The 288,358-nt window shown below is 41.9% G+C and overlaps 1 long non-coding RNA gene across 1 annotated transcript; it reads left to right on the forward strand.

Moving 5' to 3' along the window:
- The first annotated feature begins 15,917 nt into the window (after nucleotides 1-15,917).
- LOC308351413 lies at nucleotides 15,918-159,911 on the forward strand. Its single transcript, XR_013967580.1, has 8 exons — nucleotides 15,918-16,087; nucleotides 17,296-17,534; nucleotides 29,429-29,548; nucleotides 99,735-99,812; nucleotides 114,769-114,893; nucleotides 135,558-135,616; nucleotides 158,322-158,409; nucleotides 158,851-159,911. It is a non-coding gene; the product is annotated as an uncharacterized lncRNA (long non-coding RNA).
- The last annotated feature ends 128,447 nt before the right edge of the window (nucleotides 159,912-288,358 follow it).

Here is a 288,358-nt window from a genome sequence, read left to right on the forward strand (position 1 = left end):
AGTTTAGGGTTTCCCCTCACATCTGTTTGGTGCGAAAGAATTTTCTCTTTCTAGTACATCCTAATGCTTCTTATTAAGCTCAGTTTCCTGGATAAATGTTATTTCTGCCTTTTATGTGTTGGCCCTGTTGAATATGGTACTTGTAAAGACCTAGTAAAGACAGACATGGTAATTAAAAATGCCCATGAGGAGAGAGGTCGGGAGCATGTTGTGAGTTTAATGTTGGCTCTGAAGTACCCAGGTGCTCTCTAAAGGGAACACTTGGATCCATCAGTGTCATTCTCTAAACTTCATATTCATATTCACTAACTTTCCTCCACACAACGTGGGCTAAAAATAGTGCAGTGTTGACCCGGGCGTCCTAGCCTCTGTACAAATGAGCTGTGTGGCGTTCTGCAGCGTTCAACATTGGTTTTCTACCATCACAAAATGCAAAGGGATTGGGCACGTTGTGTTCCTTGGCTTATGGTTTTAGTATGTACCTCAGATTTGGGAGTGTGTTTCAGCTGTGTCTTCCTCATTCAGCTCTGTAAGCTGGATCTTCACCTGGTAGAATCTGGGTTTTCACTAGAGTCGCAAAACATCCATTATACTTAGACAACCTTCATTGCTTTCCATGATTGCAGTGACTTATGTGTGGATAGCTCTCGATAGTTGGTAAAGCTCATTTATATACCAAGTCTCAATTTGTCCCCTCAATAACCTAGATAAAGGGGGGCAATATCAAACAGGGGTTTGAGTGCCTTAAATTCTTCATTGATAAAGTGTGTATATATTTTTATCTATCTCCTCTGTTGGCTGTGAGGAAAAAAGAAAATCATGCCCATAACATGCTTAGCAGGGAGTCTCCCATGTCATCAGTGTTGAATGAATGTTGGCTGGTTTTTGGTGGTTTGCTCCAGATCTCACACCTTCCTGACAATGGAGCTGGACTAGAACCTAGGGGTTCTAACTCAAAGAAGAGTGCTTTTGTTAATACACTCTACTGTTCTTGAAGGTCTGTAAGAAAACTAGAAGGAATGTTTCTTCTGGGAAAAGAGTGGGCCATTGACTTTAATACTGGGTCTATACGTGCCCAGTATATTCACCCGCTAGGCTCTGAGAGTCACCTACTCTGGGTTAGGCACCGTGCTAGGCACTGAAGATGCTAAAACACAAAGGTAGCACAACCTTTGTACTCAGAGAGTGCACATCTAGTGGGTGAGGCGAGTATATAAAAAACAATGTGTCAGGCATTTCATAGACATTTTTCAGATGAATAATGAAAGAAAGTACAAGGTGCTTTGGCACGCATAAGGAAGGAGGCCCCTAAGTGCCAGGGGAGTTTGACCGTTATGCGTGAGCTGAGTCCTGACTGACGAGCTGGTGTTAGCTAGACAAAAGGCCAAAGGAAGAGAGGACATTATGAATAGAGAGAGCAGTATCTACACAGGAAAGAATTGTGAGAGAACATGGCACACGCAGAGGATGCAAGTACTTCCATGTGTTTGCACCTCAGTGAGAGTCTGAGGGGTTGACAGAAATTGAGTCTGAGGAAGTGGGTAGGAGTCAGATTGCAGAGGGATCGTATGCCACACTAAGGGGATGGACATTTATCTTAAAAGTAACCAAGGAATAGTGCATGATTTTAAACAACAACAAAATGGCAGGCTCTTTTTTTTTTTTTTTTTTTTTAAAGAGAACATTCTGGTGTTTCTGTGGAGAAGGATTGGAGAATACGATCATCAGAAGCAGAGCTTGGATCCTCTAAGCAAGAGGAACTGCAGATATGGTTTGAGAGCGCAGCAGGGCACTGGAAAATTGACTGAAATGGGTGATGCATTTGGAGATACTTGGGAGGATTGGTTCTTGGGCGTGAGAGTAATTCCAAGGAGGAAGCTGGGGTGACTCCCCGGTTTCTGGATTGGGCCACAGGGTGGATGGTTGGCCACTGTTAGCACCAGGAGAAGTCTAGTAAAACTTTCACAGTATCTGGTTGCTGTTCCAGAGAGAGACCCGGATGGCAAAGGGAACGTGAATGCGCGAAAACATTGAAGTAGGCAGATCTGAAGCTTCTGCTCTGGAGAAGACGCCCCAGGGAAGATGGGTATCGAGGAGTCAAGGAGTCGCTCCGTTTTGCCTGTGTTTACAGAGACCAGGGGCATTACCACATGAATGATAATTGTTGGATGAGGCTCCTCAAAGAACCACAGTTCCAGGCATTTCACAGGGTCCCCACACTTCTCCGACTGGCAACTCCTGAGTAATTAAGAAGCGATTAGGTAGCCAGTAGGTGATTTAGGCTTTCTCCTCCCCACTGCTCACCTTCTGCCATGTCACTATGCATTCGAGGCTGAATCAAGCAAAGGTGAGGAGGGAAAAAACGAAAGAGTCCACTTGGCTATGTGGGAAAGACCCACAGTTTATTAGGTTTGGAGATGAACCCATTAAACAGTTGGCTGTCGTGCTGTTGTAGTGTTATTTTTGAATTTGCGTTGCCATACCCGTGCCATACCCATCCAGATATGGGTATGGCACGGGTATGGCATGGATGGTAGAAAAATGGCGGTTTTGATTACAGTCTATATTCAAGTTTGTGTGAGGCAAGCTTTTTAAAATTTAGTAGAAAAAAAATTTTTTTGACTCCTCTCCCCAGGGTTCTTTCTCTAGAAAGCTGCTCCAGAGTGAGTAGTGCTCTGATATTTTCCTCAGAACTTCTCTTTTCAGTTCAGAATTTTATCAGCAATTCTTATGCTAAGAGGGGTCAGGAGATGAGGCCCTTCTCACGTTACCCTTGAAGCTACTCATGAATAATGGCCTATATCACCTCCATTGTCTGTCTCAAAACATAAGCAACCAGACATAAAGGCAGAGGAGAAATTAAAGATCACTGAATGAGCCGGAAGATCAGGCTGAGGCCGGAGATAGCGTGAAGAGGTAGAAAATACAGGTAGAGCAGATGGTTATGTAGGGGGAAACGTTTGAGTAGATTAACTACTCCACAGCTAGAGAATGAGCCAGATTCCCTGGTTTATAAAGGCAAGAAGAACAACAGGAAAGTGTTCTGAAATCTTCAGAGTGAGATTAAGGGCATCCCCACCAAAGAGGAATGTGGCTAAAATAAATTAGGGGTCATTATTCCAGGCTGAATGCATAATGGACCAAGAAGCTCACTGGGCTTTTCATGGCCCCCTTCGTATCATTTCCTGTGATTTATGCTGCCAGTTTCTGCTGTGTGGGGGCAATCTGTCTCTCTAAATACTTTCTTCCTTCATCTGTGAATTGATTTCATTGAACTCTGACTGGAGTTTGGGTTTGTTGGATGGGGGGTGGGGGGTGCGTGAGCGCAGGAGTAGGTTCTCAGCAGGGCTAGAGCAGTCTAAGGGAGTCAAATAATTCCACACTGGTAGACTCCCAGCAGCTGTCCTGCGAAAATGCACTTCTGCTTCTTTGTGGCGAGGCCGTGTGTGTTTTTTCTTCCCCTGGCTACAGGTAGACACTCCACACAAAAACAATGACTTCCTCCAACGTGAAAGCCTAGCTCCCGCCTAACCAGAAAACTCATCCAAGCCTCTCAAGAGAGAGGGGCAACATTTAAAAGGAAAACTTGGCTGGGCTTCAATTCTGTCCTGGCTGAGTTATTTTGAAGTAAGAGGAGGAAACAAAGAATACACCGACTGAGGAGGTCACGGAGTGTGACAAGGGGTCTGTGAGAGGGCATACTGTGCTGCCTAACGAGAGAGAACTGAGGCCTTTGTGCGGGGGCACAAGTCCAGGGAGTGATGGATGCTTTCTGTACGGAGGCTCAGACCTTTCTGTCCCGCAGCCTGGCTGCCGCAGGACCCTGTGACATGACTGGCTCGGAGAAGCCTGGCCTTTTGTTTCAGTGGCTTCTTGAAGCAGTGACATCAGAGTTTGATGGCCATGGGCGCCTTCCGAGAGGCAAGTTTTATGTTCTGATGTTTTTTATTAATGCTCATTAGAGCTAAGTAGAAAGGAGTGCTTTAAGCCTACCCGGGAGTAAAAGAGCTGAAACTTTTAAATGAGAATAATAACACAACGACAATCAAATCACTTTGATCTCCCCCACCCTCTGCAAGACTTTCCCAAAGGTTTCCTGATGCAGTACCTCTATTAGGACAGGAAGAGAGTAAAAGGGCATTGCACAGCAGCCCGAGTGGTCCTCTTGTTCCATTTTTAAACAAATTGTGTAAGGTGGCAATTCTCTTTCTCCCCCCACCATATAAGCCCAGCAGTAAGGAAATTAAACCAATGGCTGCACTCTGGTGGGTTGGGCGTACGCGCTCTGGTTTGGTGGGTGTCCCGGTGCCGGCGCTGGTAGAGGTGGTGAAAGTGGGGGTTCCGTTCTAGAGCCGAGAAGGCTCTGATGTGTTCAGAGTGTCCTTCGAGGGGCGCCTGGGTGGCTCAGTGGGTTAAAGCCTCTGCCTTCAGCTCAGGTCATGATCTCAGGGTCCTGGGATCGAGCCCCGCATCGGGCTCTCTGCTCAGCAGGGGAACGTGCTTCCTCCTCTCTCTCTGCCTGCCTCTCTGCCTACCTGTGATCTCTCTCTCTCTGTGTCAAATAAATAAATAAAATATTAAAGAAAAAAAAACAAAAAAACAGAGTGTCCTTTGAGTGGATGGTTCAGGGCCTGTTCTAAGGGCCGCCTAACGTTCACACCGTGGACTGTTGGATTGAGATGGTAACAAGTCAGAATCCATAGAATCAGAATTAGAAATGGAAAGACTTTGGAAGGTCTTTCTTGTCTATCACATGTTGCAAGGTGAAGAAGCTCTTTAATTACCCTAGATAGATGAAAGTCTCCACCTATAGGACCTTGTGCCCTCCATTGAAATAACCAATATGCAGTATTAAACACTCTCTGAAATGACTATCCAGCCCTAGCAAGGGATGGCTCAGTTTTGTTACACTCAAAGCTCATTCTTTCTCTCTCTTTCTTTCTTTCTTTCTTTCTTTAACCTACTGAAATCTTCCAGATATATGGATTCATTAAACCGTTCATTTCTGCAACAGACACTGATATGTTAAGTGCCTTGAGTGGGCACAGTACTAAACCAGGCACCGTGGGGAGCACAGAAGAAGGGAAGGGATAGTCCTTGTCCTTGAGGAGTATATCATCTTGAGTGGGCACGAAAAGAAGTCATGAAGCGACTGGAGAGCAAAGCAGCACAGTGCCATGGAGGTATGATATCGTCGGGGCAATGACACACGCTCTGGAGAGTGGGGAATCTCATGGAATGAGGCCAGTCTTGAATTGGCTTTGGGGAGAATGAAAGGAGATTGGAAGGAACATCTTAACTGCTATGGAGACTATATAGGGATTTAAGTTTCCATTCCTTTCTTCCTCCGAGGCTGCTCTGAGCCAAGCTATGGGGACTGTCCCATCTACCTATGACCCACAGTCTCCAACCTTCTCCAACCACCATGGCTTCTGTAATTCACATTGACAGTGCTTTGTGCTGCTGGTTCTCCAAACCAGACCCCATGTCTCTGGGATGCAGATCAGGGGCTCTACATCTGGCCACCTTGCTTTTCCTTCCTCAAGGTCGGTGGTACTAGGCTGCTGTCTGCTTTTCCCTTTATCTCTTTCATCCGAGGGCTGGTAGGCTCAAGTCATCAGAGTTCTTGCATTCTTGAACCTGTGCTCACTAGTGACAGCGTAACTTCCGGTGGGCAGTATCAGTAACTTCTTCAACCTTGTGGATTGCTTCCTTCAAGCCAGTGTTTACGAAAATTTTATTCTCAAAGCTGCTGTTGCTTCTTCTATATCGTGTTTCACATCAGCTTAGGTGCCACTTGCTCAGGGAGATGTTCCCCTGCAGATCCCCATGTTGGCTCTTCCTCTTCTCACTTGAACCTCGCTCTTGATTTGCAATTATGTATTTAGCTGGGCGGTTACCAGGGTCGTGTTTGGTGCTCCGGCTAGAATGTAAGCTCCATGAGTCAGGAACCGAGTTTGCTTTGTTTGTTCTATATACTCAGCCCCTAGCCTAGGCATGGAAATAAATGCTTGATAGTTGGATAGTTGAATGAATTTAAAAGTAAAAGTGTGGGCAGAGATGCATAGTCAGGACATTGTAGGATTTCCTTGGGATTATTATCAGAGGCAAGTCCTGGCTGCTGGCTGGGAGACCACCCATAGGATCTCCCCGAAAGCAGTTGAGAGAGAATGCCTGCTGTGATAGTCTAGCATAAAGACATCTCTATGCCCTCTGGATGAACTCAGTAGACCCTTGGAACTGTCATCCCAGCTGTTTTAGAGGTGCTGCCTTGTCTGTGATTACATGCTGGATGCCTCTAGCATTGCCACAGGAATCCATTTTATTGCAATGTGGATTTTCCATTAGGGATGGGTGAATCGACTCAAAAAATCAGATTTGGTTATAGTATATTTCCAGCGGGAAAGACATTTTCCCTTATTTCATGTTTTCAGTCTCTGACTGACTTTTGACCTCGGGAATCCAGCTGTACATTCTGGATCCTAAAACAACAGCAATAACAGCTGATTTTTATAGAGACAAGCACTGTTCCAAGCGCCTGTATGTATGTATCATTTCATTTAACCTTTGTAGGAGCCTATGGAATGGGGATTGCTGTATGCGTATACCCCTTCGGTAGATGAGGCACAGAGGGATGGATCAGAACAAACAAGTGAGAGAGCTGGTGAACTCAGGTTTAGTTCTGTAGCTTGCATTCCCTATATTGCCTCCTAACATGGTTTAATATTTATTTGAAGGCAACTCAGTTATCAGTCTCATATCATCTGTATGGTTCATAGGTGTTTTCTTTTTTACTGTTACAATAACCCTGTGAGGGGAATAGCAGTACTATGCCCGCATTGCTGGTGACGAGATGGATGCTCAGAGAGGTTAAGGAACTTATTCAGGATCACACAGCAAGGGCATCTGGGTGACTCAGTCGGTTAAGCGTCTGACTCTTGGTTTCAGCTCAGGTCATGACCTCATGGGTTGTGAGATCGAGCCCTGCGTCGGGTTCTGTGCCCAGCAGGGAGTCTGCTTGAGGGTTTTCTCCCCCTGCCCCTGCTCTCTCTCTCTCAAATAAATAAATCTTAAAAAACAAAGATCACACAGCGAGTTACTGCTATAGTAAGACTCAAGCTTTGGTCAGCTCACTCTAGAGGCCGTGTTTCTAGCCACAGTGCATTAACTCCCACACACGCCCTGTGGACCGTTCAGCGAGGTGGCAATGGGGGACTAGTTAATTGTGTGCCAGACAGATGGTCCATCAAAACGGCAGTAGAGAGCTGACAAGTTTTTCCACCATTATGCCACAGCCTTTTCCTCCCTGTACCTTGGAAAGGGCAAATGTTCTTTCTTTTGACAACCTTGCATCATCAAATTGACCTGTTTCCCCCCCACCGGAAACTTTCACGTTTGCAATACCAGCACACTTCGGGTGAATGAGCTGCTCACTGTTCTTGCTTTCCACTGGAACTGATTCTGGCACTGCACGGGGAGAAGGTGAACTGAGGCAGGAATCCCCTCTGTTTATTTCCATCCAAACTCGACCTTTGTACCGAGAAAAAGAAGGGAATTTAAATGACCCAAGTCAGTTCTCTATAATACATTGATTTGTTTCGGGGAAAATACTAACTGTTGTGAAGGTGCCCAAGTGATCTGGCCTTGGCCTTGACTCTGACTGTCTGTGCATTGTCCCTGTGCCATCGTGGGATGTCAGTCCGGGCCCCCCATCCCTGCACACTTTCATATTCTATCTTCCTCTCTTGGAGATGCTTTGCCTCTTGCCTTCATCTTGTTCTGCGAGAATGAGCTCAAGCCTGGTCTGGTCTCTTCAAACTTTAATTTATAAGTGCTCTTGTCAGTGCCTGGGTCTTGACTTTCTCCTGTAGATTTTTATTTGATTAACCCCTTTGACTCTTGCCTTTCCCTGTTGCTTTAAGGTGGAATCTTCTGCCCTAATCTCAACTCCTACGAATTCAATTTCAGCCCTTTGGCCATCAAGGCCAATCCTGAGAGCCAGCTAGTTTTAGCAGCCTTCTTATCACACCTAAAATCGGCCATACAACTCAGCCCAGTCTTTAATAATAGGCTATTTTTGTCTCTCTCCCTGAGAGCAGAAGTCTTTCAGTCCTAAAGATGATGAAATAGAAAAATACTCTGATAGCTCGTTTACTGGAAGGAATTTAAATGCATAAACATCTGAGCGGAAAAGGTGGCCCTGAGATAGGTTTGAAAATATGTACTTTATCATACTTAAAGTATCGATAGAAGTGGGGATGGGTACTGGAAAAATTGCCAGTTTAAGGAAAATAAAACCCTCAAGTTATATCCTTATCATACAAAATGCACCCAAATATATTTTAGGCAGATTACATGTAAGATAACTTGAAGACAACATAGGTGTTTAATTTTGAGTGAGAAGTACTTCAGAATATAAAAGCATCTGATGATATCACAAAGGAAAATATCAGTTTGTATATAGAATACTAAAGTTCAGTACACTAAAACGTCATAAGCAACTTGGAAAATGTATTTGCAATAGTTGACAATGTGTGCATATAAGCTATATATATATGTGTGTGTATAGAAAAGACACAAACAGGTAGTTAATAAAATTTTTAAAATGGTCAATGAGTTCTTAAAATATCAATCTGAACTTACTGGATTCACAGAAATAAAAAATGAAACAGCACTGCTAAGCAAATAGTAGATAGTAAAGTAAATAAAACAAAACTTGAGGCTTGTGATACTGCAGAGAATTGAGAATTTCCTCCAATAGTTAAGTATGCTAATTGGCAAAACTTTTTTGGAAAGCAGTTTTGTAAGACATAAAAGAAAACACTTTGAGCCAGTTGTCCCACTCCTAATTTGTACTAAGGAAAATGGTCAAATAGTTTTGTAAAAAGATGTCTGTTATAACCTTATGTATAATATAAATCCAAAATACATCCTAAATATGCAATATTGGGGAAATAGTTAAATCACATTTTTAAGAAAGATTTTATTTATTTATTTGACAGAGAGAGAACGAGTACAAGCAGGGGGATCAGCTGGCAGAGGGAGAGGGGGAAGCAGGATCCCACTGAGCAAGGAGTCCGATGCAGGCCTCGATCCCAGGACCCTGGGATCATGACCTGGGCCGATCGCAGTTGCTTAACCCACTGAGCCACCCAGGCACCCCTCACGTTTCTTTAGAATAGAATATTACATAATGTTACAAAAGATATTAAACACCAAAAATTCTCCTAATATGATGTCAAATTAAAAGGGTGGGAAGCAAAGTTATTTACATTATGGTCCAAATGTTCTACAAATTCTAATCTGTAAAAGATTAGAAGAAAATCTGATGAAAAAGCAAATGTGCTTATCTTTTTTTTTTCTTTTTAATTTTTTTTATTTTAATAAACATATAATGTATTTTTATCCCCAGGGGTACAGGTCTGTGAATCGTCAGGTTTACACATTTCACAGCACTCATCATAGCCCATACCCTCCCCAATGTCCATTTCCCCACCACCCTCTCCCGTCCCCCCTCCCCCCGCAACCCTCAGTCTGTTTCTTGAGATTGAGTCTTTTATGGTTTGTCTCCCTCCCAATCCCATCTTTTCATTTTTTCTTTTCCTACCTCCCCCCAAACCCCCCCCCACCTTGCATCTCCACTTCCTCATATCAAAGAGATCATATGATAGTTGTCTTTCTCCGATTGACTTACTTCGCTAAGCATGATACCCTCTAGTTCCATCCACGTCGTCGCAAATGTGCTTATCTTTAATTGTTATTACTTTAGACCATTTTATTTATTTATTTATTTATTTATTTATTTAATTTATTTATTATGTTCCGTTAGCCAACATATAATATCATTTTTAACTATAATCTTTAGGTTTTGCTATTTTCTTATAAAAATTTGGTAGCAAACGTGTTACTATTATAATCAGGAAAAGTCATAAACATTATTAAAATGTGCATACCTGCATTATTTGAAAAACAATTTTTTTGACTGTCTGTTAAACATCAAGGGAGAGAGGCAGAGGGAAAGGTGTCTTCCTTCCCTCACCTGTAATAGGGGACTAGGGTAGGTTGAGAAGCCGAGGACCCGCATCTTCAAGGTAGTCCGGAGGGAGTTCAGGTGAGTGGCGCACGTCACACTGGGACAGAGAACATAAAAGCAAATTAAAAGAAGGGACTAGGGTGAGCCCTATATCAGGAGAAAGTTTTACTGAGATGTGTTCCTCTCTGAGAAATGTCTCCATCCACACATTTCTGATCTCATGAAAGCATCCTGGATGGAAAACCAATATTCTGATTTCTCAATTCTAGTTTTTCTCCTAAGGCCCCTGTGTTGTCACTGTGTTAATGGCAGTCTCTTACGCCAGCCTGTAAGTTTCGATGGGGTGGGAGCCTGCTGTGTCTGGTAGGTAGTCATGCTCAGCGGCATTTTCTGAATAAATAAATGCGCTGGTGTGTGTGCTGGGAAACAAAGCTGGAGAAAAGAAGGCAGGCTTTCCAGCAGCTTCACACTCTTACTTACATTTTGCCTCTTCTCTGTGTTTTCCTTGACCGTGTGTTTTATTTCCCTTTTTCTCTTAGAGCTCACCCAAAGTAGGCTTGGCTTGCTGGCCATTCCTTCCCATTTTGTACTGAAAGTTAGAATTGATGAGACTCTAAGGACAGAGGAAACGCCAGATGAAAGGCGATTGAGTGCACTGGTCAAGAGGGTGGGCTTAGGCATTACATTGCCTGGGCGTGAAATTTGGTGGCTGCTATGTACTAGCTGTGTGATCTTGGGCAGGTCACTTGACTTCTCTGTGCTTTAGTTTGCTCATCTGTAAAACAATGATGATAACAATAGGATGTACCTCATAGGGATAGTGTGGGAATTAAGTGGGTTACCAGGCCCAAAACACTTTGCACATTGCTGGGCACTGCTTAAGTGCTATGTAAGTAGTGGCCATTATTATTATTATTATTATTATCATCATCGTCATTATTATCATTATCATTATTATTTCCCTAAAAAGCAGCAGACATCCTCTTTGGTTAACCATAGCTATTGAAACAGATTTTTAGTCTTTAGAAGCCTCCCAATGTTTTCCATCCAAACCATGCATAGATAATGAGCCTGACGTCTTCATAGAGCTTCATGTTTGTAGCAACTATTTTAAGCTCCCTCATCTACTGTCTCATTTCATTAGATAATAACTGTCATGACAAAGTAATAAAAAGGGTCCTTCACAAATACTTCTGGTACTGCAGATGCCAAATGCCAGTTACCACAAAATTTATGCCAAGACCTGCAGTCCTTTTCTCACTTAACACTTTGCGATTATTTTCATTTTATGATTTAGATTTTTTTTTTTTCTGGGCTTTAAGCTCTTGGAGGGCCAAATCTTTCTTTTAATACCTCCTACCTAGAGTGCTCTTCATGTCTATCTTATCGACATACACATACTTATCAAATGAATAATTAGATCCTTTCTCCGTGTACTATAAACACGGAAAATACTGAACAGTGATTTTTTAAAAAGATTTATTCGTTTATTTACTTAAGAGAGAGAAGGAGAAAGAGAAAGCATATGCAAGGGGGGGGGCGGAGAGAGAGGGAGAGCAAGAATCTTAAGCAGGCTCCACACTGAGGGTGAATGTGGGGTTCGATCCCAGAACCCTGAGATCATGACCTGATGCAAAAATCAAGAGCTGGAGGCTCAACTGGCTAAGCCACCCAGGTGTCCTCTGAGTCGTGTATTCTTACCTCTTAGCACAGGTGTCTCTGACACATCGCTAGATCCCATCCCGTGATTTCATCCTTATTTCCTATGTGGAAGCAATGCCACTAAGGGAGAGTCCACTGGAAGGCGGGTTGGTAGTGACCAAGGCACTTGGCTCGCCTCCATCGGTAGATGTGACTGCGGATACTCCCCCATGGGTTTGACACACATGGCGAGGTACTGGACTGCATTATTCATCTTTCGTGCCTTACACTGAATGATGTATTTGGCTTAAAAAGCTTTAGTGTTGGGGTGCCTGGGCGGCTCAGGGGGTTGGGCCTCTGCCTGTGGCTCAGGTTATGATCTTGGGGTCCTGGGATCGAGTCCCGCATCGCGGGCTCTCTGCTCAGTGGGGAACCTGCTTCCTCCTCTCTCTGCCGGCCTCTCTGCCTACTTGTGATTTCTCTCTCTGTGTGTCAAATAAAATCTTAAAAAAAAAAAAAGCTTTAGGGACACCTGGGCGGCTCAGTTGGTTAAGCAGCTGCCTTCAGCTCAGGTCATGATCCCAGCGTCCTGGGATCGAGTCCCACATTGGGCTCCTTGCTTGGCAGGGAGCCTGCTTCTCCCTCTGCTTTTGCCTGTGCTTGCTCACTCTCCCTCTCTCTCTCTGACAAATAAATAAATAAAAATCTTAAAAAAAAAAAAAAAAAGCTTTAGTGTTATTTTCTACTACTACTACTACTCTTTTGTTTTACATTTTGGAGCAGTTTATAGAGTGTCCTGATCATTATCTCATTTACTCTGTACAATAATCTTGTATTTTTATTGCTATTTTATGTGCAGAAATCTGAAAGGTGGGAAGAAAAAGGTTTACCTCGTATGTGGCATGTGCTTTGCACACGTGATCTCATTCAGCCTCAGAGCCACCCTTGAGTTAAGCAGTAATATCTGTATTTTACTAACACAAACCTAAGGTTCAGAGATACTAACAGGTATGTTGGTACAACTGAGATTCAAACTCAAGTTTGTTTGGTTAAGAGGCCTATTTTTTCTGATACCAGTGGTTGATTGAACCCTGTTGGAACCTGCATGTAGTAGAGTCTACATCTTAGGACTGAAATTACTGTTTCTTCCCCCAGCTTTATGAGGTGTAATTGGCAAATAATGTGTACACTGTGAAAGTTTACCACAATCAAGGTAATTAAGACATCTTCCATCTCACATACCATTTGTGTGTGTGTGTGTGTGTGTGTGTGTGTGTGTGTGTGAGATAAGAACACTTTGGTCTACCCTCTTGGCAAATTTCAAGTATACAATACAGTCTCCTTAATCATAGTCTCCTTATGCAATACAGTCTCCTATACAATACAGTCTCGTTAACCTGTGCCCCCCATTCCTGGCACCTGCCCCTCTTCTCTCTGTTTCTGAGCTCTTGAAGTCACTGTTGCTTCACCTCTAGTGACATGAAGGTCTGGATGTGCACATGATCCTGCAGGACATTGGAGGACAGCCTTTTTTTTTTTTTTTTTTTTGTCTCATCCTTCCCACAGAGAACTCATACTTCGCCTGCCCAGTCCTCTGTCACTGGTGATAACCACAGAGAGTGCCGACTGTGTCGTGTTGTTCTCTGTCACTGTTCACATGGTCTCAGACCAAGGCAGTGATTCGGAATGGGGCCAAACTCAATTAGCCTTCTGATCATTCTTCCCCTACCCTACTCTTTCTAAAACCAATTCCTCTAGGCAGAATGCCCTAGAAAAACTAAGATCACGAATTTGGCGGTGCAGAGCAACGACGGCCCCAACCTATTCTCTGACTCGCTTCTCAAGGATATTTGTTTCCCAATTCCCCAAACTGACCTGTGTGACAAGCCCTGTGGTGGTGTGAGTGTATACTACAGAGAATCTGGTGGAAAAGGGTCCGTTTGCTCCTGACAAACAATCTGATCTTCGGGTCCTAATAACCCTGGCTGGAAGGTGGAAACTCCCACGTTCACTTTTGGGTCAGGGTGTCATTGCTCAGTATGCTAAGAGAATTCATTTTCTTTGAGTGTTTTTCCTTTCAAGTCACGTCTTACTGCTGGAGTTTCTCAACGAATTAATAGGTATAGAAATGCAAAGCTCTTTTCTTATTACATTCTATCGATCTGATTGCAGTGTCATTAATTGAAAGGCTAGGGAAATGTGATGGATAGTTCAGCTCAAGATTCTACATGCATTTTGGCCCAGAGCTGTTGGAAAAAAGGCTGCGTGAAGCCGACTGAAAGCAGTCTTTTGGTCTGACATGAATTATTCTTTCTCTGTCAGTCCTTGTAAGAGCATTCGGTCCTAGTGAGATTTACAATGCGAAATTATAAACTGTTTCTACTCTTAAAAGGCAAATCAAAACTCAGAATGCTTATTGTGGAGTTGGAAATCATCCATGTTGTAATTCGCATTTACAGATTACATGTATATGACATCAAAAACAAAACAAAACAAAAAACAGCCCCCAGTTCTGACAGAAACAAATTCTGACCCAAAAATATGGAAGTGGGCATTTTGCTTTTCGTTTCCAGTAATTTCGTTTGGAATATCATGATTGTGAAACATTGTTTTCATGTCCGCTGGTCTCATTCAAGTGCTGTGTGAAACTTTAGAGAGATGGTGTGTGGTTAGAGATTGTTTTTTATGACTCTGTGGTTGGTTTTTTTTTTTCTTTTTTCTTTTTTTTTTTTTGGATTGTTTGCCCTAGTATCCTTTGGATTCCTCCCATAAATTTAAATTAACTTGAGAATTTTGTATATGGGTAGATATGTGCCCATACATATTTAATAAGTGTACTCTAATATGAAAGATTTAAAGGAATGTGTTTAAATATTTTAATCCTCCACATGGGGGAAAAATTCCTAGGCTTGGACAAGTGCATACTACATTATATTTGATTTGTTCACGAAGGCGGAGGATGTCTCCTCTGCTTTCTGCTTATCCAGTTTTTCTGTTGTGTTTATTATTTGAAATATTTGAAGCTTCAGGTGAACGGGAGGAATACTCACACGTAAAAGCCCGTCTAAAGGATATAAAATATCAACCATCTCTTGCTTTTAATAAGCATGTTGTTTGGAGAAGTTTAGAAGTGCAGCGCATGTTACTAATAATACATGTCCTGCTAAATACACGTGTTTTTAAATCCTCAGTCTATGGTATTTGAGTCGTCTTTGTCAAGGTGTGATTTCTTCTCCTGGTTGGGATTCTGGATGTTGGCATTAAGTCATTTGTGGAAAGATGGGAAGTGAACAATTTGCCACAAGGTGTGACCTCATTTCGGGAACATATCTTGAAAATAAATGTATTTAATGCTGTCTATGCTCGGAGACAGTGGGTTAGGGCTTGGGGTGCTCCTAACCGACCTTTGGCTTGGGAGAAATGTGGGCTGCCTCCTGCAGTCATCAGCTAGTCTCAGAGTGAAAAAGAGAAGCGCGTGCTATCGATGAGTGCATAGGCTGCCTTAGCCCTGATATTATGTCTAAAAATACATCCACAGAGAGGCAGGCATATGCTCGGCGCCTTGGTGTGAAGGAGCTCTCGCCTGTGTGTCTTGCTCTACCCATCTAAATTCTGGAGTGAGGAGTTAAATTATTCCGGAAGCCCTGCCAGTTTTTGATTTGCCATTGTCTCTGCTTCTTCGTTGCCTTTGAATGGGACCCTGGATACAGGGCTTTCAGAGACCAGCCGGTGCTGATGGGGTCCGTGACTTGACGATGGCGCCTGCTCGTTCCCGTTGTGTTCTGTCTGAGGCATGCTTTTCTTTCCTTTTTGGGAGGCAGAGAGCACTGGGCAGAGGTTGCACTTGGCACATGACAACGCCGCTGTCACGGCTATGGCTGTTACTCCCCTCGGCAAGCGCCAAGGAGCAAACAGGACGGTGGGTCACCTCGCCAACTATTTAGCACTATTTCCCTTCTCCCTCTCCACCTCGTTAGGATCTTTTTTTTTTTTTTTTTTCCTTTCTTAAGTGACAGGGTCTGCTGGAGGGGCGGGGGTGGGGTTCCTGAGCCTCCCTCTCTACCCCTGCTTTATCTTGCTAGGGACCTGGTCTGTCCTCCTTTCTAACACCTCTCTCTGCCCATTGTGAAAGCTTTGCTAGACTCACCGCCCGTCCCTGCGACTCCGTGCTCAGGCTCTGTGGCGGGGGTGCCCTCTTGGAGGGGGGGCTTTCCAAATAGCTCCGCTGCTGTAGCTCCCTGACAGATTAAAAGGGATAAAATTATGGCTTGAGCCATTTTGTCTAGGAAGAAAGAAAACAGAAACTGCTCTGTAGAGGGGCAGTCCACAGAAGAGGAATAAATAGCAGAGAGAAATAAGGTGATACTGTGTTGCAGCTCCTGCCACAGCTCGGCTGTAAATGCATGTCTTCAGGTGAGACTCTCTGTCTTGTTTACAGAGTTAGAGGAGGTTGTTAACTTGCAGCATGGGTGCCATGCCTTGTCTGGAAAGAGCTTCGATTCTAGCAAGAAGTGCTGAGGGAAGAAACAGCAGCTTTTCATGCCCCAGAAAAGAGGGAAAAATCACAGAGCACATCAGATCCAGAGTACACCCTTCCCCTTTGAAATATCGGTATTCATAAGTGAGTCAGATCAGTTGTTACTTATACTTATACCCCCCTCTTTCTGCGTGTGTATTCAAGTTAGCAATATCTGGATGTCCTTGAAAACTGTAAGGCAAAGCATTGTTTTTCAAAAGGGTCTTTTTTTTTTTTTTTTGGAGGTTTCTGCAAAATGAGATAAAAGAATACTTTCTGTTGCTTCAGAGTGTTAGCACAGAATGCATCCAAAGAAAGTTACCACAGATAGCTCCAATGTGTGCTGGTACTCAGCAACACATACAATTAAAACAAAACCAAAACCAAAAACAAAACACCTGCATGCACACTCTAGCAAACCACTCAATGTTAACATCCAAACATGAATTTAAATCAAAATAATTTTATCTGTTATGGAGGAGAATGAATTTTCATACATGCTTTTCTGTAGCTGAATACTCCCCCCCCCCTTCTTTTTATCACTATTTTATGAGCTTCTTTCATAAAAGCCATTGCCATGGACAAAGAACTCTACCGTGTACTTAATTTAAGTTCTACTTGCAGTTGTTAAAATGGAGCATGGATCAAATATGTCATAAACTCTGATTTGTCCCCAGGTATTTCCTTTAAGTTCAGCTTAATGCATTTCGGTGATGCCAAGGGAACATATAGACCTAGAGGCACTCCCATCCCTGATTATGCAGGTGGATACATTAGAAGCCTATAGTATCACATAGATTTGGGAATGAAACAGAAAAACAAACAAACAAAAAACCCCCAAAAAACAAAACAAAACAAAAAAACAACAAGAAACAAAAAAAACAGCAAAAGGTGCCCATCTTTGTAGCAAGGAAGTTGCGTGATCTAGGTGCTGGAGTATTTGCATGTCTTTCCACCTTTGTTCCTTCAGAGGCGTTGAGGGTCTCAGCTATTGCTGACTAATTGACAGTTGTAGTAACTGCTGTAGGCTCCTTAGATTAGAAATGCATGCGGACGTGGGTCTTGATTCAAACACTAAGGAATGCACACTCTCACTTACTTACAGGCAGAAAGTCTTCATACTAATGGAGGTGTGATGGAGATAGCAGGACATAAAACAGAAGAGAGAGAGAGACAGAGAGAGAGAGAGAGAGATGGCTGGCAGCAAGTATGCTGCTGCAAATAGTTCTAAAATGCGTTTGCAAAATGCAGAAGCCTTCAGCACCATCCAACAATTCAGACACCCTTTTTATTTCTTCTCTGCGGGACGCCTCCATCCAGACTATTCGCAAAAACACGGAAAAGGTGAGAGCCCTGCCATCTTAGCTCAGAATTCATCTGATTTCCTTTTTTCCCCCCTGCCTTGTATTCCTCAGTCCATTGTCCATGCATCCGATGGCAGCCGCCCTTGCTCTTGAATGCGAGTGTCACAGCAGGAGCAGAAAGAGGGTTGAGGGAAGGCATTGTCAAAGCCACGGTCAGCTATTGTTTCTTTGCTTTCACTGATCTGCTTTTTTTTTTTTTTTTCCTTTCCTGAGGCTTTCCCTTACTAGTGGCCTCTGTCCAGGAGGAGGGAGAAAATTGCAAGAGTTCACAGAGTAGTAGAGTGAAGCCGTTTTTATTGCACGCTGCTTGATAAACAGCTCAGCGATCCAGTCCACGAAATTAGGAGATAAAGCAAGAGTGGAAGGGCTCTGGTGGGAGCGCGAGGGGGGTGGTCTGGGGAGACTGCTCCAGACTAGATGCCAAAGGCAGTTTCTTTGCAAGGACTTCTTGGGCGGAGGGGGGGGGTGTGGTATTTGTTTTCTGCTGGATTTTTGGTTTTAAAAAATCATGAGAAAAGTCGTATTCATCTGTCAGGCTTTCCATTTGTTTATTTTTGTTCAGTTCAACAACGAGATGGAAAAATTTAAGCAAGGCCAGATCTGCTGTTTGTGATTTGCTCAGATGTTGGAATCGGTTCACCCTGAAATCGGTGATTGTCTTTTTCAGATCATTTAAGCTTGCGTGTGAAATGTGTGTGGTAACTTTCCAGTGTACATTAAAAAAAAAAATAAGATGCTTTTGACCATCATTGGTGTGGCTATAAATCTTAGGATTATGTTATTTTGCACCTTAACCAGAGAGCTGTTCTTTTGGGCGACATTTATGCAAAAGTGATTATCTGCTCTGAGCAGGCCAACTCCTCTGATAACTCCAAACTTTTCAAAGGTTACAAAGGCACATGCTCAAATAGATTTTTAGGCAAGTATTTCAAATGGCCATTTGGCATAAGCATGAAAATGCTAGGAATTCTTTCCAGCAACCTTAACTTCATGTAATGTCTATTTCTTCAACTGAATAAAAGTGTTTAGATTCAACATAGAACCAGAAAGCATATTTAAATTTGAATTCCATATTCAAGCAATTTTGCCAAAAAACAAACAAACTTGCAAATTTTATAAACTTAGTTGCAGTGTAGAAAAACCCTGTATGTAATTGATTCCCCATAGTTTTCTTCTTTCTGAATATTGTACTATCTATACTTACGTAGAAAATTATTCCAAATTGATCACTTTTCCCCCCCGCTTAAGCCATCTAACTTCTCACATGAGCCTGGGACTCTTCACTGTTATCAGAAGTTGCTAACATTCAGCATTTCAATCCTAAAATGTCTTTTAAGCAGAGGAAGAAAATGTTTTCTTTCAAGGAACCATTCCACGTTATAATGCATGCTGGTGGATTGATGGTCAATATGAGCTCATAATTTCTTTCTTTTCCAAATAATGGGTGTAGTCTGTGAAAGTGGGGGAAAATAACTTTTGGGCTCCCTAAGAAAACACCTTAAATTAGAAGTCTGAGGATCCCTGTAATATTAGCAGCTACTTTGGTACCCTGCGAATAAATCCCCCCCCCCTTTCTGTTCTCACTGCCCTGATTTAGGGGACTTGGGCCCAGCCACCCTGCCTCTTTCTTTTGTGAAGGAACATTTTGAAATGTCTATAGAAAGCAAACTTCTCGAAGAAATGCAGAACAGGGCACGGTTTGAATGCAAGTCTGAATTTAATCGCGGCCACCCTGGTAGCGCACTGTTTAATTTCCAACACACATCTACATGATCCTTACAGCAACTCGGGGCCAGGAATTGTGAGCAAGAAAAATTTATCGGTGATAAAGTTACATATCTTTTGCCAAGGAACAGTCACTTGGGATTGATTCAAAAGTCAAATTTAAATAAATGTTCCCAAAGCCTTTGTGTATGAGAAAGTTGGTCTTCAGAGTGTTTTGAGCTGAGAGGGATGGAGATCCCCAGCTTCTGACCAATCTGCTGGGGCAAAATGTGAAGTGAGGAGCAAATAAATGGCTGAACAGGGCCAGCTCGGATTTCCACTTGAAAATGCCCAAGACAAAGAGGTTAATGCAAAGCTCAGGGTCTCTAGGAGGGAAGTGTTGTAAACAAGTCCCTTTGGCCCTCCAAACAGTGGTTCTCCAAGGAGCCGGAAGGAACGCTTCGTCCCATGGGAGAACAGACTTGGAGAGAACCCCATCTTTCAGCCCGTGCCTCCCGCAGATATTTAATTTCTGCTGGATCAACTTGAAAGGAACAACTGCTCTTGTGGCCAAGGTCAATCCCCAGATATGTTAAAGGCACAAGTTCAAGTTCAACCATTAATCCAGATATTTTTACACAACTGCCGAGAGTTGTTCCAGTAGATCCAAAACTTGCAAAATCTTACAGGAGACCTAACCTCGACATTTCTGGAAAAAATGAAAACTCCATCTTTAATATTTTATATTTTGAATGCAATGTGGTTAAAATATTATATTTGTGCCTTTTATCTTCTGGGCCTTAAGAATACAAATCTTTAAAAAAACAAAGGGAAGAATAGTATCTTTTCGCGTTTTGGAAGAACACCTTACCATAAATCAAGCAAAAGATCACATAGATGTGTGTGTAAATGATAAAAGAAGTTGAAGCTCTTCTATTTGCGCGTAGACCCTTAGGCTGACTTAATATAACCATTAAAATGATAGGGGATGGCCCAACGTGCTAAACCATGTTCAATCCACTCATTAATTCCAAACATCTTAATTCAACTGAAAACTTTTTTTTTTTTTTTTCCAAAAGCATATCTTTCGTGGAGACTCTACAGTTAAGTTGCAGACACACCTTTCAGGGTCACCACCTTTTAAACCCTTCTGGATTTCTTTTTTCTCTTCTAAATTTGGAGGACAGTCTGAATGAATAGCACACCTCCTTCTACCTAACTGGATGAGGCCTTCAGAGATCAAATTGCTCACTTAACTTCCTTTGTGACATAGGACTCTAAGTGCTCATAAGAAGTGTAGAACAGGGGCACCTAGGTGGCTCAGTGGGTTAAAGCCTCTGCCTTCGGCTCAGGTCATGATCCCAGGGTCCTGGGATCGAGCCCCACATTGGGCTCTCTGCTCAGCAGGGAGCCTGCTTCCTCCTCTCTCTGCCTGCTTCTCTGCCTACTTGTGATCTCTGTCTGTCAAATGAATAAATAAAATCTTTTAAAAAAAAAAAAAGAAGTGTAGAACATAATAGCAAGATGAAGACTTTCTACCATGCTAATCAACCAGTATGACAAACTGCTCTTGTTGCATTTTGGGAAGCAACTAGAAAGCTCCTAATGGTTTGTTACATTAGCCAAGAGGTGGCATTTGGATACGATGTTTTCTGTTCAGGAGTTGGCTTTAAAAATAAGCAAATGTGGAGAATGAGGATGCCATTGACAAAGGATGAACTGAACTCTGTCTTCTCCCCAGATTTATTTTTTGGGGGTGGGAAGGAGGTGTGTACTATTTCATTTATATAGACCTGCTAGGCTAACTGCAGATGTTTGGGATTTCCTTGAAAAATAATTATATTATTTTGACAGTTGACATTTTAAGCACAGTGTAAGACTCCTAAGAATATTCTAGGAGAAGTTATGTGGCCATCCAGGGCTTTTCTCCGCCCCTCTCCCACATTCATTTAATGTGAAGTTCTATGCAAAAGAAACACCGATGATGTGGAGAAAAGTTCCTCCTCTACCCACTTCTCTGAGAGCAGATCTGGAAGGATGAGAAAAGAATATGTAATATTATCTATGAAAATGCAATCCATAAAATGCCTACTCCAGGACTACTGCTTGAAAGTTTGGGGGAGGGTATTAAAAGGGATGTCTCAGATTAGCCATCCTTCAAACAGTTAGTGATACTGTAAGGGCTCTCTAACATTCTTCAATCCCTTTTACAAGTCCCTGTCCCTTTGGGCCCTCTCATCTTGCCCTCTTCAACTCCAGTGACTGGCAAGGTAGGTCTAAAATAAAGCCTGACAGAAAACACCAGTACCATTTGCCCAGTGAAACCAGGTCATCCAAGTATCCAAGAACTCATAGAATAAATGTAATTTATTCACATTGTTTAACCTCTTAAAGGAAACCACTTATTGTCCTTGTTGCAAAACTTTTGTCCCCTAAATGCTCAAGTCATTAGATCATCACAATCTCATTTGTCTTCATACTCTTGAAAGGAGTGGCTTTTCTCCCCCGGACATGCATAAGGCGATATTGAGGACCAGAGAGGGTTTTGGCTTGCCCAGTGCTGGGAAACCCATGGTGCTCGATCGATGGACCAAAGTGAAGATCTAAGCTTTCTTGTTCAGCAGCTTGTGCCAATGTTCATCAGTTTGCACGGTTGCTCTTGACATCTCAGAGCAACTCTGGGCTGGTTAGTAGGATCCTAGCCTTCCCTTAAAAACTGACAGTTGAAGAGGAAAGTTGTTTCCATAGGATGTACTTTGCTCGTTTCAGGGACCTATTCTCTGGTAATGAGAATCAATCTTTCTGCACATTGGAGACTTAAGATAGTTTTGAACTTTCCTTTCTTTTCATATAAAGCATTAACAAAGCAGAATATGCAGACATTAGGATGGATGATCTTAGAAGCATCGAATCTTCTCAAAATGGTTTCCACCCACCTCCCTCCACTACTTGCTCATCTGGGAAATGACCTTAAATGGCAACTCAGTGTGGCGATCGTCACTGGGGCCCATCCTTCCCTGATGAGGACTAGTTATTTTGGATATCCCACATCACTTCATTTTATACCAATGAAATTTGGTGGAATGGATAATCAGTAAGAATCACTCAAGTCCAGACTCATCTCTTTTTCTGGTATCAGATTTTGTAAGACGAATCTGAACCAGGACCTCTCAATTCTTGACTTCATTTCATCCTTTTTGATGGAGCCTTAAGATACCGCATTACGCCTAATCACACAAATGACCTCACTGTAGAAAGACAATCAGCTATCCTCGATCGTAGAAATTGAGAGTAATCCTGACTCTGGGGACTTTTAAATAAAATCATACAATGTGAATTCAAGTTCACCAACATCCCTCTACCTTTTATCTTAAATAAGAAGGGCAGCGTCATTATTTTTTTTTTTTTTTTGCCTCTGAGTAATTTCACATACAAACCTGTCTGGAAAGAAACCCCTATTTTCATGGCAACCATGCTTTCTGTCTCTCCTCCCAGTCTGTGTGCTATGACCAATGTTGAACTCGTTCTTTTTCCTTACCTCTAGTTAGTGCTACTTTCCAACTTCTAGGAAGATAGTTTCTTGGGGGTTGGTCACTAGCTAACAGTGTTTTATATAATGGTTTCAGCTGATGGTGCCTAAGCTTTCAAAATGTTTGGGCAATTTATAAACTTCTAAAAGGGTATTTGTGTTATTTTACTTAAATATGGAGAAAAAGAGAGACTTTATCAGGTTTATGGTTTTTAAAAACATGATAATTATTATTACTGTGTAAAGGCAAACATACCACGCATTGTTTTCAAAGCTTTTAATAATAAGTTGCGATTGAGTGTATGCCCATAAATATCCTGATATTTTGGTGTTGTTTTTAAAAACAAAATTTCAAATATTTCAAAATTTCAAAACTCCTCACTTGTGGATAAAGTAATGTTAAAAGTTTTCATTATCCAGTAGGCCTATGCCTTATGAACACATTAACCAGTGATCCAAATCTCAGCTTTGAACTTGTCACATAAGTAGGCATTACTTTTAAGTTTCCTGCAAATTTTATTTCTGTGTCCCCTCCGTTCTTTTTTCTTTTCTACTCCTGGACAAGGTTAATATGACACATGCCAATCTGGTGAATATTTTGGGACAACTGGAGAGGAGCAAAATGCCTGGTATTTGACTGGATAAATCAGCTAGAAACTAGAACAATGACAGATCCTTGTTTTTGGTGACTTGACTGGAAATACCAGGGAGGGCAGGCTAGGGTTGGGGTGATGGCCTGAAAGACTCAATCTGTCCTTTCCTGGAAACACAACTGAGAAGGGCACTGAATCCTCCCTACTTATTCTGGAACATTCCATATGACTATGTCAATTGACAAATATTTGCTGAATGCTTGCTCTCAGTCCAAGGCTGGAGGTGTCAAAATGTAAGAGTGGTAAAAGATACAGTGAAGATCCCTGCAAAGAAACAACAGTGCATTCAATTTAGTTGTTCTAGAACATTGGCGAGTGGTGCTGTTTGTCAGACACTGTGCCATATGCCACGGGTAAGAAAGAGGGAAAAATTATGGTTCATACCCCTAGTGAAGTTACAGTCTTAGTTAAGGACATGGACTGTTTAACAGATAATTTTGGTACAAAGTGGTATATGCAGTGTGCTGTGGTGAAGCAAGGCATTGCCTCTTCTTAGAGCTGGGGAAGGCTGACTAGGGGATGATGTCTAATTTGAATTTTGACCAAAGACTTATTTATTTAGTGGCCACTAAAATTCTGCACCCTTGGTTGGTGCTAGGGATTCAATGAAAGATAAGATGGCATCTATCTTTGAGGAGATCATGGTTTAATTTAGTAGAATTTGGTAGATAAATGGGTCAGGAAACTCAATACGTACTTACATACACACACACACAGAGTGCAGTAGGGTGTAACTGTAACAGAGTTAAGCAATTATGTAGGAGACCAAAAGAAAGACCTGTAGCCTTTTGGAGGGAGTCAAGGAAGTTAGCCTACCCAAACTGTTGGTCAGTGGGTTAACACTGTGAATAGAGTGATACGAAGGTCAAGAGGAGAGAACAGCTAATTCTGCCTGGAACGGGGAAGGAATTGGAGTAGACTTCATGGAGGAGGTGGCCTTGGTTTGAGCATTGAAAGTTAACTGGCATTTTTTCAGGTAGGGTTAATGAGATTAGAACAGAAGGGAATTCCAAGGTAAAATGTGAATCAGGGAAGGGATTATGAAAGGGTATGGTGTGTCTAGGACAACAAGGTCTGGTTTGTTTGTCTGGAACCTACTGGGCATGGAAGGAATTGGAGGAAATCAGGTCAGGAAGGTGGCCTGGAGCCATGTGAAAGCCAGGTTAAAGAATCTGTTGTTTGTTCCTGAAAGGCAGTGAGGAACTGTTATTACTGGAAATTTTGAAAAGTAATTTGGTCAGTAGAGGGAGAAAGGATTGGAAAGGAGGAAGTTTAACATGATGGTGCTCCACAGTGATGGGCAATATATCAGAATAATCTGGGAAGCTTTTACAAAATACACAGGCTTTTTCCCTCCCTAGTCTTCTGCTTCTTCCCTCACCTCAACCAAGTTTCTGCTCTGATACAGGGTGATGGGAAGGTTAATAAGGATATTTTGAAAAATTTGCTAGGTGATATTAAGACATCCTGCCCTCCACCATTGCATTAACCCAGTCAAGAGATGCTCATGGAGATGAGAGAGGATGATCAGAGCAATGCACATAAACTGGAATTAATAGGATGGATTGGAGGTGGGTATGTTGGAGAGGAAACATGATAAATACTTGAGTATTTAGTATAAACAATTGAGAAACCATGAATTGAATGAACCCAAGGAGAGGAGTGACACCTTTGGACAAGATCATGGGTTCAACTTGATACCTGTAGAATCTGAGGTCCCTGTAGGCAAAAGAAACTGGAGTTCAAAAAAGGTTACAACCATTCATACCTGACTCAATTATGAAACAATAAGAAACGCCATTTAATGTTTTAAAAAGGCAACAAAGACCCAGAGACAGGGAGATCTATATTGGCTGGAACAGAGGATAAGTCTTCATGGAAAAGTAGAACTTGAATTGTATCTCAAACCATTAATAGAAAATTCAATTTCAAGAAAGGAGATTAAAAATGGAGATCATTTGCAAAAAAAAGTATGGGAGGGAGAAAGAAAAATGCTGTTTCAAGAGGGTAGAAAAGTAATATAAATGGCTTAATAATAAAACTTAATATACTCTCATTTATTTCTCACTCGTAGCTGGAGCCGTTATTATTTGTAATTTATAGATGAATAAATAGGTTCAGAGAGGTTAAACAAATGACCCAGATGGTTACAGGGGAAACTGTGCCTTGACTCTGGAGCCTTTAAATCTAGAGTCTTGTTCTGATCCATTAGGCTATGTGTCCTTAAAGTCAGGGTTCATTTCTTACATATTCTTAAATACCTCCTGGTATGTATGTAGCCTGAAAATAGAGTAGACCTTCAATAACTATTTGCTAAATTAAACTTCTCAAAGTTTTGTGCATTGATTTAATTATTTACGATCTATACTTAAGGCTAAACATGGAACGTAACATTGTAGGACCAGAAAGTACCGTGGTGATATTCTAACTCAATCAGCTCACATTATAAGGGAGCAAGTTAAGTCTCGGGAGAGGCAGTAACTTACCTAGAATTTCACATCCATGTCCCAACTCATATCATAAAATCTCACATCTGCTATCAGCGGAGTGAATCAGGACCTCCAATCCACTCTTTCTTCAACTCGGGCTTATCTCGTGTACCATTGAATCCAAGAGTCATAAGCTCAAAGTGTGAGGCTGTCCTCCCTCCTCTGAGCTCTACAGAGTTAGGTGGAAATGAGACATGTGGATAGGATATAGAAGGTTATTTGATAGGTGAGATCTTTGACTATCTTTTTATCATCCAGTCTAATCATTGTATTTAATGGCTTGAATAAGAGAAAGATGACACAAGATTCAGACATGGGATTTAGTGAGCAATTCATTTGAGAAAAGAACAGCAAATAAAGGGTTAAGGAAGGTAGTAAATGTTTCAATGTGTTGTGATCAGATGCTATGGTGTCACCTTTGTTCTGCTGTTTTTTATTTTTTTATTTTTTATTTTTTTTTTTTTTAAGATTTTATTTATTTATTTGACAGACAGAGATCACAAGTAGGGAGAGAGGCAGGCAGAGAGAGAGGAGGAAACAGGCTCCCTGCTGAGCAGAGAGCCCAATGCGGGGCTCGATCCCAGGACCCTGGGATCATGACCTGAGCCGAAGGCAGAGGCTTAACCCACTGAGCCACCCAGGTGCCCCTGTTCTGCTGTTTTTTAAATGGAAAAACATAGTCTCACCTGCCCAAAACAGATACGGAGCAATACTGTCCCCAGGCTGGAGAACTAACAAGGGAGTGGTGTGAGCCATGGTGGAAAAGGTCCAGGGTTGGGATCCAGGACCTCTGAGGGCACTAGCAGGCAGTAAGATTTGGGGGTTCTCCCAGATTCCTCATCTGTAAATGAGAAGATTAGATTAGATTTGTCTGGCTTTTGTTTGTCACTTACCCCTTCTCAACTAAAGCCCTGCCCAAAGCTGATGAGCCCCTTCTTCTCAGCAAGGGACGTGTAGAAATAACTCGAGCCTGCTCCACACTACCATGAATATTAGTTCTTAAGGGTGAGCAGAGTCTCTGGAGCCGTGTGAACATTGAGTGACAGACTCCTTGCCCAGCCAGCACCATGAGGGTCCAGATGGCCTCTCTGTCCCATCAGCCTGATCTTCTGGGCCCATCCCCATCGGCCTGTCCTCCTGGCTGGACTCTGCTCTGGCCTTCTGTGCTTTACCTCAACTATACATTCTTGATGGTGACCATTCGTTGATTTCACTCTTCATCTGTGTATCCCATCCTACCCTTCACGTTATATCTCTTTGATTTTTAAATACATTTTTTTCTTTGGAAATTTTTGTTTTTAATTAACATATCATGAATCTGACCTGAGTATACAGTTCTATGAATTCTGACACAGCCATAAATTCATGTAATCATCACCAAAAGCAAGATCCAGAACGTTTCATCAACTCCAAAACATTCTTTCATGGTATTCCTTTGCAGTCATACCCTGCCCTCACCCCTGGTCCCTGACAATGCTGAGATGTTGAAAATCTTGTATAAATGTCATCACGCAGATGGAATTTTTGAGAATGGCTTCATTCCCTCAACATAATGCCTTTGGGGGATTCATCCACATTACTGGATGTATCCATAATTTACTTTTTTTTTTTTTAAATGCTGAGTGGTTTTCTGTTGTATGGATACATCACATTTGGTTTCTACGTTCCGTGGTAGTAGGACATTTGGATCTTTCCCGGTTTGGGATGATGACGAGCAGAGCTGCCATAAATATCTCTGTATGAGTGTTTGCGTGAGCCTAAGTTTCCTCTTCTCTAGGGTAGATTCTCCAGGCTGGGGAATGCTGGGTTGACCCCCTTCATATGGATTTGCCTCCCACTTAGGAACCCCAGTTGGCCCTATGCTGGGACTCCTGGTGCCGTGCTCACACTTGCTGCCTTCCCCCTTCCTCAGATGAGCAGGCCCGTCTGCCAGTGCCCTGCTGGCTCCATATCTTCCACCCCACCCCGGCTTTCTCGGCTTTCTCGCTGGGAGCTCCCAGCAGGTGATAAGGCTAGAGCCCATTTTCATGATCCGGGCTCTGGATTGGCCCAGAACTGGGAATCGGATTCTTGCCCCAGTGCTGCAGTACCCTCTGCTGGCTGATTGGCAAAGCTGGCTTTCAGCCTGCGCAGGGGGAGAAGGGGTAGGTGCAGTGGGAGAAAGACAAATAAGTCGGGGAAGGAGGTAGCTGTGGCACACTACCATTGTAGTGACAGCCTGACAGGGACACTTCGTGTATTTGATGCTACACATATAGATAAATGCTGTAATATTTTTGTGGAACCCTACAATATTGTGCTTGTCTTCTCAATTGTAGGCAAAGATGGGCTGTCTGGAAAGCTGGACTCAGCCTGGAGCCTGCTACCCAGATTGCTATTTTGTGAAGACTTCCGCATACAAATGACTCAGATGGAAACATTCAGAAATGATCTTGGAGGGCCATCTGGTCCTTGCTGGTTCTAAAAGCTTCATTCAGCCTGGTGGATGGATCCAGTACAAAAGACAGTGAGGGCCCTTCACTGAGGTTTAAATACGTTCCACAGGCTGGGGTGAGAGGCTGACTTTAGAACGAGCGGATGCAGATGCTCAGGGGCAGACTGAGGGCGCCTCCCCCTTCTAGGTCCGTGGAGGGCTGAGGAATGTTCAATGCAGGATCACGCCGTGGCACAGGAGCTTCGAAAACACACGTGCGCATGCGCGCGTGCCCACGGAGTTTTTGCGTCATCAGGGAGCATGCGCTGATTTGTTTGGGCGTCTGAAACGGGCGGGAGTGGGGCTGACCCAGCAGGTCTGGAAGGGAGGTTTAGCAGAGCTGTGGGATCATGGCGATGCGTCATATTTAGTTCATGAACACAGTGCTGCCAACCTTGCATTTCGGACCTTGGTGCTGACGGGCTTGACGTGGGCGCTCGCTGGCCACTTGCCTTTTCACCTGGGGTATGGTTGCGTGTTCCGTGGCCAAGGGATGGGGAGTGTCTACCAGCAGGGATAGGGATGGAGTCCTGTGCTCTCGGACTCATCAGCGGGCTCTGACCAAGTCCGGAAGAGACTGGGCGTGTAATGAGAGGGATGCTGAGCACCAGGGCCGAGAGAGTCAGGAGGCACTCCCTGTTGAACGTTTTGTTCCTCTGGGCTCCAGCTTTCTCTGCTGACAGGGGCGGGGGGGGGGGGGGGAGGCGGGTGCGCTTCCTTTAGTTTAGGCACAGAACCTCAAGACATCCTACGTTCTGACAACGTAGTTCGGGCTTTCATGCTTTCTCACTCCCTAGGATGGGACATTCCCGAGTGGAGGGGCTGCACCACATCTCCAGGCAGCCCCAGCCTTAGCACAACACTGAGCCCACAGACACACGGCAAGGGAGCTCATTAAATGCTAAGGAGAGAGGCATGGTGTTTGACGGGCACCCATAAGCTGGGTGAGGTATGTAAGTGTGGGACCGTGGGGAAATTACTCGCGCTTTACCTCGGGTAATCGGTCTTTCTTGTCTTCCCTCTCAGTAAAGATGATGCTGTTTCACCTTCCGTTGTTCCTGTCTGTCCAAGACTGTGATGCTCCAGGAGATCTGCCCTGTGGAAGGGGAACCAAGATCTAGACTATTGGTCAGATGAAGTCAACCAGTAAGTCCTTCCTTGAGAGTTTAATGTTTTGTTTCAAAAATGTATCAAATCACTGCAGAGGGCTCCTCCATACCCATTGCCCCTGCCTGAACATATGAAGTAAAACCTCTTAACAGTCACAAGCCAAGGTTAACGATTTAGAAATTTTTAGGTTGTTCTGATATGTCTGTTCTATCAAGATGGTGCCTCAAGCGATGTATAACTGTGGATGGAGAAATTTAACATTGTCGGTTTTATGAACAGGTGGTGAGGCTTATGGTCTTGTGAGAAAGATTCAGTCGGGGTCTAGAGTTCACCATCTTCATCAAGGCTTTCCCTCTTCTCCTCTCAGGATGTTTTCACACAGAATCTTAGCATTTCTTTGTTGGTCATTTTATAGGGGCTTCACGGTTCTTTGCAGTGTTTGCTAGGGTACTAGAGATTTCCATTCGCTCCTGCTAAGTTTACTGATGGTGGTGATGGTGCCTGTATTTCTTATTTTTAAAAAAATTTTTTAGCAAATACACACAACATAAAAATTACTATCTTAATCATTTTTAACAAAGTTATTATAATATTATTGACTATATTTCCTATGCTGTGGTTTTCATCCCTGTGACTTATAATTGCAAGTTTGTACCTCTACCTCTCCTTCCCTGATATGAGCCCCCACCTCCCAATTTTCCTCCCCTTTGAAAACTGCCAGTTTGTTCTCAGTGCTTATGAATCTCTTTCTGTCTTTTTGGTCTGTTCATTTGTTTTGTTTTTTTAGATTCCAGATATAAGTGAAATCATACACTATTTGTCTTCACAGTTTGTTGTGTTATGACTGGCTTCTGTCCCTTAGCATAATGTCCTCTAGTCCATCCATAGTGTAGCATGTATGAGGATTTCCTTCTTTTGTAAGGCTGAGTAATATTCCATGGTATGTATAGACCACATTTTACTTATCCATTCATCTGTCAATGGGCACTTGGGTCATTTCCACTTTTTGGATCCCATAAATAAGTCTGCTATGAACACAGATGTACAAATATCTCTTCAAGACCCTGTTTTCAGTTCTTTTGGATACGTACCCACAAGTGCGATTGTGGAATCATAGGATAGCTCTAAGTAAGGAAGGCACCACCACACTATTTTCCACACTGGCAATCCCATTTTACATCCCACCAACAGGGCATATGGCTTCTGAGTTCTCCATACCTTCTTCAGTGCCTATTTTCTGCTTTGGGTAGCAACTGTCTTAAGGAGGGGAGGTAGTATTTCGTTGTAGTGTAAGTTTTGCATTTCCTTGAGGAGTGGTGATATTTTCACATCCTTACTGGCCATTTGTATGCCTTCTTTGCCAAAATTCAAGTTCTTTGCCCATTTTTGAATCAAGTTACTTGCTTTTTTTTTTTTTTTTGAGTTGTAGGAGTTTTTCATCGATTTGAGATCCCTCATCAGATAGATGATTTGCAAATAATTTCTTCCTTTCAGACTTTTTGCTGATCATGTCATTTAATGCACAGAGGTTTTAAATTTTGATGTAGTCCAATTTATCTTTTTTTTCCTTTTTCCTTTTTTTACTTGGCTTTCTTTGCTACGTCCAAGAAATCATTGCCAAATCCAACGTCATGAAAGTTTTCTCTATATTTTCTCTGAAGTGTTTTACAGCTTTAGGCCCTACATTTAGGTCTTTGATTTATTTTATGTAGTACCTGTTTTTACCCTTTCTCAGGTAGTTTCTTGAGCACAGAGGCTGTGGCTGTCCATCTGCATATTCTTGGCCTTAGGATATACCTGGAACAGAGTAGTTGATCAGTAAATTATAGCTGAAAGAAACAACTTTTTCAGACACGATGAGACAAAAGCGAAGAATGTATTTATAGTGATTTGACTTCTCCATAATAATTATAACACACTGCCTTCGGGACCCACAAAGAAATATCTAAATTAAAAAAAGTAGTACTTCTTGCAAGGGCTTTTTGGCATTTTATTTATTTACTTTTTCCTTGAGGATATTTAATGGAATATTTGACTATTATACGGGTTGTGTTCTTATCACACTTGACCTTGAATGCCTTTCTCAGGAGCTCTGTGCACAGTTAGCTCTAGACTAATGAAACTGTGCAAAGAGATTGTTTCTCCCATCCACATGGGTCCCCAAACCCTCGGTCAGTCAGTGGAGGGGGTGGGCACCAAATCGACACCTTGCTGACCAAGTTAGCTTCATGACCTGGAACAAGTTTTCCACATCTCTGAGCCTCCTTCAGTTCTTTCATTTATAAAATAAGAGAATGCATGTGAGAGTCCTAGTTCTAAAATTGTCCGTTTAGGTACGAGTGGTAGGGTATTTCAAACAGAAACAGAAATTTAACTACCTTTGGGAAGAAACCAAGACAAGATGGAATGCAGTCTGGGTTGCAGAGAACCTTCCTGCCCCAGAGATAATCTGAGAGTCAGGTGGAGAGGAGGCAGTACCCACGGTCCGGAGTGACATTCCTGCTGGCCTGGCACGCACTGTCAGGGAAGGTGGTGAATTGAAGAAAAAAGTCCCGTTATTGTTGTCACTGCGTCAAGGACATCTCCCCGTTTCAGACATTCCAGAGCCAGTGATCTTGTACTTGGGTATGTGTGTGGCACAACCAGTTTAAAAGATGAGAAGGCTCTTGGTTACACTGTTAGTTAAAGCTGTGAAGACCACTCCCCGCTTCCCCCCCATACATCCCACGTGTATCCTGGTGAGTTTTAAGCATGTTTGAGGTGCGGCTCCAGCATCCCTGGTATGTACTAGCATCAGATGCTGATGTCTCCCTTCTGCCACACCCATGTTTGGACCTTTCTGAGACTGGGCACTGGGTCATCTTTATGGTGCCTGTCAAACAGCAAGGCCTAGCAAGGGCATTGGGGAAATCTGGATTCTGATCTCTACTCTTTCCGTCTAGGTGAGGTTTGGGCAAGTGAATGACCCTCCCTAGGAATGGGTTTCAACAAGTGTGAAATAGTAGGGATTTTATCTACTGTTTTATGTAGTGAATTGGGTTGTTGAAAGAGGGAAGAGTGGAAGGGACTAAGTTTATTGAGCACCTTTTATATGTAAGGTACTCTGCCAGCTGCTTGTACAATTATTCGGTTTAATGCTCTCCTTGGGATGGGAAAATCAGTGCTCAGAGAGGTTAGGTGACTTGTTTAGAGTCACACAGCTTGTACACAGCAGAATCAGGATTCTAATGCATATCTGCTGATTCTAAAGCCAGTGTTCTTTCCCCCACATCATTGGACCTTGGCGTGGAATTAAGTGGATGTAGTCCACACTGATGGGAACCCCCCTTTCCTTCCTTCCACTGCTTATGTTGCTAATTTGCTTTCCTCAGGGTTCCTGAGAATGAGGCTCTCAGTCTTTGAGCCTTCTGGCTTTTACCTTTGTCGAAGGGCAGATACCAGCTACTTTCCCCAGAAGCCATATTTTCTTGAGAAAGAAGAAACTTACGGTCAAATTGTCAAATGCGGGGCCGGGGGTGGGTTGGGGTGGGGTGGATGCGGCGTAAAGACTGCCCCAAAGACAAAGATGCGAGTCTAAGTGAGGCTTCGTTTTTCTGTGATTCCGACTTGTGGTCATTTCTTTTGCTCCCTTTTCCTTCTTCTAAACATATTGTTCAGAAACCCATTCTCACTGGGGGCTCTGGGGAGTGTCATGGTGGCCAGATTCCTGCTCTGGGGCCCGGGACTCACAAAGGCCAAGTTGACGTCCATTCTGCATCTGGCTTATTTGATGCCAGAGGAGGGCTGAGGTCTCCTGAGAGAGCCAGGAGAGATTTGCCTCCTGCAGAGGTTTGGATAAGCCCCAGCTAATCTCCATGGCTTCTTAAGGGCACACCTGCTTGTCTGCCAGCCAGCAGCCTCCTCGCTCATTTCCCGGGGGACGGCTGGGGTCAGAGGGCCTCCAGAAAGCCTTTCATCCCCCACCACCCCTCCAGGCCCCCCTCAGCAGCACCTGGGTCCACACATAAGACTTTCTTTGAGGGGAGGTCTAGACGTTGTCCCTCCCAGAATGGGGGCCGGTGCCCTTTTCCTTCTTTTTGAGGCAGCTTGCTTGTCCCTTCCTTCTAAATAAGCATTTAATTCAAGCTTTATCATGCATGGCTCAAACTTTATCCCACTGGGGCTAAGCTGATCTGAATTAGTTTCTGGGCGGCTGAGCTATAAACACATAGTAGGTGCTCAGTAAAGAAAGGTGATGTCTGATGATGATCTGTTTGGGACTCCATAAAAGATCCACTGTTGCTTTCCATCCATCTCATCACTGAGATGGGATAGTAACACCGATAATATAACATGTCAGAGGATTCAAGTCATTTCTGGTTAGCTGTGGGAGTTAGGGATTCTCTCCTCCCTCCTTTCCCAAATCACATTGTACTTCTTTTTTTTTTTTTTCTTTAAAGATTTTATTTATTTATTTGACAGACAGAGATCACAAGTAGGCAGAGAGGCAGGCAAAGAGAGAGAGGAGGAAGCAGGCTTCCGGCTGAGCAGAGAGCCCGATGTGGGGCTCGATCCCAGGACCCTGGGATCATGACCTGAGCCGAAGGCAGAGGCTTTAACCCACTGAGCCACCCAGGTACCCCCACATTGTACTTCTTAATTATCCTTTAGGAGTAGCTAGTAGTGAAGTTGATTTGTATTCTACGAGCGTTCTACTTAAGATGGGTCGTCAGGGACTGTTGTTTGACATCGGAAGCTCCCAGGTGTTGTCTTCTTTCTTTTTTTGTTCCCTCCCCTTCTTCCTCTGCCCTCCCTCCACCCCTCCCTCCATCTTTCTTCCTTTCTCTGTCTCTGTCTCTCTCTCTCTTTATTTTTTGTATGTCAGATGGAAGCATGATCATTTTTTAAGACAGTACTGTGAATGGCGATCTGTAAGGGTCTGGCCGAAAAGGATCTAATTTGAAGAAACTGTGATCCTCTCTTCCTTTGAACCCACCAATTGTTCTGTAGGTTTGTGATTCCACTTGTCCCTAATTCCACTAATATTTGTTAAGCCCTTATTCTAAGTCCCTGGGCTGAGTAAGAGGGAACGAATCCAGCCCCATGGAAACCAGTTTACCTAGGAAGATAGGCCACTGGAATTACGGGAGAGAGCCGTGTGTGGGTTGATGGCGTGTTTGAGTGTTAAAGAAGGGAGCGGGATAAATAAGTCTCAGTTCCTCTGGTCATGGGCACGATATCACCAGCTTCCCCATTCTTCAGTTATTTCCCCCAAACCAGGCCAGGTACGCAGTGTCATCCCCATATAATAGACAAGGAGATAGAAGCTCCAAGAACTGAGTCATTTGCCAGGTTGGTTGCAGTGCGAAGACGATAGCCCGGGCGATACAACTAGGATTTGGAAATCCAAGTATTGAACCTAGCACTGGATCTGAACAACTCTCAGGCTCTAGCCTATTCCACTGACACAGAAAAGGAGCTGTCACGGAGGTAGAGAATTCTGTGTAGGGAGCCACTTGAAACAGTTAATACTGTAAAGTGATTAAAAAATTTTTGTGTGTGTTTTATTTTCTTAAAAGGGAACACATGTAAAGATAATTGACCAGCTAACTGCTCATCTTCCCTTGCCGTTCGGATTATATACGTAACAGGGTGTTGGGGGGACTTGAAATGATGGGGTTTAATTATTTTAGTGGGAACAGGCAACCCCTTCCTCTGCCTGCGGCATCCCCGTTAGGATGCTTTCTGCTCGCTGAAATGCTTTGGCATTGTCTCTCGCCTGATATGTACACAAATGGATATTCCACACCTCCCTTTTCCCCAGTGGAGTGCACAAACAGCAAGCAGACAGACACTCTCTGAGAGTCGGCAACTCAGGCCCCATAATATTGTGGCAGAAAGTAGAAAATAAAGCAGCCAGTGCTGGGTGCAGGATAATAGCATAATAGGATAAGTGTGAGAGAGTCAGGAGGCGGTAATGGCCCTGGAGATGTAGAAATTCTGGGAAAGTAGGGCGGTATGAAAGCGGAGACGCCATCTGTGGGATTCAGGCAGTTGTGAGAGACTCTGAATGGCACAATATGGAGATCTGTTACACAACACACCAAATAGTAGTAAAGGAATCATCTGGCCTTACAATTGTCAGACATCCTTTGTTTGAAATGCCACCTTCCTGGCCACCAACACCAGGGTACCCAGGGGTAAATGGCAAGAGTATGAATGGCCTCTTCCTCCAGCCAATTTGAGTTGCAGAAGGTGAGAATCCCAAAAGTGGATGCCTCCTTTCTTCCTTGGATGGACTCTGCACTCAACCAGCAGGGGGCGCTACTCGTGCCCTGGCCCCATCTCCTTCAAGGACATTAAAGAGGTAGTCAGAAAGGACTGAGCAAGAAGCTCTGCTTTCCTGAATGAGTGTCTGTTGTGCCGGGTGTGATGGTCGGCTTTTCATGTAGATCATCTCATTTGTTCCTCATCTTGCCTCTTTGAGGTTGGTGGCATCATTCTGATTTTAAAGATGAAGACACTGAGCCTCAGAGAAGGAAAATGACTTCCTCCACTTTCCCTGGTTGGGGAGCCAGGATTCTCATTTGGGTCTGGATGACTCCCAGACCCCTGCCCTTCCCGCTCCACCCTGTGTTTCCAGAGGTGGACCCATCCACGAGCACGTTACGTCAGCTCATCTGAGATCCTTTCCCAAATAGACGTTATCCACAAAAGTTTATTTTGACATGAAATGCTTCTCTTTAAGTCTCTGGAAATCTGGAATCAACCAACCGACCAACTCATCAACTAATCAGCTTTCAAGTAATCAGAATGATTTTTCTCTATGTCCGTTTTAGGGGAGAGAGGCAGAGGAGAGGTAAACCACTTAGTTACGGAGTTTTGACAAAGCATTAACTTCTGGAGTTTACATTGATCTTGGTATAATTTCTCAGCTCAATACTCTGTACCTTCTACTCCATGAAACTATGACTGCTCAAGATTACAGTGATGACCCAGAGATGTGGCAAGGATCTTAATCATTAAAGAGGCCAAGAAGAGCATAGAAGAAAGAATACTGATTGTGAATGTCATGAGAATATAGGCATGCGTCCCTGTGCAACCACCTAGGGCCTGGCCCTGGGCAAACCAATCACTGTAACTTCAGTTCCATCAGCTGGAAGGTAGGTGTGTGGTACCTCAAAAGGTGGTTGTGAGAAATCAGTAAGCTAGGGTGTGGACAAATCGCCTAGCACAGGGAGCTACGTGTTGGCCCTGCTGAGTCAATCCTAGTTTCCTTCCTAAGGCGGAAGAATAATTTTTAACCACAGGTAGAACAAAATGGATATCAGTCATTTTGAAGTTCTTCCATTTTTACCATTAGCACTGCATCTATGAAATGGGTCAAGAGGGTTGGGGAGCCATAGAGAATTTGTGTCCCCAGAAGGACCCTGACAGCATGCTCCCAATATAGAATTTAAGTCCTGGCCATGGACTCTGCCTTTTACATTATTTTTGCTTCTATTGGTGTAGGTTCTCAAAACAATGTGTCATATATCGAACAACAACAATAATAACAAAACTATGGAGGTGTGAGCAACCCACAGTGGAATTTACCAGTTTTATCCTCTTGATTCAAGAACTCAACTTTCCCCCAGCAGACTTCCCCAAGAGGAGTAAATGGCAGTATACTACGCTGCAATGCCCATGCCCTCTGTCTTTCCGTGTGATCCATTGCCTGATGCCTCCAGCCTCCACCCAGACAGCTGGATGGCCTTTAGAAATACATGTCCTTGTTTCTGTGCATCAAGATGGGTCAAGTGCACACCAGCGATCCCGACATGTTGAAGACCGCTAGAAAGAGAAAGGCCTAGAGAAACATACTTAGTTGCAGTTAGAAGTGAGCCCTGTACAGAGCTGTGTGGCATGGAGTTAAGGCCACTGTCTGACTCTGTAGCAAGTCAGCCTCGGTGTGAGTCCTGGGGTTTCCACGGACAATCCTGGGATGTTCGGGATGTGGCTTCACAGCTCCAAGCTTTAGTGTCCTTAGTAGTAAATGGACCTGGCTTGTGTAATAAGTTCTCAGTAGGTTTAAGTCATTGAATACAATTTGCTTTCTGCTTATTCTGCTGCTCATAACTTCATTTAGCTACCTCCCAACCTCTTCTGAGACTGAAGTGTACTTTATTCTCATCATTCTCAAAATAGTTCATGCTCTCAGTGTTTTCTCCTTGAATCGGCCAGATGGACGCTAAACTATTTGGGGTTTCTCAGTGGCAGACAACACAAGAGCTGGAAGACCACCCCTGGCTCCTGCTGTTTCTCTCTCCCCCTCTCGCCCCCCCCGCGGAGAGAGGGGGTGTCACGAGGGCAACGCCAGTATGGCAGCTGTAGGGCTTCCGTCGGCAGACCTGTGCATGGAGAGCATTTTATTTGAACTTGCAATGATTTGTTTCTCACTGCAGACATTACTCTTTAGCATTATTGATCTCCTCTGTCTACTGAGCCCCGTCAGACGTCTTTGACCCTGGTTTGCACCAGGAGCAGTCAAGAGGCCGCCTGAGACTGTCTGGCATTGTGATTCAGTTCAATTCCTCTTAATGTATGCCTGTGCTGTGTTCTGCCTTGAAATGGTTCTGCCTTGTGCCACTGCAGGTAGGGTCCAGAGTCCGCCTCCGTTCTGTCCCGCTTCTCATACAATAAAGGCTTCTATCATTGGAATCTCTTCCCTGCACGGCTCCTGCTGTCCCAGGGAGGGAAGGACTCTTGAAGCTTGCGTCTCTTCTCCAAGAAGTTGGCCAGTATAGTTTCAGAATGAAGCTAGGAGGGGCTGGAGAAGACACTAGTGAATCCGCACATAGAATTAGAAACGATAGGGTAAGAGAAAGGGAGGGGAGGGGGAGTCTAGACTAAAAGTCGGGATGCCATCCTTTTTCTTTGTTTCTTCTTAGAGTTGAAAGTTTTCCTGAATTACTTGCTAGGGTGTTAAGGAGAAATGATGTCAAGGGAGTTTTTTCTTTACCTTTACTACTCAAAGAACAGCTAGCGGTATCAGTCCCTCCAAAGCGTTCTTGCCCATCAAACATCTCTACTCCGGCTTGCCACATTTCATGAGGCCAAACCCATTTCTTTTCTCTTTTAATTTGGATCCAAGCCACCTGCCCTTTGTGCTGTCTCACGATTATTGCTTCCAGACACTTAGAAGCCCTAAGGTCACTCAGAAAGAAGAGTAATATCCCTGGGGGAGGTAGACTAGCCCTGCTTGAAACATTTAATTTTCATAAGAGAGTGATGATAACTTGAATAAGGAGCAAGTATGTTGCAGAGAATTAGGCTCCCGGTCCACAGAGAAAGGATCAATAAAGGCTATGTGTGCATGGAGAAGTAAATCAAAGAGTTGGGGTAATTACTTAAGAAATTTGCTCCAAAACCTCTGCTCAATTTGGAGGGGCTTAATTTGATTGCTTACTTTAAATGTATTGTCCATTCAATTCATCAACTCAATCAGATTCTACTTGCGTCGGCCCAGTGTGTGTGTGTGTGTGTGTGTGTGTGTGTGTGTGTGTTTCCAGAAGGGTGGAGATAGAGTGATGATCTTCTACCAATCATCTCATCTTTATTCCAAAATCCATTTCATTGCAGAACTGGCAATATTATCAAAATTGTGAACAAATCAGTGTGTTACACTCTGGTTCCTAGAAGGTGAAAGACAGATAGTTGGCTACCACACCATAACCCTTAGTAGAGTTTTCCCCGTATGATATCGTCATTTTATGTTTCTGCTGGCATGGCTAGCACCAAGCAGCCCAGTACATCACGTGCCCTCTGTTGCTTTAACTTGTTGCCATGGCAACCTCAACATTCTCCCACAGTAACAAAATTTAAATATGTATCTATGAATTTGAAGAAACATAAAACCCTTCTAGCATCAGTCTGTTTCATATAGCACTCTGAGATGATTTCCATAATAACAATTACTGGGTATAATTTCATGAGATGCAATCCATAGTTAATCTTTTCCTTGAAAAGCGCAAAATAATCAGGCTCTTTCATAGGCAAATGGGTGAATGCCCCATTTAGTTATTTGCCATCCCTTGAATGGATATATATGCCACTGTGTTAGGCTTTTGTATTAGTTAGGGCAAGCTCTGGTAACAAATAGACCCTAAAACGTATACACATTAAAAAAAAAGTAGAAATATATTTCTCCCTCTTGCACTAGTCCAATACATGGTTTCTAGTCCACAGTAGCTTTCTTCCATGCAATGATTCCCTCATCAAGCCGGCAACATCTTGCCTCATCAAGGTTTGCACATAGCTGGTGGCAGGCAGAAGAGAGTGTGGATGTATGGTATATATTCATATGGTACAAAAACCTCAAGGTGAAGTACATCACTTCTGCTCATATTCCACTGACTAAACCTGGTCCAGTGGCCACACCTAGATAGAAATGAAGCTGGAAAAAGTGGTTTCTGGCTTGGCAGGAACTTCTCAGCAGCAACTCTGTGTTAGAGAGGAAGAATCATGAGTGTCAGTAGATAGATAGCTAGCCTTGCCACTGTGTAGGTAAATAGAAGAGGAGGACATGCTTCAGACACATGAGGGCTTCACAGTTTTGGCGGAGAAAGTCATGTAACCAGTAAGTGCAGTGGTGAAGGGGTGAGCCAAGTGACATGGGAGTGACTACTTCTGCTTGGCACGATTGGGAAGGTTGGTGGCATTGCCTTTATGGTAGCTGTACCTTGAACTGTTAAGAGGAGAACCATCTTCTAGTAATTTTCAAATAACAGACTTGATTAGAAGCATGTGTGTTGGAGTGGGAGACTGGAGGAGATGGGAATGAAGAGGAGTAATTAGATAATGTCGTTGTCCCAGCTGGTTCTTAAGCGATAAGCCTGTATTTGTCCCTAACCCTCCACTTGCCTTATCACGAGTAGGTGACCTTGATGAGACATTTTCAGCACAGTATCTTTGGTTCCTTTTAATCTCCTGTCAGTTGCTATCACTGTCAGCATGACCCAGCTCCAGTGAAAAATTCAGCATTCATTTCAGCCTTCCCAGGAATGCTAAATTATGATCAAATGTCAGGGTGGGAGAAAACCATAAACACTGTGGACACGTTACTTAAGGGGGTGATTGAAGGACATTTAGATGTCTTCTTTCAACTTTGCAAGGACTAGGAAGACCTGTATTTTGACCTTCTGGATCTTGCTATAGTCTGAGTTGCTATAATGTCACCTGAGCAATGTCTTTCTCTAGTGCTGATCTCTAGCTGAACGCTGTTATATTCTAGCGAGGTGAATTGCAACGGTCATTTTCTTGCCTGGAGGAGGAATGACCTCCAGTTGCTGGTTTACCAAAAGGCACAAGACTCCAGACATAGCTTTCACTGGTGAGTGGCGGTGATTGGTGGGTTTGTGGTTGTAATGTTCTTTGGGGACTGTTCATGAAACAGATACCGAAATGAAATGGTCTCCATGGAAATGTTCTGAAAAGTTACAATGACTTCAAGGTACAGAGTAATTGTTACCCATATTTCAAATGGAGAATTTCCCTAGTGACGTTTATGTAAAGCACTTCAACCAATCTCTCTTACCTTAGGGAAAGCAGAAGTTGGGTTTGGGTGAAACATTTTTAGTGATTCTATGGGATGCTAGTCAACCACAGTGAGCATGGCAACAGATTGATGTGGATTGAAAAAAAAAGACATCATCCTGAGGTATTTGGAGTTTAGTTTAGGAGGCAACTAATAAACACAAAACAACTGATAAAATATGAATGCAAATACAGAAATAGGCATAGAAATTGAGGTAGGTATTCAGATAAATTGGATCAAAACCCCTTACCTGTGAGTTACTGTATATTTTTATATATTTTTGTCATGGAACAGATTAGTTTTTTCTTTTTGAAAAATTTTTAAAGAATAGAATTGCATAACTTTATTTGGTTTTCAGCTCATGGCCCTTTGCTGCTTCTTTACTCCAAAATAGTCACTTGACAGCCTGAGCCTTTGTTTGCATAAATCCCTAAGTGGATAGCTGAAATGAAGTCCCACATCGCACATTTTTCTACCCGTCTTAGATACTAAGGGTATGCACTGAGGGTTTGTTCTTTTTATTACGATTTCTTGTGATATACCTCACACTTGATAAATTGCCTGGTGGAAGCTTTAATCATGATATGACCCTTCTGCCCTCCTGCCCCCTTTCCTTTAAGCTCTCAACTTCCTTGAGGTTCTAGACCTCAAAAAAAAAAAAAAAAAAGACCAAATCTCTCCCCAACTCTTTCAATTTATATCTGTTACACTAATGACATTCTGGTTGAGCAATATAATCTTTTTACTGAGGCTTTATTTTCTGTTTTGATTGTTGATGGGATAGATGACCCCAAATTTCTAAGGTATCATGGGCTCTAAAATTACTTACCTCAACTCTGCCCAGAAAAGGTTGCAAGCCAAGATTCCACTAGTGATAGCTATTTCATTGGATGAACTGGGGCCTGGGGAGTACTTGGGTAAGTACAGGGTACTTGGAGTAGGCTTTCAGGGCTCAGACAGCACAGGTGACCACTGCAAGGTGTGTGGGTCAGTGAGAGGACAGCTGACATTGTTTCAGGAGCTTCTGCGTGTACTCAACAGGAGGGCTCCCCAGGAGGGACGGAATGTTTCAGTGATGTCCACCTCATAGAATAATCTCATAATTTTCCTGTGAGGTCAATGAATTTTCCAATTTCACAGTTGTAGGTGATATGAGAAGTCATTTAGCCTGACTTTCCAACAGCTGAAAGGCTTCCCCATATGGTATCCTTGAATAAGGGCCATTCAGCCTCTGTGTGGACCCTGAAGTCATGTCAATAAGATCACGCTGTCATTTTATCTCTCTCCCAACTAATTACAAGTTTCAAGAAGAGCTTTGAGTGGCTGATGTTCAGATCAACTGGCTAATGTGGATACCAACCAGAGTTTTAATTATAGCTGTGGCAGATTTTCTACATTTAGCACTGACGAGGATCTACAGACTGTTAACTGCTTGGATAGTAAGAAAGCAGCCTGCAGTATCGGAAAAGAAAACCTCCTTCACTATCACATATGTAGCCAATTCGAGGCCTTTCTCAAGCGGGAAGTGCCCCTATTCTGGAGATGTTTGAATGTGGTTTGATAACCAGTGGAAAAGAATTGGGACCACAAACAGACGCAGATACCTTGTCATCAATTCTTAGTCTTATCCCTGTTTTTTGTGTCCTCTTCGTTTCTTCCCTTCTAATGCCCATTCTTCGTTTACTCCGATCTGATCTCCTCTATATAGTCACCTTTTGATTAACTGTGACAATTAATACTTCTAGACTATCTTTACCCATTATTATCACACATATTGCTAATATGAAATGTGTGTATCTAGGGTGCAAATCCATTATGAATTTACCTTCCACAAAATCAGTTCTGGGGGGAGGGGGTATGTGTGTGTGTGCAAGTGTGCACGAACATGCGTGCCTTTGTGTAGATACTTATTACATACAGTATTAATCAAATACCCACATTTTAGAATTATCATCTCACTAAACTTTTCCATAGCAATGTTCTTCTTCATTTAGGACCAGCCACCTAGAATACATTATGCCTTATATGTTTATGGCCTTAGAAATAAGTATAAAATACACCAATCATGAAGTTGTTGTTTTTAAAAGTCCCAGAACATCAACTCAACTTCTTATTCCATGTCACATTGTTTTTTGGATCTCACCTGGACTGGGCTGTGTCTCATCTTGTGCCAATCAGCTGGTGGCTGCTTTCAGGGCTCACTCAGGTATCTATTTATCAAGCTAGCACTTGGAAAATGGCAGTGATAAATTATCATGTACTTCCTGGGAGCTCAAGTGTATTTCCAGGGGTCGAGCACATTGAGCGGCCTGTTGATGCTCTCTAAAGGCAGAAGTTGGGAGCCACAAGGCAGGACAACAGAAAAGGCTGAAAGTTAAGTAGGGGGCAGATTGGGCCTAAGCTGGGAGGTGCTGAGTCACAGGACCTTGCTCCCTTGTGCTTTCTAACAAATAGGATTTCACAGCAGTTCATGAACTTGGTGAACACATAACCTTGGAACCTAGTGGTGCAGGTCCTTTGAGAGGGCTCTGGCTCCTCCATGGCTGCTTGTGTCAGAGTGAAATGTGGTGGAAATCCTAGAAGAAAGCTCCTTCATTGTCCCTGAGACAGATTTTTGTCATCTTTCTCCCTCAGAGGCATTTTCTGTAATTATCGGCTTTGCCACTTAAAAAGCCCTTTACTGGCATTCACTAATGAAGCTCACAGTTCCATGGATTGTGCTCCCCATTTTTCAGAGCTTGGGTTATTAGACGCAGAGAGGTTAGGGTAATTGCCCAAGAGCAGACTGTTTCGATCTGAAATGAACCTAGACATTTAAGATGCTGGTTCTAAAATGTTATTCCCTTTCTGGGTCTGAATTCCACTTCCTTTATGTATGGCTTATGGAGTAATTTATTTATTCGTTCAACACACATTTACTGCATATCATTTTGTACTAGTGTGATGGGAGAGAAATTAATATATAATGTATGATGTAGTCTCCACCATCGAGGACTTCAGACTGAAAGATGAGAGAGATGGGAGCAAAAATAATTATAACAGGTATGACTGATGTAGTAAGAGAAAAATAAATGAACAGGTGTGGGTGACACAGCCTCAACTCTGCCTTGGCACTTAGGAGGCCAGAGGAGATGGTCAGAGTCCTGAAGGGTTAGTAGGAGTTTGTCAGGCTGCCGTAAAGGGGAAGTGGCATCTCCATAATGGGCTGTCCAGCCAATGCCCAATGACATCCACGCTTCTCTTCCTAGAACTTTCCTTGCTGAAAAGGTCAGAAGCAGCTGATGTGAGTTGCCTCATTGCCCTCCATATTCGTATCCTCTGTATCTCCATCTGTCTCCTCTTCCTTCTTGAGTCAGAGGCAGAAGGGCAATTCCTCTTTGCCAAGGCTGGAGCTCCCACTGGAGCCACCCCACACAAGCTGTCCATATTCTTTGCTCAGTCGTAAATTGTCCACACCTGTCTCTTGGCATCTTCAGTCTTTCTGCACGTGTAAGTTCCATTGGGATAACAAGCAAAGGACTCTTGTCTGGGAGGGGAAGGATCCTTTGAACTGCCATTTCTCTCTTGCCTTCCTTTTGTTACTAATCTTTTCAAAAGTTAAGTCTACAGGGGCACCTGGGTGGCTCAGTTGGTTGGGGCCTCTGCCTTCGGCTCGGGTCATGGTCCCGGGGTCCTGGGATCGGGCCCCGCATCGGGCTATCTGCTCGGCGGGGAGCCTGCCTCCCCCTCTCTCTGTGCCTGCCTCTCTGCCTGCTTGTGATTTCTGTCTGTGAAATAAATAAATAAATAAAATCTTAAAAAAAAAAGTTAAGTCTACAGTGATTAGAGTCACTTTCTTACCAACCCTTGTCATTTGGCTTTACCCTCCGCCCTCCGTGGGATCTCTCTCCCTTAACTGCGCTCCTCACTGTGCCGCATCCTGGTTGTTCTCAAGGCTCCTCCACCTTCCCATCACTGTAATATTTGACATGACTAGCCAGTACCTCCCTGCTTTCTTTAAAATTCTTTCCTCTGGCTTCCATGACACAGCATGCTACTGCTTCTCCTCCCTGTTCTCTTTCCTTGATTTTCCCATTTGGATTTGATAACTCTCATCAGCTCTTCTTTTGGTACTTTTATGATTTTTATTTCTCCTGAGTCTTATCATATGTCAGCTTGCCTTATACACATTCTTTTCAAGGACTGTATCTGATTCATTATGACAAGAAGCAGCATTGCTGAGCGGTTGGGAGTGCAGCCTGAGCCAAACAGCCTGGGTTTGAATCCTGGCTTTGCTGTGTGGCCTTGGGTAAATTTTTTACCTCTCTGTGCTCAAGTTTTCTTACCTGTAAACTGGGGATAATGATATTTTTCTTATAGTGTCATTGTGAGAATCCAGTGAGTCAAAACATATGAAGTGTTTAGAATAGTGACTGGTTCATGGTAAAGAGTCTAAAAGTGTTAATTAACTTTATTTGCCTCTACCATGGCACTGAGCTCAAGAACAGTATTAATATTGCCTATATGCTTTATTTAAAAGGTAAACCATTATAAGTAATACATATTTTGTAATTTCATTATTATTATTATTATTATTGAGAGCTTATGGTTGGCAGACTTTGACCTAAGCACTTTTCTTGTTTTATCTCAAGTACTCTCAGAACCACTGCAGAAATGATCTCCATTATGATCTCCATTTTGCAGATGAGGTGACCCAGTCTCTGAGAGGTTAAGTGGCTTGCCCAAGTTCAAACAGTGTGTTGTGGAACTGACCTGACTCCAGAGTGATGGTTCTTTTTTTTTTTAAAATAGGCTTTATGTCAAGTGTGGAGACCAATGCGGGGCTTCAACTCATGACCCTAATGTCAAGACCTGAACTGAAATCAAGAGTCAGAGGCTCAACTGACTGAGCCACTCTGGCACCCCCAGGGTGATGGCTCTTAACTACTGAGCTCTTTGTAGGTGTTCTGTGGTGCCAACTGACTAATGTATTCAGGAATGTTCCCCAGCTTCCGGCTAACGGTCCACAGCCACGACAAACTTAGCTCTCTCAGTAGGCAGCATGTGAAAAGTTAGCAAGTTTTAGAGTGGTAAAGCCAATGTTGGGATTGTGTTGCTACCCACTCCCCTAGCTTATCTAATTATTTTTCTTATGCCTCTTTGGATTCACGATCACATTTTAAGTATCTGTAAGATGGGGGATCCTATCTTTTACTTATTTTACGTGTCCTCTGCAGTGTCTGAGGGAGCTCTGTGTTCACACAATCCTTACTGATACACACAACAGGCAAGAAGAAAGTTGGACAGAGCCAGATTCAGTGAGCAGGACCTTGGTCACATGACTCCTCACTCTCATCCGTACTGGGCACCTCCCCTGAGAAGACATTTAGGACCCCACTCCCTTCCATCACCCTACTTCTTTCTACCTTCACATCAGAACTAGGCACCCCTGGTCCTCACCTTCTCTCCCAGGGTTCTCTGTGCATCCCTCCTTCAAATGACACAGTACAGCCCTCTTCAGTTTAGACTACTTACTCCTACTCCTACTCCAGGTCAGGGACCTACTCAATCCTTTTTATATTCTTTGCACCTCACAGTGCTTGGCATGTAGACGATTCTCAATAAATACTAACCCAATAAGTGAATGAAGGAGGCTTTTTAATAAGTTTTCTGGATCTCCCTAAGACTTTGCAGATGGCAGCATTACTTGGTTCCTTGAGGTCTTCGCAGAGGAGAGGGGAAGGATTTAGCTGCTCTGTGCATGTATTTTCTGTGTACGGATGGCGGGGAGTGTGTGGTCAGGCTTTCTCTAGTCGCCTGAATGGGTTGTGTCTGTCAGCTCTGCTTGCCCTCTCTCTCTGGTTAATGCAGAAGCACCCAGCCCCATCTCCACCTCCACCCAGCCGAGGCAGCAAGGATGCCAATTCTCCAGACCCTTGGCCATACCCCTTGGCTGAGCTGTTTTTAGAAACGAACTCCCACTCCCAAGCCCCCTGCTTCCCCCAGGGAGTCCTGCAAGTGTTCTTTATCTCCATGGAACTTTCAAATCAAGAAATATTGTCAATTTTCCTGTGTGTCAGTTCCAGTTATCATAATTATTTTTGACGCGTTTGCTTTCATAAAGCCTTTCCCTTACTGAAGCCCTGTCATACACTTTTCTTCATTTGGATGAAGCAACAGAGGGAGTTCAGTAATAATGTTGGCAATGTGAAATGAATGATCAGTAATATTGCTGAGTGTCTGGTAGCAGAATCAATAGTTTACATATTATTTCATTTAATTCCTAAGCGGTGGCTAAGAGTTCTCTAGAGTTTGGGCTGATTGGATTTGAATCCTGGCTTCACTAACCAGCTGTATGAATCTGGATTACTTACTTCAGGCCTCTATGCCTGTTTCCTTGTAAGAAAGAGGGGCATTCAGTAGGAAATGTTCCATAGACTTTTTGGAGGTAGGAGATGTTAATGCGTGTCGAGTGCTAAGCACAGTGTTTGGCACACGGCGAGGTTGCAGTAAATATTATTACCAATCCTCATAGTTAGCCTGCTACCAACTGTATTTTGACAGATGAGTAGAGGGGTGCTTGAAGACCAGATTCAGGCTCCACGTGGTTGATCACCATGCATCCCACCTCTTGGGTATTGGCAGTCATACATTCTTATTAGATCAGACTTGACGACTTGGGTCAGTTGGTCTTAAAAAGTAATGAAAGCTTCCAGCTTGTTATTTGATAATTTTGAATTCTCTTTTCCCAGGTGGTATGTGCCAAGCCCTCTGATCTTTCTCCCTCGTCCCTACCCCCCACCAGACTATAGGAACAAACTTCTAAGTTTGCAAGGGCAGCACAGTCTCCCGATACGGTTGAGCGGTCACATCCCAGCCGCCGACCTTCCCACCAGCTGTCACACCCTCTACCTGCTGCCAAGTGGCCCTGGAAGAATCATCCAAGTGATTTCCTGCCCCGGGAAACATCAAAGCCTTCCCTCTCCCTCTCCCCATTCTTTCTACTGAATGCGCCACTGGTTGGTATAAATGGAGGCAAGTCCTCAGTAGCCTCAACAACTTGGGGGGAGTTCATGGGAGGGGGGCTCAATGGCTAGGGCAGGGAGGTGAAGGCCCATGCAATGTCCGGGGATGTGGCCAGATGCTGAGGTCCCCAGAAATACCCGTGAAAAGACTAGCAGGTTGGGTGCGTCGTCATATACTTGCCACCCTGCATGGGTTTCAACAGGAAGCCTGCTGCCTTGAGTTATTATTTCTATATTGTATAATAATCAGGCCACTGTTTTGAGATCATGTCAGAGATAACAAAGCATCAGAAGCCTCTTCTGTTGCTGAAGAACCAATCAACCTAAACTAATACCTTAATGACCACTTTTCCCAACGAGAAAACAAATTCAGGCAAAAAAAAAAAAAAAAAAAAAAAAGCAAGCAGGGCTCTGAGAAGGACCTTGTCTGGTCAATGAAAAGAAGAAAGAGACGTCTGCAGCCATGGCAATGGAGTAGGGATTACTTTGATCTGGAAAATAGGTTGCTTTTTTTTTTTTTTTCTCCCTCCAGTGCTTTTTCTCAGGCAGCCAAGAGATGCTATTGAGCTTGATGAGTGAGCCCTTTCAGAATGAAGGGGCACCTCAGAGGAGAATTGAATGACTGCTTTCATGGACAGCTACTTTAATAGTCTCATGTTTGAAAAATATGCAATTAAAGGAAGTACTATTACAAATAGCCCCTATTTGTGGCTCTAAAAATACTATCGATTAACTGAAAAAATGAGAGAGAGGTGTGCAAGATTATTATGTGAAGTGTAAACTGCAGATCGTAGGAGGGAAACACACACATACACAGACACACGACCTATATACAACACCCGAGGAGATGTGGGGAGGGGGGCGCGCATGTCATGAATCCTAAGCTCTTTATTCCTTTCCATATAAAAAATGACTTGCAGAGAAAAGTCCTGCCCGCCAGAGTTTTTAATCACTTTCTTCATGTCAGTACTGTTCATAAGAACGAGTGTTATTGGTTAAGATTCAATTTCTTCTAAAGTTAATCTGCAGCGGTTGGGGGTCTTCATGTGTGAGAATGATGCTTTTTAGTGAATGCTCTTTGGGCATTTTAAGTGAAACAATGGAGATCCTGGCAGTTTGATCTTGCATTTTCCACGGATATGACCCCTACCTTGTAGCCCCCTGCCAACTCTCTTTCCATTCCGCCACCTGCCTGCCCGAGACGTCCTCGCTCCTCTCAGATCTTGCCCTGTGTTAATTGGGACATATTCAGCAATGTGTGGCTTTAGTGGAGGATAAAGGAAGACTTTGTCCCTCCCCAAAGAGACGGAAACATCTCTGGCTATTCTTTTAAGAGATTTCCAAAATCTCTGTCCAGGTAACCTGCCTCGTTGTCATGGCAACGGCAGGATGGCTCCTGTCTCTTTCTCTTTTTTCTTTGCCTTCACGGATTTATTTAACACTTTTATAACTGACATATAACTGATAGGTAACGGCTCTTCAAAAATATTTCTGCACACCGGTAGAAAATGAGAAGGTGAAGGTATCTGAAAGCTTTGTTTGTCCCAGATCGTGTACAGATTTGCAGATGCAGATGAGATGAGCCTTTTCGATTTTTAAGCTCCAGCTTGATCAGCATTTATGAGGAGCTAGGCACTCTGCTATGTCTTTTGTCTATATTTAATCCTTAAGACCAAGTTTGCATGTAAACGCTGTTACCATGCCCATTTTACAGATGAGAACCTGAATCACTGAAAAGCTGAGTAATTTGCCCAATGTCACATAGCTCACTAGTAGCTCATGAAAAGCCGATGCACAACAGGGAGGACCCCATGGCCACTGGGGCAGGTGGGCAGGGTGGACACGGTGAGGCACAGTTCCTGGGGCCCGCAGCTCACCAAAAGCCTCTGGGCAGTGCAGACTCCCCTCAGGGATACGTTGGCCACCCCAGGACTGAGTTTTTGTGCCATGCCTGAATTGGAAAATGGCTAATGTCCATCTCAGGGCAACCAGAGCCTCGCCTGAAACTGTCAGAGCCCTACAGAGAGCTCCTTCAGCTTCTCTACGTAGGCTGCTTGAGCTCCTCTTGTGTCTTCAGGTGTGCAGGGCCTTTGGCCTGGACCATCCTTCCTCTCCCTCCTCAGTGACTAACCTATCTGAGAGGAAGGCTGGACTCCTGGTTAAAGGTAGGGTCTCTGCGCACCAGCCTGCCTGCATTTCAGTCTTCCTTCTCCCACTGACTAGGAACCCTGGGCTAATTATTCTCCTTCAGCTCTACTTTTCTTACCCGTAAAATGGAATAACGTTAGCATCTTCTCATAGAGTTATTGAGAGGATTACGTGAGGTGACACGTTAAAATGCTGGGAGGAGAAGGCATATTCAGTAAGAATTTATTGTAATTATCACACAATCCTTAAAAGTTGAGCCTAAACACCAAACTGGCCAAACAGTCTTCTTGGAGCCCCGCAGAGTGGCTGGTGCCACTCTGGGCTTCACTAGGACCTGTGCTTCTTTTGCCTCACACAGTTGCTTGTTTGGCCAGGTTCCCAGTCAGCGGAAGAGGTTGGGCTTGCTCACCTGGGCCCAGCATGTTGTTTGTGGGTATTTTCCTGGATGGCATCCGGAATAGGAAAGCCAGCCTGGACTTGAGGAGGGCAAATGGAAGGTTTGTTAATGTCTTCAAGTCATTGAAGAGCTGTTCTGTTAACCTAGTTAACCTGTTAACCTAGTAAAGTCTTGAGCATGATGGAGACAGAGAGAGAGAGAGAGAGAGAGAGGAAACACATACCACACAATCTGTGCCTTCATGGAAAAGCCAAGCTGGAGGACACATCTAAGATGTGATTGACAGGTGAATGCAACCAAAGAGAGTGATCAGTATGAAACGGGATTTTGTGAGAAAGACATGTGCCAAAGCCATGGCTTTTGGTGAGCTTGACAGGGTCCAGAGGATTCAGTAAATCAGACGAGACCAATTTAGGAAGTTAGAAGAACAGAAGTAAAAAGAGCTGAAACACCCAGGGAGTGGATGTAGAATGGGGAGGAGGGTTCTGAGTAAAGATTTCACAGCTCTCTAGGAGATCATCTAAACAGTAGTGACAAGCATGGATTTTTTTCTCCCCTGTTTTATTGGGAAATAATTAATATGCATCCCTGTATAAATTTAAGGCATACAACAGGATGGTTTGATTTCCATATATTGTGAAGTGGATACCACAATAGGTTGAGCTAACATTCACCTTCTCATATATAGATATGACAGGAAGAAAAGAAGATAAAAGGAAAAAAATTCTTTGTGATGCAGACTCTTTACTCTCCTACCAACTTTCCTATCTGTCATACAGTAGTGCTAGCTATAGTCATCATGTCATACATCGTATCCCTAGGACTTATTCATCTGAATACTAGACATTTGTATCTTCTGACCACCTTCCTCCACGCCTGTCTCTTTCCGCCAGCCCTCCGATCTCTTTTTCCCCAAATTTGGTTTTGTTTTTTAGATTCCACGTGTGAGATCATGTAGTATTTGTCTTTGTCTCACGTGTTTCACTTCGCGTAATGCCTTCAAGGTCCCTGCATGGTGTTGCAAACGGTAGGATTTCCTTCCTGTTTTAAATAGGTGAATAATATTCCATTGTATGTGTATATACCACAGCTTCTGTATCTGTTCATCCATTGATGGACACTTCAGTTGTTTCTGTGTGTCCGCTGTTGTAAATGATGTTGCTGTGGACATGGCAGGGCTGATATGTTTTCAAGTTAGTGTTTTCATTTCCTTTGGATATATTCCCAGAAGTGGCATTCTCCATACTGCTTTCCATAGTGACTCTACCAATTTATATTCCTACCAGTGGTACACAAGGGTTCCCTTTTTTCCATATCTGTGCTAGCATTTTGGATCTCATCTTTTTGGTGATGGTCATCCTTACATGTGTGAGGTAAGCTCACATTGTGGTTTTGCATTTCCCTAAGGACTAGTGATATTGAGTAGTTTTTCATGTACTTCTTGGCCTTTGATATGTCTTCTTTGGAGAAATGTCCATTTAGGTCCTTTGCACAATTTATAATTGAGTTACTCTTATTGTTTCTTGCTATTTTATTCCTAAATATTTTATTGTTTTTGGTGCTATTGTAAATGGAATTCATTTCTTTTTCAGAAATTTCGTTGTTATTCTATAGAAACACTGCTGATTTTTGTAAGTTAATTTGGTATGGTGAAACTTTACTGAATTCATTGATTATCTCTAACAGTTTTGGGGTAAGTCTTTAGGATTCTCTATATAAAATTATGTTATCTACTACAAATGTAGTGATGTGAAGGGGCACATGTACCCGAATGTTTATAGCAGCAATGTCCACAATAGCCAAACTATGGAAAGAACCTAGATGTCCATCAGCAGATGAGTGGATAAAGAAGATGTGGTATATGTATACAGTGGAATAATATGCAGCCATCAAAAGAATGAAATCTTGCCATTTGCAATGATGTGGATGGAACTAGAGGGCATTATGCGGAGTGAAATAAGTCAATCAGAGAAAGAAAATTATCATATGGTCTCCCTGATATGAGGAATTTGAGAGGCAACGTAGGGGGCTTGGGGGATAGGGAAGGAAAAAATGAAACAAGATGGGATCAGGAGGGAGACAAACCATAAGAGATTCTTTTTTTTTTTTTTTAAGGTTTTATTTATTTGTTTGACAGAGATCACAAGTAGGCAGAGAGTCAGGCAGAGAGAGAGGAAGGGAAGCAGACTCCCTGCCAAGCAGGGAGCCCCATGCGGGTCTCGATCCCAGGACCCTGGGATCATGACCTGAGCCGAAGGCAGAGGCTTTAACCCACTGAGCCACCCAGGCACCCCACCATAAGAGATTCTTAATCTCACTAAACAAACTTAGGGTTGCTGGGGTGGGTAGGGAGAGGGTGGTGGGGTTATGGACATTGGGGAGGGTATGTGCTATGGTGAGTGCTGTGAAGTGTATAAGCCTGACGATTCACAGACCTGTACCCCTGGGGCAAATAATACATTATATGTTAATAAAAAAATTATGTCATCTACAAGTAGAGGTAATTTTATTTCTTCCTTTCTAATTCTGATACCTTTTATTTCTTTTTCTTCCCTTATTCCTCTAGATAGGACTTCCAGTAATATATTGAATAAGAGTGGTGAGAGTGGGCACACTTCTCTTGTTTCTGATCTTAGAGGAAAAAGCTTTCAACCTTTCACCATTGAGGATGATGTTAGCTCTGGACTTGTCATATATGGCCTTTATTATGTTGGGGTTGTTCCTTCTCTTTTCTATTTATTATGTTCAATTCACCAACATATAGTACATCAATAGTTTTGATGTAATGTTCAATGATTCATTAGTTGTGTATAATACCCAGTGCTCATCACATCATGTGCCCTCCTTAATACCCATCACCCAGTTGTCCCATCCCCCCCAGCCCCTCCCTTCTGTTAACTATCTGCCTAATTTGTTGAGGTTTTTTTTAAAAATCATGAATGGATGTTGAATTTTGTTGAATGCTTTTCTATATCTATTGGGAGGACCATATGGTTTTTTTTTCATATATACTATTAACGTGATATATTATATTGATTGATCTGTGTATGTTGAACTGTACTTGCATCCATCATGGTGAATGACTCTTTTAATGTGCTGCTGAATTCAGTTTGTTGGCATTCTATTTAAAATGTTTGCATCTATATTCATCAGGGATATTGGCTTGTATTTTTCTTTTCTAGTAATGTCCTTTTCTGGCTTTGGTATTAGGATAATGCTGGCCTTCTAAAATGAGTTTGGAAATGTGTCCTCTTCTTCAATTTTTTTGGGAAGGGTTTGAAAAGTATTGGGGCTAATTCTTCTGTAAATGTTTAGAAAAATTCACCAGTGAATCCATCTGGTCCTGGGCTTTTTTTCAGCAAGAACCTTTAGATTACTGATTCAGCCTTATCACTAATAATTGGTCTATTTGGGTTTTCTATTTATTTTTTATTCAGTCTTGGTAAATTGTATGTTTCTAAGAATTTTTCTATTTCTTCTGGGTTGCCCAGTTTGCTGGAGTATAATTGTTTATACTTCTTATGATCCTTTGAATTACTGTGGCATCTATGGTAATGTTTCCTTTTTCATTTATAATTTCATTGATTTGGGTTTTTTTCCTCTTTTTTTCCTTAGCTAAGGGTTTGTTAATTTTATTTATCTTTTGTTTTGCTTAACTCTTAGTTTGGTTAATTTTTTCTCTATTGTTTTTCTGTTCTCTGTTTCATTTACTTTAAGCATTAAGGGTTTTGTTTTTTTTTTAAGATTTTATTTATCAGATAGAGACCACAAGTAGGCAGAGAGGCAGGCAGAGAGAGAGAGAGAGGAAGGGAAGCAGGCTCTCTGCTGAGCAGAGAGCCCGATGCGGGGCTCAATCCCAGGACGCTGAGATCATGACCTGAGCCAAAGGCAGAGGCTTTTTAACCCACTGAGCCACCCAGGCGCCCCAGCATTAAGGGTTTTATAGTCAGCATACCCAGGGTTTGAATGTTTGCTCGGTTGTCTTCTGAGAAGCGACAGTGGGCAAAAATACTTAACTTGATAAGGCTCAGACATATTCCCTGGAAATTGGAAGTAAGACTAGCTTGCTCTTAAGTTGTACATCTGAAACTAGCATCACATTGTACACCAGCTATACTTCAGTTAAATGAAAAAAGACTAGAACCAGGACTAGAGTGTGTCTATCAGATTTATTTTTATTATTTTTTTCAGGTTTATTTTTAAAAAGTCAAACCTGAAGCCAAAAATAACAAAGAAAAGTTGTCACATTAAAACAAAACAAAACAAAACAAAAAACCTGAGCAAGGGCTTGACTTATCCCCTCTCAGTCTACTAAAAAAACATAATTGGTTAAAAATAAGGGAAGGGATTAGGAAAAATAAGTCTTCCTCTGCTTCATATAAAACATACAACTTTTGTTTAAAAAGAGGGAGTATCTCCCTTGTAAGTTTCCTGAGAGGATTCAATGAGAGGAGGCACGAATGAATTGAAGGCTCACATGGTGAGTGCTCAGCTATTAACTTGCTTACCAAACATATCTCTCAGAATTAAAACAAAAACAAAACAAAACAAAACTTTTTTTCTTGACTCTGACTATTGATGAGACATGTTATATTTCCAGATCCACTAAAAGAGAGTTTTATCTATTCTGCTTGTTTAAGTTACCCCAGTTTTATCATTGATTGATCATGCATACAGCTACATGAATTGAAATTAAAATTTGCCAAAGGATTATTATATTTCAGTAATCTTCTTGTGAAGTAGGCTGAGGAGGGGTGGTTATTCCCATTTTCTAGCTGAGGCAACTGAGACAGGGAAATGTTGGAGGAATTTTCCAGGGTTATGCCGTTAGTGGGTAGGGATGTTATTAATAGACTTAGGACTTCTGACCCCCGAACTTCCTCCCTCTTGTACCAACTGGACGTGTGTTCATGGTGATTGGCTTTGATGAAAACAAAGTCCTCTTCTCTGATGTCTGCCATATCTTTGTAAATTTATGTCCCATCATAATTTTCAAACTTGGCAAAAGCGAGAATGGATAAAGGCATTTCAAGAGCAGTGATTTTGTGATATTATCTCCAAAGGACTATTGCAAGAAGAATATAAAGAAAGAAATCAATTTATCAAATATCAGGCTCAAAAGGACCAAGAATCAATTGTACCAGGTAGATGGAACCAAAAGGGACCGTGTGCTTACTGCCATAGGCATCATGTATGCCATGTATATTATGGGTCACTGTAGAGATTTTTGTTTATTTTGAGATCATGGAGTTGATGCTATCACATATTGGAGTTTTGCTTTGGAGTATTTGACTCCACTAGGGATGTTGGCAGAAGACCTCATCACCCTTGCCTACTATAGCAGGAAATCTTCAGCAACCAGAAGAGGACCTTTTTAGGAGAGAATTGGCAACTGCTGGTAGTGGAAATCCCCTCTCAGGTACTAAGAGTAACTGAATGTTTCTTCCAGCTGGAAACTGAGTAAATCCTGTGTTTGAAATGACTTCTTTGAGCCTGCTGGCCATTTTTTTTTTTTTTTTACGCTTCATTTCTGGAATTCATGTGGTGATAGACTACTCAAAATAAAATAAAAGTTCTGAAGCCACAAGTATGCTGAGCCTCTGATGGTGTCTCGGGTACAGACATATGTAACAATTGTACCTGTCATTGTTCTTCTAAGACATTGGATAATTTGATACATGGCTGGGATTATTGAGGCACTGTTTTTGTTGTTGTTGTTGTTTGTTTTTGGTTTGTTTGTTTTTAAATCCAAGAACCATCAGTCTTTGTTCGGAGGCAAATTTCATAAATGAAATCAATGATCTAGTTAGGACATTGCTGCTTATACTGCATAACTGAGCCATCTGTCTCAAACTATGAAGTTGGGAATTTCTTTAAGATTTCATTGTGGGGAAAGGGTGGCATTTCTTGACTAAATCTTCAAAACACATGGTATAAGGTGATAGAATGAGAAAAATGTTGGAAAGGGACAGGATCGCAAACTAGCAGAGAGCACTGTGGTCCTGATTATTTCCTACTGAAGAATAGTTTATATAAATACAGAATCATAATCCACATTGAGAGAGAACTCTTGCTATTACTGCAGGGCTTAAGAAATTCCACATATGCTGTGAGACGAGTGGTTATGCTTGTATATTTCTTTGGGGGTTTCATTCAATGATGGGTTCTCATTCAGTGGTGGGTTTTCATTGTATTTATAAAATCAACTTTGCATTTGAACACTTTGAGTAGTACATGTGTCCACACACTTCCCTACACATCTGGGAGAACTGTAATATCAGTGCCCTGAATCCTCAGTGTCACTCCAGGTTTTCTGGTGTGGTCTGTATACACATACTGTGTACTTCAAGCATGTCGCAAAGCTTGCTACCATTAGACATTCCCAACTCACCTCTTCAAGTTGATAAAACTGTCTAACATATTTTAAAGGATATAAGATTGATTTACTCTTAAACCAAAAAAAAAAAAAGGCAGGGGGTAGGCAAAGGAACAATTCTGTGAAGAACTAGAAAAGCTCATAAGCTATAAGAATGATTTTTTTGCACATAAAGGATGGTGGAAAAACTGCACTGTTATATCAGAAGGCAATTCATCCCTACATTGGCTGAGCCATTTGCATGCAATTGAGTGAATTCAAATGAGAACGTTAATAGATGCCTTATGTGTTGATGTATAATTGATGATGACATTGGAAATATTGTCAATGAGTGTTAACATATTCGAAGCTATTCAGCTTATTCTACTAAAGGTTTTTTCTCCAGGGGAATAGACAGAGGAGTCTTTGTCAATGACCCACATTATTTTGTGGAACTTTTTGAATATGCTCATAGATGGCACTCAAGATATATTTTTGAAACAAACTCTAGCAGACTCTCAGAAAATGGTTCAAGATGCTCTTAATTCCATTGCAGAATCCTGCTGAAAAGTCACAGCATTGAGTTTATGTATTAGTCTTCTATTGTTGTACTTACTCAAGCTGTGAAACTTCTGTTTAGGGAAGGAATACTTTTGAGAGCAAAGCATTATTATGTCCCAGGAAGAACTTACTGTTAAGATTAAAATCTTATAGGTTACATTAGACAATTAGATCCCTGGAAAATTCCAACATCTACAGATGGATAAATAATGAACATGAGGTTTACTTATGTCTTAGCGAGATCCTCTTTATGTACTATAGTTTAAACCCATGTGCCCCTGACATGGACAAGGGTAGTGACCATCAATTCCTCTCCCCCATAACAATGTTAATCAACTCTGCCTTCAAAACACTGGGAAACAAGCTGAGGGTTTCAGAGGGGAAGGGGTCGGGGGATGGAGGAGCTTGGTGATGGGTACTAAGGAGGGCACGTATTGCATGGAGCACTTGGTGTTCTACACAAACAATGAATCATGGAATACTACATCAAAAACTAATGATGTACTGTATGGTGACTAACATAACATAGTAAAAATAATAATTAAAAACAAAACAAAACAAAACACATCTCTAAACAAAAGGTTGTTTCTCTCTCACTCACCACTATTTCTCACTTGGGCTACCATGGCAGTACTAGTTGAGTACTGGAGAACTAGTTAGCCTTCTGACTTGTTGCCAAGCATCTTCCCTTACCACTTCAAGATCCAGTCTTCACATTGTAGCCAGAGCTACATTTTTGAAAGGCATGGCAAATTATGCCTTTCTTCTGCTTAGAATTCTCCGGTCATGCTTAGAATAAGATCCAGATTCCTTCCTTGGGCCTACAAGCCTTACCGCATTCTTATGTATGATTAGGGGCTAGTATCTGCTTCAGAATGGGACACTTGCTAGTATCTTAGTTATCAGCTGGCTGGGAGAGGGTAAACCAGGTCTAGGAGGATAAGCACAGCTATAGGAATGTATTGGATCAGAACATCAAAGGCTGTGGCAGATTTGGGTCCAACATAGGCTGGATTCAATATTCTTGGGAGCAGGGTTCTAGAATAGGGCTCTCGAATTTGGTGACAGCACTCCCCAGGCTAGTGATTCCAGGCATATTAAGGTCAGAGCACTACTTTGCAGGGTCCAGCCCTCCCACCCCCAACCTCTCCCACCCTCGTGACAGCTAACAAATCACCTGTGTTCAGAACAGGACTCCAGTCCAGGAGGGAACTGGTTTACGTTCTGGAATCCAGCAGTTGGGAACAGGGAGGAGGAAAGAAGGCTACATTCTTGGTAGACTGACGTATACTCAGGGCAGAACGAGACGTTGTGGGCCGCATCTGCTATGGAGCTTCACAGGGCTCATATTAATTCAGGGTCAGGCAGGGCAAAGCCCTGCGTTTGATGGTTTTCAGCACCTGTAGCTGGATGGGGTCCTTTGGAATCCAGAGCTTGTTCTGAGCCTCAGAGCAAGACTCTTTCCCTCTGAGTGGGGACCCGCTTCCTATTTCACCGTGAACTGTGTTGCCATAGAGTTCAGTGAATCCTTGGTATTTAGTGGAAAAGGTCCTAGTCAGAAAAGAGTTTTTTTTCTTCTTCTTTTTTTTTTTTTTAAAGATTTTATTTATTTATTTGACAGACAGAGATCACAACTAGGCAGAGAGGCAGGCAGAGAGAGAGAGGAGGAAGCAGGCTCCCTGCTGAGCAGAGAGCGATGCGGGGCTCGATCCCCAGACCCTGGGATCATAACCTAAGCCGAAGGCAGAGGCTTTAACCCACTGAGCCACCCAGGTGCCCCTGGAAAAGAGTTTTTAAAATTAAAAGCTGAACCGCAGCTGTCCCTTCATTCATTCATCATGGTGGCCCTCGCAGAGGGACACTTATTTATTTTATTTTAATTTAGTTTAACTTAATTTTAATTTCTTTTGTTTTATTTTATTTTTTGTTAAGGCTGAGGTACTTCCCCAGCATTCAGTGTCTGGCGAAGATGTTTGATAAGCCTCTGATGGTGACAATGGAGTCTCCATTTTCCTTTGAGCTTAATATGGTCTTTTCCATAGTTCCCTTAAGCATCTTCAGATTGGCCTACGCAGTCACCTCTTCACATTTCTGTCACTTTCTCTGGTAGTTCTTTCGTAAGCAACATTAATCCTTTTAAATCCTCAACTTGTCCTTAGGATTTGCCTCCAGCACCCTTATTAGATCCTACCTAGCCTACTTTCTCTTTCCCTGGTTTTCTTGCGGGGGTATAGTAACACTTCCTCTGCATTTTGATTCTCTGTTTCCCACTTAAAAAGAAATCGAGCTTCTCAAAACTCCAAGGCACCAAAGACCATTTATTTTCAACCTTTAATTTCCTGGTGGAGAGAAAGGCACACATATTCCCTGGGAAGGCGCCTCGGATGTCCTTCATGAGGCCGATCTTGTGCTGGAGGGGGACATGAGAGACTCGCACAGCAGGAGGTGAAAGTTGATGTAGCTCGTCTTGGGGAATTGAGAGTTTTATTGTCTTGAGCCTCTTTCATCTGAAAAATAGAGGTAAAGGGCAAGGAAGGAAAAAAGAATTGGATTGTTTCAAGAGGAGCATTCTCAGTTCTCAGCAATAAAGATAATAATTAAAGCATCAGTGAGTCATTAGGGTAGGTTACCCATTGTGTTTACGGAGTTCTTGGAAATCATTGAGAAAAAGAAGAGATAGTCACCTGTCTAGCTGGTTTTGGCGGTGTGCTGCCTTGCAAGCAGGTGGATGGGGTGCCCTGGAGATAGAACAGAGAACAGCTGACAGAATAAGGGAAATCACAGGTAGATGTGGGAGCCAGGCCGAGCATCTCCTGGACCAGGACAAGCACATACTCTCACCCTCCTCATCTCCTTCACCCCTGTATCCAACATATACACAGGATTGTGGTTTTAATTAGTTTTAATGATTTTCAGTAGTCCCATGTGGCTAGGGCTGCTATACTGGAGAGTACAGGACACTAGGGGAGCCCACTACCCAGAACAGAGAGGTACTCAAGAAATGCCCATTGGCTGACAGAATGAAAGAATGGACAAAGGAAAATAGTGAAAATGATGAACGAACAATGGAGAAAATAAATATCTATCTACTTGTCTCACAGCATTGCTAGGAGGGTCAAGGGGTTTAAGATACATCTAAGAACTTTAACAAACTTTCCAAGCTGCTCTTCTAGAGGAAAGTGCTACTTGGAAGTGAAGCACTACTTAAAAATTTGCACATGACTGAATTTTATTTATCATTTTTGGATGGAAACATATTAAAATGTAGAATATAATTTGTTGCCTTCTTAATCCTTCACTTGGTTGAACTTTGAGTATTTAAGAGCATTAACTACGGGGAAGAATTGGGTGCCCCATGTCAGTTCTTCTTACCACATTATCAACTTGCAGCTTCTCCTGTCATTACGCTTAGCTTAAAAGCCCCGTCCCTCCCTTCCCCCCTAGTCTGTCTATAATCTGATATATTCTGAACAACAAGTAAAGAAGCTGATTAGAATTATATCGCAGTCAGTGAGTGTTGGGAAGACTCTGGCTGACCTACTGCGTATGACCAGTACATACAGATATGTATCTCCATATCCGGAGGGGATAGAGGTCAGGAAGGCATTCTCATGACATTGAATTCAGAATTTCAGACATTGTTTGCTCTTACTTATTGCAGGACTTTATACAGAAGGCAAAATATTGCCTTTTATGTGGTTGTGATCTTATTGTTTTGTGTGATTTCTACACAGAGTCTAAGTTAGGTTCTTCTTGCTACGGGAATCTTGACCTGTAGATAGGCCTTCTCTTGCAAAGGGATCAGTCGAGGGCTAGATTGAGTAGTAGGTGATATTGTCTCTGTTCCTGGCTTAGACAAAGCTTCTATTTGACTTTGAATGCAAAGGATATGTGCTTCATTCATTCCACCACTTTGTTATGCAGTTAAAAAGTTAAATAATTTTGACAGTCTTGTTGTATTAATAAGAACTGTGTCATGTAGATTTTTCAGGAAAGGTTCCGACCAGTGCTTGAGAAACTAAACGCATTGTCAAAATCAGCTACTAGCCTTCAGGTTTTCTGGTGCCCGGGACAGTGTGTACCCAGCACTTAAGACAGAGACAGGCACAGATTAGAGCTCTGTAAATAATTGCTGAGCGACTAGTGAATGTATGATGAGTGAATGAACCAGTGTGTGTATAAAAGAACCAACAGTGCCCATAACTCACCACTCAGTTTTCGTGGGATTAGGCACAACCCAGTTCTTAGCTAGTCTGGGGAATTTGTGCTGACCTTACTTGATTGCCTGGGAAGTTTTTCCCTGGCACACTCAGACACAGCTGTCTGTTCAAATATTATCCAACAGCAGCCTGGTTTGTCCAACACCAGAAGCTGGTAGACTTGGTCTTTTCACATCTTTAAGCAACATGAAATGAATATTACAAAGAGTCGCTCTGAACCACCTGCTGGCAGTCACTATTTCCCTAGGGCCAGCTGAGTCAGAGACATCGACTCGATCCAATTTCGTCTCTCTGATTTAATTGGCAATTTTGCTGGGTAGCTGGAGGGGGCATGCTTTCATCTTTGGCAGATCTGGCTAAGTTGTGTGTTGTAAAAGGGTGTGGAAGGGAGCTGCTCTGGGACACTTGGGCCTCACTGGGCAGGCTGCTAGATGCCTTCTTCCTCAGGGTCTCATAAAAGGAGAAGCAGGGAGTGGACAGGCTAGAGCTGTCAGGTCAATAGCTCGCCCTGCAACTGGGATGTCTAGGAGGGGGTACTCACTGCCCTTTTCTTGCCCCCAGGGCCCCCAGTGGAGGAGGAGCAGAGAGCCCTGGTCTTGGGTGTGGTCAAATTCATATTGCTGTCTGAACCCCAGTTAGAGAGAACCAGGGGCCAATTGGCCAATTTGTACAAATTTTAACTTTTTTGTTCTTGGACAGATGTAGTTTCATGAAAGTAACTGACAAATCAGCCACATGAAGTAATTTTCACATCAGAGGCACAGTGAGAGATCTGGCTTTCTAAGATGTTTTCTTCAGACTTACGGAAGCCATTCTCATGCTGGGGATGGGGGAAGAGGAAGATCCCTTCTACTTTTTTTCTTTCCTTTCCACCCCAGTCTTGCACTGTACAGAGTTTGAAGTGGGCCAGACCATGCAAGGACCAAAGTAACTGTAGAATCACGGACCTCATGGGAGAGAGCAGATCAACAACAGTGGTGATCAACAATGAAATCAACAGATCCCAGGGTAGCCTGAATGCAGGCCATCCAGCAGGGGAGAGAGTGATCAGCACCATTGGAGGGGACCCGCAGCCTTTCAAGGAGAGTAGTGAGCTGTCCAGAGGCCCTGAGGTGGTCGGGGAGGAGCTGAGGCTCTAGCAGATTTGCCAGGGGGTCTCAGTATGTATACTCCCCTCCCCATGTTTGATTTTAACTCTCTGGTCTTTGAGGTCTGAGAAACTGAATTATATTTAATTACTGATTCACATGACTGCATTGCCACCTGCATACACTTAAGCATCTTCTCTTGGATTTTTCCTGATGCTTTTGGGAGAGACAGGGTGGAATGAAAGAAAAAAAAATCATTCACTACCCTCGAGGAATTTCAGTCATGTCACAGAAGCTATAAGTACAATGTTGACAGAAGTGCCAAATGTGTCAATTCCATGAGAGAAGACTGGATGAAAAACTTCTCTGAAGGCTTAGATGAGATCCTGACTCCCACCAACTATTATTAGAGGGGGTCCTTCATAAAGCTACACCACAGCACCCCTAAGGAGCATAACTTTGAGGAATGTATACCTAAGTATTTGTTAGAGTGTGCTTTCACTTGTTTTACTCATGACTGAATATAGAAATCCACAAGTGCCCCCCAAAGAACCTTTTCTGTAAGATGCTGACAAAACAGGTAGAGGTCTTATACAAATGTTCAGAGAAGAAGATAGGAGTGTTACATGCCAAGAGTTGATTGAAGGAGTAAGCATGACCCACGCTATTAGGAAGTCATACTTCACTAGTTGCAAGCTGATGAGTTAATTGAATAAAGTCAAAACAAAAGAAGAGCAAAGTATTTAAATGCACACACATAAGAACACACACACACACACACCGCTTGACTCAAAGATCCATTAGCTTCTCTTTATTGTAAAACCTTAACTAATCAACCCATGTCAATCAGATGGCAAAACAGATAAAAGAGAATGATTTCATGCATCTGACATCAGAGATGGATTGAACACCAAATAGTCACCTAGGCATTGGCATTACTGACAGGTTTTTGGAATATCAAAAATATAGGTCTTCAAATCCAGTATGAACATGAAGCCTTTGGAATGAGAGCTCCTCAGAGATTAGAATCATCATTGCTTTAGGTTGACTGAAGAGTTCTAGAAAAGCCAGAAATGATGCTTTTGAGACAAAAAAAAAAAAAAAAAAAAGCCAAGCAGAGGTTCTTTATAACCCACATGTGCCTGAAAACCATGTTAAACCATTATTAAAATTTCACATTCCTGGACCCCACCAAGAGATGCTGGGATTCAGTAAGCCCCAAGCAGGGCTAGGGAATCTTCATTTTGACAAGTTCTCAGATGAGTCAGGATTACATTCCGAAAAACACTAACCTATGGCCACCATTGAACTAATGGCAAATACTACATTAGCCGTTTTCTTACTCATTTCTTTAGTAAAAACTGATTAATCAGAACCTCCCATGTACCACTGGCCCACCACCTGCTAGAGGAAATTAGTACCTAGATCCTATAAAACAGAGCTTTTGACTAACCTAGATGGATTCTAATAATCTAGGTAGTTTGAGAGGATGTTATGCTATCATGTGGGTAGGCTTAAGGACTCATCTTGGTGCCCTAGAAAGTGTTATTCACCATTCTGGGGCCATGGAATCCATAGCACAACTAGTTTTAAGTGATCTCTTAAGGTTATGCTGAAAATGAGTTGCAAAGCTAGGAAGTGAATTTCTGTTCCTAGGTACTGTTCATTAAGAATTTGTGATAGAGTGTCCTTTATGTTTTCTCTTGACCGTGTTTCCTGGGGGAGGTGGGAATGACTAAGATAGATGTCTATGAAAGAATGAATATTGATGATACATTATGTAAGGCTCAATGAAAGTTGTGAATTCACCAGATGCTTGGAAAGTCAGCAGCTTCTCTATTATGCATTTCCTTGGCCTAAGCTTGGATGTTTTCCAAGAAGCGGTTACAGAAGCAAGTGGAAGGACCTGGTGTGAGTGAGTGTGTGTGTGTGTGTGTGCATGTGTATTTGTGTGTGTGTAAACTCTAACTTGTTAAAATGAGGAATGTGTGAGCAACTTCCAAATCTTCCTTTAACTGAATGATGAGCTTAGATTTTATAGGAAATCAAATTAGAGGCTGAAAAAAAAAAAAAAAAAAAAACCCCACCAGGATCCTTACTTCTAAACAAGCTGGCCTCTAGGCAATCATTTTTTACGGGAACCAGGTCCTTACTGCTAAGTTTGCTTAGCAACACGTTTTCTTGATGACGGTTCTCAAAGCAGAGGGAAGTGAATGGAGGTTTGATTAACCACAGGCCATAATGGCTATATCAGTTTCTTTTGTAAGTGAAAGATTGTCTTTGCATATTCATAAGGGGGGTGTCTAAGCAGCACTGCTGGAGCTGTCAAGACCTCTAAGCTGTGCTGGATTAGTAAGTGTATGGGAGGCCTCCCAATGGGTGGCCCTGGGGACATTTTTTCACAATCAAGGAATTCAGATTGTACAGAATTTACTCACTGTAAAAGTTGTTAGGCATAGAAGGAGGTTATAGAATTTATTTTTCCCATAGATCTTTAAGGACAGGACAGAAACTCCCTGAATAGGTTGGACTCAATACAATCCCAAAGCCTTTGAAATTAACTATTACTAGAGTGGAAGGGCTAAAGGAAATGGAGAAACCCAGAAGCATGAAAGTCAATCCAATTATCTCAGCAGCTGGGGGTCGGGGTGGGCATATAAATTGGACATTGTGTGGGATGAAGGATAAATTTTGTATTTTAGGATAATTCAGATTTCCCTGGTCACATGCTACTGTAATGAGCTTGGCCCAGTGGGTCTAACCTGTTAAAATGTATCCATATACTAGGGTCATCTGAATGAGGAAAATAAATAAAAGGCTCACATTATTTATGCCAGAGTCAACCAAAGGCTAAAGTTTTATTTCATTTCTATAATTTTTTTCTTTTAAAGTTACTCATCATGTATTATTTCATTTCATGCTCCAAACAGGTTCAACTAAATGATCATGGTCCAGATTACATTATTTGCAACAAACTGTCAGAATTATCGGCAAGGCTAAGGCAAGGCTAAGGTTAGAATCTAATGCCCTTTCCACAAAACCATTCTGCTTCCTTCCAAACGCTTCTCCTCTTGGCATTGTCTTAATTTTGCAGTTTTGTAAAAGGGTTCATGTGTCAAAGAGTATTCCATTCCAGAGATCTGAGTCAAGAGAGGTGATCACATGGGGCGCCTGGGTGGCTCAGTGGGTTAATAAAGCCTCTGCCTTTGGCTCAGGTCATGATCCAGGGTCCTGGGATGGAGCCCCGCATCGGGCTCTCTGCTCAGCAGGGAGCCTGCTTCCCCTCCTCTCTCTTTGCCTGCCTCTCTGGCTACTTGTGATTGCTGTCTGTCATATAAATAAACAAAATCTAAAATAAATAAATAAATAAACTCAAAGCATATTAAAAAAAAAAAGAGAGAGGTGATCACAGCGACCTATGCACGAGTGGATCGAACACAGATTTCCATCCCCACTGGTTCCACTCTAGCCTACGTGTCACAAAATCTACGGTGAGGAACATTGCGAGAGACAGATGTGGAAGGAGGACTTACGTGCTCACAGCAACTTTAAAACAATTCCTACCCTAGATAAAAACTTACTTTAATGAATACACACACAGAGCGATGAACACTTTTCAGGGAGTTGGTTTTGCCTGTGAGCTCCTAGAGACCATTCTTTTGATCCCTAAATTCAGCTTCCAGGAACCTTTAAACAAATGTACGCTGCATTATTCTCATTATTCAATTATGACAGTCTTTCCCCCAGCATTTTAATTAGCACTCATTTACTGAGAATTAAACTGTCATTTTAGTTGAACTCAAAGGAGTACCCCAGGGACATGCATTCCACAAGATAATAAAAGCACCATATAATTCTGATGCTTCAACAATTTAGATTGGAGCCACGACAGGGTTTTTTCTGTCAGCCATCTCTGATGGGACTTAATCATTGTGCTTAAGCGAGGGATGGAGGGCGCCATCTTTCTATACCCAGAAGTTGGAGGCCAAATCATGTTGGGTCAAGACAATCTGAGCTTTGATGCCTGCTTGATGCTATTCAGCAGAAAAGTCAAAGGAGAGGATCAACATGTTAGACATTTGGCTCCCAAACACAGTTTTTCCTCAGGACTGCTGTGTTTTCTAGGGGAAAATTGGCCCAGCTTCCGCACAGGTGTGATTGAAGGGTATGGTCTTGACGGGGCTGTGATTGTGGCTTTGGCTGCTTTCTAGATCTGCCCTCACTCTTCGGATCCGACCCTTTTCATTGCTGTTCATCGTAGAAGACATTTCATGTCTGACTGTGGCAGGACACTCTGTCAAGACTATGAGAGAAAGAAGCACAGTGGAATATCCTGTTGTTATGTGGCATTTGCCACTTCCTCTCATTTCTCCAGGTTCAGTTGGGGTTTTTTGTTTTGTTTTGTTTTTAGCGGGCTTGAGACCTGATTTATCTTACAGATTTTCATGCTTTCCACTCTGTCAGCCAAGTAATTCTCCAGTTTTGAGACCTCCAGTTTTGAATGACCTCAGTTGATTAAAATAAGTAAAAATCATCTGAGCACGATTAAAAGGTATAAACTTCCAGCTATAAGTTAAATAAGTCCTAGCATGGGGACTATAGTTAATAATGATGTATTATATATTTGAAAGTTGCTTAGATAATAGATCTTGAAAGTTCTCATCACACACACAAAAAATGGAAATTATTTGTGGCAATGGATGTTAACTAAATTTGTTGTGGTGATCATTTCACATTATCTACATATTGAATCACTAGTTGTAAACCTTAAACTAATGCAGTGTTATAGGTGAATCATATCCAAATAAAACTGCAAAAAAATCACAGGACCACAGGATTGTAAAAGAGCCATTGACCTTGGTAATCCAGTAATATCCAGCACCCCCATTTTATAGTTGGGAAGACTGAGGGTCACAGAAATTGGGTGACTTTCCCAGGGCCAAATGACTTAATTTGTGGGAAATGAAAACTAGAGCTCAAGTATCTTGATTTTCATGTATTTGTCTTCCCTATACCTAGAAGGCAGGCAGTACACTGTAGTGGGAAAGACCAGGAACTCTGGGCTCCACATGCCTGGGTGTGAGTCCCAGCTCCGTCACCTCCTACTGAGTCACTCTGAAAATGTCAAAGTACTATCTCAGTTCTAACGTACAGTAAGTGCTCAAAAACATTCTGTGTTGTCTACTGTATCTCCCTATTTTCCATGAGTCCTTCTAGCCACCACCGTGTAGGAAGTAGGCACTTGTGTTTTGTCTTTCTGTCCCCATCCCTTATCTTCTTCCACCGTGCTTTATACCAGCTCTTTGTGCTTTATATCTAAACCTCGCAACAAACATGCAAGGTAAGTGGTATCTGTCCATCTCTAGGATGAAAAAAAAAATAGGCACAAAGAAATAATTTGTCCAAGGTCCACAGCGAACAAATCAGGATTCTCTTTGATTACAAAATCTAGACAACTTCCGTATATGTTAAGTTTGTTATCACTTACAGTTCTCAGTCTAGACCTTTCAGATGTTATCTGTTGTCGTGGAGTTTATCATTAATGGAGGGGAGGGCGGTGTGCATTTTCCCAAAACATGTTTTAGAAGTACATTCTATTATTTGCTGGTGAGATGGCTTTACCTCTAGACCTCTTCCTCTTCGGCAGTAAAAGACTGATCTTTTCTTACCTCAGATTCCCTGGAAGTCATGTACCTGGAGAAGAAGTTTAGAAGTTCTATGAGAGAAGAAGGTGAATTCCTAATAAAAGTGAGAGTATCTCACTTTTTTGTTTCTTGATGTTATATTTGGCCTTAAAAAGACAGAAGCAGGGGTGTCTGGGTGGCTCAGTCAGTTAAGCCTCCAACGCTTGGTTTCTACTTAGGTCATGATCTCAGGGTCTTGAGATTCAGTCCCTAGTCAGGCTCAGGGCTCAGCGTGGAGTGTGGTTGAGATTCTCTCTCTCTCTCTCTGCCCCTTCCTCTTGTGCTCTCTCTCTCTCTCTCAAATAAATCCATCTTAGAGAAAGAGACAGAAGCAAAGAAAAAAAATCTTCTTTGAAAAATAGATGAGAATAACTGGACTGAGGAAAAAGTAAGAAAATTCTTTTTTTTTTGGTCCTTACAAAATTCTCCAGGAATATTTGCTCTGCTCTCAGTGATAGCCTGCCATATTGATGTTCCCCGTACGGAAGAATGCTGAAGTCCAGAGCTCTTACAAGACTTCTTGTGAAATGCTTGTTTCCTTTTAGTTCAAGTGAGTTCTTTTATTCCTGTGCATGATTTTGAATTTTCTTGGCAAAGCTAAGGGGGAAAAAAAAAACCCTCCTGAACAGATGAGGATCTCTTCTCTTCATATCGATTTGAGAAAAGGAGCTTCTGCCACATACTGTCATCAGGATTAAAGCGTTCTGATGTCTGCCCTGCAAATGTGAAATTACAGGAAGTAGCCAGGATGGAAGGAAGGTTTATCAGAAGCCAACATGAAACAGGCTTTGGCCAGTTAATCTCCTGAATATAGTAAGAATAACTGTCAGTCTGTCAGCCAACATTGGCTTGTTCTAGAACCACCAGTGGACAAATGGCATCTTTGACCTTAGGAATTTACTTTATAGTAAGAAGACAGTAAAGACAGAAATAAATCCAGGACCAGGCCGTAAGCTAATAATTATAGTGCATATGTAATAATAAGTTGTAGTTCACTAACCACTTTTCTGTGCACTCTCTCTCTTAATCTTCAGGATTAATTGTGGTTTTCTAGAGAGGTACTGGACACTGGAGTGGGAAACATATTCTCTCTGGTTGTCTCTCATTTCTGAGAGACAACCTTCCTATCATGAAGGTTAGAGTCTCTTCCCCTATTTGAGCTCTGGGTCATCTTCTTGTCTCTGTGACTACTTTCTCCCAAGGTGAGCTCGTCTATTCCAATGACTTTCCGTATCACCATCATGTTGATACTCCCAGATCTGTATCTTCATCCCTACTCTCTCATCAGAGCTGGGGATTCATATATTTTACTATATAACTAACTAAAGTTGATACTGTAATTAGGTACCTCACAGGACTCGCTGTGTTAAGATATCCAAAATGGAACTCTTGATTTTCCTCCTCCTCTCAAACTCGTTTTTGCTGCACCCTCCCAGTCCTACCTGTAAAGAAAAAGGGCCTCACCAGCCACCTTGGGCTCAGACCAGGAACTTAGTAGGAACTTAGGAACTTAATTTCTGTTCTTCCATCATTGCCCACATCTAGTCTACGAGCAAGTCCTCTTAATTTTACATCACAGTTGTGCAAGACACTTCAAGCTGTTTTTTCCTCCTCATCTCCTCTTGCCATCATCTTAGCCCCAGTCCTCATTGTCTCCTGGCCAGGTACCTGCAGTGGCTCCCTAGTAGATCATCTTGCTCCCACTCTGCCCTTCCACCCATCCCTGACAAGCCATTCCCTAGATAGTATCTAGAGAAATCTGTAATAGCAAAACAAAACAAAGCAAAGCAAAACCAACTTGTGTCTTTCCTATGCTTGAATCTGTTAATGATCTCCAATTCTACTTAGAAGACATTTAAACTCTTTTCTCTGCTGTAATTACCATGCGGGATATGGCTTCTGCCCATGGCCTAAACTCCCCAGTCTCATTCTGGGCTCATGTCTCCATTGTCATCATTGTTCAGCCTTCCCTGGCTTTCTGACACTTTCTAGAACACACCAAACTCTTTGCTACACCAGGAGCTTTGCACCTGTTGTTTTCTTTCCCTTTCTGGCTCTGAGCCTGATTCCTCCTCATTTTCCACACATTGTTTTATATTTAACCTCTCCTGGTCACCCCCTCCCCTTACTTATTTCTCTGTCACCACACCTGGTGGATTTTCTTCTTAGAGCTTACTTTTGTCTAAAACGATTTCAATTTGGAACTGGAATCGTCCGTGTGTATCAGGGCAGTTTTCCAAATTTCCCTATTTGGGGCCTGATGTTAAGTCATCTACTTGCCTTTTTGTATCAATAGCTCACAATGGCCTCTCCTAGAATCCTGCCTTACCTTGATTTCTAACAAGGCTAACTGATTTATACAAGCCACATAGAGGCAAGTGTTGTGTTTGCCAATCAAAGCTCTTTGCACTTTACTGAAGCTTAGGTGACAGGGGTGGTTAATGGGCAGGAGGAGGTGTGGCTTTCTGAAAAAGCGACAAAGAATGTGCCTGATGACTGCCTATGGCTGATGCATTTTCACTAAGTAAATTCCAAAACTATTTGTCAGTGATTTTCAGTTAGCTACTACTTGTGTCTCTCTTCTCTCTCTTTAGTATAATGGAAAGAAAACTCTACTCGCCCTCATGTGGACACAATATAAAGACTAATGAAGTCTTTGAACTAGGAAGGCATACTTGTTACCTGGGTAATTCACTCTGGTTTTATTTCAGAATGATTTTAAAGCCATAAGAGGCAGACTTCTCAGGACAAACATTTTGTACTTCTAGTTGCTTTCTTTTCTTGCTCATAGCATTGCCATCCTTGTTAGATGCCCACTTCAGAGTAACCTTTACTGGAGAGAGAATGAATAAGACAAAGGAAGAAAGACATGACCCCAAAAGGGGGCGGTTGGGTCGGAGTGCAGGAGAGGCCAGTATGAACAATCTCTGCTCCTGCCTGTTTTAATCATCTCCCAGTTAAGTTCAACGCTCACTTCCCTGTGGCTGTCATGAGCTGTGACTTCAGCTCATGGTGTCTGAGTACATTGAAATTTAACACCACCGACATTGTAATGATGCTCAGTACCACACTCTAATTAAAGCCAGCCACTGGCAGCCATGTGAACCCTTTGTGAAGGAGAAGATGCAGTGAACCCTGATGGCTGAGAGAGAAAGGAGAAGCAGTGAGGAAGGAGCCAGGCGGAACAAGAACTCTGAAGCCTATACGAGGAGCACAGGGTCTAAGTGTTGACCATTATCTGCTCTTCCATCCTTGTGGCTCCTAGGGGATCCCCCTGCTCCGGCTTTGTTTCTGCAGAGTGAGGACAGGTAATGTGGTTCAGTTGGGAAATACCCCAGAATAAACACACACACAAAAAGCTTCATTCCACAGGGAAGAAAAAACCAAGGCCTGGAAGAGGAGTATAATAACAAATCTGAGCTGCTCCCAGATCATTTTTCACACAACTACTTAAAGTGTAAAGCTTAGCAATGATCAATGAATTGATAATGAATCTGCAATATTGGCAACTAAGCTCCAGTGATTTTTCTTAAGAGACAGGCTGCTATTGGCTCGGCCATGAAAGCTGCATCAACTATATTGATAAATGGAGACAAAGTCAGGGTCAATGTCATCTCCATTGACTCTCCCGCCTCTTCCCACCCCCAACTGATTGCAGTATATAGCACCATCTCATTTGGCTCTTGAAGTTGAATCCTAGGGGTCATCCTTGAGCCCCTCTGTCCACATCCAGCCCATTGGAGATTTCTAGCCCATCTTCCTTCAGTAGTATGGGATGCCTATGCTATTTCAAAGTCCAAGACTATATTTTACAATGAGGTTCAAAATCAGTTATTTCTGAGAGAAAGATCTGAGGAAATCACATCACAAATAAGAAGGGCACTTGCGCAGGTAATAGTCACAGCAACATGGGATAACCAGAGAAAGACAGATTTATCCTGAACATAGCCAAGGCTCTTTCTTCCATTCCTGTCTTGCTAAGTGAATGAGAGACTTCCTAGACATAATGGATTTTCATACCATATCTCCTAGCAAAAAAGTATATAAAGAAGGTTCAGGAAGGATATTGACTGAAGGTATGAAGCAGGTTCTAAATGGACTTAAGTAATATCTCCCATTCATCCATTATCTGGCTCCACCACCACCGTAGTCCAAGCCAATGCCCTCTTTCCCAAACCACTGGACATGACCCCTGAGGAACCCCCTCCACCCATTCAAGCACTTGTCACTGTGACAGCAGCAGAATAATGTTTTTACCACAAATCAACTCACTTTCTTACCCCTGCTTGAAACTCTACAGGGATTTTCCATTACATTTAGAAAAAATTCAAACACCTCACCCTGGCCTATAAGTCCTTATATAATTTGGCTGCAGCTAATTTCTCTGACTTATCTGGTACCTCTCTCCACATTGCTCACTATACTACCACCACACTGGTCTTCTTCTGTTCTCTGAAGATGCTAAAACCATCCCTCCATAGGCCTTTTGTAGCCACTGTTCACTCTGGAATGCTCTTCCCCCAGACACTCTCCAGGTTGATTTCTCATCACTCAGAACTTAGACTCAAATGTCTCCTTCCCAGAGAGCTTGCCATAGACAGACATCACCACATTATTCTGCTTTATTTTCTTTGTGGCACTTCCACTCTCTGAAATCATTTGACTATTTTCCATTGTCTTTAACTCCGCTCTCTAGAACGCAAGGCACATGTGAGCTAAGATACTGTGTCATTACCCATTTTATTCTCAGTGCCAGGAGCAATGCTGGGTGCCTAGAAGGGGCTTGCTCAATAAAAAGTTGTTGAATGAATAAATGAATGAAAACATGAAAGGTCAACCATCATTAATATCATCCTCATAGCACCTGTCATATACACCAGGCATATTATCTGATTTCTCCACAAGTACATGATAAAAACATTACTCTTGTCAACCAACAGACAAGGAACTAAGGTTAAGAAGGTTATGGAACTTCCCAAATCGGCAGGTAGAGGAGAATGAAAGCAGTCTGTCTGGCTCCGAAGCCTCCGCTTTTCCCCCCTCACGCTGTGGTTGCGTCGCACGGCTGGTGCTGCTTTGCTGGGGCGTGGGTCTGAATCCATCCATGCGCTCGTTCTTTTATTTTGTCAGCTGTTTATTTGGGACCAGTTGTGTGCAAGGCGCTATATGAGGTGTGAATTTTGCAGTGGACGAGATAGAATGCTTCCTTTCACTTCTCTTACACTCCAACAATTCTTTGGTCAATGCTCACCAGCCTCATTCTGACGGCGTTCGTCGGCTCAGGCCGCCATAACAAGATACTGCACGCGGGGGGCTTCTACAGCAGAAGTTCATCTCCTCACAGTTCTCGAGGCTCGAAGTCCAAGATCAAGGTGCTGGCAGGGATGGCTTCCTCTGAGCCTTTCTCTTTGGTTTGCAGAGAACCGCTCCCTTGCCGCATCCTCACGTGGCCTTTTCTCCACACCTGAGCATCCCCGGTGCCTCTTCCGCTTCCTGTATGGTAACAGGTCATAGTGAATGAGGGCTTCATTTATGTTATGACTCCATTTACCTGTGCCTTTTTAGTTTTATTTACTTATTTATTTATTTAATTAATTAATTTCTTATTTTTTGAGAGCGAGGGCACGTACGCATTTGTTGGGGGAGGGGCAGAGGCAGAGAGAGAATTCTAAGCAGACTCCATGCCCAATGTGGAGCCTGACACGGGGCTTAATCCCCAAACCCTGAGATCATGACCAGAGCTGAAACCAAGAGTCAAATGCTTAACTGACTGAGCCCTTGGGTGACCCTACCCATACCTTTTTAAAGGCCCTATCTCCAAATATAGTCACATCTGGGGTTAGGGCTTCAACATATAAATTTGGGGAGGGCACAGTTTGGTCGATAACACTGATCATTTAAGAATAGGAACTCTTTAAAGGTGTGAATAAAAGCTGGATTTCCAACTGGATTAATATTAGTATTTTTCTAAAAGATTTTATTTACTTATATGAGAGAGAGAACACAAACAGCTGAGGGAGAAGAAAGCTCCCTGCTGAGCAGGGAGTCCGATGTGGGGCTCGATCCCAGGACCCCAGTATCATGATCCAAGCTAAAGGAGACGCTTAACTGACTGAGCCATCCAGGTGCCCCCAGATTAATATTACTATTGTATAAGTCCTAGATTAAACTCATTTGTATTAGTATGGGATGCCTATGTTTTTTCAAAGTCCAAGACTGTATTTTACAATGAGGTTCAAAATCAGTTATTTCTGAGAGAAAGATCTGAGGAAATCACATCACAAATAAGAAGGGCACTTGCACAGGTAATAGTCATAGCAACATGGGATAACCAGAGAGGGACAGATTTATCTTGAACATAGCCAAGGCTATTTCTTCCATTCATGTCTTCCTAAGTGAATGAGAGACTTCTAGATATAATGGATTTTCATACCATATCTCCTAGCAAAAAAGTGTATAAAGAAGGTTCTGGAAGGATAGTGACTGAAGGTATGAAGCAGGTTCCAAATGGACTTAAATAATCTTTCCCAGCGGATTTTGCAGAACAGAGTGATCTAAAGTTTGGCTGAGATTCGACTGTATTTATGACCTTTGCCTGGAATACCAGCATTGATGATTAACTGATGGAGGGTTACAGTGGTCCAAATACTTAAAAAATAGTATCTCTGCAAGAGCATCTTTCTATTTGGGCTTGAAAAAAATTATTATGCGGCTCTTTGCCCATATTCAAAAAATTAATTTTTTATTTCCCTTAACACGTAACCAATTTAAGTTCTAAAAGCTATCAGGTTTAGGGGAGAGAATGGTACTCCTTTTTGTCTATAGAATTTAGCATAGAACCTAAAAGAGGCTAATGTTCAAGAAATGTCAGATTTTTGGAAAGCCTAGTTAAACAACACAATAACAATAAAAATATTGCATTGTTATTAGAGAAACAGCTTGGGTGGTGGGAATAAAATGGGTATAAAACAGGCTGAATTCTGGTCCAAACACTGCCTCTGACTGGCCAGGAATCTTAAGAACAAGCAGACCACCCACCACCTGCCAAAAATCTCTGGGGGAGTCTGGGTTTCCTCATATGTAAAATGAGTCAATAGGGCTGGTTCCAAGTTCTCTCTAAAATGTCCTGTTTTAAGGGTGTTGGGTGATGATTACCAGTTGGATATCAGGTAGGGTTGCCAGATTTTGCAAATAAAAATACAGGTGTCCTGTGTTGTGTGTCAACCCTCATATACCCTGAGAGGCCCCTGAGAAAACAAAGTCATCACGAATAATCTGTAATGTGCATAATCTGCTGGCATTTGATAGAGACCTGATTGCTTATGTTAAGTTTTGGAACTTGCAACATTTCAGATTGGTTTGGGGCTGATTCTGAATGCTCCCGTCCCTACTGATACAGCCCCAGGAACAGAACTCAGAACAAGCTAGGTGATTAAGTGCAACAGAAACCGATAATATTACACTATATGTTAACCAACTAGAATTTAAATGAAAACTTGAAACATGAAAGAAAGAAAGAAACAAACAAACCATTGTAATCCCCTTTCCCTGGCCCTGCAGTGGTTTCCCGATGGGGCAAAACCCCGCCACTAACACTCCTCATGCAATGTTCTGCTGGGGTTGAGAAGGCAGCCACATTCTTGCTATGCCTCTGCCCTTTTATACCAAGTCATACGTTGGCATTCTGGAAGAATTTACGTGCATAACAATGTGCTATCATAGAAAAAAAAATACATGCATCATGTTCTCAGCCTGGCCATGTTCTCATGGGATGGGGAAGAAAGGTATTCCTGAGTCAGGAAAAACCATCTCCTTCAAGAACCTCAGAAGAATGTTTGTGTGGCCAGAAATCTGTATAGAAACCAGCTAGCTATTTGTTCTTTGTACCAGAATAGTGTTGCCCTTCTGGCATTTTGACAACTGACTTATGGTTTGGGTCAGACACAGTAAGTAAATTCACCAGCCAAGATGTCCAGCCCATAGCAAAGAGAATGTGAGTCAAGCACAGCAATAGAAGGCATATGGGTTCTGGGTTTTGGGGTCGTAAATACAGGTTAGGAGCTTCATACCAATTGCTTCTATCCCCTGACACATTTCCATTTTAAGGTTAAGTAGGTTTAATTACACAGCTCCTTTTCCCATCTTTGCTTCTTTTTGACATTACATAAGGTATTTTAGGAACAGAGAAAGGTTAATGGGCCTATGATGGGGCCTAGAATTAACTTCCTTAATTAAACCTCCAGAAGACATCTTTTCATTTCTTTTAATGACCTGTCTTGGTTAAAAAAGACCCAAAGCTCCTGTAGTCTTGTGCAGGTCCTGCTTGTGTAAGACCCACACAATCCATCATATGATTGGAGCTTTGTCCTAGATGATGTTTCTGGCTTAAGCAACTGCTGTCATCAACGGGGGGGGGGGGGGGGGGGGGCGAAGCTGATGGGCAAAGAGAAGATTAATGTGTTCAGTGTTGTGACTTTGTAAAATTCACTTTTGCAGATTTTGACACTTACATTTCAGGCATCAGTTTATTTTTAGAGAGTAAATAGATGACTATATCCCTTCTCAAATTATCCTTATCAAATATTTGTAAATTAAATTACAATTTAAATGTACAATTAAATGTAAGTGGACTACAATCCAAAACCTTGCCATGAATCTTTTCTAAAACTCGTACCATACTCTGAATTTATCTCTTATTATTTAAGAATTTTTAATATGTGTTTCTCTTCCATGAAGGCTTGCTATACACTAATTTTTCAAATGAATTCTCTTTGGGGAACTGTCATTATTGAGGGGATTTTTCAGAACCCATTTCAACGTGACCAAATTCTTTTTATATTTAAGGACACTCCCTGTAGTCCTAATATTTTTGGCTTAATTTCATGGTAACTCATTTACATTTCCTGGTATTATTGGAGGAGAAAATATATATGCTATTAGTGTTCTTGTTCTTCCAAGATGAAAATTTTAGCAGTATTTCCTAATCAGTAATATGTATCCGAATCTCTCTTTAAAATTTTAGCTATATATATATATATATATATATATATATATAATTTATTTATTTATTTATATGCATTTATTTATTTATATGTATATTGCATATATTTATATCTGGCTGGTTCTGGTTTAGAGATCTGGACCAAGAAAATGAAATCTATTCTGTGTTTCTCAAAGTTCTCCAGAGGATACTGAAACCTACCCCATCTGTGTGTCTGGAAATGTGGTCTGCTTTAGAGCTCCAAACCCAGGGTAGTGAATGGCTTCTATTCCTTCTTCTCCAAGTCTTCTCTTCTACCTGATCAAAGGACTGCCTGAAAGGGGGATTGTTGCTCAACAGCTTCTTGTGACATTGACCTCAGCACTGAACGTGAAACAGAGAGCTGTTATTATCTGAACTATGCAAATATGAGAGTCAATGAATGTGCACTTCATTGAAAAGGCTTGTGAGGGACAAAATCCTGAATCTGTACCAGGTGCTCCCACAATTCCCTCTCCCAGGTAATGGAGCACCAATGGTTTGTTTCTTATGGTGTGTAAATCCTTGAGTTTGCTAACAGACATCCTGTGTTTCATTATACAAAAAGTTTAAGGGATCCAGATAGATGCCTAGATGCCTAGAAGAATGTCTGCAAGGTGGAACATTCTTAAAAAATGGCACTTCATCTTTCCTCTTCCTCTAATTCAGATAGTATGTGGTATGGATGCCTGTCATCACCTGGTGTTTTATTCATATTACATACCCTGAGTTTAATTCTTTCTATGAACATTAATTAAGTATCCATATTAAATAGAGTGGAAAATAAATGACCTTATGTCTCTCTTTTGCTGTCCTCTTCAGGACAGGGCTGGAATGAGCAAATTAATCTGTAATAGGATGGCCAGACTGGGAGGTGTCAGGGGACATGTGGCAGGGGACAGAGGGTATGCAGATCCAGCTACAGAGTTCAGAGCATAATATCCAAAGAGTAAGGCAGCCCAAAGTAGTTAACATCATGGAATCTGCAGTAATTAGACAGAACATGATCAGGAGAAACCAACAAGCAAACAATATATAGAAACTTGTCTGTGTTTCCCTCATCTGTAAAATGTAGATAACTCAGTACTTAATAAATTGGTTTGTTGTGAAGATTAAATGCTTCATACACGTAAAGCACCCCAAATGGCGCCTAGTGCATGGTAAGGTTGGATTAATGTTGGATTAAACAGCATTATTGTTATTGTCTTCATCAGCAGAAACCAGAGTATAAGGTGGGTTCTGGGCCTTAGGAGCAGGGACTAGGAAGGCAAGGTGGAAGACAGGATGCAAATGTAGCTGGACCTCTGATGAAGAATACTGAGTTGGAGCTCTTGAAATCTTCTCTGCTTGAGTCCCAAATTGATCTTGGAGACCAGTTGAGCTGAGCTTGAAGCACAGGGTCATGAGAGCCCCGATGTGGGGAAATGGGGTAGCAGAAGCTAAGACCCAATTTCTAGAAGTGTTTAATTAGCCTCACCTCTTGACTTCCTTTCCTTCTGACAACACCATCATGCCCCAAGAGAAAGAGTTCTCTGACCATCTAGGAGAGTGGCTGGTGTCCATATTAACTGTCATAGACTGACAGTTCCCAGAAGGCAAGGTTTGGTTGTGCCTTAGGCTATAATTCTTCTGATTATTAGATGTCACAGGTGATTAGGTATTTAATAAATGATATGAAGTAGATCATTTCCCTTTAGGGTAGTGGCAGAGCTAACTAACATAGGTAATTGTCGCTATTAACATCAATTCCATTCCTTAATATCCATCATTGGGGGATCTCAAAGATTAATCCATTGCGAATATTTCCACTAGATCTGTGTGCTGTGTATTTTTCACAGTTCCCTGGGATAACGTGGTACCTACTTCACCCAGTGACTATATTCCTTTAATTATTTCATTCGTCAAACATTCACTGAATGCTTATTACATGTTGGTGATGGTACTTGATACTCAAGATGCAAAAGAAGAATACGACATTGTTCCTGACCTCAAGATGTCATAAAATGGTGCAAGGGCAGAGACAAGTTGACAAGCATATTTCAGGGAAAGTGCTGTTAATTTAGCAAACACAAGGTGCTGTTGGGATCCAGGGATGATCAACTCTACTCAGTGGTTGAGAGTCATGGTCAAGAAGAGCTGATAGTGTGTTAAAAAGAACTCCGGATCTTCCTCCACTTTTTTTAACAAAAAAAAAAAAAAAAAAAAAAAAAAAAAAGATGTATTTATTTGAGAACCAAGGAGAGCACAGAGGTTGTGAGGGTCAAAAGGAGAGGAAGAGAAAGTCTTTTAAGCAGACTCCCTGCTGAACAGGGAGCCCAAGTTGGGGCCTCATCTCATGATCCTGAGATCACAACTTGAGCAGAAACCAAGAGTCTGACACTTAACTGACTGTGCCACCCAGCCTCCCCTTCCTTGGCTTTTGATGGGGTTACATCCCAGTAATCTATTATAAGTTGAAAATACACTTAATATACCTAACCCACCAAACATAGTAGTTTAGCCTAGCCTACCTTAAATATGCTCAGAACACTTATATTAGCCTATAGCTGGGCAAAACCATTTAACGCGAAGCCTATTTTATAATGAAGTGTTGAAAATCTCCCATAACTTATTGAATATTGTACTGAAAGTGGTTGTGTGGGTACAGAACAGTCGTCAGTGTTTGGGTTGTTGACCCAGTGAGCGTGAAGCTGACTGGGATCTGGGGTTGACTGCTTCTACCCAGTACCACAAGAGAGGAAAGTACCACATAGTCCTAGTCAGGGAAAAGATCCAAATTCAAAATTCCATGGATGGTTTCTACTGAATGTAGATACCTCTCACACTATCAGAAAGTCAAACTGTCATAAACTGAACCATGACAGATTGGGGGCTGTCTATACAATATCTTAAAAAACAAGAAGAGATTTGTTTGGCAGCAAAAGAAAAAGTATGCATAGCAAAGAGGCAGCTTGGGAGAAAGGAGAGGAATGGAACACATGAGTTGGTATAAAAGTAGGAAAGTGGGAGAAACAGTGTTAGGTTAGTAAATAAAAGCACTATCACCATAAACCTTGCATGAAAAGCTTGAAAGTATTGAATTTGTCAGACATCATTAGAGGACTTGAAACAAGAAGACAATATGATCAGATTTGCCTTCAAGAATGTTAGTTCTGATGCCAGTTTGGAGGATGCGATGGTTGAGCAAAATACTACGTGGAGAGTCCAGGTGTGCATTTGAGAGATTATTTTAATGTCCATGTTACATATGATAAGGACCTGTGCTAAAACAGAGCAGTAGGGATAGAAAGGAGGATGGAAAAATCATTTAGGAGCACCCATATGGTTGCAAATGGCAAGATTTCATTTATTTTAATGGCTGAGTAGTAATACTCCATTGTGTATATATATCACATTTTCCTTACCCATTCATCTATTGATGGACACTTGGTTGCTTCAGTGTCTTGACTATTGTAAATAGTGCTGCAATAATCATAGGGGTGCATATACCTGAAATTAATATTATACTGTATGTTAATTATACTTGAGATAGATAAACAAACAAATAAATAATTTAGGAGGTAAAATCAAAAGGACTTGGTAGCCAGCTGGATGTCTAGAAGTGAAGGAGAAGTACTTAATACCAAATATATTTTCTGCTGGTTATCACAGTCCACAATGCATATTCCTCCTTCAGATCCTTACTGGTGATCTGAAGCAAATCCTGCCCTAATGGCCGTTAGTTGGAAGATGGGGTTGATAAACTTGCTGGAGCAAAACAAAGCATATTTTAAGGAAGTTTTGGATATCACTGGGGTACTTTATTTCTCCATTTAAATGCACAGGAAACACAAGGAGGTTTGCTAAGTGAAACCTTGTACATGGAGCTAATGGCAAACAGGGAGAGTCATGGTCTTCGTCTCTTGACCCTGTCCTTCCCAAATTTAAGGTGCATACCAATCACCTGGAGGTCTTACTAAACCACAGGTGCTGATTCAATGGATCTGGAGTGGGTTTGGGAGCCCACCTGTTTAACAAAACTCCCAAGTGGGACAGATGCACTAGACTCCAATTTGAGTCATCTGTCTCTAGATTGTTTCACAAAGAGGGAGATACATTTTGTTAGTGCAACAAAATGACCACAAACACACTGTAGCAACAGGGAAAAAAGTACAAGTCTCAAGATTATGCTCTGGCTACTGCTGCAGACCTTTCAGATCTTGTCTGGGTGGGGCCTCTTGGGAATGGCACCTATCCCAGGAAGGGAGTGGTTACGTCCTATAGAGTTATATGTAGTCTGAGCCAAAATTGTCCTGGTGTTCCTTCAAGAGCCATAAGAGGCCTCTCCCCATGCTACCCCCAGCATGTCTCCCTGAATAAGCAAGCCCTAACTCAAACCTGAAAATAACTCCAACCCCCTGGCCCACACACAGTCCCACCTAGCCAAAGGGGGATAGCGTAAGTTTTGTTTAACTTGCTGTGGGGTTGAGGGATATTTGGGATTTAAAGAGTTATAAAGGGCTCTTTGTAACAATTGCAGTATTTATGTACCTGTCACCAGAGACAAACAAGACTGGAAATTAGGGAACTGGCTCCTTCTCACCTTGGGAGTCAGCTCTCATCCACGTTTGACCTCTACTCACTGACCATGCGGTGCTCTGGTTATGGTTTGTTTATATATGCCAGCTCTTTAATTATGAGAACATAAGTCCTAGGGACCAGGACCAGATGCTGGGGTTGGCATTGCCTGGTGGGAGACTGGCACTGACAAATGGTCTTGGGTGGCTCAGACCCAACCTGGCCTGCTCTGGTTGCCTGAAATAGAGAGGAAATTTTTGCTGTAGGGAGACTGCAGTAGGCTCTGAACATAAGAGGAGTCTGGTATGAGGAAAGGTGCTATGTTGGGAATCAGAAAACTAGTTCTACCTCAGCAATAGTTGGTTATGTGATTTTGGAAGAGGCATTTTGTCTTTCTTGGGCTTGGTTTCTCTCTGAGAAATGAAGTAGGCTAGGTCAGTTGTGTTCAAACTGTTCTCTGCAGAGTCCTACGGTCTTCATTGAGGTACCAGGAGGATCAGGCTGGATCTACCAAAAAGTTACCAGTTCTGGCTCATATAGTTGGTAGCTCCCCCACATACACATGACCTTGGTTTTTGCTGTCATGGTAACCTTTTGCTGTTCCATAGAAGTGTTTCCATTGGTGAGGCCACTGATTTAGATTTTGGACTTTCTGTAAGAGTTCTGTCCATCATAAGCACTAGTAAAATTCTGGAAGATAAGAAGGCTCCAAAAAAATCACCTCCAATGTTTCCCTCAGGAATTCCTTGATCATGGGTCATATACGGAAAATACCTAGAGAAAAAGCACATTAACTGTAGGAACGTGATAACATCAACTGTATTTCTAGGATATACTCTCCTAAGAAAATTGACCTCTGAAACATCAGCTCCAGAATTAGTTTTAGTAAACCAAACCACAATGAATCTACTTTTTAAAAAAAAAATTTATTTGACAGAGAGAGATCAGAAGTAGGCAGAGAGGCAGGCAGAGAGAGAGAGGAGGAAGCAGGCTCCCTGCCGAGCAGAGAGCCTGATTCAGGCTCTCTGACCTGAGATCATGACCTGAGCTGAAGGAAGAGGCTTAACCTACTGAGCCACCCAGGTACCCCAGAATGAATCTACTTTTAAAAAATACATTTATTTGGGGTCCTGGACCATAGGCTGGAGCAACCACTAGACATATCTTTATCTCAAAATATTTCTTCTAAGTAGCCTATAATCTTAGCAGTTCATTTAAAAGAGGTTGACCTATTTTTGTTGTCTTGATTGTGTACTCATATGTGTTAAAATCCTTTCTGAGATCTGTACTGGAGGGATTGTTACCATTCTAATATTTTCCCAGGAGGGTTTTCCTTCAGCAGGTTGTATGGCTTTATAAGGACTGAAGTGCCTAGGAGCAAAGCTCAATAAGAGTGGCTGTTTATATACAACTTGTACTTACAATGGAGCATTTCACAAAGAATTTCCCTTTGTAACACTGACAACAGCACCTTGAAAACAGCAGGCATACCTGTTGAATGACTGAATGATCATTCATTCATTTATTCATTCCATGGAGTTGACTCTATCACAGAACTTTGTATGAATTACTATTTTCTGCATTGGAGAACTGAAATGAAGCTATGTTTCTTCTAATAACTATACTTTTATCTTGATCACGGAGCCAGCTGGGGCTTCATATTTACTTGGCTTTGAAGATCGGTCTTTTGGAAGGCAGAGTCTACCCACCATCGTTCTACTGTTGTTTCCTTAATGGGATTCTCCTCTTTGGCTCTTCCCCTTGACCACAGAAGGATCATTCAGCACAGAGACTACTGACAAAAAGGGGTAATTTTTTGTGTGAATAGGGTAAGTCATGAGTAGTTAATAGAAATCTGATTCTCAAAAATACAGTGAAATCTAAGGGATTTCATTTTCAAGTGATTATGTTTCTTAATTTGATTATATTAAAATATACAGGTTCATGAGGAGAAATTTTGAATTTGTTTAGGTGTTTTTCATATTACAAGGAAATACCTGATTAAAATTTGACATTGGAAGACTGATAAATTGGACTCAGCTTCCCATGGGCTTGAGAGCATCTTCAGAAAATAGTGTTACATTCCTGCCTTCCAGGAGATAGGGAATTGGCTTTTTAAAGCATTTTTTTTATGAGAAAGGTGATTAATAAACTATAAAAGATATGAGATTATAGACTCTAGAAACTCTGCTTTGGAACTTAAAGTGTCAGTGGGTCCAATGCACTTAGCTAAGAGATCTATGGGAGACATAGCGTGAGACACATGAGAAGGTAAGGAGAGAAGAAAGCAGGAGATTGTGCTTTCTGTCTCCTTACTTTACCCTGAGCCTCTGTGGAGCTTAGCATGCGCATCCACAAACTAAGAACAGAGGATCTGCCTCTCACTTTTCAGTGATCTTGGAGGTTTGTGGAGGTAGTAATAATGATAGGAGCATTAATGTTAAAAGTGTTGGGGTGTCTGGGTGGCTCAGTGGGTTAAGTGTCTGGCTCTTGATTTCATCTCAGGTCATGATCTCGGGGTCATGAGATGGAGCCCCACATGGGGCTCCACTCTCAGCAGGGAGTCTGCTTGGGATTCTCTCTTGCCCTCTCCCTCTGCTCCTTCCCCATCTCTCTCTCCCTCTCTCTCTCTCTCTCAAATAAATAAATAAATTTTTAAAAATCATGTTAAAAGAGTCACAGAGGATTCACAGACCTGTACCCCTGGGGCAAAGAATACATTATATGTTAATAAAAATAATTAAAAAAAAAAAGAGTCACAGAGGAAGAGACATGTCTTTGAAGAAGACATGTCTGCAACTATAACAGAACTCTGGGTGCTTCACTCCAGCTCCTGACTCACCACTCTTCCCTCTGGCCAAGGAACAAGCTTTTAAAGACACGAGGAAGACACCCATGGAACCAGGGGTGGCGATTTGCCGAATTCGAATTACTGTAGCCAGCCACAACGTAAAATCTCTGGAGAAGATATGTGCTGACCTGCTCAGAGGCACAAAGGAGAAGAATATCATCATGAAGGGACTGGTTAAGAGGCCCACCAAGACTCCGAGAGTCACTGCAAGAAAAGGTTCTCAGACTTGGGATCCTTTTCAGATGAGGTTCTACAAGGGACCATTGATTTATACCGTCCTTATGAGATTGGTAAGCAGATGACCCGTCAGCGTGGAGATACAATTTGAGGTTGAAATCACCATGGCAGATGCTTGAATCTACTTTTGCTATAAATTGATTATCAGTTGTCAGGGAAAAAAAAGTCACAGAGATAGGAGAGTGACTCATCACAAGACACCTGTGGCGAAAGCATAGGCATTGAAGCCACTCAGACCACTGTTCAAGTCTGGAACTCTGCCGCTTAGACTTTGAGAAAGACATTTAATTCCACCTTTAAAATGGAGATAATAAAGTTGGGATAAAAAGAAAATTTACGGGGGTGCCTGGGTGGCTCAGTGGGTTAAGCCTCTGCCTTCAGCTCAGGTCATGATCCCAGGGTCCTGGGATAGAGCTCCACATCAGGCTCTCTGCTCGGTGGGGAGCCTGCTTCCCTCTCTCTCTCTGCCTGCCTCTCTGCCTACTTGTGATCTCCATCTGTCAATTAAATAAGTAAAATCATAAAAAAAAAAAATTTACATAAATGAAATACCAGACCTCACAGAGTACATGTTCAGTTCACAGCTCTCATCACCATCATCCCAGCTAAGAAATAAGAAGTTCGTTTCCTAAGCATTCATTTATTCAAGGTATTTGGAGTGTTTGCCATGAACGTTGGAAATTAGATATGATTTGATGTTGGCTTATGATGTCAGTGGAGCCAAAATGAAATCATCTCAATACATTCAAAGGGACTATGTTGCCCTTAAGCAGCATGCTTCAGTTCATAACTGACTAATAGGATTTCAGCTGCACACAAATTGTTTTTCTTTGTTCTTAGATTTGTATAATCCATTATTCATATTCTCACCCCAGTCTTTCTTGTGATTAACCATGTATTTGCAAGAGGGTCACAGAGTGAAGTAAAGTTGGAATTTAAGCTAATAAACAATGGGCTCCTTGAGGGCAAAGCCTACGTCATAGTTCATGGTGCTTTCGGGGCCTAGAAATAGCATATAGACTTTGAGTTTTATTCTGGAGGAGATAGAAACCATCTGAAAACTTGGAGCAGAGTAGTATCGTGAACTGACTGTATTCAAAGAGATTTATTCTGCTGTATGTGGATTACAGCTGGTTAAGGGGGCAAGGGTGAAGGCGGGCAGGCCCTTGGATGGTCATTGCAATAATAAAAAGGTGATATTATAGTGGTTTGGTCTTGAGTAGCTATGGTGGGAGGTGGTGAGAAATGATTGGATTCTGGATGTAATTTGAAGGTGGCATGACCAAATTTGCTGGTAGATTGTAGCGTGGTGTGAGAGAAGGAGAAGAGTCAAGCCCGAGTCCAAGGATTTGGGACTGAGCAATAAGAAGAAAGATGTCACCTTTTATTGAGATGAAGAAGACTGGGAGCAGGTGGGAAAACTCTTGAGGGGAAGATCAAGGATACAATTTTATATGACTTAAATTTGAGACTTCTATCAGATACCCAAGTGAACATGCAGAGTTAACACTTGGATTATTTGAATCTACATTTCAGGGGAAATGGATCAGGAGATAGAAATTTGGCGATCATTGACATATAGAAGGTATTCAGCATCAAGGGACCAGTTGAGATTGCCAAAGAACTGCAAATGTAGACTGCAAAGAAGATGAGGTCCCAAGTGTGAGCCCTAGAGCACTGCCATGTTCAGAGTTCAAGAAGACGAGAAGGAACCAGCAAAGGAGGACAAAAAGCAGGCTGATAGGAAGGAGAACTGGAAGAGAGATTGGTATCTCAGAGACAGGAAAGATAAAAAAAAATAAAGATATTTCAGGGAGAGGAAGAGGTCAACTGTGTCAAATGTGGCTAATAAGCCAAATAGATGAGCACTGAGAACTGATCTTTGGGTTTGGCAAAGTGAAGGTTTATTGATGACCCTGACAAAGACTGTGGTACTGGAAACATTGGAACGGTGACCTGATTGGAATGTGTTCAAATGAAAAGAGGAAGAGAAACAGGGAGAATGAGAACAGACCTCTGTTACAAGGATTTTGCTATAAAGGGGAGGAAAGGGGGATGACTTTCAAGTGTAGGGTGTAAGCAGGGACCTTGCATATGGCCCAGGGACTGCGAAATCAAATCGGATGCTGGCTATATGTCCGGAGCAGGGTCTTGGAGGGCCCTGCTGATCCAGACTCTAACCTTCAGTTGCTGGATTATGGATGGTCCTGAAGGTGCCAGGGAAGGGTTTAGGTTGAAAAAAGTGGGAGTGGGGGTACTTGGAAAGCTCAGGGTAGTGAGTGCTTCCCACTAGGTCCAGAAGTATCTCAATACTTTTAACACTCAAAACAGTAGTACCAGCATGTTTTAGCTGAACATTGGCCTGGATCCATAAAGAGGTTTCCGTCTTCATTACCTTTGTTTTTTAAGAAGAGGATATTGCGGCATATTTTCATGTTGTTGAAATGACCAGAAGGGAGGGGAGATTTGGAAATTCAACTATGTGGGAGAACGAGGTGACAGTTATAGGAGATCCTTGAGTTGGTGAGTGGGGATGGGGTTAGCACATAAATAAAAGGGATGGATTTGGTGGAAACACAATTTGTTGTTGTTGTTCCTTGTAGCAAGAAGGAGCACAGAGGAGAGGGGCACAGACATGGGTGAGCTCTTAAGTGGTGGTAGAGGGCACATGAAATTTCTTCACTGGTTGCTCCCAGCTTGTCTGTGAAAGAGAGGAATTTTATTAACACCCCACAATCTAACCTTCCTCAAGATCACTATGCATCCACATTTTATCTGCGACTTGGTAGAATTCTGGGGGAATGCTGGCCGTTCCACCAACTTCTGATTCAGTGTCTATGTCTCCTGCCAGGAGATCTCCAGCTGTGGGATTTTGATCCCACCTCATTCCATGAATGATGATTGGAGCCCAACTTTCTTTAGTTTGCAGAGTGTGAGGACCCCTGGTCCTCTCACACCCTGCTTTGCTATGGAGCTGCCCAGAAAGGAAACATTTCTTGCCCTGACACAGTGATGCATCTGGGGCCACGGCAGAACCTTACTGACAGTAGGTATTCAATAAATATTTGTTGAATGACTATAGAAAGGGAGGGAGGGCAGGAAGGAGGGAGGGAAGGAAATTCAATTTGCATCTAGAAGGGAAACCACCAATCTAGCCTAGTTGCATTATGTTTCTGCTCAGGAGATTTACATCTTGTTTATAACTAATTCCTCTGTTGCACGTTTGGCATTCTAAGATTTTTGCCAAGACTCAGGAATACATCCAAAATGGCTGAAGAATGACAGTGTTTGATTGCTTGCCTCTCTCTCTACCTCCGAAGTTAATATGATAGTATCTGAGTGCAAAGGCACAGACAGGCAGGAATTTAATGCAAATTTAGCCAGGAGTCTAGTGCCACTTCACAAAATATTGATTAGGTGTCTGATTTGCTCTCCCCTGACAATGGGCCATAGGAATAAACCAATGAGGTGGGCTCAACCCCAGCTCGTCATGGTCATTCGATAAAGCCAGGCAGCCAATGAGGAGCAGCTACCTTTTGATTGGGCGAGAGGCCAGTGAGGGGGGAAACCATCTTAGCAACAGCAGAAAATATTGCACACGCCCTTGCACACACGCACAAACACAGACATCCTGCTTTACCACCCTGCTGCAGGGAACAGTCGCCGATTGTGTCTCTTAAGGCTTTTGTTTAACCACACTCCTGCTTCCAAAGGACCAGTTTCTCTTCACAGATCACACTGCTTACCTGGTCAGTCAGCCCATAATCCCTTTTTAATGGAACGCAGGAACAACACTCCTCTCTGTGCCCCCTCCAACACACATCTTATTAAGGGCAAACTTTGTCCTGCAGGTGGACGGCTCAGGCTGTGTTCTGAAACGCACTGTCCTGATCCCTTTCAGGGAGCCGGCCCATCTCTGTCCTTTCCCCACCCAACCTGCAGATGGGGGGCAGGAGGTGTGGCAGGCAGGGTGACTGCTGGACGGTCCTTTCTTCTGCTCCCTGCATGCGGCAGAGCTTTCCCCGGGGCCAGTGCAGGCCCCAGGGTCCATGGAATTTTCCTTACGGGCTTCCCCTTTCATTGTTTGTGGCCTTCCCATCCAGGGCCCAGGAAAGCGTGCCTGTGTTCAGTGTGACATCTGGCAATGTCTTTCTTAGCCACTGGGTTCCAAACATTTCAGCACTCCCATTTGAAAGGCTCCCCTCCTCTGGTCTCTACTGTGTTTTTGTTGCTTCCTGAGCTGCTGCCCTTGTTCCCCAGGTGCCAGGGCATGGGGGCTGCCTGCCAATCCCTGGTTTCCCCAAATTAGGAGCTGCCTTGGCCTTCTTGCCTCAGTTCTCTCCTCGCCCACCCCACAGCCTGGCTCTGATGGCAGCTGGTGATGGCAGGTAACAGGGAAGGCGCATTGGGGCTCAGCATCCTTCTTTCCTCCATGAGCTTTGCTTTCTCTGCTCTCTCAGCTCCTTTCAGCATGAATCTTTGATCCAAGAGCATCTGTCCATGATTATCCAGTCCTGCTGGTGGCTCTCACTCCAGTTTCCTGCTGACAGTTACAATTCTGTCTGAGTAGGAAAGCCCATCCGTTAGGACAACCCCTCACCCTCTGAGGCATGTGGCTGGTCTTTTATTCTAGAGAAGATGAAGCTGATGCAGTGTCAGAGGACTTTCCCAGCCCAAGAAGGATGCTTGTCTAGGAAATGGCAGCGAGCTGTTTTCTACCTTCCTACCTCTACACAACAAAGGGAGATGGTTTGAATTGGAAGCCAGAAGGGATCAAGATGGTCGTGAAGCATGAGTTTCTGAATATTAGGGTTAGCAGAACCTGGAAAGTATTATCCAGTGGGGCTTCAGAATTACTTTCTGCGTTCTCCCAGAGTTCTGTGGGTGTTTTCTCTTCTCTCACAGAGGCAGTGACCTAGACATGATGACAGGGTGGCATGGTATGGACTTTGGAGTCAGATTGGTCTAGATTCAAGTTGCAGATATGTTGCTGCCAAACAACATGGTGGTAACAAATTTCTTAGCTTCTCTGGACATTTTTTTAAAAATCTGTAAAATGGAAGGTACAGTATCAACCATATAGGTCTAAATAAATTCATGTAGGTACTATGCCTGGCTTAGGGCTTATCATGTAATAAGCATTCAAAAATGGCCAGTCTTCCTTTCAATTCTAGAACTCTCAGAGCTTCGTTCCATCGATACACTTGCGGTTACAGCATCGTTCCTTGATTTTTAAAAAGTGAGCGTCTACCTAGAGCTTAGTGCTGTGAGGTTTACATGCAGTTTCTGCCCATGACAGTTTACCCTGGAGGCTGGAAAAGAAGCCAGACAATGTATGTCACAGGGAGCAGAGCTGAGGCAGGCAAAATCGACACCAGTTGTCCACAGCCAGTAAGTAGTAGGAGTGGGATCCTGGGTTAGGATCCCCTCAAGAAAGCATGACGGGAAAGTGGGGACTTGATTAGAACCTTAAAGAACAGCTACGATTTGGATAAGTCGAAGGGGTGGAGTTAGAAAAAGGGAGCATCGTGGAAGTTGAGGTGACAGCACTGGCAAACCCACAGAAGAAGAACCGAGTATGAAGGTTGAAGCAGGAAGGGGGGGTTGCTGAAGGATGTCAGTAAGGGGCTCGGGCCCTGGAATTAGGTCTACCTTGGTTTTGGTTCAGAAACTGCCACTTGTGTCCTCGTGAGTCAGTTTCCTCAGCTGTAAAATGGGCATCATGGTAGGATTAAATGGTACCAGAAGCGGATAAAACGCTTCGGGCATGTTTGACTGCAAAAACCATGCTTTAACCCACGCATGCAGCCTTTGTAACAGGACCGCCAATCAAGTATTATTAATGTGAGACATGAATAGATAAAAGGTAATAGCTCCAAATGACGGTCGCGGGACAGAATTTCCTGGGCTGCTGTGGAACTCCGTGACAATGACCTCTGGTGTTCTCCCAGACAGCTGCTGATACCCACTTCTCCCTCTGTGGGTTGTGATTCAGCACTTAAGCATTTTCCCTTTTATCTCCCCATTTGCATGCTCAGATTAGACATGGATTTGGTTAGACCTGCATCTGTTGAGACGGCCAGCCAATAATAGAAGCCCCATAGGGACTAATGCCGTCTGGTTTCAGGAGTGGGTCTAGCGAGTGAGGTCTAGGTCAGGAAGCTATTAGCTGCAGAGTCAGGGAATATATTCAGCTGTCATCACTTTTTAATTAAAAATAGCCTGGTGGCACTTGCATTCCACCACTGTGTTGTAGAGAGCGGAACACTACGCTCTCCCCTACAGTGGGTCCTCCCACAAAACAGGACACCTGTGTTCTCTGTGGTCCCAGGTCTCTAGAGCTTGCCCAGAGACCATGAGAAACCTAAAGACCACTTTAGGAGGGAACGGGTGCAATGCATACATACCCTCTTCCCACCTCTACCTTTAGTAATGGTAGGTTGGTGATATGACTTAACACCATTGAAATCTGCAAATGCTATAAATCAGGGCTTCTTCCTTGATGGAGAGCGATATGCCAAACACTGACCATCACACCACTGGGAGAGAGGTAAGGTAGACCCCCAGCTGGCAATTACTAAGAAGACCCTTTCAAAGTAGGACTTTTTTTTTGACACTCCAGGTTTGGTCCCCATTTCCCATCACATTTAAATCCATTTCTCCCATCACTTATATGGACAAGAACCTTTAGAACTAATATGCCATCAGTTTAAGAACCCACTCCATTAGAACGAAGTTCAAATCCCTGCTCCTGAATTACCTGTCATATGTCATATACCTTGTCTACTTTGTGAAGCATTGGTTTTCTCATCTGTAAAATGGGGCCAAGAATGGAGTCAACTAATTAAATTCACTGGGATCATCAGTAAAATCTTTCATGTGAAGGATTTAGTACCATCCTGGCATGAAACAGTTATGAGGTAAACATCACGTACTTTATTTGTCTCAGACTTTATCATTCTGGTTGTGGGACATGGTAAAAAAACTGAGCAGGTATAGAAAAGTGGGTGTTATGGAGCTTGTCATAAATGTAGAAGTCTGATAAGGATGTTATTTGACACAGTTCTCTGAACCATGTAACAGTGAAGTGTACCAATCGGGGGCTTCAGCACTTAATTAAAATGTTTAATTTATTACTCTGGTGTTTTTTTTGCATTTAAAGATATTCATGCAAAACAAAATGCAATGCAGTTCCCACTCTCTTAAACTAGCATAATATACAAATTATATATTCAGCATCTTATAGCAGTATGCAAATAAAATATCTACGTATTTGTAGCTTCATCAACACAAAACATTTCTTTTGTGCCTGTTTTCTATAGGCACACCAGAACAGAATGATTTTTGACAAATACGGTCAATTTCTACTCTTGAACAAATCTAATTTATACTCTTTTAGGGTTTATGGTAGAAAAGAGAACACTGAGATCCCTCTCATAGGTAGGCAGACAGACAGATGAGAGAAAGAGACAGAGAGTGCTATAAAGCCAAATAAAAATTTTTGTACCAAGAGCTAGTTCATAGAAATGTGAAGTTACTTACCTGCGTGGTGAGCTAGATAAAATTCATTTTGGATGAATGTGAGTTAGCCTTGTTGGAATCTTGTACATGAGCTAGTAAACTTTGATTAAATCTAGTTGCCTATAGTGACTAATTTTAATTTGGTTTTCTTTACAATGCAATTTGCTTTTTCAAAGTTAGCCAGACCAAAGGTGGGGGTGCCAACCAGCAGAGCCCAGTGGCAAAAGTCACTCAACATTTACCAGCCTATTTACTCCAATACCTGCCCCCTGATCGCACTGGTTCTAATGGCAGCTCTAGAATCAATGGTTCTCTACAAGGCTCTTCTGTGCAGCATGTCTGTACACTTTCCAGTGAAGAATCCCTAGCCAAACTGCAGGAGAATCACCCAGAGTGCTTTTAAAAATGAGGATTCCTTGGCCAAAGTCCAGTCCTATAAATCAGGCAGATGGGACCCAGGAAGTTTGCATTTTATCATGGGCTTCAGATAGTTACTGTCCACACCAAACCATGGCTTTTGACATACTTCATATCCTCGGCCTCCTTATTCCTTCTACTGCTGCCTGAGTTCAGAGTCTCCTCCTGGCTCGTACAGAAGGCTCTTCATCAGTCTCCTAGTTATCCTCTTTACTATAATAAATATAAACTGAATAAAATTCTGATCTTATAGTGCCAGATCCTTCATAACATCCTACAGTAGGGTATTTTCTAGAGGATAATTTTTTCTCTTCTCTAAGACATATAAGACTCTTCCCAGCCTTGTCTTCCGCCACACCGACTCAGCGGTCACTTCCACGCTGCCACCACAATGATAGCTCTCCTAGTTCTCTGGACACGCTTGGCTGTGTTGTAGCCCCGGGCCTCTGCTCCTGTTCTGGCATCTCGCCAGAATGACCTCCCTTCCACCCACTCCTGGCTCTCTGACAAATACCTACTCATCTTTAACATAAGAACAGAAGAATTACCTCTTCCATGATGACTTACCTAAACCTGTACCTATTTTTGTGCCCCCTGCCACCTCCCTCTGATCGGTGTTTTCTTTGATGACAGCGCCTGTACCACTCTACTGCAGTATTTGGGCTTTTGTTTGTTTGTTTGTTTTTGTTTTAAAAGATTTTATTTACTTATTTGAGAGAGAGAGAGTGTAGGCAAGAGAGAGAACAGGAGCGGGGGTGGGAGGCAGAGGGAGAGGGGTGAGAAGACTCCCTGCTGAGCCAGGAGCCCAATGGGAGGTTCAATCCCAGGACCCCAGGATCATGACCTGAGCCACCAAAGGCAGAGAGGCTTAACTGACTAGCCACCCAGGTGCCCTCCACTGCATATTTACTGACATGTCTGCCACTCCCTTGAAGGCACAGCTCATGTCTCCTGCCCTTGGTATCTGAAGGAACATATTAATGTTTTCCAGAGTAAGTGAATGAACCCATGAACTGTACTCAAGGGAGTTTCAGTGTATGACCAAGCTGAATTTGCCACTCAAGAGCTGGCTGTGTCATCTTTTAGTGATGTACATCTTACTAAGTTTTAAAGATCACAAGAAAAATGAAACAACTTGGAGTTTCTCATATGTGAGCAGAGTTTCCTATATGTGAGCAGGGTCAATCCAGTTTGAGTAATAAATACTAAAACTGGATGAAGCCCACAAAATGCTCCTTCCCTCCAGGACAGGGAGATGAAAAAGGGAGAATGAGGTAAATTAAACCAATGTCTTTGTTATATAAATCTCAGGGTAAATTTGGGTAAATGAGCAATCTCTGTGGCAAATGTAACTGATCTTTCTGAAGAGTTATTTGATTTACTTGGTTGATTTAATTTCGTAGCAAATGAAATCTGAAAATACTATCCCTGAGAATACTTGCTTGCTACAAATCCCTTCTCTTATCTAAACCTCATTTATTTCAATTAATTTCCCATCATTCCTTCTCTCTGTCTACAGTGTAATTTGGGTATCTCCCAGTTTTCTTTCAAGGGGACGGTTCAAAGATCAAACACAAAAAGCCGAAGACTTGCTGTTCTACCATCTAAGGCAATTTCAAAATCAACGATTACCCTCATGGGTTGCAGGTGGGAATGTAAAATGGAACAGCCGCTTTGGAAAACAGTGTGGTAGTTTCTTAACATGCTATATGAAAACTTAGTATATGACTTTAATCAATTTCACGCCTAGGAATTTACCCAAGAGAAATGAATATCTGTGTCCACATAAGGACTTATGCATGAATGTTCACAGCAGCATTATTCAGAATAGCCAAAAAGTGGAGACCACCCAAAGGCCCATGAACTGGTGAATGGGTAGACAAAATGGGGGTGTATCCGTACAATCAGATACTACACAACAACACAGAGAAATGGAATATTGGTATATGCTGTAACACAGAACCTTAGGAACATGCTGAGTGGAAGAAGACAGACATGAAGTACTCATATTGTATGATTCCATTTATATAAAATATAAGAGAAGGTAGATTTATAGATATAAGGCAGAATAGCAGTTGCCTGGGTTTGGGGGTGGGTGGGTGAGCCAACAATGAATACAGATAGGCTTGAGGGAATTTTGGGAAGTGAGTGAAATGTTTTAAGACTGGATTGGAGTGAGAGTTGCCCAATTCTATACATTTACAGATCATCATTGAATTTTAGTTATAATGGGTGAGTGCTACTTCATGTAAATTATACCTCAACAGACCTATAAAAATGGTTGACATTGGCATCCTGTTATCTTCCTACTTTTATTTTAGTGATATTACAGTTTTAAAAATATTCCCCACATAGTGGGTTTTTTTTTAAAGTGTTTAATCACAGAATCTAGATTTTAACTTGGTTTCTTTCCTCTTCCACAACCCCCTGAAACCCTTCACCTTTATACCAACGGAGATAAATTCAGACTATAAAAACTTTTTCTCCTTCAAACTAATTAAGCTCTGGTGACATCAGCTGTATTTGCAGTGCACCTGATTAAGGCCATGATGCTAATTAAATTCCTGAATGATTAGAAATGCAAATTACCAGACTTGGTTCTACAACAGGCATTGCTTGTAGGCTCCAGAACAGTAGAGGAAGTAGCCCACCTCATGTCAGGTAATGGAATGCTTTTGAGTCTAATCTGAGTCTAATGGGAAAATAATATAAACTATGATAATACAAACTATAATAATATAAACTATGGGGCAGTATGTCATTGGTAGAGGCTGCATGTTTCTAGGTGGCTCATAACCATGTGAGCTCATTGAGAAGTACTGTAGTGGGATAGAAGGATCCCCCCCCCCCCAAGTTTTGGAGTTCTATGGAACAGAGTTCAAATCCTTTCTCTGACACTGGCCAGCAGTGTGATCTTTGGCTAATTATCTAATTTCTCTGAGCCTGTATATCTTCATCTGTAATAGGGGATTCAGTTATCTATTTCAGAGGATTTGAGGGCTAATTCAAAAAGATTACTTATATCTCTGGGCCTAGCATACAGGAGGCATATAATAAGTGGAATATATTCATGGGATAGCTTAGATAAACCGACTCTTCATTTATTTGACAAATACTGAATGCCAACCATACATTTACTCCTTCCATGCAACAAATATTTACCATATTCAACTTACTGTATTCCTGGTAATATTCTTAGTGTGCAGGATACATCAGTGAATTTAAAAAGACAAAAATCCATACCATAGCAAAGCCAACTTAGATAATATCTATACACATAATAAATAACTAGATTTTATGATAGACTACAAAGAGGTATATCCTATGGAAAAAAACAAGGTGGGGGCAAGGAGGATCTAGAATGATGGAGGTGGGGGAAAGGATGGGTTGCGATTTAAGGCAGTGAGGGAGGGGGTCACTGAGTAGGTAAAGAATGAGCAGAGCCTTGGAGGAGATGTAGGGAGCCAGCACTGAGCAGCAGATATCTGGGGAAGAGCCTAGGAGGCCCGGTAAACAGCGTGTACAAAGGTCCCCAGGAGGAACATACCAGACACCTTCAAGAAGTACCAAGGTGGCCCATTACCATGGCAGACACTAGTTGTACAGTGATAAATGGAGCAGTCAGAACCAAGTTCAAATTCTGCCTCTGCCACTTACCAACTCGGTGATCTTTAGCTAATTGTTTAATGTCCCTGAGCTTATAGCTCTCTCCATTTATAAAATGAGATTGGAATATCTAAAATCTGTTTCAAAGGATTATCTGTCCCCGAGTATTGAAACATTTACTGCGAGTCATTTCTGAAGCTAGAATCTGCAGATTTTGCTTTAGCAGAACAGGAACTTCTGTTTGATTTCTGTTTGGTTCTGATCCATTTCGTTGCGTAGGGCCATCTTCTTGTCCTGAGCCTATTCCAGAACTCCGGCATGGTTGGTGGGGTATTGAGGAGGTGGGACTGGCAGGGATAAAAGTCCTGTTTGGAGACATAAAAAGGGATGAGAGAGATAAGCCTTAATTTATTCACTCAGCCAATAGATACTGAGTTTCTGCTGTGTGACAGGCATGGAGAAGAACCATGTGGAATGTGTCAACGAGTTTGAAATACCAGGCTGGCTATAGGTTTTATATATATGTAAATATGTGTCTGCGTTTGCATGTACGCGTGTAGTTTATCAACTGTGCACCAAAGGTGATTCAGATATTTCTGGAATGTTCATCAGAGACTTCAAGTGAATAATGTGTTGGAGGTCGAAATAACAGAGAAGGGACATGGTGGCTCCTTCAATGTCAGTCCTCTTGAACTTGTCTCTTGTCTCTTGTCTCTAGCTGGCTACGAATGGTGTCACGGAAAGAATTCTGGATTCAGAGTTGGAAGACATTGCTTAGGTAGCCATCCCTTTACTTTTTAGCTGTTTTGTCTTGGGCTTGTCATTTTTTAACTCCCCTGGGCTTTATTTTTTTCATTTACATAATGGAAATAAAACTTCTGCATCATGTGCCACCTAAAATGTCAAAGGTCCAATGAGGAAATGGATTTGAAATCATCTGATAAACTATTGAACGACAAGGTGAGGCAAGGTACAGGTCTTCACTAAAGAGAGAGGCTGATGGGAACTGGGGAATGGTCAATTACCAAATGTGGGAAAGAACGGTTTTGGCATTTCTCCACAGAGTAGATATTTGGTGCTAATTTATGCACATTAGTGAATTTTGTGCTGCAGGGGGCCCCACTCCCTGGTGGGTGTGCCATCCGTGACAAAATCAAGAAAACCACGTACCTTAATACTGTGATCCTTCTAGGCAGGGATGAGCCTGAAGGAGACAGGCTCTTGAGGGCCACCTACTTGGCTGACAGTTCTGCTTGAGAATACCCTACGGAAGCCTAGAAAGTTAGATGAATAGAGAAAAACCTTACACCTCCCCCCGCCAAATGGTTAAGTTCATTTTTCACCCCAGCTTTCTAGTCCTCTGGGTTCTACATCCTGGGCACGTAGGAATATTGTCACTCCATGGTAAATGGTGGTATTGGGCCCTTCTTTCCAGCCATCTGGGGGTGGCTGAGAGTGAGAAGGGGAGAGTGGCATACTTTCAGTGGGAGAAAAACACTTTCACGAGTCAAACTTAAGGCACGTTCTTGGAGAAAAGAGAATGATTCAGGAGAAAGGCAGCCAGATGCTCTGTAGAAGCACATGTCTGATCATAGCATACGTTGAGGGTGGGCAGGAAAGAATTGCCAAATCTGAAGAATGATTGAACCCTCATTGTGGGTAGGACTCAAGTAAACCATAGATTCCTGTGCATCTCTGGTCCCACTCTCCAGACTGCAAGCCATTCCTCAGGAGGGGTTTTGCATTTTGCTCTGTCTCTGACGCTCACCCTGGGGCTTGGTCTTCACAGTGTCTCCAGATATGTTCTTGAATGGAATGGTGACACTGGCCCTTTCCACACACCAAGGCTTCCCAGGGAAGGAGGGGAGTCCCCGAGTCTTCTGTGGGTAATTTACCTCAGTGTTCCATACTTCTTGACATTTGGGGAAGATTTTCATTTAATTAAGAGACTAAAATATTCCTCTTCTTTGGTACCCATTAATTTTGAGTGTGCTTGTTGCATCAACAGTGGGCTAGAAATGGACCAGAAAGCAGAGCTTCCCAGGGGCCCTGTGACAGGCCTGGGGTGGCTAGAGTAATTTACAAGGTGTTTTCTGAGATATGGATGGTTGCAACTTTCTTGTCATGGTAAAATATGAAAAAACAATTTTGATAACATTTAGACATTTTCAGTTCTATTTGAACATTCATTGTATGGCTTCATCTATAATCTTCTTGACTTTGGTAAGGAGTTTTTGAGTCCTGAAGGTCTTTGAATGGTCTCCATCACCAGAGTGTTTAGGTACAGCTACAAACAATCCACTTCCCCCTGATTTACCTGTTAATATGTACTGGTGTCTTAAAAACAAAAACAAAAAAGAGTCCTGGTCCTAGTTCATTTATGTTTTGGTCATGATATGTCATAAGTGATGTTCTTTGTTTGGCCTACAGTGTAAAATGTTAGGGATTTCTTTTTTTCTGATTTAATTTGCTCTTATATTTTATATTTTTCCTAATAATGTAAGAAGCATATGTGATTTTAATCTTTGTATCTTAAAAATCAGGTATCAGGTACTCCTAAATAGAAAATGATTTATTTTACTGGACAGTGTTTTAGAAAGTCCATATTTAATGCCTTCCATAACATTTTATGACTATAAAAGCAATGAATAAAATTTAATTATTTGTATGCCGAAGTCTCAAATAGAATCTCCCAAATTCTTCCCAACTTATCCCAGTTACACAGTTATCATAATTTATTGTGTGTGTCATGATGTGAAAAAGGTAGGCAACACAAGTGTAAACGATCCTTTTAAGCAACTTTTCGCCCAGTCTTTTGGACTGGATAGAAGGGGGAAGAAAGCTAATCTTGGAGGAAAGGATTTGGTAGAAGACTGCGAGATGTTGTTATGTTCGCTTTTAAAGTTCCATTTGCTACAATAGTGAAATAAAGAGGGTAAGTTAAATTTCAGGATGTTTCACAATGATGGACGCAGTCTGATGAGATTGGATGTGTTTTTGCAGATTCCTGTCTTGCCAGCTGGATCTCCCTTGCTTCCTGCAGGAGAGAGGGGGTTGAAGGAGCCAGCAGGAACTGAGAAGGTAAATGTCACTGCTTCTAGCCTGCCATATTTTGAAATTAAACATGGATTTAACAGATTTCAATGTGGCATAGTCATACAATTCATACAATTCATTAAACCACGTTTAAACGAAAAGTAAGTGATAACCCTCCCATTTAAAAATAACTGAGCAAGTGTTTTTATATTAAACTGAAACACTTCATGTATTGAATAATACACCCAGTATGGGAGTAAAAGCACAACGTGGATCCGAAACTGACCTTAGATTACTCTTCCAGCTCGTTAGAAGTGTGCGCAAGGGACGCCCCCTTTTCTTCTTGGAGGGCTGGGGAGAGCGGTCAGGGCTGAGAAAGTGCACCTGCAGCTTTGAATGGCCCTCTTGGGGCGGGGTCAGGGACAAGGCGTGAAGTCTGTGGTCTCAGGGGTCAGGTTGCCATATTGAGTAAATAAAAATACAACCCATTCAGTGTTGGGGCTATACTTCCATGAAAAAAAAAAATGGTTTGTTGTTTACCTAAAATTCTAATTTAAGCGGGCATTCTGTCTTTAACTGGCAACTCTGTGTGGGAGGGAGTTGCACGGAGAGGGGTCTGGCAAGAATATCAAGAAAAGAGGAAGTCTACAGAGTGATGGGTAAATATTAGGGTAGGGGGGTGGAGATAACATGATTTCTAGGTCATGCACTCAGAACGAGATTTGTACAGAATTTCTAAGGAAGGAGAGGAGCAAGGTCCTGGTCAGGGAGGCCTTCAGATGATATCAGTACTGATGCTTGAAGACCAGAAATTACTCACGGAAGGAAGATGCTGGGGGTTGAGGAAGGGTTTTCCAGGCAGAACAAAGCATGCGCAAAGGCACAGAGGGATAAAACAACACCAGTATCCACCTCTGGGAAGTCCTTCTTGTCCCACTCGGCGGGGGGAGGGGCGGCAGTTGTCCTTCCTTGCTTTGTGCTCTCCTAGCCCTTTATTGGAGACTGAATCCCCTTCTACTTTCTGCTGTTGAGACGTCTGTGATGCGGGGACCATGGAGTTGCAGGTAGGAAGTTATGGGACAGACCCCAGACCCATCATGTGCTGTCCTAGTTGGGCCGTGCAGCCAACGAGGACGTGAACCTAGTTGAGCAGACCTCACTTTTTGCAGAAGATTGAGAACAAGCACATGAAATGTTCCAACAATTCTCCAAGCAGTGCCCAATTTGGGTATATGTATATGTATTTAAGCAAACAGAGAAAATTGATTTATACGACATCAGAGCTGAAATACCTAGGAGTGTTTCCCCACCAGAGAAGTAAAAATATGAAAGCTAGCCATTTGGAAATGGAAATCAAATTGGTTACATTCCCTAGGCTTTATCTGCAAGCCGACCAACACTGCCTAAGTGTACGAAGTGATTTCTCTCTTGCACCACTCGGCAGGTGACTGCCTTTGAATGTTATTTTTCAGAGAAGAGGTTGTCCTGTATCTTGCGTGTGATGCTTTTATCCCTGTGCTTAGAAGCCTCACCTGCTTTAAGTTCTTCAGCTTAGGGTGCTGAGTACTCAGATAAATAGGACCGTGCTTTCTGCCCTTGGGGGCAGAGAGGCTGAGGAGTTTGGGTGTGTGTGGAAAGGAAAACTTGCTGGCCGCCCTCTTCCCACGTCGGTGTGATTCAGAGGTAAGGACATCAAAAAGATGGTTTCCCCTAATAGCTTTGAGACATAAGTAAATTTCCTTTTTATTTAAGAATGCTATTTTCCAGGGGTACCTGGGTGGCTTTGTCGGTTAAGTGTCTGCTTCTTAATTTCAGCTCAGATCTTGATCTCAGGGTTGTGGGATCAAGCCCCAAGTTGGAATCCATGCTCAGTGCGGTCCACTTGAAGATTCTCTCTCCCTCTCCCTCTGCTTCCTCCACCAACCCCCTCTTTTTCTCTCTTAAATGCATTTAAAAAAAACTTAAAAAAAGTCCTGTTTTCCAGAGCTGTTCGAGCCAGAATAAGTGGTTTTTGTTGTTGCTTTTATTTTGTTGGTGGTGAGGAAGACTATGTGGGGGATTTTACTTCACCAGCAGCTAAGGGTTCTGAGTGGTGGGAGTCTTTCAAGTCTAGGAGGGTTTATCTTGCCTCTGTACATTCTTTTTCTCTTTCCTTCTCTTTGCGCATTTCCTCCTAGTGCTGGCCATCCAAGGATTGGACTCAGACTTCTGAGGACCTACCTTGGTGTTTCCTTACCTGAGGAAGAGCCCATATCTGGCTCTGCGCTCCATCTGGGAGCGTAGAGAGCCTTGCAGAGAGCCTGGTCTCCTTTGCCTTTCCTGGCCCCAATGCCTCCCTTCCGGGAGGAGTGAATACCATGCTTGCTTTCTCAGGGGCCCACTGAGGGTTGGTTTCTGCTCTCCTGCGCCACCTGCTGTAACCAGCTCCAAACGCAGCCTGCCTGGTCTCCAGCCCCAGGCCCCCAGCAGGAGCCAGAGCCAAAATCTCAGACCAAGCAGATGTTACTGAGACTGCCAGCTTTCTGTCCTGGTCTTATCTGGGCTCCCTCCACTGGCTCTCTAGATCAGAATCCCAAATGTCCCCAGATGACTTGCCTCAAGTCACGCAGACCCTGAGCTCCTTGGCCAGAAGGAGGGAGCCTGCCAGTTTGGGGGTTGGTGACCAGCAGCTCCTGCCAGGTTCCTGAATCATGTGGTCAGGGGAGGCCAGCCTCTGCCCGGCAGTGAAAATGCAAATGAATTTTTTTCATAATGTCAATATACACATGGCACTTGTCCTTGAATGGGCTCTCCAACACGTCTCCAACATGTTCCCTGATTGGGCCACTAGTTTTTTCGCAATTTGCTCAGGAATTAGAAACTTTGCTTTGTTTTTTAAGCACCCTGGACTTTTCTGTGTTCTCAAAACTTGGTGATTCTAACCAAGGGACCATAAAAAAAGTAGGGTACTGCTTTTTATTAGCTAAACTAAGTACCCTTCCCCTTATTTCCTATTCTAGGTTGTAAAGCTCTTGATATGGGACTTAGGCATTTGTTTATTGACTGTCATTACAGAGTCTGGAACACAGTAGGTTTTCACGACAGATTTTTGGAAGTCCTTTTCTATTTGTCTATTAAATGTAAGACCTGTCAGGCCTGAGACTCAGATAGTTCATTCCTGATTTAAGCCTGAAAAAATAAAGCTGGCTTGGTAGAAAGAAATGATGAGTGATAGTAGTGATTTCTACTATTACTCTGATAAGAACAAGGATGTAAGCAGCTGCTGTCTCCTGAGGTTAGAAAAAGTTGCAAGGTATTTGTGCAGGAGACAGGTTAGATCTGAGATAGAACTTCCTGAGAAGTTACAGTATACTCTTATAAAAATACAAAGGAGGGTTTATCCCAGCAACTAGTCTAGAGATAGAAACACACCTGTTTAGTTCAGTAAACATTTACTGAATTCCTAATTATGCCAGCACCATACTGGAAGCTGGAGTTAGAAAGATTAATAAAGTCCAGTTCCTGACCGGGGGGGGGAGAATGAGACAAATAGATAGTTTCAATGTCATTTCTTCAGTCCTAGGAAAGACGTATACCTGGGCTGTTGTGGGTGCATGATGAAGGGGCACTAATTCAAGCTATGTAGTCAGGGAAGGCTACCTGGAAGAGGTAATATTTATACCGAGTTTTACCATCGGGTGAGAGATATCTAGAGGAATAAATGCAGTCAGTGCGTTCTAGGAAATGTGGGTAGCTAGATTAATAGATGTAGAAACATCTTTAGATCATAGAAAATCCTTTCAGTTGTTCTGAGTTGAGTCATCTGGGAAATGCTGTTGTCCCATAAGAAATGTCTTATAATCCTAATGGCGAAAGGGGGGCTTGGTTTTCTGTTCCATGTTTGACTTGTCACCTTATTGGGACAGCCTTTCATGGATTTAGAAGGTTAGAAAAAGTAAAGGAGGGAATCTTGTTTTCCTCTGCCTCCGAGGGTCATGATCCTTCAAGCAGCCTCTCTGCTCCAGGGCACATTCAGAGCTGACATGTCCATGATTCTTCAGATCCGTTGTGTTTGGGGGCTGCCTGCAAAGCCATGGGATCCAGGAGGCCACATGAAGGAAGGCTAGGGCTGAGGCCTGCCTGCTGGGTCAGAGAAAAGAAACAGACTGCTACCTAGAAACTCTCCCAGCAGCTACTTTCTGAATCACCAGGCCCCATCATACAGATGGGAAAACTGAGGCTGATGCCCAGTGGCGCTACCTCCCAGGTCCTAGGGAATAAGAGGCAGCTCCTGTGTATTCATTTAGCTTCTTGTTTCTTACTAATGTGCTGCAGCAAATACCTCAGGGTGGGAACCTGTGAGAGGCCTTTTTCCCAGAAAGAAGTGCTTTTGAAATGGCAGGCCAGTCAGTACTGGCCTGTTTCCAGCGGATACCCCGCATATTGGGCCGGCATCGTGGGGTGGGGGTTCCCAGCCTCCTCCAGGGAGGTCATTCAATCCCAGCCATGGCAGCTGGTGTCCTCCATGCCCTGGACCACCATCAGAGAAAGGAATTCGAGGGAACACAAAGAGTGCTGCCCGTGGCTGCAGACCTGAGCCCTCCACGCCCACTTGCCCGAGGCGGGCCCCAGTGGGGCTGGTGCCAGGCGCTGTGCCACTTCCCCGCCCCTTCCTGGGCCCCTTGGCTCATCTGCTGGCTTTCAGAACTGCAGCCCTCCTGAATGGGTCTTTGTGTGCGCCCCAGGAGCTGGCTCCGAAGAGCCCTGATCGAAATGCTGGACAGAGATGTCTCCTCTGGATCCAGGCGTAGCTCGGCGCGGTGCCCGTCTTGTGGGAGGCAGGCCTTTCTTATGCCGCCGTGTTGCTCCAGATCTGGGACCGAGCCGGGACCCTGACGAAGGGGGGAAATGTTCTGCACCCCTGCACAGAGGGGTCGTCGGCAGGGCCACGGGGATGCCGGGGGATGCCAGCGCCTTGGTCGGCTCCCCCCGAGCTCTCTTTCCCGTTCACTCTCTTTGCTCCGTCGCCCCCAGAGATGACTGTGGTGATGTGAGTTCCAAGAGCCTCCCTTAAGTGAACCCTCTTTATGTGCCAGGCATCGTGCGGAGGCTTTTATCCCATTGAATCAACCCTTCCCTGCAATCCTGTGACATACATCGTCTTACTGCCCCACTTTACAGGTGAGGAAACCAAGCTTGGAGACATGAACCTGCACTGGAAATTCTTTTTTTTTTTTTTTTTTAAAGATTTTATTTATTCACTTGAGAGAGAGAGAGAGAGAGCATGAGTCGGGGTGGGGGGGAACAGGGGGGAGGGAGAAGCAGACTCCCTGCTGAGCAGGAAGCTGGACACAGGGCTCCATCCTAGGACTCAGAGATTGTGACCTGAGCCGAAGGTAGAGGCTTAACCATCTGAGTCACCCAGGTGGCCCTGCACTGGAAATTCTGAACACAGATTGGGTGGGCCTCTCCCAAGGAGGGTAGCTCCCTCCTTCTAGCCCTCAAGGTATCTCTTCCAGACAGGAGTCCCTAAGGCCTCTCCATGCTTGGCTACTTGAGAAAGCACCATACTCCAGGGCACTGGCAGACTCGGGAGACCCCCAGGGAAGCAGATTCTGGGTCTGGCAAAATGCAGACAGCCTCCTGGCCTTCCAGAAGGCGCACTGTGTTTACACTGTCATCCCTTTGTGCCTTTTTTTTTTTTTTTTTAAACCAAGGGTAACATTTCGTTTTATAAGATAAGAGAAGCTATGGATGTCAGGAAAAACTTGAGGGTACAGTTGCATCCAGAAAATTTTGCTGCAGGTCCCTACCCTCCCGCCCAGGAGATAACATGGTGCATGAGGGCGGGAGCATGGGATTCCTTTCAGGAGCTGGTGCTCCCAGCTGGTCTACCAACCGCACTGCTCTGGCCTTGCGTCCTGCCGTGGTGATGGGGATAAGAATTAACTCCAGGTGTTGGGCTCTGTGGCATTCTGGTCAGGTGGAAATGTAGGCACAAGTTTTGGTTTTAATTTTTCTCTGGAGATAGTTATGATGGTAATGATAACCTCTATATTCACCTACCTCACCTCTCATACATCTATGGCAGTGGTGGCCACCCTGAGAGGTGTGATCTATACCTTTTTTATGGAGCCAAACTCCATGACCCTTTTGAGGGATGGAGATGTTAACCATGGCTTTAAGAACCGCTCTGTTACCTAAGCCAAATGGCCAAGTGGGAAGGGGTGTGTTACTCCATTTGCATAGAGGCTCTGAGCAATCGGTAGTAAAGCAAACACACAAAAACAGCAGGAGAAACACAGGTTAGGTCTTAAGAAGAACTTCCCAACTGCGCAATGTGTTGAGATAATCAGGCAAGATTATAAGATGGCCTCTAGAGTTTGTGTTTTTGTTTTGTTTTGGTTTGGTTTTTTGTTTTTGCTTTCTAGGCTAGAATGATTATAGTCCATACAACTTCTGGGGACTGGGGAAGGAGTCTCATAGGCCTTATGTAAAGGGAGCCCCCTTTGGGTTAATCTTCCCCACATGACAAGAAACTCTAGAACTGGGATCCTCAGAATTGTGTGTGATATGCTGTGTTCCACCCCTCCCTGTGAAGAGTTAACGTCCGCGGCCAGCCACTAGTGCACCAGACACAGAAAGGGCCATGTTGTAAGGATGGGCAATGTGATGGATTCACTGTTCCATGCATTATTCTCCAAGTTGCTTTTCGTGACCCTTTATGCATTGCTCTGATATCCACTCTATTTCCTCGAGCATGTTCCTCCATTAAACCATTGCTATCATCATGGATTATTATTAGAGTCTAACGGTGGTGATATATGATAAATACTTATGGTTCAAGTAACTGATCTGTAAGGGCAGCAGAGGAATGCCCATCACAGTCAAGATAATAGTCTGTAGATGATGAAGTCCCTAAGATGTAGGGCGTTGCACACGCGAGTCACAAACGTCCCTTTGTATGTCACCATTCTTTGGTGTTTTCCTTGGGAGCCCCTTGTTTCTTTTTGACTTTGCTAGTCTCATTTCTGAGAGTGGAACTCACTGTTTAAACAACAGTTAGAGGTAGCAGATTCAAGAGCCTGAGAGATAACTCGGGAGATGTCGGAAAGGACTCCCTGGTTGTGATGAGGAGCATATATGGGAGAGAAACCCACGTGGGTAGCACAAATACAGTCCACCTCAGGTGCACGGGCTCCATGAAAGGGAGGAGTTTTCTGGATCTTGGTCCTTTATTCACAGGGTAACATGGGAGTCACTGGACAACTTAATCTTTATGAACAAAGCTGGCCATTCATTTGCTGGACTTTGGTCAGTAGGCAGTGCAGAGTCACTGTGTTTGGACTCTGACCAGTGGGCAACAGATCTTCACCAAGAGTTTGAACGGAAGAGTGACAGGATCGGGGGCATTCATTGGGAAGGCTAAACTGAAAGTCGCACGTAAAATGGATTACAGTGGGTAGATACAATTACTGGGAAACCAGTGGGAAGAGATAGCAAGAGCCCAACAGAGAAAACATGAGAACTTCACCAAGGACAATTGCAGCAGGAATAAAAGAAAGGGATTAATGCAAGAAGACGTGGAGGAAGAGTGGTCAGAGCTTGGCAACTCAGCAGCCACAAAGGAGGGCTCAGCCAAGGGAAGAATGAACTCTGCCACGGTCACTAGCAGAGTCCCCAGGGAGCCACTGGGCGCTTGTCCAATGGTGGGGAGTGGGGGGTGTAATTGGAAATTCTGTGTTTTTCTCACTGAGAAAAAAGGAGGGATCAGCAGTGGCCTGTTAGCAATGCACCCTTACCCCCATAACCTATTATAATGGGTGGAATAGGTCCTTGATGAAGGGTGAGTCAAGATCAGAAATAGCATGTTGGACACAGGTTTGCATTTTCACGATGGACGAAGCCATTGTGTGGGCCCCATTGCCGCTGCTATTGCCCCCCCTCTTAATGGGGATAGTATCTAATACTTCACTTGCTTTTTGTTAGTGGGGCTCTCTGCACACAGAAGTGGAGAGAATTCCACAAAGAACTGAGAGGAAAACATTTAACAGAAAATGCCATGGCAACATCCCGCATGAGCAACAATATCAGGTGACTTGTAGTGTTTTAAATTCCTCCCCCTTTCACTTTTCTCGTCACCATTTCCCGACTCATAAATCCAGGGCTCTGATGCCAGATTTCCTTGGCTTTAACAGTGAAGTGAGGAATGACTTGCAATTAAGTTCTGTGTTCACTGCTGTTCTGCCACCTGAAGACAGAAGGCCTTGGGAGGTGGAGTGAACGTGGCATCTTACTGGGCTCCACAGTTAGAGATTGTAGCATGGGAACAGTGGGCATGTCCCCAGGGCCTCTCCGATAACCTGGCGGCACATTCTTTTATGCTAACTTCAGGACAAGAAAGAATATTCTTTGGATAGACAAAACCCAGATGACTAAAGCTCTTTCTTTAAAAGAAAATCCTTTAAAGGGGAGGGGAGGTTCCTCTTTCTATGATCCAGGTTGGTTTCTGTCCAGGGACCTATGAACTCCCCTGAAAATGAACAGCTTGCGAGGGTCTAGCTGTCTTCTTTTTCTTTAATTTAATTTTATTTTTTCAGTATTCCAAGATTCATTGTTTAGCTGTCTTCTTAATTAAAGACAAGAGATCTGACATTTCTCCTACCCCATTTGGTTTTCCACCTTGAAAGCTGCCTTTAGCCCAAGATGGTCTTTCTTTCCTTGGTTGAAAATGCTCAGATCTATACTTCATTAACTGATACAGGAAAACTAAGCATCCCTATAGTTAAGTCAGGCGAAGTTCAGTCTGTGAAAGTTCCTCCAAAGCACAGGATTGTGGTTACTTCCCATTGCCAGTCCCCAGGGGGCCTGGAGCTTCTGGATGAAACAGATCTGGGGCTCCCAGGGAAGGCCAGTCTTATGAGGGGAGCCAGCATTAACCCTCTTGCTCATAATGCCAGGCTTTTGGATAAGGGCGCTGAAGTCAGCTCAGGGTCCTCCAACGTATTTACCCATCTGAGAGTGAGCTTTGCCCTGATTTCTTTGTCTTCTAAATTAAAAATGGTGGTTGATCTCAGAACCCTTTTGTTTCTGTTTGGGTAAGAAAGTTCAGTACTGGATGCCTACTCTAGGTATCTCTGGACATGTGCAAGTCATCTTGACCTGTAGGAACAGTTCAGATTTTCCTTTCCAAGAGAATCTGTTTTTCCAGTCTGAGAATACCTTCGGACTCAGAGCGTGAACCTACAGTGCTCTTGCCTTCATTAACCGTGAATTGATGCCAAGAATTGAGGACACACTTCTGTAATCATTCTGTTGTTGTTCTTGTTGTTGGAAGGCTGCTTGGCTGATCTTGCAGGCACCTCTCAGAAGCAGTCAGTTCTCAATGATCTGCACATGGATTACATGCTTTGTGAATTATTCATGGATAATTTTAAATTCCAAACGGGCTGTGGCACTGCTTGACATGCTTCCATTAAGAGATTCCTCAATGTCCTCCTTTGAGCTAGAGATACCTAGGGAATGTGATGCTTTCTGATATTAGCATAATACAAAATAAACCAGGACCTAACCTTATTGAAAAGCCATCCTATAAAAACTTGCAAATCAGAAAAAAAAAAAAAAAAAAGGCAACTTTGGAGCAATCCCCTTGTGGAACTGGATTATTTCTGCCTAAACACATCCCTCCATGATTACATATGGCCCATCATTTCTATACCGACTCCGTCTTCCTTCCCAAACCAGAACTTACAAAAATGTAATTGCAATGTTATGAGAGGGTATTGACACATATAAATTCTTCTGCCAACTCTAGATCCCATGAGGCTTGCACTAAAAGCTTCCCTAGCCCTTTCTCAAAACAGTCTTCAAGGGAGTTGACTCTGAGCCATCTTGTCCATCTTTGATAGCATGAAACCCAACATAGCAATGTAAATCCAAAGTGAAAATTCATGCCTCCTCCCATCTTCGGTAAAAGCATCCCATGCTTACTCCACCTTAAAAGTGGAACGTGCCCTTTTTGTGTGCAGAAACTGCCCAAAGTGGGCCCCCTGATCTTTCCAGGGAGGGAATGTAAGCAGATCCCTGAAGAAACTACTCGACTCAGCAATTTTAGGGCTTGTTGTAATTGGCCTGGCCTAAAAGAACTCAGCAAACTGCGTGTGTGCCAAGGAAAATGCAAATGCTTCCCTGAAACAGGCGTTTAGGGTGGGTGAGAGAAGAAGGCTCATCTGTGAACCCATGAGAAAAGCAAGACAGACAGAAAATTCAGGAAATCAGAGAGGCTCCTTAGGGACCATTTCTTTCACTTAGCCATGGGTGGTGGCCACACCAACAGAACTGGTCAGACCAGGCAGGGCGAGAGGGGTCGAGTGGGGGAAGATCTTGAGTAGGAGGTGTTCTTCTTCCATCATGAGTCTTGCTTGTTTCCCTTGAGAGGTGGAGCTCGTCTTCTTGCCCAGTCTGGCTTCCCATGGATTGCCTCCATGGTCCCCTGCTGGACTCAGCATCCACCACCATCCTCTGGAGCCTGGGAAGTTGGTGGGGGTACTGCCTACTCCTGACTCTCTATGGCTTCGCACGTCTCTTTTCTGTAAAAACTAGAAACCCAGTTTTGTGTGTCTGCTATTTTTCTCCACGGCGCCCTGGCATTCTCTCCAGTTTCTTTTACGCTTGGCTGCCCTCTCCTCGTTTCTCTTTATTTGTGACCTCCATGAGAGTGGGCCCCCGTCGTCCCGACTGCACATTCCTAGTGCTTACCGTGGCCGTTGGCCTGTAGTGGTTACTAGGCAAATGACTGTTAATTGACTAATAGTAACTCAGATTACTATGGGATATTTGACAATGTGATTTCTTAGTAGCGTTTTATTTCTGTTTCTGTGACGTAGCCTGAGCATATGGGAGGTGTTTAGTCAACAGTGGACGGATTCAGATTTTTCTGATGAATGAATAGTCTTCCACAGCCAAAAAGGTACTCTTGACCGCTCTCCTCTGAAAAATGAGCTAGTCAGGGTCAGCTGGGTGGTTGAGTTGGTTAAGCATCTGATTCTTGATTTCAGCTCAGGTCCTGTTCTCGGGGTCATGGGATCAAGCCCCCAGTCGGGCTCTACTCTCATTCTCTCTCTCCTTCTCCCTCTGCCCTTCCCCCTGCTCTCTCTCTCTCTCTCTCTCTCAAATAAATAAATAAAATAAATATTTTTTAATAGAAGAAAAATGAGCCGGTCAGAGAAATGGAGAAACCAAGTCCTGTGATGAGTCGAGCTTCCTTGCTGCCTCTTGCACTCACACCTTTTCTGTGCCTAGGTCTTCCTCCCCCTTATCAGGCAGCCTTATCCCCACCTCTCGCCATCTCTTGAGACCCAAGGTGGTCTTGGAAGCAGCTCACGTATCTTGGACCTCCCTGGAGGCTCTCTCTTCACTTCTTCCAACCTTGAAATTCCCCTTACCAATCTCCAGTTTCTCTTTCCCCCTCCATCCCTAACCTCCATGTCCTTTCCCTCAACCATTTCATGCCCTCTGTCCCCTCTCCTCGAACACAGGGGCATTCTTGAACGTGCTGTTTTTCTCATCTGCCACCCTCACCAGCTTTCCACTTGAATTTACAGCCCTGTCCTGGGTCCCAGCATGCAAGCTGTTCCAGACACAGGCCGCCTGCCAGGACCTCAGAGCTCACGGTACTTCTTCCTCACCCACAGTTTTTACCTTGTTTAGTTATCTTGCCTCTAGTCTTCCATCTCCCACCTTGCACTGGGAGGCTTGCACACGCATGCAGAAGATAGTATAACACACAACAATTTCACCTGCACTTTTACCAGTAATGTGTAGAATTAGAGGTGATAACTAGAGATTTAACTAGAGATGATATTTTAAAAATGTACTCTAATGTACTCTAATTCTGACTTTTTAAAATCCTGATTCACTTTAGGTTCTGTATTTATACTAATGGTACCGTTTTTCTTTTCCGTGTTTCCTTGCCTTGCTGGTGCATTCTGAATGTGTACCTTTTGCTCACTCCACATTAGAATGGCCTGCAATGAAATTAGCTTTGGAGGTGGCTTTCAAACCGAGATCAGGTGGTATTCAGTTGGGGGAAGATATGGAATGAATTCAAACAGGAGGGGTGGGGGCATCCAACAAGACGACTTCTAAACCTCTTTTTTAAAACCTGAGATTGTCCTTAAACTGAACAGAAGTAGGAGTTTTACCTTTTCCTTTGTGTTGTCCCCTCTATGGAAGGGCATTTGCCCCACCTAGGAGGTGCTTAAATACTGGAATTAGCTGAGACAGTGAAAATAAATAGTTCTGTTCGAGGGAGAGAGAGGGCAGGGCAGCAAGGCCACTCTGGATGGAGATGACCTTTGAACGTATTAGGTCGTGAGATCCCTCCGTAGGAGTCAAATGCTTTGTGTGCAGAATGCACGTGTTTCTTTTGTCCAGCTTTTCCTTTCAGGCCTCAGGTTGATCATAGAACTAGAGGGATCCCCAAGGGTGGCTGCAGTCCCATAGGTCTGTGTGCATGGCCCCCTCTCCTTGACCAAAGAACTTGCTCTTCTAGCCTTCTCCAGACAGAGAGTGATCTTTCCAGTCTAGGGTTGAGCTAGCAGAATGTTTTCCTTTTAGTGAGCCAAATAGCACTCTCTTTGAAATTTCTCCCCATTGGCTCCAGTCTGTTCCCTGATGCTCAGCAGAGCAAAATCCCATCCCTTTTCTGAGAGCCCTTTGGACAGTGGAGGACAGCCATTGTTTCGATCTGGAGTTTTACCTTCATCTGCCCGAACACTTCCAGTGTTCCCAGTTCCTCATATGTGATTTCCGGTCTTTTCTATAATCTGGTTCCTCTCCGTGGACTCCATTTTGTCTAGCACAGGGCCAGAATGAGGTGCTCCGGCCAGCCCTAGCAAGACTCTTTCTCACCCCATCCATCCTCCTGTTTGTTCTGCAGCCCCTGACATGGTGCCCATCACATGCCCGACCCCATGGTATGTTCTCCTTGAACAGAATCTCCGGGCTTCTACTCCATCCTTCACACCATTCCTATCCCCCAAAGCCCTCAGTTCTAGATCCATCTGCATGAAAGGGGTTTTTGTTTGTTTGTTTTTGCAGCTTTCCTTGAATTCTCCAAATCCTCATTGCTGTTTTATACTTGACTTGAGTTTATAACGAAGTGTAAGTGTCTTCGGGGCTGGTTGCTTTTTTTTCCTATTTAGCCCAGAGCCCAATATAGGTCTGAGAAACAGATCTTGAGTCTGTGTTCTGGAACCATATCACGAATCAACTTATCATCCTCCTCCTTTTGGTGGCACATAGCTCCCGTTGTCTCGGGTGTTTGTTTTGTCTTTATGCCTCTAGTGTCTGCATTGCTTATGGAAAAAGAGCCCGTGAGGAAGGTTTTTAATACATGGAGCTTTATGGTTTTATTCCAAGCTCGGTCTCCCCGCGTGACTCAGTACAGAGCTGCCACCAACATCAAGGAGCGAGTGGAATTTAGTAGGGATCAGTGGGAAGCAGCTTGAGATTGGTTTGCTGAAACTAATATGGGATGCTTTCGGTTGACCCCCCGGCCAGAGTTCCCTTGCCAGGACAGCTAGAAGAGTCGATGAGGCAATGTGATATGGTGAGAAGAGCTCTCGGCTTAAACAGATTTAGGTTTGATCCCTATCTCTGCCACTTATTTCATGGTCTGTTAACCAGTGTGACCTCAGTTTCTCCGTCCATAAAATGGAGTTAACCTAACCTCACAACCAAGGTCTCAGAACTGGTATGATGGTGGAATGACGTCACAGGTCACAACCCACGTGGCGAGCTCTGGCCAGGGCGCTGCTGTCCTTCTGCAGAGTGTCTTTATTCCATCCCTACTGCCAGTCCCTGGTTCTGGGAAAATAAGGAGCCCGGTAACAACCCCAATAGGCCATTGGTTGTTTTGACATTCGACACGATGACAAATTCTCTCCAGCAGGCTGTCTGGGACTTTCTATCTATGTCATACCCAGCGCACTGTCCTCATGGCGGGGGAGTCAGTCAGTGCTCCTAATCGTGTCGCTCATGGCCCTGCACTGGTGAAGGTCAGTGAGCATCATTTCCCGTTCTCTCCAGACACAGAGCATATAGTCTAGACACACTGGGCAGGGGGAAGGCAGGAAAGCTAAGCCCTTAGCTCCACTGACAGTTTTCCTAGTGCCTCGGACACCTTACTTGGCTATGCGAGCCTCTGGTTCTGTTTGCAGAAAGAGTAATTAATATATTTGATTTCCTACCTGCCTGCCAGGGTAGGAGAGAATGAATGAGACTGTATCTCTCTGGAGAAAGTTACTGTTTGGACATACATTGTTTCCATCAAGGTGGGGAGCGGTAAATTGCTAGGTTCCAAAAGGCATGCACCCACACTGGGGAGAGTCCAGGAGGCTGGACCTTCACTCAGCTCAGAGGACGGAGACCACGCCTGTCTCTGCAGAACAGCCCCGTGTGGATGTCTGACTTTATGATACATTTGTGCGGGTGAGGGAATTGGACATGAGGCGGAGGCAAATGGTTGCCAATCACCGCTTCCCATACAGAGCCTACGCTCTGCGAGCCCATGACTCATGCCACACTCACCTGGACTCAGAGACCTCCAGGCACGGAGAGCTCTGTCTCCCCCAGAATATTCCCCTGATGGATTACGGAGGGTTTCAGCTCTGCACTTCACACAGAGACACAGAGGCCCTTCTTCCTGGTGGAGCACGACTCCCCCCCCCCCCACCCCCACCCCCATGCGTGCACTCTGCTCTTGGCCCTCCTCCCTCCAAGGCTCCGGCCCCGCTGTGTCCTGCCTTGCCATGCCCCTCATCTCCCACAAGGGGGAGCCCCCGGAGGGCAGTGGAATTTAGGAAGCTGAAGTTTTCTCCTCCTGTCCTCTGATTTTCGCGCTTGACCCAACTGTGAGATTTCTTTGTTGCAATGTTGGGGTCTGAAATAACACTTCTGGAGGCTGCCGCCGAGCACCACAGCTGATGCCATCTTGTATTGTTTGTTATTAATTACCTAGCATGATCCACAAAGAAGGAAAAGTAACAAAGAGCTTGAAGACTTTCATGGCTCCCAGGCCCTGGATGGAGGCAGGCGGCCTCAGGCAGACAGAACCAAGGAGGTGCCCGTGACTGCACAGCCCAGGTAGGTGCCCGGGAGAGGACGATGGAGGGGCTCCCGGGAGTTGGAGGGGGGTGTTGAGAGTCTGATGGTGGGAGGGTGGGTGGAGTAGACAGGGGGTAGTCAGGAGAGATTAAGGGGGGAAAGGCAGTGCAGAGAGACTGAGGGAGAGCAGAGGGAGGAGCCCCCAAAAGGAGTGCAAAAGAACAAAAATGTTCCTAGGTTGTGATGTGAAAGGCTGACTGCGGAGCCGGAGAGGGAGGGTTTGTGAACTGACTCAGAGACTTAAACTAGTTCGAAGTTGGTTCCAACTCTGCCGCCCAGAAACTTCACAGGACAGGAGAGGCCGAGTCTGAGAGCCGGTACTCAGCTGCCCAAGAAGATTCAGAGTGAGTCGGTCTATGCCTGAAAGTCCATCTGAGCCCAGGGCCTTGTGTGTCATGTAGCCACACCCACTCTGGACTCTGGACTTTCTAAACTGGAAGGAATTCTGGTCCGATGGCCTTTTCAGGTTCTCTCTGCTCCTAGCTACTGTCTCAGGCGTTCCCCTTCTCCCCTCCAGGCTCCCGCAGTTGCGCTGGTAATGGACCAGGAGCCCGAAGTGCTCACTCTGCCACTTAGCCAGATTAGCTTAAGCAAGGAGACGTCGGAATCCCCTTTTTCTTTGTCTATAAAAGGGAGATAATAATACATTACTGATGAGCCTTATAGGATTTTTCTGAGGATTGAATAAGTAAGATAATGTGAATAAATGCTCCTAATAGATTATAATTGCTAGCTAAATAAAAGATGGCATTAATAATAATTAATCAGTTAATATACCCTTACGCTTCTCAGTGGGGTATTTTCCTACTGAGCTTTGGAGGACCGTGCTTATACTATTTGTGAAAAATTTAAGTACATGATCCCTAATTGCCACATCCCTTTTTAGAGTAACCTCTTTGGCAGTTAAGTGGGAAACTTTGTGTTCTTTCCCTTTTAGCCACCTTCAAACATTCTCTTTCCCTGGTCTCAGCTCCACTTTCCTAGTTCACAAACATGCAGATAATGATTGATGGTGTCTGCTTGGCTATCTGGACGAGGGATTTGTCTGTGTCCTCGACACTGTGCTGCTGGCATACATGTCACAATGTGTCTCAGGCACCTGATCAGACTTGACTTGGAAGAAGCAAATAAGAGGCTGTGTTTATAATCCCATTGCCATATTCCCTGCCTGGAATGTTCTTTCCAGACTACTTGTTACTTATTCATTAAAATATCTCAGATGGGAAAATGGGGTCTATGCTCTGGGCCAGGTTCTTTCCGTCAACCTGCAAAGGCTAGAGTTGGCTTTGGTACCTGTGGACACATTCACCCTTTCTTTGGGTTCCAGAGGCAGCGTGGTGTATGAGGAAGGTAGTGTGGACCGTGGATAAATCCCTTGACCTCCCTGAGCCTTCTCTTTCCATCTGTCACATGAAGTTGCCACTACCCTTTCTTACTGCATCCAACTATACCTGTGAGGCACACATGAGACTACACCCGAACACTCCAGAAGTTTGTAACTGTACAGCGTTATGTAATTATAAGGCATTGTCGGTGTTCTGGTGCATGTCCCTTACTAGTGACCTCCCCATATTTCACAACCGTAATTATTTTAAAAGCTGCCTGTCCCTGATGTTCATGTATTCTCCTATTTCTTTTCTTCTCCCCCAACTGACTAATAAATTAAATACCGATAGAGAGTGTTAAGTTTAAGTCATACGCCTACTCCCCTTCAAAAAGTCTGTATGCTCTCTAAAGCATGTGCCTAGCTGCATAATAGGTCCACAGACTGTATTTTCCTAAAGCCACTGTACACATATATGTACGTTCCTTCTTTCCAGCAGGTCCTTACTCCCCTTTTAATACAAAATACATGCAAATGTAGATTTGAGAAAACACATGGGCTGACATTCATGCAGTATACTCACTCAGAGAGCACAGTTAATGGGGAAGAGGAATGAGCACAGCACCATATCAGCATTTCAGCAATTCTGGAGTCCAGCAGTGACCGCAATACACACTTCATGTGGTTAAAAAAAAAAAAAAATCATGGATCAATTTCTTCCCTGTTCCTAGTAATGAATATCAATACTGCCTCTTCCAGACAGATGCTCAGCAGCTCCAGATATTTTTAAATGAGTTTTTTTCAAATACATTTGCAAAGTCAATTATTTTGAATCTCATCTGAAGCAATTAAAAAAAAAACATCCTGACATTTCAGGTGATATTTTTTCCCAAGTAAAATAATTATAAATAATACTAATTATGAACAGATCATTCAGTTACTCTCAGCCTGGTTCAACCTTTAGGTTAATAAACCAATCCATTAAAATTCATCTTGCTCAAAGGACCAATTTGTTAAAAAATGTAGTGACCTTTCACCACAAGTATGATGGATATTTTCTTTAACAATAATCAGAGCTGTCTTTCCCAGAAGAGAGTGTGGCCAAGTGGTAGACGTGGTCAACTAGGGGTCTGGTAATACTTCTAGATTAGGTACAAAGTGATGTTTATGATGATGAAGATGAATGGACAAAATGGTAACTGTTTCAAAAACTACCTTAAAGAGAAGTCTGAAAATCTCAGGACGATTGCTCAGAAAAACTGATAATATCATTCTTCACAGCAGGAAGGATTTTAGATATGCCCCTCTGTCTGCCTCTGGTGTTCATTCTGTCCAAAGATGTAGGGCAGGGATTTGCAAATAGGGCTCATGGGTCAAATCCAGTCTGCTGCCTGTTTCTGTGAATAAAGTTTTATCGGAACAAAGCACAGCTCTCCATTCCCATATTGTCAGTGGCTGCTTGCCTACTCCAAAGACGGTCCAGTAGCCACAACAGGGTCCTAAAATATTTATTATTTGGCCCTTTACAGAACAACTTTGCCAACCCCAGTTGTAGGATGATGAAAAAACAAGTTATCTTTGAATTTAACAGCACCAACTAATATTTGAACGGCACTTTACGGTTATTTTGTAACAGTATTATTATCCTCCTGTCAATGATGAAGACATTGCAAACTTTCCCATGGCCGTTCGGCCGTTAACTGGTGTGGGTAGACCTTGACCTTCCGAAGACGGAAGGGTGCTGCCCTGAGGGGGCAGCAGCAGTGGAGGTGGCTCTCAAGCCACAGTCACGGTTCCCTGTCTCTTTCAGCCACACAGATGTGGTCATTGCCATAGGATAGGAGAGGAAGCGATACTCCTGACATTCCGTTCCCTCTGACCTGACCTTGGCCTGGGTGATTTTACACTCGTTCTGCATCTGCGTCCCTCTTCTCATCATCAGAGCAATACTAATAAACAGAAAGGAGGGAAAAAATGCTTTGCAGTCAAACAAAGCTAAGCTTTATTGCCTCAACTCTCACTTATCCATACTGAAGGAATGTATCCACCCCAAAACTGGCACCGTGGCATGGATATTCTGCAACAAGCAGAAACAGAGATGTCTTTGTCTTTGGAATATGCTATCTTTTTTTTTTTTTAAGTTTGCTTTTTGAAATGGCAAATCCCCTCTTAATTACGCACTGTTGTTACTTGGTTTATGATCAAAATTATACTCCCCCCACACTGCCCCGAGCTCATTTCATCTCCTAGCAAGGTGAGCCATGAGGTGCTAGATACTAGGAACAAGGAAGCCTGGAAGGAAGACCTTACCTTGGAGATCCATAGACCTAAAACACGTTGTTTGCAGAGACCAAAGATTTTCTTAACCTCATGCTTTCTTGGAACGGAGGTAAGGGAGACAATAAGAGAGATGACAATAAGACACTCCTATGTCAAACCTTCCCTGAAGGTTCCAAGCCAAAGATGAGGATTGAAACAACTGAGCTATTTCAGTTTTTCCACCCAACCAACCTTCATCTGGAGTGCCCACTGTGATAGATGCTTCGAGAAGTAGAAGGAGTATCACGTTGCCTAAGCTTCAGATATTCTAATAACTGATTTACTGGAGAAACAAACATGTACATTTGTGTCTATAGTACAAATTAGAAATAAGTAACAGAATAGAAGTACAAAAAAAATCGGAGCGTGCTCGAAGGAGAAGTTGTTTCTTCTTATTAGACAGTCATCGAAGATCTTGTGGAAGAAGGTGGCATTTTGCGAATCCTGAGCACGTATGGGTTTTAGGCATTTGGGAATGGAAGTAGGTGGGCATTCTAGGAGCAAGCAGAGAGAACAAAGTCATAGAGCAAAGCATAGGACTTGTGTGTGATCAGAAAACCATTCACTCCATTTCAGGCATCTGGTTACACAGGAGTGGAGGAAGATAAGGTCAGCAAAATAGGTCAGAGTCAGATTCTAGAGGGCCTTGAAATGTCGGTTAAGAAGTTCGGTCCTCACTATGTGGATGATGAGGCTCAGTCCATGCTTTTCTGCAGGAAAATTGCACGATCATACCTGTGATCTGGGAAAAGATGTAGCAGATGTTTGGAAAGGTCTTGGAGGCCAGGTCACCAGTGAGCAGCTAAAGCAATGGGCCAGGTAGGATGAAAAGTTTACACCTTCATCTTCTGCTCTCCTCAAGAGACGGCTCCTCTATAACCTGATTATAATAGGTTATAGCCCTGGCTGAGGGCTTTCTGAGGCCACTTATTTAATGGCATGCCAGTGGCATTTACTCATAAAACCAAAAAGCCATTGGGTCCAGAAATAGGGGTTTTGGTTACTTCCCCAGACAGGATGCAGTTGGGGTGATTATACATGTGATTCATTGAGGTCGGGAAACAAGCCCTCCACAAACAAACACCCCTCCCCTCCAAGCCCAGTGACTCACAGCTTCTTCAGCTTGGAAAGCTCTGGAGTCCAGGCAAAATTTGAGGTATGATGTTAAATCACAATTCTTCAGTGATCATTGTTATAAGAGAAATATTTCTATTCATTCTTTCAATTGTTCAAGCCAGGAACATTGATTGAACTCTTACTGTTTTAGGCACGGAGAATGTAGAGTTGCAAAACATGGTTCCCTACCTAAAATCTTCCCCAGTTTATCTGGGAAAACAGATACAGCATCAAGAAGAGGTAGAGGGGCGCCTGGGTGGCTCAGTGGGTTAAGCCTCTACCTTTAGCTCAGGTCATGATCTCAGGGTCCTGGGATCTAGCCCCGCATTGGGCTCTCTGCTCAGCGGGGAGCCTGCTTCCTACTCTCTCTCTGCCTGCCTCTCTGCCTACCTGTGATCTCTCTCTCTCTCTCTCTCTCTCTCTGTTAAATAAATAAATAAAATATTTTTTTAAAGAAAGAATAAGAGGTAGAGTATCCAACAAATGTTATAATAAAGAAATGCAGGGGCGCCTGGGTGGCTCAGTGGGTTAAGCCACTGCCTTTGGCTCGGGTCGTGATCTCAGGGTCCTGGGATCGAGCCCCGCATCGGGCTCTCTGCTCAGCAGGGAGCCTGCTTCCCTTCCTCTCTCTCTCTGCCTGCCTCTCTGCCTACTTGTGATCTCTGTCTGTTAACTAACTAAATAAATAAATAAATAAAAATCTTAAAAAAAAAAAAAAAAGAAAAGAAATGCAAACAGTACCAGACAGTCAGAGGAAAGACCCCTAATTGCTTTGAGAGAGAAAGCGTGGTTTTGATATCGGGTCTGAAACTGTTTATCATGTATTCATTCATTCATTCATTCAACAAATAATTATCAGGCACTTCCTGTTTGCCAGGCATTGTTCTAGATGTGAGATTTCATAATTTTGTGGAGTTTCCATTTTAGAAAGAAGATTCAAATATTAAATACACTTGAGAATCAAACAAGCAAATCTCTACCCTCAGGCAGTTTACATTCTTGGAGAAGAACATTTCAGAGTGCAGCAACTAGCACTTTGTTCCAAGAAAAAAGAACACAGGCAGAAAGAAGCATGAATCCAGCCCTTGGGAAAAGAATGGAGAAAGATGCCTCAGGTTTGGGGGTACTCAATATGACAAGAGCGCTTATATATAGACCCAAATTAAGATGTACAAGTTGCCTTGACATTCTTTGGCTGAAGTTGACGGGCAGAAGACGGATACTGTTCTCACATAGAGATGCCGAGAACTGAGTTCCCAGACATTCTGATTTTTCAGCGTCCATCAGGAAACTGAGTGTTGTGGTTTAGACTCTGATGATTTTTCCGTACCTTCCGTCTGAGTGTTCTGCGATGGCCCAGTGCCATGAACATAAAAACTCAATACACTGGCTCCCTCCTTGCTTAAATAATATTCAGGTCAAATTCTGTAACAGCCAACTCTGACTTGGAGGTCATGCTTGATTCTCATTTTATCAGGTTGTCTAAAGTAACCAGGCCATGAGGTGGTTATTGTTATGGTACTCGTTGGAATGGGATTTGACCTATATAAGGAAAAGAACTAGGACAGGAATAGCTCTTCAGCCCATCACAGACTTGGAGAGATCCAGTATAAGCAACTGCAGAATCACAGAGCTGGAAGGGACTCAAGGTGACTTAAGGTGATCCTGGCACCTGCCTCTGGGCACATATGTGCCTGTCTGGAAATTTAATATAAATTCTAGAACTCATTATTTTAACAATACGTAAAAGTTTACCCATCCTGAATATAGTTTCCTTTTGGGTAGTGATGCTGCCTAGCCTCGGGCACGACATCTTTGAAAAGACCTCAGAACCTATAGCATATTCTTTTGAATATATTTAGTAGAGGAAAATCCTCGTCTTTGCAAGATGTTTTGTGTTTTCAGAAAACCAAATGCCATATCTAATTGGTCCTGCTGAATGATACCACTTTTGATTAAAAGGGAATTTAAATGCAGCTATGAAATTATTAGGTGACATTTTTGTTTGGCTCATAACTGGTTCAAAAAGACCTTAGTGGCAACTGCAAAAGTCATAAGCTTATATTCCCGCAGATGGCTAACTTGAGGGCACATGAGCTCTGGTAAGCCGGACTGTTTCTCACTCTCCTTGGTGAGCTACTTGAGGTCGAGGAACATGCCTTGTTTGTTTCAAAATACCAACCTACCACAGAAACAGGTGTATGTCAGGGGCGATTTGTTGAATGAATTAAAAAACAATAATGTCATCACTTCATATTCATATCATGAATTCTTTGTCCATTTTTATTTAATCATTTTTTTTAAATTTTTACCACAGCTGAATCCCAAGATCACCTCTTACCTTAAGGCTAATTAGCCAGCAAATGGCAAGGAAGTACTCTGTTGTAAACAGAACACTGTTCTGGGAAGAGAGTTCAGGTTCTGGTGTAGCTTCTGTTTTGAGTGGCAGGGGGAGTGGCTTTGGAAAGGTGCCTAAGCCTCTGTCTCCAACTTAATAAAGGGATGGAACTAGATGATGGAGTGTTCCATCTGAGGAATAAAATATAGAGGAGTTACTCTGTGCCTATCTCTGTATTTGTTGTGGGAGAGTTTTTTTTTTAAGGTCTTGGTGTTGATCAGGATTCTGTGTTGCAAGTGACGGAAACCCTTCCTGACTTAGTTGAGGTACAAAACCACATTCTGGAAGGGCAGGGGTATACCAGACTCCAGAAATTACCAAAATCGGGGACGCAGGTGCTAGTTACCATGACACACTTTCTCCAACTTTGTCTTCAGCTTCCTTCTCTGGGTCAGTTTTATTCTCTCTCATCTGCTTCCTCCGTGAGGCTGGAGAAATTTGTACAACCTCTGGAAAGTTCCCTGTGCAAAGGAAAACAAGATTCCATGACTGGTGGGTTCTCTTAGCACCAGGAGGTTAGCTGGAGAGAGGGGCAGCTCATCCAGAGAAGGGGTTGCTGTAGAGCCAACAAAACAGAGCTCTGCTAAAGCCTGCCATCCCCACTTGCCTCCCAGTCCCAGCCTCCTCCTCTCATTCCATACACATCGGCTGGTGACCTTCTACTCTTCTTGGAGGCTCTACTCAGCTTCACTGTCTCTGAGGGCAGCCTGCTTGGGCAGCACAATTCCTTCCTGTCTGTGCTCCCACAGCACCTGGAACCCATCTGTACCGGGAAATAGAGCTCCTCATGACGCCGGCCCTGGTCTATTTACGGACCTCTCTCCCCTGGGAGATTGGAAGCGCCTCAAAGACACTAACTGCCTTAATTGGCTTTTTGTCACCTGATCTATTTATTGGATTACTTATTTATTAATTATCAACAGCCTACTGTGTACTAGGCTGTGAGGATTGAAAGACAAGTAGCCCAAGATCCCTGGTCTCAAGATGATCAAGGTCAAGTGGGAAACATGATGAATACAATAAACAGACACTTGCAAGGCAGTGGGTGGGATGAAGCCACCACCGGCATCTGTGCTGGTGCTACGGGAGCCCCTGGCACACAGTGTAGTCCGCTCCCTAAACAAGGATGGGGAGAGGGAGAAGGCCAGAGAACGTTTCTAAGAGGTAGAAGGAGGCTGTGCCTGGCAGGTGCTGGGTCCTGCTGAATAGGAAGATTGAACCTGTTCCTGTGGGGGCTGGGGGTAGGGGAGTGTTCTTTGCGGTAGAAACAGCCTATGCAAAGCTCAGGGATGCCTGAAAGTAGGATGTAATCAAAGGCTTCCATTTGAATGACAGAGATAAGACAGATATGTGAAATAATTGGGAAATAACTTTCCAATGAAGTCTTAATTTTACAATACAGTCCACTAGGGTTATGGAAAGATTGAGATCACCATGCACTGACAAATGAAATCCTTCAAAAAAAAATGTGGGTATTGATTCACCTTGTGGGGAGTTAGTACTAAATCTGAAATTGAAGAGTCTGAGTTTGAATCTCACTCTGCCAGGTATTAGCCTGGTGATACTTTCTCAGTCTCTACTTTATCATAAAATGAAGACTCTCAGAATTATACTGATAAAATAAGACACGTAAATGAAAGTACTAAGTAAACTGTAAGGCCCATTTATAAACTTGCTATTCTTTAAATCTGATGATCTTTAAGACAGAGAGCTCTTAATTGACAAGAGTATTTGGAAGATATGAAACGACGTATAAATATAGTTACATGGAAAGATACAATATTCATGTTAAGTGTTGTGTTAATTTTACTTACTGGCTCAAAATTTTGGTTAATGCTATTGCAAAATGCATGTTAATGAGTGGATGTTGGCTTCTTATTCATTGCTGATTCTGAGGATCGGGTAGAGAAACACTGCCTCAGGGTATGTGGTCGGAGTCAGCTGGACATGTGACGTGTTAGGGATTAAGTCATTTGGATGTTGTGACTATCAGGTGTTCTCTCTGCTAAGGGAACTGCATTTTTTGTAGGCAGGTTTGCCTAAGGATTTCCTTCTAGCTATAGAACCTTATGAGGTAAAAGTTCTCCTTCAGTGCCATGATTTCCTTCTTTTAAATGGTCATAAATAATCATGGCGTTTTAAAGAGTTGTGCTGGTACAAAGGACCCGAAGAAGTGTAATCCCAATATGGCCTGTGTGAGCCCATCTTACCTCTGGTCAGGTGTGGGAGAAGGAGGCTAAGTCCATCCAACAGATACAGAATGACCCACTGAAGGGATCTGAACTCTTTGGGTGCATCTCAATGATTATTGATATACTGAAATTTAGTTGATTCAGTATGTTCAGGCAAATCAGTGAATAATCTTTACGCCATGCACTCCTTCGGTTCTCCAGAGCTCTTGCCTAATGTGTGGAAAGAAACGCTTGCCTTGTCGTCCACGTCTACCACCAGTGCTAACTCTGAACTGATCCTTACTGGAGAGGATGACTCTAATGCTTTACTATGTTTCTGTGAAGGCGGCTCTGAGAAGCATGGGATAAGGCATTGGAGTTTTGTCACTCATTCTCATTCAGTGACTAGCACACAGAACCTGGATGTGGAGACTCATGGGGTCGAAGACATGGTGAGTTGGCAGTCCTCTCTCTGCATCCAGGGTTTGATCTACCTGGACCTCACTCTTGTGATGGCTGCCTTTCTAAAACTTACCTGAGGAAGGAGAACCTGGCTCCTTCCTTGGAACACCAGGTCCATGAGATGTTAACACAAGTTCCACCAAATAGCAAGGTAGTCTTCAGTCAAACAAGTTGAGAAATTTTTACTATATCCCCACTGGAGATACAAAATGCATATTAACATACCGAAGGCTGCAAAAACAATTGAACTCTGCTTTCCCAGAGTTATTTAACTATAACATCGTTTTACTTAGTAATACTCATTAGCTTCTTGAGTACCTCTTGTTCCTCCACAGTACAGTTTGGAAAATGCTATTCTTAGAGAAGTTTCAATCCCAATGGTTCTCTTAAATATCCCATTCTTTATTAAATTAGAGGTTTCCAGGAAGGGGGGCTACAATAAGCAGTCTTCTAGTCCATTCATCCAGTAAAGCTCCATTTCCAAGTTTAATTCAGAAAAAAAAAGTTTTGGTTTTTTTTTTTTTTTTTTTTTTTTTTTTTTTCAGTTAGATTGGATAGCGCTCATGGAAAATCCACTGACAATGTTGAGGTTGATGCTTCTTCTCCCTCCTCTCTGCTCTATTTCTTTTCTTTGTAAAGAATGAGTCTGGGTGTGATTTGGTAACTATTATAGTTTGCATTTGATGGGACCCAATGGAAACCTACTCGCCAGAGACAGAGTAATAGCCAGTAGTTTTAGCCATAATCACAGAAAAATTGTTTCCTCTCCTCCAGTCTTTCCATTGCTCTGTGACTGTAAGCAGTATCTTTATTTTTTTAATCTTTATTTTTTTTAAAGATTTTCTTTATTTATTTGATGGGCAGGGGGAGAGCACAAGCAGGTGGAGCTGCAGGCAGAAGGAGAAACAGGCTTCCCACTGAGCAGGGAGCCTGATGTGGGACTCGATCCTAAGACCCTGGGATCATGACCTGAGCCAAAGGCAGATGTCTAACAAGTGAGCCACACAAGTGTCCCGTGAGCCATGTCTTTAAAAGACTGTTTCTAAAAAGGGCTAAGACTGTGTTTTCTTTCCACGACCTCTCCAAAGCATCCCTTTTTTTCCTACCCACAAAATAGTCAGGAAGATACTGGACAGTGGGATCCACTCCCCTCAACACATGTTTTGTTTTATTCCTCCTCTCAGAGGTTTTTATGTCAGCTTTCTTCTCTTATCACTGATTTCCCCTGCGTCTCTTCAGATTTATTCAGTTCATAGGACATGATTTTACCTATGATGACACAGGGCGTTGGAGCTGACCTCATTCCATTCATCTGTGTATCTTTTCTGCCAACTGGAATTTAAAGTTTATCAGAGGTAGGGACAATATATTTAAATCTTTCATATTGTCTTCAAAATCTCACATGCAGTGCTCTGTACAGAGTTGACACTTATGTATTTGAATGGATTTAAGAATACTTTGCATGGAGTGAATGTGGGTTTAATTTCTGTATGTCTAGCACGTGAATGTTGGAGTCCAACTGACCCGAGTCCAATCCTAGACCAAAGAAGCATGGATAGTATGTGTGTTCTTTATTTTACTTATCTTCTCTGAGATTCCATTTTCTTTTTTTTTTTCCTTAAAGATTTTATTTATTTATTTTAGAGAGAGAAAGAGACAAACAGCATGTGAACAAGGGGAAGAGCGGGGGAGGGAAAGGTAAGGGTTGGGGGAAGAATCTCAAGCAGACTCTGCGCTGACCGTGGAGACTGACACAGGGCTCGATCTCATGACCCTGAGATCATGACCTGAGCCGAAACCCAGAGTTGGATGCTTTATCAATTGAGCCAACCAGGCACCCTGAGGTTCCATTTTCTTCTACATAATGGAGATACTATATTTTTTTCAAGGACTACATGAGGCAAGTAATCACTAGTTTATGTTCTGGTGTCCTACAGGTCTGGGTTTGAATCTCATCTCTGTGTTGTGCCATCATCTTGAGCAAGTTAACCTCTTTAAGGCTCATTTCCCTCATCTGTGAAGCGGGGTCTGTCATAGGATTTCTCTCCTGGAGTAGTTTGAATTAAATGGGTTCAATGAAAAAATGCATGTAAAACTTAGAATGTCTCAGACTCCATAACTAGTAAGAATTCAATTACTGTAAACTGTTACTTTAGAAACGTGCCTAGTCTACCCAACACCAGTGGGCTGCCATTGGCAGACACTCTCTAGACCTGTTAGAGGATAAAGGAGATTATTGTGCAACTTTCTCAAGAATGACGTTCTGACTCTTTTAGTTATCTGAAATGGCACCAAATTCTTCTGAAGAAAAGGCTTTCTTGGAAGGATCATGAACATCTGGATTAAAAAGAGCTTACATTCTCAAAGTGTAGTGGGTTGGAGATAGTTTTTATTGAACATAGCCATCTTGTGATTTGATTTCCTCAGGATATGAATCAGAGAGAAAAAACTGAATTTTTGTCCCAGAAAAAAGGGGAGGACAGGCAGAGGATTTTTCACTGGTAAGGCAATTTACACACTTGTTCTTTTCATAGTTAGTCATGGTCTATGATACATTTCATAGCAATGTCTATGAGTTTCCAAATCTGGAACAAGACTTATCAGCCAAATAAGGGATAAAGAAGAAAAGTCTTTTAATCCACCTAGTTACCATTCACAGAATTCTAGAAGTGGAACTTCAAAACAATGACTGTGCTAGTACCCCACTTGTATTTGTTTCTTTAAACCCATTGAGAGAGAATTAGCTAATCACTTTCCAAATACCTTTAGCAGAATAGCAGAAGAATTCCATCACCAGCCCTACTGTTTTATAAAAAGTTCTTTCTTCCTAATCTTTCCCCCAAACCATTTTTCTTTCCTTCTATAACTTGAAGCTAACTCTTCTTTTCTTGCTTTCATATTGACTGACCTAAGTTCATCTTAAAGTGACATTGTAAACTTTTTAAAAAGTTATTAGAGCTTATCCCTTAGTCCTTTTATTTTTCTAATCAAGCAAATTCATTTGAAAAGCTCCCTTAAGTCCAGTTTTTGCATACATCAGGTCATTTGAGGTTACTATTCTGAGGGTGTTCCCCAGATATTCTAATAATAGAATAAAAACACCAAACACTGTTATATTCACTAGGGTACCCTAGGACCTATTGCCACTCAAAATTCATTATAGGTGCTTAAATAAAATGTCAACTGAATAGATTAATATGGCCTCAGGTTTATAAAGCTTCTTATACTTTATGAAAAGCTTTAACTTTCTCAAAAAACCCTGTCTAAGGTTCTCTTATTTGCTCAGCACCCCCCTCCCCAATCTCCAAATCTTCTTTTTCCCTCGATCCCCAAATCTTGCTTTTAGTTGTAGACATAGAAAGTGGCAAAATGGAGGTCTGAGCTTCGGTCTCCAAATCACGTGAGTTTGTCGACTTAGTCTGAGCGTTTATTTATCAAAGCAGAGGTACTAGGGTTTTGAATAATATAGACCCTCAAACATAACCTCATACTCAGAAAATGAAGAGAATAATGGAAAGAGTGCATATCCATTCTAACAGGTCTTTGTCTGGAACATCTGAACATCATGATATTTTTTAATTGCGGAATGTGATTTGTTCATAGGGAGCTTTTAGTCTTCTCTGACCAACCGTGAGCTCCAGTTTTCACTTCCTTTCTGCAAGCTTATCATTTTTTTCACATGGCATCTCTTCATTTTGTTCTGGGTATGAAGTATTAACAAGACATGACAGGGCACTTTTAAGCTCTTCATCACCAAGATGTCTCATGGCACCTCAGCTGCGTGTTGCGTGATCAGTGCGAGGACCTTGGGACACCTTGTGATGAAAAACTTGCTGCTTCTACAGATGTGTGTGTATGTGTGTGTGTGTGTGTGTGTACGCTGAAATCAGCCATCTTTACCACGTATTTCATTGACTTTTCTAGAACTTACAAAGGTGAGTATTATATGATCAGGGAGACAGGGTCTTTCATATTGAGCTCTTCAAAGGCAGGATCTGTGTCAGAAATTTTTGTATCCCCCATCTCCTAATCCATGTCCTGGCACAGAGCAGACACTTCATCCGTAGTTCTTAACCTGAACTGACAGTTATAAGAAAATCCAAGAAATCTGAAACTCAGTCTAGACTTTGTCCATAACAGTATGTCCTCAGATAGGTCACTGAGCTTATTACATCCTCTATAAAATGGGATTTCTGTCTACTTTTGAAAGACCAATAGGAATGTGAGAGTTCCAGGAAATTGGGCCTTACACAATATTTGTGTTAAACTTCACAGACCAGGTGGAGTTTAATCCTTAAGTAAATAACTTACAAACTGATGGCCCTTGTGTGAATACTCAGACCAAAGGGTTCTTGGTGACCTACTTGGGGATCAGTATTTTAAATGAGTATGTAACTTTTGGATAAATTCCTACGACCCTCCATATCTGTTTTTTCCCTTAATTCACAATCTGCTTGGGTCATCTTTATTGTTGGAATGGAATTGTCAACTTGAAGATATGCTGAGATGTGGTTTGCTACAATTAGGGTTCATAAATCTTAACAGGAAGAGCCAGGAATCCAGTGGCTCAGAGCATTGTGAAATCATTAAATCAGGTTTCTGGAATATGTGAGCAGCCTACTACTTTCTCATTAATCTGAGGCAGAATGCCCAGAAAGAGTATTTCATAAAGGTTAGTGCAAGAGGAAAGTCCACTGACTCATTGTTGGGTGCTGGATGACCTAGGAATTTATTGAATTTACCAATGAAAGAGATCTGTATTCTAATGTTCTTTTACCGGGGGAGTCATCATAAACTTGTAAAGGAACAATTCTGATGATTTCTCTCACTTTGTTTTCTCAGTGGTTCTCAAACTTGAGTAGGCATTATCATTACTTGGAGGACTTATTTTTTTCTTTTTAAGGGACTTTATTTATTTTAGAGAAAGAAAGAGTGCGAGTGAGCAGGGGAGGAGCAGAGGATGAGGGAGAAGGAGGGGGAAAGAATCTCAAGCAGACTCCTTGCTGACTGTCGAGCCTGACCCAGGGCTCCATCTCATGACCCTGAGATCATGACCTGAGCCAAAACCAAGAGTTGGACACTTAGCCAACTGAGCCATCTAGGCATACCTAACCTCCTGGAGGACTTATTAAATCACAGATAGCTGGATGCGCCTCTCAAATTTCTAAATAAGTAGAGCTGGGGTGGGGTGGGTTTCCACAGTTTGCAATTCTAACAAACTCCCAGGTGGTGCTGATGCTGAAGGTCCAGGGACCACGTGCTGAGAACATTGCTACCTGAAGATTGTCGAGACTGGTAAAAATAAATATTCCTTGGACCACTGCTCTTTTCTGAGACTGCTTTCATAAAATGGGACCTAGATAACCATCAATAGCACAAAACACAGGCAGACATCGATAGGTCAGAGTGTCTGTATAGAACTACAGTAAATATTGGAGAAAGAAACCCAGAATTGTCTTGTTGTTGTTGTTGTTGTTGTTTCAAGTTGAACATTCAGCTCCTTCATGATTTTATAGAACCCATTATTGTGATCTTTTCCAAACTTCTTCTTGAGTCATCTGAAAATATTGCCTGAATCTTCAAAAGCAAAAGAGGGACAATTTGTCTGCATTTTCCCCCATATTGTCATTTTTTGGTTCCATATTCTTTCCCAACAAATGGACCATGTTATCCCAGTGTCCTCGCCTCTTGCTTTATGATCTAATTAGATACTAGACAATAATCCTCTATCAAGTGATTTTAAGTCATGTATTTATTTCAGACAGGCATAATGTCATCAATTCAGATTCTTTTCCTAGAGCCTATTTCATTCAGTTCAATTCAGTGCAATTTAACACCCATTGACTGACTATATGCCAACCACTATTCTGGATGCCTAGGAACAGGCATGACCAAGACCACCTACAAATTCCTGCCCTTGCAGAGCCTACAGTCTAGCAGAGACAGTCAGATAGTAAACATAATACATAAATCAATACGTTATATTACTGGTGGTAGACCCTGTGGAAAAGAGGAAATGAAAGCAGGGCAACAAGGTTTAGGACTTCAGGGGCTATCAGGAGAGGGCTGTGTGTACACTTGAGCAAAGGTCCTCCAGGTAACACTACAAGCACGTATATATCTGGGTAACAGTGTGACAGACAAAAAGAATTGCCAATGCAAAGGCCAAAAGGCAGAAGCTTACCTGACATACTTACAGAATAGCAAAGAGGCCAGTGGGGCTGAAGCAAAATGTGTGAAGGGAAAGTAGTAGTAGATCTGAGAGGTAACAGAAGCAAAGTCAAGACCATATAAGCAAGGCTTTGTAGGTCACTGGAAAAGACATTGGCTTTCATCTGAGTGAAATGGGAATCACTGCAAGGTATTGACTTTCAAAGAAGGATCTGTCTGAATGTTGTATTTAGAATAGACTGAGCAAGGCAAGGGTAGACACGAAGAGAATGAGACAATGCCAATAACCCAAGCAGAAACAATGTGGCTTGAGCCATGCATTGGTCAGTAGAGGTGATGCGTAGTTCAATTCTGCATCTATTTCTGAAAGTAGAGTTCAGCAGGACTTTGTGACAGATTGGATATGGAGTGCTAGAGAGAAAGTAATCAAGGTTTTGGCCTAAGGGACAAGAAAGATGAAATTGCTATCAATTGAGATGTAAAAGGCTGCAAAAACCAGGCCTGTGGGGAATACTGGGATTTGGGTTTTGGATGTAGTGAATTTGCCAAGTCAAAATGGTTGTTGATCATGTGTATATGGGGCTTGTAAGAATATACTGAGTACATCTGGGCTACAGATGGAGTTGTCAGCATGTTGATATTAAAAGCTGTGAGGCTCAATGAGATTATCAGTGAATGGGTATGGATAAAATAGTGAAGGCCAGGACTGAAGCCTGGGGGTCTCCAGCATTAAGAGATCAAAAAAGGAATCACAAGGAGAGATGGAGACAGAATGGCCATCAGAGTAGGAGGAAAAGTAGGGGGTATAATGTTCTAAAAACCAAGAGAAAGAAGTGTATCAAGTAGAGGAGAATGAAAAATAGTGTCTGTCGAATGCTGATAATCCATCAAGTAAGATGAAGATTGAAAATCTGCCATTGAATTTCACAACTAGAGATTACCAGTGACCTTAATGAGAATATATCTGGTACAGCGGTAATGGTTAAAGTCTGGTTTAAAAGACAGAATGCTAGAAGAAGAATTGGAAATAGTGAGGAAAGTTGGCTCTTGAAGTTCCTGCTAAGGGAAGCAGAGAAATGGAGTAGAAACAGGTGGAGAAAGTGAGGTCAAGCTGAGGGTTTGGTTGTGGTGGTGGTGTTTGTGTTGGTTTGGAGTTGGGAGAAATAACAATATGGCGCACTGCTGGAAATGATCCAGTAGACAGGGACAGATTAATGTCTCAGGAAATACAGGAAGAATTCCTTGAGCAATTTTGTTGGGCTGGCAAATGGCCATAATATCTAGTAACCAAGCAAAAGATTTGGTCTCAGAGAGAAATCAGATACTTTCATCCACAGGATTGGGGATGTTGAGGGGCACTAATGCTGGTGGGAGAGGAAGATGGAGTGTTGAGACCCTATGCAAAATCCCTTTGGACTGCCTCAGTTTTCTCCCAAGAAGTAAGAAACAACATTATCTCATAAAATTATTCAAAAGAAAATAAAGCCCAAATATATGCCTCTACAAATATTTATTCAAAAAATAAAACAAAGCCAAACACAATATAAGAAGTATGCAATAAATGTTTCATTTTAGGAGTTTTCCTAAATGAACTGAACTGACTGAGGTTTGAAAATAGAAATGTAATGTCCGTTCTACTAGGGAACCCTTCTTTTCTTCTAAATGTCTCAGTATCAAGCAGGCATTTTTCATTGCCCCACTAATCTTCAAAATTGTTCAAAATTAGGGGTGTTTGTGTAGAACATTTTTTATTTGACAGTTCAGTGCGCATGAATGTCCATAATGTTTTTTTGATGGTGAATGTGGGTGGGGTGATTTCCGTGGGAATTCTCCTACAGTGATCTCTTGCTCTTCATTTCAGCAAGATGGCTGACCTCGACCATCTTGTCAGTTATCATTTGGCACTTTGAAGACATTGGCTGCAGTTCTTAAACAGATACTAATAGGAGTTTTGGCCATTCTTGTTTAAGATAAGGTCTTAAACTTAATCAGAGATAGGAAGAACACATATGATTAAAAAGAGAGAGATAGTAGACCCTTTAATCTAAATTATGTTTCCTCTCTGGGGTTAAAAAAAATTATATATATATATATATATATATATATATATAAAACACTTTCTGAAGGATTGAAATTATAAATTATATCTTACTGCTTTGCTTGAACAAAATTTACAAAACTCAATTCAGAAGGCATTGCATAAATGTTTTGCAATTATAATAAAACATGTTTAAAAAATACTTAGTGGGGGTTCTTCATTGCTGAACCAAGTATGTTTGAAGAAAACAAGAATAATCATAGCATTGAACTCATAGGATTGTAGGGGAAGTGAAATGAGATTGCCCATGTAAAATGTTTCTTACAGCACAGTGTTCATGGTAAGGGTCCAATCAATTATGTAGTAGGTATAGGGTGATGTGTTTCCTTTACAAGTGTAAAATAAAATTGTCAAAATTAGGGGACTATTCCCAGTTAGCTGTGTATTTTTTGATAGGGGAAGGTGGTGGCAGAAGGTTACTGTAGCCCCGCATTACTTTATTGAGGACCGGTGTTTAGCAGTGGAACCATATAAGGACCGAATCACAAGAAACAATCACTGAGCATTGCGTGCAAGACACTATAGTAAGCATCTGAAATATACATTTTATTTGATCCTTATGATAGACCTGCACGGTAAGTTGTGCTAATTGTGTAGAGGAGGAAATTGAATTGGGGAGATGTGAAATGCTACAATAGGCAAGTCTGCAAATTGCCAAGTAAATTAAAATACCAAGCTGCCCATGAAAGAGCAAAATCCTCACCAAGATCACGATGTGATTCGACTTCTAAGTCCACAGTCTTCTTTCTACTACTATTCTGCCATTGACTTGTCATCTAAATCCAGCTCAAATTCAAGTGCATGTTGCTGGCTTGGTCAGAATCAAGGAGTCCTCGCACTTTGCTGTCTATCATGGGATTCAGCTTACAGTTCTGGACATGTATGTGGAAAGGACTTACGCTTTGATATTAACAGAGCTTGAAGACAATAGGAAAAATCTCACCTTTTGTCCCACGAGAGAAAAAGCTCTTCCCATTCCTGAAAGCTGTAATATAGTTTCTTTAGAACCTGGCTGTGCTTCAAACTAGTATTGTTCTGGTTGATGAAAAAAAGAGCGATCCCTCTCTCTTCCTACAGGAATGCCACAATGAAAAAAACAAAAAAGCAACAACAAAAAAGAAAACCCAACCTAATTTTAAAGATTTTCTATTCAGAACAAAGAAAAATCAAGAACAATAACTTTCTATTTTTAAGAAGAAAACCAAATGGTAGTAGCTTGGTTTTAACAGCTTTTGGGAGAATTCTAAAGATGTAACACTCCCCTCATTCATGGTAATCAGTTGTTGAATACTGAGAAACTCCATTTATGAATGAAGGAGAACAGTTTGGCTGGCGGAACAACTTACAAATATAATATTTAGTTCATGAATATTATGTAAATTCAATAAATTCATTAAATAATGAATATATACAACATAACATTTTACACTTAAATTTATTCCAGAACAAAAAAGAAATCAATGCAAGCATTTTGAAAAAAAGTGAATATAGAAGTATCAACTCTCCACTTCTCAACCCTTTAACATTTTTTTCTTAGTATGTGAAAATGTAAGCTCTCTGCTCTACCTATAGTTAGCCACCTAAAATGGGAAAAATGATGCCAGAGCATCAAAATGTTTTTTTGTTTGTGTTTTTTTTTTCCTTTCTATAACCTAGGTGGGAGATGCAAAGTTCTCATCTGGGAAGCGGTGGGAGAACTGCCTGGGTTTCCAACATGAGTTTAGTAAGAGAGTAACTATGTATAACCATATGACAGATTTATACTTTCAGTAGGAAAATAAAATGCTCATTCATGTCTGCAAAGACCAGTTGAGGACAGTTGAGAACAGGAGAAGATGCTGTTAATTGAAGCACAGAGCTTAATAGCTAAAAGGGTTGATAAAGATAGAAATTACTTACTAAGAGGAACTGGGACTTTCTTTTCCTCCAAAGAATCTAAAAAATCTGCTTAGCCTGCTTCTCTGATAACCTAGGGGCTCTTCCCCTGGGGGAGACAGGCGTCTGCACCGCTGATTCTCTTGAGCACATCAGGGTCCCACAAAAGACTTCCCTCCTCCCATCCGCATCTCAGGACTTGCTTATACGGCATATGGCTTCTATACATTATGCCACATGTGAGGCCTGCTTGGCTGTTTCTCATGCCCAAGGGCCGGCTCTCTTGCCCCCGTTGGCTGATTGCAAAAGGCCTGAAATCTCTCAAGAGAGAGGAAGAGAAAGAGGAAGAGAGCAGAGACCCAACCCGGCTTCCTCCAGCTTTCATCCATTTCATCTGAGCACTCTGTGACTCATCCCTGAGTTCTCCACCCCCAAGCAAGGTCCACCAAATCCCAGCCCCCCCAGATTCATTGTGGAACATTTTCTTTAGCGGTGTCATCTTGCTCTGAGACGACCAGGAATGCTGATTATATTTGAGTTCTTTCCACCAACTCTTGAATTGTTGTTGCCCTTTGGCAAGCGCCCTGTCACCCTCCAGGTTCCGTGGCATTCTATGAACACCTCATTCCATGTAACTTTCCTTGTTTCTTTTTTTGTAAGTCCTCATTTAGTTTAGGGCAAGTTCTCTCTTTTTTTTTTCCTCCAACAGACTTGTCTTGGAAAAGATGGAGAAGAGCCAGTAAACTTGGCTTCCTCGCTTCTGCTCATGTGAGTATCATTTATATTTCTAACTATTATGCAATTGTCATTCAAGCCTTGTGTTTCCCCAGGTTTCTGTGGAGGAACTGCCTTGTTTGATCTTTGCGATGCTGGTACCCTTTTAGAATTACCCATAGAAAAACTTGATGACACTTCCGTGGTTCTTGTAAAATTCATCTTTGGGGTAATTTTACGGTGTGTGTTTTCCCCCTTGAATGTTTAAGAGAGCTGGATTTCTGTCTCTTTGCAGAGCTTTCTAGCAGCTGTGTCTCATTTGCTTTGCAAGGGCATTGGAAGAAATTGCTATTTTGGAAGCTTCTCAACTTATGGGATAATTGTATAAAGCACTTTACAGTTTGCATAGTGCGTTCCCATTATTTTACCCAGTTCATTTCTCAAAGAAGCCCAGACTGTGTTGATTATATTTTTTGGAGAGAGTGAAGTAGAGGTACTGAAGAAGTAACAGAAGCTTGGCAGGTCAATTTAGCTCACTCTGGAATTAATCAACAGATTAAAATCTCTTCTTTCAGATCCTTTAATACCTATGATCCGAAAGCCTCAGGCCTTGAGACACCTGGTGGCTCAGTTAAGCATCCAGCTCTTGATTCTGGCTCAGGTCATGATCTCAGGGTTGTGAGATCGAGCCCCAGGTCAGGCTCTGCACTAAGCGTGGAGTCTGCTTGTCCCCCTCTCTCTCTGCGCCTCCCCCTGCTCACTCTCTCCTTCTCCCTCAAGCAAATAAACAAAATCTTAAAAAAAAAACAAAACAGGTACTTGGGTGGCTCAGTCTGTTGAGTGTCTGATTCTTGATTTTAGCTCAGGTCATGATTTTAGGGTCCTGGGATTGAGCCCCACGTCAGGCTCTGCGTTCAGTGAGGAATCTGCTTGTCTCTTTCCCGCTGCTCCTCCCCCTGCTCAAGAACTCTCTCTCTGGAATAAATTTTAAAAAAATCTTTAAAAATCCCTCATGCCCTTTGACCTAAATAGGCAGACAGACATACTTTCTGTGCATCTGCAGAATGGGTAGCTAGGCTAGTGTTAGGTCTTCCTTAGCCAAGCGCTATCTGAGGGACTGAACATCGGCAGCTGGGCTGTTCGGCTCTGGTATTCAGAGTGGTAAGTGGATGGCTCAAAGCACCAGATTTAGGATCAGACTGCCAGGGTGTGAATCCAACTTCCAACCTTTATCAGTTGTGTGACATTGGATGAGTCACTTAAACTTTCTCAGACTCATTTTTCTTATCTGTCCAATGGGGACGTTCATCACTACAGCGTGGAATTAGTGTGAGGCTGAATGGATCACATCCAGGCAAGGCTTTAAGCACAGTGCCCAGCACACACTGTGAGCCCTCAGTAAATGGTAGCTAGTACCATGTTGTGGTTCCAAAGGGGCCACTGGGCCGTTCTTTCCTAAGGTTTACTGAAGCTGATTTGTCTCATGAAATTACACATATGGCCCAGTCAGGACCGGAGAGAGTTGGTGGTCCTAAGAGGAGGCTTATGGGGCAGACAGAACTCATACTAGTATTCGCTCTGCCCTTAAGAATTGTGATATTTATAACTTCTGACTCTCTATCATTCTCTTCAAGATACAAATGACGATGTTGCTCCTCTTGAATAATATAGGAAATTCACAAAGGGCCCGGTACACTGGTACCCACAGCATCTCAGCCTAGGATGTTTGGGATGGTAGCACACACAAAAAAAGGAAAAGATGACCTTGGTTTTCTTACCATTCCAGGTGAGAGTAGGATGTAGAGGAGACAGCAGAGACATGTCTGCTTGTGAATGTGTTCTCGCTGGAATACAGAGGACTGACTCCTGCATCTGTGCAGTTGTCTGGGTAGACTGAGCAAAGTGCTTTGCTGTTCTGTGCCTCAGTTTCCCCAATTACAAATGATGATTATAACATCCACAAATGACCAATTTGTACCCTATTTGCAGGGGCTTTCCCATGGCGAGTGCCATGTCCTGGGAAGCTCTTTAGTCCCATGAAAACTGGGATGGTTTCATGCCCTAAATATTTGCCTCTCAGCTCATCATGTTCACCGTAAGAACAGTGGATATAAAGGTGCTTTGACATTTCATGGACAGAAGAGTATAATCAACTCAATTCTGAACACCTGGGGTCCTGAAGTAGTGGTTTGGGTTATTGAAAGAAAAACATGGCAATAATATATAGTATATCACTTCTCAAGTAAGAGTATCACACTTTCATTCTTGGTGCATCATTGTATAAACTGCTTAGATGTATGTCATGTGGCCGGCAATGTCCATTCATGGACTCTCGTATGTTTAAATCCATGCAACTAAAGGCACACACAAGCATACCCATACGGGAACCATATGGGAACAGTTAAGACAAGTACTTTCAGGTCATGACAAAGATAATTTGCATCCGAAAGACCTCATTTGAAATACTTTTACTTGCTGAAAAGTTCTGTTTTGCGCTGAAGGCGTATTTTTGAAATACAGTGATTAGTGATTTGTCTTAGAAAACTTGAAAGAAAAACAAAATAGTCTGGGAAAAACGGTATAACTGAGCGTCTACCTGATATCTGCAAAATGAGTATACACCAAAGGATAACACTCCATTGCCAGGAATCAACCTGAGGGGCACCGTGTTCAATAGATGTGAAAAAATATTACCCAATGTGCACACAGGGGAATTAGTCTCCAAAAAAAAAATGATTCATTTAGGTTTTTTTCATAACATATACATTGCACTTGAGTGGAACTTCAAAATGTACAACTGTGCATTTGCTTGAAAATTTGCTTGAAAATGTTTTCATTGACTTTTTTTTTTTAGATCATTTATTTATTTATTTTTAGTGTTCCAGCATTCATTGTTTATGCACCACACCCAGTGCTCCATGCAGTCCGTGCCCTCTGTAATACCTACCACCAGGCTCACCTAACCTCCCACCCCCACACCCCTCCGTTGACTTTTGTGTTTTACCTAGAGGCACCCAGCCAGAATTTGAGCCGGTATAAGACCTAGAAATGCCGAAGTGAGCCTTCTTGTAGACATGCATAACAAGATAACTAATGCATAAATAGTACGTATTAGTAAAGGCATAAAAAAGAGTAAGTCTGGTCCAACTCAGTTGCTTCTATTAAAAAAGAGAAGTGGTATTTATTTTAAAAATTAGACTTTAGGGTCACCTGGGTGACTCAGTGGGTTAAGCCTCTGCCTTCGGCTCAGGTCATGATCTCAGGGTCCTGGAATCGAGCCCTGCATCAGACTCTCTGCTCAGCGGGGAGCCTGCTTCCCCTTCTCTCTCTGCCTGCCTACTAATGATCTCTCTCTGTCAAATAAATAAATAAAATCTTTTAAAAAATTAGACTTTAAAAATAGAACACCTTTTTTCCTGCTTGCCTTAAAATAGGACATGTGACCCTCTGAGAAAATCTTCAGACACTCCAAAGACCCTGGACGAGTCTCTCGCTTTTTCTCTATCCCTGAGGACTTAACTGCAGCCTTGGGTGCAAGGAGGACACTCAGTAAAACCTTGTTAACTTATACTGAATGTTCTATGTGTTCGTCCTAATTCAGAATTACATAATGAAACCAGAGTGAAAAGGGCATGGTCCACCATGCCACATTCAACTTTTCCCCAAGGAATGAACTACTTTACCTCTCAGACAGCAAAGAACTCATTCAAAAGCAGGACTGAAGGCTGTTGGAGTTATTGTTGTTTACATTGCCCTGGACAGAGGAGGAATTATGTTGGCTTCAAAGGCCTTTTCTTCTACCTCCCATCATGGCAGGCGAGTGCAGGAAGAAGCCTTCATTCCGCTCCTCCGTTTCACAAATGGAAACCCAGAGGAGGGACCGATTTGCCCAGGGTCACAGATTCAAACCTTCCCAAGATATTTCTTAGTCTGAATTTAATTTTTTCACATCTCACCAAATAGAGCCGTAAGTAATTTTCCTGGCTTTTTTTTTTTTTCCCCAATAGTTTAGGAGACACCCTCTGCCCTAGGTCCTGCCCTCCTAGGCATTGTTACATCCTGCAATCCCAACCCCACTACTCTTTAAACAACTCTGGTTCCTTCTATCACTTTCAAATGGCATTTTCTTTGCCCTCTGACAATACACTTGAAGCTCCCCTGCAAGGTCTCAGGCTAAAGGAATCTTTTAGATTCCCCAAGTGCCATATAAATATGAGGGCCATTCCCGTACTTCTTCCTAGGCCAACAGCCTCTGATACAGTGATGTGTAGCTCTGCGCTTCTACTGATGTCTTTCAGGCTTCTGTAATGTGAGTCAAGTCTTTGCTTTATGGTTAATTTAGCTGATGATGAGGGCAGGCTGAAACTTGTGAGGCTAGACAGAAGCTGAAGCAAACTGAGGTCAGAACTTGAAGAGAACCTCTAAGAAGACAGATTGCCTGTGGCTCTTAGAGCATCCTTCCCCTGACAGTAGCGATGAGGCCTGAAAATAGAAAAATGACAGTCTTCTATGAAGGGTGCATGAGGGCACAAAGATTTTTCAAAATTTGGCCCCAGAGAGAGGAAATCTGGTTGATATTTATTCAGCCCCTTCCTTTTAAGTCTTGATTACCCTTGGCTCCGTTAGTGCTGAAACTTACACACGAGCGACAGGTGATTCTTATGTAAGAATGGAATCTCGGGCGTGATAAATTTGGTCTCGAGAAATCACAGCTCAGTTGCTGCAGATGGCAGTGTCATGATGGCAGAGTCAGAGAGGGACATCCTGCCGGGCTATGGGCTGTCTGTGGGATGGCTACTCAGTTCAGAGCTGTCTGAGCCAATTCCTTGAGCCTCAAGGTCATGACCAAGGGGTCCAGCCCAGCTGCAGGGTTGACATTCATTCTAGCAACATTCTCCCCTACTCCCTTGGAAGCTGCTGCTGACTCATTCCCACTCATAGGTCCAGCAAGAATCAGGTTATGTGTTCTTTGTGAATATCTTTATAATTTGGGGTCCCGATCTATCGTAGCCAGCCTCTGTTGGGGGTGAATTTTGTGCTTGTAAAGAATTGCTTAGACTATAGAGTTCGTACAACCTGGTTGGTTTGGCCAAGGAGACATTTCTACCCACTCCATCCCTGTCAGGTCTTGCAACTTTCAGGGCACAGGCTTTTAGACGTAGTTTTGGAGCCTGGAAATCCCCCAGAATGGCATATACACACAAAAACTGTGAACATATATAACCCCCTTTCTAGGGAAAGCATTTACAGTGCTCATAAAATTGTTCTAGAGAAGTCTGAGATCCATCCAACAAGTTGCAAGAGTCACTAGTGTAGATGAAGGAAATATCCTGGAGGCATCACTTACTCTCTTCCAACTAGATTTCCCACTTTGAATTTTAGATTGAACTTGACCAGAGTTAGAAACTTAAGATAAGCTTTGGAGTCAGACCCTTGATTCTGTCTTAGACCCTTGCTCTACATTTCCTCACTATGCGACCTCAGACATGACACTTCTCTGTGCATCACATCTTTATTTAGACAATGGATAAAAATATCGCCTACCTCATGCTGTTGTAGGAATTAAATAGGAAGATATGTATACGTCCTGTGACATACCTAGCCTTTGTTTACTGTTCCATAAACAGTGGCTAGTAGTGGTGGGAGTCACACAGAGTTCATATCTCTGAAGCATGTGGGAAACGTGAATTATTTTACTAGGCATTCTCTTGTCCATTCCCACTCTCCATTCTTTTTCCTTTAAAGATCACCACAAACATGACTTACTTTGAAAACTATGGACAAGAATGGCTTTATGTGAGGACATTTGTCATCCTGGTATTGTGTGCTGCTTTTCTACTTGGGATTTGAGGCCGACAGTATCCTATCTCAGTCTCTTGTTTTAGAATCAATACTTCTGTAGCAAGTGTAATTTTATTTTGAGATTGTCCAAAAAAAATTCTGAAGAGAGAACACACCAAGAGTGAAAAAGCTATGTTTATGAAAATATCACAAGGGCTCAATGTGATATACTAGGAAAACATGCCAACAGACTTCACTGTTTACCCATGAGATGTATATCCTGACTGTATTGATAGATACTATTCAAGGGAATGTGGAAAATCCCTTCTACACGTGCACTTCTCTTGCTCTAGCTCATTGCCTAATCCACAGAAGGTACTTAATAAATAGTTTTTGGATGTTTGGATGTATGTTACATTTTCATTATAACACAAATACCATACTATTTATATCATACTTACATTGAGCCAGTAAGGAAAATGCAATCCTCCCTTATGAATACTTTTATGCACATATTTCTGAAGCTCAGCTGACTGATAGGCCACTAGAAGAAAGTGCCTTCTACATCTGTTTTCTATGCCGAAAGAGAATTTTAGAGACTATGGGTGTAAGTCTTTTGAGCGAGCCTTTATAAGTGTGTGCAAGTTGCCATTTAGTTCGTTAGCTGTTGAGTTTTACGATTACACCCATTCAGGTAGAACAGTACAATAGGAGCCCATGAGAATCTTGTGGATGTGCTCCCTTCTCTCCTTCTCTCCACCTTACTGTTCATAGAAGAAATACTAAGCAAACATCACAGTGACATTGGCTTGCTGGACTTAGGGCTGAGACCAAGTAAGGGCTGCATGTTCTGCATGAAATCTCTACAGCCTTTCCTCCCAGTGGGAAGACTTATCTGAGGAGTTAGGGGAAAGATAGCTGTGTCACCAGAAGAGCTGCCTGCAGCAGCTGGCTTCTTCATGAGGGTGATTGAACCTAGAGCATTGGCATCCAGAAGCAAGTCATCATGAGGGAGAACCATATGAAATGGGGAGCTCACGGGAGCAAAAAAGAATGAAACAAAGAAATGATTCCCCTAGAGGACAGTTTTTCTTCTTTCCTTTATTGCAACTCAAAGCCCTGTATTTACCTTTGATTACTCAGAACTGTATCTCAGGTGTGTCTCCCACGTCACCACATATGCGGTTCTTCAATTGTCCCTGTCTTACAAGAACATATAAGCAAACACAAGGGATTGGTTCTTACCTTGTATTTCCATTTGGGAGTGGGAAAAAGTAATCAACATGTATTGGGCATCTACAGGTGCCACATAATTTTACTTACTCTCCAACTCAGCATGTTTTAGGTGGGAAAAATTGAGTATGCGCAGGTCAAGTAACTTATCCAGAGCAGCCACCTAAGTGATGGGACTGGGTTTGAAACTCTTGGCTGTGAGCCCCTGCTTTTCTACATGGACTGCCTCAAGACAGATAGGAAATCCTGGGAAATGGAACAAAAAGACATTCTTGGTGATAAGAAGTATTCTGTTTAAAGATGTATTTTCTTACTTCCTTGCACTCCTTTTCAGTACAGACCAACACTGAGAGACAATCATTCATATATCTACACTTGTAAGCCCAGGTCCTCTTCCATTTTACCTACTCAACAACAGCGAAGTTTCCATTTCCCAGATATGGAGGTCAGGCTCTATGACTGCACATTTGATATCAAGCAGACCAGGAGGCCTCACAGGAGAAATGCCTCTCTAAGTGCCAGATCAAAGAATTGTTGTGGCCAAACACCAGGGCACATTGGTTTTCCTCGTACCCATCTTGACATTGGAAGGAATTGCACTTGAGCTTGAATTCATCCTAAGTCAATATTATAACTCATTTCTGGGTCTCTTTTTCAAGTAGCTTTGTTTAGTGTTTGAGTGTTTGTCCTTCTCTCTGGTTAATTTCTCAAATGATTTTCATCCTCATCCTTTATCACTGCCACTCTTCCCTACTGAGATTGAATCCCTGGTACAAAATTGTATATTGAAGGCCAGGTACAAGTCATTAGCTGTCTCCATAAAAACCAAGAGAAACACAAGATTTCCACTTCCCAGTATTTGTTAAAACATACTGACACAGCTCCTGGGTTGGTGTCAAGGTCAAGGAGGTCAGCCCACACTTGAGCTCAGGCATTTGAGTTTGTCCAGTGAGTCAGTCAAATGGGAATGTTGGGGTTTCTTGGCTGGATGTGTGTCAATATTGCTGTGTATAAAAGATGTCTATTTGCTATACCAGCTTTTGTCATCACACTAAACCATCAGCTTAAAGTGACTAATGCCCTGAGCACACTTATCTTTACAAGAAGTTCCTTGCTTGCAGGGGCAGATAAATTTCGTTGACTATTTTTTCATCTTCTCTTTTCTTTCCTTGTCACTCCCTGATAATCCATGGTTTCCTTCATGCCTCCTCCGCACCCCTACAAGAGGTAATATACTCTGTCCTTGCCGAGTGCCAATCCCAGCACATGTGCAATTATTTCTGCACATCTGCCTTCCCTACTAGAGTAGACATTCCATGCACACCTGTTTTCCCTCTTCTGTATAATTCATCTGTAGGTCGCTGGTGCCATACAACAGCTGGCACAAACTAGACCCTCAATAAATATTTGTTGAATGAATGCAAGATAAAATGAATAGAAAAGCACATTAGTTTATTTTGCCACACATTTGGCTTCACTGAAACATTTAGATTTTTTTTTTTTTCTTTTGGGTATCTTTCATTCCTACTGCCTCCTTGGGTATCTTTCATTCCTACTGCCTCCTTGCCTTCCTCAGTCAGTATTTATGGAGCATGTTTGATGTGTCAGGCACTCGAGTATATGCCAGTGTGAGTGAGACATGATCCCTACTGCCTTGGAAGGTCCAGAGTGGGTTGTATAGATCGTGTTGGTTCTGAGTCAGGTAGCCATTTTGTATGGATCATGTTGGTTCTGAGTCAGGTAGCCATTTTGTATGGATCATTTTGGTTCTGAGTCAGGTAGCCATTTTTTTATGGGTTGGATCATGTTGGTTCTGAGTCAGGTAGCCATTTTTGGTGAATCACCAATCACTGTGGGTGGAGCCTGGAAGTGGCTGTTTGTGAGAGGATGAGAGGAGGAAGACATTACCCTGATCTTGAGACTCTCACAGCTTCTGAGGTAGTGAATGAATACATATATGAAATATGTAAGAGATGCCTATCCTCTAAGTAGTGAGGTACGTTAGAAGTGGCTAAGTATAAAGCAATGATGTCTTCCCCCAATATGAAACCTCCCTGATATTTCCATCTAGTATATAATTTATATGCAAATATTTCTTCTGTACTACTATGTGATCAACACTAAGCTGGGGCTACGCACATGGCAGTGAAGAAGAAAAATGTGAGACTTGCTTCTAGGAAGGTGTAGGCCAAGACACAAGTGTCTGACTCAGACCTGAAAATGAGAGTGAATATGAGTGAGCAGGAGTGAGTGTACCAGAGAGTCAGTGAAGGGAGGGTAAGAAGGGCTGAGACTTTCTTCTTCATTCCCCTGGGTCTAGGTCCAAAGAATTCCAAAGATGATGGCTTTAAATTCAGGAGTTTTAGCTTTCTCCCTTAGATATTTTTTTCCAGAAAGAGCTTGATATTGTTGCAGTGACAGAGGTGAGTTTAGTAGAAATATAAGAAATGTCTAAATAACTCCAGTAATCTAGGTTATTGGAGAATTAGCCTATTTTCAGGTGTCTTGTTTCATTGTGAACTAAGACTAACAATGAATTTTCATTTAGCTCCTCCAGCCTACTAACCATACATTATCAACATTTATAAAAAAAAAAATTTAGGGGTGCCTGGGTTGCTCAGTCAGTTAAGTGGCTGCCTTTGGCTTGGGTCATGATCCCACCGTCCTGGGATCAAGTCCTATATCAGACTCCTTGCTCGGCACGGAGCCTGCTTCTCCCTCTGCCTCTGCCTGCCACTCTGCCTGCCTGTGTGTGCTCTCTCTCTCTCTCTCTCCCTGACAAATAAGTAAATAAATAAAATCTTAAAAAAAATTTTTTTAAAGTCTCTTCCTACTTTTACAATGGCTAGAAGCGTTAGGTCTTGGGTTCATTTAGTGCGTATTTTCTTGGTACTTATTATATGCCAGACAGCGTCCCAGGCCCTAGAATTCATCACCCTTAAGTCACTGACCCTGTGCTGCCATTGATAATACTGGTTTCTCTTTTATAAGATATATTTCAGGGGCGCCTGGGTGGCTCAGTGGATTGAGCCTCTGCCTTCGGCTCGGGTCATGATCTCGGGGTCCTGGGATCGAGCCCCGTATCGGTCTCTCTGCTCGGCAGAGAGCCTGCTTTCCCCTCTCTCTCTGCCTGCCTCTCTGCCTGCTTGTGATCTCTCTCTCTGTCAAATAAACAAATAAAATCTTGAAAAAAAAAAAAGATACATTTCAGAGTGGCTCTGAAAGAGCCTTTAGACTTCTTCTTCCTTTTTTTTTTTTTTTTTTTTTTTTTTTGCTAAAGAGCTCACCGCACATGTGTGTGAGTCTGTTTTAATTACTAAAAGGGCTATGGAGCAGAGCTGGAATAACATAGAAACTAAAATTAAGACAATTTGAGAGTTTCAAGAAGCATGACCCTTTTGAATAGTTTTAAACCATCGCTCTATCAGGCTCCTGTGAGGAAGATGAGACAATTTTCTACAATACAATTGCGGGAAGAAGAGTGTTTTCTTTTAAATACTGACCTAATGCTTAAGGTGCCTGGGGCACAGGCTGGGCATGTTCACGTGCATCATTTCGTTCCCTTCTCCCAATAACCGTGGGAAATAGAGCCCATTATTCGGATTGTGTAGATCAGGAAATGGGGGCTCTGAGTGACTAAGAAGTCACCAAATATTTAAACAGTGTACAGAACACTTCAGTACAGATCCTTTGACTTTAAAGACAGTACCTTAAGGAAAAATCTCAGAGTATTCTTATTAAGACTTAGAGCCATGTCTTGGTCACTCTAAGAAAGTCTTCTCTCTCTGAACACTAAAGGAGGGGTTAATTTGGTTTTGAATTTTGTCCTCTAACCCTCTGGGATTTACTGGAGGATGCTATCACTTGCCATTTTTTTGGCCTGCTACACTTTGAACATGCTAGAGAGTCCCTCTTCAACTCAGCCATCTGTGCTCTTGGCTTTTAAATTCCATGAAAATGACTGGACACATTCTTCTTATTTCATCCATACCCGTGGCCAGAGGGAGACATTCTATTGGCTTTTTCGGGTAATCTTTCCTAACACTGTTTGCACTATCTGTTCCAAGGTCTTCATACCACCTTCCCTTTCCTGTGTGTGTGTGTGTATTTTCTATATGTATTTCCTATATTTTCTCATAATCATTACATTGTATTAATGTAATTATAACACAAATGTATTAAAATATTAAAGCCATATTTTTTAATCACTAACAACCAACACCCAGAGAATGTCCTTAACTGATGATTTTAGTAATTAAAGAATATTATAAAGAGCAAGAGCAAGTAACAAGAAGCTTCTGAATTTGAAAAGTATCCAATAAATAGAGCAGAGACCCAACAGCTCAAACCGAGTTTGGATTGTCCATCTCGTAGGGCTTACATAGCGGCCTACCTAAACACAATGGATTGGATTAGTCATGGGCATAGAATTTCGCAATTTAAGGAGCGTTCAAGAGCCAACCCTTACACCAGAGAGAAGGAACTAAACTCTGGAAAGGTTAGTGATTTGCCCAAAGTCAAACAGGAAGGCAGCATGGGATCTAAAGCAGTGATTCTCAAACTTTTATCTAGAGATAAAAACCAGATTATTCCAACACAGATTTCCTGAATCCCAGTCCCAGTTACGCAGATTCAGATCAGGAGTGGGACCCAGGAGTCTGCATGATCAACAAGCCTCCAGGATGATTTGGCAGCTGGTGGTCCTGAGGCCACGCTTTCAGGAACACTAATCTAGACTCTCTGGCCTCGAGACAATTTCTTCCCAAAGGACTGTGTTGCCTTCCTACATTAGAAAACATTGCAAGCAGCACAGAAGACTCTGTGATTCCCATTAACACTTTTATTTCCTGCCTCAGCAGTTAATTCCTGATTGCATCATTCACTGAGTAGGGTTCCTTCACTCACTCAGACGCCATCACGTGCCAGATGCTGTGCTAGGAGCTAAAGATACACAGATTTGAACCCAGTTCCGCTTCCAGGGAGCTCAGGCTTAGCAAGAGGAGCAGCTACCGTGTCTTGAGGCCTTGCTTTGGACGTGCTTCTCACGCAACCATCACTTGTCTCCCCTTTAAGCAAGGCTGTACATAACAGCACAATGGTTTGGGAGCTTCTCATATGATAGAATCATACGTATTCTCTGCAACTTATTCTTCACACTTAATCTGTCTTAGAAGTACTTCTTTGTTCTTTCTTTGTACATGTCTAGTCTTTGTCATGGCTAGGAGAGCATTTCTCAATACCGATGGACCATCCTGCCTTGAACCACTGCCATCTTGATGAGTCTCCAATTGTTTCTGTTTCCTCTGACTACAAATAGTCCCACGATGGATTCCGGAGTAAATATCATTATCCTCATTTTACCTTGTCCAGCGTCACGCAGTGGCAGAATTAGGATTCCGATGGAGGCCTGTCTATTTCAAAGACCACACAGTTCCTTTCTTTTCACTATTATGCCTTTTAGTAATTGCAGTAGAACGGCTTTGGTCCTGGTTGAAGTGGGTACCATGGGATCCCCAGAAACCTAGCTGCTGATGGAACCTCGGGCAGGGTCATCTGTGGACGTGATATTTGAACAGAATCTAGAAGTCTTCTGGGCAGAGAGGAAGAAAGCCACTCCAGGAAGAAGTATAGGCATATTATAAACCCATCAATCATACCTATTGATCACCTACTAGGGGAAACCTATAATACACACTCTGGGAGAGGTTCATAGGAAAAAAAAAAAAAAGACATGCTATTTGCACATCCAGATCTAACAGTGGATTTGTGGGTGTGGGTGTATCTACACATGTGTGAAAAGTACTAGAGTAATAAGCGAGTGAGAAGAGAATGAATGAATACCTACCTCATTTGGCAGCCTTGGCAGACAGCTGGTCATGAGTAGGCCGTGGGGTCCTGTCTACGTGGCATGCCAAAGAAATTTGCCCTCTTAGTGGCTCAGTTTCTCCTCCTGAAATGAAGCAAGTACCATCGAGTCCCTGCCTACTTGACAGGGATGTGACAAGGCTTGGTTAATATCTGTAAATGTTTTGAGCTCCTCTGAGGTGTGTGTTCTGTAAATAGGAGATATTAATAGCCACCGTCAGAGCTGAAACAAAAGTGAACTGGGCTACAGCCATTTTCTGAGAAAGAAACACAAACGCCCACAAAACATGAAGCCCACACCGGCTCCATCACATTGACCCTTCTTTAAAAGGCAGCCTGGATCTCATAGTGGACATCCCGACGGCTCAGGCCCTGATCGCAAGTGGGAAAATTCAGGAGACTGGCTGGATTCTCCAACATTTAATTTCCCAGCTGATTACTATGATTAAGAGCCCATCTGGCACAGCCTGTTTGCAAGGTATGTGTGAGCAGGGAAGTGGGGCTCTAGTAAAGGCTGAGATCCAACAGAAAAAAAAAAAAAGAAAGAAAAGACAAGGCATGGTGGAGCCAGTGCCATTTTGGAGCTCTCTGCTAAGATGTTTAAAAAGGAATTTCATTGTATTAGCATCAGTGAGGCTGGTAGGCCAGGCGCTGTAAGAAAGGCAGTTAGGGAACGAGGGTTTCTCTTTCTCAGGGCTTTTATGTTAGCTTAGTGTGGATTTTGTGGTGCCTTTGTCTGCCATGGGTCTGGAGGCTGTGAACCTGTTAAGAAGAAAATCCAGCTCTGGGTTTCAGTGGCAACATACCAACATCTGTACCTGCAAGTTCATGGCCGCTAAGTAGGCAGTGGCTGGGAAGACACACACTTACACTCCCATATGGTGGTGGCGGTGAAATTTAGGACAAGGGGTTCCTTGCTCCTAGACCTCCAAAGGAAGTTCTGGGTAGGGTGTGGAGGAAGCCATATGTTAGCTCTCCCATCTTTGTGGCCCCTTCAGCGTAACTACACTTTCAGATCAATTCACAGGCAAGTCGGTCTGGTAAGCACTAATCGGACTTACAGATGTGCAGAAAAACCGAGGTTAGGATGCTCAGCTGAACTCCCGGATGGAGTTTCTTTTAATTCTCTCTTACCCAGGGGATCCTGTGTAAACCCATTCCAGACAGATTTTTTATTGTACTTTATTTCTGAGCTCCAACGAGACCTTCCCTTTGGAGGTCAAGCCTCCAAGTTTTGTTGAAAATTCCTACCTCAAAGGTAGAGGCTTCTGAGTCCTGTGGTCACCACTTCTGCCGGGGACTGAGGTCCACAAGGAAAACTCATCAGTGACTTGATCTTAATCCCTCACTGTGTGTGCACAGGTCACTGAAGGGCATCTGGTGGGCTCGACCTTTCATGTCTGTTTGCCAAATGGATTCAAGTGGGGGTTACTGGAGGACCCATCTGTAGGCCTCTGTGGTGATGGAGGGATAGGCTAGCTAGTGGTCTGACTTGTAAGGAGAAGTATCTGTAAGCCTTACCTATTTTGCTCAGTCTAGAAAGGACTGATGACCCCGCCTCCCCCCTTCAACGGTTGGAAGATCTCCATCTTTACAAGCTATCATGCTGAGTTTCTTTGGGTTGGGGCTAGGAAGGTGTCCTCCACCTCCTCTCAGAAATGTGAAAATAAGTTGGCTTTTCCACAGGTTGGAATCAATACCTCATTGCCCTTGGGGAGGTTCCCGCCCTCTCTCTCAGGAAGGTGGATTTCACAGCCCATAATGTGGAGTTCAGCAGAGAAAGCTAGATCAATAGGAGTGAGAAAGTCTCTGATGTGGTCCCCCTAGGCATCCGTTTCTGAAAAGGGACTTTTACTTTAATTTACTTAGACCATAGACTTAACTTCTACCTTCTTGTGGAGCAGAAGTCCATTAGCAAACTTAAAAATTATAGTGAGATCTTATTTACAATGATAAGGCTTCCTCAGGGCCCAGGTATTTCTGGTGAGCTCTGTCTGTTGCTGAGTGTCCTGAATAAAGGGTAGGTCTGCTGATTTGAGGCCCTGTGCAGCCAGAGCTGTCTAACCTCCTCGTAGGAGGGAGCCAGACTAAGTCAGTGAGGCAGGGTGACAAGCACCTGTATCTCATCATGGTGTCTTTTCCTTGCCTCTACTTGCCCTCACCTGGGACCAAGAACCTTCCAAGCTTCCCAGGATAAGTAGCAGTGCCAATCTGGATCAGGTATATTGTCTGGGGGGAAGTCTTTGTTCTCAAAGGTGTTGTCTCACATAGAGATTCTGAGGAGAACCAGATGAGGATGAATGGATTTCGCATCCCAGGCTACACAGAAACTGCTCTTTTTCATGATTTTTCTTGCCTTCAACAGAGACTTAGCCATCAGATTTGCATCTCTCAGTGACTGGGAGAAGAGGATGGGAGTTGTTGTCGCTATTTTTTTTTTTTTTTGGACCTTTCTCCAGTAATTTTGAGTGTTATCTAAAGATTGTGTGAATAAGTTATAGGAGATAAAAATCTACCCAGACTCCTTTATGATTAGCTAGAATGTCCAGAAATAATATAATAATAACAATAATACTTTCCTAAAATTTATCACACAGAGGCTCCTGAATAGCACCTCCCCACTGTCATGAAGTCAAGGAAATGTTGCTCCAAGAGGAGTTTGGGGTCAGGCAGGAATGGCAGATATTAGTGTATGTCCCATCAAGCTCTTTCCCTCTTGGCAGTGATAACTTACTAAATGCTCATAAAACTCTTTCCTACTGAGGTCAGATAGGATTTCAGAATCTTTTTAAGTTTGTACTCCAAACAGCCCCTAAGAGTCGGTCAGAGTTGGCATAAAAGGACTCAATTTTTAAAAGTAAAAATATGAACTAGGTGGCATCTTGCATTCTTCCTGGCATAATTAACATGTTTCAAGAAGGAATTTTAGACTCGTTCTGTGGCTTTGCCAGCCTTTTCTGTTTACAGATTGTTTAGATGGGATTCAAGATTCAGCTTTCCACTTACCCCACCCATCCTTGTCCACCACCCCAAAAGCATCACACCAAAAAAATGGGAAATATGATCTTGCTTTTATGAGCCATGAGGTGATGTCTGGTCCATATTAAATGTCAGAAATAAATTATTTATGGGAGATGAAAATACAGAGACGTGATTATATTATGGATATTAATCCTACCCAAGAATAGCATCTTCACCACCTCGAATGCTCCCTGAGGGACATAATAGGTTTTCAGTTATATGTTAGTAACCACTTGTCTTGGGAATATATAAAAAATGCGTATAGGCATTTTACATGGGACACTTAGAATGTGATGTCTTCTTCAGATCTTGGATTTATCCTCTCTTCAGTCCCGCGCCATGTGTGAAAACAAAAATTAAGTGAGCAGTAACGATGACCCCAGGTAATGGACAGATGGACTATAGTCCAGGTCTAGATAGCAACCAATATTTTGCAGAATCAGGAGTCTGTGACCTCTCTGTCACTCGTGATCAGACTTATGGCAATGCATAGTCACCTGGCCTCACTAGAACATACTGCGGGAGACCTTTCTCAACCTTAATTGACCTCTGATGTCAGTCTCCAATATGAGCATTTGGCGGTTTATTCTTTGGGGGTACCCAAGATGGCAGCTGCTAGAGCACTTAGGGCCGGGGTTTCCTACATCTTGGGGTTATAGGGAGCACACAATGGCTCAGTGACAAGTAAGGCAGAATGAAAAAAGGGACACCATGAAATCCCTTCAGCCTGACCTAGGACTGTCTCCCCAGTTTGGGGATGGGGCAGGGGGCAGTCTTCATTGTGATGCTGCCGTTACAGGAACACATGAGCTTTAGAAAGACACTTAACTCTCCTCTGTGCCGGCCCTCTGTCCCAGTGTGAAGCAGGAATGCCAGCTGGGCTGAGGAGACAAGGCCTGGGTGATGTGTAAAGCATTTTGCAATCTGAAGCATTAGCTCATAAAAGATGGAGAGGCGAAACATTCTGTTCCTTACCCTGTGTGTGGGGCATCAGACTGAATTTCAGGGTGGAGTAAGGGAAGGTCACTTTACAAAATGTGAAAAAGATGTGGTTTTTGAACTCAAGGCTAGACGTGAGAGATTCAGATGGCACACACACACACACACACACCCCTATACTCACGTTAAAAGTATCAGTCGTATCACTTTATGCTTTGAGATGGGTCTGGGCAGCGTTATAACTCGCCAGCCACTGTTCATAGGGCTATTTTTCTTCCTGCATCTCAGGGAACAGACTCATTAGAGATTTTCTAATACGATGTGAAAAACCATATTTTTTTTAATCTGAAAGTTACCTGAATGAACTCGTTCTGCCTCTGGTGCGGGCTTTCTTCCAGGCCGGCCTAGCCACGTTGATCGTGGTTTACTGGTATCCTTCTCTTTCCACAAAGAATTGGCAGGGTTGGAGGGAGGGCAGGTGGTGCTGCAATGAAAGGTTTCTAATATGTTTTCGGTTCTTTGGGGACTTTGAGAAAGCAGCAAGCCACCCTTACGAAGGAAAGCATGTTTCTGGCAATCTAGACGGAGAAGGGCCCTCCGCTGCAAGGCCAGTGTGGTTGCACTGATCCTGTAAATTAGTTCTTCCTCTCTCTGATGACAGAGGAGCATGGAGCGTCCCAGCAAACATGTCTTCATATTAGAGTGAGATAACCTTCCCATTCCCAGCAGGCGGGACAAATAGGCCAGCAAGCGACGAGGCAGGATTTCCTGGGGTTCCTGAGCAAATGAAGAAAATGCAGGTGTCCCTCGACTGCCCCCTGGTCAGCCAGGTCACAGGGTAATTGCCCAGTTGCCTGCTGGGAGAGGCCCACCAGGCTCTCCTCCCTCCAGGTTCATTTTCCGTTTTGATTGAGTTATGAGGCTTCGTGCCACAAACATCAGAGGTCGTCAAGAACGCCAGTGATCCCCCCGTCCCTAAAATCCAGGCCTCGGTTTCCTGGAGTCGTTTGGAAAGGGTGGGCAAGCAGGGCTGGTGGCTGGGTTATGTTTTTCTCTGCGAGTGGCAGGAGCGAAATCTCCGTCTTGCTAGTTTAAGAGTCGCCTGGCTGGCTGATTTCAGCTGAGGCAGAACAGCTTGCTGGAGCTTTGACGTGTGAAGACCAGATAAATGTTGGCAAGAGGAAGAGACGGGAGCCGCGTAGCCTTCTTGGAGCCCGCGGAAGGGACACACCCAGCCCTGCACACTGAATGCAGGTGCTTTTCCCATCCCCTTGCTAATCCCTTGTCCCACGTCCACCCCTGAGGATCATGGCTAAAACAGCTGTGGGCTTGGCTGTCAGACGTTACGAACTTCTCTAATCTGGGAAGGGACCAAACAGATACTCGTCCTCCAACTGTCTTGGTGTGTGTCTTACTGATCTGCCCGTGACAGTGACACAGGGACACATGCGCCCATACACAAACACACACACACACACGCAATCACACACACGCACGCATGCACGCATGCAGGCACGCGCACGCTCAGACCTGACTTTGGTTTGCCGCAGCGCCCTGAGTAATGACTGAGGCTATGTATTGTCTACTCTCTCTGTGTCCTAGGGAAGATTTTAGAAATTCTAATACAGGAGGCTGAGAAAGGAAAATATTGGCTTCTACAGTACAAACATCTCCGTCCTGAAAAGAAATGTTAATTTTCCCTTAAGTCAAATGTTGACATATATCAGCTGCCGCGAAAGATGTGTCTCTGTGGGAGGAAGGCCCCTGCTCCGGGGCAAGGATATTGGGCTGGAGTGTCTCCTCCGAAAGGCTAACCAGTTTAGAATCTGAACAGGTCTGGTTTAGAGGTTTGAGGGATCATTCCAGTTTGTTTTCAAAAGCTGATCTCTCTGGGACCCACTCCTGAGCAGGGGAGCCGGAACAGGGTTCCACTCTGTGGAATGCATAAGCCTGGGACCCCTACACTGGCCTCTGTAATGACTCAGGCACTGCTTACCTCTGCCGGGAATACAGGATTTTACCTGGAGGGGCTGCTGGGGGCAGGCAAAGGGCACAGAGAAAGGATGTCATGCCCAGGCGAAGAGGAATTTCAACTGCTAGGTGTCTTACCTGCTGCTTTCCTCACTGCTCCCAAAACACGCAGTCTGAGTATTCTTTGTTCAATACCTATGTTTAAAAAATTCCAAATTAAGTCCCCCCCTCCCTCCAACTAGGAGCGCACGCGCGCGTGCACACACACACACACACACACACATACATACACACGTGCATGAACACACACGCCCTTTTAACTCGTTAAGTTTGAAAGATGATGATATATACAAGCAGCGGGCTTTGCCAGTCTGCATGGTGAAGGCCAAGATTAATGCAGGAGGTTGGTGCAATGTTGCCGCAGAGCAGCGTGAGCAGAATACAAGATGGAGCAGAGGGGGAAAGGCCAAGAAATATGTCTGTGCCTGGAGTTGACACAAGTCTCCTTAGCAACTTGTCTGAATTTATTTTTCCCTTAATGTGTGTGGGTTTCTTCCAAGCCCGGAGTGAAATGGGAGTTGGGCTTCTAACAGTCCTCGGGTTCTCTTCTAGGAGGGCGGAATTGTTTCAGTTGGTAGCAAACCCTTCTCTCCTCTCCTGGCTCCTTCCCGCCACCACCCACCCGGGGCCCCTCCCTCCCTGAGGTGGCTCTGCTCCTTTTGCACTGTGACTCTGTGGACTGTTGGTAGCTTTCCAGAAAGGCTCATCTCTGCGGGGGAAGGGGGGAGCCTGTTTCTGATGGCCACAGCTGTGCAGGTGTCTGCCATGGCCTCGCTGCTTCCAGGACGCACGTTCCTGCCTGTGGCCTATGTGTGAACGTGCCTGTTTAGATGCCCGGGGGTCGCAAAATGGGGAGAAGCTACGCAGCTCCCTTCCTGTCCACGTTATCTCTTGTCATTTTTTTTTGCCTTGTTCTGCTTTTGCAGCTCTCACCTCTTGCCCCCCCACATGCACATGTGTGTGCACACACACACGCACACACAGACATGCACACATGCATGCACACGTATAGACGTGCACACATACACATATGCACACCCACCCACACGTATACACACCCACACACATGCACACGTGCACACACACACATGCACACATATATACACATATACACATGCACACACATGCACACACACAGAGGGTCCTATAATTCTGATTATAATATAATTAGAATATAAAGCTATTAGAAGAAAACCGAACAAACCCTGACTTTGAGGAATCTGTATGTTGGATGTTTTGCGCTCGGGCTTGCTTCAGGAAAGACAACCAGAAATACTGCCATGGTTTTACTCACACTGCTTTCTTTTGAAATTACTCTGGGGGAGTAGAGTTGCTGCTTCCCTGGAGCCGGTGTCAAATGTAAATCTTAATATTTCTCCTCCTGGCCCCTTCCTCTCTTGAGAGTCAGGGGAAAAAAAAGAAAAAAGAAACCTGGCCAAAACACGTGAAGGTTTGATTTTGGCTCTTTTACAAACAGATGTTGCTTGTCATTCTGTTGTTGTTAAGCAGGCACCAGATTGGACCAAGCAGCAGTGTGTGTGTGAGTGTGTGTGTGTGTGTGTGTGTGCACGCGCGCCTGTGCGCGTGCGTGTGTGAAAGAGGGGGTGGGGGAAAAGAAAGAGGAAGAGAAGAAATCGATCCTAGGAGAAGTTGAGAGCAAGAAGTAGATAATGTAGATTAATACTTTTCTTTCCAAACTTCACCACTGCGAGGACAATAGTCAGTCGTGTTCTCCTTGGTTGGTTGTTGTTCTGAAAAAGAGGGAAATGTGGAACTTAGTAGAGGAGTGCGGAGCGCCTGGGAGGGGAGAAGCTGGCCTGTCGTGGGCTGAGAAATGGAGGCTTCTGAGGCTGTTCGGATCTTCCCTCTGAGTAGATCTGTGCCCTGCAGGAAGGCAGAAAGGTGTTTCTGTTGCAGCCGAACCTGGTTTCTCGTGTTTGATGGTTGGAGGCAACCTGGCAGGGGCTCTAGGCTCTCTTGTACTTTTCCCCGGAACAAGCATCGCATTGTTACACGGTCAAGGTTGGAGGACACCCTGACTCTTTGCATATTGCTTATCTCTTTTCTCGCAGGGTCCAAGGGATTTAATTGTCAGTTCTTTCCCAAGCCTCTCTGGACCCCCACTTAATTCATGGCTTCCGAATCGAATTGCAGGCTGCTTTCTCATGAGCAAAACATAGCTTTGAAAATAAAAGTGCTAAAGTTGGCTGACATACAGGAAGCCTTGTGCAGCGTATAGTTCATTTATATTAAAGAAATGACAGACGTCTGATCTTTAAAAATCTGTATCTCATATTTCCGTATCAGAACCAGGGTCTTCTGTGTTTCTGAAAATTGGGATTCTTTGAAGAAACCCTCCTGGCTTTATTAAGCCATCTAGCTAGAAAGGAAAGTTGTAGCCTGGTGTCATTGTTCAGATTTTAAAGAGGAAGAAAAATTGTCACTCTAAGCAAACTTAACTGCTTTTAAAAGTGAAAGTCGCTTCCTTAGCCAGCTGCACACGAGACAACTTGTTACTGGCAGCCTCCTTCTCTTTTGTTTCTTCGGGTGTGTCGAAAGCAAATTTGCCTCCAGTTCCTCACTCTGAAATACTTGATCTCTCCTACACTGCTGTTGAGGACGAGCTCTGAGTGGGTTCCAGACTGTTTGAGGAGTGGGCTGCTTTTTTTTTTTGTCATTTAGAAACAAGCTGTTTTTTTTTGTTTGTTTGTTTTTGTCCACTCTTATTTTGTCATACAATTTTCTTATTTTGTCATACAATTTTCATGTCTTTGTTCTTTAGGTGACCTAGCCACACCTTCATTTTTCATTTTACATAAAATATTCATTTTTTTAATGCGGGCGGGGGGTGATGGTGGGTGTGATAGGGAGATTATCAATATCAATTCTAATTTTCCCTTCAGCCGAAAGGAGCATGAAAACCATGGCATTGCCTGGCCAGTCTTCTCCCTCCGGCTCCCTTCTGGTCAGTTTTTCCTGGGCAGAGAAGAATTAATTCTACCTAAGCTAGCTGGCTTTGGTGACGGAGCCCCTGCATTGCTCGCCCGAGAGACGCTCCCACGCTGGGGTCTGGTGTCCCGGTGGTAGTGTCGCAGGTGGACGGCGCTCGCGGTGACGCATGGCACCAGTGAATGTCTCTTGGAGCAGCGATTGCTGGTTGTGCCTCTTTTGTTGAGGTGATTGGATCTTCCTACAAAAAAGCAAGGGCTGCAGAGGGTGAGAGAAAAGACATCAGGAAAACAGAAAAGCCATAGGGAGACCAAAGACTGGCCGTCTCCCCTGCTTCATGATGAATGCCAAAGGGTAGATTTGAGTCTTTTTTGTGGTGGTTCTGTTTTTCTTTCCTTTTCTTTTCTTCCATCCTCCCTCCCTCTCTTTTTCTCTCTGTTTCTCTTTTTCTTTCCCTTTCTTTCTGCCTCCTTTTCTTTTTTCTTTCCTTCCTTCCCACTTTTCTTTCTTTCTTTCTCTCCCCCCTGCCCCTTTCTTTCACTTCTCTCTTGCCTTCCTTTTTAAAAAGTTCACTTGAATTGCTCTGTCCCCTCAGGACAAAGGAGGTCTGCTGAGGTCCAGGACAAGAGGTACATCTTTAAAAAAGAAGGAGGGTGGAGAGTAGGAAATCTTCCTGTTGGTGTCGTTCTGCTGACATCACCATGGATTTGGTGTTCAAGTCCACAAGCCAGGCAAAACTCAAATACATTTTCCCTTTTGCAAGCAGCTGCACAGAGAGTTTGCCTTCCATTAGTAAAGGAACAATGAAGGAAAAGCAAACCCTGCGTCTAAAACATGGCCAATGAGAGAAGGTTGGAATGGAAGCCAAGAATCCTGCTGCGGTGGGAGGGGGTAGACTCATGAACTCTCCACAATAAGATATTTTACTTCTTTTTAACAGCCCCATCAGCAGAGACAAATCATGACTCCTGAAACATTTCAGAATCAAAAAGTTAAAACGATGTTTCAGTGATGCTACATCTTGCCAGGTAATGATTGCCCAACTTGATTGTACCTTAACCGTTCTTAATTATTGATAGCCTGTCTCTTTCTCATATTTAGCAAATGAGCGGTTTGGTATAAAACATTGGAATTTGTGAATATTCTGAGACCTCACATTCCTGTTTGATCATTTTTCCGGTAAAATAGTTCTCAGCGTTTGTCGATAGCCAGGGAAATTCCAGGAAAAAATGTGAAAGTGACTTATTTGCAGAACCTTTATAGCATGTGTAGTTTTGGAAATTAAGTAAATATAATGTTGCCCAGTGATTTTCTAGAATTATATTTATTTCAGTGTTTGGTGTTCCGTTTTTACCTCATTCCAACATTAATTCTAATTTAGCTTTAACCAAGAATTGGGTGACAAAAAGAAACCAACCGATAAACAAACAAAAGAGTCTTGATCCACTTAAAATAATTTTATTTTCCAGACGCGGGCTAATGGTTTGAAGATATTGGCCTAGCAAGATGGCAACGAGCTTAAAGAATAGGATTCCTAAGAAGTTACTTTTCTCAGGTAATAGTGTTTTCCCTTAACTTTCCCAAACCTTCCGTTTCCTCAAGCACTGCAGATTTTTAGGGCACGCCTGAATGCTTTAGTTCTAAAGAATAACTGCATTTTGAACTTGATTTTTTTAAAGCAGCAAATAGCTTTATAATATTCATAGCAGAGCAGTCATGGCATTCAATTCTATGGAATTCAGGAAAAAAAATTGAAGTTATTACTTAACAGTGCTTACTTCTTTTGACAATGATTTAGCCAGAACTCATCTGAAACCGTCAAGCACTGGCCTTAAACTCTGTGGCTATCTTGGGTAATTGAATTGAAAAATGTAAATATTAGAGGATTGTCTCTAAAAAGCCTACCGTGTGCTCTGAATTCCTGGAAGATAGGGCATGTATAACTAGCATAATAACAATATTGACATTTTAACTTTAGTCCTAGATTGGTAATATAGTATGGCGTTTAACGCAGCTATCCCCATCCCTGTCCAGTGGCTAAGATTTGAGCTCAGCTATCAGGATACAGGCAGTTTCCTTTTAGTGGTTTTGAAGGACTTCGTGCCACTTAAAAATGTTTAATAGCACAAATAATATATTTGCTTGATAAATTACCTTACTCTGCTTTGCCATTGTTCATAAGCATTCAGCTTGCATTTTCCAACTTAATTATGAGTATTACTATCTAACAGAGCCCCACAGAATCTTGCTTCATAAAGCAAGCCAAAATTTCCTCTGAAAAGAACCTTTCTTTTCCTCCTTAACACAGAGAAGGTTCTTGAAGGAGGTAGTCAATTAATATTTTGGAGAAAATATCTCCTTCCGAACAAACCATTCTTCTATGAGTCAGGATTTGACCTATTTTTTCCCCTGCAATCTAGACATCTTCCCATTTTTTCTTTTATTTTCTATAATTAAAACGGTGGATTGTTTGGAAGCTAACACTACAAACCATTTGGAGTGAGTAGCTTTTCTCTGTCCTATATTTACCAAAAAAAAAAATTTTTTTTTAATTTAAAAAAGAGATGCCCCCAATTAAAACATAGCATCACACTCCTTTGAGGTTCGAGGATGCAAATGTATGAAAATGGCTCTAATTGAATGACTAAGTATAAAACTTGGACAGATCTTATTTCGTTCATTGCAAACAAATACTGCATTCCGTCTTTTTAATAAACCTGATAATAGTAGCTAGTCCTCATCACTTTGGAAGCCTGGAATGGTTCTTTTCCACCTGAATGGGAGTTCCTCTGTCCCACATGCTCCTACAACCCTTCACAGTGTGCAGAGTGCCCATCCTCAAATGCTTCTGGACCTGTGCCTTTGTCAGAAAGATCAAAGGAAAAGAAGAGACTTGGGGTTCATTTTAAAATCTTTCCTTTTAGAAAGGAAATCAGCGTTTTAGAATGAAGCCGAGACCACTTGGAGGTGATTGGTTTGGATCCTACTTATTTCCACTTGCTATCATTGTTGCTTTGGATCTGAAAGTCAAGCCACAGAGTTGCACGAAATTCTCAGTTTGGGGAACCTTCACCGCATGAATAGGCTGCCAGGAATCCTACCCACGGCTCAGTCCTAGTGAAGGAGACAGATGATGGGGTATCTGAGAAGGGTCACGTCTCAGGCCCTGCCGTTGGGTGGTTTTGTGTTCTCTTGCTTTCACCTTTCAGTATGTGTGCATAAGGGCCCACTCTTTTCTCTAAATAATCCCCCAATTCAGCTTTTTTTGCACTTAGTAGAGCCTCCCAGAATCTTGAGAAAGTCTCATGCTCATGTTGAGGCAAAGGAAGAGCATTTTTTTGAGAGCCAGGATCTATAGACACCGCTTAACAAAAATTAAAAAGTTTCTTCTTAGGTTGCGTGAAGGATGGAGGCATATGTTTTCCCCAATTTCTAGGGAGGGGGATTACTTTGCTTTTCATCATGTGTCCTAGAAGTGCTTATGATTCAGACTGTGCCTTTAAGAAAATTCACAAAAGGAGCTGTTAATGAAGCTTCGTGGTCTTGGATGTCCCATTTTTATGTGTAGAATATTGGCTTGGGAGAAAGAATGCTATATTGACAAATGTAATCATTTCATAAGGCTTCAGAAACAGATCCGTCTTCGTATGCTTGAATAGTTTTGGGGGGGACAGATTTTATAATATATGCCGAAACTTGTTCTGCGTTAGTGTTGGGACCAAGAATGGGGGTGGGGTGGAAACAAAAACACAAACTTTCCTGAAGATGAGTCTTCTCATTTAATATAGCTAGAAATCTCCTCTAGAAGACGTTTCAGAAAATACTTATCAGCTTGTTGGTGATGCTTGTCAGTGTATTCCGCCTGTTTTCCAAAATGCAAATAGAAGGGAGAAATTCACCATCGTTTTTCATGTAATTACAGGCATTTAAAGGAAAGAACTTGCACTTGGGATTTCATGTCTTTCTCAGTCTCTCTCTCTCTCTCTCTCTCTCTCTCTTACAATCTGATACCGCTTTGGCCAGATCGTGTGCTAAGGTCTGACTAAAAGAGCCTTCGGTAATATTAAACAGTCACTTGATGAAATTTACCTAAAGCTGAGTGTATCTGTGGAATAAGTGAAAACAGAGGGACCTGTGTGGGGGAGAACACAGATGCTGCTGCTTAACCTTTGCCCTTCTAAGAGCAAGATGAAGTCTTTCCATTTGGGACATAAAACACTAGAATGGCAGAATCTTTGGTTGGACTAATGGCTTTAACGTTTTATTTTCAGACATCTCAGACCCCCAAACGAGAGAAGATACTGAGGCCTGTTGCCACAAACCCGTAGATCCGAACTTGTGGTGATAGTCCGCACAAGCTTGTGTCTATAGGTATGTGTCTGTTAGGCAATCTCACAGACCGCGGGCTTTGCCTGTATGCCTACCCAATCCCCTTTCCCATCCCTTTCATGTCCCGTCTTCCCCTTAGAGTCCTTTAAGAGTGGTAGAAATGGAAGGAAGGGCTGGTACGGGAGGAAGGAGACCTTTTGTTCTGAGATGGATGGGAGTCTCCAATCATTAATTTATAAGCTGGCCCTCAATTCCCTTCGCTCTTTAACTATTCTCAGCTCTCAAACTGAGAGTCGGGGCTCACAGGTGAGGCAGCAAGGACTTTGGGTGACTCAGCTTACTGTTGAGGGATGAATAAATAGATACCTAACCAAGGGTCTGTTTTGTTTCCTGTGGGCCTAATTGTTTTGAAAGTTACTGTGATCTTTTTTGGAAACAGACAGAAGCTCCCGCCCGAGACCCATCTCGCCCTGGCTTGACTCGTACCTTGCGGCCATTCTTTCTCCCCCATTGTTCTCGAATCCGTCCTTATCTTTCAAAATAAAATTAACCAGGGGAATGGATGCGCTGAAGTCTTTATACTTCTGTGCATAGCCAGCACTGTAAGAAAAAGAACTTTTTTATAAAAAAGAGATCGCCCGTTGAGGTCTAACTTCATAGTTGGCTAGAGTTGTAAGTCTTCACATGTTTAAGAGGCTGGAATGAAAATAATTTTATCCCCTTGCCTCTTAAATGTCACCATTGTGCCAGGATTGGAAAGCCAAACTGACTGCAGATCAAAGCAAAAGTGGCTATATTTGTCTCATTCCAACAATGTGAGCTGAGGAGTCTGTAAACAGAACCCAGGGTGAAAAGTTGATCAGATTTGGATGACTCTTAAACTCTTGCATTCCCTTCTGGTCAAACACGGTGCCAGGAATTCCCTTTTAGATTTTTTTGTTTTGTTTTGTTTTATTATTTTTTGTGCAGACTCTTGCAACCAGAAGGGTCAATATAAAGCAGTTACTGAGTTACCATTGGCAAAAAGTTTGAAATGCGCCTGGTAACATTTTATTTCATTAAAAGCTCTTTTCTCTTTGGAGCCACACTACTCCGGGATGGGAGAACTCTTTTCTTCTATTAACGTACATAAAAATGAAATGTTGTCTGTTGGAATTGGGAAGGTGTAGGTACAGATCCCATATGTTTAAGGGGGAGAATGAAATGTTCTGCAAACGCTCCACGTGGAGGATATGGTGTACATACATTTCCTTTGTGTTTGCTTGGCATAGCATCGAGGAAGGCTGTAGACCTCAGCTGCCAGCTTGCCAAGAAGTCATTACTTCATTATGGAATGATAGAACATGACATCCAGAAGAGAAAGATTGTCCTCATTGGCGTGTATCATGTATAATTGTTTGCCCAAGGCCTTGATCCACCCACTAAGCCAACAATCTGCTTGGTTGGTTTTACCTGCCTCTTTGAAGTGGTGAACTTAGAATGGATAAGCTGCTAGCAAATTAAACCTGTACTTTCCCTGGATAAATACTTATCTTTGATAAAGGCAAAATCTTGTCTCTACTCATCATCCCTTTAACCTGCCATTAAAATGTATTACCAGTGGGACCAATGGAGTTCATGAATCCGAGGGGACGTTGAGTTGCCTATAGTCCCCGTACAAAGACACCAGAAGGACTACAGGATGGCCGTGAGGTGGCTGCCAGGTTGTTTCTTTGAAGGAGGTTTTTAAGACCCATTACCGCCCAAGAAAAGAGATTATGGGGAGCAATCTTTTCAAGGGTTCTAAAAGACCTAAGATATTATTGTTTGATTCATCTGACTAGAAAATAATCTAGTGGAAAACCCAAAGCCCCTGGGCCCTAGCCACAAGAAACAGGATATTAAATATTTTACATGATGATGCAATTCGGTATTTTTCCCCTCCTTCCAGGTCCATGAATGAATGCTTCTGTAGATATTAATTATTCCTTTGGGGCTCCCTCAGAGTGGACCAAATATTCTACAGGAAGCTGCAGAAAGTAAAATAATTTCAGGTCTTCCCCAGAAAGACTCTAAAAATACATTTCAGTAGTCCGTGTTGCATGGAGGTATACAGAGAATGAGTATAAAACAAAGTAGTTTTATTAAAATCCTCAAATTATCAGTACCAAAATACATTTATGAAGCTATAACACCAGGATATAGTGTGTGTGTGTGTGTGTGTGTGTGTATGTGTGTGTGTGTATATATATATATATATATAGGAAATTATAATTCTTATTCCAAGAATTGCATTTGATAAAGGAATTCAACCCTCATCACCAGAGCAGTGGGAGGTGCTGATACTTTGTTTTAAAAGAGTTTCTTGTTTTTATTCCAAAATTAATAAATGGATTTTTCTATGTGGGAAGAAAATGGTAGGTATGGGAAATAATTAACTTGAATTTAAATTTAATATAATTCCTTCTTTTTCAATGTGCTTACTAATAACTCCCTAGTACCTGTTTGGTCCTATGAATCTTTGTTGGCTGTGTATGCTATTTAACCTCATCTGATGTCCCTTAGCCTCTCTAAGATGTTTTAAGCTTCTTATGCCTGAAATAGTGCTGAAATTTTACAGAGAATGTAAACATATGTTTACATATGAATGACTCTAAAAATTTCAAAGATTTATCAACACCTAACATGGTACCCAATAAAGTAAAGTTAGAAGGAAGTTTCTTATTTCTTTTGGGATAGCCATATGGCTAGAAAAATTATGAGATTCAATCACTCATTCACCCAGCAGAGTTTTATGAATGCTGACAGTATTCAGTACTTTGTGAAACGGCAAAGATATGACTGTGACTTCCAAAAAATGTTTATTTGGTTAGGAGCCCCTTTGTAGAATTTCATGTCAGTTACCAGATGACTTTTAATGAGTTACGCTTTACTCCTAACAGTTGCCCAGCTTCCAAATACCTAATCAGGTACAGAATGTGTTTACTCATGGGGAGTCCTCCCCCTTTCCATAATCTCAGACATTTGGAGCATTGTTTGAGATTCACCCTCATTTCCTTTGGGGGGAGTGCTGCTGCTAGCACTTCAGACCTCCATGTTCCACAGACCGAGAGTCTGTAATATATGGATTCCAAATATCTTTGGAATCCGTTTTTGAAAGTTAAAGTGTTTAATAGATTGTTTATACCTAAAGATATATAACTACTGTTCTATAAATGCTACTTATTTTATTTTTTACTTCCTTCTTTCAATAAGACTTTTTATGACATCATTCCATATCATAATTGCATGTTGTTATTGCATGCCTACAAATATTTACACTAATTATGTAATGAGCCATAATTGCACTAATACATGATAATGGGCTAAAATCAGTGTAAATAAACAAGGAAATTCACACAACCAAAAGAGCAGGGTATTGAAAACCATTAGTATTCTAGCAGCAACATCTTTCTGTCTTTGACCCCTAGAAGAAAATGAATTTTTCCACTTCTGGATATTTAAAAGCTCTGTAAGCTATACATTTAGGCTAATATACTAGCATGCTAGCACATCAAAACCTATACTGTCTTTGTTCTGTCTTCTTTGGTTAACTCTTATGGGCTCTTTTATTGCCTTGTTTTCTGTTCTTAAAGGTTAGGCCTTCACAGTATTTACAGAATCAAACAAATGGTCAGTGCAAGGAAAATGAAAGAAAGAAAGAGAAAAGACAATGACTTACATTTTCTTCTAGCGTCCTAGTGAATGTTTAATCTTAAATGTAAGTGAGTATCAGGAGGCAGAGGGCTCACAGTTACTCCTTGAATTTCCGTATGAGATCCAGGACTTAAGAGAAACTTGTCAAATTGAATTCAGCCACTCTGTGATTTCTTTTCTTTCTTTCTTTTTAACACCATACTGTGAAGTTACAATATAAGTAGCAGGACAAGAGATATGACATAAAAATAAAAATCACCTGGCCTTTATCTTTAGGTTCATTTATACTCCCACTTTACCCACTCATTCATATGCTTTTGCTTTCATACAACAAACATATTTTTAAGTCTCTTCTTTGTGCCAGGTCGTCAGCATTCAAGTAGGGTTAGATTTGCAGCGGTGAGTAGAACAGCCCCATCTTTGAATAACTCAAGGTATAATAAAAGAGGCAGATAGATAAATTATAATGCAATTGTGTTAGGGTTAAATTAGAAATGTGCATATAAAATTATGAATGATCAGAGGAAGAACTCTTTGAATGGAGCCTTGAAGGATGAATAGGCGTTTGCTTGGTAAAACTAACTTACCAGTCTTTCCCCAGAACCACTGATCCAAGAGAGGCCGTCTCCTCAAAAAAGGCAGCCCCATTCCATGATATCTGCATCAGGGAACAGGGTTGGAAAAATTGGGAAAATGGTCCCTCTCCAGGTTAGTAGAGCAGGATGATGAAACACCAACTCTACAGCATTTGGATCTATTTTTTTTTTAAACATAATCAGCACCATATAGGACTATCACTCATTTATTTACGATGTGCTTAGACACTCCTCCATCTCTGTATACCTGGGCCCAGCTTCTCTATGGAACAGCCTTTACCAGGCAAAACCAGAGTCCAGCTAAGCGATGAGGAGAGGAGGCCACCTATAGATCAGAGAGCCTTCCTCACTGGGAAGTGCAACCCTGATCCAACACCAATTCACATGGAAATGGGAAGCCACCATCAAGCTGTTAAGAAGGAGTTTGTCTGCTGCCCCAGCATCAAACTGAGACTGATGATAAAGGGAAGACCCAGTTTAAAAATTAAAAGCCAACAGGGAAATATACTGTATTCCTTTGGGGGGGGGGGGAGTCAACATTTTACACATTGCTAAATTATTGGGGAAAGAATTTATACCAAAAAAAAAAGTGCTGAAACAGTCAACTCTGGAACGAGGGGCACTTGATAAATATGAGAATTATGTAATATTATGGCAAATACTGTTGAGTGAATGTTCAACATAGCTTCTATATTGTTTACCTCTGCTTTGCTCATAATCCTATTTCCTACAACTTTTCACCATGTTTTGGCTGAAGCTCTTTCCCCTTGGGTACTGACGCTTTGGAGATTATAGTTGTTACAGTTGTTCAATTTCACAGTAGAAACAGTCATTTTTTCAATTGTTCAAGTTTAAATATTGGTCTACTTTTATATTCTGTTAACAGATGCCAGAGGTATTAGTTGATCAGAATTAACACCATTATATAAAATTACCATAATTCTGATGCACCAATAAAATCAAGAAAAACAACCCTTAGTATTTCCTCCCTTCTTGTATGCACAGTAATCTCAAGCCAAGATTCTTGTGTTATTTTCCTCTACTGTTGGACCCTCTGATGTGTTATCTCTTATGAATGGCCCAAGTAGTTGACAGCGTGAAGAACAATTATAAGACTAACTTGTCATTTCATTGCCTAAGAAATGGTAGCTTTCCAGCCATTGTGACTGCATGTTCCCAGGTTGAGGTAGTAGGTTGTATAGTTTAGAATTACATCAAGGGAGATAACTGTACAACCTCCTAGCTTTCCTTGGGTCTTGCACAAAGCAACATGCCGAGAACGATCATGATTCCTCCAGGCCTTTTTTTCTAGGAAATTCTGTGGAAGGTAAGATTGGGTACAGTGGTTCTACTGGCATTTTAGAATTCAGGTTTTGTTTAATTCTTGTACCCATCCTGTATTTTCATGTTCTGTTTCTTTGGGTTGGATTTTGTTTTACCAAAAACATGAGATTTTGAGGGATTCAGCTTATCAGTTATCCACTGTCACAATAATGCTGCATAATAAACAACACAAAACCTCTGTGACAAACAACAATAAACATGTTTAGCTCATGAGCCTGTGGGTCAGTGACTTAGACTAGACAGTTTTTCTGGTCTTGGCTGGTCTCATTCATTCTGGCTGTCAGCTGTAGGACAGGGTCACTGGGATGCTGAGGTGATTCAGTTCTATGCCCTACACGGTCCGTGTTCCAACAAACACTTCCTTGCGTGCTCTCATGGTGAAGGCAGAGAAGCAAGAACAAGGGAGAGCCAAAAGGCTTAAGTATTTTGCAAGCTTCTGAGGGCTTTACATTTACTACTACCTCATTGGTCAAAGGAAGTCATATGACCCAGTATGGAGCCAGAGTAGGAAGCTCTAGTAGGTTTTTGGCAAAGGGTATGGACTCAGGAACACATGACAGATGGTGGCCATTTTTGTAGTCACATTGTACTTTCTTAGAATTCATCAGATTGAAAGTAATTACGCACCCTCCATCCTAGGAAGCTTCCAAGATAAGGAGCCATATTTGTGAATTCACCTTTAGGATTTGGGGCTAAGCTGGCCTTAGTCTGAATATTATGTATATCCCTGTTAATGAGGTGTGTTCCAACCAACTTCTGCGGGGGAAATGCCAAGAGACTGGACTGGTGGTAATATGGGGATTGACTAAATCAGAAACAAAGCTCAGTCATTTTGTGTTGATAACTAGTGTCAAGAATGATGGTCATTTGGCCTTAGAGTGAACTCACACCATCAACCCAGAGTATATGAGTGGCCAAGCAGCACTAGAATCCAAGTCTGTTGGCTAGGATGGGGTTGCTCCAAGCCTAGATGCTTTCAATAGAAAATGCAAAAAGGTAGTCGGAGGTACTTAATGAGGTTATTTAATCCACTTGATGAATTTCTGGAATTTTAATATACAACATATGTGAAAGAATGGTTTTGCACATTTTAGTTGTAGCTCACTCATGCTCGCTGTCTATTTCTCTCTCTCTCTCTCTCTCTCTCACAACTACCATTAAAAAAGAGACAAGATCCCTTTGTCACTATTTTGATTCCAGGCTCCAATATTTTCATAGTGAATTATGGTGATTGTTAGGTTACTAAGAGGTTCAAGAGTAAGTAGCCCCAGCTTGGTGTTAAAGCACAGCTAGAGGCTCAGGTTTGTTTTAGGCCACCCTGAAAGTCTACTGTAGAACTGGGAGTGATGCTAAGACTCCTGTACGGTCTTCATTTCTTCGTTTACTCATTCATCCTTTAGGAAGGTCTTTGGCCTTGCTCTAGAGGACATTGTCATTATACATTTATTATGAGTTTGACATGAAACACAGTTCTTACCTATATCTGTGTTGGCTTAGGGTTTGTAGACTAAACATTTGTAGCCACTTGACATATAAGGACCTACTTAGTACTGTTTATACATTTATAAAGCTTTTTTTTTTTTTTTTAAATCAAGTCATCTTCCTGTACAAGACAATAAGGTCCTCTCCTTGCAGTGGCATGACCTTGAGTGGTTTCACACAGTCATGGCTCCCAAGAGCCAAGGAGTATTTGGGGTCATGCTTTGAAAACAAGCTAACTTTCGTATGACTGGATTTCTACTGACTAGGTAATAAGGATGTACCCACTAGATTTTACGTAACGCTCTCTTTGCTTTTAGAATGGCTGTGGTGTCTAGGAGGTCATCGTGTTGCTATTTTTCAGCCAGTAGCCCATGGGAGGACAGAGTTTGGGAACTGCAAGAAAAATAAATTATGTTGGAGGCCACTTTAGACACATCTTAGTCTAAGTTATAGCAGTACAGGATGGGTAAAGTATTCTTCAATATGAGTCATTTCTTATCTTCATCTTTGGTGAGTATGTGTTCTCTTTCCTCAGGGGAACTGTTCACTGCATTTGACATCTGGTAATCGTTCTTGCTCCCAGAAACCACAAATACACCATAGTATAATACAAATGACCATAGTATCTTCTGAGACTTAATTTTAGCTAAAAAGAAAAAATAAAGAGGTACTCGTGCTACACTTTAAAATACCATCAAGAAATTATAACATCTATATGGGTGGTGCAAATGTTATTTTAATTTTTTGGAATGTGGTAATTTCATCCAGCTGTTTTCTAGCACACTGATAGACTTCAGAATGTAATGTGTTGCTGGCATCTTGACCGTCTTCGTCCATCAAGGAACATTTCACTGACATGATTTAAGGAGATCTGGCCAGTTAGAATAGTGAGTTTGTACTTCTTCATTTGCATGCATCAGATTCTTTTTGACTTTGACCTGGTGTATTAGTAGAGACTTTTAACTACTATGGGATAACACCATTGATCTCCTTCTCGTTTGGAAGTATGCACTTCCAAAGATATTCTCGGAAGGACTAACCCTAGCTGTTTCAACATTGGCTTTGGTTTAGTGTCTTCTCTGAGCTTTGTGAAGACCTAGAAAGAAATGAATAAACTAAGGTTTTCTTATTCAACCAAATATATATTCTCTAAATATTAATACAAGTTTGACCTGCAACACCTTACTTCATTACCATTCTTGTCCCCACGGTTCTATTTCCCCTCCGTCTCTTGCCTTCCACATTCTAACCCCGCTGAAATATTTGTTTTTCTCTTTGGAGTAGGACTGACCTCTGATGGTCTTTACCTTCCATTTCTCTAATAGCCAGACAACTTCCTTTCAATAATGTTTATCAAACTTTAATTAATACAAATCCCCACAGATCTTGTCAGAACACAGATTCTAATTCAGTAGGTCAGGACAAGGCTTGAAATTCTGCACTCCTCACCAACTCTTACGTGAAGCTGAAGTTGTTGGTATAGAACATACTCTTGGGTAGCAAAGTTCAACATGATCACCTGCTTTTGAACCCCAGGATGTCCGGGCTTTTAAGCTGAGGGCAAGAAATTTGGAGACAGCTTTCCATCTTTAGATAAGTACAGCAATTTCGCCTCTAATTGTAGTCACTAAGCTTATCTTTTAAAAATATCTTAGTTCCTTTCACCAACAGAACTCAAGATGCAGCCCTATGAAAGTTGCATCTTAGAAATAGGGACACTGTGACATTGAGCGTAGTCCTAAAGACTTTCCTGGTTACAGGGCTCATCCATTCCACGCATCCTTGAATAGCAAATGTAAAGAGAATTCAGCCAGCAACGTGAGTGCAGGTACCAAACCCGGCTCTGCCATGCTCAGATCATTTAAGATTTCTGAGTGTCAGTGTCTAAATATATAAATCCGTGGACTAGACCCAGACCATTTCTGAGACACCTGTACCATAGAATATCCTACAGTTCTGGATCTGTCATTGAGGAATCTCAGATGCCAGTGACTACAATTTTCCTAGCCTCCATATCCTTCTGTTTTATGACATGGCAGGGGATATTCCCAGTTCTGTCTCCATGCTGTCAAAGGAACACGAACACAATGGTAGCATTTGCAGGTACAGTGACCATATGAGCTGCCAGCACTGAAGGCCACTTTAAAGCCATGGAAAAAGTAGCCTAAGAAAACAGCAACTATTAATCCTCTTGGTCTTTCCATGTTTATAGATCGCTGGGGTAATAAAGAAGAGTAAATTAATTTCTGCCTCGTTAATGTCTAAGAATGGGGTACGTTAAAGCACTGAATATCATTTTCCAGTAGAGGTTATCTCAGTGGTGAACAGAAGGGGGTATGTGGAATATGTGAAATTCACTACCTCCTTCCCCAGTTCCTGTTTGTGCTCTTTCTAAACAAAAATTATATGCTTCATGCTCCACCACCAACTGCAGTATGGAGCACACGAGAGCCTCTGTGGCCCTTCTCAACCCTTTTACATCAGTCACAGAACTCCCACTGTTCTGTGCTAATGCAAAATGCAATAACGTTTAGCATCAGGACATCTCTGAGTCAAGAGGTTAACGGAAAACACATCTCCCATTGTGTTCCTGCAGCTCTGATACTGTTAATGGCGAAAACACCATGGAGACAAATAGATCTCTCTTTATTCAGGAAGCTTGGAGTGAAGAGAAAATATATATGACACCTTTACAACACGAGAGCCCTCTCTATATGGTGCATTAAGGAAGGGCGGAGGAGGGGGAGGGTCACGTGACATCGTGTTTGATAGGGCTCGAGACTCCTCTGGATGGAAAATTCTGTCTCCTCCATTTTCTTTCTGTTGCTTTAGTAAATAGTTCCAGTTCTGGTAGGAGGAAGTGAGATTTAACCTTTCAAGGGACAGACTCAGGGTAAAAGACTTCATGGAATATTTTCTCAAATGTGACCAAATTGCTCTATGAAGACGCAGATGCCTCTTTCTTTCCTATCCTACCTTTGTGCAAGCTTGCCCTTATCTGTTGTGTGCTTCAGATAGATTGTGGGCCAATATGCTTATAAAAGGGAATCAAGGCAAAAAAACCCCCCAAAAAAACCACATTATAATTTTTGTGAGATTTCACTTGAAAATTACCCAAAAGTAGACTGTGAGTTTTATATGGCCATATAAAGATCATATGGAAATGTATTTTTATGGTCTTATTTTCCACTCACTTGAGAACGTCCCTCAGGAAAATCTTTGTCAAGATCACTTCCTGTTCCTATAGAACATTCTTTCCCCAGTTTTATTGAGATATAATTGGCATACACTGCTGTAGAAATTGAAGGCATACAGCATAATGGTTTGGCTTACACATATTATAAAATGGTGACAGTAACAAGTTTAGTTAGCATTTGTTGTCTCCTATAGATATAATAAAAAAAAAAGAAAATATCGGGGCGCCTGGGTGGCTCAGTGGGTTAAAGCCTCTGCCTTCGGCTCAGGTCGTGATCCCGGGGTCCTGGGATCAAGCCCCGCATCGGGCTCTCTGCTCAGCGGGGAGCCTGCTTCCTCCTCTCTCTCTGCCTGCCTCTCTGCCTGCTTGTGATCTCTGTCTGTCAAATAAATAAATAAAATCTTAAAAAAAAAAAAAAGAAAATCTCCTTGTGGTGAGAACCCTGTAGAACTTTAAAAAAGAAATTTGCTCTATAGTTCCTGAATTGTTATTGGAAACTAAACTTAGGATGCTCCATTTCTTGAGGATTTAAAGACTTTTCACTCTGGTAAAAAAAAAAAAAAAAAAAAAAAAAAAAAAAAATTCTGGTTCAGGAATCCTTTTGAGGGGTTATCTATAGAGTTTAGGGGCACAAAATCATGATCAAGGGTTCTGTGTCATAATGTATAGTCTCTGAAACATTTGGAGAGTATAAGTTATTGATTACTGCCCACTTCTGTCCGGTGACTACACCGGCCTTAGTAGGGGTTGGTGGGGAGGGAAAGAGTGGCCTGTGCCTCCAGCTTTCACACTGAACTGGACATTTTTAGACCTGTTTTCCAGCTGTGCTGATCCATTGTGATACTAGTACCCTAATTGTTGATTCAGTTGTGTCAAGGGCAGCCAAATTTCATGTATAAAAGTTCACCAAGTCCAGGAAGGAGGGAAAGGAATTCCAGAATGACTCATTGTTTAATGAATAAGGCCCCAAGTGTTCTGCGGTTGCCATTTTTAAACTTGAATAAAATGTATAGAATTCAAATCATAGCTTGCATTCCAGATTGGGGCAGATGAGGCTCAACGGTGGGGCGGCAGAGCTGCAGCGATATGCCGCGTCTTGTCAGCTGCTAATAAGCAACTTCAGAACCTAAATGGGGCACTCACGATGTGTGTTCTGAATCCTCCAAAGGTTTAAAAGTCTTTTAATCTATTTGTAGCTTTTTATTATTGAGTAATGAAGTGCTGTTAAATATTGGAACCAATATGCAAAACACATATTAAATCAAGCATAATTCAAGGAGAATAGATCCCCGAAGACAGAACAGAAAGGTACAAAATGAATTTACAGGAAGTAAACTTCCGTTAGGGGTGGGAGGGAGAGTAAACTTTTTATTACCTTTCATGACCAAGAAACAGAGTTTTCTGGTTAATCAATAGCGTTTTTCTCAAAATGGTCATGTATAATAGACATGAGTGACCAGTTTAAAAAAGAAATACTCTATTTTGCTTAAAGCTAAGATTGTTCGGAATACAATGTAATATTTCTTTCAGATTTATAAATCATTTCGCATCTCAGCACACATTCTGCCTCTGATTTATCTTTAATCTCAATTATTCCCCTAGCTCATGCTTTGAAATTACCTTGAACTTCAAGATCAGCACCGTCAAGCTAAATTAATGTCGTATACTTAGGTGACGTGTGGAAATGCCAGTTATAGGCCTCAGCTTGGCAGAATACTGGTTAAACTACAGTTTAACCAGTTTATGTCCTATGGCTTAAGTTGGAAACTCAAGTTAATATTGACTGTGATCTCATCTAATGAGAAAGTGCCCAAATACTCTGTTGCCAGTTAAACCCTACCCTTCACCGATCTACCAAAATATTCCCTTCTGAATATAGCATATACATTATCCTGTGAACTTGTGTGGTTCTAAATTTGGCTCGCTCTGTTAGTTGCTCTCTGCCTTGCCAGATCTTCCCCGTACCTTTGTTCATCCTGGTCTGTGTTCACAGAGATTGTTAATCAGGGGCTGTCTCAACAGTCCCTTTGGCCCTCTGGCTTCTAACTGTGTTTAGCCAAGAGGAGGCACCAGCAGGACACCCCAGGGAAAGTAGAGCTAGAGGTCTGGTACCTCATCCCCCTGACTGTCTTCCTGCAGGCCCTGGGGTTGACCTGGCTTTGGTCCCTACTGTAGGTTGTGGCCACTCTGACGGCTCTAGGTCTCCCTCTAGCTTCTGATAACGACCCCCGCCTCCCCCCCCACCCATTCCCTCACACCTCACCTTGGTGATGACTTTCCCTGCTGTTAGTACTTGGACATTTATGCGTCTTAATGCCTTTCTTAACTCTGCCCAATCTTCACAAATAATCCTTTCACTGAACTTCCCTCTGTTTCCCCATCTGAGTGTGTTACTTCTTGTCTGGACTCTGATTTTCTAGTTCAAGTTAACAGAAGCAAGATAACAGAAATTAGTCACTCATTTTCCATCCTGTGTAGGAGATGAGGGATGGGGGAGTAGATAGTTATCTTTTCCGTAATACTGTAAGCTCTAGAAGGGCAGGGACCATATCTAATACCTCCTTTATAATTCTTTACAGCACCTGCAAAGGGCTCAGCTCACAGTGCGTGCTCAGTGCACATGGAGAGTCTCACTGAGTTCCTCTGAAATCCTCAAATTTGTTATAGGCTTAAATAGAATGTAAGTGCTTGACTTAGGATGTAGACTTCAAGAAGTCAAGGACCACACTATTTTTTAAAACAGCATTTATAATATAATCTAATCTCCCATGACACAAATATCAAACCCACTCTGGAAATTCTAACTCCATAAAAATAGAAGACTTACATCATGGGTTAGGTTGGTTCATTTTCAGTAGCCGAGAAGTAATTCTACTTAAAATGTTTAGATCTCATTTCCCTTTTGCATTACCTACTTACTCTCTACTATATGTTAGTTTTCCTACTTGTGCTTTTTTTTTTTGTATTTATTTATATGGCTTTCTCCATAGCAATGAGGTTGAGACTAAAGAGTAACATTGACAATTTTCTGATTATAATCTGGGTGGAGGGAACCTGGAGTGTGTGTCTGAAATAAGGATTTAAGAACTTCTGGACAAAGGGAATGGTTACCAGAACAGGTATCTTCACTATTTTCTTTGGGGTTCCTACTACTGATTCGCTCCTTGACTTCTGCTCTAACGCCAAAGCTCTCCATACTTTAAATTTCAAAATTACTCCCAACTTCAGGAAATGTCAGAACTGGGAGCGGAAAACACTTTGATCTGTAAAGTAGTCCGTTGTTAATATCCTAGTGTGTTGTATTTATTTTCCACTTTGAGCAGATCAGGGTTTTCATTTCTACTTGCTCTGAAACTGGTGAAAATAGATTAGGAAAAAGTTAAGAAGAACTTGCCTTTTGACTTTCTTCACTGAAAGGAAACTGCCTGGCTAGTTCAAAGAGCAGATGCCTTACTGTTCTTATTTTACAAACAAGATCATTTCTTCAACAAATGGAGGCAGCTGGAACATGGTCAACTCAGATAAGTTAAGCTTTGTGTCTCCCTGATAAGTGAAACTGTTTAATGATAATTTTACTCGTCCACTTGGGAAGTGACCAAAGCACTATTCGATAAGTTAAAATTTTTCAAAAGCGTGGAAAATACTTTTGCCAACTGTTTCTTCTTGGCCTCTTGGCAAAGATCAACAGTTACGTTCCCTATCTGGGGACTATCTCTTGTGGGCCAGACCGGATGATCTAATAGGTCTTTATAATCTCTAAATACTGTGACTTTTATCCCCAAGTGAACTACATAGTTTATTTACATAGAAACACATTCACAGGCTTAAGGAAATGCAGTATGACTAATGCTAAGGAAAGTGAGCCAGAATGACTCAAGTGACTTTTTTTTCTAAGTAGGATAAGTAAATTAAAATCATAGACATTCCCTCTAGTTCCCTTCCAGCATCTCAATATGTAGATTTGAGATGTCAGAATTCCCCAGTAGGTGAATTATTTTTCTGCCACCAGCAAATTATAAACATGTTGTCCTGTTAAATCAGTAAACCTTTGCCGTACTTATCAAGAAAGCTCTTCAGTGGAGATTTGGTTTAATTGTTGTTTTAATTTTACATTCTATCCTAGGCACGTGGGAAATTAAAATGTTGGGAATGATAGAAAAATAAAAATTGCTGGAAAAATACAAGCATGATAAATAAAGCATAATCACTCTGCATTTCAACTTTATTAAGAATGTGTTTTTGTGCCTTGGGCTACATTTATCGAGGCAAATGAAGCATTGGGAGGAATCTCAATTTTTTAATAAAAAAATTGTTTCCTCGGGATTGTGTTGGCAAAGAATGGTTTTAAGGAGTCTTTTTTCCCCCCTCTGTGTTATACAAATATTTTGTGTTTTCTGCATCAGGTGATACTTTGAATTATCTATCTGGGACTAAAAATCAAGTGGCTTTATTGTTGTTGATTTTTTTTTTAAACATTTACTGTATTATTTGCCCCAGGGGTGCAGGTCTGTAAATCGTCAGGCTTACACACTCACAGCACTCACCATAGCACATACCCTCCCCAGTGTCCATAACCCAGCTGCCCTCTCCATACCTCCCACCCCCCGGCAAAACTAAGTTTGTTTTGTGAGATTAAGAGTCTCTTATGGTTTTTCTCCCTCCCGATCCCATCTTCTTTCGTTTTTTCCTTCCCTACCCTCCAAACCCCCTACTTTGCCTCGTTGATTTTTTTTTTTTTAATCACATCTCCTCCATACACAACTTTGGGTCTCCTTAAAAGTAAATATAGGGATGGTCAAGAGATCTTACTTTCAGAGGACTTAAGAGTTTCTCAGCTGATTACTTGCTCAACTTTCTCTGGCATACACAGGTCCAACAAATGTGGTTAAGAGATACCAAATAAGAAGGCAGATGTCAAAACCCTAGTATTACCCATGAATTGTGTTCTTAAGCCAGTTGGGTAAGCTTCAGGCCATTTATTGTTCAGAGGAGGTGTCTGGATGCTGATCCTTTCAGATAAAAATGGTCGTAGTGAGGAATTCTGTCTGGGGACTTGATGATCAGTCCCTTCTATGGTGCTTTCTGCTTCCCCAGTCCTGATTTATCATCTGAAAGTCCGTTCTAGTTCAGCACTGAGGAGAAAGGCCATACAAATACAGTGCATTACTTTCTGACATCCCGTAACTTAGTGCACAATCGATCATGTTGCTTATCCTTAATCGAAACCATTTCTTAAAAGATGATCATTTTTCTATGGGCTCTCTTGGAGTATATGCTACAAGTTCCAGTAAGTCACTCCCAACCCCCACTGTGTCAGGTGAAGACATCTCTCAAGTCACTTCCCACAATAAATTCAATATGAAACGTCCCATATATGCCTCATCCCGCAGTCTTAAGGGTAAGGGAGAGTATCACTCTCTTTAGCGCCTTTTACTCACTTATCTCAGTTTGGTGGTTCTTCACATTCTACCATGATTTATCTTTCATCTCAATTACTCTCATAGTTCATGCTTTGAAATCACCCGAAAACTCAGATCCCCTCTGAGGGCTGGGTTCATGGTTGAGGGTATGTTTGTTTTGACTGTTTGTGTCCTCTAAAGCTGAGCTTAAAGGTCACCTTCTCCCATTCTGTTTGCCTCTCACCTCTCTCAGGCAGCTCTTCCTTTTGTGCTCCCGTAACACTTTCTTCAAACAGCCAGCATATCCTTAGATGAGTGTTAAACATGTCTGTTTTACTGAGAGCTTTGGTGAATTCTTTGATGGGACGGACATAATTTCAATCATCCTTTTATTCCCAAGCTGACACATAATAGTTGCTTAATAAGTGTTGGCTCACTTGAACCAGATTTTCTTTCAGTAAACAATTTTGACAGGCCTGTGATTTAGGAAATGTGAAACTGAACTAAACATTTGCACCCCACGTTTAAGTTCCGTATTGTATTCAGAAGCATCTATGGGCTTTTTCCCTTTCATTCCACTATTGTTTCAGGGCACAAGATTGGATCTGAAATAGATTTAACAGCCAAGTGAAAATAGGACACCGTTAAAACTTGGCTTTTGAAAAGTTTTCTTAGGATATTGGGAGTTCCCAGAAACTCAAGTGTTCGGTAAACTGTGGATACACAGTAGAAGACCCGAAGAGAAGTATTTTAATGCTTATCAGAACAGAATTGATAAGAAACCGTATTACTCACGTGCAGTTTCCCTGCAATGGGATGAAACTTACTGGGGAGGAAATCTCCCTTGACGAGATCTGCCCTTTTATGCATTGTTTATTGAGTGTAGATAAAACCATCATGGTCATGAAGATGATGAATGACTTTGCTTTGATGTGACTAAGCTTCCCCAATTGTCATAGCTTCCTACTGAGCCACATTTTTACTATAGTTTTTGAAGTTTTTTTAAACTGAGGAATGTTTTACGATGGTGGTGGTAGTGATAGTCATGATGGTGATTCGTTTCATTAGTATTTGTTGTGCAGATGGAATAAACAATGAGTACTGAGTTCCTTTTTTCACTTTTCAAAATTAAGAAGTCCTTCTAATTAAGTTCTAATTAAGTGAGGTACTATCATAGTATCAATGGCGTCTAACAGTGTTTGTTTTGTTCATATATTACCTTTTATTTTTGAATCCCAGGAAGGAAATAAATATATCTCTCTGTCTGAAAGACAGTACAACCCTGTCAGTACAACCCTGACCAGAGAGTTAATGTTGTAATAGTCAACTTATTGGTTTTCCTAATCAATTTCATTTCACTTTATCAAATAATTTTTAATTTATGGTTCTTTTCTCTTTTCCTCTATGTCTCTCTCAAGTTTTAATTTATCAATGATTAATATCAATAATTGATCAATAATTAATAATACTGGCCATTAACAATGTGTTGTACTTGCTCAATTTTCTCTTTTGTACGTGGATTTTATATATATATATATATATATATATATATATATTCATTCCTCATATCCATTCACTCAGCTGATAAATAGTACTTTACTGAGCACTTATGTTAGGTGCTGTGGTAAAGGCAAGATAGATATGATATTTCTGCCCTCAAAGATCTTGAAATATAGTGAAAGGAATAAAATAATTACAAAATGATTACTTCACAAATACAAATTCATTAAATATATTTCCAAAGGGCTACAGTGAGTTAGAGGAAGAGGGTATTTCCAGCTACGGAATTGGAGGAGGCTTCAATGAAAGAGATGTATTTTGAGCTGGGGCCTGAAGAATGGGCCAGATTTTGAGGGACAGAGACTTGGGACGAAATATTCCTGATAAAGGGAGAAGTGTGAAGAAGGGACTCGATTAGCAAGAAGTAGGACTTATTTGGGAATGGAAATAGTCCATTTGAGCTTAGACAAATTAGAAAGAAGAAAAAACTTTACAGGTAATCAGAAATCAGTTCGTAGAGGGATTTGAATACCATGTAAAGGTGTTTGGAGTTTTGCCAGGTAGCGATGGGGAGCAGGTAGGTTGATTAACTGTCTACTTTAAGATGATTAATTAGTGTGTAAAGTGGACAGGACAGGATGTAGAGAGACTAGTTAAGAATTTATTACCATAGACTTAGGTGATCCCCATATCAGTCTGAATAGAGGCTTGGCAACATGTGTAGAAAGGAGGGAATGCTTGGCATGTCCTGTCTGTGCAATTGGGATTCAACAGTAGATGAATCAGAATAAGGAGGACAAATACTTGCTGAAGGTTAATTAAGTAAATTAATTTATTTGGACTTAAGCAGTATGGTCTTGTGCATTTTCCCAGTAATATCTGGCAGGCCAAGGATAGAAGCAGGGGGGAAAATGGCGGTCACTCAGGAGCATAGTTTGGAAAATGAAAAGCTGTAAAAGGTCAGAAGATAATAGATCCTCGGGTTCTAGTGAACAGCATCATTGAAATGACTTGACAAAAGTTACTGACAAAATGGAATTCAAGTGGAAGTACAGATAGAAGAGAGTGATAAGCTGGGGGGGGGGGGGTCCAAAGGGATTTTGAAGTCTCTTCGTCACACATGGAAATCAAATGTGTCCAATACAAGGGAGGACTGGGTAGGCGACAAGGGAAGAGATTTCCTGAGGGCGGAGCCATTCCCGAAGGTGAGCTCAGGTGGTGGCCATGTGTGTTGTTGACTACACTGGAAATGAAAGGAGATTAATATCATTGGACTTGGTGACGTCAGGGTACTGGAACGGCCTTCGGACAGCAAGGAAGGAAAGACTATAACTGAGAACTAAATTATAGAACTGAAACACCTCCACACGGAATGAAAGTTCAGAGACAAATGTCCACGAGCTGTCTCCATCTCGAAGAAAACTGGGATACGAAGACCGGGACAGTCTTTTTTTTTTTTTTTTTAAGATCTTATTTATTTGACAGAGAGCGATCAGAAGTAGGCAGAGAAGCAGGCAGAGAGAGAGAGGGGAGGAAGCAGGCTCCCCACTGAGCGGAGAGCCCGATGCAGAGCTCGATCCCAGGACCCTGAGATCATGACCTGAGCCGAAGGCAGAGGCTTCACCCACTGAGCCACCCACGTGCCCCAGACTGGGACAGTCTTAATGAAGAAGCCCCATTCTTGCCGCCAGACTCTGATATGTAGCAAATCCTCAGCTGCTTTCACATTTTTCCAAGAGTTCAATTTGTCATTTCAAAAATGCAAGTAATGTACTTATTCCCTTATTCACTTGAGGCAAAGGTACCCTAAGTTCACAATCACGGGACATGTTCAAGGGTGCAATCAATACTCATTTATGAATTCCATATCTTCAAATTTGCCAACTCATTAAAACGTATTTATATTTATACACCCAAATGAATACTGGCAATGCTTTTGTGGTCATTTGTAGACATGCACAGAGCATCGAAAATTTATGTCACCTGATTCACACGTTCCCAGCTGAGGTCAAACAAGGTGACGTTCTGCCTTCTCGTTTCAGCTCTCATCCTGTGTCCTTTTCGAGGTCTGTTTAGTGTCACATTTTTTGCAGTTTTGCACTTTTTTGTTGATGATTTCACCATTTAAAATGGCCCCCAAGTGTAATGCCAAAGTGCTGGCTAGTTCCTGAGCACAAAAACTGTCCTGTGCCTTATGGAGAAAATGCATGTGTTAGATAAGCTTCATTCAGGCAGGAATTATAACTGTTGGCTGTGGATCCAATGTTCATGTATCAACAATATATACTAAGTAAGGTGTCTTTAAACAGAAACACACATAAGTCAAGGTTATGTATTGATCAGCTGATGAAAACATGACCAGGGGCTTGCAGGAAACTCTCCCTGTATTTGCCCTGGGAGCAGTTCTTCCCTATTCACTAATTCAGTGTTTGGGGCAACTCTGTAGATCTAACTACCGCAAATAACGAGAATCAAGTGTACCTTGTTTGTTTGGGTTAAAGGTAGCTGTTTAAGTTGTTTAGATCTCCACTCAAATTCTTTATCACTAATGACCATTTCCTCTTCAACGTGTATAAACTTTGCATAGATACCATTCTCTTGTTAATTGGTTGATGAAAACCCAAAGATGATTTAGTTAAATTTTTATTTTGAAGGAATTTTAGACTTATAGACAACTTACAAAATAATTGTACAGTGTTCATCTGAATTTCCCTAACGTTAACATTTTTATAACCATCGTATAATGATCAAAACTGGGAAATTGACATTGTTATAATGCTACTAACTAATCTTCAGACTCTCTTAGAATTTTTCAACTTGTACCTCTAAGGCCAAGGTCCAACCCAGAATCCTACATTTATTCAGTGTCATGTTTACTGTTTCTTTCAGTTTGTGACATTTCTTCAGTCTTTACTTATCTTCCATGACCCAGACACTTTTAGTGGTTACTACTGGTCAGATATTTTGCAGACTCTCCCTGAGGTTTTTGTTTTTTTTTTTAAGATTTTATTTATTTATTTGAGAGAGAGAGAGAATGAGACAGAGAGAGCATGAGAGGAGAGAGGTCAGCAGGAGAAGCAGACTCCCTGCTGAGCAGGGAGCCCGATGTGGGACTTGATCCCGGGATTCCAGGATCACGACCTGAGCCGAAGGCAGTTGCTTAACCAACTGAGCCACTCAGGCACCCCTGTCCCTCAGTTTTGATTAACATGATATTTTCTGATGATGAGATTGTGGCTACTTATTTTTGACAAGAATTCCACAGAAGAGATGATGACATCATATTGGGGTCAACGGTGTCAATATGTCATCTTACTGGTGATGTTACTTTTGATCACTTGATTAAGGTAGTGTCTGCCATGTTTCTTCACTAGAGAGTAACAATTTTTCTCTTTGTAGTAAGGAGATTTTTTTAATGTTAAAATTTTCTAGAGTACTTTGCAGTCAATCCGGAAGCACAGTATCACTAATCAGTTCAGTGCTGAGCACAGTGATGAGCAGTTGGCTTAATTTTATATGGTGACTTTTTGTCCACTGGGAATGGACAGTCTAGTTGGGGAGCTATGTATGGCACTCATTAAACAACATTATACAAGGAAAGATAAGGAGAAGTACATTGTAACAAATGGTATGGCACAGAATATAAAAGCTATAGGAGTAGAGACATAGTCTTGTGGAAAGTGGTAATGCATGCGGGCTTTGAAGGGCAGCAGGCCTTCTCAAGGTGGAAATTTATAATTTAGCTCAATATATTGAGTACCTTAGTTCCTTGGGAACTATGCTAGAAGCCAGGAATGTAGAGATAAAAAACAGAATTCCTACCTTCAAGGATTTCCCAGTCACAGTGAGACAGAGATATCTGATTGGAGACCATATACAATCAGCATTGTAGAGACAGGTGAGCAGAGGGTATGATGGGTGTGGGAGGAGTAATACCACACCTTAGTGGTTCAAAGTCAACCATCTTCAGGTTGTCTACACTCTCCACACTCTAAGAATGCCCCCCCAAAATATATTCCTGTGTTGTCACTCAGTCGACATTGGAACACTGAGTCACAAGAAGTTAACTTCTCAGTATATCTCAGTCCACTGGGGGATCTAGTTCCTCCCTCTGCTGCTGCAGGGAATCATTCTGCTCCCTGGCCTTTTGGGTCATTTTGTTTTGTTTTGGGGTAGTCCTAAAAGAAGAGATGTTTCATCTTTTCTTAATGTCCTCTTTTCAAGGGAAACATGAATCAATCTAATACTATATATGATTTCTAGATCCTTCACGATTCAGCATGTTGGCTTGGTTTGTGTTTCCCTTATAAATAGTCCATTCCCCCGGACCCTAACCCTCACCCTCATCCTGATCTCCTCCCCTGGAAATATTTTAAAATAATTGTACTAGGAGGTCTCCCCCACCCAGTTCAGTTGGAGTTTTGAACCTAGCGTTCAAAACGTATTTATTTCTGTCATATTTGGTGCTCTTCATTTTGACCTCTTGTGGGAGTTCTCTTTGAACTTTGATCTTGTTGTCTGGCATAGCTTTTATTTCCCCTTCCTTTTAATGTCTGAAGATTTGATAAGAATATAATCTATTTTTATCCAAGAATTTAATAAAATAAACGAGACAGGGTCAAGAACAGAACTTTTGGGCAAATCATGTATGTCTGATCATTTCACAGTATGGAAAGCTCCCACCTGTACTCTCATGCAGCTTCCGTGTCTCTCTTGGGAGGGAATGCTTGGTAAGGGAAGAGCAGGGTGTGCTCGTTGACGGTTTTGAGCCTGACCCATCTAGAGCCCAACGTAGCATGTTGGCCAGCAGTTACAAATCAGGTTATACTTCCGGGAAAATGGCTTACAGTATGTCATATTCTAAGTGCCAGCAAGAGTCATTATGGTTAATGACAATAATTCTCTAATGTTATACTGCCTGTGTGGTTTTCTCACATGCATGGTTTTATGGATATGAAATGGCATAAGTTGTCAGTGAAAACTTTGGGTTAGGGAAGGATAAAATAAAAGCAAAATTTAAAGCAGAATATTCAGGCACCTGGGTGGTTGAGTCGGTTAAGCGTCTGCCTTTGGCTCCGGTCATGATCCCAGAATCCCAGGATTGAGCCCCACATAGGGCTCTCTGCTCACTAGGGAGTCTGCTTCTCCTTCTGCCCCTTCCTCCACTTGTGCTTTCTCTCTCTCACTCTCTCTCTTTGAAGTAAATAAATCTTTTCTTTTCTTTTTTTTTAAAAAGCAGAGTATGTATTCTGTTAATGGAACTCCAGATGGACTGGAGGGGGAAGAAACTGGAGAGAGGGAGGCCAGTAGGGAAAATGCTGGAGTTATCCAGGAGGTGAGGAGGCGAAGAACTTAGTCAAAGACAGTGAGGGGGGGGGGGAGGAAGAGATAAAAGACACATGTCCGCACAAGAACAACAGACTTTATAACTTTTGTAAAAATGGACTTGGGAGGGGAGGAGAGGGACAAATGAAAGATAACTTACACCTTCTAAATCCAGAAGAACAATGGCTCCGTAGACGGGAGGGAAAAAGGAATCAGTATGGGGTATGCTGTTTAGCCAAGGTTGGTTTTCCTGTTTTTGTGTGACTCAGCGATGATGAGAGACAAGAGTATCCCAGAGGGGAGCCTAAGACTATAGAGTTGTCATCCGTTAGTAGAGAGAGAAGGGTTTCTGTGGAATGCCGTGTTCAAGTAGAAACTTAAACAGCCTCCTTTGTGGTACGGCAGAATCATAGAATTGCGGCAGTTGTCAACACCCCCTTGTTTTTCTGGCTCATAGGTGGATTATTGCAAAAGTACTAAGTATTGTTTCTGATTGAATCAAGGATCTCTTAACTTTGCAGATCCTCTTAATATGTTGCAAATGGCAAATGTGGTTATGAAAATCTTGGACATGGAGGTTGGCTAAGACAGATTATGTCCACATCATAGCGTGAGTCATAGGAATAAAATCTTAGAAATCCTGTTTCTGAACCATCAGCAGAGATTCTAACAAAGCTATCTACCTACTTCTAAATAGAACATTCTGCTTTTCTTCTTTCAAGGAATGTTCAATTTGTAGTCTCTCTGCACCCACTAAAAAATGAGTGCAAAGAGAGGATGAAAAAATATTAACTTGGAACCCCATTAATCAGTCTTTAGAGAAGATGCCATTATTAAGCTCATGTTCATTGTCATCACCAGACACTCATTAAGCACCTGACTGTGCTTATGCACGGGGCACATGTCACACAGCTGGCCCTCTCTGATGTAGACCCCACATGCAAGAGCAAGAGAGAAGAAAATGTACAACAGCCACATAAAAGTAGTAAATGAGCCCCTCTTCAATGACATTAGCAGTTCCTCACCTATCCCATTTTATCAAGGAACAACGTCCTCTACGAAAGTAAATGCTTATCAGAATAAAAGCTATCTATCTAGGCATCACAACACCCTTCTTAGGCTTTCCAAACAGTTTTCTACCCCTAACCCACTTGGTGGCTAAGGGTCACCTTAGGAAAGAACCAGTGTTGAATTCTGTGCTCTCATAAAGTCTTTCTTTGCTGTTTGCTTCTTGGTCGTCTTCGTGTTCATGGTTGGCAGTTGCCTGCTTTTGTCTTCTGCTGCTTTCCCTTCCACTGCTCCCCCGTGTCACCTAGAACCTGTTTCTCGGGCTCAGGCCTGGGGAAGCAGTTAACCAAGATCGAGAGAAATGTTAAGTGGAATGAGTCAATATACAGTTCTGAGTGGGGCTCTCAAATACTGGCGTAGAGTATTGTGGAGACATCCAGCTTGCTACACTGAATGCCCGAAAGCACGTGTTCTGCTCAGTGCTGTAGGCTGGGTGCTGGGAAGTTGAGGTTGAAGAAATACTGACCTCAGGGTCAGGGAGCAGGGTGTGTTGCTCTCTTTACAGTATCACAAGTTAGGGTGTGTTTTAGGGATGGAAAGTGAAGTCTTATGTCGGGAAAGTGGAGAAATTATAAACTTCCCTATAATCAATCACGTGCAATAGAAATTAAGCTTGCTGTGGAATTATAAAAACAAAGATAAGTATTATGTTCCCATCCTGAGTGACTTCTCTCAAAGGGAACCCTGCTGCACTTTGGTGGGAACGCAACCTGGTGCAGCCACTCTGGAAAACAGGATGGGGGTTCCTCAGAAAGTTGAAAATAGAGCTACCCTATGACCCAGCAATTGAACTACTGGGTATTGACCCTAAAGATACAAATGTAGTGATCCGGAGGGGCACCTGCACCCGAATGTTTATAGCAGCAATGTCCACAGTAGCCAAACTGTGGAAAGAACCTAGCTGTCCATCAACAGATGAATGGATAAAGATGTGGGGTGTGTGTGTGTGTGTGTGTGCGCAATGGAATACTATGCAGCCATTAAAAAACCCCCTAAATCTTGCCATTTACAATGATGTGGATAGAACTAGAGGGTATCATGCTGAGCAAAATAAGTCAGTCAGAGAAAAACAAGTATCGTATGATCTCTCTGATATGAGGAATTTGAGAGGCAGGATGGGGGAGGTTGTAGGGGAAAGGGAGGGAAAGAAACTGAGGGTTGCTGGGCCGGAGGGCAGTGGAAGGGATGGGGTGGCTGGGTGTTAGACATTGGGGAGGGTATGTGCTATGGGGAGTGCTATGAATTGTGTAAGATTAATGAATCACAGACCTGTACCCCTGAAACAAATAATATATTATATGTTAATTTAAAAAAATTTTTTTAAATTGAGGGCCTTCTCTCAAATATACACCTGTACCTACACCATGTTGTTAATTTCACCGGTGGCCATTTTTATTAAAACAGGCTGAAGTGTTGTTCATTCACTAATGGAAATACCATTGTTTTCAGTGCTTCTAAAGAAGCACTGACCCTACTGATCATGAAACAATGCCAAGACCCAAGCACTGAAGGATTAACTAGAGACACAACCCTCAGATAGAGATGGAAGAAAGAAATGGTCACTTCGAGGATCACAACTGTGTTTTATTACTGAAAGATTAAGAAGAACCATGATTAGCTCAGAGCTTTAGGTTTTGTGTTAAACTTTTCTGTTAAGTTATTTGTGAGTCCCCAGAAATATCCAAGTGAGCTTTTCATGTGTCAGGTAAATATGTAGCATTCTTTTCTTTCTTTGCTATTTTTAGGTTTTTCTAAGAATGAACGTGAAGTCATACTCTTCCTTCTCATTATGACTTTAGAGGACAAAAAATTTAAGTTTTAAAGTTTATGATGATTTCTAGATTCGCTATTTTCAACCGATACAGAAATAGTTTGATTGCAACCATCATTTAAATTCCCTTTAGTAATATCAATATTAAGAGAATCTGTTAGCTTGCAAATTAGAACAGTGTTTGTATTTCCAGTGGTGGCTTTGTTATCTCTCTTCAGTAGATCTGTACAGAGTACCTGAAAACACAGCATTCCCCTTTTATACATGGTTAAACTGAAACCCAGGGAGGACGAAAGACCCGGGGTCACTCTGGGATACGGATAGCATGAGACTGGCGTGATCTGGAAGGAATGGAACCAGAAGTTCAAATAAGCAGGAAGGGTTTGGTGACAGGAGACTAAGGTTCTAGTACAGAGCAATAAGGTACAGAAGAGGAACAAGTTGAAGCAAGTCGAGTTCTAGATTTTAAAGGTCAGGTGGTTAACAGGGATATATTAACAACCAAAACTGAAAACCGGTCTTCGTAATAGAAGGTTTCCTGTCGGGGCACCTGGGTGGCTCAGTGGGTTAAAGCCTCTGCCTTCGGCTCAGGTCATGATCCCAGGGTCCTGGGATCGAGCCCCACATCGGGCTCTCTGCTTGGCGGGGAGCCTGCTTCCTCCTCTCTCTGCCTGCCTCTCTGCCTACTTGCGATCTCTATCTGTCAAATAAATAAATAAAATCTTAAAAAAAAAAAAAAAAGAAGAAGAAGGTTTCCTGTCTTCTCAGTGTTCCAGGGCTTGCTGGCATAGGTGGCTCTAGGGCCTCAGAATTTGGCTACAGCCAGGCAAAGTTCAAAGAAGAATCCTGCCCCTCAATGAGACAAGAACAGAGAAACACAGATTGCCTCATAGTCGGTTTTATTTAAGTGGCACCCTGAAACTGAACTTCTCTTTCTGTGTTCATTGCACAGTTTCTTCCATAAACTTATGATATGGGTTGCAATATTTGGAAAACCTTTCTCTTAATCTTAGCGAAATGGTTTCAGGAAAAATTGGGAGAATTCAGTTCTAAGTAGGATCCCACTAAACTACGAGAAGAAACAACTTTTGAGAGAGTTTTTTTAGAATAGCTCCCTGGTACCCAAGACAGCATCAATGCAGATACTCCAGTATCTGGGTAGGAGGCCATCAAACTTGATCTGCAAAGGGCCAGAGCGTACATATTCTAGGCTCTGTGCACCAAATGGTCTCTGTTGCAACCACTCCCCTCTGCCACTGTGGTGAGAACGCAGCCATTGCCAAGAGCAACAAGTGGGAGCCAGCAGATTTCAGGACAACAGGTAGCAGGACGGATGTGGCTCAAGAGCTGTAGCTTGCTGACCCCTAAACCAAAAGAAATTTGTTTACCACCAAAAATGTATTAAAAACAAGCCCCTGTCTTCCTCTCTGTCATGAAGAGTTCTTCACCCGTGTACCACAGAACACGGAGAATAACAAGGCTCATCTGATGTCTTCCATCCCGGAACTCCTCAACGAATATAACCGCTCTCCCCTGTAACTTGCCATTTGGGGCAAACATTCGTAGGGATCAATCAGTCTTTGAAAGTGCGATTAGATTGTTGGTTTTCTTTCTGTCGGTTTTCTTTCTGGGGAGAGGGATGCCTGTGTTCTTGTACTAAATGTGTCTGGTTACTTCTTAAAGACCATCTTCTAGCAGTTTTCCTTTTCTGACCAACTGGATCAAGGAGCCTCCTTCTGCCCTGATTTTCCGTGGTCGGGTGCCCTTGCTGTATCTTTTTATTCTAGTTTCTCCTTGAAACCTTCAGACCGGGACCACATTTACCCACCACTTGTTTATCTTTTGTGCGTTTGGTTTTTGTTTAGACAATGGTTGGCTCTCCATTGACTGCACTCCTCGAAAGCAGTGGCATAGAAAATCCAGAAACAATGCAGTATCCCCAAGTCATTGCTATTTTGGAACGCTTTATGTGATTTTTTTTTTTTTTTTTTTTTTGTGGAACACATTTACTTTGGTAATTGTATCCTTCCCAACCTAATATTAAAATCAACTCTAATTTCTGGAGTAAGTGAAGTAACATAGGAGCATGTCTCTGATTAGGAAAATCATTGGATGTGGATAATACTTATGCAGATAATAAAAGATTTGAGTATATGAACAACCAAGTAACAGTTGACATGTCCATCCACAAATATGTCTGGAAGCCCCACTATTTGCCACGGATATGTAACGTGTGCTGAGATATTATTAGGTGCTTTTATAGGTGTTCTCTGAACCTTCCCAACAACTGCATTATGGGGATATTGTTATTTTTATTTTGCAGTTTAGGCTTTGAGAGGTAAAATGACTTTGAGGGGTCTCAGAAGGATACATGATTGGGATTTGTACTTGGTCTTCTGGTAGTAGACCTAACACTCTCTAAACTGCTGCCTGTGGCTATATACTGAGGAACTCTATGCAACTCAGGAACATCATTGCCCTCCTTATTTCTGGACACTGAGAGGACCACAGATGTAATACAAGACAGGGTTGCTGCGTGGAGGAAATTTGTAAACTATTTTCCACAACAAAGCATGTAGGCATTTACTCGTCTGTGTCTTTGTTCCAATGCTTCTCACTGCATGCCCCAACTTCCCCCGACTTCCCCCTGTCCATCTGCTGTCATTCTCCTCAATATGTTTAGCAAATTTATTGAGATATAATTTACATGCAACACACTACATCTGTTTAAAACATACAATTGAAATAAAATAAAATATACAATTGATGCATTTTGACAGGCTTGCATCTATAACACGGCCGTGACCATCCACATACAAAACATCTTCATCACTTCCAGAAGTTTCCTTGGGTCCCTTTGCTGTCTGTCTTCCTCACACCCTGGCCCTAGGCAAGCTCTGATCTGCTTTTTGTCTCTATACATTGGTTTGCCTTTTCTAGAATTTTGTAGAAATGGAATCAATATCGTATATACTCTTTTGTGTCAGGTTTCTTTCATTCAGTGTGAAGATTCTGAGACTCACCCATACTGTTACATGTGTAAGTGATTTGTTTCTTCTTATCAGTGAGTAATACTTCATTGCGTTGTGGGTATGTAACAATTTGTTTATCCATTTAGGAGTTGATGGACATTTGGGTTGCTTCCAGTTTTTGCCTATGATAAATGAACCTTCTATGAACATTAGCTTGCATGTTTTTGTGAGGACATATGTTATTATTTCTCTTCAATAAACCCTAGGATTAGAATTCCTGGGTCACATGGTAGATGTGTATTTAACTTCATAAGAGACTTCTATTGTCCTCAGTGGTTTGCTATTTTGTATCCCCACCGAGAACATACGTGAATTCCAGTTTTCTGTACTCTTCTCAAAACTTGTTATGGATGGTCTTTTAAATTTAACCATTCTAATGGATGTTTAGTAGCACCTTGTGATTTTAATTTACATTTCCCTAATAACTAATAACTTTGAGCATCTTTTCATGTGCTTATTGGCCTTTTGTGTATCTCCTTTTGTGAAGTGTATAAATTTTATCTTTGTTATTAGTTATCATTATTATTGGGTTATAAGATGTCTTTATGGATGCTAGATAGCATTCTGTTATAGGACCTGTTTTGCAAATATTCTCTCTCAATTCGTGGTGTGTATTTTCATTTTCTCCAACGTGTCTTTCAAGGAGCAAAGGTTTTACATTTTGATCAAATCCAACTTAGCAGTTGGTTCCCTTATAATTCTTTGTGTTTTTGTGTCTGATCTTTATCTTTGCCTACCCCCAAAGTTTCAAAGATTTTCTCCTATGTTTTCTTCTAGAAGATTTACAGTTTTAGCTTTCACTTTAAGATTTGTCATTTACTTCAAGTTAACTTTTGTATAAGGTGTGAAATGAGGGTGAATGTTTATTGTTTTCTATACAGTTAGCTTGTTTTCTGTACAGTTAGCACCATTTGTTGAAATGACTTTTCCCCCATTTAATTAATTGCCTTGGCACTTTTGTCAAAAAATTCAATTGACCATGTCCTTGGGGGTCTATTTCTAGACTCTGTTCTTTCCCATTGATCTGTATGTCTATCCTATTCTCCAATACCACACTGTCTTTATTCTTATACCTCTATAGTGAATCTTGAAATAAAGTAGAATGAAAACTCCAGTCCTGTAAAACTGCTTTGAAAAGCCTAGGACCTTTGTGTTCCTGTATAAATTTTAAAATTGTCAATTTCTACAAAAACAACCAAAACAAAAAGTGAAAGAAAGTTTGCTGAGATTTTGACTGTCAGAGTGCTTTGAATCTATAGCTCTATTTGGGTAGAATTGATACCATAATGATATTGGTATCTTCCTATCTATGAACCCTGGTATATATCTGCATTTCTTTAGGTCTTTATCTTCTGCCAACAATATTTTGCCCTTTTTACTGTAAAGATCTTATACCTTGGATTAGTTTCCTAGGGATGCTGTACCAGATTTTCACAAAGAGGTTGGTTTAAAACAATAGAGATTTATTCTTGCAGTTCAGGGGACAAAAGTTCACAGTCAGGGTATTGGCAGGTTCTTTCTGGACTCTTTAAGGGAGAAATCTGTTCCATGCCTAGCTTCTGGAGACTGCTAGCAATCCTTGTTATTCCTCAGCCAACCTCTCTGCTTATCTCTTCACATGGCCCTCCCCTTCTAGGTAGCAATGTTGTCTGCTTTTCTGTCCCTTACAATGACACTGTCATTGGACTAGGGAACAGCCAAATGCAGGATGATTTCCTCTCAAGATTTAATTGCATCTGCATAGACCCTTTCTCCAAAAAAGGTCACATTCTGGGGTTCCAGGTAGACATACATTTTGAGAACCACAATTGAACTCACTATATGCCTATTTTTGAAAATTTATTCTCAAGTATTTTATGTTTTATGGTGCTATTATAAATGGCTTGTAATTCTTTGTTTCCAATGATTTGCTGCTTGTATCTAAAATTATAATTGATGTGTATGTATTCTTCTTCTATCTTATGATTTTGCTAAATGCAGTGATTAGTTCTGGTGATTGTTACATAGATTATTTTAGGATTTTCTACATAAACAAGCACAGCAGTTATAAATAGAGGCAATTTTACTTCTTTTTCTAGTTATGTCTTTTCTTTTTCTTGCTTTATTACAATTACTAGGATGTCCAGAGAAATGGTGACTAGAAGTGATAAGTGCAGGACTTTTCCCCAACATTAGGGGGAAGTAATTTTATAATTAGGCATTAAGGATGATGTTTACAGCATGTTTTCTTTACCTAATGCCTGTTACCAGATTTAGAAAGTTCCTTTTTTATTCCTAATATGCTGAGAGGCATTTTTTAAAAATAAAAAATGCATATGAATTTTATCAAATAATTGTTCTGCGTCTTTTGAAATAATGATGTGCCTTTTTCCATTTATCCTACTAATATGATGAATTACCTTGATTTTTAAATACAAACCAATCTTACATTCCTGGAATAAATCCTAATGGGTGACCTTTTTAAAAAAAAAATATATATATATATGTTGCAAGATTTGATTTGTTAAAATTCTGTTAAAGATTTTTGCATTTATGTTTATGAAGGATATTGGTCTATGATTGCCTTGTAATTTGTTTTCCAATTTTGATTAAAAAAATATTCCCTCTTGTATTTTTCAGAAAGGTGTGTAAGATTAGTGTTCCTTCTTGCTTGGATATTTGATAGGAATCACCAATGATACCATTTGGACCTGGAATATTCTCTGTGGGAAGGTTTAGATAATAGATTCAATTGCTCTGAGAGATATAAGGCCACTTAGATTTTCTGTTTCATCTGTGTCAGTTTTAGCAAGTGTATTTTTCAAGGAATTTGCTCATTTTATCTGTGTTCTGACCTAGTTATTTTATATGTTAACCTAGATACCTTCTCCTCTTTAAACTTTCCCAGATACCCCCAACAGAAGTGACTTCTCATTCTTTGTGCCACTACTTTATCTGGTATCATTTGTACTCTCCACCTTCCTTTGTGGTCGTTTGCCCATATGTCTCTTTATATTCTAAGTTAAGGGCCTTGAAGTTCAATGACTGCATCCCATGTATCTTTGAGTCTCTGACACTTTATATGGTGCTTGGCATATAATAGATACCATCCGCCCCCAATGTTTAATCAACCAATTCCATTTACCATTGTCTAATTTATAGTTACACACGTTTCTAACTTTCTCAGAAGACTATGAGCATCTTTTGCAAAAATGGCAAGTATTATTCAATGTTCATATTCCTTCTATGTCTTATATTTAGAATAATTTTTAAAACTATTAAATAAAATAGACTCATTGAACAGCATAGAGAAGTCAGTATTCTATAAACTCAGAAAAGAGAGGTTAAATGGAAATCAGGAAAGTATGCATCAATAAAGGGAAAGAAATAAGGAACTCACATTGTTGAGTGCTTACCATATGCCAGGCATTGTCTTAAACAATTTATATTCCTTGTTATCATTTAGCCTTAAAGTAAGTAGGCATAGAAAATGTTACTGGGGCACCTGGGTGGTTCAGTTGTTTGAGTGTCTGACTCTTGGTTTCAGTCGTGATTTCAGGGTTATGAGATTGAACCCCGCATCAGGTTCCACACTCAGCAGAGTCTGCTTGAGATTCTCTCCCTCTCCTTGGCTCCTCCCCCACCTGCATGCACCCAGGCGTGTGTGCACACTCATTCTCTAAAATAAATAAATAAATAAATAAATAAAATGAAACAGGGTCTCCACCATCTTGCCCCTCCCTAAATCTTTCTAAAAGAGGAAAATTTTATTATCCTCATCTTATAAATCAGGAATCTGAGGTGAGGTTTCAAAAAGTTAAGTATTTTGGCAGAGTCCACAGAATTATTAACTGGCAGATCTGGGTTTCAGATACAAGCCTGAATGATTCCATTATCATCTTCTTGGTTTCAATTTGACTTTTGCCCGTTTGATTTTCTACAAGGCACTTGGTGGATTTTCCCAAGTTACCTTTAAATTCTACCTTTGCCAGAGTAGAATATTCTGTGATTCCCTGGTTAAGTGTTGGGATCACTGTAAGTTTAGAAAAACTCTAAAGTATTCCAAATACTCGTTCTGCCTTTAGCAGGAAATATCCAGAAATGGCAAAGAAGATTCCAAATAGCCTTATCTCAGAGTATGCTGTGTAACTCCCTGTTGTCTCCCCCCTACTCATCAGCCTTTGTCTACAAGCTTGCTATTATTTTGTTGATAGCAGATGCAGCACTTCTGGATGTGGCTGATTGGTGGGTATCATTGGTTCCTGAGTTCCTGCCTACATGGCATGAGGACAATTAAGAGCCCAAGGTTAAAAAAAAAAAAAAAGAGCCCAAGGTTATGATAACTCAAGAAATCTTCATAGCTTATTGTGAAAGGAGAGGATATTTCCTTACAGATGATCTTACTTTTGTATATGTTCCATATTTGTTCTGTTTAGAAAGGCCAGTGGGTTACTTTGTGTAAGGCGCATTCTTTCTCCTTTTGCTTTGATAAAAGATATTTGAAACACCAGATCCAATCACATAGCACCTTTGCTACTGCTAACTTAGTTGTGTCTATTTTAAGTTCTCTCTCCACATGGTAGTACTCTACAAGTCACCTAATCAGGGTTACCTATGATAATCAGGCTTTTTCCAATTAGAAATGTGCCTAATGCGCCATTTTCCCAATCCATTTTAGCCAAAGAACTGGGAAGGGGAGGAAAGTTTTTCAGTGATTCCAGTCTATCCGTTGGAATCCAATGTCAAAAACAACAACATCAAAATAACAGCATTTGTTTCTTTATTTGGGTACAATACCATGGTCAGGAACTTGGCTACTTCACCAGAGAAATTATTTGCAATATATCATTGAAGAGATGACTTAATTCACGCTCATCATTCCCCCCCTAGTCCACCATGGGGAGGGTGACACTTTCATGTGTCAGAAGCACCAGACAAGGCAGCTGGATACACTTTCTCTCTCTTGAAATTCTAGTCTCTGTTGGAACAACTCCCTTAGGCAACCACAGCTCTAGGTTCTTTCTAAGAAATGAAGCTAGTACTCCCAGGGCTGTTCACATTAGGGAGCAAAATCTAAAGAAATATTCCTGCCTTTTCGATGTCAGAGATCACCATAGAGATGTTTCTCAATTTGAGGCAGAAGATACAGCTTTTTTGTGGTCTGAGCATCAAACTTGTTGAAAGGACATTGTCATGACTTAATATTAATTAATAATGTGTATTCACACAAACCTGAACCAAATGATACTCCACATGGAGGCAGGAGAGAAGGGGTTGGAATGAACACATGAACCCTTGGAAGCTGTTTTTCAGCTGGGGATTTTCGAGTAGCTGCTGGAAATCAAGGGTAGTACCAAGGATAGTAGGAGTTGAGAAGAACAGAAGGCCGGGACATATCTTTTTTCTTCCACTTCACATTGTGCTTAGACAATGTCCAGTCTATATGAGAGCTACCCTATAAAAAGTTGCTGAATGAATTAATGAATGAATGAACATTTGATTCCAAACATTTTCTTACTCGGTAGCTTCAAATTGTGGTGAATTCGTTGTGTTCCATGTGGGTATTGTAGGAAGCCAGGAGAGACCTTTCTATTAGGTCTTGGAAACTGAGAGCGTGCCTTGTACTGCCTGGCTGGGACAAGCTTCTAGATGTTCCATTTATCCAGAGGCAGAATGGACCCTCTTCCATGCCACTGGAAAATTGTTGCCAGTTTCAACAAAGAGACTAAACTACCTAAGGAAACAACGTTTCCTCTTACAAGGTACAATCTTGGCTCCTCTACCATGGAGGGGGGCGGGGAGGAGCTGTTCTTGGAAATGTACTCCAGAGACTGTCTTATTTAACCAGGATACAAACTGCATTGCTACATAATTCCCCCTGCTGAGGCCCTATGAAAGGAATGAGTTGGGACAGATACAGCAAGACAGTAGGATAAATTTCGCCCATTCTTCTGGCTGTACTACACAGGAGTAAACTTGATTTCAACAAGATGACCCAATTCTTAGCATGCTTTTCTACCCACTTTCACCCATCACGCTTCCAAGTCACTGTCTGATTCAAGATGTGCAGAGAAACAAAATGGAAAAAAAGACAAACTGGCCAGTGAAAAGTAAGATGACATTTAATTAAAACTAAGTTTGCAAGTTAATGGGGGGAAAGGGGTATTTTGTTAAAAAAAAAACCAAAAAACAAAAAACCTGTGTGATTAAACCTCAGGGCGGCATAGCACATTACTATCCTTTTGTGGTTTTGAGTGTATTTTATTCATGCACTGGAAGTAGATATTCCTCGTATTGTTAATTGTGCTACTAAATTGTACTCAACAGTGTGCATCTCTGTAACCTTGTTTACTATTTTCTTCCTGTACTTTTTTCTTAAGCTCATTTCTGAGGGGTGGTTGGTTCACATAGGCTTTCAATTTTTTAAATAACACACACAATCCGTTTTTTTTCACTAGGCATCTTTGCTTAAAGTGGGGAAGAAGCAGATTGTGATTGTGGTGTAAATCAGTCAGTCCTTTTCTTCCCTTTACAAGAAAAGCTGTGGGTAATAGAAAAGAGAACTGAAGGAAATAAAAATTCTACGGAGGCTTTTATGAACTCAGTCATTAGAGTAAGAAGAGCTAGCTAGCTCCGTGGAGTGGGGGAAGAGAAGAAAATGCAAATGGGTTTTTTTTGTTTTTGTTTTTGTTTTAGAGCCCTTACTTTAAGCCTCTCTAGTATCCCCCTTCCCTTCCATCCAGTATCCTGGTCCCACCCAGGCCTAGTGAGAATCCAGGGCTGGGGCACTTCAGAAGCTGGAAGGGGAGTGAGAGAGAGGCTGTGAGTTAGCCTTGCCTGGTCATCAGGAGAGGTCCAGGCAGAAAGACTGCCTAGAGAGCCTCACTCTGACCTCTCTGAAACCGCATCAGAGAACCTCCAAAATGGTATCAGTCGTCCTGAAACTTGATCGGTAAAGAATTTTCTGCGTTTAACATGCTTAATCTTAAGAAAAAATAAAATACTTAATCTTGTTGGGATCTTTTGAGGTAGGAAAATCTGATGAGAAGTAAACATTCCCTATATTCCTATGCCTTGGGTATGCTCCTGGAAACACTGGAGGGATTGTTTGCCAAAAAGTCTTGGCAGTGTTCAAGGATGGCTGGCCAAGTCATAAGAGAAGGAAGAGAAGAGGTTTATGTGGTACTGAGTCCAGCATTGTGTGTAAAACACAGGTTTCAATGTAAAGAAATCTGTTGCACAAAACCCTTGGAAAACATAACATCCTCTCTTTTCTGTACTACCCCCCCACACAAGTACCCTGTTCCTCAAAAAAAATTTTTTTAGAAAATAAGGAAAAAATAGGAGGGAATCAACATGACCTTAAGGAAGTGAATCCCTTTGTTTTAATTTTCTTTTCCTTTTGCTTTTACATTTAAGAGTTAAGACAACATTTCAGCAGAGAAATGCGGAGAAGGGTAAAGGGAAATCAATAAAGTTATTCCGTGACTTTTCCCAGGAGGGAGCTGGGTTAATCGAGAACGGCCTGCTTGGCTATATATCAAGTCCGAGGAGAGAGCAGGAGTTGATTTTGAAACAGATTTCCCAGCTAAACTGAAGGAGATATATGTAAATATACATGTACGAACATACATTCATATGTAATTTTTACATGAGTGGTGTGTGTCTGCGTGTATCCTATTATATACATTCTAATGTATATGAACAGGGTATATGACGTGCACACACATTTAAAAAGTAGATGAGAAAATTCCTTTAGGTCATTAGTGATATTGGACAAAAATTCCTCTTAACGGTAGTTTCTAGATATTGATCTAGGATCCTTTTACACTTTATAAGTTTCTCTAATAAGTCCTTTGACTCCCAAAGAAGGAATTTGATGTAATAAAGCCCAAAGTGACAGATGAAGGGATGGAAATCAGATTTCCTGACCCAAGGCCAGCAGAAGTGTCTTTGAGGACGGGGAAGCTTCTGAAGAGTCTCTCTAGGTAATTCGTGTGGTCACTTTCTCTAGTGACTACAGAAATTTCTAGCGGGTCTGTAGAGCTTCTGGAAGCCAAGTTGGCCAGGGCACTACCCGATTCCATCGGGTCATAGTACCACATTCTCCTGTTCACTGGAAGCAGTGGTGGTTTCTTCCTGGACAGATTTGGACAACATAACTGGGTGGGAGGCGGGATACCTGAGTGTCAGTCCTGATGTCGTCTTCCCAGTGTGATCTTGACTGAGTTAGCTATCCTTTCTGGACATCGGTTTCCTTTCCTATGAAATAGGATGAATAATTCTTGCTCCTTCCAAACAACTTCCTTATTGCCCAAGAATCTTGTCCGCAGTTCTTTGTGCCACTCAATGCTCAGATTTTGGAGACCACTAAAGGGTTATCTCCTTTCCGTGACCTTATCTACTGGGATTAATCCCACCATTCTGAAGCCCTTCACATTTTTCTTCTCTCATTTTGGATGTTCAAATTCTGAATTGTTTTTAACGTCAGCTAAGATGCTCTATTTTCTTTCTTTCTTTTTAAAAGATATTATTTGTTTATTTTGGGAGGGAAGAGAGAGATCATGAGCAGGAGGAGAGACAGAGGGAGAGTGAGACAATCTCAAGCAGACTCCCCACTGAGCCTGGAGCCCAGTGTGGGGCTTAATCTCAGCACCCCAAAACCATGACATGAGCCAAAATCAAGGTTTAACCAATTACACCACACAAGCACCCCTCTGTTTTCTAAATCTAAATGCCATATGTATCGTAACTGTTAAGAAAATACTTTTGTAAGAGAATGGAATCTAGACAGAGAGAGAGGGACTATGTGGAGTTCTAGAATTTCTCTGGAGGAAATTTCATAGTGTATCTAGTCTAACCCTCCGTTTTACAGCTGAGGAAGCTAACGATCCGAGAAATAAAATGCATTGTCCAAGGTTACTGTGACAGAATTAAGTGGAGAACCCATGTCTCTTTAACTTTCAGTTCTGTATTCTTTCCATTGGTTCGTGTGTCTTGAGACCACTATAATTAGAAATAGTACCTGAGGGGTGCCAGAAAGAAAGAAAGAAAGAAAAGAAGGAAAGAAAAAGAAAGAAAGAAAGAGAAAGGAAGAACAGACGAATGAATCTGAAGATAGGTAAGCAGACCAGATAAAGCTATCTCAACCTTTGGTTTTCCCCAGGGCCAGATTCTAACTCTTTGTGCGTAACCTGACCAACATGGCTTTAGCATCCTCACGAAGGATGAAGGCTTCCTGGTTGCCAGAGCCTCTTCTTTTTGTCCCTTCCTGTCCCGTAAGCCCCAGCCCAGAATCTGGATCTAATTGATCTAATTTTTTCATGTCTATTTTGGACATGGTTGCATTTACCCCATATTTCATAGCTCTTAAATTCTATCTTTAAGTTGACTTTACACATTTCGTATTCACCATTTACTGGGAGTTTACTGTGTGCCAATCACGTGCAGTGGGCTGGAGATACAGAGCCATATCTCACAGTGTCACATGTCCTGTGTGAGATAGGTTCCCATCGGATATGCTGGGGGCACTGGGGAAGGAGATTCTGGGATCATCCAAGGAGTCCAAGAAGACAGCCCATCTGATGATAATTGCCTTTACTCTCTCGTCCCCTTCCTTATGAGGGCAGGCGAGTTAATTTTAGATGATGATCTTTTCCAGGGTTCTCTCTGCCTTGTTTTCAACAAAAGAGAAGCCATGTGTAGGATTTTTCCTTTACCTCCATGTCCACCCCAGGGTTAGATATTCTCACCGTGAGTTCTCTGAACAAAGCGGGTTTCCTAATACTTCAGTCAATTCTTGCTGGGTTGCAGAAAGCAGGTCCTGGGGGCCCAGAGATATGTGCATATGCAGACTAGTTGTGGGGAAGATATTGTCCTCCCATCATTTCCTCCGCAACTTTAATTTTTCAATCAATTTTCTTTGTTTCCTTTGGTTTTAAAGTTACTACCTCACCTTAGAATTTTCCTCACTTTTCCATCAAATTTAAGATGTGGATTTGGAGTGATTAAACTCATGGCAGAGAGGGAAGATCATCAATTAAAGATTGCTTGCCTCTGTATGACCATCGATTGGTCTGTTACACAGCACTGTGACCTACATTAGTATTAAGTTCCCAGAAGAGTACAGGTGCCACAACAATGTGTAAAGCACCTATTATGTGGCAGGCTTGATGGCAGCCAGAGTAAGATCACAATCAGTGCCTCTCCGTGCAGTGCACGGGAAGTATCTGCAGAGCTGAGAGACCCGTGGGCCCATAAATTCAACAATTTTCCAGACTTGGGCCAGGTAGTCAGAATATCACAGTGAATCTTGGAAGACTTAAGAAGGCCAGAAAATTCACTGAACCTCCCCTCATTTGGGAGTGCGGGTTGGTTGCCAACAACAGTTGGTTTGCTCTGTACCTGCCTGGTTTGGAGCGTACAGTGCAACATTCCAGAAGGGCAAAGCAGGAGACCCCAGAAGGCTGGCCTGGCTCCCTCTGACATAGTTCCCTGTGGTCTTCGTGTCATTGCTATTTGCTGCATGGAGAGACTCTTTGATGAGTGTTGAACGTGCCACACTTAAAATCTCTGAGGTAGCAGTTTCTACCTTTAAAATATGCCTTGATGTCTCCCCAGAGTGCTCCCTACTCATTCCTATTCATCTAACTCCGCTTAAATCTTAGCAGGAATTCTGATGCTGCCGAGGCCCCTCAGTCCCCGAAATGTGTCTCAAACTCTGTTTTGGTGTTCTTTTAATTTTATTAATTGTGCACACTCAGTGCTTTTGAAAATCATCTGTTTCACAAAAGCTCAAGTAAATTTAATCGTATCTTTTTGAAGCCCTTCCTTACTGTGCCGCCATTAGTTAATAATGGGGGAAACCAAGAGGCACGGGGTCTGATTATTATTAACGATACCTCAGAGTCGCACATACTCACGCCCAATGAACTCTCGGCAGTTCATACACATTAGCTCATTTTTCCTCACAACAGCTGGGCTGGGAGACCTAGATTCTATTCTTGGTGCTCTAACAACCTTCTTGGGAAAGGTATTTAGCCACTAATTGCCTCAGTTCCCAACTATGAAAGGGGAATAATGATATGAGGATATTTGCTTTTCCTTCTCCTTCTCCTAAACCTTTAGAACCTAAAGAGAAAACACACACACACACAAAAACCTGAAGAGACAAAGTCTAAAAGAGAAGGAGTGTGTCTTGACTTTATTTCCATAATGAAAAGGTGAGATACAGTCCTAGGAGCATGACTAGAAACCTTGATATCTGAACTGTGATTCACTCTCTGCTTACTGATGGACCATCACCTTTGATACCTCTCTCCTTTATATTGAAAAACACTGAGAGATCCATAGCTGGTGAATATTATAAAAGGGGCCCAGTCGTCTACAGAGCATGAACTGGGTCTGCAAAGATGTCTCTAGGAACCATGGCATCAATAAGACTGGATTTAAGATGAGAACTCTCTTGGCTTCCAAAGCCTTCCTCTTCCCCCACCTCTCTCCTTTCCCTCACAACCTCCAGGCTTTGTAGCGATTTCAGAAATATATACCAGTAACTCCAGCCCAAGTCACTGGCCTGTATCTTTGGTCTCATATCATCTCTAGACTCTTGGCCTGGCAATCTCAGTCTTCAAAAGTTCCAGGGGCCGAAATATGCCTCTTTATTTGCCAGCCTAAACCTAATGACTGAATGGCAGAGAACCTAGACCAAAATAGAACTTGGCTCTTAGATGACACATGTCAGCCAAGAATAATGCTTTTTATAATGTCAGGCTCAGTTCTATTAGTGCACAGGTAATAGAGATCTCACTCATTAGAAGGGCCTTGATTTTCTCTATTTTTCTCTCTCAGTTTACCCATTGTGTGTACGTAGGAGCGGGAGCTTCTCTCTTTTACCTGTAGAGGCTCAAAAGGCTATTGAAATGTACTACTTGCCAATTGGTAAAGTCATATGGAATGGAACATAGATTACCTTCCCAAGGGCTTCCCAAACAACATGGGCCCATCACGTAAACTCCAGACCTTGCATAGAGTTAATCTAGATGCCAAGAAAAGTCCTCTGAAGCTCACCCAATGAGGCATAAGGAGGCAATGGAATTATTTTATATATTCATATCAAAAATATTATTTTAAATATATATGCTAAAGAACTTCTCTCACCATTGATTTCCTCTAATGTTCTAAAAGGCTAAGGAAAGCAAGATTTTTTTTTTTTTAACTAGGCATAAATTCAAGTATTTAGCCTGATATTACTTAAACTGACACTTGGAACTCAGGGATTTGGGGTCTAAAATCTGCCAAATGACTTCTTTTGAGACCACTTGAGCTACAGACTACTGGTACCAAACACTGCTCCCTACTGGTTCAAAGTCTCCTTGCTTCAGGGAAATGGCTTTGCTGATACATGCATAAGGCAGCTTCCTCCTCCTCCCCCTCCTGGGAATATTTTTGCCAATTAATGAGGGACTCCTGCTAATGGAATTGAGATATAGTTCACATCTAAAGTATGTTTAGAGTTTAAGGGCACATCCAGCTCTCCCTTGAGGGTTGCCATCAGCCCCCTAAAGGGATGCATCTTTAGAAACTTCAGAGGTGTCGAAATTCTGAAAGTGCCATATTGCTTGTCGAGGAACAGACTGAACACCGTCATGTTCCCCCTGCCCTCCCCTAGCCAGAGACAGGCATTGCCCAGATGAAGATGAGGGTGATAGCTGGCCTGCAGAGCACATCACTTACACACACTTAAATACTCTTCCCTTAGGCAAAGTAAGGACGTGTCTAACCTTTGTTTCACAATGCATATTATGAAACTCTGGAGCCTTGAGGTCCTATGGTCATGAACCATTTCGAGCTTCTCAGCCTCATTTTCTGAAATGAGGGCATCTGAGCTGGGTTGCTTATCTCAGATCTGGACTTACCCAAACACTTTAAAGTGCAAGAGATCTCCCTCCCTGCATGTAGCCCAGAATAGTCCTTCACAGCCTCGTCATCTTGGACACTTTATCACTTGATATTACCTCCTAATCCACAGATCAGGGAGATTTTAGACAGAATTCGTCTGGCTTCAAACAGAAACAGCATGACTGCAGAACATTTAGAATGAGTTTAACAGACCAATTTGCTATTTTTCAGAAACACAAATAAACATGGCTCTACGTGGGACCTCAGCCAGAGTAGAGTCTTTGCAAATAAGACTGCAATTTGCCCTTTATTAAATGTTACTTTTTTTAAAAAAATAGGTTTTATTTATTTATTTGACAGAGAGAGATCACAAGTAGGCAGAGAGGCAGGCAGAGAGAGAGGGGGGAAGCAGGCTCCCCGCTGAGCAGAGAGCCCAATGCGGGGCTCGATCCGAGGACCCTGAGATCATGACCTGAGCCGAAGGCAGAGGCTTAACACACTGAGCCACCCAGGTGCCCCAAATATTACTTTTTAAAGAAAGTAACAAGAAAAAAGATTTTATTTATTCATTTGAGAGACAGAGAGATAGAGACAGCATGGGTGAGGGTTGGGTAAAGGGAAAAGCAGGCTCCCCACTCAGCAGAGAGCCACATGTAGGACTCGGTACCAGGACCTTGGGATCATGACTGAGCCACCCACATGCCCTAAATGTTACTCTTATGTGGCATTAGACTAAGCATCATTCCAAGGGTTATTTAGACATGAACTTGGCTCTCTCAAAACGTTACAACCAATGCCACATCAGCATACAAGTTGATTAAAAATCTTTTGCTGCCCACCAGATACTGTGCTATATACCAGAGACACAAAAGTGACCACGTGACAACCCCTGTCTCTATTCACCTCGTATTATGGGGATAGAGACAGCATAGTCTATGGACAGTGCCAACACCAGGGCCCCCTTCCTCTCCTCCAGCCAAGGGAATAACACTGCCTAGCACAGGGCCTGACATACAGTCAAGTACTAAATGAATAATTATTGGCCAAAATGAGCTCAAAGAAAAGGATGAATAAATGTGAAGGTAGAGTAAGTACAGAGTGCTATGGAAAATACATCAAAGGAGGCACTAGACTAGTTCGAGGGGATGACCTGTAGAAATTGTCAGTTACACTGAGACAAGAGTCAAAGAACATAATGTTGCAGAGGAAAGTCCAGGCTGGCGGTGTTAGACCTGGTTCAAGTCCTAGCAGTGCCATCAAGAGCTGGGCCATTCCAGCTGTGTCATATCTTACTCCCTCCCTCTGTAAAACACTGGTGATGGATTTGGGAGACTAAATGAGATATTATTTATCTGTAAACCTCTGTCACAAAGAAGAACATCAATGACGGCTCTTGGAGGAGTCACAGAGAACAGAACTGCAGTGTTAAAGCAATGAGTACCTAAGTAGTGAGGTTAAGAGCACACACGTTTGAGGGATGGATGGCGATGATGAGCTTCAAGTCATGGTGGCCGCTGGGAGAGGCGTTACAGAACTTGTTAGCTTCTAAGCCCAGACAATGCGGGGGAAGGGCAGGTGACTTAGGGGATTTGTCTTCCTCTTCCAATCCATCCCAGAAGGCTTTCAAATTCACATTTTAACTATAGACCCATGTGGGCCCTGCCTGTGACTGTTCACAGCAGGGTATATACCATTTCAGATAATAATTTGAGGATATTGTGATGTGTGGAAACTCGATGCAGATTATATATGTGTTTGTGTTTATATACATATGCATAGAAATGCATAATAAAAACATAACCTTTTCCCCCATAAGTTCTTATAAAAATTAGCTTCTGTTGCTTTTATCTTAAATGTCCACGAATATACCAGACCCTTTCCTTCAGTTCTTCCTTCCCCGCATGTCCATTAGGCACTTTCCCACTACGTTCGGGTAGTTAGATCAGGACACACACACACACACACACACACACACACACGTGCATGCATCCACACACCTGTTCTCTACTGGCTTCAGCTTTTTTTTAGGTGAGCTTTGGGAAATGCCCTGAGTTGAACTGGATCGTCAGCTCTGTTAATAGGGCAGGGCTAGGGAGGGGAAGGTGTGAGCCACTGACTTTTGGGTTTTCAGCCCCTAACACGAGCTACGACTCTAATGACATGGCAAAACCAAAAAAATGTCAAACCAGAGAGTGCAGGAGACCAAAGAAAGGGGATGGCGGGGGCCCAAGATGAAGGAAGGTACTGGGCATAAAAACATTTTAGACATAGAAATTGGGGGAGGGGAGAACTAGAGGTGTTTCCGATGATGGTGGGGGAGGGAAAGCAATTGGTGGGGCCTTTGAAATTGTGCCAGGAACCAAGAGCCAGGGGCAGTGGCAGAGGGGAAGGCCAGGTAGGACAATTAAAACGGAAATCTGGCTCCTTACAGCGCAGCATGAAACAGGGCTACAGAATTTGCTGCAGTGGGAGGTGGGGCCAGTCTGGCACAGTCTGTGGGTTTGAAAGGAGCTGGGCGGGTTGGGGAATGCCAGTCAGCCTTTGTAGTTCTGAGCTCAGAGAGGGGGTGACGAATACTGGGCTTCAGGTCAGAAGCCTGGCTTGGGTGGCTTTTGGAGAAAATTTCCCTCTGCTCCCAAACTCTTAAAATCCACTCATCACACCACTGGCCTCCAATCACAGCATAAACACATGTCCTGGAGATCGCCCTCCAGCAGAGGTTTCGGCCGTGGTACCTGTTGGCTGACTGATGGGATCCTTCTCTCCTACTCCCTAGACATCCTAACCGGGGCTGAATACAATATTTTTGCATATTTCCCTTTACCCTTCCCACATGCTTCCCATCTCCCAGACTCCTAGGGTTAATCCCCAGGACAACCTTGCTTTGAAAGAAAAAATGTGGTGAGCCTCCTAGAAGATTTGGATCTCAGAAGCCTCTGTCTGTCCTGCTTCAGCCAGACACCAGACAGCGGGCTCAAGGAGATGGACATTGACAGAGAAAGAAGCAGTAAGTTTTTGTTGTTGTTTGTTTTCGAGGCATAGTTGCTCTCCAGAATTAAGGCCCCTAAAGGCGTGAGGCTTGTTTTTCTTTATTTTTCGCCTTTCCTCTTCGTTTCTTTTTCTTTTCTTTCTTTCTCAGCAGAAATAAATACTATCCCGTTCCCATCCTGGGGCTGATTCAGAAAAGCAATTGAATTAGAAAGCGTTTCTTCATTGATGTTCGTATCTGGGGTTAAAAATATCTGAAGTTGATTTGTGCGTGCCTATTCTCAACACTGTAATATTTTAAAATGTATCTGCATTTGTTAAAGTAATTTGTACTGATTGTTCTTCTCCAGAATAAATACTATCTATCTGGCTGATTGATTGTAATTATGATGAATTTGTCCCGGCACTTGCATGGATGTCTTCTTTGAGGATTTTTGTGCATATTTGCTGCTCATCAAAGGGAAGGCTAGAAGGACTTTGGAAGGAGGGTGTGGTCGGGCTGATTCAGCTTCCTTCCCGGCCCATCCCTGACTCCTTCCCTCTGCTCCTCCCTCTCCCCATCTCCTACCCTGGCTCCTCAGATCCCTCCTGAGCCAGCTGTCAATGAAATAGCATTTACCTTTCATTTCTCGTATCACCTGTGTTAGACTCGGGCAGGTGGGAGACCACTCCCCACAATCAAACTCATTACATTTGTAATCTCAGCATTTTTTCAGACCAAGACAGAGACCAGACTGTTGCTTCCACTCCTTAAGCTTCTCCCATCCTGGGATTATTAGCCAAGATAGTAATGACAATAGTAATACTGTATTTAGAAACTCTCTAGCACATTTGATCTCTGAGAGTCTTACAGATGTTAACTAATTAATCCGTGCAAGAGAGGTAAATATTATTAACCATGACGGAATATACCTATGTATATGCTAAGGACAGCAAAATAGTTCACTTATTTATCACGGTTCACTTGCTATAGTCACTGGTATTTTTAAAACACCCATCATAGATACAATAATTAGAGATGTGCTTTTGTTAACAAAACCACTACCCACTTCTAGCGTACCCTTGGGTACTAAGTAATTACCCACTTTGTGTGGTTATCTAGCTCACTAATTACCCACAGAAATTGGGGTCAGGTGTTAACTGCTTGAAATAAGTATCCTCCAAAGACATCGCTGAGTTGTATAGAGAAAATGATGTGTTCAGAGCAAAACTTTCATAACTCATATATTTGTATATCTTTGCAAGCGGAGCGAATACCGACCGGGGCAGATCGGCTTAGCACGTGAAAATCGTGCTGAACTGTTGTGGCGATGGTAGGGAGGTTTTAGAGAGTCTGGGGAAATTTCTTCCTCTCTTTACCTTTCCTTTACTGAAGATGGGTAAAAGGACAGGGGTCCCATAATCTGCCCTTCAAATGCAAGCACACTAAGACAATTGGTGAGTCTGGTTAGGAATGATTCATTTTGGCGGTACAGGGAGGCACCCAGTGAGTCAAAGATTTTTTTTTTTTTTTTGACAGCTCCACCCATTATGAGTATACTAGCATGTTTCTTTTTTTCTCATCAGTCTAGTGCAAACACACTATTAGCCAAATCTGAAAAAGATTCTAACCCGGTCCCCAAGCCTGCCAACCATGTCTTTCTCCTTCCCAATAATGACAAAAAAAAAAAAAAAAGAAAGAAAGAAAGAAAGAAAAGTATTAAAGGGAATCCAACACTGTGATTGTAAGTCTTTCTCTTTTTGCCTGGATATCTTCTCCCCTCCCCTCCCCTGCCTTCCTCTCCCCTCCCCTCCCTTCCCCTCCTCTCCTGTCTTCTCCTTTCCCTTCTTCCTCTCTCCGTGTCTCCTCCTCGTTTGTGTTTTTCCTTCTCCTTTCCCTTGGCCTCCAGCTGTGCTCCTGCAGGTCTCACAGTGAGAGACAAAGCACAGTGTCTGAATTGAGCACAAAGAAGCTACCTTTAAAAAACACCGACTTGGAGGAAACCTGCATCCTCAGATGCCTCCCTCCCTTTCTGGCTATTTACAGAAGCCAGCCCTACACTCCACACAGGCCCGCTGTCTGCGTGATTCTAGCCAGGAATATCGGGTGAAGATGGCCATATACCCACTGTGTGTATAGATAGGTAGAGACCCCCGTGATCAGGAGCTACCTGTTTTCCGGAATCACCGTGTAGCCGAGCTTTGAAAACACACGCCAGCAGACACGATGGGAGAGGCTCCCCTGTTCAAGCCAGGATGTCTTTCATTTTTATCTTGTGCCACTTTTTTTGTCATCGGAATGATGACTTATCATTATCAAGGGGCTTTAGGCTGATCAATGGAGTGTGTGTGTGTCTGATGGACATGTGAGGAGAAACCCTTCAGAAAGAAGGGAAACGTCTGCAGTGGAAGTAGAGGGTTAGTATGAGCTACAGTGACTGATGAGTTCATTTCAAAATCCACGGGCACGTAAGTGGTAAATTAGTACATACAGCAAACAGAGTCAGCAAGCAAAGCCTCCCGTTGAAAGGAAAGAGACTTTGAGCATTGTAGTCATCTCACGCCCGAAGAGAGTGCGTATTTTAAATATAGATTCGAATCCCTGCTCTTTTATCCCTCTACATGCCGATTTCAGAGAAGTATTTGGGCACTGTTGACGTTCCGTCTGTGAAGAAAACCCACCAAGATGCAGGGAACGTACACATGCACTCCAACATGCTTAGGTGTTTTAGATGCTCGTGGGATGCGGAACAATCAGGCGGAGAACTGCACTGTGGTCTCTCTTCGTCACTCCTTCCCCCCCCCCCTCTTTTTTTCCCTCCCTTCTAGAAAGCGTGATACCTGATCTCTGGGTCTAGCAGGCTGAGGATTTTTCTGTATTTGTATAATACAATGTCTGGCCTTCCCCCTGACCTGCTGGTGTATTTTTGGTCTCATTAGTAGTCAGAAAGATGCTTTCGTGCATCCGGGGCTGCGAGTCAGGGTGAGACATACAACGGAGAGAGGGAGTGAGCGCGAGAGGATATTAGAAGGGAGGCTTGTCTCCAAGATATGGAAGGAAGTGGGAAATGACAGGACGGCAAGCTTTGTATGGAGGGGCCTGGCAGGGCGGGGGAGCGGCGGGGAGAGCCAAGTGGATTCTCAGAAAAGGAGGGAAGCCGCGGAAGAGCGAAAGGTGATTAGAGGGGGATATTGATTCCTTATTCTGCCAGAGATTGAAGCAAGCATGCGAGGAATCTGCACCACGGTTGGCAAAAGGAGACCCTGTAACCAGACACTCAGGCTTTCCAGGAGCCCAGGGAGAGAGCCGAGAAGAAAGGGGGCAGTGTGGTCTAGGAAAATTCAACTTGTCGCTGATTTGTGCCTGATGCTTGCTGTCCGTCAGCAGCCTCCCTTACAATCTTTTTTTCTCTCTCTCCCTTTTTTTCTTGCCTTCTCCTTCTTCACTGAAGCCTAGGGGAGCCAGCAAAGATTAAATGTGCTTTCTCAAAGGCAGCCACTTCATGCTGCTATGTCGAAAGGGCCATTATTATTATTATTTTTAATAGTAAGAGAAAACGGGAGAGAGAGGCTGAGGCAGAGCGAGAAGCAAGGTAGGCTGATGACGGACTAGCTTTTCTGGGAGGAAAAGGAAAGTGAGGGAGAAAGGAGAAACCCTGAACTGAACCGGACGATCGTGCCTGAGAAGAACCTCCGGAGGTGAGAAAAAAAAAAGTTGTCTTGAAGATGGGGGTGGTGGGGATGCTGAATAGACCCTGTGCAGAGGTAAAGGAGGCATAATTTAGCTGTCTTGCTGTTAGGATTCTGTTTTGCAAGGGGGGGGAGACGGGGGAAGAGCCTGGAGCTTTAATGGTTTTTAGTTGCATATGGAAATATATACCAAATATTTAGCATTTTTACCAAGTGCTGGAGGCCCTTCCAATGCCTTCCTCCCAGGGGCTGCTTTGTCATTCCCTTTGACCAGCCAGCCATCTACCTTGCTTAGGCTGGAATAAAAGAAGGAAAAAAGAGGGAAGGTAGGAAGGAAGGGAGGAAGGAAAGAAGGGAGGAAGGGAGGAAGAGAGGGGGGCAGGGATGAAGGGAGGAGAGAGAGAGAGAAAGAAAGGAAGGGAGAGAGGAAGGAACAGAAAGAGAAAAGAGGGAAGAAAAAATGTAAAAGAGTCATCTACCCACCCAGTTCCCCTCCCTTCCCTTTGGGTTTTGGAGGCGACACAGGAGCCCCTGGCACAGAAAAGCTCCGCTTCCAGTCAGAACAGGGGGGAAAGCCACTCTCAGGTACAGAGCCGGTAGTTTCTGCGAAGATGGAGGGGAATTAGGCTTCGGATTCCTCTGAAATATTGGCAAAAGGCTCCAAAGGTTTGGCGGCGGGAGTGGGGCGGGGGAGACGGATCTCCCCAGCCTGCACCCACCCCTTCCCACCTCGCCTCCCAAATGACAGCCTGGTGCTGCCTCTGCCTGATTTGGCCTTGGTTTCAGCCAAGCAGCTGATGCAGCCGAGGCCCCGTTTGCAGGACCGACTGGCAAAGTGCACGCTGCAGGAAGAAGGAAGAAATTTTTTAAAAGCAGCTCTGGGGAGGTTTCTCATTCTTTAAAAAAAAAAAAAAAAAGAGAGAGAGAGAGAGAGAGAGAGAAAGAGAAGAATTAAAAAAAATTTTAACCGAATATTTTCAAAATTTGATCTGTCCCAGCCCCTCCCTGCACGTCCACCAAATTGCCTTTTTTTTTTCCCCTCCCTCGTCAAAGCATAAACTACAGAGTTACAGTCTCTAGATTTGGTGTAACGCTTCCTGCCCCCGCCTCCCCTCCCCGCCCCGTGGTCGGTCCTCTATTGAAACACCTCGCCCAGGCTAGCGCACTGCGAGCTCACATTTCCCCCCCTTGCTCGGAATGGTGTTACGGGAGGCTGCAGCCCTGCTCCGCTTCCAAAGGGTGAGTTTAAAACGCTGTTCGTATTTATACTTTCATGGCCTCCGAACCCTCCTTCTTGGTCTTCTCCTTCTGAAAGCCTGATGTCTATGATTTTGCATGCGGCATGCTTGGCCAGAGGGAAAGAGCTGCCTCATATTTTCCTTACCGTCAGCCGTGCTGGTCGTAAGTTCAAGCTTTGAAAGGGCATTTTATCCTTATTTTAGACCATGGTTTTAAAAAAAAACGTCAGCATCTCTGGGGCTATGCAAATTATTTTTCATTTTAGTCAAACTGTTTTGCCCAAAGCTTCCAAGAGTTTTCTGTGATAGTCACGCAGTGGTTGTGTTCAGGTATGTATCTATGTCCACAGATGCTGCGTATGTGTGTGTGTGTGAATATATCCTATTTACATGGACTCTGAATTCTGTGAACTAAGGAAGCTTCGAGAGCGAGGGAGTACCCTGCCACCTGTTTGGTGCCTTTTGGTCATGAACCTGGAGCAGAAGTTGCCTGTCATTCTCGTTTTGCTTTGCTTTGTCTCAAGAAGGAACAATTTGTTGCGCTCCTCTCAATCCCTGAGACCCTAACTTGTGATGTTTACCGTTTAAATCCACGGGTTAGGCTCTTGGGAGCTGCGAGTCGTGCCTTGGCATCCTGGACCTTTGGTGGAACTTTTTTCTTTAAAGCAAAAACAAAAGAAAAGAAAGTTTTCTGAACTGATTGAGTGCACCTCTGAGGTTTGCATTGTTAGATGCGGTCAGGTGACCAGAAAGTGGCAGCTCCTGGATTTCTGTTCAAGTAGGTACATATACATTCTGTTAGAGGAGCGCGTTGGCTGCTCTGTGTGTGGGTGTCAGTACCGGTGCCCGGGCTTGTGGAACTCCTCTCCCATGGTCTGTTTCTTGAGAGCAACACGCAGTACTATCAGAGCGTAACAAGAACAGCTCAGTACCTGGTGCTTGACCTCAGAACATATTAGCTGAAGTCCCAGCATGCCCCGTGCCTCCAACTTTTAAACTCAACAGTTAATCTTAAAATTGTGTCCAATTAAAATGGGCATGTGGACATGTTACACATTCGGTACTCACATGTGTGTGTCATATATGGCTAGACAGCGAACACGCAGACGCAGATAGGGGCAAACCAGTAGTTTGGGCTAAAAGATTAATAGGCTAAAAATTCTTCTCTTGCTAGTCTACGCGGAGGATGAAATTTACGGTGTTCATAAAGATTCAATTTGTATTACTTTGCAAGATTTTAAAAAAAATAAGAGGAGCGATGTAGCCTCCTTGCTGGACATCTGTTTTAAAATGTTATACACCACGAGTTTAAAAGCAATAGGGATTGGAAATTTATTTTCTAAATACGTAAATGGAAAGAAATAACAAGGGCACACGTACATATGCAATTATTGTATCTTTGGGAGTGATCAGTGCCCATTATTCTTCATTTAAAGATTGGAAAAAATTTATCAGAATTTAAATTCAATCCAGCAAAGTTATTTATAATGCCGAACTGTATATTTAAAATAATCTTCTCTTAAGGTAATTGTTTACCTAGTTTGCAGTTTTCTGAAAACGTAACTTTTCGTGACAGAATAATTTTAGTGATTCAGATCTGTCTCATAGTTGAAGAAGAAAAGCAGGAACTTACCTTTCCTTTGTTGCGAAAAATTCCAATATACAATTTTATTTAAACCGCTTTGGTATCCTTGAGACAACATTTATCTTCTATTTTTGGAAAAGACCTAAATCAGTCCTGACTTCAAATGCTTTCTTCCTTTAAAGACTCTATATTGGCTGTAACCTCATTTTATACGTGTAGTCGAAGGTTAAGAAAACTGTTCTTTTCCTGTGCGTTTTTTTTTTAAGTGTTTATTGCAATTTCAGTCAATGACTCCAAATCGTAGTCAAGAAACCATTTTGTATCAGAAAACTGATTTGAGAAAATGAACCGTGCAACAATTGAACCATGCCTTTTGTTGAAACCTCTTGTGTAGTCGTACTATTTAAATATTACTTTCCAGCCTTTGGTAGCCTGGATATGCTTCAGAGAAAAGAGTTACTTGATTTTCAAGTCATCCTTTGGTTTCCGTACAATGGATTAATGATTTTTCCCCATCTTAGCGGATGTGTGTGCATAGGTATTTGGAAATTGTGGAAAGGGGTCTATTTAACTTATGGATATATGTTATCACATGATTCATATCAACTGTTTGCAAAACATTTGGTGCTTTACTAAGTCAAAATGTATCTGCAGTTAATTCTATGAAAATGTATGCCCGGGCCAATAAAAACATGCTGGATATCATTCTTCTGCGATTTTAAAGGGTGACAGGATAGTAATTTAATACAAGTGATAACAGTTTGTATTCCAAGGCACTCTTTCGGTTTTTCACATGTTTTCAAGTGGATTGCTCATGCCCTGGGGTTGCTACCACCACTGATCACACAGGCATTTGGGGAGTGCACAACGGCACACGGGATTTTTGTATTTCAGCGGGGGACTACTCCAGTGTTAAGGGCAGGTTTCTCAACACCCCTTCTTCCTCACGGAGCCCATCAGCGAAGTTCAGTGAAATGAATAACATAATTGGTGGTTGGTTCAATCACTACCAGTCTAGACTAGCCCAGACGCATCAATTAGAGAGCGCTGTCTTTTAAAGGGGGAACGCAACCGAAACAAGCAGGGCATTATTGATACTGATCTTTAAAAGTGCAAATCCAGCTTGGCAGATAAAAAAAAAAAAAAATAAGGCGGGGAATTGGGGTGGGGGCGGTTTGCGTTGCGGGAAGAAAAGAAAAAGACGTGAACTGGAGCTTTCGGACACAGAAGGACAGGAAGCTTGAGAGAAAAGGCGTGGATAATGAGTGCAGGGCAATGCAGCACCTCCTTGGAACACACAGTTACAATTCAGTTCACAAGGCATACTGGTTCACCATATTTTTAACTAGATTCTCCCCCTCCTCCTTTTTTTTTTTTTTTTTTTTTTGCCTCTGTTTCCAAAGAAGTTCCAGCTCAAACCCAATTCTGTTGGAAATTTAACAGCTCTAGGAAGCTCCACTGAGAAGAAAGCCAAGTAATACAAACCAGCCAAAACTCCTTTTGCAACATTTTTCCCCAAAAGAAAAACACAGAAGATGTTTATTTTTGAGTCTCTAATTCTACTTAAAAAAAAAAAAAAAATCAACAGGACTAATGAACAATGCTCATTTTAAATCCAGCACCTGGGAGCTAATTTTATGGGCAAGACACCTTTAGGTAAACAGTTTTCTGTCGAATACAGTAAAATGACGAAGAACGTAACAAAAGGCTTTGGTAATTTGGAAGGGGGGGTGGTTTTTGATGGAGAAAAAACAGATGATTTAGAAAGCATTAGGAACACATCAAGCCCCAGGGAAAGAAAATGTTTGATTGGTATTAATTAAAACACTGCTAATATATTCTAATAAAATCAAATTTAACATTCTAAACTAATCCGCTTGGTATGTCAAAGGAAAAGAAAGTATTATCTTACTTGCATCTCTGCCATCCAAATGCATTTGCTCATTCAGCAGAATTAATTTTTATCACCAGCCTGTTTAATCTCCTCACAGATTTAGTCAAACTTATTCTTTCAAACTAAAAAGGATCAGGATTGGGGGGGTGGGGTGGGTGGAATCCATGGAAGGTATTGGGAAGACTAGTGACTGTATTTAGTACTGGCTTTATATTTTACCATGTCCTTTTCTCTTCATTTGCTGTAGTGGGGTGTGGAGGAACCCGTGAGACTGCGGGGGGGGTGATGGATGGTTAATTTTCCTCTCTTTCTCTTCTACCTACTGGGTTATTTGGCAATTTCAGTTGCCAGATTATTTGAGTGGCATTTATTTACATGACTGATGTTGCCCCGTTGATTAATATCTCATTTATTTCTAATTTCAGAATCTATTTTATTACAAATTCCTGATGCCAAAAAAAAAACCCAAAGCAAAAAACCGCTCTAATGCCATACACCAATCGCTTCTTCTCAATTATTTGCAACTGTGGTCCCCCTAAGAGAAAGTGGGGAGGTGAACGTGAAACGTGAAATTTTTTTTCACTAAGATCTGAATTCTTTGTTTCAATTTTTTAAGCCAAAATTTCTACAGAAGAATGTATATTTTCTGAAACGGCGAGTTTCATTCCCTTTATTGTTAAACTCTCACAATGGGTAAAACTGTCCCCAAATGACATCATAGCCAAAATGTTTCTCCCTCATTAGTCTTTCATGACTATGATATCATATGTAAATATGTGCCCAACACAAAAAATGGATGGGCCAGAGATATTGAGGGCCACATTTGTGTATTTCACAAGTGCGGGATTCTGCCCAGTCTCAAGGAGATGCAAAGCACCAGACTACAGTCCTGACGACACTGCCTTCGTTGCTTCATTGCCTTTTTCAGTTCTTCAACATAAAAGAGCAGTCGCAGTTCGGTTTCACATGTATTGTTCTATAATCCAGGCAATAAATGCTAATTAGTAATGCTCAAGGATCCGACCATTCAGAGTAATTATCATAATTTACTTCTTCCTTGTTAAAGACATTCCTTGCTGATTAAAAAAAAAAAAAATTAAATCACTTCCCCATTGCACTGCAGTGGAAATGCACTGGAGAGATGTCCAAGGTATAGTAATATCGTTCTGGCTGCCTTCGAAGTCACCGACATGTGCCTCTTAGCTTATTCCAAATGGAATTGCAACTTAATTTCTAAAAAGAGATTCATGTAAATGCATAAAGTTTTGCATGTGCACCAGGAATGTATGATTTTATTTTACAAACCCCAAGGCTCCTCCTTCCCAGCCCACCCCCTTTCTAAAGCCACTTACTGAGCAGAACAAAGGAAACTGCTAACTAGAGAGGCATCATTAAGTGTGAACAGCAGTAGCATGATAAAGTATGTGATATGACAACATATTTCATTGCACAAAAGTGCAGATAATTAAATAATTCAATAGTAACCCTGACTAATTAGCAGAAAGATCTTTAAGGAGGAATCAAGAAAATGGATCCAATCAACTTGAATAATATGTCCCATTCTCCCAGATCACAAATATATATTTGGTTATTTGATAATGGATTGATTCATACAGAAGGATGAGGACAAAAGCCTGTTCCTCAAAATGGAGCTTTGATCTGGCATCCTCTTTGGGACAAATTAATCCTGTGTTCTAGAAGAGCAGAATTTAATGTAGGGCTCTCTGTTTTCAGTCAAAGGTGTAATCCTCCGTTCGGTTGCACATTTCTCTTTTATCAGGTGTTCTAAAAATTCGTCAACCCCTTCGCTTTTCATATCATTGCCTCAGAATATATGTGTGAAGCCGCCTCCACATTTTCTAATAAGGATCGTGTTTAAGTTTGCTTCTTCTTGCTTGACGCAAATAAGGATCCTATGCACAGAAGGCATAGGACAAATAGCCATGCTGAATATTATATTTGGTGGACTCGCCCCCCTCCCCTGCCTAATCTATCAAGGTAATATTCCAGGTTTCATTGTTCATTGGTCCTTTCAGGGAGAGTTTCGGCTTTTACTTGACGGTTGTAAGCACATTAGAGGAATAATTCCCTCTGGATACTATAGAGAGGGAGCCACCTGCAAAATGTTGATGCTGTTATTGAAATCTCAAGTGGAATCAGCTTTCAAAAAATTAGATATTAGATGCATCCGATATAATTTGCAATGTGTAATTATACTAATGTGCACAGAGTTGTGTGTTGCTTTACATGTTGCCTACTTGAGATTTTTTTTTTCCATGGGCATTTCTCATCGTTTGAAATGGCTCCTGAGTAGAATGTTCTTAAAATCAGCTTTCAAAAAAAAGTCCTTGCTAATTAATATAAGAACACAAGAGCTCTACGATCTGTGCTGTCGTGCAAGAATGAATGAACGTGTGTGACCCAGATATTGGAAAGTAATGATCTCTAAGAACGTTGTCATTGTGGACCCTTGAATTAGTTGTGAAATATTGCCTGCTCTTGACGGATTTAGTCTTCATTCAGACTTTGGACAATTGGTGAAGTAATGGAGAATATTAGAGTAGTAAATCTTATTCATAAGAAATCCATTTCCTTTACTGGGATGAGATAAAATGCCAGGGAAATGGCTTTGGGCATTTTAACTTAATCAAAGTAACCAAAATCGTAACAGTAATGAACAACTTATTTTCCATTTTCCCCTCCATTTTGCATGGTGCATGCTGAATCACTGAAACTCTGCTAACTTAGGTCATTTACACACTAACATCAACTTCCCTTTTGGTGTCTCGACATGTGTTCCATTGGACTGAAGACCCCCTTCCCACCAAGGAGCTGGAAAAACCCAGGCAGTGAAACAGTGAGTTGATTGGTCAGCCTGGTGCTTGGCACTTGCTATATGCCCAGTAGGTGAAGAGGCTCTTGATGCAAATTTGGAGAATCATTACCATCAGATCACAGAAGGACCCTGAGCCGGGCTACGCAAGGGTCCCGATTTATGCTTATACGTTGGGGAGACAGAAAGGATTTCAAGGGAGGCTTATGTTGAGATGATACAAGATATTACTCATTCCAATTAAGTAGGCAGAGGCCCCAAAGAAGCCTGATTTGTTAAACATTGAACTCATAATAGACACCAAGATATGGTGGTTCATATTTTTCTACTATTTGTTCTGCAAAATATATTTTAATGATGGGGCCCATGTTAATAAAAGGGGCATTTTGCATGGGCTGTATCCATACACCCCCAAAGCAATGCATTGTTTTACCTTTCATTTGCTCATGTATACAAGGACTTTCCATTATGACGCTACCCACAGGAGTCACCACAAAATTGTGCACAGTGTCCTTCCTGACTCCAAGAACAGTATGATTTATTCACAAATGAGTCTTACCCATGTGTATCAAGAGCTCTGCGCCCCGCCTTCCCAATCCATGTTCACAAAATATGGTTCTAAAATCTGTAAGATACATTTTTAATTTCTCACCCCGGATCAGGTGTCACACGCTTGATCAGAACAGAAAAATACCTGTAACCATATGTAACACTGAGCTATTGATTAGGTTTTAGAAAACAAATACGCCTGCCATCCAGAGACCCATCTTCAATATATTCCAAGTGTTTAGGGCAGATCTGTGGCAGTAGATCAGTGATATGGGGTAGTATATCCTTTTGGCTGTGCCTCCCTCATTATGCACCTTCATTGTGCTGGCATAATGAAGAGGCTGACAATAAAGGCTTTAGTTAAATTAAAATCCACCTGCAAAGTATATCTCATTCATAACAACTTTCATAGGATAAAAGAAACATTAATACAGCTCTCTCCAAATATCCTTTTCTGCACAATGAGTGGGTTGGATTAGTTGGTCTCTAAATGTTTTTACAGCTTTAAGAATTTTTGAAGCTACTCTCAAATACAGAAATAGAAGAACATCTCCAAGACCCTTGAATCCAAAGTCCGTGTGTACCGACAGTTGTCTTTCAAGGTTATATTTGATCCCACCTCCAGGTGCCTTATTTACTAACGTATTTTGCCTTGCTGCTAAAACAGTAAAGGCTGAAGTTCATCTTCAGGAAGGGCAGTGACAAAAAAGAGGAACAGCTGAAGAATGAAAAAAGCCACACAGTGGGAGAAGGAAGTTCTTGATCTGACTTCTAAGCCCATGTCCTTCAGCATTAACGCAGAAGAAACCCAGACAAGCACCTGCCTTTCTATTTTAAGACCGTATTCCTCGGTCCTTCTGCCTTCATTTAATTTCTTACAGCGTGGTTTTGTTTTACCCCGTTGGGTTGACGCCTTTGAGTTCCACGTTTCCCTTTCCACTCGATTCTTCTGAATTGTGTTAATATTCCCTTCAAGACCCACAATAGTCACATGAACCCACCACGCTTCCCAAATTAAATCTTAACATGCTCAAAACCTCCTGAAAATTGCCCTGCCCTATTTTCCCAGAGCCACTCCGAATGTATAATCTCTCCTTGAATTAAGCAAGCCTGCTCTTCCTGGCTTCCAAGTCTGAATGAGCTCGCACTCTGCTTTCCTCCCTGCACACTCTGTCGCGGCCACGTGTGCATTTCAGAGACCCTTCTCTTCTCTCTTGCTTTCTCTCCTTCCTTCCACCTCCATTCTGTCTTCCCTGCCTTCCTTCCTTCCTTGTTCCATTTCTCTCTTCCTCCCTCCCTTTTGTTCTTCCTTTCCTGCTTTCTTCCACGGGGCACAGTGGGTCATGCTCTGAGCCAGGCATTAGACCTATAAAGCCAAATACAAGAAACTGACATTAATTCCTAACAATTCCAGTGACTTCACTCGCCTCTGCATTACTAAGCCCTTCTGTCCCCACAATCATTTTATTTTGCTTTTAGTCTTCGGAGTTCTTTGAATCTGTCCTTAATGTCCTGCGTTCTTTTGTCGTTCTTCCTCCATGTCCTATTTCAGTAAGTTGTCTGTTGGATAAACCTGAAGCTTTTCTTACGGAGCGTTTCGTCCCGGAGGCATTAGCGTGGGGCGCTCACACACTCAAGCAGTGCTGTGGCTTGACTGCTCCTCCAGCGACGTGAACAGTGAGAGAGCACTACATTTTTGGGGTGACGTAGCATTTCGTGTGTACTTAGAAATAGCATGGCCCCCCGAGGATCCTCATGTTTACTTATTTCTACCAAAGAGTCAATGTGATAACTTTCTGTGACATGTTCTGTTATTTTTTTAGTTGTGTTGACGTTCCTTTCAGCTGGTCCTATAGCCCCCCTCCTCAGGAAGGTCTCCCCAGTGAAAGGACGTAGACGGCACTGGACACAGCTACACTGGGGGACGCTCAAGCCAACTATGAAGTTGCAACAAAGGAAATGATCACCTGAAGACACCTCTCCTGCTAAGCATCACCCCCAAAGGATGCAATTTCAGGCAATAGAACTCCCAGAATACGAGGCAATCTTTTCAAGAAACAGAAAAAACTTCACTGTGACATCTAGATTTCTAAAGAGCCAAGGACTTTCCCTTCCTCGTGTGTATTCCTCTGTTTGTATTTTGATTCAGTGGGACATTCATTTCTAAAATATCTCCCTGGTATGGATATGCTTATTAATGCACCAATTTTTAAAATAGAAAATTGCACAAATGTGTTCATGTTTTAAGGAACAAAATAAATGCTATAAGTAGGTTGATTTCTAGCCCACACATGGTTTGATCTGAAGAGTAACTTAAAGGAATATAAAGTACTTTTGAAATAACAAGGTAGTCAGAGGCAACCCAAAGGCTAAAATAACGGAAACTCATAAGGCAGCTGAAAAATACCACCGTATCCCACCTGACACCAACCAATTAACTATTCTTTTAATCAAGCAAGATAGGTTCCGAAGACATGGTCATTGCTCCTAAAGAGTGTTAATCTAGTTCTACGGGGATACATAAACTTTTGAAAAGATCATAACAAATCAGGTCTATAGATGTTAAGACCACAACAAAACAAAAGGTATAAACAAAGAGCTCGGAGGAAGTCACCATTATCTGGCAAAACTAGTCTGTTTGGGGAACAGAGTTCCCAAAGGAGGAAGATAAAAGATGAGTCTTAAAGAATGTTGGAAGATTTAGGCGCACCTGTCTGGCTCAGTTGGTAGAGCGTGTGACTCTTAATCTCAGGATTGTGAGTTTAAGCCCCACATTGGGCATGGAGCCTATTACAAAAAAAAAAAAAAAAAAAAAAAAAAAAAAGACAACGACGAATATTAAAGATTCAGATAAATGGAAAGGAAAGAGAAAATAGAGTCCTTTAAATGAATGCAATATTGTGCGCAAAGCCATAGAAGAAGGAATCTATGCGGTGAGTTTAGGGAATTATGACTATACATGTCTAGTTGGCTTTCAATGCCAGTGTAAATATGCATATACAGTAAGGACTTCACACCACACCTCCTCTCTCTCAGCCTGGGTGTCACCTAGAATCATCATCGGATTTATTTGCCATTAAAGCAAGTGACAGTGATTGGTGGTAATATGAGAACTTACGATTTTTCTGTTAACTCAATAATACTCGGTATTTTTGGAGTTCTTACTGTATGTTAAGCATTTTACCTAAGAACTCACTTAAGCCTGCAACTCAGAACAACCCTGCAAAATAGGTATTATTATCCTTGTTTAAAAGATAAGGCTTAAGGAGGTCAAGTAACTAGCCAAACTGCCATGTACAGGGTTCTCATTCAGAACTGTGATTGCAAAACTCATGATCTAAAGCACTAAGTCACAATATTGTGATCAATGTTGCAATATTACCACTTGAATATTCCTTGATCATTTTTTATGGTAAACAAATAGCTACATTATTCAGTTATCCTGTCAGTTTTTTTCAGTTTTCTGCTCAAATCATGTTAGAATGATGGAAAGAATTTTCATGATAGAAAATTGAAAGAATTGGAAAATAGAGCTTATTGGCATTTTTGGCTTTTACTGTTTTTTGCCAGATGTTAAGTAAATTGTTCACTGTGTTCTGCATGAAATCTCAAATTCTTGAGACTTAAAAGGGGGGGGCCCTTAAAGGTCATCTGTTGTGATGTGCTTTTCTACAGATGACAAATCAAAGTTAGAGCGACTTACAGAAGATCACACATTTGCATTTGGCAGGGCTATGTCCAGAAACCAGGCTGCCCAGTTTCCTCTCAAAGGCTCTTAAAGTACACCACCCTGCCTAAATGAAGGATGAACTTGAGTTTGATCAAGGAAAGCATTCTCTCTGGGTGATCAGGGAGCACCGCACCTAGTAGATTACTTCAATTTTTCATCTCTTTGGCTTCCCACCTCAACATGAAAAAAAGCCAGTTATGAACTAGCATCTTTTGACATAGCAACTGTCAATGATCCATCCCCAGAGAACATTAATGGCTCAAGTTATGTGTATAATGTCTTCAATGATATCCTTAAGTTATTTGGAATTCTTAGCTCACCTAAACAAACCAGCTCTTCTAATGAGCATTTTCTTACCCAATTTCATGCACAGTATGTATTCCTAAGTGCTTCCACATGAATATTTATACGTGACTGTTTCAATAGTCCTTATGCTTTTGAAAAATATCAATGGTTATTTGCTATTTTAATCCTCACTTATCCTTGTAACTAACTCAAGAATACTTCAGCCCTAAAAAGCTAGAATTGAGGAAATATCACTCTTCTCTACCAGCTCTTTTGCATTTAGTTGGCATTTAGTAATGATTAATAAAGTGGTCAGCTGAATAACACAGAGGTTCAGTGGGCAATTCCATCTTGAAGGGGTCGGTTAAGCTGGGTCTACTTAAGGACAAACATCTAGGTGTTTGGAAGTACCTGCATATTTGACTGTTGTAAATTTCCACGTAAAAATCTGGCATTGTCTGACATAGACCTTGTGGCTCGGGTCATCCTGTTTTCAAAATGATGATTGTTGGACACATCTCGCACAGTTCTCATTAAGTGAGTTCATAAATAAGCAGGTTTGTTTGTTTGGTTTTTTTTTTTTTAGAGTAGCCAAGCACAAAATGTGACTTTGTTGACATTTTATGAGACTTTGCCGTATGTCCTTTGAATCCCCAATAAAAACAATGTTGTATCAACTGTGAATCTGTGTTGATTTCTTGGAAGAGCATGCTCTCATAATTTGTTTTCACTAATGTATATCAAAGCTAATTCCAGGACCCACGAGGAGCAGTTGGTCTGATGTGATGGGAAAAACTTAAATTTAGAGACCATTTCTAACAATCCTATATTGCCCCTTCGAGAAGTGGCACTCACTATCACCTATCCCGGTCAGAAAGCAAGGGGTGGTCCTTCTCTTTTCTCCTTCCACCTGTCAGAAAAATCAGTTAGATCTTCCCCTTCTGTTTGCAAATACATCTGTTTCTCTTCATCTTCCATGCGACTGTTAGGACCCCCCTCATTTCTCACCTGAACTACTGAGTCATGCTTCCAGGTTTTCCTTCCACACTGCTAAGCAGCAGCCAGGGAAATCTCTCTAAACCACAAACATGATCATATCATTCCACAGTTTCAAACTTTTCACCCGTTTCCCATTGACCTTGGAATATTGCGACACCTAAAGTCCTTCATATCCTGGATCCTGGCCCCCAACATCTCTGTCTGGACTCCTCAGGTGCCGGTCTCCCACTGCTTTTCTAGGTTCTTGCCATACCTCTTTGCCATTTCTTAATGCTCTCTTCCCCTTCTGGCCTCTCTCACATACCTAAACCATCTGCTTAGTACTCTTTCCACTGCCCTTCCAGATGCCATCTCTTGTTCTTGGGGGTCTCATCTGGAAGTCACTTCGCCTTGGAAATTTCTACCCTGATTCATCACTACCCCTCCCTAGGATGGGCTTCCTCACGTAGGAGCTTTCCTGGCATTCTGTGCTTACTTCATATTAGCACTTATCACGCAGATTATGATCATTTGTATGCCAGTCTCCCCCACGGGAATGTGAAATTCTAGACCTGCCTTGTTGGGTAGGGGAGACACTTGCCGCAGGTGACTACTGCAATTTAAATTCACTAATATTGAAGAAAGTTAAAAATTTGGTTCCTCAGTTGCACTGGCCATCTCTCAAGGGCTCAGTAGTCAGATGTGACTAGTGGTCACTCCGTTGAACAGCACACATATAGAAAATTCTATCATTGATTAAGTTCTGTTGGATAATACTGTTCTGAAAGGCAAGTATTCTGTTTTGTTTGTCATTCCATCCCCTAGACTTGCATCCTGTCTAAACTGGAATTTGTCATCTGAACCACAGAGAAAAAAAATTAAGTGAGTGACTTTTTTTTTTCAATTTTCCCAAGGATGATATATAATGAAAACTATACTGTATGCATAGGAAGGAAATTAATTCATTACATGGTAAGATGCCCAGGACACAGAGGTTTAATTCTGGTATAAAACCCTTATGGAGAAAGTCTAAAATAGGCTGTAATAGTGTGTGTAGTACAATGTAAGCACTTCATAATTATTGGCCGAATGAATGAATGACACATCTGGATTCTAGGCATTTCATTTTATTCATTTGCACTTAGATGTGTGGAGTCATGTCGAAGACACGTCTTTAGATTCCAAAGGGCCTCTTCTCTGGAGGATGTGGTGATAGACGATTTCCTCACTTTCATCTCAAGGATAGTTGAATTGTGTCAGTGCGATGGGATTACCCATTCGTTCACTTTCCTTCATTGTTTACACTAGCAACCAGTAGTAGAGAATTGACTCACTATTCAGTGACTAAGATCAAAGTGAAAATGATCAAAGTAAATACCATTTTTGATAAGCCCTACTTCTTTTAGGAATTGGCCAAAGTGCACTAAAAATGTTGATCATTCCCTGAGCACCTACTATGTCCCAGAGGTTTTGTTAGGTCCTAAGGATACAGGAAGCAACGAGATGGACACAATTTCTGTGTTCATAATGAAACAGTCATATTATTTCAGTTCCTCTCCCTGTCTTGTACCTGAAACAGGAGTTCTCAATATTGGTTGCATATTGTAATCACCTGGGGAGTTTAAAAAATATGGATACCTGAGCCTTTCATCAAAAAGGCTCTGATTTAACTGGTGTGGCATATGGCCTGGGAACTGGGATTCTCTTAAAGCTCCCCACATGATTGTAAGGAGCAACCAAAGTTGAAAACTGTTAATTTATGAGGACAAAATCTTGGGATGAGCTCAAAGGTTAAGAACTTTGGGTATTGATGACTGATAGCCTATTCGAGTCAAGAAGAGAAACTTTAAAAATCATCTAATATAGCTACATTCTACTCTTTAGTCCTAAGAATATAAGCTAGTACTTAAGAATCACAAAGGTGTCTGGGTCGAACAGGCAGTTCATGAGTGAGATAAGACCTGACCCTGGGTTTCTGACTCTAACACCATGCTCTTTTTGCTCCACTAAGCTGTCTCAGGGAAGTAGAAAATATAATTATCTTCAAGTTAAGAGACAGCCAATGTCTACTGTGGTCATGCTTTTTAAAGAAAGAACTGATTTGGGACCAATTTGAATCCTATGTACTTAAATTTTCTTGCCCATCAAATGTGCGCACTATAGATGTATTTTTTTAGAGTATAACTTCTTTTTTGGGAATACACACACACACACACACACACACACACACACACACACACACATACACTTTATTTATTTATATTTGTATTTATAAAGAGAGAGCTCAGGCTCCCAGGGGCCTTAACCACAGTCTTACAAATTCAAAAAATCAATATGCGTGTGTTCAACTCCACACTCACTAAGAAGGACATTTTGCCTTTAAACTTGAACTCCCGAACAGCGAAAATGATAATAGGAGGAGAAAATAAGACTACATTGTGCTCTCACGTTCTCTGTCCCCACCCACCTTGTTCCAGGACATTCCATTGAGCTTAACATTTCACAGCATAGGTAAAAATCTCCAGTCTGGCCTCATGAGAAAAGCTGACTCTGAAAAACATCTGTCATTTAAAAAAAAAAAAATTACCCCTTTTCGCAAGCACCACTCCCTATTTGTAGACGCTGCTCACAGATCACAAGAATCCAGGAACCAGAGTTCACTATTCTCCGTCCATACAAGACCACGTAGTGAAAACGTGTCTTTCCTATTTTTAAGGCATCAGAATAAAACTCATGTTCACATAGTTCCTTCGAAATATATTTCAGTGTTTGAGAGCCTACACAGTTGGGAAATTCTGTTTTATTTCGATCCCAAATCCCTCACGCTATAGTTTAATCCCATTTTCTGTTGTTCCCTGTGGAGAGAAAGAACAGCTGGTCTCCATTCTCTCTAAACTCAATCCCTTCAAGTCCTTAAAGACACCTACCTCCCAGCCTTTTCTCTGGAATAAATAATAACAGTTCCCATCAGGAAAACGTCTCTCTTGCAGTGTGCATATTCGCTGCCATATCACATATATTCATGCTTATCACATAATGTTCATAACCAAAACAAGCCAAGGCCAAGAGCAAAAACCAGCAAATGTAACATTGTTTTCATGAATGAAGTTACAGATCCAATAATAGATGCTGAATACATAGCTGTGAATGATCATCTTCCAATAATTATGTGCCAAAATTATCATAATTTCTTTTAGGAAGTATTGGCAATCTGTTGCTTTTGGAGAGGTGAATTAAAAATTCGACGATTAGGTTTCAATTTCTTTTATGCAAGTTCTCCCCATGCCCTGCAATGGAATCTTCCATTCAGCATTCCACAGCAGGAGCCGCCATGGCTTTGACAAAAATAGATACAGTATTGGAACATTCAGTCAATGGAGTAATCCAATTGTCTGAACATTCTTTTCTGCTTTGTCATTTACATTTTAATAAATCCCAGAATATGTCAAGCTGTATCGAGTTGTACCAAGTGTAGCAAATAACATGCAGTTACCAGATGCAATGAGGAAATCATAACATGCAAGCCCTGAGACGCATCAACACTTGGTTTGTGTATATTTTTAGGTTCCGACATTTTAAATAGGGATACTCTGAAAAATTTTAAAAAATGGATATTTAGCTAAATCCTTGCTATTATCAACATTTTGTTAGTATATTCAGTTTTCATAAAGGAAGCTGTGGGGAGGGGATACTGTACTTAATTGATCTAGGAATGCTGGCATCTTGTTATAACCACAAGGATGACACTGCATAGCAAGCGAAATGTAGAATGTTAAATGATCTTAAGCCCGTTTTTCTCCAGTTCACAGTGTCCCCGTTCAGGAGGCTCAGATAATCACATTTTAAAGTCACTTGGCATTGGACAACGCCAAGATTTCTGGCAAACCGTCCTGGAAAAGATTGTGTGTGTGTGTGTGTGTGTGTGTGTGTGTGTGTGTGTGTGTGTGTTGGGGGGGTGTGATTATTATTACCTACTATGTATAACTTGCCCTGTGCATATATTGACCACCAACTATTTCAACACTTTGAGAAATTTGTTATCCTGGTTTGAAACGGAGCCCCCTGAATTTCACAACGTGACAGAGCTCCAAGGATAGTGGAGTGAGTCTCAGCAGGTTGGCAACCCCTTGACAGGTGTGCATCTGGAGAGGAGAGTTCCTCAAGGATCACAGGGACGCTGTCTCAGTTTCCACACTCAGTGCAGAGTCGACTTGAGATTCTCTCTCTCCCTCTCCCTCTCCCTCTGCCCCTTCCCCCTGCTTGCGTGCTCCAAATAAATAAATAAATAAATATCTTTTTAAAAAATCACATGGAACATGAGGCTAAAATTCAACTCTGGTTGTACCCTCTGTACCTAGTTATCTAAGTCACTTGTGTTAGCACATTACAAAACTCACCTGAGGCTTCTTCTTTCAAACTTCTGATTATTATCATTACTATTATTGAGATATTGGTTGCCAAAGGACCAGGGTTATTTCTTGATATTGGGTAAATCTGACTAGTGTTAAACTTGTAATAAACCCAAGGATTAAAAAGACCCTTTTGGTTTTTGCTGATGCGTAGAACAATTTCGGCGCTTGCTACAGAGATTGTGAGCGGTACGCCACTATTACTATATGGGGTCAAGTGTGGCATTGAGGAGAATGATATCATAGCTCAGAGCAGTGCAATGATGAAAACAAAAGTGCAATGAAGAAATACACTTGGCATTGTGATCCACAAATGAGGTCATCAGCACTTCCCGATTCCCAAAGTTTTCTCTTACTATGCCCACAGTGAGAGAACTGATAGCGTTAGTGGGAAAAGTATGACCTGGCCAATAGCAGAATACTCACAATATCTTGAAGACCTCTAGGGAAGGATCCTTTACAACTTCCCCATTCATTTAGAATAGGAGCAAACACTTGTTCTCTCTCATAAAGTACTATCATGATTATAGAAAAATGGGTTATGGCTTTGGATAACACTTGATGAACTTGAATTTATCAACCAATGATCTCAAATCAACATTAGGGAGAATTTTAGAAGGCATGCCAGATAGCGAAGGTCAGAAGACAGAGCTGACAGGTTTATTTTCATGAATAAAGTTTCCACGTTCTAGATCTAACTCCATCGATAATTATTTCCTTTAAAATTTCTATGGATAAGTTGGCTCTTCTGTAAAATGAGCAATACAGTCATTGACTCATTCTTGCTTTACAAAGATCTTGAAAGTAAATGTGGCAAAATGTTTTAAGAAGTCCTTCCTACTTTCAATATTATCTCCTTGTCTTAAACTTTTGACATTTTAATTATCATGTGTCTTGGTGTCTTGGCGAGGGTCTCTTTGATTCCATCTTATCTGAAGCTCTCTGGTCTTCCTTTATCTGGATCTTGGTTTCCTTCTAGAAACTTACATTTTCAGGTACATACATTCATATCCATTTCAGGTATATTCATTTCAGGTATTTTAGGTACATTTTCAGCTATTATTTCCTCAAACATGATTTCTGCCCCTTCCTACTTCTCTTCTTCTTCTGGAACCCCTCTAATGAGAATATTAGTCCATTCAATGTTGTCCCATTGGCCCCCCTTAAGCTATCTTCACTTTTTTTCATTCTTTTTTTCTTTTTGCTGCTCTGATTGGGTAAGTTCCACTGCCTTGTCTTTGAGTTGACTGATTCTTTCTTCTGCTTTCTCCAGTCTGTTATTAAAACCCCTCTCGTCAGTTTGGTTATGTATTTTCAGTTCTGCAAGTTCTATTTGGTACTTCCCTATATTTTTCATCTCTGTGGAAGTTTTCATTGTGTTTATCCATTCTTCTCTTTGGTTCAGTGGGCATCTTTATGACCAATACTTTGAACTCTTTATTGGGTGAATTATTTATCTCCATTTCATTAAGGTTTTTTTCTGAGGTTTTATCTTGTTCTTTCATTTGAAACATATTTCTGTTTCTTTGTTTTGCTTGACTCCCTGTGCTGTTTTCTCTGCAGTAGATGAAACAACCACCTCCCAGTCTTGAAGGAGTGGCCTCACGTAGGAGGTGAAACTTGTTGTTCAACACTGCCCAAGCTCTTTGTTGTCTCTCCAAATTTTGTGCTTGTCCAGTACCCTATTAAATTTTTAATAGCTCCAAAGTCTTCCTTTACAGAAAGACTGGGGAGAGACAGGCAGTGTGCCCCAGTCTGCTGTCTGCACAGTGCCTGGGGATGGCATTCTGCCAAGAACCATCTCTGACTGCCACAGTCCCATAGGACTTAGGAATGCAAATCCTCTTGGCCATCAGAGCCAGGCAATCAAGATTACATCCCATTGGCTTTTAACTACCCAAGTTAATAGAGAAGAGCAGGGATGCAGATGTTATAAAAAATTAGTATAGTTTGTAGGATGCACTTTTGGTTTTGCTCTGACCAAATTTCCCTTCAGATTCTAGATCTATAGACTTGCAATGATAAAGAATCCAAAGGACCATGTAGTCCATCTTTTGCTGAAATTATCTATAAATTATCTGGTCTATAGCAAACTACTTTGTGGATTAGCAATTCCACCTGTGGATAACTTGGATCACTTAAGTAATTTTTCCTTATACTGAATCACAGGAGGCTTTTCCATCATTCTTTTTTTAAAAAAATATTTTATTTATTTATTTGACAGAGAGAGAGATCGCAAGTAGGCATAGAGGCAGGCAGAGAGAGAGAGGGAGAAGCAGGCTTCCTGTTGGGCAGAGAGCCTGATGTGGGGCTCGATCCCAGGACCTTAAGATCATGACCTGAGCCAAAGGCAGAGGCTTAACCCACTGAGCCACCCAGGTGCCCCCTTTTCCATCATTCTTAGTTTTAACCATGGATCACAGAGTTTAAATCTGATTCTCTTCTACTATCTTCTTCTACAGATACCTAAAGGAAGAAATGCTATGCTTTCCAGAATCTCCTTTTCTCTAGGCTACCTGGCTCTAGCACCTTCTAGCACCTTCTAACACCCCTCCCAGCCACCTGAGATAGTGGCACTATTTCAAATGCCTTCATCATTCTTATTAGTCTCCACACTACACTCCCATTTGTCCTATTTGCCTTTTAAAATGTGCCACTCAGAATTGAATGCAATTTTCTAGATGAGTACTGACGAAAGGAGAAATGAATGTGATGATCACTTTTTTTTTTAAGATTTTATTCATTTATTTATCAGAGAGACAGAGAGGGAGAGAGAGAGAGAGCACACAAGCAGGGGGAGCAGCAGGCAGAAGGAAAAGCAGGCTCCCTGCTGAGCAAGAAGCCCAATGTGAGACTTGATCCCAGGACCCTGGGATCATGACCTAAACCAAAGGCAGATGCTTAACCAACTGAGCCGCCCAGGAGTCCCTTGTGATCACTTTTTAAAAAGTATTTTTCCCCCCAAGTAATAGATTTCTATGAATAAAGCTTCATATTAATCTTCCTGGCAACCATTTAGCAGTGTTGACCCATATCATCTTACTCTCTATTAAAACACTTATGTCTATTTTATACATGCTGCTGTCAAACACCATTTTTCTCATCCTTAGATGCAGCCCATTATTCTGTCTCCTAGTATCTTTTTTTGATCTCAATTAAGATATCTGATATATCAGATATTTCTCTCAAAGTCATCTTGCTCACATATTTGACTCAAACTTCCCCAGAGGAGATCTTGGGAAGCCTTGTAGAGTGACTTGTGGAAGTTAGGATCCCAAATGTCATCTCCCAAAAGTATCAGTCTAATAACTGTCAAAGAAAGAAGTGAGTTAATCTGGCACATTTTAAGCATTTTTTTGGTTTGGTCTCATATTTATATTATTACATTTACATGTTTTTCTTAATGACTGCTGATACTGAGAAACAGCCATCTAGATAAATGATGACTAACAAGGAGGTTGGGGTCCATATTGTACGTCAGGCAATCAAAAGAGGGACATTCCATATATTAAGAATTGAGATCACTAATGCATGTGTTGATGTTTTAAGTAACTGGGTTTTCTTCTTTCTTGCTCTGTTTGGGTTGATAAATAACCTTCTTTGAAAAAAGAGCTTTCCAGTAAAAGGAATTGGAAATCTTTTGTCCGTAGTCCATAAGGATATTAATATGTCCACTCATTTTTGCACTTAACTCTCTCACATAAAATAAAATAAAAGTAAATGTGTCCCAAAAAAGAACTTGTTTCCTCACTGTAGTAACAATTCCCTGTAAGAGGACAGGGAGTTATATAAGGGGAATATGGGCCGGCACCTATTCAGGAGTTTGGTTACCAAAGTGCCTAAAGATACATAACAAGGCATTTCAACTCAATTCAGATGGTTAAAATGAATTGAAATTCATGATAAAGCAGCTCCACAGTCTGGCCCCAGAGGACAGAATTCTTAGCAAGGCTCCACTGTACTGTGCTATCGGATGGTAATGCTATCCAGAAACAGTGGAAGTCCTCTTTTCATTCTTCCTCTCATTCCTTCTTTGCTGAAACTGGCAATTCCTGATCTGTACCCCGTTTTCTCTCGCTCTTTCCTTTTTTCTCTCCCCCTTCCTTTCTCTTCCATCTCCTCTCTTTCTTTTTCTTTCCTATTTTATTGTTGGCATTTCTCTCTCTCTTTCTCAGACGGATTTTCTGAAAAGTTACGGCTCTTTCCACTAATTATGAACTATTCAAGAGCCAACGTTACTTCAGTTTGGTGTGTGCACGTGGCTTTATTTCTTATGCTACTGTTCTCTTGGGACTTCATCTTTGAATCAACCTAGGTTAAAATTCCATCTGAGGATACCACCACATATAGCTACTAGGGCTCTGACATTCCTTGAAAGAAGAAAAAAAAAAAAAAAAGGAAAAGACAAGAAAGGAGAAAAGAGCCCTCTCCAGATGGCTTCTGTGCTATCTGTCCCCTGAGATGCTTCCTCATGTCCATCTGCCACCATTTGGTAGCATTGAGTGGGGGAAGATTCAACAGTCAAGGTTCCACTCCTCCCTTCTTTTCTGTTCCAGAGACTAACACAACTCATTTTCATGACTCTTCTTTTTTTTTTTTTTAATATTTTATTTATTTATTTGACAGAGATCACAAGTAGGCAGAGAGGCAGGCAGAGAGAGAGGAGGAAGCAGTCAGGTCTGTGCTGGAGCATCTCACGATTCAACCGGGGGGTGGGGGGTGCTAGGAGACTCCAATTTGATACTGAGCCTAAGTCAGAGGCTCCAATTCAGCTTCTAAGAGAAACTCTACTGGGGGTAGAAGAGTGTGGCATTGGTTGCTTACCTTGATTGCATTAATACTGCGATACATTGTTTCCTTCAGGCGTTTGCTTTTTTTTTTTTTTTAAGATTTTATTAATTAATTTGACAGAGATCACAAGTAGGCAGAGAGAAAGGGGGAAGCAGGCTCCCCGCTGAGCAGAGAGCCCGATGCGGGGCTCGATCCCAGGACCCCGGGATCATGACCTGAGCTGAAGGCAGAGGCTTTAACCCCCTGAGCCACCCAGGCGCCCCATTTTCATGACTCTTGTTGAGACCAACTCTCCTGTTCTCTAAATGGTTCTTACCCTTGAATGTGCATCAGAAGCATCTTGGAGAATTGTTGAACCACAGATTGCTGGATCCCTTCCCCAGAGTTTCTGACCCTCTAGGTCTGGGGTAGAGACCAAATAGTTGCATTTTTATCAAGTTCTCAGGTGATGCTGCTTCTATTGGTCATGGGACCACACTTTGAGAACCACTGCTCTAATCCTGGACCATTATTTTCCTCTCCTTTGACAATCTCTCCAATGGGATAAATGTCAGTTCCTTTAATCTTCCTTAGTAACATCTATTTCTAGAACTTTCAATTATTGAGTGGCCGTTCTTTAATCTATTTCCAAATTCATATTTTGCTGGATGGCTAGATCTGAATGCAGACTTTAGCTGATGCTGACATAATAAAAATAACAATCCCTTGTATTTCTAGGATGGATTTCTCCCAAAGGTTTAGAGCTGTACTTTCTTATCTATTATCTTGTTTGTCTGCATAATATCCATGTGCTATTATCTCATTTTGGTAAAGAAGACATTTGAGGAAACAGATATTGGGCAATTACTGTGAGGATAAGCAGGACAAGACTCAAATGTACCTTTCCTGACTCCTAGGTCATGGTTCTATTTCAATTCTTAAAGGATTTGTTTAATTTCTAAAATCCAAAGTCTACTTCAGTTCATTGAAATCAAGATGAACTATTTGATCTATTAATACACTGTCAAAAAATTAGAAAATTGCTTAATTTTGTGCAAAAGCTGTCATTGACTCTTCATATACAAACTAAGTTTCATTTGAAGTGTTCCACTCAACACAAGCAGTTAAAACTCTTTGACCTAAATTTTATTTCTATGTCCACAAATAATAGCTTTTAACCAAAGGTGAACCCACCTTTGGCTTTCAGTTGACTAAACTTACTAATTTGGGCATAGTTTGTCACCCAGTGTTTCCTGCTGTACAAAATAGCCTTCTACTAGTTCTACAAATTGGTTATGACACTGTGTCATTGTTACAACCATGCTATTCACAAGGTAATTAGGAATTTCCACATTGGTCATTTATCTGGTTCTCTGTGCTATATGTTTCCAAAAATAAAAGTGAGGAAGAGATTAAAGGGAAAGCAGTTTCTCAATATACCAATGTTATTATTTACATTATCTCAAAGTTCTTTTGCTTCTCAAGCCCCACGGTCCTCTCTCTGCTCTTCCTCTATCCTTTCTTGTCTTCCCATCAGGACAAAGAAAATGAAGTGTCTGACAGTTTATGAAACAAAAAAGCTGGCTTAGATGGGTTTTTAAGGGTCCTATTGTTTGCCCCTAAACCATTGTTGCAAAAGTGAAAGGCTCCAACTGTTCATCTGACACACAAATTGCCATCAGCAAGGTATTAGAAGGAATTTCATTTATTACCACCAAGAAAATAAATAACACCAATGGACTGAGTGTCTTTCATCCAAATTAGACTAACCAAATCAATTCAAATCATTAGAATACATTATATCCAATTATATATAAGTCTGTCTTGTAAGTAGCCACTTACCTGCTTGCCCAGAGCAATGTAATACTTTATGCTAAACCAACAGTTTAAAAAATTATAGAATTGACTGGCAAAATATTTTAATGGGTTGTTACATATTTTTTTACTTAATTTTTTACTTTTTTTTTACATCCAATTAACATGAGTTGAGGACTTACTATATTTTGGGAAGACAAGGATGAATAATCTTGATTGTGGTCTCAAAGTGCTCACCTAGTAAGGGGAAATAGACATGTAAAGAAATTGTTGCCCTTTTCTGTCTCTAAACTGTATTCAATTCCAGGAAAATTAATGGTGTGAGTTCCTGCCTGGTTTATGCATGAGAAAGAAAAAAAAAGATGAAGATACTGGTGAAAATATCCAAAGGAAAATAAAAAATGAAAATTTGCATAAAGTTTCACGTCCAGTACCTTCCAATGACTTTCTCTAGTAAATGCAGGTTTGGGTTAAAGCAAAATGCAATGGGGAAGATTGATCTGTGCAGGAATGGTGAATATTGTATTCTAAAGCCAAATAGAAATTCTTTTGGGGGGAATCAGGGAATTGGGTGATACGCATTAAGGAGGGCATGTGATGTGATGAGAACTGGGTATTATACGCAACTGACGAATTATTGAACTCTACATCTGAAACTAATGAGGCACTATACATTGGCTAATTGAATTTTTAAAAAATAATAAATTCTTTTAAAAAAAGAAATGCTTTTTAGATTATTTGGAATGTTGCAATCCCATTCTGTCTGTTCTTATGGATAATTAAGTTAAGTACATTAAAAACATTTGCAGGGGAATCACTAGCAATGGGGAAACATATTTACTCTTTGAATTATGTTTCTATTTCAAGACAGGCCATTTACTTAGGTAATAATATGTTCTTTCCTCTATATATCAAGATGGTTTGCCTGATTCATGCATAGCTGAACACATATGTCAACGATGCGCATGGGTCCACCCACACTTTCTTTAAACAATGCTCTCATCTTCTTGAAACAATGGCATTTGCCAGCTGGACCTAGGCTGAACTATCTGAGATCATGGTTCTGGTGAGGACCGACAAGAGTTTGTGGAATAAACCTAACTGGCTTATTTAGAGATTGAACTTCCAAACTTACGAATACCTAGTCCAAATCCAGCTGATCATAGAGCCATGTAATGAATAAGAAGCTTATCTTCTCAGTGCCAACCTTTCAGTAACTTCTTGAAAAACGCACAGCCCCAGCACAACACATTAATTGAGATGAAATGTTAATTTTGAACCACTCCCCCAAGGTGGATTACAGAGACCTCCTTCAGACCTTTAAGAGAGAAGAGCTTCTACTGCCTGTGGGGGCCAATTCTATCCCATGTGCAGCTGAGGGGGGCGGGGCAGAAGGGAAATGATAACCCTTTATCAAAGCTAGTGCTGATTTGTATTTCCCTGATGGCTAGTGATGTTGAACATTTTTTCATGTGTCTGTTAGCCATTTGAATGTCTTTTGTAGAGAAGGGTCTATTTATGTTTTCTGCCCATTTTTGGACTGGATTATTAGTTTTTTGAGTGTTAAGTTTGAGAAATTCTTTATATATCTTGGAGATCAGCCTTTTATCTGTAATGTCTTTTGCAGAGAACTTCTCCCGTTCCAGGGGCTGCCTCTTAGTTTTGTTGGCTGTTTCGTTTGCTCTGCAGAAGTTTTTTATCTTGATGAAGTCCAAAAAGTTCATTTTTGCCTTTTTTCACTTGCCTTTGGAGATGTGTCTCGAAAAAAGTTAACTGTGGCCAGTGTTGAAGAGGTTACTGCCCGTGTTCTCCTCTAGGATTTTGATGGATTCCTGTCTCACATTGAGGTCTTTCATCCATTTTGAGTTATCTTTGTGTCGTGTAAGGGAATGGTCCAGTTTCATTCTTCTATATGTGGCTGTCCAATTTTCCCAACACCATTTGTTGAAGAGACTGTCTTTTTTCCATTGGATATTTTTTCCTGATTTGCCAAAGATTAGTTGACCATAGAGTTGAGAGTCCATTTCTGGGTTCTCTATTCTGTTGCATTGGTCTATGTGTCTGTTTTTTGTGTCCTGCTGTCTTGGTGATCACAGCCTTGTAATATAGCTTGAAGTCAGGCAATGTGATGCCCCCAGCTTTTTTCTTTTTCATCTTTCTTTTGGCAATTTGGGGTCTTTTCTGTTTTCTTACAAATTTTGGGATTTTTTGTTCCAGCTCTTTGAAAAATGCCAATGGTATTTTAATAGGGATGGCATTGGACGTGTAAATAGCTCTGGGGAGGGTAGACATTTTAACAATGTTTATCCTTGCAATCCATGAGCATGGAATATTTTTCCATCTTTTTGTGTCTTCCTCAATGAGATACCACCTTATGCCAGTTAGAATGGCAAAGATTAACAAAACAGGAAAAGACAAATGTTGGCAAGGATGTGGAGAAAGAGGAATCCTCTTGCACTGTTGGTGGGAATACAAGTTGGTACAGCCACTCTGGAAAACAGTATGGAGTTTCCTCCAGATGTTAAGAATAGAGTTACCCTACAACCCAGCAATTACACTACTGGGTATTTACCCCAAAGATACAGACATAGTGAGAAGAAGGGCCACATGCACCCCAATGTTCATACCAGCAATGTCCACAATAGCCAAACTGTGGAAGGAGCCAAGATGCCCTTTGACAGTTGAATGGATAAAGAAGATGTGGTCCATATACACAATGGAATATTATTCAGCCATCAGAATCGATGAATACCCACCATTTGCATCGACATGGGTGGAACTGGAGGGGATTATGCGAAGTGAAATAAGTCAAGCAGAGAAAGACAATTATATGGTTTCACTCATAAGTGGCACATAAGCCAAAACACAGAAGACCATAGGGGAAGGGAGGGAAATCTGAAAGGGGAGAAATCAGAGAAGAGGATGAACCATGAGAGACGATGGACCCCGAGAAACAATCTCAGGGTTTCAGAGGGGAGGAGGTTGGGGGGAGGCGGTAACATGGTGATGGGTAGTGAGGAGGGCACATGTTGTGATGAGCACTGGGTGTTATACTTAACTAATGAATCACTGAACACTCATGAAAGACTAATTATGTACCAGACAGTGGCTAACCGAACATAATAAAAAAATAAAAATTAAAAAAAAAATAAAGCTAGTGCTAAGTAAAAACTTCAGAAGTGGCTTTTGAACCCAAAAGGAAAGCCATAGAATAAAACAAGTCACCTTTTCCCAAAGTCACTCCTTTTTGCCTTTTTAAACATGTTTCCATTTCCAATCCTACTCATCATTTTCCATATTTTCTGAAAGTTTTTGCAATGATCATAGTCTTTTTATGAGCTAATAACCGTGAGTAAGTAATTCACCTTTCCAACTGATTTTTTGTTTTTTTGTTTATAAAGTTCTGGGATTGAGAACTTCTGAAGGTTTGTTATCAGGCTCTGAAAATGGACATTTCTTATGTGTGGGACCAGTTTGGGATCAAGGCATTGCCGAGCTCTGATTGGCCAATTTCCTTATGGTCTGACTGCTAGTCAGGGTTGCCCATTCACAAAAGCGTGAGTTAATCACGCTTGCAGTGAGGAAGTCTTGCATGCTTTTTATTTTGTGTGTAGGTTATGACCACTTTTTCTTGCATCTGGTTAAATACCCAACCCCGTACAATTCTATGCGTGCTAAGGAGAAAATGCTCCAAATAGGTGCTCATGTTTATTTTTATTGTCTAACTGGTGCAACTGACCCCTTTATGCGCAAAGTGTATATGGTGACTTTGTGTGAAACCAAAGCTGTTTACTGGGAGCCAACAGGGGCTCTAGCCCAACAGAGAGTCTGGTTGAGCAGCCTCCCTTGTGAAGTTGGATGGGATTTTCTCCCACATTAACCCACTTAGTAGTGCCTGTGCCCAACCCTCACCTTTGCCACACATCCCCTCTCTTTGGGACCTCAGGTTCAGCTCTCCATACCCATTAAAAAAAAATTTTTTTTTAGGATTTTATTTATTTATTTGACAGAGAGAGAGATCACAAGCAGATGAAGAGGCAGGCAGAGAGAGAGGGGGAAGCAGGCTCCCCGCTGAGCAGAGAGCCCGATGCGGGGCTCGATCCCAGGACTCTGGGATCATGACCTGAGCCGAAGGCAGAGGCTTTAACCCACTGAGCCACCCAGGTGCCCCTCTCCATACCCATTAAAAAAATAACTGATATATCAATGCTTCTTTAAGATATTATTTAATAAGGTGGGTTCCTCCCCTGGGTATTAGTGCTTTAATAGAGACTCGAATGCTGAAATGCTGAAATGACTTAACATCTCAGAAAGAGTTCTCCCATGATAGGTTTTCTGACACTGAGGCAGTCCTGTAGGTGAAGGAGGGAATGAGGCAGGCTAAATAACTTGTCCTTGTGTCTCTCACCACCACTTGCCTGAGGACAACTGCTGAGCAGACAAAGCTTATTTCTTGGACCCAGGGTTTCTACTTTTACACTCCTTGTTTTCAGTGATCTGAACACTCGGCATCTTCCACCTGCCTTCAGATTCAAAGCCACTAAAGTTTAAGAGGTGCTGTGCCCAGAAATTGGGCTCTTCTCTCCCAGTAGGCATTTCCATCATTGGGTCAGAAGAGCTTGAGGAGTTCATTACACCCACACAGGGAGGTGGAGAAAATATTCTACTTGTCTGGAATGTACTGGATGTCTCTCAGAGCCCAGGGACACCATTCTGATCCTAAAAAGTTCTCTGTGGATACTGAATAGTTAATGCAGTGTCTCAAAGTTCTCAATGCACCTTCTCCCTTTCCTCTTCCAATTCTTGAGAACTTTGACTGTGAGCATGGACCACAGAGGTCATCCAGACAACTCCACCTGCCTTGTCCCACTTTTTCCAGGCACAACCTTTGGCTATCCCATTTATTTGCCTAAGTTTCGCTAGAAGTATGTTTATAAATAAGTATCCAGGCAGTCCCAGAGACACAGACAAACCACCGTGAGCCCCTCACATTTAAGTCCATCCAGCCTTTACTCTTTTTTGCTTCTGTAACTTCACACATCCAGAATGGTGGCAACATCATATTGGGCCAGGACCTAGACACAGACATGTGTATTCTCATGAAAGGCCAAGTTAGAGGTGCCTGGGTGGCTCAGTCATTAAGTGTCTACCTTAGGTTCTTGTTGTAATTCCAGGGTCCTGGGATCGAGCCCCACAGCAGGCTCCCTGCTCAGCGGGAGCCTGCTTCTCCCTCCCCACTCCCCCTGCTTGTGTTCCCACTCTCACTGTGTCTCTCTCTGTCAAATATAAAATCTTAAAAAAAAGAAGAAGAAAGGAAGAAAGAAAGAGGCCAAGTCAGGAAAGCCTTTAGTCGAACTCTTTCCTTAAATTCTAAATGCAAAATAAACATTTAACTGCAAGCCAAAAGTATTTGTAGGTTAAAGATTTATGGAATTTATTGGCGACATCCAGAATGGTGATTGATGGTATACTCATCATTTCCTCCTTGTTGCCTTGTGTTTTTTTCTCTGCTTATTCAGGTTTATTATTTATTCATTGAACTACTTTTTTTCCCCCCTCTTGTGTATTTCTCTGGACCATGCTTCTTACTGTCTGCCTACTTTGTTTGCAACATACACTAAAAATTATCAGCAGTGATGCCAGACCACTTGCCATCCGCACACAGGCTGGAAACATCTGATTGCAGGGTAGAAATGCCTTTAAATGGCCATTCTATTCAGTCCCCTGCTGTCAAGTCACTACTCTGTCCATGATCAACTGCTATCATCATTCAAATCTGAATAGAAACATCGATTCCTCAAGGAAGGTTTTCCTGACCTCTCCCCAATTAGATCCTGTCCCTTTGTTTGTGTTCTCATAACGTGCTGTAATGTTTTTCTTTAGAGCATTCATGGTTTGCAATTATATCTTTGGGCAGTGATTTGATAATGCACGTCCCTTCCATAGGACTGTGAGCCTCGCAGAGGAGAGATGTGTATGTTTCACTCACCACAGCGTCCTTACCTCTTTGTTCAATGTCTAGCCCATAATAGGTATTGATAAATGTTAATTCATAGTTTTTATTGTTATTATAATGAATACTAACATCTATGATCAACCTTGGAAAACAAAACCTGGCTATAAATTTAGCGTTTAGGTTAGAGATTTATAAATTTACCTGCCTTTCCCATCAATCACTCATTCATTCATCCATTCATTCATTCAGTGCAGTTACCAAATAACACAAATCTATGTTGCTTGACCTCTATGTTTAAGGTCCCTTTCAAGCAAATGAGGTTGAAACAGTTAAAAACTCTGCCCATTGAATGAAATTGTAATTGTTTAGAAGAGAAAGGAGGGTACAGAAATGATTCTGGGGGCACCTGGGTGCCTTAGATGGTTAAGCTTCTGCCTTCAACTCAGCTCATGACTCCTAGGTCTTGGGATCGTGGCTCCCACATCAGGCTCCCTGCCCAGCGTGAAGTCTGCTTCTCCCTCTCCCACTCCACTTGCTTCTGCTCTCTCTCGCTCTCTGTCAAATAAATAAAATCTTTAAAAAGAATGAAAAATGATTCTAATACAGACTAGAGGCTGCTCAATGCCCAAGAGCTGGAAGTATAGGGACAGCTTCATAGAGGATATTGCCTTCAGCTGAGACTCGAAGGCCGTGCATAACTTGGGCAGGTAGAGATGGAAAGGAATAGTATTTTAGATGGAGAGAAGAGTGAGACCGAAGTTCGTGTCTTTATCCCTTGAATGCCATGTGCATGTATAGGAAAGAGCCAGTATCTTAGTTATCTTGGAAGGGAGATAAAGCAAAGAGTGGATTTTGAAAGAAAGTTCTGGAAAAACTTGTATGCTTATCACAGGAGCTTAGAATTTTATCCTTAGGCCAGTGGGAGTGATTGGAGGCCTGTGAGTGTGGTGATCTCATCAGAATGGCGTGGTTGGAAGATCCATTTGGCATCACTGTATCTCATGGTTAAGTTGGCTGTTGTGCTGATCTCGGCAACGTCGTCTTCAATGCTGGGGTCCCTATCCCTGCATCTCAGTTTCTGGGGGGCCTGAGCTTGAACCCCTGCGGCCCTGGCCTGTGTTCAGCTGTTAAGCTTCCCTGGCACTAATTGCCTGCAGACTGAAACTTTGCTTATCACCTGTGGGGGCTCAGCGGACACACCTAGCTTTGGTCTCTCAACAGGTGGACTTCTCGCGACCCATCTTCTGAGCCGGGTCTTCTTCCATCCATTTTCAGAGGGGGAGCCCGAAGCTTGTGAATCAGTGGCAGAACGGATTTTCCAACCCACATTTTCCGATCGCTGGTCTGTAGCTTTTTCCTAAGTTCGTACTCTCTCCTAACCTTGATAAAAAGGAGTCTGAATCAAACCACAACAACTAAAATTTACTGAAATTCAAGTTCACCCTCTCTGTGAAGGCCCTGTTCTAAGTGCTTTTAGATGTCTTGAATCATTTAATGACCACAAAAATTTTGTAGGTAGATGCCATCGTTCTTTATTTTTTAAATTTATTTTTTAGTTATTTTTTAAGATTTTATTTATTTTTTTTTTTGCCAGAGAGAGAGAGAGAGAGAGCGAGCACAAGCAGGGAGAGCCGTCAGGCAGAGGGAGAAACAGGCTCCCCAAAGAGCAGGGAGTCCAATGCGGGACTTGATCCCAGGACCCCGGCATCATGACCTAAGCTGAAGGCAGATGCTTAACGAATTGACCCACCCAGGCATCCCAACACACGTGTCTTATTTAGTAATCACAATTATATAAAGGGTTATCATCTCCTTTCACAGACAAGAAATAAAGTTCAGAAAAGTATAGGTGCCCACATTCGGAATGAGTAAGCCGTAGAGCTAGAGTAAAAACAGGTGTGTCTGATTGCAAAACTCATCCATTTGATGAACAAATTGGTATTAAGTGCCTGCTATGAGCTGAACAGTCAGGACAGGGAGCTGTGTTAAGACAGGCATGACCCCTGCCTCTAAGGAGCTCTCGATCCAGCAAGAAGAACCGCTACCTCCATCGCTAGCAGCACGATGTGTGATGAATGCCACGTTAGAGAATATACAGTGAGCCCCTTCCTTGTATCCCACAGGGGGCAAAAGTGCAAGCCTTACCTTTAAAAAAAAAAAAAAAACTGTATGGCACATTTAATAAAGCAATTTTTTTCTCCCCTCTAATGTCCTTTCCACTCTAAATTACTAAGGAGTCTATTTGAACAATGGACGGTCCTCGTGGCTTGCAAAAGCACCATGATATCGAGTGTTGGACATTTTAAAACTATGAACAGATGTAGTCCCAGGACGGCAGAAGCTTCGACAGAACATCGATGGTAGTGGGTAAAGTAGATGTGGCATGGGACGGTGCCTTGGGGATGGCAGCGCTGGGCTGTGGGCCGTGAGAGGGGTTTGTGGCCTGGTCCTGTTTACAATTTGTCTGAGGCTTCTTGGGCTCAGCCCAGCCAGATGGACTCTTCCTCTCAAATATCAGACCTGATCTTTTCAAATAAAACAGTACAAAGCACATTAAAAGCTTTGATCCGACTGTTTACTTTGCATTTGTGTGTGTTGGGGGAAATGGGGACAAAGGAAGGATTTATTAGGCCTTACTGTGGGTGGCCACACAGCCACTGCGCATGACAGGGAAAACTAGGCGTGCTCTTAGCTGACACGTCCTGGGCTCACGGCTGCACTCAGACACCCCGATTCTCCAGTTAAGTCCCTGGCCTTGCTCCGTGGGCCTCAAACATTTCAATCTTCTTGTCCTTCTTGAGGTAGGGACCCTTGGCGTTTAGCTGGTCATCCCATCCCTTGGCCTTGGGGCCGGTCGGACAGAGTCAGACGCCTTTCTTTAGATGCTCCTGGAAAAGAAATTTCTCAGCATCTGGGTGACATGACCTTTCTTTTTCGTAAACACCTCATACTTTGAAAGTATTTCACATCAGTTTACTTGTTTGATCTACGCTCTTCTGGAACAGGTGGTTAGTATACACACCTTCCTCCCTTCCCTCTCTCCCTTTCTCTCCATCTCTCTCACACACACATAGACTCTACAGATATTTCCACCACATGGATTAGAAAACTGAGAGCTTTGACCGCAGGGAAGAAGAATGTGCCCATTTCAGAGATGAAAAGTACCGGAACTCAGAGAAGTTACAAACTCTAGGGTTCATTCATTCTGGATATTGATACCAAATGTCGTATCACGAAGATTCATATCGAGCATACTGATTCCAAGGCCTGTTTGTTCCTTCTCCCCCGTGTGCTAGCCAACCCCAGGCTTGCAAAGCTGAGAGCTCCACGGGACTCTCGTCCTCTGACTTCCAGCTCCGTGTTCTTTGCTTCTACCAGTATCCATTGCAAAGTGGCTATTGCTCTGAGAAAATCCTCCCTTATATGTGTTTTCTATTTATATGCATACACCAGAGGCAGGGAACCTCTAAAGGAAAGCTGCCATGAAGGTTTTGTTATCGGTAAATAAAAGGAAATTATATGGGCAGAATATATAGGGTTCTGAATGGGAATTCAGGGACTTTCTAATGTTAGGAAGGAGATTATAGCAAAGCACTGTAGCTTTATTTTCGTTCAACAGAAGAACAACTCTGACTTCAGTAAATACAGTGGTCAGAGTATGTAGAATCTCCGAGGGGTAATATAGAATTATCTTTTTATGTCTCAGCTGCAGGTCACCTTCCTTCCCTTGCTTCCCCCCACCCATCCCGCCCTCCAATAAAACTGTTGCACACCCAGCCCTTGGTCTCTGCATAGTTCAGGGATAGGCACCAGTGAGGAAAGGAATTTAGAAATTCCAGGACGAACACAGTACCTCAGGTTTAATAAATTGCAGTGTCTAGAAAAATTAAATGCCTCTTTCAAAAAAGATCAGTTATTCCTAGATTCCAAGACAAATGAGGTATTTGGAAAAATAAAGATAACACATGATCGTTGCATGTTTATCAAATAGAATTTTAAAATATCTGGTCGGCGTGTGAGTGCCTCTGTGTGTGTGTGTGTGTGTGTGAGTGTGTGTGTGTGTGTGTGTGTGTGTGTGTGTGTGTTTGAGAGAGAGAGAAGGGGAGAGAAACAGAGACAGGGAGAGGGAGAAAGAGAGAGAGGCAGGCTAGGTACTGTAATTTTAATTGCTTGTAATCTAACTTGCCTTTTTGTTCCTTTTTTTTCTTTCTTTCTTTCTTTCTTTCTTTTTTTTTTTTTGTATCAGTTAATCTGTTGGTTACATTTGCAGCCTTCCTTTGCTTCTGGTTTCATTTTCAGATGAAAAAATGCTAGGCACACAGCGCTGCTGTCTGGTTGCCATGGCGACCACAGCCTATTATCCTGCCTTGTCATTCATCAAGAAAGAATTGCACTTGACAGAGGGAGAGGAAAATGCTTGCAGTCTGCGGCACAGGAAAAAAAAGGTTCTCTTTTCTTCTATGTATGTAAAAGGTCTTTAATGCCCGTTTGGTTACATGTTTTATTTAGCATTATTTATTACTTGTAACGACAATAATTGATACCTGTAAAAATACATCCCCTCCCCCTAAAGTATTTAACGTGCAATTTGTTCATTTGCCTTTGCTTTCCCATTTCAAGCCTACACCTAGTGCTGCACCCCACCCCCACCCCCACCGACACTGCTTCCACTCCACTACCAGAAACAGCCAAAAGATGGTATTCTCCATGGAGAATGATCGTTGTAAAGGTAGCTGAACAAACCTCTTCTTCCCAAAATTGTGTTCTATAATCAACCGTTCTCTTGTCCCGTTATTTTTCAGATGAATTAGGGTGATACGTAATCAATCCATAAATGAATATTACTTTTGATTGAGTGACTTCTCCAAGTGCGCGGTGCCTATGAACTAGAGCATTAGCAAAATGGTACAAAAGTACGGCGATCTTTCCATGAGATAACCGAATATAAAAAATCATGATTGCTTTTTGCGAATTTGGATCCAGCCCAAATCCATTGTTCTTCTAGGCAAGAAAAGGTAATGCCTTGTTATTTTAACTATTTCTTGGCATGGCCATTTGAATCAACCCAAATTATTTCCCCCCAATAAATGATGTAAATAAATTCTCTAAGTTTAAGTACCTAGGCTTTTACTGATTATTATTTTTTTAAGTCTGATATTTTCCCCTTCACCATTCACCTCTTATGATATCTGTGACCAGTGGGCCATTGCAAACAACTTTGTTCTGCTGGTTGCTTTGCCCTTCTTGAATTGCTTGATTTCCTTGGTGGACAGGAGTGGCTGTAAACGAGGTGGTATTTTTAAGCTGGTATCTCCTGAGCTTGGTGTGTAAATATCTGCTCCACCTTTTGTCTCGGAGATCAGGGAGCCGCTGGACACCCGTGATACTTCACCCTGAGCTCGTTCAACAGCAGCATTTAGCACCCCTGATGTTTTTGCGGTTAAGACACCTCACCTTGAGTGTAAACGGGCAGCTTGGTGGAGGAATAAAAAAAAAACTTCTCAAGTTCAAGTTCTCTTCTTCGGGAAGACAACTTCCCTCCTAGAGGCCATGCTTCACTAGCAGACACGGAGACGCTGAAATCCTATTTCTACACTGTAAGTGAAGCAGAGAGTTGGACAATTACTCCGTCAGTTTTGGTTTGGAGATGGTTCAGATTCTAACCTTCCCACCACTTCCTTAATTATCTGGATAATTCTGGCAGGAGGAGGTTTGGGGGTGGAGAGGGATACTTTTAACAGAATTAAATAATTACAGCTGTCAGGAAATTTGTCCTGGGTTTTAGATACTGCTACCTAGTCATTCCAAACCTCTTGATTTTCAGCCCATCTAAGATGAGTTCCATTAATGCAGACCCCCCAGCATCCTTTATATACCCTGGGCATGTAAAACTCTAGAAGCCATGGAATGTTTTTCCTTAACCTCGATGTTTGGGAGAGCAAAAGGAAACAACAGAAAAGAGAAGAGATAGATTAAGTTTAGAATCATGGCTATTTTCTGTTGGTTCTAAACTTTTACTTTAATATTGCAGCAACACCGCTGTTCATTTCCTGTTAAACTTCAAGCCCACCTTTTGATTTTCAAATGTCCCTTAGGCTAATGTTTTCACTAAAGAATGAAATGAACAGGCAGAAACAATTAAGCGAGCAGATACAGTGAAAACGAACACCACACTGCACTTTCACAGCAGAAATGGAAGTGTATGAAGGAATTCTGCTTGGAATTTGATCCTACAGGAGCAAAGCTCTTGCTTCTTGTCATTTTTCTTTTGCCCACCCCCAACGCACACCACTTCCCCTTTATGAAGGAGGGAAAAAAAAAAAAACAAAAAAAAAAACAAAACCTAGGCATGCAAAAGAACTCCTAAATACTCACAGGCATGGGAAATATTTTCTCTGCCTGTTACTCGTTCAGGATAATCTCCAAGAAAAAAAAAAAAGAATTCATCTAGATATTTTAAACTGCAAATGTCTCCCAAAGCCTGTTAAATGTTCACATATGTCTTTATGAAACTTGTAATATGGATTGTTTATACACTCTTGATTAAGGGCATGAACATCATTAAACAGGATTGAGTCAGTTTCAAGATGGAAAATTATAAAATCAGATACAATTGTAACCTACAAGAAAAAGTGTGCATTAAGAAAAAAGAACCACAAAACTTAATAATCTGTGACTCTTCCCATAAAGAGATAAACCGATAGCCAAAAGTGAGCTGTTAGAGAGCCTTCTAAGTTCCATCAGGAATTAACAAGGAAGTAATTAACTGTACCCCAAACAAATCTGCCATCACATGTTTATAGCATTTTTGTCACTCTATGAAAGCTATATCTTCTTTTTTAGCACCAAACTGAGAAATTTTACATGGTAGGAGCTTGGCATTCCTATTTTTGGGTTTACTTTATTAAGAAGAACTAAGTCATCCTCTGTGATAAATAAGAGCCTGGTTACAGCAGCCAGGTTAAGGAGCTGAGAACGAGGTACCGTTGCATATACTTTGGAAGACTATTCTCATCTGACAACAGATCTGTATGACAGCGTCAGGGTTGATTCCCATTTAAATTCAAACTTTATTTCTAAGATGGTATGTGTAAAGTTGCTCCCGCCGGCGATGGTAAGAAAAGAGGCTACGAGGCAAATGGATCCGAGAGATGAACTTTATTGCAAGCACCCTCGGGTGAGGTTCCGGGACTCACAGAAAGGAGGGGGGGATCGTGAGTCGGAGAAGTCGCACTGGGAGGGAGTTGGTGGGGGTCTTTTATCGGGTTGAGGTAGCCTAGCCTTGGGCCCATTGGGTATGTGGTGATCGGAGGGTATGGGGCGAGGGTGGTCCGTGATGGGCAGTTCTCAACTTGGAAGCACCTGGGTGGAGAGTTTCAGTCTCCTGATGGGGACGGGGAGGCTGCAGTGAGGTGAGGGTGGCGGGAAAGTCCGTCATCTGGGAGAGGGTTGGCGGGAAGATCTGCCGTTTGGGAGCCCCGGTTTCCCAGCGGGCCCATCAGTATGCAGTGGGAAATTGCCTTGTGAGAGGATCAGAACACCAAAAATACACATAAAGTTTAAACCTTGGGGATGTCCTTTGTCGGGTAAGACAATACCCCAGGAATGTCTGGGGTACTGACATGGGGTAATCTGGATGATGGAGGGTATCCATAAAGGTTATACTGAGTGGAAGGCATGTTTTTGTTTTTTACTGAATTCATCCCTTAGTATTTTCCCAATGAAACACCTCTTATAAACCAGGGATTTTGTATTTTTATTGTTGTTGTAGGTTGGTTTGTTTGTTTTTTTTTTTAATACCAGTATAAATAGTTTTACTCTACAGTAGTGAGGATTTTGAAGACAGCTACTAGTAAACATAAAACCAGCTACAGTTGGGGCACCTGAGTGGCTCAGTGGGTTAAAGCCTCTGCCTTCGGCTCAGGTCATGATCCCAGGGTCCTGGGATCGAGCCCCACATCGGGCTCTCTGCTCGGCGGTGAGATTGTTTTCTCCTCTCTCTCTGCCTGCCTCTCTGCCTACTTGTGATCTCTCTCTGTCAAATAAATAAATAAAATCTTAAAAAAAAAAAAAACCAGCTACAGAAAGGCATTAACATGGATTTTTTTTAAAAGATTTTATTTATTTATTTGACAGACAGAGATCACAAGTAGGCAGAGAGGCAGGCAGAGAGAGAGGACGAAGCAGGCTCCCTGTTGAGCAGAGAGCCCGACGCGGGACTCGATCCCAGGACCCTGGGATCATGACCTGAGCCGAAAGCAGAGGCTTTAACCCACTGAGCCACCCAGGTTCCCAACATGGATTTTTTATTTGAGATTCCAAGAGGGGATAAATTTGTTACTCTAACCAACGGCTGGTTATGTGGAAATTGACTTCATATAATAGGAAACATTTCCATGGAAAAGAAGGTAATTTATATTGGTTAAAACACCAAACACTGACACACTTCCTCTTCTTTGTTACTTCTAAAAACAACAAAAACCTCACCTATGTGGTGGCTAGACGTGAGAACTCTTCCAGTAAACCATTCTTCTTCCAGATGTCCTGATACTAGTCTTAGAGCACTTACAAAAGCACAGATGAATTTTTAGCTCTCCATCGAAGCCATAAGTGGGTGAGGACATTTTCTTAATCTTACCTACAGCTATATGTCACTGGCAGCCTTTAAACTAAGCAAATTGAGATCTCCTCGTCATCTTTCTTGTCTTTGAAACACAAGAAAAAGTAAATCTAAAATGTTTTGCAACACAATATCACTTTTTAGATTATAGTGTTGTATTTGTTAAATGTTTAAATGAACTTACAGAAAGAAAAATACGAGCAGAGGTGACAGGGAAAATATAATGGCATGAATTTATTGAGATGGGTATCACTACATCTCAAAACTAATCTCTATCATGTAAGATTCTCTTTTTCTGGAGGTTCATAACAGCCTCCCCCAAAGACATGTCCACCCAGAATCTGTGAATGTGGCCTTATTTGCAAAAAGGGACTTTGCAGACCTACTTAAGCTGAAGAGATTATCCTGCATAGGGGTGGGCTCTACATCCAATGACAAGCTTCATTGTAAGAAAAAAGAAGGAGAGAAAACACATAGAGACACACGGGGGGCCAGGGGGGTCAGATGAAGAGGGAGGCAGGGAAGACAGAGGAGCGATGAGTCTACAAGACAAGGGATGCCAAGGATTGCCAACAGACAGTAGAAGCTAGGAGATAGACATCAACGTGGCCAAAGGTCCTGGACTTCTGGCCTCTAGAAAGGTAACAGAATATGTTTCGGTTGTTTCGAGTCCTTCGGTTTGTGGTAGTTTGTACAATAGTTCTGGGTCATTCAACAATTAAAGCAAGAAGGGGACATATTAGAACACTGAATACAAGGGAGGACAGAATGGCCAGGCTGTTAGGTCAAGTATGTAGCTGGCACTCATATATGACCAAAACAGAGGGTCCAAATTCTGCCAGGACTCTCCGTCTCTCCCCTCTGCTTCATTGTCCCACAGTGACAAGGAGACACTTGTCACTTGCCAGGAGACACAGACGCTAACGTCGCCTGAGGTTTCCATTGTAAGGCTTCTGTCATCTCAAACAGACCCATTCCCTTTCATATTTCTAAATTCCGTGGAAAGGTTCTACTTTCCTAATTTGGTTCATGCCTATCTCTGAACCAAGACTAAGCTGCCAAGATCTCACAAAATACAGCCGTTCCTGAGAAAAGCATATAAAGAGGTCAAGGTGCTGGCGCGAGGGGGTCTAACACATGTGATCTTTTCTTCTCTGTCTGTGATGCTAGAGCCACAAAGACATTTGCAAAGACATTTGTTCTGTGGGTACGATCTGGAGAGGACTCTGGGCTCTCTTATTTACTAGAGGTGTGATGTGAGCGAGTCACTTGACTTTTCTGAGCTGCGTTATCTTCTTTGGAAAGATAAGGATAGAGTCACTGTACATCTAGAAGGATCTCGGTCAGGTTGGGGAAGGATGATAATAGAAGGATAGAACTTGAATGGACCTTCAAGTCAGACAAGGTCGATCTCTTCATTTTTGTAGATGAGATTTCAGAAGTTAAGCTGGTAAGAAAACCGGGGCAAGAATTTAGGTTACTCAACTACCAGGTTAGTGCTCCTTTGTTATTTTGTAGGATCTGTCCCCATTCCTGTGGATATAAAAGAAGGTCTCATCTGAAGGGTGTCATTCAGCTAAGTAAAAAGCACCTCTCTTAGAACAGACACTGATATGACCCTTTAGATCAGATCGTGACGTAGGGCAAACAGTGTCAAAAAAGAAGGTGCAAAGAAGTGCACTGAACGTAAAGATGTGAGGGACCCAGCCTAGTTACTTGCAAGAGTTTGCCTGCCCTTAACCTTCCAGAATGTAGTTATTCTGAGACAGCTTTCAGAAAGGAGAGAAAGAAGCCATCGTGGGATCAGAACCCTCTAATTTTTAAGCCATTTTTGTTTCTATCCCTCTACCCTGTGTTTATTTTCCTTTTGCCATCTCTTATTACATAATGAACACATTTTGAAAAGGCCCACTTGCCTCAGTGGTGCAGTGAGGAGATCTAGAGAAAGGTCTGGTCTTCTTTGGGCCAAGGTTGGGCCAGAATAAAGGCACCTACGGATATGTCCAGCGACTGTAGTTCCGCTCAGTTTGTAAGCTTCTAACAACTTGATGTTCATGCCTGTGTTCTAAAGTTTTCTAAGATCAACTACATTTTCAGTTTGCTCTGAACCAGAAAGATCTACTCTAGTTTCTTGAGGATACCATCATCACAACCAATGAGACCAATCCATACTGTTGTGTATGTAGGCACAAGTGTATAGTCACAAAGACACACAACCTATAATGTGCAGCATTCCCAGAAAAGGGTTTTTGTTTTTTGTTTTTTAAAAGATTTAAAGAGAGCAGGGAGAGAGGCAGAGGGAAAGAATCTCAAGCAGACTCCCCGCTGAGCACAGAGCCTAACTTGGGGCTGGATCTCATGACCTTAATCATGACCTGAGCTGAAATCAGGAGTCAGATGCTTAACGAACTAAGCCACCCAGGCATCCCAGGTATGCTTTTTTTAAAAAGCCCTATTCTGTAAGAAATATGGCTTTAAATGACAACTCTGAGCAGAAGAATATTACCTGCATTTGCTAATAAGATACATTATTCACATAACTATCTGCCGGAAAATTTCAAAATGTTCTTTAACGCAGAAATTTTTGAATATGGTGAAAAGATTGCTTGAAAATGATAGGAGATACACCTTAGTATGAAGACCATATTGAGTTAAAACCCAGTTAATTTAAGTGTCCTTATAGATCCCACAAATGATAAATAATTCAACCTATGGATCTGATCGTTAAATTCCAACCCCTTCTCACTAGGTTTTGATGAGACCAACATTAACCAGACCCTTTTGTTACTCCTTGATCCCCCCTGAAACTTACTCAGTTGTTGCCAGTGATCCTCCTGCTCACTGTCCTTTGCTGTCCCTGCCCCATGACAGTCTGTGCTGAAATGGCTTCTCCCTTGCCAGAGCCTTCCAGGTAAATTTCAGTCCCAAAGTCTGTAATTTCTCAGATTTTGTAGATAGAAAGTCATGATTATGTTCTAAGGAATTTGCTTTCTTTCAATGGCCTTTGCAAAATGTAGGCCATTTTATTTCTGCCAAAGAATGGCTTCTCTGTGTCTGTGCGCAGGCCTGACGCCTGTCTCTTTGCATGCCTCTGCAATGCTCTGGAGCAGAAGGGAGTCTTACGTATGCAGCCATTCATCCGATTCATTGGACAAGTGTTTATTGAGTCCTTACTGGTCTTCCAGATAATGCTCTAGATTCTTGAGCTCTAGAAGCATACAAAATGGACCAAATTAATTGGCCTTCTTTAAGTACTTACATTCTATTGGGTAAAATAAACAATTTTCAAAAACCACAATGAGTGTAATAAATAGGCTGTGGGGGGAAGAAAAAAACAGCAGAGAAAGGGTATTCAGGAGTATTCGTAGAAACAGGGGTACAGGTTGCAATTTTAAATAGGACGGATAAAGTAGGGTGGTCTCCCTGATATAGTGTTTGAGCAAAGGTGTTCGGTACCAGAGGAAATTAGATATGTGAACGCACACAACAAGAATATTCCAAGCAGGTAGTACGATCTTTGCAAAGGCACAAAGGAGAATGAGGACTTTGCCTGTGGCGGCGGGCAGAGTCATCTCCCCAGAAGTATTAGGAGGTCCATGTCGTCATTCATGGAACCTATGAAAACGACCCCTTCCATGGGAAAAGGGACTTTGCAGATGCGACTAAGTTAAGGACTTTGAGTTGGGGAGATTATCCTGGTGGGTCCAGTGTAATCACAAGTATCTTCAGAACTGAAAGAGGGAGGTAGGAGAATCAATCAGAGAAGATGTGTGATAGAAAGCAGAGGTTGAAGTGATGTCATTACTGGTTTTGAAGATGGGAAAACTGCCATGAGCCAAGGAATGCAGGAAGCTTCCAGAAGCTGGAAAATGGAGGAAGGGGGTTCTCCACTAAAGTTTATAGAAGAAATGCAGCCATGCCAACACCTTGATTTTAGCCCGTTGAGACGCTTTTGGGACTTCTGACCTCTAGAACTGTAATAAATTTGTGTTTTAAGCCAATAATTTTGTGTTTGTTAATTAAGAATGGGAAACCAATGAAGTAGCTCAAGAATATTCCTTCATTTATTCAGATAATTTTCAGATAATATTACTTTATGCATCTAACACATGCCAGGCACTGAAAGAGAACTAGAGACACAGGGTTAAAACACATAATCCTTACTTTGAAATCTATGATCTCAAAGCAATGATAAACAATTCCTATAAGATGTGGTGAAAGCTATGTATGATAACACATAAGCCCACAATACTGGGAGAGCACATACGAAGGACAGTTAATCAGATTGAGTTGGAAATAATGGCCAGGAAGTCTTCCTGGAAGAAGTGCTATTTGAACTAAAATTCAAATGATTAGTAGAAATTAATCTGACAAAAATGGGGAGAAAAGAACATTACAAATATAAGTTATGTTGAGTTCAGAATGCCCTAAGAGAACAGATCACATGGATATGAGTAGTTTGCTACTTACTGGGAAGTAAAATGAAAGGCACGAGAAACCAAGGATGAACATACTCGTGAGATGTAGACCTGCAATAAACAAATAGGTATAGTAAAAGTAACATAATGTTATTAATCTTTTATTGGGGTATCATTTGCCTATTAGGAAATTGACAGATTGTAGGTATGCAGTCTGATTAGATTTGACTACTGAATTTCACTTCCATAACCCATACCCTAACAAGATCCAGTCAATTCTGCTGCATCTCTAAAAATGCATTCCTAAAAGTCACCACTGCTGTGCCAAACCATGCGATAAACATCCCATCACAGGTGCAAAAAACGGGACAGGGACAAAACCAAACATTTGTCAGCGACGCAAAAAAGTAAGTAAGAGCCTAACAAAAACAGCAGAGCAGTTTTATACATGCTAGGTGATTAAGAAATTCGTAAGTGCTGTAATAAATATGACGCTCCACCTTGAAAAAGACCTGAAATTTGCATGTGAAAGTGGGCATCAGAAGGGTTGCATTTTGTGAGTTATTGTAAAGTGGAGGAAGGAGGATTCCTTGAAATGAGCCAGAAATATGGAACATTTTGTGCGGATGGTTGTGGCTCGTAACACATGAAATGAACTTAGGTAGTTATTAGGTTTTAAATTTATTTTTAAAGATTGTATTTATTTATTTATTTGAGAGACAGCATGCATGACTGCAGGGTGGGGGGTGCTGGGGTGGGCAGGAGGAGTGGGGGCTGGTGGTGGTGGTGTAGGAGCAGAAGGGGAGGGTAAAAGAGGAGGAAAGAATCTCAACCAGCCTCCACACTGAGCAGGGATCCCGAAGCAGGGCTCAGTCCCAGGACCCTGAGATCATGACCTGAGCCAACACCAAGAGTGTAACCAATTGCACCACCTAGGTGCCCTAGGTATAGCTAGTTGATGTTTGAAGTGTGTTCTTTTGTGCGCGATTTGTGTTTTCCTATGTAGCTCAGTTCAGCTGGATGCAGTTTCCCTGCCTTCAGATGGGTTTCTTGCTGGCAGAATCATGCATAAGCAAATGAAACATTCGCATAGTGCTCAATATTTTCCCTCATGTATCAATTGCACTGAAACAAATTCACATTTTCAAAACAAGTGTTGCAACAGAACTAACTATATAGAACATTTCATCACCCCCAAAGATCCCTCATACTTCTGCCCAATCAATTGCCAATTCCCACCCCAAAGGCAAACAGTGTTCTGATTTCTATCACCATAGATTAGTTCTGTCCCTTCTAGAATTTCATAACCAGGGAATCACACAATCTGTACACTTTGGGGCCTGGCTTCTTTCACTCAAATGGTTGTGAGGTTCATTTGTGTCGCTGCTTTCACTGGTAGTTCATTCCTTTTATGGGCAAGAAGGATTCTATTATATGGATATACAATAATTTGGTTTTTTCATTTCTTGTTGGTGCTCATTGTGGTTGTTAGCAGGTTTGAGCTATCAAGGACAAAGCTTCTGTAAACATACTGTACATCTCTATTTATATACATATGTTTTCACTTTTCCTGGGTAAATACCTAGAAGTAAAATTGCTGGGTCATGAGTAGGTATATGTTGAATTTTGTGAAGAGTTCTCAAACTTCTTAAGTAGCTGTACCATTTACACGTGCATCAATCATGTGTGAAAGTGTTAGTGGTTCTATATCCTCAGCAAGATTTGGTGGGGTTCATCTTTCAGTGATTCTACTGGGTCCATAGAGGTACCACATTGCGACCGAAATTTGCATTTCTCTGATAATTGATGATGTTGGACACTTTTTCAAGGGCCAACCAGCTATTCATATAGTTTTTGTGTGTGTGTGCAATGCCTTATATTCATTTTATTGGATGTTTGTCTTATTATTGTGGTTGAAGGAGTTGTTTATATATTCTGAAAACAAGCCTTTTGTCGTATATGTGAAATAGAAATATGACACACACCCATAGATAGATGATGAAAGCCCATAGATAAATGATAGATAGACAGATGATATATTTATTGATGTCCAACTTAACTATGTCTTTTTTCTACGTAGTAGTTTCTGGCTTGTATCTAAGAAATTCTTGTTTATCCCCAAATCATTGATATATTCTTCTGTTTTCTTACAGAAGATTCAGAATTGTGGAGTTATGTTTTTTACAGATTTAGGTCTATAATTAATTCCAAATTAATTTTGTGTACGTATGAAGTTGGGTTTTGATTTTTTCATCTTACTCCATGTTGATAGCTAGTATTCTAGGACTATTTGTTGAAAATAATTTCCTTGCCCATTTAATTACTTTGGCACCTTGGTCAAAAATTAGCAGATCATATAAGTATGGATATATTTTCTACTGTCAGTTCTATTCTACTAATCTATTTGTTAATGTTCATACCAATACCACACTGTCCTAATTTTTACAACTTCATTGTAGGCTTTAAAACCAGGTACTGTGCACCCTCCAACTATGTTACACTTTTCAAAATTATTATGGCTCTTCTAAATTCTTGCATTTCCAAATACTTTTACAATCAGCTTATCAAATTCTGTTTTTAAAAAGCCTGCTCAGTTTTTTTAAACTGAGATTGTGTGATCTATAGATCAATTTAAGAATAGACAGATTAATAACATTGAAATTTCTAATCCATGAAAATAGTATATCTGTGCATTTATCTGGTCATCTTCAATTTATCTCAACATTTTGTTAAATTCTTGCAATTTTATTGTTAAATGATTTGTTAAATGTTTAGAAACATTCTATGTTTTGATGATATTGTAAATGGTATATTTATAGTTTATTTTTTAATTTTCTTATTGCTAATATGTAGAAATACAAATGACTTTCATACGTAGACATTAAATTTTGTGATACTAAATTCATTTAGCTCTGGTTGGGATGTTTTGTTTTGGTATTTTCTCTAGGGTTTTCTGTATATATCATGTCATCTATATATCAAGACAGGTTTGCTTTTTTCTTTTCAGCCTAAAAGCCTATTTTTTTTCATATTGTCTTCTTGTACAATAAGGAATAAGTGTAATGAGAATGAGCATCCTTGCTTTGTTCCCTGTCTAAGGAAAGCTTCAATATTTTACAATTATATAAAGATGATGTTAACTGTGCTTTTAAAAATGACCTTTATGAGGTTGAGGAAATTTTTTTCCATTTCTAATTTACTGGGTAGTTATTATTATTATTGGTTATTAAATTTAATAAAATGCTTTTTCTTCCACTAATGAAATAAGCAAATAATTTTTATTTTTATTATCAATATGTTGAATTATACTGATTTTATTTTTAATGTTAAAATGCTTTTGTGTTTCTGGAATAACTTCATTAGTTCATGATGTATTCACCTGTTTATGTATCTGGATTGGGTTGTTAGTATTTTCTTAAGGAATTTGGTATTTGTGTTAATGAGAGGTATTGGGTGGTAATTTTCTTTTCTTTTAATGCATTTAAATGATTTTGGTATCAGGGTAATATTGACTACATAAAATGAATCGAAAAGTTTTCCCCCTTCTTATATTCTTGAAAGAGTTTGTGTAAGATTTGTATTATTTCTTCCTTAATTGTTTGATAGAATTCACTAGTAAGTCACCTGAGTCTGGAGTTTTCTTTGTGGGGGTATTTTTAGATTATGAATCAATGTCCTAATGGATATAGAACTATTATGATTTTTTATTTATTCTTGTGTTAGCTTTAATAATTTGTATTTTTCAAAGGCTTTTCCTTTTTATGTAAATTGTCAAATTTATCTTCATAAAGTTGTTCATATTATTCACTTATAAAGTTTTTAAGCTTGAATGACTTGTATTAGTACTCATTTCATTTGTAATATTGATAATTTATATTTTCTCCTTTTTCTTGATTAGTATACCTAAAAGTTGATCAATTTTATGAATCTTGTTAAAGAACCAGTTTGTTTTCTCATTACTTTTCTCTATTATTTGCCAATTTTTTACTTAATTGATTTCAGCTCTTATCCTTACATTTCTTTATATGTTCTTCCTTTGGATTCATTTTTTTTTTTTTCCTGACTTTTCTACTTCTTGAGCTGGAATCTTAGATCACTGCTTTTAAACCATTCTTATTTTCTAACAAAAACATTTAAAGGTATAAGTTTCTTTCTAAGCACTCCCTTAGCTTCATCCTACAAATTTCATGTTATGTTTCTATTTTTATTTTGTTTAAGATATCTTCTAATTTCCATTTAATTTATCTTATACCTATGGTTTAATAAGGAGTAATTTGATTGATTTCCAAAAATTAGAGGATTTTCCAAGTGTTTTTTTGTTATTAATTTCTAATTTAATCCCATTGAGGTCAGAGACCATACTGTAAGTGATTTAAATCATAGTAAATTTATTGAAACTTGTCTTATGTCTCGGCATACAGTTTATCTTGGTTGTGTTTTATGATCACTTGAAAAGCAGGTGGATTTTCCAATTTGTTGGGAGGGGTGTTTTGTACATATGTGAGGTTGTGTGGGTTAATAGAATGGCTCAAATCTTCTATATGCTTATTGAGCTTCTATCTAGCTATTCTATCAATTGTTGAGATAAAAGGTTGAAATCACTGGTTGTAGTTGTGAATTTGTCTGTCACATCTGTCACATCTTTCTTTATCATCCATGTTTGCTTCATGAATTTTGATGTTCTGTTATTGGATACATACCCTTTTATGCCTTCTTCATGATTTCATAATTCTATCATTATTCTCTTTATCTCTGGTAAAAATGCATCCTGAAGTCAGCTTTGTCTAATATTAATACAGCCACTCCATCATTCTCATGATTAGTGTTTTTGTGGTGTATCTTTTTTTCTACATTTATACTTTTAAGTTATCTGTGTCTTTATGTGTGAGTCTGTTATAAACAGCACATATTAGGTCATACTTAACATAATAGGAGAGTTTCACCTTGTAATGAAATATTTAGTCCATTTACATGTAGTATATTTACTTATAAATTTGGATTAGGATTGCTTTCTTGCTATCTTGCTATTTGTTTCTACTTGTCTCACCTGTATTTTGTCATTTTTCCTCCTCTTTTCATCCTAATTTTAGATTGAGTATATTTTATTTTTCCATTTTACATCTTCTGATGTCTTTTTATGTATACCTCATTTATCAGAATCCTTAACTTATTATAGTCTGTCTTGAATTAATATCAGCCCATCTCTTGTAAAACATAGAAACTTAAGTTTTTTCCTGGCTTTTTTCCCTTCCTATTGCTGTCACACATTCAACATCTATACTGAGATGCTTAAATTTTTTTCAGCTTTCTTGGTTTGTATTTCAGTTTAGATAATTTCCATTTTCCTGTATTTAAATTCACTGATGTTTTCTGTTGCTGTTAAGCTCATCCAGTGAAATTTTTCCTTCAGTTAACATCTCTGTTCTTTTAGGTTCTAAGATTTCTCTCTCTCTCTTTTTTTTTATGTTCTTTTATAAAATTTCCTTTCTCTATTGTGTTTCTCTACCTGTTACACCAATTTATCCATATTTTTCTTTGAACTCTTGAACATATTTATAATAGTTGTTTTGGGGTTTTTGTCTCTTAATTCCATTATCTTTGTCACTTTTGGATCTGTTTTTATTAACCGATTTTTCTCCCAGCTATGGGTCTCATTTTATAGCTTCTTTATATGTAGTAGTTCCTGATTTGATGCTGAATATTGCAGATATTATGTTGTTGAGTGTCTGGCTTTGGTTGTCTTCTTAATAGTGTTGAATATTGTTCTGGAAGGCAGTTAAACCAAGGTAGCATGATTCTTTTGGGTCTTGTTTTTAAACTTTGTTAGAATAGGTCTACAGTAGCCTTTAATCTAGGGGTAAATTTGCTCTTTGTCTAAAACAGTATTTTTCTGGGTTCTCTACCAAGCACTGTGGCTCCTCTAAGAGGTCTCTACACTATGGTGGTTGGAACTTGGGTGTCTCTTTACCTTGTGCAAGCTCTAATATTTGCTCTACTCACAACTCCTCAATAGTTTTCTTTCTCCAGTAGTTGTCTTTGCTCAGTAGTTGTTGTTTATAATACCTTATGGCTTCCTGTCCTGTGCATGTGAAGTTTTGTGTTCAAACATTCAAGTGCTCCCCATTTGGATTTCCCACCATCACCACCACTACCACCACCACCACCAACAAAAACTTCCAGACTCGGTTCCCTTTCTCCTTAGCCAAGCAACACCATTGTTTTCTGGGTTCCCCTTTCCTGCACTAAGGTTCAGAAAGTGCCTCCAAGCAGAAAGCCAGGGAGATTATGGATCTCACCTAATTTAGTTTCTTTTCCCAGAGCAATCACTGTTCTGTGTTGCCTGTGGTTCAACAGCTGAAAATGGTTATTACATATATGTTGTCCTGTTTTTATAGTTCTATACCAACTACTTAGTTATCACTGGTAAGCAGGTATTTTAATGCTAAAGCATTTTGGTTGCCAGTTTCTTGGAAGAAAAGCCATGCAATGCAATATTCATAACAAGAAATACTACCCTAGTAATTATAAATTATACTTTAAATTGTTTTATACATACATGTGTACATGTGTGTGTACATTTGTATTGATGTATGTGTGTGTGTAATGGGATTTCAGTAATCAAAAGAGGCAATAATCATTTAGCTTTATGCATACAACCTCCTTATCAATTTTCCTTTTCATATCAATTTTGGTTAGCTTGGGCCTTTCTGAGACCCTAGAGAATTACAGCTGAGATTCAGAATGAAAGCGATTTTTGCCATTTTCTTTAATACTAAACTACATCTCTTTTCAGAGTGTTATTCACCTAAGGTAGAGAATAATTCTATTGGTGGGAGAGCTAATTAGAGTCAATTATACCCTAATAGACCTGACAGACTTTACATGAACTGCAATGTAAAGTGGATTTGTCCTTTGTATTCATGTGGTTGATTCAGGGAGAACATCATTCATGGTATTTGTGAGACACCAGAAGGAGTGTCCAGGTTAATGGAACAAAAATGGATTCCTATTGTTTAGATTATAAAAAATCCGCATGAATTAGCTTGTAAGCAACTGGAACCAAAAATGTATCCATTATATTGAGCCATATGTTATCTGGTACTTTTTTGAAACTGATTTCTATGATATAGACAAGTTTAGCAATTTTTCTGGAGGTTTTCTTAGTAAGAATAATTCTTAGGCCCTGTAAATTTTGAGTCCCTAGTAATACCCTAGTAAACATGGTCAAAACCAAAGTTGTGAATACATAGATTGTTTTAGTAATGTACACATGAGTATGTATTGAGTGTCATTAATTTAATTAGCCATTCAACAAACACATTTTGACTACCAGGTAACTGCTCTAGATACATGACAGAATATCTTTTAGAAAGAAACCTATGTATGTGTCAAAATATGAATATAAATGACAATTTTCATTATCTACACATTGAACAAACTAAGAATTTGAGAACCCATCTTCCCTATCTGCCAATCTAGGAACATGAGAGCTATCATTCATTTCATGGAAAATGAGAGAACTTTCTTTATCTGAAAGTGGAATTGCATTGTTAGTAGCCATTTCTACATTTCAGGCCTGCTAAACTTAAAATCAGTCTCAGCTCTGAGCAGAAACTGTGGATTGATTTTTTTTCCGTTTTTTAAAAAATATTTTTTTTGAAGCCATAACGTCCTTGGCCTAAATAATGGATGAAAGAGTTTGTTACTCAGGAATCTTTTTTCTAAATGTTACATGGAATCAATCTCCATTTCCATATAGCTTCCAGAATTGTTGTTAAGAGCTAAGTTAATTTTCCATTGTAGTTGGCACTGTATCATACCACATGCGATTGAAGATCCCTGTGGGTCATAGACTATGGGATGGTGTAGGGTTCTCAGCAGATGCATCTGTTAATTACTTAATGTTTGTAAGGCATTTTCAAAATTAAAGAAAGAGGATCATTCACTTTTATCAGCTTTGGAGTCTCTTTCTTCATGGAGATGGAACATCGAATCGTTGTCACAAATCTCATTGTGGTTGGCACTTGAGGCTTGTAGGAGAAGCAAATGCCAGTCAATTCTGCGATTCTCATCTAAAAATACATAAAGCCCAAGTTGTACTCTGGAGATTAACTGGCTTTATCAATAGCAAATGTTCTCCTTCCCCTGAGATTAGTAAAAATTCAGACCTGGTCAGGCTGTTTTTATATCTGTCCTGGATGACACTTTGAACAGATGCTATATAGAAAAAAATACAGATGTGTATTTGGTATTTAATACTTTCTTTATGGGAACGTGCATCTAGACATTTTAAATATAACAACTATGGATGTAATATGTATTACATATCCTTTCTTTTCCTATGAAAGAATTCATTGATATCTGGGGATGCCTATATATAATAAGTGATGGATACATAATACATACACATAAACATAAATGCATGCATTTAAAAACTCTGTTTAATATCAGTTTGCCCTTGAGCCTCCAAATATCCAGGCTATGTCAGATTAACATGAAGGAAATACAATTAATTTCAAAGTAAGTCTTTAGTTTTAAAGACTAAAAGTCAGTTTCATTTATGCAATTTCATTTGGCTGTTCTTTTTCATAGAACTGACCAGTTTTTAAAAATTTATTATTTTTAAAAATTTTAATTCCAGTATAGTTAACATACAGTGTTATATTAGTTTCAGTATACAACGTAGTGACTCAACATACTATACGTTACTCAGTGCTCAATATGATAAGCGTCCTCTTTAATCCCCATCACCCCACCCACCTCCCCTCTGGTAACCATCAATTTATTCTCTATAGTTAAGAGTTTTTTGGTTTGTCTCTTTTTTCCTTTTTTCATTTGTTTTGTTTCTTAAATTTCACATGTGATTGAGATCATATGATATTTGTCTTTCTCTGATTGACTTATTTCACTTAGCACCATACCCTCAGATCCACCCACATTGTTGCAAATAGCAAGATTTCATTCTTTTTTATGGCTGAGTAGTATTCCATTGTATATATATACCACAACTTCTTTATCCACTTATCCATTGAAGGACAATTGGGCTGCTTCCATATCTTGATTATTGTAAATAATGCTGCAATAAACACAGGGTATATATATCTTCTTGACTTAGTGTTTTTGTATTTTTGGGTAAATGCTCAGTAGCAGTATCTGACCAGTTGTTTTGATAGTACATAACTATTCTGAAGATACATGTCTACTTGTAATTATTAAATAATTAACTTTGTATGTAACATAAGCTATTTGTATATGTTTTTTTAAAGCCTAGATGTTTAAAAGACAACTCGTTAAGTTATTTGCTTGGGCTCCAGCATAAGGATTTTATTTAAAATCAGTTAAGGAAGAATGATACCACCTCTAATCTCTAAAGGGTAAAGGAGACCATCTTTAGTCCTAAAATGATAGTGAAGTGGGGTGCCCGGGTGGCTCAGTGGGTTAAGTTCCCAACCTTGATTTCTGCTCAGGTCCTGATCTCAGGGTCCTGAGATCGAATCCCACATCAGGCTCCACGTTCAGCAGGGAATCTGCTTCAGAATTCTCAGTCTCCCTCTGCCCCTGCTCCCTGCTGGCTCACTCTCTCTGTCCAAAATAAATAAATAAATAAATCTTTTAAAAATAATAAAAGGATTGTGAAGAGCAGAATTATTTCAGTTTAGGGTAAGGAAGAGAGTATCTCAGGGACCCGTAGTGTTCTAAAGAGACCCTCTAAAGAGACACTCACTAGGTAAGTCCCACACAGAAATTAAAAAGTTAAAAATAATAGAAGGGCTACTTTCTTTCTTTTTTGTTTTTTTTAAAGATTTTATTTATTTATTTGAGAGAGAGAGAGACTGAGAGAGAGCATGAGAGGAGAGAAAGTCAGAGGGAGAAGCAGATTCCCCACAGAGCTGGGGGCCCGATGCAGGACTGGATCTGGGACTTTCGGATCATGACTTGAGCTGAAGGTGGTGGCTTAACTAACTGAGCCACCCAGGTGCCCGAATATTATTGTCTTCAGAATAATGGAGAAAATAAAACTGACTCCTAGGAAACTGAAGGAAGAAGCAAGCCAAAAAGCATACTAACATGGGATTATTAACCAGATGTTGTTTAAACTCCTCATGAGAATAAGCATTATGCCTAAGAAGTTTGCACTAAACTTACGCACAAGCACAGAAAAGGATAGTCTTCGTGTGCCTAGTCCATATTTCCTTTCTTTTGTCCTATGTTTTATCGTTTAAAGAAAGTCAACATATTTCAATAACATGCTTCAGTTTTAAAATAAATATTACATTTATTTATACATATATACATATATATTCATACATATATAAACATACATATTTTACTTAGCATCTGCAATTTCCTTGAAAGCTATCAACAGGCAAAGTGGGCTTTTTAGGGTCTTTCACTTAAATCCTCAACCTGTAATGGATATGGTCTAACTGTACTCATTGTTTTTTATTTAACCACTATCCTGCAGACAGTATCTTTAAAACAATAGTTTTCCACTGATTTCCATCTTTTCATTTTTTTCAGAAGCTTTGCAATAGTGATATAGAAGGTAATCACTTTGTCAGTATTCGTGGATCCTTCATGTATGATGTAAGGTGACCAGCTCTCCTGATCTGTCTGGGACTTGGGGGTTTCCTGGGGTCCGGGACTTTTAGTGCTGAAACTGGGAGTGTCTGGGTAAATCAGGACAGCTTGTCACTGAAAAGGAGGGACCCTGTCTGAAGGGGCTAATCCAGTACTGCTAATATTTGTTGAGAACTTAAATATTAGGCAGTTAACTTTGGCTCCCTCATTTAATCTTCCTGAACGTTCTTTGAGACTGGATTAAATTTCACCTTCATCTTATAAATGAGGAAACAGCTTTAGTCAGGTGATGTAATGCATAGCTTTAAGAAACATGTACTTATTGAATAAACCAAAATGAACATTCTTTGAAACCATGTCTTTTTATCTTGCAAACTCCTATTGTAATATTACTTTTACAATATTGTTTTATAGGAAACTTGATGAGTGAGCGAATGAAAAGGTTAGACATTAAAGAGAATCATTTCAGTTTAGTACAGGAGGCCCATCCATTGGATCAAGGTACCTTAACTCCAGTGGAATGGAATCTGCTCTTTTTTAAAAAAAATTTTTATGCTATATTTTAATTAACTCAGTATATTCAGAGGATGTAATCAATATGAAAATATTAATGAAATAGTTTATAGTCTTTTTTTTGTATTGCCTTCAAAACCCAACATACATTTTGTACTTAATAGTGAAAAATTTTGCACTTAATTTGGACATTCTTATTTTCATAAAAATAGTTAATTTGTATTTATTTTATTATTATTTTTAGAGGGGGGTGAAGGAGGAGCAGAGGGAGAGGAAAAGAGAATATTTAACAGGCTTCACACCCAGTGCAGAGTCCTACATGGGGCTTGATCTCACAACCCTGAGATCATGACCCGAGCCAAAATCAGGAGTGAGATGCTTAACTGACTGAGCCACCCAGGTGCTCCATTAATCTATATTTGGGATTTCATACAATTTACAGTTGAAAAAGCACATTCACATATCCAAGTTGTTCCAAACATACTTAGAAGTTTTCTAATACATAAATGGAGTATTTGTTTTAAAATTTGTATTTAAATAAATCAAATATATCCAAATATATCCAATTAAAATTCAGTTTCTTGGTCTCACTAGCCACATTTCAAGGGCTCAAAAACACACAGGCTGGTGCCCAACCTATTGGAGAGCACCACATGAAAACCTCCCAGGCTGGGGCGTATGAGTGGCTCAGTGGGCTAAACCTCTGCCTTTGGCTCAGGTCATGATCCCAGGGTCCTGGAATCGAGCCCCACATTGGGCTCTCTGCTCAGCGGGAAGCCTGTTTCCGCCTCTCTCTCTCTGCCTGCCTCTCTGCCTACTTGTGATCTCTGTCTGTCAAATAAATAAATAAAATCTTAAAAAAAATAAATAAATAAAACCTCCCGGGCCTGACCAGCCCATGATCCCCTACTAAGCCTCAGGCTTGTATAACAGCAAAGCTGAGTCGCCCCAGTGTCTGTCTTCCCTCCCTATTGGCTTCCTGCTCCTAGAAGAGCTCTGATGTCTGGCCCCTCTCCTGCACCTGCTTTTGCTGCTGTGCCATCAGCCACCTCCTCTTGTCTAGAGTCACCTGTCACTGATGGACCTCCCAGGGATCTTGGGGGTGGCGGAAGGCCCCCATCCAGGGGTGGGGATGAGCAGAGCCTAGGACTCAGAGGACTTGACCACTGTCCCCACCACCTCTGCCTCCTCTCACTGCACCCCACTGCCTGGAACCAGAGCCACCTCCGGCTTCTCAGTATGAAGGTGAATGGAGGTGAAGTCAATCAGCTGTTTTTAAGAACCTGAGGCCAATTCATGTTGGTGTAGAAGAATCAGAATGGAAGCTTACATTCACCATGTATTTTCCTGTTTTTACCGTGCTTCCTTTTTTTTTTAAGGATAAAGGAGAGAGGACTTGATTTTAATGAAGCATGGAGGGGAGGATTTGCAGTCGTTCATGAGAGAAGAGTGGAAATCAGAAGGGGGGATGAGGGGAACAGCTGAAAGCATCAGAGGGTCCAGAACGAGGGTGATAGAGCCACCAACACCCCTCTTCTCCCTGCTGGAGCCAAGCAGTCTGAACGCTGTGGTCTGGCTCCTCTCCCCCATTGCCCCTTAGGCCCTAGCAGAGTCTGATACTAGAGCTTAATGTCCAAAGTATTGTGTAGTGTTTTTTCTTTTTTAGATTATATATATTTATTTGTCAGAGAGAGAGAGAGAAAGAGAGAGTACACAAGCAGGAAGAGCAGCAGGCAGAGGGAGAACAAGACTCCTCATTGAGCAAAGAGCCCAATGTGGGACTCGATCCCAGAACCCTGGGATCATGACTTGAACCACAGACAGGCGCCTAACCAAGTGAGCCACCCAGGTGACCCATGGCAGGTAGTATGAGGCTATATATCAACCATTAAATACTACCTGGGTAGCAGGATTGACAAAGGAAGTGCTGAAACCCATCCTCAGGGACAGGGTTCTCACCCTGAAGCCTGAAGGGGATCCTGAACCAAACTCTTATAGATGGGCTCCTGCTCTCTGCCCTGACTGTCAGCCAGACAATTACAAAAGCAAAGAAATGAACTTGGGAGAACATATGATCTGTCTTGTCCATTTCTTCAAGGCAACCTGCAGCCCCAATATGATTCAGATTGCTAATACAGTGGACCCATGAACAACACTGTTTTGAACTACAGGTCCACTTTTGTGGATTTTTTTTTTTCCAGTAGTGATAGTACAGCCTATTTGTATTTTCTTTTCCTTGTGATGGTCGTAATATTTTCTTTTCTCTAGGTTACATACTTTCTTGTAAGAAAACAGTATAGAATACTTATAACATACAAAATATGGATTAATCGATTGTTTATGTTATCAGTAAGGCTTCCAGTCAACATTAGTAAGTAAGTTTTTGGGGGGGGGGTGTCAAAATTTACATGCAGATTTTCAACTGCACAAGGGTATTGGCACCCATAGCCCCTGCATTGTTCAAGAGTCAACTGATTTTTTCAGATGGTTTACGAGAAAAAAGAAAGGAATGAATGGATAAAAAAATGGCCTATATACACAATGAAATATTACTCAGCCATGAAAAGGAAAGAAATTCTGACCCGTGCTACAACGTGGATAAACCTGGAGGACAGTAGGCTAAGCGGACTAATCCAGTCACAAATGGGCAGACACTGTATGAGTCCACTCCTATGAGGCAGCTAGAGAAATCAACTTCAGAAAGATAAAGAGTAGAAAGGTGGTTGCCAGGGTCACAGGGGGTGGGGGGAGGCATGGGGAGCAATGGTTTGGTGGTTACAGAATTTTGGTTTTGTAAAATGAAAAGAATTCTGGATATGGGTAGTGGTATTCATTGAACAATGGCGAGGATATAATCAGTACCACTGAACTATATACTTTTATGTAAACTTCATGTGTATTTTACCAAGTTTGTTTTTTTTTTTTAAAGATTTCATTTATTTATTTGACAGAGAGATCACAGGCAGGCAGAGAGGCAGGCAGAGAGAAACAGATGGGGAAGCAGGCTCCCTACCTAGCAGAGAGCCTGACGTGGGGCTCCATCCTAGGATCCTGGGATCATGACCTGAGCCGAAGGCAGAGGCTTTAACCCACTGAGCCACCCAGGCGCCCCCCAAATTTTTTCAAAGAAGAAAATCCCTAGGCTTTTTGGTATGCACCATATCTAGCACCATTTAAAGGGTCCTTATATTTTCGTCTTTGTTCTGAAAACAGCTTACTCAGCAGTTAAACAAGTCCCTGACTTGACTGTTCTTTGGTTTCCTTACCCATAAAATGGGAAAAATCTTTTTTATTATGCAACTGCTTCTTTTGAAGTATAATTGGACCTTCTCTTAAAGGCCAACTTTCTGCTGCCCCACTCCCACAAAAGAAGGAAGGAGAATTGACCACGAAGCCAGAACGAGGTGCCCTTCCGCTAAGATTCATACTCCCCTTGCGGTGTTTAGGGACCACGGTGAGAAGAGAAGAAACGTCTGGTGCGACTGGATGCGGGTAGAAAACCGGACTAGGGCTCCCAGTACAAGGGTCTACCCACGATCCAGGCATCTTACTGAACAGCTTCTGATCCCCATGAAGAGGCCTGGGAAAGTTGGGATTCCTCTAGAACTCCTGACTTCACTTCTCCGATCCTTTTACTAAATCTCCCATATGGCAGAGTCCTATTCTCATGCCAGACTATCTCCTTATTTGAAAAATCAGTCACCAAGGCAACTAGTGAAGGCACTGGAGCAGAGTGGTAGAGAGCTCTGGAACCGGGAAGACCTGGTGGTGAATTTCTGTTCCACCACTCACCAGCTGTGGGTCCTTGGCTACATGGCGAAGCCTCCAAACCGTTCATATTCTCGCAGTAGAATGGAGAGGATAGTAACCTGCCCCTTGGAGAGGTTGTAAGAATGCTGTCACAAGTGCCTAGTGCACTTAGTTTGTCAGAAGTGTTCAGTTGTTCAATACGTGTTAATATTTATTCACTAAGATGACCTTCATTCTAGGAAATCGTGGGTGGAGATTTTTAGCCATGGTTCCAGACTCCACTCAACAACAGTCCAAACCCTTTCGCTCATGCTCCTTAAGCAACTTTGTAAGCACCTACTATGTTGTCAGTCTGTCTCTCCGGGATCCTAATGCTGTTTTAGTCCATAATGATTTCTTCATCTCTGAGAGAACTCCTTGGGTTTTCTTTTCTTTACCTCTTACAAAATATCATCAAAGGTTGGGATGAATCACAGCAGTCTGACTTGAGAACCAGTCGATGTATAAATTCCAAATCTAATACAGCCCCAGATGATGCTAGTGAATTATTCATGCAGTCTAATGAGGAACGCGAGAGCATTTGTAGTCAACCAACAACATTCCCCCCCACCCCGACCCACACAAAGCACATCGGAAATAGATCGCAGTGATCTCACCTCCCTGGATGGGAAACCAAGACCCAGGGTGGCAAAAGGAGCAAACCAAGTTCAACAGGCAATGTCGATTCAGGTGTCAAAATGTTTCTATCAGGGCTCAAGACTAAGTAGTAAGTTCGAACCCACTCCATCTCCTACCCTGACTTCCTGTAGGATAAATCGTACTATTTTTTTAAGAGAAGGATATCAGCAAAAGAAAACCACTGCCGTAGGAGGACGCATGTTTAACCCAAATGCCAACAGGATACAAACTCAACTGGAGTCAGAGCAGGAGAAGCCAGGGGTGAGCTAAAGCCAGGACCCGACCTACACTCCCTAACCGGGCAGGCAAGGCCCTTGGTGATCCAGCCCCAGCCCACTTGGCCAGCCCCGGCATTCCCCACTCCCCAGCTGGAATCCGAGACCCTTTGTAACATCCGTACTCAACCCCCCAAACTCCCCACATCTCAGAGCTGCCGGACGGCACATCTTACCTTCCTCCCCTCTGCCCTTCCTGCCTTGTTTCTTCTTTTCCTTCCATCGGGCCTGAGCATCCGTGCATCCGGGAATACCTTCCCGCCCTCCTCTGCTCCCCGCCCTTGGGAGGATTCCCCTCCTCTGTGTTCCCAGGATACCCTGCACATACCCCTGCATTCCTCTCAAGCTATATTAGCACAACCTGCTTCCCCACCAGACCAAGAGCTCCGTTAGGGTGGATACCGTTGCTTTCTATCTTAAGTGTCTGGCACGTCCTGGGCCTTCAATAGATGCCTGTTAAGGGACTCAGTTCTTAACACTGAAATTGTAATTCTCTCCAAAATTTGAGAACTTCTGGCTTGATTTCTTTTTCTTTCACGAACGGCTGACAGTTCCTCTCCTGCCACCTCTATAGAGTAAGGAAACGGCCTAGCACACCTGTTGCATGGACTCAGTGTGACCCCCCTAAATTTAAAAAGAATGCTAGATTTGCTGGACTCAAAAATATATTCAGAGGTCATTGTATACACTCCCATCAGCACCAACGTGAATTTTCCGGAAATCCGAAAATATTTCAGTAATGAAAAGCTGCAAAAGACAATCGTCTGCGTTGGGCATAAGGGCACGTTGAACTTCAAGTGGGCTCAAATGGCATGTTCAGATAAGTTTGGCTTTCAAGAATCAAGAACAAAGCTTCCAACTTGGAACTCCTTCATGTCGAAACATGTAAGTGCATAGAGAGTAATGTAATTCATATGCCGATGATTCACTTGCTTTTCCTTCATTAAATGCTTAGCTGCAGGAGTGTGCTTGTCACCTGTGTAAGCTTCCTTTTCTTGACAACAAAGTTTGTTTTTTGGGAGATAACTCACATCTTAAAATTTGGGTACTTACAGGGAAATTCCAAGTTTATTAAATCAAAGAGTCTTGTCAGTCAGCCCTGAAACTTTCTCCCAGCACAGGTTAATAATCTGGGGGAGGGGGGGCATGTCAGGGGAGTAATAGTTCTGTAGATGAAATAGGTCACTGGCTAATTGAATTTCCCAAGAGATTAGTGATCAACATCAAAACTTCTAAGCTTTTCCCAATTTGCTGTTCACTCTTAATTGGTTTCAGACTTATGGCACGAGGCTAAAATGTGTAAAAATGGTCAAAGGCCTTGGAAAAGAAAAACATTCAACTAAAATCGTGATCATTTTGAAAAGTTGTAAGAACGGATCCATTCACATCCTGAATTGCATGATTACCTATGCAAAAACTCCATACTTGACTTCTAATGCCTTAAAATCCTGCCGTACAAGAAAGAGCTGAGGTCTGTCTTTTTTGCTTCTTTGTGCCATGGATCAAGATCAAGAAAGGAAAATCAAATCTTAAAACGAAGGCATCATGGTGTCAGATTACTAGCTATGACTGAAACAAAACAAAACAAAAACCCTGAGATCCCAGACTCTAGGATAAGGCCGATACCTCTAAATAAACGTGATGTCCAGAGCTGAGGTCCGAATCATAGAGCTGACTAACTTAAGAGCGGCAGAGGTCGGTTGGACTCATGCTAAGCAAAGAAAGCCCCACAATTCATAATCTTGGGCTGAACCAAAGGAAAATCAGATTCAGGTCTGTTAGAATTACAGGGACTCTAGAAATCCAAGAACCCATCCGTGCCTGCTTTGTGAGGCTCTGGCCTGTGTTTGAACCTTTCTGGATTCACAAAGCCCTCTTCCGTAGCCGGCCCGTAGCACAGATGACTCTCCGTGCTAGAAGATTCTTCCGTCCGTGGCTCCTTTTGAGCTATACACGGTAAATCGAAGGTTTTATCTCACCTAGTTGGGTGAGTGTCAGGCCCTACACGTTGAGACCTTCTCGATTCTACTCTTCCCAGATGGAAGCTTCTCAGATCCTTCTGCTTTTTCTTATGTGATGTGGCTTCAGATCTTTTCACTTCCTTGGATGTTTTTCTCTGAAAATCCTTCTTTGTCACGTGATCCCTTAAGTGTGTTAATGAGAAGAAATGTATGGACCTCTTCGTGCTCAGACCTTGAGAAATCCACGAGGAAATCATAGTCTCTTTAAGGTAGATGTTAGGTACATCTTATTTCATGAGATTTCTCCTCCTGTAGCCAACACATGTGACATTTCTGAGTTTATTACATCTAAGAGGCATTCTGTGGGCATTTGTTTACTGGAAAATTCCCTTCTCAATATTTTCAAATGCTTACAGACTGTTGAGTGAAAAATCCTGCCTGAAACCACATTTAAATCCTAACATCAAGTGCAGGCCATACAATTCAAGGACAAATAAACCCCAAATAAAAATAAGGAGGAAAGAGACTGTATATCATTCAAAAGCAACACGAAACCTCATTGTTTCCTGTGAGTGTAAGTGGAAGAGGACAGGAATTTCAGGGTAGGAATAATTAAGGGGAAAAAAGCCTTATTGGTTTATTTTTCCATGGAGAAAGCCAGATTGAGTAGAAACAGCGTATACGGACCTTGAGTGTACACACACACACACACACACACACACACAGAATTAATCAAGACGAGAATGTGCAACTATATCAATATGTTGTTATTTTTATGGTTATTTATGGAGGTTATTTGTCTTTGCAACAGAGAACAGTCCATAGGTTCCATGGGAAAGGTTTGCATGACATAAACTGTAGCAGAAAACAGATGGTCATCTGATCTTAATAACTGTGTTTAAACAGAGCTGAACTACTATTAGTGATACCATCAATGATGATTTATTTGGGAAGCACGGTAAAGGGACTTTCACCCTCATGGAATATTTTCTCTGTCAGTGTTTCCAGTTGTCCACACAACAGTGGAAACATCTGGATACAAACTAAAACCTTTAGTCTATCCTCTGCATATAGCGGGTTCGTGCAGGGCCAAGCAACTGAGGGCGAGGAAAGAAAGTTGCAACTGACTAATTCGGAGATGCATAGATTGCTAGAGCTAAGGAAATTCAGTCTTTCAGGTTGGTCAGTATAGACATCTCACTGGGACAGATTATAAATCTAAGTCAAGCATTGGGTCTGTTAAGATCCTACTTGTTCCTCACTGCTTACGAGGGGATGAGTTTTGTTATCCAATCACAAACTAGCCTTCTGAACTCATCTGCTTCTCCTTTTCACTCAGTGGATTCTACAACCCAACTACACAAGCGATGCACCGATTTCAAAGTGCTTATGCTTTAATTAATTAATTAATTAAAATAAATAAAAGCACTGTGCTAGTTCATGATTTCAACCTGCCTTTGCTCGAGTGCATTCTCCCTGCTACATTTTTTTCTTCCAGATCCTCTGTCTGATAAACTCTATACTCCCATCCATCTTTAGGATCATGTAGTAACTCCATTGGGGAAGCCTTTGCTGATTTCCCTGTACTGAACTCTGTGTTTCCTCCACTATGCTACTACAGGGCATGCCACAAGGGTTGCTAACACACTTACCATCGTCATTATTTGTCCACACATCTCTCTCTCTTTTTGGACAATGACCAGAGGAGGAGACAGGCCTTTTCCATCAGTGACTCCCTTGTGCCTACAATAGTGACTGACTTATCATCGGTATGCCGCAGATGATAGTTGAATGAATTAATTCCAATTTGAACTCAAATTTCAATTTTAAAAGTTTTGAAATTTGAACTCAAAATTCCTCAATGAGAGAATTGTTACTGAATAATTTGGGTCCCTGTTCAACAACTCACTCCAGCTCTATAGCTGATGGCCAACGGTATATATTTCAATCCAATATTGATTTGATAATGTCAATTTAAATAATAATGCGCTCAATCAACTTTAATTCATTGATTGTAAATTTTGCATTTCATTTTTTTATACAACTGCACAGAAGATACGTTTGATAGCACTTGAATTATTATTCACAAAATACCCTTCAGTATGTGTGTAGTGGTGATACGTGGCTTATGAGCACGCCTGAACTCTCTTTAGGAATTTTTCAATCTCTCTAGGATACACGATACCAAAAAAATACAGTGAATGTTAAATCCTAGTAACCTTCGCTGAAGCTATGCTCATAGGCTGAAAAGCTATAAAAGGATTATAGAATGTCCTATTCACCTATTCAGGTCTGGGCATTAAAGAATTTTTATCGTGTCTTTTTTGCTTTATATTTCATTATTTGGTAAGAAAACAATTTCTCATGTTATTGTTTGGAGAGTGCGCCTGTGTGTAACAACCTACACGTTACATATTTATATGTATATCTCATCTATAGTGAGAATTCAGAGAGAGAGACACATATGCATCTATATACGTGTATGCACGTAAATATACATTTGTATTGGGTAAAACAGAAACAACCCCCACCCCACAACTGTACCCATGGCCCCTTGAAACATGCCAACATTTTTCATTTCCTGACCAAAATTGTCAGGATAAAACGGACACCGCAGAATGAAGGGTATACAGGAATACTTTCACCAGGCTTAAGGGTACCAGATAATGAAACTAGCTCCTGGGATAAGCATATTTATTGGGTTTGTTATGTATCAAATGTAACAAAAGTAGAGGATCTGAAGAACACCCTGTGTGGTTCTTTTCACACCCTTTGATCACACAATTCCTCTTTAATTCAGATGCACTAGAGCTTAAGTGGCCTCATTGATGTGTTAAGTGTGGAATGATTTTTGTATAAAATAAAAAAGGCTCCATTATGTGTCCAGAAAAGCCTGTGTGTGCTTGTTTATTGAGACAGGAAGTTGGTTTCCCACACAGAACAACAGTTCTGCAATCCCGAAGCATTGTGTCTGAAAGAGGAGTAAAGGAAACTTAATTTTCTACCTGGCAGAAATCGGCTTCTGGAGGAAGGGCAGACAATGCGGTTGGGCTTCCACTGAATGAGAGGACTTGATTGATTTTCAGAAAATGCGCCATGCCACGTAGAGGGAGGTTGTCTGCAACACTTTTGTTAGGAAAACGCACATTTTGTAACAGGCGCCTGTTTTCGGGCTGGACTTAAAGGGATGCATGGCAGTGAGCCCTTGTCCGCCCCGGCTCAGGGGGGACGGGGCGGGGGGAGGACTTTACTCTCCTAGCTTTGTCTCTGGGTTGATTTTTATTGTTGTTTTCCCCTCTAGTTCATTGCCATTTGCTTTTGCTCTTTGGGTTTTGTTTGTTTGTTTGTTTGTCTAACTAACATGGAGAATCCTTCGGAAACTTTTCCTAGTGAAATTTTTAAAGTTTACATATTTAGGCATGGTTCTAGTTTTTATCTGCTAGGAGTGGATCTTTGTCTTGTAAGCCCATGGAATAAATGCTACACTGTGGTCATAGGATGAAAAGGAGCGAGATTAGAATCCATCTCAGTTTTATATTCCAAAGCCAGCTGTTTTTTTCTGTACCGTGCTGCCTCAAGCTATATGAGGTAGCTAGATTCTAGTCATCCTTCCCCGTAGTTCCTGTAATCCCATTGTCTACCCTCGTGCTTATTGCTTTTGTCATCCTCCTCTTCATTAGGAACCAGCGTAAAGGTTTATGTTTCTGAACTGGGGATTGTTCTAGAAGCATATAGGACATGGTTGTTTCACTGAACCGTTTTCTAATCTGAAACAAACAACAGGGAAGTGGACCTAATGATAAGAATGTATGTAGAATAGAATGAGCCCAGGGAACTTTTCCATCGGTAACATTTACCTTATTAATATTGCAGCGACAAGTGAATTTTCAGGGTGAAAAGCTGGTAGAGGATAGTGATAGCACTTTCACGTTCAAGATAGCGATCATTAGGCTGCATAAACTGTGGGGGCGGAGCGGGGTTAGAAGGGTCATTTGATTGAGGCTTGGCGAGACGAGTAAAAATGGTCAACCTTCCAGGCACAATCATGTCTTCCTGGTTGATTCTTTGATTCGTCCTTGTATAATTGAATCCTTTTTTTTGCCCATTCTTCTTTAAAATTTTCCAGGCTTCTGCTTTTTCTCCCATTACACATGGGTGGATTTTTTTCCCCTAAAATTTGATGTCCCAATATCTTTGTGAGTATTATAATTCTGTTTATAAAAGAACTTCAGAGTCAGGGAATTCTAAGCGTTAAGTATTGGGGTGAGACAAGGAATATTCTTCGAGAAGGTCTTAGACGATTAGTGACAACTGCTAACTTTCTTCCGTTTGGTTTTCAGAATGAATTCTTCATCTCTGGGATGCATGGGGGGCTCCGTCAGTTGAGGTCTGACTCTTGGTTTCTGCTCAGGTCATGATCTCAGGGTTATGAGACCAAGCCTCGCTGGGCGTGGAGTCTGCTTGAGTCTCTCTTTCTCTCTCCTGCTGTCCTTCCCCCTTGCTCTCTCTCTCAAATAAATAAATAAATCTCCAAAAAAACCTGAATGAATTCTTCATCTCTGACTGCTTTATTAGCCTGTTCTACCTCATCATGACTCACAGGAGCTCTGCATGGCCGCTCTCGCAGATATTTCACACCCGTTCTTCACGCGCATCTTACATTCCTCTCATGCATTTCTCATTGAGCCTCGTCTCTCGGCCCCTCCATCTATGTGTGTAATGCTTGGTATGTGACTGCTGCCATGAACAAAAGGCCCTGACCGAATCATGTGACATTCATCATGTCAGACACCGTTTTTCCTGGAGAGAATTAGTTGCTGCCCTAAAGCAAATTCTCTTACCTCGATATGATATGATTTCTGATAACTACGGATAAAAACAAAACTTGTTAACTCTCTCTTCGCCCTGTGTGTATATCCCTCGGCCACCCTCCTCCCCCCAAAAGATACTGGACCTTTATCATAAAATCAATAGTGCCTTGAAAAGATGGGAACTCAAGGAATCTGCGAGCTGGATGCTGTTCCTGGTGCTGTAACCGACCTCTTACAACTCAAGACCAGTTGCTTAATCTCTCCTGACCTTCAATTTCTCCATCAGAAAATTGTCTTTTTCTTTTTTCCTTCCCTCCCTTCCTTTCCCTCCCTCCTTCTGCCCTTCTTTCCCTTACCTTGTATGTACTGAGTATCTCCATTCTCAAGGAGAAAACATAAATGCCAAATGAAACCTTGACATGGCCACACAAGGCCATTATAATTAAATCACCGAATACAAAGGAGTAAAGTCCATGTGCATTTGTAAAGCCCTAGATAAAACTACGATATTATTGTTATGATAGGATGGCACGCCAATGAAGACTGGATAATGTAGAGGTTGAGAGCTGGGGCTTTGAAATTAAAGAAATATGATTTTTTAAAAAGATTTTATTTATTTATTTGACAGAGAGATCACAAGTAGGCAGAGAAGCAGGCAGAGAGAGAGAGAGAGGAGGAAGCAGGCTCCTTGCTGAGCAGAGAGCCCGATGCGGGGCTCGATCCCAGGACGCAGAGATCATGACCTGAGCCGAAGGCAGAGGCTTAACCCACTGAGCCACCGAGGTGCCCCAAGAAATATGATTTTTTGATCCTACTAGCTGCATGACCATAGGCACATTAAAGCACTTACGTCAAAGTCTCCTCACCCGTAAAATACAATTTGTTAAGAAAATCACCCGGCTGTTGTGAAGATTCACTGAGTGAGATTCTACTTATGAAAGGCTGAGCACAAATGCCTGGCATCTAAGACATGATAAATAATGCTAGCTATTATTTTCGTTAGGGAAGGCAGAATAACTCCCATCATTATTTTTGTTGTTTGAACATAATAAAAAGATATAAAAAAATAAATAAAATAACAATAGTAATCCCCAAAGAAGTAAAGTTCAGTGGGGGCCGGAGGAGTCAGGACTTCTCCTGGGGGCGTCCGTTCTGTTGAAGAAAGGAGTTCACCAGAGGAGAGGCAGGAATGTGCCCACACAGAGGGCCAAGAGTGCAAGGCTAGTAGGTCTTCTCATGTGCCAATCACCCATCTCTTTCTATCCCCCTTGAACATCCTCTTCTAGGTTCTTTCTGGAGTTTGTCTTGCCTTGTTGTCGCTGTGCATGGTCCCTGGGCTAGAGCTTTCTCTGGGGAAAATGAGCTGGGTGACTTAAAAGTCCCACCTGTCTTCCCATATCTGTCAAAATCCTATTCCTCCTTCATGCCTGGTTCAGATATTGTCTCCTTCACGCAGTCTTCCTGGATTGCTCTAAGATGTCATTCTAGTGGCCTTCTCTGTGCTCCCACCTCACTCTTGGCAACCAATAACGTATGATTGTGTTTGAGATCATGGGTGCCTGTCTCTTGTGATCTCTCTGTATATCCTTATCTTGTATTCGACTGTGAGCGTTGGAAGGTAGGAGATAACGTTGGATTCATCTTTGCACCTTGTATCTTAATTGCTTGTGCTTAGTACAGCATAGAACTAGGCAAATGAAACTGAATGGTTTGGACTGAATTGACTTGAATTCAGTCTCGCAAAGGAAGAAGCAATGGATCTGCTTTCCTAAGAGTTTTAAGGGTTCACTCAAATTGGCTTGGGAGCGCACAACCAAGGAAAGGGCCCAAGGGCCCTGAATTCCAGCTTGAATCCCCACCTCCACCACAAGCTGTCTCTGGATCTCAGAGGCCCTCCACTGCTGACTAGGTGGCCCTAGGTCCTTTGAAGCTGGAATTAGAGATAACCCATGTGCAATATTTGGACTAGTGCCTCGATGACATGGACTCTGGAGATCATGAGGCCACGAGAATGTTCTATTTAGCTTATTTTTACTGTGTGCTTATCAGAGCGCAGTGCACATGTCCAGGACATTCAGATGGCTGAAGTTAAAACAATGAAGGGGTGTGGAGCTTACATTTGGCTCACTGTTGTTTAAAAATTCCTTGGCTAAGAAATGATCTTTCTTTTCTTCTTTCTTTCTTTTTAAAAATTTGTATAAGTTGATCTAAAAAAAAAAAATCTTTGCTGTTCAAGATGGAGTTTCTTTTTCCTTTTCTGTCTCGGGGGCCTTATCTGATTTTAATCAGCACTGGTCTAATATGATTTGAAACAGCTGAGGGTGAATGAAATGCCCATTAAAAAAAAAAAAGTATCTTAAGTTGGAACTATTGGAACTACCTACAGACTCACCTTGTCCAAGGCTGCATGCGCCATCGAGGGCAAATATTGTGGATTATGAATTTACCCTTAAAACATTTCAATGCCCTGCAGAGTTTTCCCAGCAATTTTTAAGTCCTGTTAACCATAATACAGCCAGTTCTTGATTATCCACAAAAAAGGAAATGAATAGTGGCACAGATAATCCGAAACAGAAAAACAATCAAAATGTTTCTTATATTTTACTTTGGAATGCTTTGTATGGCTTTTGGGGATTCAGATTTTCCTTCCCAGTGATGTTCTGCTCAGGAAAAAGTTGAAATGAGTTTGCATTCCCTAAGCCCACACAAAATAGCTGAGGGGGGATGTGGCTGGGCCACATGCTGGGTGGCAGGGAGAAGGCAGCGAGAATTCCACTGATAAATGTAGAAGTGGAAAATGCCCCTATGAATAATTAAGCACTGACTGGAATATAATTCAGTCTTGTAAATTGATTGTGGACAACTTTCCAGCCCACATTAAAAAAATAAAATAAAATCAGGTTATCCTCTGCAGAGAAGTTACCTCGGCAGTAAAAGCAAATGACCTCAACGTTCTTCATTGCTCCAGTTCCTTGACACTGGTCCTATGCAAAGGAGTCAGGACCCTATTGCTAAGGTGTTGGGGAGTCAGTCCTCAACTCATGTCCTCCAGCTCCATCCTACAACCTTCTCCAGCTGGACATATAGGTTTATGAAATGCCAGACGATGTACTAAGTATTGTGTCATCTACCAAGGTAGTAGATGACCATTATTGGTCATCGTTTTACAGATGAGAAAACTAAGGCTCAGGGAAGTTCATTGTTAATTTAATGAACCCAGACGTAGTCACTGGGAGAGGCTACATTCTAGCCTGGGACTACCTCATCTAGTTTGGGGTGGAATGGGGAAAAACCTAGAAAGGATTTCAAAAAGAAGTTTCAACAAATGAATGATTGTAAATACGTGGGCAATTCCGATGTAAAATGTATGATGTTACCAAAGGACCAAGTCCATAGTGCCTTTAAGATGGACCATAAGGATGAGATAGCTCTTAATCAGATTTTATTAGAGCTCTCAATTGGACAGGATGGGATTCCCAGTCATGAGAATATCTGTGGTAGGTACACACAGGTTAGAGAACCATGAGTTGATCTGAAAAAAGAATCTGTTCAAGGCCAAGAAATAGAAATGAAAATGAAAGTAATGACAATAAGAAGTGTCTCAATAGCATAATAGTCTTGCCATTAAAAAAAAAAATCACTATGTGGAGCGAGAAGGGGAGAGAACAAAGAGGAAAGGGGGAAGCCTGTTTTTGAAACCTCTCAGGTTTTCTCACGTGTTAGAAAGTATAAATGCTCACTTTGTTTTCTAGTGCAGGACAATGAGTACATCTTTCAGTACTTCTAGTAGTAGGAGCAGATGAAGAAAATAGAGTTGGTTAAGTCAAGATCACCCAGTTGGCCAAGTGGATCTCCAAACTCATGTCTGCTGACTCCTACCCTAGTGATCTTCCACTAGCCAGGCTGGTTTGGAGCACCAGGTTAGAACCAAGGCCAAGCCTCCAGGAAGCCTCAGAGTAGCTTTGGGGAAGAAAGAAACTTCTAAGTCAAGACTTGGAGGTTTTCAGTGAGTTCTGGAAATTTCCACAGTCATCTTGGCTAAACCATATTCTTTTTCCCAGACAGACCATCTTGTCTGCCTTTTATCTTTTCTTTGACCTCCCTATACCATTTACTCTGTCAAACTTGATTTTATCCCTTGTATAAAAATGTGGGAGCCATAGAGTGGCTTACCTCTATGTACCATTTTCATCTTCTAGTCTCTGCTGCTTTAGTCTCTGGGGCTGTAGATGTTCTATGGGGCCCATTCCTTGGCCTGTGAAAAATGTCACATCTCTATGATCTCTGTGAAACTGGCCTCAAGTCTGGGTTCCCATCACACAGCTCCATCCCTGCCTGTAACAGATGTTGCAGTCCTCCATCACTTTCAAGACCAAGGCACTTGGACTGCCTGGAGTGCTGACTGTTAATCTCCCAGAGCTGAGCCTTCCCTGGAACTTGTTCTCTCTCAAAGGAAACTTCCTTGCCCCAGGCCCTGTCCTTTTCCTGGAGATGGCTCATATTTGATGACTGCCACAATTCCAGACGAATGGAAAGGGCTATCAGAGCTCTAGAATTCCCCCCAGAAGACCAGTTACGTGTTCTCTCTTTTCCATTGCCCCGTCCTGCTTCTCTGACTCTCTCAGGAGTATTATTCCTGAAAGTATCGTAAAGATTTCCTTGCTTGCAGATCTCGACCTTACAGTCAGTTTCCCAGAGAACCTGATGTATGACATTCCCATTGCCCACACTTATTGTGACTTCTGTGCCGTTGCTATAGTCTTGTACCCTATAATGAAAGAAAAACTTGCAAACTTTGAAGGGGTTAGAGATCATGTTTTTTGTAGATGATGTACAACAGTATTCATGGAGCCAGTCCAGCCATCTTCTCACTTCTTGACCTTGAGTAAGAGATTTATGGTTCCTTTGTACGTACTGGATTTCTCTGGTTCTAAATAGATAACAGCCTCTATGATGGGGTGATTGGGGGAAAAAAGTGAGGAGAGGGCTAAACAATTTCTAGAAGACTATTAAGTGCTGTGGGAACACTTAAACTTTGTGGTGAAAGCTCTGAAATTTAAAGCCCCATAAGAGTGAGGTTCTACAGAGCCCACTTCCTTGGAGGTAGTTTTGAAAATACCCTTTGCTTCATTTCCTGTGGATTATGCAACCACAGAATTCCTCTGGGGACTCAGCCACACCCCAAATCTGAGCCTAAATCACTGAGTTTGACATGGATTCACAGGCATTTGGCAAGGAGCTCACCCAATTTTTCTATCAAATTGGATCCAAATGTTGCCTAGGTTGGCTGAGAGTTCAGACGGAGGAGAAGGCGCAGGCCGACTGACTGCTAAATGGTGACATTTGAAACTCAGATGAGTTTGGCTCAGCTTGAAGACAGGAAAGCTGTGAGCCCTAGTGTGGGATATAAGCCCTGGTCAACTCGAAACACTTTCCACTCTTTTGGGTTTTGGTTTCAGGTCTGCATCTAACCCTGAGAACGCACCTGGGTCACCGCGCTCATTCCAAATGTTGATGCCAGTTTCAGGGAACTTGGGGTCAAAGTGGGGAAGCCGGCTCGCCTCACCCATTGCTTTAATTCCCTCTGGATCAGAGCAAGCCCTGACAAAGGATGGAGGGAAGACTAGCGGAGTCCCGGGTTCAGCACCTGCGAAGACTCCAACAAGCCATTGGCTTGGCACGTTGCTGTCCTCATTGAATTTTCTGGTCTTTCTTCTGGGTATTCACGGAGTGCTGGCTCCTGGTTCCTGGAATAATGACAACGGCTAGCAAGCATCTGCAGCACTGGTTTGGGTGAAGTTGCAGATTCGAGAAAGTTAGGTGTTGCTGCTCACATCAGATTTTCTATCACAACGTTTCCTTGAATACTTCTTTTTCTTATTCTATGTGGCGTTTTTTTGCCCCCCAAAAATCCTCTACCATAATCTCCACTGTCTTCAGGCCTCACCTCCAGATCCTCCAGTATCCACCCCAGTATCTAATCAGTGAGCTGGCCTTTCCCAGGTAATGTCACATGCTCTGGACCCTTGTCCCTACTTCCAGCCCACATACTTGTCTTCACCCGATCCCCGCCCACACCCCCCCCCCACTTCCCACCACCATCAAGACTCAGCTTTCCTAGATCCTATCTCCTAAGGCCCTAGCTGCTTACACGAACCAATATGTTATAAAATATATATTTACGGGAAAACCCACTAACACTCTCAGAATATATTTGAGGCATGACTTTGTCATCCACGTATCAATTAACATCAGGTAAGACAATGAGACTCTTTGAGCCTCCCTTTCTTTACCTCCAAAATAGAGATCTGAAATATTTAATTCATAGGGTCTCCGATTAAAGGTAACTTCCCTCAAAACATCTCTTGAGCTTCCAGAATAAGATGAGGGGCCTGTCCCCTGTGCTGCTGTGTCACCCTGGGATTCATCATCGTGAAGCGTCTAACTTTGCATCCAAGTTCCCTGTTCCGTTTTCTGATGCTCACTGGCCCGAGGCTCCTGAGGGCAAGGACCACAGCTGATTGCACTTGAAGCCCAGTGGCTAACACCATGTCTAGTATGTAGCTGGTACTCCAAATATGTGTATTGAATGCATGGGCCATTGAAAGCATTTATAAATAGTAGAAATTGTTTCTCCCCGAGAGCATATTTATATTGGAACAGTGTCTTTTTTAGACCACTTCTTTCCTGGAGGAGAGACCATAATGGAAATGTCAGGTGCAGGAAGATGTTTTGAAACAGGTGGAGCTCATGGTGTCCCTCAAATAACTCCAAGTAGGTGGCCTCTTGCTCTCCGCAGACATCCAGCTGGCCCCGGGCCCGTGCACCTGAACGGGAGGTGTCGCAGACTCTTTACACTTCCTGCTTCACACCAGTGACACAAGTTTGGCTCGGTTCTCATTTCCAAGCTGGGATCAGATATTCTCCCAGTGTGGGGAGAAGAGGAGATAGGTCTTGCTTTCTCCCTTGACTTTCTCTTCCTCCCCGCACCTAAATCCTCTCCTGTCACGTTTTCCATGAAGCTTAAACCAGGTTCCCAGAGAAAAGCCCTGTCCGGTTGGGCCAGCAGCCTACACAGCTGTAGGCTCTGACACGGCTCTAGACAGCTCAACATGGGCCAGACGTGTCCTAATGGGGTGTCTGAGCTGGGATATGATGGGGAGAAGAGAAGAGGACCGGGACGCAGGGCACCGGTAATGCGGGAGAGTGCCATGTTCACAGAGCAAAGTGATGTTATACAGAAAGCCTGGTGGTGCCAACGAGCCTGGTAAGAGCAGGGAAAGGAAGTGTATTATTTCTGTTGTGGCTTTTGGGAGACGGTCTTCCATGTGTCTCTCAGTTTTACGTCCGGCAAGCCGGAGCACTGATGGCCTTTGCTCTGGACTACCTTTTCAAGGATGTTTCTATAGGGAACAGGCTTCGAAGAAATAAAGAGTCTAGATCACAGGACAGGTATGCTTATGGCCTCTTACACAAAATTTGGGTTTTCTAAGCTTGGGGCTCTTCTCCCATAAGGCACCTCACAGTGTGACCAGCTGTCCCCTCTCCTGGCTCTCTTCCCACCGCCCTGTGGCATCAGGGCTCAGAAAGATGGTGCCATTGCGCATCCAGCATCCATGTTGCTTGCTGGGCTACGAAGAAGCGAGGACTTTGTGTCTGCTGTGGGAGTTTTTGTGCATTCATCCACGAAACTGTCAGGTTAACAGGTTAGCCTAAGAGTAGCCTCCTGTTTCAGACCTTTCACAATTCTTGACAATGCTCTGTCCTCTTTACCTAAAGGCCCTCTCTCCTCTGGGAAAAGAGGAGAGAGAAACAGAGCATCTACTTATTGAATGTCCTCTTTTTGCCAAGCTGGACTAGGCTGAGCTGAGCCTTTCAGACATTAACTCACCAAATCTGCATGATAACCCTCAGAATAAAGGTTATCCTATCTGACAGATGAGGGCTCCAAGGCTCGGTGAGGTGAAGCGACTCTTCAAGGTCGCACACAGGTGACGTGGTGACCTAGCAGCTGAGAGAGCCTCAGGCTCTTCCATTACACCGTTCTAGAAAGCGCCCTCTCTGCGTGTTGCATGGGTAACCAACCCAGGATAACATGAGAGACGCTAGCAAGTCTAAAATCCTTTCTTTGACCGCTCTGTCATCTGCTGCAGGATTTCACCCAGTTCTAGCCCTGAACGTGCTCCTGTATGTTCAACATCCCAGGGCACTTTTAATTATTTCAATCGAATCTAGACTTTTGCCTTCTCGATTCTAGGACCCCAACCTCCAGCCAACGTCACTCTATTTCTTGGCCTTGATTTCTTGAGCCCCCGACTCCTGCCGTGGTTTCTTGTGTTTTGTTTTGCTTTCCCCGACTCAGATATGGAGCAAGTTCTCCGATCACTACAGAACCAACCACATTCCGCAGACTCCACAGTCCCAAACAATCTCGTTTGGTTTTCTGATGTGACTGGAGGGATTCGCACCCGGATGCTTCCACTCGCCATCTGCTCAAAGATGGGCCAGAAAGACCCACCCAGGCACTCTCCCCCAGCTACCAACCTGCTCTGCCTGCAGCGGTCGCGTTCCAGGGCTCGGTACCTCTGGCCAGTCAAGGACTCATGAAAGCATTTGCTTGGACCTACTACCCAGTCTGACTGTGGCATGAGTTAACCTTGTCTTGGAGGGAATGGGGCAAGAAACGGGCCTCTTGTTTTGTGTAGTGACTGTTCGTTTGTCAGTCGAGAGGGAACAGCCTCAGGCAGAGGGAGTATACATGTGAAGACCGGGGACAGAAAATGAGCGGTCCTTTCCATCGAGACTTTTCCATCAAGAGGGTTTGCTGGGGTCTTAGGCTCTTGAACATCACTGCTAAGTCCTTTCTCTGAGGCACAGTCCACGAGATTAGCCAGATTCTCGTGGGGGCTTTCACGGGGGCTGTATTTCACACATGAACATGAATTTTGTGAATAAATGATGTATCTGTTTCTTTATGGGATAGCCTTAGGTTAGCAATAATCCAAGATAGCTGACATACTTGTAATTCTCTGGGGAGGAAGACTGCCACCCATCTTCCAGTCCTACAACCATTCTGCAAACACAACACGAATGGACCGATTCGCAGTGAATATTTTCTAATACTTATTAGCAAGACCCGGACTCGGTCGAAGCAATTTTGGTATAAACAGAAAAAGGGATGATGAGCATACACCGTGCTTTATGGAGCTCAGAAGCAAGCTGAAGAGAAGGACAGAATACATAGAAAACAGTCTCTACCAGCCAGTTGGGGAGAAGAAACACATGAGCAGTGGAGACAACACAGAGGGGCTGCGGAACTTGGAGGAAGGATCACGAGTCTCCTAGTTACCAAGTCCCTGAACGGTGCAGATATCCCCAGATCCCACACCTACCTCTCCCCCACAGAACCTGCTTCAAACCCTCTCCTGCAGCTCCTCTTTCTTTCCATTCCTCATGTCAGCACCTTACTTTAAGTCTTTATCAACTTATATTTAAATCCTTAAACTCCTCACTGTCTTCTTGCTGGCCTCTCCCCACCCCGATTCATGGTGGTGGTCAGGGGGTGGGGGGCACAAATTCAGCTTCAAAAAGCACTACTTTAACAAGGTGGTTTCACTTTTTCTCTTTTTATATTTATTAATTTAATTTAATTTTTATTAACATATAATGTGTTACTTGTTTCAGTGGTACAGGTCTGTGAACCAGCAGTCTTACATAATTCACAGCACTCACCATAGCACATATGCTCCCCAGTGTCCATAACCTAGCCACCCTCTCCCTCCCACACCCCCCTCCAAAAATAAAACAAAAACAAAAAACATAACTTTAGAACAAACTAATGGTTACGGGGGGGGGGGCGTTTGGGAGAATGGGGGAAATAGGGGATGGGGATTCATTGGTGCACTTGTCGTGAGGACCGCTAGGTGTTGTATGGTAGTGTTGAATCACTATGTTGTACACCCAATATATACACTGTATGTCAACTAACTGGAATTTAAATAAAAACTTAAAAAAAAAATACCAGGACACCTGGGTGGCTCAGTGGGTTAAATGTCTGCCTTTGGCTCAGGTCAGGATCTCAGGGTCCTGGGATTGTGTCCCATATTGGGGCTCCCTGCTCAGTGGAGAGTCTGCTTCTCTCTCACCTTCTACCCACCCCTGCTCTCTCTCTGTCAAAAAAAATAAATAAAATCTTTAAAAAATGATAAATGAAAATTAAAATTAAGAAAAGCAACACTTTGATCCCTTTCCTTCTCTACTCAAAAAGTCTCCTGGATGCTAATTTCCAAGTGAACTAGAGTCAAACTTTGAGGATTGGCATGAAAGGAGAACCCAGGTTTGAGGGAATCTGGGCTCAGTCCTAGGGTGGTAATGGTGGAAAAGGGGAAGGAAGAAAACAAAGGGGAAACAAGACTTGATATATGGGATATGGGGGATAAAAGAGGGTAACTTTTCTAAGAACTGTGGGCTTAAATCTTGAAGACTGAAAGTTGGGCAAATGAGAAAAACAGAGAAGAGCATGTTTGCAGGGAGAGATGATGAAGTAAGGAGATTTAGGGCTTTGGTAAGATCACCCAACACTTGGCATGTGCTTCACAGGACACAGGAGATATTCAGCACGTGTTTGTAGAACAAATGAATTAAAAAATGAATGAATAGGCCTCTTAATCTCAGATACCATCATTTTATTTTACCTTTACAGCAGCTCTACTTGGTGGTCCTCTAGTTACCCCCCATGTTACTGATGTCTAAACCAATGCCCAGAGAGGTCGTTTAATCCTCCCAAGATCCCACAGTGAATGAGCGGCACTGGAAAGTGAAACCAGGTCACACTGATGTTGCAGCCTATCTGTCACATTGCTCTTTAGAAACATCTAAGAGCCCAGCACATGTAGAACTGGAGTTGAGAAGATAGGTCACCACTAGAGAAGTAACGGTGGGATTCATTTGCAAAAGGTGGCCATTCATAATTGAAGCCACAGGCATGAATGACACACCAGAGGAACGTAGAAGACAAAAAAGTAGAGGTCCTTAACCTGAGCAAGGAGGGATGCCACCATCTTGGAGATAAGTAGAGGAAAAGGAACTCTTGAGACCCGTAGAGAAAATAAGAGGACAGCTAACAGAAGGAGAATCATGGGACTGAGACAGGAAGCTTTGTCAGTGAACACAGGGTCAACAACATCACAGGCTGCAGAATCATCTTGGAAGTGGACAACGGGGGGCAGGGTTTGAATGAAAGGAAGGAGTGTTGACTGCAACAGAACACCTGGCTTGGGACTACGCTTCTGCTTTAACCTGGAGCAAGTTGCCAGAACTAGGGGAAATGTGTTGATTTTCCACGTGGTCATGATACTCATATGGCAGGAGTAAATGTGACAGTAGAATGAGGGGACTTACCACCAGGACTGACGTGTAATAAATAACAACTAACCTTTATGAGGGACCAAGTACTGGTTTAAGTACTCACTGTGCATCGATTCATTTACTCCATGCAACAACCCTGTTAGCTAGGTTCTGTTTTAGCTTCAGTTTATGGATGAGGAGACACAGGCTCAGAGAATTTAAGAACATTCCTCAAGGTCACAGAGACTGTGTGTGGCAATAGCTGGGATTTAAACCCAACTGTTCTGTTCCCAGAGCCACCATGCTATGTGAAACTTTGTTGAACAAATTATGCATAAATAATTCTAAGAACAAGTGAGATATATATAGAAATATATATTTATAATAATAATAAATAATATAAAATAAAAATACATATAAATATATATTTATGTACAAATATAAAATATAAAATAATATAAAATAAAAGATATAAATATATATAAATAATAAAATAATAATATAAAATATCATTTTATTATATATTACATATAATATATTTAAAAATATAAAATAAAAGATATAAATATATAAAAATATATAAATATAAAATATAGTATAATATATTTGTAATAATGTATTATACATAAAATATGAATATATAATATTTTATATATATTTATATATTATATGGATATATAATTAACAGGAGAGAATCAAATTTAATAGGTGTATGTATGGGGAATCCACAGAGACATGAAATTCTGCTGTATAATTTTTTTTAATAGGTAGATTAAAAGTATTTAAACTAGAGGTGAGCAAACAATATGCCATGGGCCAAATATGGTCCAGTGCCTGTTTGGTATAACCTGCGAGCTGAGAATGGCTTTTACATTTTTAACTGTTTATAAAAAATTTTGTTGAATAATATTTTGAGACACAAGAAAACGATACCAAATTCAAGTTGAATTTTCCCCAAGTAAAGTTCTGTTGGAACACAAACATGTCCATTTGCATATTGTCTATGGCACTTTGTACCATAAGAAGAAAATTACATAGCTGCGAGGGAGACCATACAGCCCACAAAACGTAAAATATGTACTATTTGGCCCCTTACCCGAAGTCCGCCAGCTCCTTGATAGGACCGAGAACCTCTGAGGACTGGAAGACAAGTGAACGTGAGGACTTGAATTTCTTAGGAATGTCGTTGCCCCTCACCTCGGCCAAAGCCCCCTCCTCTCCCTGCTGAGGGGCTGCCCACGCACCTGCCCTTCGTGGGGGGGGGGGGGGGTTGGGGAGCAAAGAAATCCCCGGCAGAGCAGCTGGTTGAATTTCTTGGGTGGAGAGAGAAGGCGGAAGGAGGCTTGCCGGGTAGGGCGAAGGGGAGGCTCTTCTCAGCCCCCAATTACAGGCCGACGAGTTGCTCTCTTGTGCAACGACAGCCCTGTGACTTCCAATGAGAGTAGGAAGTGCGTGCAGGAGCTCAGCGGTCCCGGGAGGGGAACCGATGGCCAAATCCCATCACAGGCGTCTTGTCCCAGGCGCCGGTCTGCCACCGGCCAAGCAGTCGGCTCACACCCCTTCCCAGTGTCTACCTGTCCTTCCCGGGGAAGCCACTAAGCCTCTTGGCTTTCGCACACTGCCAAGAGCCAGGAGTCATACGCCAGGAGCCAGCAGCCAGTTCGCGGGGCTCTTTGCGGAGCTTTGCCCGAGGACCCTCAGTGGGATGGCAGCAGGCTGATTCCTTCCT

The sequence above is a fragment of the Martes martes genome (genome assembly GCF_963455335.1).
Source record: "Martes martes genome assembly, chromosome: 10".
NCBI lineage: Eukaryota > Metazoa > Chordata > Mammalia > Carnivora > Mustelidae > Martes > Martes martes.